This window comes from Hyla sarda, chromosome 2, assembly GCF_029499605.1.
Source record: "Hyla sarda isolate aHylSar1 chromosome 2, aHylSar1.hap1, whole genome shotgun sequence".
Lineage (NCBI taxonomy): Eukaryota > Metazoa > Chordata > Amphibia > Anura > Hylidae > Hyla > Hyla sarda.
The window spans coordinates 357,585,582-357,873,939 of record NC_079190.1 but is presented as its reverse complement, the minus strand read 5'-3'; the positions used below and the strand labels follow the sequence as shown (position 1 = coordinate 357,873,939).

Below are 288,358 nucleotides of genomic sequence, written 5' to 3'. Positions count from 1 at the left end.
GAAGGGCCTTCATAATAGAAATACCCCACAAATGACCCCATTATAAAAACTGCACCCCCCAAAGTATTCAAAATGACATTCAGTCAGCGTTTTAACCCTTTAGGTGTTTCACAGGAATAACAGCAAAGTGAAGGAGAAAATTCACAATCTCCATTTTTTACACTCGCATGTTCTTGTAGACCCAATTTTTGAATTTTTACAAGGGGAAAAAGGAGAAAATGTATACTTATATTTGTAGCCCAATTTCTCTCGAGTAAGCACATACCTCATATGTCTATGTAAAGTGTTCGGCGGGCGCAGTAGAGGGCTCAGAAGCGAAGGAGCGACAAGGGGATTTTGGAGAGTACGTTTTTCTGAAATGGTTTTTGGGGGGCATGTTGCATTTAGGAAGCCCCTATGGTGCCAGAACAGCAAAAATCCCCCACATGGCATACCATTTTGGAAACTAGACCCCTTGAGGTACGTAACAAGGAATTAAGTGAGCCTTAATACCCCACAGGGGTTTCACGACTTTTGCATATGTAAAAAAATAAAAATAAAATTTCACTAAAATGTGTGTTTCCCCCCAAATTTCACGTTTTTGCAAGGGTAAATAGCAGAAAATACCCCCCAAAATTTGTAACCACATCTCTTCTGAGTATGGAGGTACCCCATGAGTTGACCTGAAGTGCACTACGGGCGAACTACAATGCTCAGAAGAGAAGGAGTCATATTTGGCTTTTTGAGAGCAAATTTTGCTCGGGGGGCATGTCGCATTTAGGAAGCCCCTATGGTGCCAGAACAGCAAAATAACCCCCACATGGCATACCATTTTGGAAACTAGACCCCTTGAGGAACGTAACAAGGCATAAAATGAGCATTTACCCCCCACTGGTGTCTGTCATATCTTTGGAACAGTGGGCTGTACAACATTTTTAATTTGCACAGCCCACTCTTCCAAAGATCTGTCAGACACCTGTGGGGTGTAAATTCTCACTGCACCCCTCATTACATTCCGTGAGGGGTGTAGTTTCCGAAATGGGGTCACATGTGGGGTTTTGTTTTTTTTGCGTTTGTCAAAACCGCTGTAACAATCAGCCACCCCTGTGCAAATCACCTCAAATGTACATGGCACACTCTCCCTTCTGGGCCTTGTTGTGCGCCCCCAGAACACTTTACGCCTACATATGGGGTATCTCCGTAGTCGGGAGAAATTGCGTTACAAATTTTGGGGGGCTTTTTTCCCCTTTACCTCTTGTCAAAATGAAAAGTATAGGGCAACACCAGCATGTTAGTGTAAAAAGTTTATTTTTTTACACTAACATGCTGGTGTAGACCCCAACTTCACCTTTTCATAAGGGGTGAAAGGAGAAAAAGACCCCCAAGATTTGTTAGTCAATTTCTCCCGAGTACGGCGATACCCCATATGTGACCCTGTACTGTTGCCTTGAAATACGACAGGGCTCCAAAGTGAGAGCGCCATGCGCATTTGAGGGCTGAATTAGGGATTTGCATAGGGGTGGACATAGGGGTATTCTACGCCAGTGATTCCCAAACAGGGTGCCTCCAGCTGTTGCAAAACTCCCAGCATGCCTAGACAGTCAACGGCTGTCTGGCAATACTGGGAGTTGTTGTTTTGCAACAGCTGGAGGCTCCATTTTGGAAACCGTGGCGCACCAGGCGTTTTTCATTTTTATTGGGAGGGGAGGGGGGCTGTGTAGGGGTATGTGTATATGTAGTGTTTTTTACTTTTTATTTTATTTTGTGGTAGTGTAGTGTAGTGTTTTTAAGGTACAGTCACACGGGCGGGGGGTTACAGCGAGTTTGAGCTGCCGCGCAAAATTTGCTGCATCGCAAACTTGCAGCCCGATACTCACTGTAAGCCCCCTGCCCATGTGAATGTACCCTGTACATTCACAGGGGGGGGGGGGACCTCCAGCTGTTGCAAAACTACAACTCCCATCATGCCTGAGAATGTTTGGGAGTTGTGGTTTTGCAACAGCTGGAGGCACACGGGTTGGGAAACACTGAGTTAGGAAACAATGTTTCCCAACCAGTGTGCCTCCAGCTGTTGCAAAACCAGAACTCCCAAACATTCTCAGGCATGCTGGGAGTAGTAGTTCGGCAACATCTTTAGAGCCAGATGTTGCCGAACTACATCTCCCAGCATGCTGGGAGTTGTAGTTTTGTAACATCTGGAGGACTACAGTTTGCAGACCACTAATACAGTGGTTCCCAATCTGTGCCCTTCCAGATGTTGCAAAACTACAACTCCCAGTATGCCCAAACTGTCCAGGCATGCTGGGAGTTGTAGTTCTGCAACATCTGAAGGGCCAGATGTTACAGAACTACAACTCCCAGCATGCCTGGACAGTAAGGGCATGCTGAGGATGTGTAGTTTTGCAACATCTGGAAGGGGCATGCTGGGAGTTGTAGTTTACAGGGTCCTATTACAGCAATGCATGTCGCTTTACGGCGACGTGCATTGCTGTAAAGGGCCCGACCGCGGCTGAAGATCTACTCACCTGTCGCCGCCGCCGCCATCTTCCTCGCCGGGATCCGGATCTTCAGGGACGAGGTAAGTACCGGGGCCGGTCCCCAGCACTCCCCCGTCCCCCGCCGCGTCCTCCGGTCTTCCTCCCGTCCTCTCCGGACTTTCAGGGGCCGGGCAGGACGGGAGGAAGTAACCGCCCCCCCTCCTGCGATTGGTCGGTAAACTAACCGACAGATCGCAGGGTATAGGAGGAGGTGGCAGGCTTGCCACCTCGCTCCTATACTCCAGCATGGTCCTGGCTGTCTGTGACAACCGGGATCATGCGAAATTACCGGGCGGTCGGGTCCCAGAGACCCGATCAGCCCGGTGTCGCCGCAGATCGCAAGGGCGATTTCCCTTGCGATTTGCGGCGATCGCCGACATGGGGGGCCTACATGGCCCCCCTCAGCGTTTGCCCTGGATGCCTGCTGAAGGATTTCAGCAGGCATCCGGTTCCGATCTCTGCCCGGCGAGCGGCAGAGACCGGAAAACGCCATGACGTATGCATACGTCATGGGTCCTTAAGACCCAGGGTGTGATGGCGTATGCATACGTCATGGGTCCTGAAGAGGTTAAAAACTGAAACTGAAAAATTCAGATTTTGAAATTTACTTGAAAAATTTGAAAATTGCTGCTGAACTTTGAAGCCCTCTGATGTCTTAAAAAAATAAAAACATGTTAACTTTATGATGCAAACATAAAGTAGACATACTGTATATGTGGATCAATATATAATTTATTAATTTATAAAAAATGCAAAAGTATCGAAGAAAATTTACCACTAACATAAAGTAGAATATGTCATGAAAAAACAATCTCAGAATCAAATTCTTAAGTACAAGCATCCCAGAGTTATTAATGCTTAAAGTGACAGTCGTCAGAATTGCAAAAATGCTTTGGTCCTTAAGGTCAAAATGGGCTCGGTCCCCAAAGGGTTAATAAAAATGAAAACCAATACTTTTTTTTTATAAACAAACTAAAAAAACAAAGAAATAAAAACAGATATTTGGTATTGCCCTCTAAATGTCAGAACTATCAAAGCATAATGTTAATGATCTCCTATGGTGAATGGCGTAAACATAAAAAAAAATACCAAACCTCCAAACTGATGATTTTTTGGACACTTCATATTCCACAAAAAAAAATAAAATAATTAAAAATAGTGATCAAAATGTCTGATCGAAACAAAAATGGTATTGATAAAAACTACAGACCATGGCACAAAAAAAATAAAAAAGTTATAGGGGTCAGAATAAGGCAATTTTAAACATACTATTTTTGTTAAAAAAAAATTACTTTTTTTGGTAAGCATAGCACAGCAATTAATAAACTTTGTAAAAATGAATAATGTTTTAAATCCTATTGACCAAAATAATAAAGATGCTGTCTTAATTTTACCATAATGTTCACTGCGCAAAAACAAAAACAAAACAAAAGTAGCAAAATTGTGTTGTTTTTTTTTTTTATGTTCACTCCACCAATAATATATTTAGTTTTTTTTCTATACATTTTAAGGTAAAATAAAAGGTGTCATTACAAAATACTTTTGGTTGCGCAAAAAAAAAAAAAAATCTCACGTGTCTATGGATAGGAAAAAAGGGGAGGGGAAAACCGGCTGACATCACTCTCCTTGGTAAAGCAGAAATGTAAGTGGCATCTTGTGGTCAGGCATTGTTTGGCTCTTGTGGTGACTTCAGAGTATTCTATAATTTTTTTCTGTTTTTTTTTTCCTATTATTTTCTGAATACCTTGTTTCTTGACCTGGTCTGATAATTATGTCTGACATCTCTTTACTCTCTTTATCTCATTCTCAATCCCTTTTATCTTGCTTCTGGCCTGCATCTTATCGCTATTCTCCTATTAGATATGTAACATCAGTCTGTGAGTCATGCTCCAGAAGGTCTCAGTTAGGCTTAGTTCACACTGTGGAATTTCTGGGCAGAATTTCTGCCGGAGATCCAGCCAGTGGCACTAGGACCGCACGGACTACATTGCCGTCCCCATAGATGTCAATGCATTTCTGAGCAGATATTCCAAAAGATCCACCCAGAAATGCATTGTTGTCTATGGGAACGGCAATGCAGTCCGTCCGGTCTTAGTGCCGCTGGCTTGATCTCCGGCAGAAATTCTGCCCAGAAATTCCATACTGTGAACATAGCCTTAAAGGGGTACTCCGGTGAAAACCTTTTTTCTTTGAAATCAACTGCTGGCAGAAAGTTCAACATATTTGTAAATTACTTTTATTAAAAAATCTTAATCCTTCCAGTACTTATTAGCTGCTGAATGCTACAGAGGAAATTCCTTTCTTTTTGGAACACTGATGACATCACGAACACAGTGCTCTCTGCTGACATTTCTGTCCATTTTAGCAACCATGCATAGCAGATGTATGCTAAGGGCAGCATGGTGGCTCAGTGGTTAGCACTGCTGCCTTGCAGTGCTGGGGACTTGGGTTCAAATCCAACTAAGGACAACAATAAATAAAGTGTTATTATTATTATAATAACGTCAGCAGAGAGAACTGTGTTCGTGATGTCATCAGAGAGCATTCCAAAAAGAAAATAATTTCCTCTGTAGTATTCAGCAGCTAATAAGTACAGGAAGGATTAAGATTTTTTAACCCCTTAAGGACACATGACGTACTGGAACGTCATGTGTCCACTCCCGATCTATAACGCGGGGCCACGCGGGGCCACTCCCGTGGCTAATAGCGCGCGGCATTGATCGCTGTGCCGCGCGCTATTAACCCTTTAGACGCGGCGTTCAAAGTTGAACGCCGCGTCTAAAGTGAAACCGAAAGCATGCCGGCTAGCTCAGTGGGCTGTTCGGGATAGCCGCGGTGAAATCGCGGCATCCCGAACAGCTGACAGGACAGCGGGAGGGCCCCTACCTGCCTCCTCGCTGTCCGATCGCCGAATGACTGCTCAGTGCCTGAGATCCAGGCATGAGCAGTCATGCGGCAGAATCATCGATCACTGGTTTCTTATGAGAAACCAGTGATCAATGTAAAAGATCAGTGTGTGCAGTGTTATAGGTCCCTATGGGACCTATAACACTGCAAAAAAAAAGTGCAAAAAAAAAGTGAATAAACATCATTTAACCCCTTCCCTATTAAAAGTTTGAATCACCCCCCTTTTCCCATAAAAGAAAAAACACAGTGTAAATAAAAATAAAAATAAACATAAATGGTATCGCCGCGTGCGGAAATGTCCGAATTATAAAAATATATCGTTAATTAAACCGCACGGTCAATGGCGTGCGCGCAAAAAAATTCCAAAGTCCAAAATAGTGCATTTTTGGTCACTTTTTATATCATGAAAAAATGAATAAAAAGCGATCAATAAGTCCTATCAATGCAAAAATGGTACCGTTAAAAACTTCAGATCACGGCGCAAAAAATGAGCCCTCATACCGCCCCATACACGGAAAAATAAAAAAGTTATAGGGGTCAGAAGATGACAATTTTAAACGTATTAATTTTCCTGCATGTAGTTATGATTTTTTCCAGAAGTCCGACAAAATCAAACCTATATAAGTAGGGTATCATTTTAATCGTATGGACCTACAGAATACATATCAGGTGTCATTTTTACCGAAAAATGTACTACGTAGAAACGGAAGCCCCCAAAAGTTACAAAACAGCGTTTTTTTTTAAATTTTGTCGCACAATGATTTTTTTTCCCGCTTCACCATAGATTTTTGGGCAAAATGACTGACGTCACTACAAAGTAGAATTGGTGGCGCAAAAAATAAGCCATCATATGGATTTTTAGGTGTAACTTTGAAAGAGTTATGATTTTTTAAAGGCAAGGAGCAAAAAACGAAAATGCAAAAACGGAAAAACCTCCGGTCCTTAAGGGGTTAATAGAAGTAATTTACAATTATGTTTAACTTTCTGCCCCCCAGTTGATTTAAAAGAAAAAAGGTTTTCACTGGAGTACCCCTTTAAGGGTTTCACAATGTAGTAAAGAACTGCATGAACACTGCAATATTGTGCATCCCTGTATGAACAGTTTTTCATCCGGGTTTTCATCCAAATCATGGCTACATCATAGCCGCCTTGCTTCTGTACCATGAGACTAGTTTTGTAACATAATGTATTTTAAGATACAATATAAAAGAGTTGAATGCATGCCAATAATACAGTAGAATAAAGTCATGTGGATTCCTTAAAGGGGTACTCCGTCCCTAGACATATTATCCCCTATCTAAAGGATAGGGGATAAGATGTCAGATCGTGGGGGTCCTGCTGCTGGGGACCCCCGGGATCTCGGCGGCAGAACCCACCTTTTGTGGCTTCCGGAAACGCTGGAGCCTTCGGCTCCCGACCACGGTGATGTGAGATCGTGATGTCACGACTCCGCCCCGTGTGACATCATGCCCCGCCCCTCAATGCAATTCTATGGGAGGGGGCGTGACAGCCATCACGCCCCCTCCCATAGACTTGCATTGAGGGGGTGGGGCGTGATGTCACACGGGGCGGAGTCGTGACATCACTATCTCACGTCACCGTGGTCAGGAGGCATTAGGATGAGAGCCTCCAGCGCTACCGGAAGCCGCAACATGTGGGTCCTGCAGCCGAGATCCCGGGGGTCCCCAGCGGCGGGACCCCCGCGATCTGACATCTTATCCCCTATCCTTTCGATAGGGGATAAGATGTCTGGGGGCGGAGTACCCCTTTAACCCCTGTTCACATCATGTTAGAGCCTTCTGTCAGAAATATATGTTGGGTGTGTAGCCTAACATATATCTCCAACTGAAGACTCCAACATACCTCAATGGCAGGTATCACCTATTGATTCTGATGCAAAAAAAAAAAAAAGTACTGCATCGTGCACATATTTTACAGGATATTTCTGCATAGAAAAGTGTGGTCAACTATGGTTTTTATTCTGCAAAAAATAGTATACTAACATATACCAGCTCAACAGGGACTAAAAGTACACTCTTTTATACACTATTTTGGCCTCCATCAAGTAAATATGGCAAATCAAAATTAGGGCTCTAACCTGATGTGAACGCTGTCCTGTAAATCTGACTTTCTGCAGTGCTGTCATGTGATTCTGAGTAATTTTTTGCATGCAAATTAAAGACCTATTTAAAAGGCTCAGATTTGTTTCGTTTTAATGTAAGAAATATACTGCCTCAGTAGGCTGGTCAATACATTGATTCCTTAAGGCTTAACCCAGCAGAGGCTAAAGAAGTCAAACCATTCACTAACTCCATGCAAATTTATTGATTGAAACAATTTACTGCTGTAAAATACCTTGCGGGGGTAGCCATATAAGCTCATTTTATTTATTTTTAAATTTGCGTATGATTACAATATCCACTTAAACAGATAGTGGATTAAGGAAGCCTCAGGCTATTAAAGCCCCTCATCTTTAGTTATTGCTAGCGGACACCTTTTATCTAGAACACATGCTTTATGCCAAATGGCATATTCTGGGAATGGACTATAAAATGTCCATGTGATCTTCAAATAATAGGAAAGTCACTTAAATATATTTAACTCCTCAAGGACTTAGGGCATACCTGCATGCCCTGAGGCCGCTCCCGTTTTATAAAGCGGGGCCACAGCGACATAGCGGGTCAGGCCCGGCCTCTAACAACCGGGCCGGGACCCATGGCTAATAGCGTGTGGCACTGATCACGGTGCCGCGCGCTATTAAACCTTTAGACGCGGCGTTCAAAGTTGTTCGCCGCATCTAAAGTAAAACTAAAATGTTGCCGGTTAGCTCAGGAGGCTGTTTAGGATTGCCGCGGCGAATTACCGCAGCATCCCGAACAGCTGTCAGACAGCAGGAGGGTCCCCTACCTTCCTCCTTGCGGTCTGGTTGCCATGTGACTGCTCAGTGCCTGAGATAAAGACATGAGCAGTCAAGCGACAGAATCATTGATGAGTGGTTTCCTATGAGAAACCATTGATCAATGTAAAAGATCAGTGTGCAGTGTTATAGCTCCCTATGGGGGCTATAACATTGCAAAGAAAATGTGAAAAAAAAGTGAATGAAGATCATTTAACCTTTTCCCTAATAAAAGTATGAATCGCTTCCCTTTTCCCATAAAAAAAGCTGTGTAAAAAAATTAATAAATAAACATATGTGGTATCGTCGCGTGTGATGTCCAAATTATAAAAATATATAATTAATTAAACCGCAGGTCAATGGCGTACGCGCAAAAAAAATTCAGTCCAAAATAGTGTATTTTTGGTCACTTTATATATCATGTAAAAATTTATAAAAGCAATCAAAAAGTCTGATCAATACAAAAATGGTACCACTAAAAACTTCAGATCACTGCGCAAAATTTAGCAGACCACCCCGTACGCGAAAAAATAAAAAGTTATAGGGGTCAGAAGATGACAATTTTAATTGTATACATTTTCCTGCATGTAGTTATGATTTGTTCCAGAAGTACGGCAAAATTAAACCTATATAAGTAGGGTATCATTTTAATAGTATGGACGTACAGAATAAAGAGAAGGTGTCATTTTTACCGAACAATTTACTGCGTAGAAACGGAAGCCCCCAAAAGTGACAAAATGTAATTTTTTCTTCAATTTTGTCGTACAATGATTTTATTTTCCGTTTCGCCGTAGATTTTTAGGTAAAATTACTGATGTCATTACAAAGTAGAATTGGTGGAGCAAAATATAAGCCATCATATGGTTTTTTAGGTGCAAAATTTAAACAGTTATGATTTGTTTAAAGGTAAGGAGGAAAAAAAGAAAGTGCAAAAACGGAAAAACGCTCCGTCCTTAAGGGGTTAATGTGCATGTTTTTTTTTCTTTTTTCTTTTATTATAGTTATTATTTAGCTCAACAGTCTTTTACTAATGCAGTGATGAAGCAAAGATTCATTTGGAACCTCTATTCTACAAACTTAAAGGAAAACTAATAGCCAGTTTACCCACACCTAACCCAATACATGAGGTTATAGTCCGGATTGAGGTTATATTGGATTACAATGAGGTATAGCTTACTTTTATCTGAGGTCTGGTTCAGAGATACCCATTGTAGTAGTCTCCTTGCTAATAGTTGGTTTTGCGCAATAGAGGTGAGATACCAAGTGAGAGGTGAGATACCAAGGCTAATACAACAAGTATCTCTGGATTGGGACTGCAAATTAGGGTAAGTGATACCTCATTGTAATCCAGTTCACCTGCTCTATATTGGGTTTTTATACAGGTGAACTGTCAGTTTCCCTTTAAAGCATTTAAAGAAAAAATTATCCCCAATTGGTTCCTCTACAGCTCCAATTCAACTACTTCTGGTCTCTGATCTCCTATCTTCCTGCTTCCAAGATAAGAGCTGCCAATCACAGACCAAGACGGGACATTGTTGCGGCCAGTGACAAGCTGGAGTAGGAGGACTATAAATGCATCACTTTATGGTAGAGAGTTCCCTGTCCCACAAGCTTCATTTGTTGCTAGCAACCAAGACATGCAACTTGTAAAAAGGCTGTGTCATGTATTTTAACCCCATAATAGTTTTTCTTAACTGTTCTCACTTTCCCTAATGGACAATATTAGAACAGTTTAGCCAAGCTTTTTTTCCCCGTCATCAGTCCAGGGGGTAGGAATGGGTGGAAAGAATAAAATGTATCTGAACAATATATGGAATAAAAAAGAATAGTCTGATCAGGGGTTTGATCGTGTGGTGCACCGCCACTGTGCCCATGTGATCAGACAGCAGGATCCTGGCTATAATACTGTACAAAGCAAAGGTCATGCTGCAACAATGGATCACTAATTCCAACTCTAGAAGTTTAACCCTTTAAACTCTATTGTCAATAGTGACATAGGGACAAGACTTTGAGGTGAGATCTCCTGTCATGAATCAAGCTGCTCTGCTTTAACTAAGCAGTGAGATCTCAGATTTTATATACAGCTGGCTCCCTGCTGCAACTGCCAGTGTTAGACATGAGTCTGATCCTGGTAGTTTAAAGAAAAATATAATCTTGTTCACTCACACTAAACCCAATACACTGTGCTATAGTGTGGGTGAACAGGAGACCTATGCGGGGTCTCTGACTAAGATATGTACCTGCAGCCTGGAGCAGTGTTCCTCTGAAGGTCCGCTTGCGCCTACTCAGCGCTCACGTGATCAGTGCCTATGAATATTCAGATTCACCCAGCGGGTCTGCCTCCTGTGCGCAAGCAGACCTTCTGAGGGACACCACTCCAGGCTGAAGGTACATATCTTACTCAGAGACCCCACATCGGCCTCCTGTTCACCACACTAAACCCAATTGCAATGCACTGGGTTATAGTGTGGGTGAACAGGATTACCGTTTTCCTTTAACCTCTTAAATGCTATGGTCAATAGAGACTGTTGTATGTAAGGGATTTGACAAGAGCCACCAGGGCTGTGATAACTTCATATATTTCCATGGAGCCTATCAGACTTCTGGGAGAGAAGGGGGGAAAATGTTAAGTAAAAGGAGGCCTTGTTCCAGTCAACACCGTTGTATAATATCGAAGATCTGAGTCCAAAAGGGGGTCAGCTAAGGGCATGTCAATCAGATATGTAGTCACAACAGGAGGACCGGTACTCAATTCCCTCTTTTCAGTATTTTATACTTCATCTCCTGAACCTTGCAAATGATGGACAGTTTGTGACATAGGAGCAAAGCCCTACGCTATTCCTTCTCCATAAATGTTTGGTTAAGCTTTCTCTCCCACCCATTGTAGAAAGGGAGCGGGTTGTCTCTGAGAGTATCTAGAAGGAGAGCATAAAGAGCACTGATTGGATGGTAAGTCCAGGATTTGGAAGTACACAAAGTCAGGAGGTTCTCAAATGAGGAAAGGGGGCAATGTAATTTCAGGGTATTCTTAATAGTGGCATAAAAGTGTCAAAGCTGGGAGTATTGGAGGAGCTAGAAGAAGGGAGTGGGGGCATCCTGTATTAAGTCCTACAGCGATTTCAAATTAGTCGGTGTCAAAAACTGAAAGAAGGTCTCTTCCTCGTCTCTGGAGCACCCCATGAAGGAGGGGGAAGGGAGGGCAGACAGGAAAGCCAAGTTTCCAAACAGCAGGGTTAGCGGTCCATCAGTAGAAAAGAGGGGGATGCCAGTTAGATGAGAGAAGTGTGCCCGGGCTATGGAGGCCATGACAGGAGGCAGGGTAATGATGGTTCGGGTAGTCAGCATAATAGTGATCTGGAGTCAAGGTATGTTGAACAATTATCAAGGTAAACTCATTGTTTGACAGGCACATTAATATGACAGACTATGACCCTACCCTAGTCAGAACTGCAGCCAAATGATAGAAAAAACAAAGACTTCCAAGGAATAGAGGGTTTGTACGGTGCTGACCAGGACAAGAAGCGTAAGGTAAAAAACAGCAGGTTTATTGGGATTTCCCACAAAGCACTGTGGGAAATCCCAATAAACCTGCTGTTTTTTACCTTACGCTTCTGGTCCTGGTCCACACCGTACAAGCCCTCTATTCCTTGGAAGTCTTTGTTCTCTCTAGTCCTGTGATTGGGAAGGCTGCAGACCGGGCATTGTTACTTCTCCACGCTTAACATTGTTGTTTGTGGGGACACGCAACCACCGATGGTAAGAGTTTCTAGTTAATACACTAGATTACCCGAAGGTGGTTTTACGCTATGGAGTGCTCTCCTTTTCTCTCTTGAAATGATAGAAAAGACAGTTCATGAGGCTCAGACCACCATCTGATTTATGTTTAGTCAGGACCCGACGGCCACTGTCAGGTGCTTGTGGGCCCAGACAAAGCAAGAGAGGAACAAAGAGAGCCCTCTGAATAAAGTCAGAGGAGGACTGGATGGGATGCCAGAAAATAAGTAGAGGAGACGTGGTACTATGTTCCTTTTTATAATATTGATTCTCCCCAACCAAGGAAAGTTTCTAGCCAAGTCTGCTTTTATAGAGTGTAATAAAGGTGGGTAATTTGGATGGAAAGTGTGATTCAAATCAGCAGAAACTTGGACCCCTAGGTATTTAACCCCTTAAGGACGCAGGACGTAAATGTACGTCCTGGTGCGGTGGTACTTAACGCACCAGGATGTACATTTACGTCCTGTGCATAACTGCGGGCATCGGAGCGATGGCCGTGTCATGCGCGGCTGATCCCGGCTGCTGATTGCAGCCAGGGACCCGCCGGCAATGGCCAACGCCCACGATCTCGCGGGTGTCCGCCATTAACCCCTCAAGTGCCGGGATCAATACAGATCCCGGCATCTGCGGCAGTGCGCGATTTCAATGAATGATCGGATCGCCCGCAGCGCTGTTGCGGGGATCCGATCATTCAGAACGCCGCACGGAGGTCCCCTCACCTTCCTCCTTCCGGCTCCCGGCGTCTCCTGTCTGGTCTGAGATCGAGCAGACCAGAGCAGATCGCCGATAACACTGATCTGTTCTATGTCCTATACATAGAACAGATCAGTATTAGCAATCATGGTATTGCTATGAATAGTCCCCTATGGGGACTATTCAAGTGTAAAAAAAAATGTAAAAAAATGTAAAAGTAAAAGTTAAAATAAAGTGAAAAATCCCCTCCCCCAATAAAAAGTAAAACGTCCGTTTTTTCCTATTTTACCCCCAAAAAGCGTAAAAAATAAATTTTATAGACATATTTGGTATCGCCGCGTGCGTAAATGTCCGAACTAGTAAAATAAAATGTTAATGATCCCGTACGGTGAACAGCGTGAACGAAAAAAAAAAAGTCCAAAATTCCTACTTTTTTAATACATTTTATTAAAAAAAATAATTTGACAAAAATTTATTTAAAGTTTTTTATATGCAAATGTGGTATAAAAAAAAAGTACAGATCATGGTGCAAAAAATGAGCCCTCATACCGCCGCTTATACGGAAAAATAAAAAAGTTAGAGGTCATCAAAATAAAGGGATTATAAACGTACTAATTTGGTTAAAAAGTTTGTGATTTTTTTTAAGCACAACAATAATAGAAAAGTATGTAATAAAGGGTATCATTTTAATCGTATTGACCTTCAGAATAAATAACACATGTCATTTTTACCATAAATTGTACGGCGTGAAAACGAAACCTTCCAAAATTAGCAAAATTGCGTTTTTTTTTTAATTCCCCACAAAAATAGTGTTTTTTGGTTGCGCCATACATTTTAATTTGTAGTTTAAAATTGCTTTATTAAGAGAAGAAATGTATAGTGGTGTAAGAGGCCAACCCCAAAAGCAAAATATTTGTATTGGTACGAAAAGGCCTGGAGCCCCCTAATATCCGGGTTCTGTCAGATGCATAGCATGTATAGGAGCGGAGACAGTGGGTTCCTCTGTCTTGTGCAATTACAAATGCCAAAGGGAGGGCACAGTTGGCCATTAATTCAAATCAGGGCTTGGGGTTTGTGGTAAAAAAAAAAACGTAATACGTGCCATCATTAAGGTGCCAAGTCCAAGCTGTGATAGTGTGACCACAAGGAAGCCCCAGTCCACGCGGGCAAATAATTTCTCCAAGAGAGGAGAAAACAAGAAAAGAGGATATTATTTTTACGAGCGTAATGAATGGTAGAGAAATCTCGGAGGGTGTTATCCCTCACCTTCCTCCAGTGGATAAATCCCACTTGATCCCAATGGACTAGGGCATCCATGAGAGCTGCCAACCTGTTTGCTATTATATTCCTGCAAGAAGAATGGTGCCTCCAGAGATGAAAATGATGCTGCAGAGAGTGTTGGTAAGGCACTGGAGGAGACGTAGTGTTGTAGAGAAGGAAGGAGGGATTCAGTAGTTGATGAGGCTGTGGGTTTGGGTAGGTTGTAAATGAAGGAGTAGTATTGGTAGAAAGCTGAAAATATATTAAAGGTAAGGTGGGAAAGAGATCTGGAGGGTCTTTGGATGGAGGAAACAAGGAGGGAAGATATTTTCTCTCTTGCCAATAACCTACCAGATTTGTTATCCAATTCATAGAAAAGCTTGCCTGTGAGTTGTCTATAGTATCAGTATTTAGTATTCAAATTGCTAGTAATTCTTGTCGTACCTGAATTAAGTCTCTGAGAACCTGTTCTTGTTGAGATTGTTTGTGGAGAGTTTCTAGGTGCAAAGTTCTAGCTGGAGGGAAAACAATTTAGTTGTGGGTTCTCTCTTTAACAGAGCTCCATGTTTCACCAGTACTCCGGCTCCCATTTAATTAGTGGGTAAGAATCGTCATAACGATGATCAATCTGGAAATGAAAGACCATTTCTTTGAGCTCCTGGAGGCACAGCGAGTCCAGCAGGAGGGATTTGTAAAGCTTCCAGGTGGAATGGGGGGTGGAAAAAAGGCAAGCAGGAAGATGAACATCACAGGTGCTTGGACTGAGAAAGTAACCGAGCCAATACTAGCAGATTTTATTGAAGGTAAAAGATGGTGCGGGCAAAAGACATAGTCAATACCACTATAGGACTGCCTGGGGATAGAATAAAAAGCCTTGACCTTGGGGATGGAAAGTGTGCAAAATATCACTACGAGCGAGAGATTGGAGTTTCTTTCGGAGAGCACTGAGATTACGGTAGAAGAGGTAAATGTGGCCTGAGGAGAGTGGGAGGTTGAAGTCTCCAGTAAGTAGTACCTGACCAGTGGCAAAGGAGGTTAAGGCTTCCAGTGTGTCAGAGAGAAAGGCTACTTTCGTGGCTTGGGGCAAAAATGGATGCCACTGTGATCTTATGGCCTGACAATGCACAATTAGCAAAAACATATTGGGTGCTGGGGTCAATAGCTGTATCAAGGACTTTAATGGAGAATTAATTGTGAAAGGCCAAGGAGACCCCTTTGGTTCTAGCCACAGGAGTAGTACTATGGAGCCATGTTGTGTAAGATCTATTATTAAGCGTGGGAAGGTTGCCTTCCTTGACATGGGTCTCTTGAGGGGCCTAGATATGCGTCTTTTTCTTATGAAAATAGTACAATATTTGGGCACGCTTTTCTGGTGTGCTAAACTCTTGACATTTTGGGTAGTCCATTAATGTCAGCTGCCATGATAACAGATGGGGGTATATGAGAACTCACTGCCGGCCCAGGGTCGCACCTCAACGTCCCTCCTCCAAGATCAACTTTGGGGATAAGAGCATTACCTGTAAGGGAGAGAAAAGAGAGGGGTGAAAAGCAGGAAAGAGGGAAAGTAAAAGAAAGCAGCCATGAGAGAACGGTTACACAGGGACTAAAGACAAAGGCCATAAGGGCCGGGTAGGACACAACCCGTCCAGGCATCAATTTAATGGAGTGCATAAAAAATATTATGCAAATACATCCAAAAAGAAAAGTACATAACAGCATTTCTTCTTTAATGAAAGAATAATAACCTGATTAGACAATTAACCGGCAATGTGAGGGGGTTATTCTGTCCTCCTACTGTGCGTCTTCCCACAACAGCAAAGAAACATTACATTTATCTTCCTCTTATAGACACATCATTGATTAAACTATGTTGATAGTGCGGCCGGGCTCTGTTTGATGTAAGGCGCAGATTGGAAATGAATTAATAAGAGGAAGAATTGACATGTGCACTCAGTGTGCTCGATGATTAACGCTGTGATTAATTGTATGGCTTCCATTCTACTGAGGTACGTGGTGCACTCATGAATAGGCAAGTAATCGTGCATAGAACATCATACATTACAGTGTTATGTCCTAACAAAAGCTCATTCATTTTACTTTGACATCTGTGAAATGGGAATATGACTGTGTATAATTTTTAACAAATACAGTGCAGAATAATGTATTGCAGTTACTCCACCAGGGAAGGTGTTCTGTATTCCCTCTGTTTCTATAAATGCTGAGTTAACTATGATGCGGAACAGATTAACCTTTCTGCCCTTAGGAGATACTCCAATCCCTCAAGAGGAATGGTTTCATTTGGGATCCCATACATCCTGATTTACAATTGTCAATCCCATTTTGTTCACCCTGAAGTCCTAGCAGCTAAAAATAACTGAATTGGCTTATTGTACAAAAAATTAAATGGCTGTAATCTGTGATGCCCATCTTTTTTTATGTGTACTACATGAGAAGCGCTAAATCACATATTGGATCATTGTTAAAATTTTGATCATATAAAAATAAATAAATAAATAAATCCAATTTAAGCCTATGTGTTCAAATAGTAATGTTTTTAGTTGCAATTATTAAATTCAAAGCCAGAAACAGATCATACACGAAGCACATGTATAAAAGAAAGACTGAGACTTCTCCTTTTTTCAAATCCGTTCCTGGCTTTGTATTCAATAATAGAAATACAAACTAGATAAAAATAAAACAGAAAATGTGAACACACATTAGGTTGTACAGTTGCAGGTAAACACAATTTCCGATTCTTCTTATGAGTATTATTATTCCCTTAAAGGGGTTCTCCGGGGCTTAGACATCTTATCCCCTATCCGAAGGATAGGGGATAAGATGCCTGATCGCGGGAGTCCCGCCGCTGGGGACCCCCGGGATCTTGCACGCGGCACCCCATTTGTAATCAGTCCCCGGAGCATGTTCACTCCGGGTCTGATTACCGACGACTACAAGGCTGGCGGCGTGTGACGTCATGCCTCCGCTCCCGTGTGACGTCACGCTCCGCCCCTCAATGCCAGCCTAAGGGAGAGGGCGTGACAGCTATCACACCCCCTCCCGTAAGCTTGCATTGAGGGGCGGAGCGTGACGTCACACGGGGGCAGAGGCGTGAGTTCTTGTCTTTCTGACCAAAGTGCTCTCTGTTCGTGTTACCTCTGTCCGTGTCAGGAACTTTCCAGAGTAAAAGCAAATCCCCATACAAAACCTCTTCTGCTCTGGACTCCAGAAAATACAACTTCATTGGGAGCATACAGCAACTGATAAGTACTGGAAGGATTAAGATTTTTAAATAGAAGTAATTTCAAAATGTAATTAAAAGATAACCAACCCCTCAAGGCTAGTATCAGAGACCTGATACATAGATTAATAATTAAAAATAGTAAGAATTAGGATCGTGCTTCACTTAGATTATGCAAAATTTTATAACATTTTATTAAAATATATAATAAATGCAATATAACCTCATAGCACAGGGCCCTTGTGCAGAGGGCCCTGTGCTATGAGGTTATATTGCATTTATGATATATTTTAATACAATTGTATAACATTTTGCATCATCTAATTGAAGCACAATCCTAATTCTTACTATTTTTAAATATTCATCTATGTATCAGGTCAATGATACTAGCCTTGAGGGATTGGTTATTGTTTACTTATATTTTCTCTTAAAATACCAGGTGTACAACCTCCTTACCTCGGCTAGTTAATTGTGAGCTGCACATCCCCTTTCTTTTGTACCAATTAATTTACAAATATGTTTAACCAGTTGATTTGAAAAAAAAAATTTCCACCGGAATACCTCTTTAATGCCCAAACTTTTTTTTCCATTCTTCCATTGTCGCTTTCCAAGTGCCATAACGTTTTATCCAATCAACAATAAAATTAATATGAGGTTTTTTTTTTTTGCAGGACAAGATGTACTATTATTGCTGCCATTTTTGGGTTCATATATTTGCTTTTACTGGTCAAACAGTAAAAAGGTCAAACTAGTGCAATATATTCTGCCTGTCAACATAAGGTCTCGCTCACCCTGTGGACATTCAGCCGGAGAATTTCCGTAGGCTGAATGTGCGCTTGCAGCAGTTGCCGCCAATATTATCACCACCAAGACCTCTCCATCTTATAGATGACAATGCAGTCTGGTGGAATTCCACTCAAAGAATGACACATGTTCATTCCTTGGGTGCACAGCAGTTCCGCTGTGGTAATTTTGCAGGGTGCACAGAGCCTCAAAATCCCAAACTATAAATTCAGTTGCAAGCTAAATTCCGCAGCGGAATACTGCTGGTGGAATGTCCACAGTGTGAACGAGCCCTGCACAGTAGGGACGCGTACACAGACACCCGTGGCAAGCTTGGGGGCCTTCACAAGACCCCTGGCTGCCATGACAACTGAAGTGGGGGATCACAGGAGCCCTATTTACATGCAGCATGACTTCATAATTGTCACGATTCGGCTGGCTGGAGGTGGATCCTCTGTGCCAGAGAGGGATTGGCGTGGACCGTGTCGGTGGACCGGTTCTAAGTTGCTACTGGTATTCACCAGAGCCCGCCGCAAAGCGGGATGGTCTTGCAGCGGCGGTAGCAACCAGGTCGTATCCACCGGCAACGGCTCAACCTCTCTGACTGCTGAGATAAGCGCGGCACAAGGGAGTAGACAAGAGCTAGGTCGGACGTAGCCGAAGGTCAGGGCAGGCAGCAAGGATCGTAGTAAGGGGCAACGGCAGGAGGTCTGGAACACAGGAACACACAAGGAAACGCTTTCACTGGCACAATGGCAACAAGATCCGGCAAGGGAGTGCAGGGGAAGTGAGGTATAAGTAGGGAAGTGCACAGGTGAAGATACTGATTAAAACCTCATGCGCCAATCAGTGGCGCACCGGCCCTTTAAATCGCAAAGATCCGGCGCGTGCGCCCTAAGGAGCGGGGCCGCGCGCGCCGGGACAGCACAGACGGGGAACGGGTCTGGTAAGCTAGTCGCTAATCGCATCCCGGCTGGGAACATTATCGCAGCGCACCCGGTCGGCAGGTCTGCCAGGGGTGCTGCGAATAGGAGAACGCTGTGAGCGCTCCGGGGAGGAGCGGGGACCCGGAGCGCTCGGCGAAACAGTACCCCCCCCCCCCCTTGGGTCTCCCTCTCTTTTTGGAACCTGAGAATTTGAGGATAAGATCCTTGTCCAGGATGTTGTCCTCAGGTTCCCATGATCTCTCCTCTGGGCCACAATTCTCCCAATCAACCCCCCAATTTTTTTTTTTTTACCTCTGACCATCTTGGATGCCAGAATTTCTTTCACCGAAAAAAGTCAGAGGACCCGGAAACTGGTGTGGGAGAAACAACTTTGGGAGAGAAGTGGTTAAGGATGAGTGGTTTAAGGAGAGAGACATGGAAAGCATTAGGAATACGGAGAGAAGGAGGAAGAAGGAGTTTGTAAGAGACAGGGTTGATTTGGCACTTGATTTTGAAAGGACCAAGATAACGTGGTCCCAGTTTATAACTGGGGACATGAAAGCGGACATACTTGGCGGAGAGCCATACTTTGTCTCCGGGAGAAAAATGGGGGGAATTCTTCTTTTCCTATCGGTATGTTTTTTCATCCGGGATGAGGCCTGTAAGAGAGAATTTTGAGTCTCTTTCCATATGGTGGAGAAGTCCCGAGTCACCTCATCAACAGCGGGCAAACCAGAGGGCATGGGAGTGGGAAGGGGGGGAAGAGGGTGACGGCCGTACACCATGAAGAATGGGGATTTAGCGGAAGATTCAGAGACTCTGAAATTGTACGAGAATTCGGCCCATGGTAGAAGATCTGCCCAGTCATCCTGGCGGGAGGAAACAAAATGTCGCAAATAGTCACCCAGAACCTGATTAATTCTTTCTACTTGCCCATTGGATTGGGGATGATAAGAAGACGAGAAGTTTAATTTGATTTTGAGCTGATTACAGAGGGCCCTCCAGAATTTAGACACAAATTGAACGCCTCTATCCGAGAAGATATGCGTGGGCAGCCCGTGAAGGCGAAAAATGTGTATAAAAAATTGTTTCGCCAACTGAGGCGCAGAAGGAAGACCTGGAAGATTGATAAAATGTGCCATCTTGGAGAATCGATCAACGACCACCCAAATAACTGTGTTGCCATGGGATAAAGTTAAGTCAGTAATAAAGTCCAAACCAAGTTGGGGATCATGGTCGTTCAGGAACAGGCAGAGGATGGAGGAGACCAGCAGGCTTCTGGCGAGGGGTCTTGTCCCGGGCACAGACTGTACAAGCCCGCACGAAATCAACAACATCAACTTCCAGGGTAGGCCACCAATAAAATTGAGAGATGAGCTGGATGGATTTTTTGATGCCAGCATGGCCTGCGAGGTGTGAGGAGTGTCCCCACTTGAGAATCCTGAGGCGCTGGGGTGGAGAGACGAATGTCTTCCCTGGAGGAGTTTGTCTGATGGAAGCTGGAGAAGTGGAGATCAGACAGTCCGGAGGAATAATGTGTTGCGGGGAAGCTTCCACTTCAGAGGCATCCGATGAACCAGAGAGGGCATCAGCCCTAATGTTCTTGTCAGCAGGGCGAAAATGAATTTCAAAGTTAAAACGGGCAAAGAACAACGACCACCTAGCCTGGCGAGGGTTCAGCCATTGGGCAGACTGAAGATAAGAGAGATTCTTGTGATCAGTGTATATAATAACTGGATATTTGGATCCCTCCAGCAGGTGCCTCCATTCCTCAAGCGACAATTTTATGGCCAGTAGTTCTCGATCACCAATGGAGTAGTTTTTCTCCGCCGTAGAGAAGGTCCTAGAAAAGAAACCACAAGTAACAGCATGCCCGGAAGAATTTTTTTGTAGGAGTATTGCTCCAGCTCCCACCGAGGAGGCATCTAACTCCAGCGAGAAGGGCTTAGATGGGTCAGGTCTGGAGAGCGGGAGCAGAAGAAAAGGCAGTTTTGAGATGATTGAATGCGTTTTCCGCTTGAGGAGGCCAGGACTTAGCGTTGGCGTTTTTCTTGGTTAGGGCCACGATAGGAGCCACAATAGTAGAAAAGTGCGGAATAAATTGTCTTTAATAATTGGCAAACCCCAAAAAACGTTGGATAGCACGGAGTCCGGAGGGGCGTGACCAATCCAATACGGCTGATAGTTTATCTGGGTCCATTTGTAGTCCCTGGCCAGAGACTAAGTATCCTAGGAAGGGAAGAGATTGACATTCAAAGAGACATTTTTCCATTTTGGCATATAATTGATTGTCCCGAAGTCTCTGAAGAACCATGCGGACATGCTGGCGGTGTTCTTCTAGGTTAGCAGAAAAAATCATAATATCGTCTAGGTAAACCACAACACAGGTATATAGAAGATCACGAAAAATTTCATTTACAAAGTCTTGGAAGACGGCAGGGGCGTTGCAAAGCCCAAAGGGCATAACCAGATATTCAAAGTGTCCATCTCTGGTGTTAAATGCGGTCTTCCACTCGTTCCCCTCCCTGATGCGGATGAGATTATATGCACCTCTTAAGTCCAGCTTGGTAAAGATGTGGGCGCCTCGTAGGCGATCAAAGAGTTCCGAGATAAGAGGTAGGGGATAGCGTTTTTTTTACTGTGATTTTATTAAGTCCGCGGTAATCAATGCAAGGGCGTAAGGAGCCGTCTTTTTGGAAACGAAAAAAAATCCAGCTCCGGCAGGGGAGGAAGACTTGCGGATAAACCCCTTTTTTAAATTCTCTTGGATGTACTCCGACATGGCTTGTGTTTCCGGAGCAGACAGAGGATAGATTCTGCCCCAGGGTGGAGTAGTACCAGGGAGGAGGTCAATAGGACAGTCATAAGGCCTGTGAGGAGGCAAAGTCTCTGCTTGTTTTTTGCAAAAAACATCAGCATAATCCAGATAGGCCTTGGGGAGACCAGATATCGGAGGAACCACAGGGTCTTGACTGACAGTACAGGGAGCAGGCTTAAGACAGTCCTTGTGGCAAGAAGTACCCCAGTTCTTGATTTCCCCGGTGGTCCAATCGAGGGTTGGGGAATGGCATTGAAGCCACGGTAATCCAAGAAGAATTTCCGAAGTGCAGTTAGAGAGGACCAGAAATTCTATTTTTTCGTGATGGGGTCCGATGCACATTAAGAGGGGTTCCGTGTGGTAACGCACAGTACAGTCCAATCTTTCATTATTAACAGAGGTGATGTAGAGGGGTCTAGCGAGACTGGTCACCGGGATGTTGAACCTGTTGATGAAAGAGGCCAAAATAAAATTTCCTGCAGATCCGGAATCCAAGAAGGCCATAGCTGAGAAGGAGAAGGTAGAAGAATAAATCCGCACAGGCACAGTAAGACGTGGAGAAGCAGAGTTCACATCAAGAGCTGTCTCACCTTTGTGCGGAGTCAGCGTGCGTCTTTCCTGACGTGGAGGTCGGATAGGACAATCCTTCAAGAAATGTTCGGTACTGGCACAGTACAGGCAAAGGTTCTCCATGCGGCGTTGTGTCCTCTCTTGAGATGTCAAGCGAGACCGGTCAACTTGCATAGCCTCCACGGCGGAAGGCACAGGAACGGATTGCAGTGGACCAGAGGAGAGAGGTGCCGGGGAGAGAAACCGCCTCGTGCGAACAAAGTCCATATCCTGGCGGAGCTCCTGACGCCTTTCGGAAAAACACATGTCAATGCGGGTGGCAAGATGAATAAGTTCATGCAGGTTAGCAGGGATTTCTCGTGCGGCCAGCACATCTTTGATGTTACTGGATAGGCCTTTTTTAAAGGTCGAGCAGAGGGCCTCGTTATTTCAGGACAATTCGGAGGCGAGAGTACGGAATTGGATGGCGTACTCGCCAACAGAAGAATTACCCTGGACCAGGTTCAGCAGGGCAGTCTCGGCAGAAGAGGCTCGGGCAGGTTCCTCGAAGACACTTCGAATCTCCGTGAAGAAAGAGTGTACAGAGGCAGTGACAGGATCATTGTGGTGAGCGGTGTGGCCCATGACAGGGCTTTCCCAGACAGAAGGCTGACTACGAAAGCCACCTTTGACCTTTCCGTTGGAAACTGGTCCGACATCATCTCCAAATGCAGGGAACATTGTGAAAGAAAACCACGGCAAAATTTAGAGTCCCCATCAAATTTGTCCGGCAAAGATAAGCGAAGGCTGGATGCGGCCACTCGCTGCGGAGGAGGTGCAGGAGCTGGCGGAGGAGATGATTGTTGAAGCTGTGGTAGTAGCTGCTGTAGCATCACGGTCAGTTGAGACAGCTGGTGGCCTTGTTGCACTATCTGTTGTGACTGCTGGGCGACCACCGTGATGAGGTCAGCGACAACTGGCAGCGGGACCTCAGCGGGATCCATGGCCGGATCTAATGTCACGATTCGGCTGGCTGGAGGTGGATCCTCTGTGCCAGAGAGGGATTGGCGTGGACCGTGTCGGTGGACCGGTTCTAAGTTGCTACTGGTATTCACCAGAGCCCGCCGCAAAGCGGGATGGTCTTGCAGCGGCGGTAGCAACCAGGTCGTATCCACCGGCAACGGCTCAAGCTCTCTGACTGCTGAGATAAGCGTAGTACAAGGGAGTAGACAAGAGCAAGGTCGGACGTAGCCGAAGGTCAGGGCAGGCAGCAAGGATCGTAGTCAGGGGCAACGGCAGGAAGTCTGGAACATAGGCTAGGAACACACAAGGAAACGCTTTCACTGGCACAATGGCAACAAGATCCAGCAAGGGAGTGCAGGGGAAGTGAGGTATAAGTAGGGAAGTGCACAGGTGAAGGTACTGATTAAAACCTCATGCGCCAATCAGTGGCGCACCGGCCCTTTAAATTGCAAAGACCCGGCGCACGCGCGCGCCGGGACAGCAAAGACTGGGAACGGGTCTGGTTAGCGAGTCGGGATGCGCATCGCGAGCGGGCGCGTCCCGCATCACTAATCGCATCCCGGCTGGGAACATTATCGCAGCGCACCCGGTCGGCAGGTCTGACCGGGGTGCTGCGAATAGGAGAACGCTGTGAGCGCTCCGGGGAGGAGCGGGGACCTGGAGCGCTCGGCATAACAATAATTGGATCAATACACCACTAATAGCAGCCGGAACCCACAAAGTATGAAGTGGGCTCAGCCCCTGAGCATGTGCTTTATACAGCAAGTTGGGCGGAGGGCATACTGTCTTTTGTCCTTAACTGCTTAACCCCTTAAGGACCAGGCCATTTTACACCTTAGGACCAGAGCGTTTTTTGCACATCTGACCACTGTCACTTTAAACATTAATAACTCTGGAATGCTTTTAGTTATCAATATGATTCCGAGATTGTTTTTTCGTGACATATTCTACTTTAACGTAGTGGTAAAATTTTGTGGTAACTTGCATCCTTTCTTGGTGAAAAATCCCAAAATTTGATGAAAAATTTGAAAATTTTGCATTTTTCTAACTTTGAAGCTCTCTGCTTGTAAGGAAAATGGATATTCAAAATATTTTTTTTTTTATTCACATTTCCAATATGTCTACTTTATGTTTGCATCATAAAATTGACGTGTTTTTACTTTTGGAAGACACCAGAGGGCTTCAAAGTTCAGCAGCACTTTTCCAATTTTTCACAAAATTTTGAACCTCGCTTTTTTTCAGAGACCAGTTCAGGTTTGAAGTGGATTTGAAGGGTCTTCCCATTAGAAATACCCCACAAATGACCCCATTATAAAAACTACACCCCCCAAAGTATTCAAAATTACAATCAGTAAGTGTTTTAACCCTTTAGGTGTTTCACAGGAATAGCAGCAAAGTGAAGGAGAAAATTCACAATCTTTATTTTTTACACTCGCATGTTCTTGTAAACCCAATTTTTGAATTTTTACAAGGGGTAAAAGGAGAAAATGTATACTTGTATTTGTAGCCCAATTTCTCTCGAGTAAGGACATACCTCATATGTCTATGTAAAGTGTTCGGCGGGCGCAGTAGAGGGCTGAGAAGCGAAGGAGCGACAAGGGGATTTTGGAGAGTACGTTTTTCAAAAATGGTTTTTGGGGGGCATGTTGCATTTAGGAAGCCCCTATGGTGCCAGAACAGCAAAAATAACCCACATGGCATACCATTTTGGAAACTAGACCCCTTGGGGAACGTAACAAGGAATAAAGTGAGCCTTAATACCCCACAGGTGTTTCACGACTTTTGCATATGTAAAAAAAAAAATTTTTTTTTTCACTAAAATGTGTGTTTCCCCCCAAATTTCGCATTTTTGCAAGGGTTAATAGCAGAAAATACCCCCCAAAATTTGTAACCCCATCTCTTCTGAGTATGGAGGCACCCCATAAGTTGGCATGAAGTGCATTACGGGCGAACTACAATGCTCCGAAGAGAAGGAGTGATATTTGACTTTTTGAGAGCAAATTTTGCTCGGGGGGCATGTCGCATTTAGGAAGCCCCTATGGTGCCAGAACAGCAAAAAAAAAACACATGGCATACCATTTTGGAAACTAGACCCCTTGAGGAGCGTAACAAGGAATAAAGTGAGCCTTAATACCCCACACGGGTTTCACGACTTTTGCATATGTAAAAAAATATATATATTTTTTTCACTAAGATGTGTGTTTCCCCCCAAATTTCACATTTTTGCAAGGGTTAATAGCAGAAAATACCCCCCAAAATTTGTAACCCCATCTCTTCTGAGTATGGAGGTACCCCATAAGTGGACCTGAAGTGCACTACGGGCGAACTACAATGCTCAGAAGAGGAGGAGCACCATTGAGCTTTTGGAAAGAGAATTCGTTTGGAATGGTAGTCAGGGGCCATGTGCATTTACAAAGCCCCCCGTGGTGCCAGAACAGTGGACCCCCCCCACATGTGACCCCATTTTGGAAACTACACCCCTCACAGAATTTAATAAGTGGTGCAGTGAGCATTTACACCCCACTGGCGTTTGACAGATCTTTGGGACAGTGGGCTGTGCAAATGGAAAATTACATTTTTTATTTTCACGGATCACTGTTCCAAAAATCAGACACCTGTGGGGCGTAAATGCTCACTGCGCCCCTTATTACATTACATGAGGGGTGTAGTTTCCAAAATGGGGTCACATATGGGGGGGTCCATTGTTCTGGTACCATGGGGGCTTTGTAAACACAAGTGGCCTTCAATTCCGGACAAATTTTATCTTCAAAATCCCAATGGCGCTCCCTCTATTCTGAGCATTGTAGTGCACCCATAGAGCACTTTACATCCACATATGGGGTATGCTCTTACTCAGAAGAAATTGAGTTACAAATTTTGGGGGGCTTTTTTTTATTTTCCCTTGTGAAAATGAAAAATTTAGGGTGACACCAGCATTTTAGTGAAAAAAAATTTTTTTTTTCATTTTCCCATCCAACTTTAATGAAAATTTGTCAAACACCTGTGGGGTGTTCAGGCTCACTATACCCCTTGTTACGTTCCGTGAGGGGTGTCGTTTCCAAAATGGGGTCACATGTCTGTATTTATTGTTTTGCGCTTATGTCAGAACCGCTGTAAAATCAGCCACCCCTGTGCAAATCACCAATTTAGGCCTCAAATGTACATGGTGCGCTCTCACTCCTGAGCCTTGTTGTGCGTCCGCAGAGCATTTTACGCCCCACATGTGGGGTATCTCCGTACTCAGGAGAAATTGCGTTACAAATTTTGGGGGTCTTTTTTTCCTTTTACCTTCCGTGAAAATAAAAAGTAAAGGACAACGCCAGCATGTTAATGTAAAAAAAAAATTTTTTTTACACTAACAGGCTGGTGTAGACCCAACTTTTCTTTTTCATAAGGGGTAAAAGGAAAAAAAGCCCCAAAAATTAGTAGTGCAATTTCTCCCGAGTACGGAGATACCCCATATGTGGCACTAAACTGTTTCCTTGAAATACGACAGGGCTCCGAAGTGAGAGAGCGCCATGCGCATTTGAGGACTAAATTAGGGATTGCACAGGGGTGGACATAAGGGTATTCTACGCCAGTGATTCCCAAACAGGGTGCCTCCAGCTGTTGCTAAACTCCCAGCATGCCTGGACAGTCAGTGGCTGTCCGGAAATGCTGGGAGTTGTTGTTTTGCAACAGCTGGAGGCTCTGTTTTGGAAACACTGCCGTACAATACATTTTTTATTTTTTATTAGGGGGACAGTGTAAGGGGCTGTATATGTTGTGTTTTACTCTTTATTATGTGTAAGTGTAGTGTAGTGTTTTTAGGGTACATTCACACTGGCGGGTTTACAGTGAATTTACCGCTAGGAGTTTGCGCTGCGGTGAAAAATTTGCCACAGCCCAAACTTGAAGCAGAAAACTTACTGTAAACCCGCCAGTGTGAATGTACCCTGTACGTTCACATGGGGGGGCAAACCTCCAGCTGTTTCAAAACTACAACTCCCAGCATGTACTGACAGACCGTGCATGCTGGGAGTTGTACTTTTGCAACAGCTGGAGGCACACTGGTTGGAAAACCTTCAGTTAGGTTCTGTTACCTAACTCAGTATTTTCCAACCAGTGTGCCTCCAGCTGTTGCAAAACTTCAACTCCCAGCATGTACTGATCGCCGAAAGGCATGCTGGGAGATGTAGTTATGCAACAGCTGGAGGGATCGCAACTACAACTCCCAGCATGCCCAGAGAGCTGTTTAGGCTTGCTGGGAGTTGCAGTTTTGCAACATCTGTAGAGCTATAGTTTAGAGACCACTGCATAGTGGTCTCCAAACTGTGGACCTCCAGATGTTGCAAAACTACAACTCCCAGCATGTCCAGACAGCAAACTGCTGTCTGGGCATGCTGGGAGTTGTAGTTTTGCAAGATCTGGAGGTGCACAGTATAGAGATCACTTTGCAGTGGTCTCAAACTGTAGACCTCCAGCTGTTGCAAAACTGCAACTCCCAGCAAGCCTAAACTGCTCTCTGGGCATGCTGGGAGTTGTAGTTTTGCAACATCTGGAGGGTTACAGTTTAGAGACCACTATAGTGGTCTCAGACTGTAGCCCTCCAGATGTTGCTAAGTAACTCACCGGCTTCCGTTGGATCCAGGGAGCTGTGTCGCGGTCCTCTTCTTCCGCCGATCGTCGCCCGCTGCCGCCGCTGATCGTCGCCCGCTGCCGTCGCCGATGGGTAGGTGGATGTTCGGCGCCGGTCCCTGTCGGTTTCCCCGTCCTGCCCCGCCTATTGTGGGAGGGCAGGACGGGGAAACCGAAAGTAAACCCCTCCGCCCCCGATCTGCTATTGGTGGTAGCGTCTAGACCACCAATAGCAGAGATAGGAGGGGTGGCAACTCTGCCACCTCACTCCTATCGCTACAGGGGGATCGTGGGTGTCTAGGACACCCGCGATCCCCCTTCTATTCCGGGTCACCGGGTCACCATAGATCCGTATGACCCGGAATCGGCGCAAATCGCAAGTGTGAATTCACTTGCGATTTGCGCCGATCGCCGACATGGGGGGGTCTAATGACCCCCCTGGGCATTTGCGCGGGGTGTCTGCTGATAGATATCAGCATTCACCCCGGCACGATCCCCGCCCGGCGCGCGGCGGGGACCGAAATTCCCACGGGCGTACAGGTACGCCCTTGGTCCTTAAGTACCAGGGAGCAAAGGCGTACCTGTACGCCCTTGGTCCTTAAGGGGTTAAGGACCACAGTTTTTTCATTTTTGCACTTTCGTTTTTTTTTCTCCTCCTCACCTTCTAAAATCATAACACTTTAAATTTTCCACCTACAAACTCATATGAGGGCTTGGTTTTTGCATTTTGTAACTTTTGGGGACTTTCGTTTCTACACAGCGCACTTTTCAGTAAAAATGACACCTTATCTTCATTCTGTAGGTCCATACAATTAAAATGATACCCTACTTATATATGTTTGATTTTGTTTCACTTCTGTAAAAAAAAATTATAACTTAATGCATGAAAATTAGTAGGTAAAAAATTTCCTCTTCGGCCCCTATAAAATTTGTATTTTTTATATACGGGGCATTATGAGGGCTAATTTTGTGCGCCATGATCTGAAATTTTCATTGGTACCATTTTTGTTTTGATGGGACTTTTTGATCAGGTTTTATAAATTTTTTCAGAGTATACGAAGTGACCAAAAATACGCAATTTTTTTATGTATACGCCATTGACCGTGCAGTTTATTTAACATTATATTTTTATAGTTCGGACATTTACACAAGTGACAATACCACATATGTTTATTTTTATTATGTTTTTATATTTATATATGGAATTTGGGAAAAGGGGGGTGTTTTAAACTTTTAGGGTTAAAAAGGGGTTAATGTGTGTTTTTTTTAAAACTTTTATTAAACTTTTTTTTTTTTTTACACTTTTAGTACTGTTAGGGGAATTTTAGTTGGAATCATTAGGAGGAATAATCTAATTATTAGATTAGATTCCATAGAACCAAATTGATCTGTGTGCTCTGCACTCGATTGATAAAGCTTGGTCCTGCCAGGCTTTATCATTATCAGAGCGGCAGCCAGCAAAGGAACAGAGGTAAGCCCTCCCTCAGCAGTGGATCAAAGTGATCACGCTGCGGGGGGGGAGGGGGCTGGATCGATTCACCACACTGGGCCACCAGGAAGTGTTTACAGGTTCCTTTAGACGCGCTGTCAGCTGTGATAGCGGCAATCTAAAGGGGCAATCGCCGCATGTCGGCTATTGACGCTGGCCCTTGGCTACAAGAATCAGCTGAGGGCCAGGCGGTATGGCGTGGGCTCAAATCGAGAGCCTGTGCAATACCCCTTTAACGGCACAAGGACATGTATACACATCCTTGGTCATTAAGGGGTTAAGGTGGGGGAAATGTAAACATAGTTTAGAGTTAATGAAGTTCTGGCACCTCTGTCCATACAAATAGTCCTCAATAAGCATTGATTTTAACCCCTTAAGGACCAGGCCATTTTACACCTTAAGGACCGGAGCGTTTTTTGCAATTCTGACCACTGTCACTTTAAACATTAATAACTCTGGAATGCTTTTAGTTATTCTGATTCTGAGATTGTTTTTTCATGACATATTCTACTTTAACTTAGTGGTAAAATTTTATCGTAACTTGCATCCTTTCTTGGTGAAAAATCCCAAAATTTTATGAAAAAAATGAAAATTTTGCATTTTTCTAACTTTGAAGCTCTCTGCTTGTAAGGAAAATGGATATTCAAAATAAAACATTTTTGGGTTCACATATACAATATGTCTACTTTATGTTTGCATCATAAAATTAATGGGTTTTTACTTTTGGAAGACACCAGAGGGCTTCAAAGTTCAGCAGCAATTTTCCAATTTTTCACAAAATTTTCAAACTCGCTATTTTTCATGGACCAGTTCAGTTTTGAAGTGGATTTGAAAGGTCTTCATATTAGAAATACCCCATAAATGACCCCATTATAAAAACTACACCCCCCAAAGTATTCAAAATGACATTTAATAAGTGTATTAACCCTTTAGGTGTTTCACAGGAATAGCAGCAAAGTGAAGGAGAAAATTCACAATCTTCATTTTTTACACTCGCATGTTCATGTAGACCCAATTTTTGAAATTTTGCAATTGGTAGAAAGGAGAAAATTTTTACTTGTATTTGAAACCCAATTTCTCTCGAGTAAGCACATACCTCATATGTCTATGTTAATTGTTCGGCAGGTGCAGTAGAGGGCTCAGAAGGGAAGGAGCGACAAATGGTTTTTGGGGGGCATGTCACCTTTAGGAAGCCCCTATGGTGCCAGGACAGCAAAAAAAAAACACATGGCATACCATTTTGGAAACTAGACCCCTCGAGGAACGTAACAAGGGGTAAAGTGAACCTTAATACCCCACAGGTGATTCGCGACTTTTGCATATGTTAAAAAAAAAAATGTTTTACCTAAAATGCTTGGTTTCCCAAAAATGTTTACATTTTTAAAAAGGATAATAGCAGAAAATACCCCCCAAAATTTGAAGCCCAATTTCTCCTGATTCAGAAAACACCCCATATGGGGGTGAAAAGTGCTCTGCTGGCGCACTACAGGTCTCAGAAGAGAAGGAGTCACATTTGGCTTTTTGAAAGCAAATTTTGCTCTGGGGGCATGCCGCATTTAGGAAGCCCCTATGGTGCCAGAACCGCAAAAAAAAACCACATGGCATACCATTTTGGAAACTAGACCCCTCGGGGAACGTAACAAGGGGTAATGTGAACCTTAATACCCTACAGGTGTTTCACGACTTTTGCATATGTAAAAAAAATAAAAAAATTTACCTAAAATGCTTGGTTTCCCAAAATTTTTACATTTTTAAAAAGGGTAATAGCAGAAAATACCCCCCAAAATTTGAAGCCCAATTTCTCCCGATTCAGAAAACACCCCATATGGGGGTGAAAAGTGCTCTGCTGGCGCACTACAGGTCTCAGAAGAGAAGGAGTCACATTTGGCTTTTTGAAAGCAAATTTTGCTCTGGGGGCATACCGCATTTAGGAAGCCCCTATGGTGCCAGAAAGGCAAAAAAAAACACATGGCATGCCATTTTGGAAACTAGACCCCTCGGGGAACATAACAAGGGGTAATGTGAACCTTAATACCCCACAGGTGATTCACAACTTTTGCATATGTAAAAAAAAAAAAAAAAAATTTACCTAAAATGCTTGGTTTCCCAAAAATTTTACATTTTTAAAAAGGGTAATAGCAGAAAATCCCCCCCAAAATTTGTAACACAATTTCTCCCGAGTACGGCGATACCCCATATGTGACCCTAAACTGTTGCCTTGAAATACGACAGGGCTCCAAAGTGAGAGTGCCATGCGCATTTGAGGCCTAAATTAGGGACTTGCATAGGGGTGGACATAGGGGTATTCTACGCCAGTGATTCCCAAACAGGGTGCCTCCAGCTGTTGTAAAAGTCCCAGCATGCCTGGACAGTCAGTGGCTGTCTGGTTATACTGGGAGTAGTTGCTTTGCAACAGCTGGAGGCTCCGTTTTGGAAACAGTGGTGTACCAGACATTTTTCATTTTTATTGGGGAGGGGGGCTGTGTAGGGGAATGTGTATATGTAGTGTTTTTTACTTTTTATTTTATTTTGTGTTAGTGTAGTGTAGTGTTTTTAGGGTACAGTCGCACGGGCGGGGGGTTCTCAGTAGTTTCTCGCTGGCAGTTTGAGCTGCGGCAGAAAATTAGCTGCAGCTCAAACTTGCAGCCGGATACTTACTGTAATCCTCCGCCCATGTGAGTGTACCCTGTACGTTCACATTGGGGGTAGGGGGGGGGAACATCCAGCTGTTGCAAAACTACAACTCCCAGCATGTAGGGTCTATAAGTGCATGCTGGGAGTTGTAGTTTTGCAACAGCTGGAGGCTCCGTTTTGGAAACAGTGGCGTACCAGACGTTTTTCATTTTTATTGGGGAGGGGGGCTGTGTAGGGGTATGTGTATATAGTGTTTTTTACTTTTTGTTTTATTTTGTGTTAGTGTAGTGTTTTTAGGGTACAGTCGCACGGGAGGGGGGTTCACAGTAGTTTCTCGCTGGCAGATTGAGCTGCAGCAGAAAATTTGCCGCAGCTCAAACTTGCAGCCGGATACTTACTGTAATCCTCCGCACATGTGAGTGTACCCTGTACATTCACATTGGGGGGGGGGGGGGGGGGGGGAGGGGACATCCAGCTGTTGCAAAACTACAACTCCCAGCATGTACGGTCTATCAGTGTGCTGGGAGTTGTAGTTTTGCAACAGCTGGATGCACACTGGTTGTGAAACACAGAGTTTGGCAACAAACTCAGTGTTTTGCAACCAGTGTGCCTTCAGCTGTTGCAAAAGCTACAACCCACCAGCATGTACGTACAGCGGAAGGGCATGCTGGGTGTTGTAGTTATGCAACAGCGGGAGGCATACTACTTTGGCTGGGGATGCTGGGGATTGTAGTTATGCAACAGCTGGAGACACACTGGTTTGCTACTTAACTCAGTGTGCCTTCAGCTGTTGCAAAACTACAACTCTCAGCAGTCACCGACAGCCAACGGGCATGCTGGGAGTTGTAGTTATGCAACCAGCAGATGCACCACTACAACTCCCAGCATGCACTTTAGCTGTTTGTGCAAGCTGGGAGTTGTAGTTACACAACAGCTGAAGGTACACTTTTCCATAGAAAGAATGTGCCTCCAGCTGTTGCAAAACCATAAGTCCCAGCATGCCCATAAGGGAATGCTGGGAGTTGTGGTGGTCTGCCTCCTCCTGTTGCATAACTACAGCTCCCAGCATGCCCTTTTTGCATGCTGGGGGCTGTTGCTAAGCAACAGCAGGAGGCTGTCACTCACCTCCTGCTGCTGCTTGATCGCCGCACAGGTCAGTCCCGCCGCCGCCGCCGTTGTCGCTCCTGGGGCCCCGATCCCAACATTAACGCCGGGGATCGGGGTCCCCAGCACCCGGGGTCGTCTTCCCGCACCCGCTCACGTCCTCCGGAAGAGGGGCGACGGCCCCGATCAGCCAGTAATTCCGGATCACTGGGTCACTGGAGACCCGATTGACCCGGAATCTCCGCAGATCGCTTGACTGAATTGTCCAGCGATCTGCGGCCATCGCCAACATGGGGGGGCATAATGACCCCCCTGGGCGATATGCCGTGATGCCTGCTGAACGATTTCAGCAGGCATCGGGCACCGGCTCCCCTCCGGCTAGCGGCGTGGGGCCGGGAATGGACAGGACGTACTCCTACGTCCTCGATCCTTAAGGACTCGGAAACGGGGGCGTAGGAGTACGTCCATTGTCCTTAAGGGGTTAAGTTGAAATACCTACATTGAAACTATCAGTTGTGTATCTACTTAAAATAACTTTGTTTCATCCTAATAGACTTATAAGAGAATTTTAGTCATTTGTAGTGTCGTGCTGCCAGCAGTCTTTAAACTGAGGTACCATGGGAAAAACAGAGCAGCGGAAGACAATGGGGTCCAGAGTTTCTTGACAGTAAGTCTAATCCTAGATTTGTTAAGTAACAATAAGAAAAAACTGCAGACTCTCAAAATCCCTCTAGAGAAAAGGTCTAAAGTTCCATCAACCTTCACAGGATGAGCAGCTACTCTGTGTCAGACAGCAACATCAGGGAAATATAACCCTTGGGAAATATTATATCATCTTAAAATGTGATATTCTACAAGGAAATACAAGAAGTATGCAATACTTTCAGATGTATTGCTATACTGAATGATGTTTAAATTCAGTATACATTAATACTTACTTAATAAAATGTTACTATAACAATCTAAAATTATTTCCACAAAGATTTTTCTTCCATAATGTTTGTACACTTTTAACATACTGTCAGTGCTGGCTCATGTGTTTGTGAACGCGTGAGCTGCCTCCAAGTTCATGTGGAGCTCAAAAAGTTACTACATTTTTTATCTACCCAATATATTATTTATCCATAATACTGCCATAAGTCTAATAGTATATTCTTGCGTGTATTTTTCGTTGTAGTGTTCGCTGTATTTTTATTTGTTTTATTTTTTTAATTAAAATTTTTGGAAATGTTACATCCAGGAACATGACATGGTACTTTGGTGCTCAAGGCAGATAAGACAAATGGTGATAGTGACAAATAGAATACAATTGGTGAGGGACTCAGGGAAGGGCTAGGCAGCCAATCTCACTGACATGCACGTGAGACGTGACTTGCTGATTTCACCTTCATAGCGTGTCACCTTCCTGTGATCAGAGTCATCAATATTGGTTCTCATGCAAGTGTTGCTGTTCATAGTTTTTTTTTTTTTTTTTTGGCCCCATTATGAAGCCCCAAAGCATCTGGAGACCAGGGGAAGGGAGAGGGAATGATGTGATGGCGGGTGGGACTAGAGTTGGCTCATGCAGCTGTCCCATGTGTTGCACATTGTAGAGCTGCAAAAATCAAGATAAAAAAAAACTCAAGCACAGGTAAGAGCAACTGGGGTCCAATTCTGAGAAAGAATTAGTCAGCTGTAAATATCATGGTTTTATGGAGCAAGATGCCTTAAACAGTTTGCTCAGGTACGCCCATCAACAATACCCTACGAAGAGAAGCCTTTAGGGGCAGTAGGCATCAAATGTGGACTCTGGACAGAAGCACTTCAGACTTGCCTTCCCTCTCTGTGCTAGGTAAACTCCACCCCCCCCCCCACCCCCCGGCCTAATTATTTTTTGTTCAAAAGACTCCAGACCCTTCACTATTGCCCTTGTTGATCCTTATCCAAATATAGGACTTTGTGACCATAAAGCTCTTTTTTGTTACACAAATGATAGCGTTCCAGAAGCTGTGAGGTGGATCAAAGGGTTATTGGCCATATTGTAAGTGGGCTTTCTTGTATTATCGGGGCAGTAATGGCTTCTTTTTGGCAACTCGACCATGCAGCCCATTTTTCTTCACATATCGTCATATTGTGCACCTTATAAGAATTTCCCCATCTTTTTTCCAGAGTAGCCTGTATTTCCCCTGAGATATGAGAATTACCTAACCTTGGCTTGATATCAAGAGATCCCTATATTCACAGTTCTTAATAATTGGCATTTTCCAGGATTTGAATACATTTTTATATTCTTTTTCCATCTTTAGCTTAAAGTAAAAAGTTGTTTTTCTTCGCTTGATCAGTCACATTTTCTTAATAAATGCCAGAATTTCACAGTTTCTGTCAGGGTATGAAAACTTTGAGCACAGTTGTATATCACAGACAACATAGCTACAAGGTAATTATCTTTATGTGTGAAAAACCAGTAGATGAGGGACCAATACTGTTATTAAGGAGAACATGTAACTTTTGCAACATGTTTCTTTTTTTTCGACCTCTGAAATACTGGACTTTAACTATATCCTTATAAGCAGGGCACTAGGCACTGAATACGCCACATTAGCATGATTTCACAAGAGTCAAAAGATATTTCATGCAGATCTGTCACAAACACGCAGAAAAAACTATGTCTGTTGTATAAGGATTTTGTTGTAGCTTCAGCGTGGATCTTATCCCTTTACACAAAATGTGGTGAAATCAATTACCAATCCACGAAACAATGCATTGCTGTTGCTGTAAATCTACAGGTAAACTTCACGTCAGTTCTAACCCATGTGGCTTTACCCAAAGGGGAATTTATTTTTTCTTTCGGCCAAGGCAAAAATCGCTGTAATTTTTTTACTCACTGAATTGATGACCCCCTCAACATTGCTTCCATAGTCGAATGCACATAGATGCTAATGGTAAATACAGCCCTGCTTACAAGCCAGTACATAAACCATGAACGTAATAATACTATTAGGAGATTTAAGCAAATAAGAGTAGTAGAAAGGCAGCTTGTGGCTCATTCATTGAAGCCAAATTTTACAGCAGCAATCTATGGTATGTGCCCTAATTTGCCAGGTGTTAATGCCAGGCAGATTTGCCTAGCTCTGATTAACTTTATGTATGCTTAGGAGCAGTGGATTCACTTTTAATGAAAATGTTATCTAAGAGGATAAGAAGTCTGATTGCGGGTGTCCCGCTGCTGCACCCCCCCCCCCCCCCGCATTCTCCTGTAGCACCCAGCGTTCTAAACAATGCATCATCTCACGAGGGGGCATGGCTGTGATTTGACGATCATGGCCTCTGGCTCCAAGTGTTCGGAACAAAATGTGCAGAACGCTGGAGTACCAGAGTATCCCTTTAAGACAATTTTCCTTTAGGACAAGCTTTTCATAATAGCACAATGCTATATTTGGGTACTAATAGTGTAATAAAAACTTTTTTTTTTCTACAGGTGGATAAACCACAATTCTCCATTTTTGGATTTATTGTTTTTATGATGTTACATGTAAGAGAGCTATTAAGAAGGGTTATTGTAAGGCTCCCGTAAGCCCCCATGATGATATGTTTGGGGAGTGGATAAGGTAAGAAAGGTAGACCCTTATCCCTATCTAGCCACTTAGATATGTTTGGCACTATTGACCTGATCCCGGTTGTATTCGGGAATATCTCTGATCCTAGCTATTGTAGGGGACCATGATTATTAGACACAGCCAGTGTCCTATTGTGAGTACATGAGAACAACTTCTGTGTCTGTGTGAACAATATTCTATTACTGCATAGTATTAACAGGCTCCTATGAAGTAGCAGTACATCATGGAGTATGAAGGTGTTATGTTTTTACTAGCGCAATAGACTATGAAATGCAAAAAAAAAGCTATATTTTATTTATATTATTAAGTAACTAATGAAAGACAGGAATCATAAAATGGGATAAGTCACTGGGGAAAATAAGGAACTTCTGTTCTTATTTGTAAAACATAAATACAAATTGGAGCAATATATGGAATAGCAGAATATGCCTTATACATATTTTTATGAGAAGTTAAACAATTTCTAAAGCACATCTGCTATGTAATATGAAATTAGACGGACATTTTTATTTTTTTTATCTTTTTATTTTTTATTTTTTTTACAATAGCTTCTCGTGAATAGTCATTGGAGTTTTTGTCCTGTATCCCTTCCTTTCACATCATATTTTTTCATTCACTAGTAGGCAATACTATATGCATATGGTATGCATATGCAGCTCTCAAAAGGTAGCCATTAGAGATGAGCGAACTTACAGTAAATTCGATTCGTCACAAACTTCTCGGCTCGGCTGTTGATGACTTTTCCTGCGTAAATTAGTTCAGCCTTCAGGTGCTCCGGTGGGCTGGAAAAGGTGGATACAGTCCTAGGAAAGAGTCTCCTAGGACTGTATCCACCTTTTCCAGCCCACCGGAGCACCGGAAAGCTGAACTAATTTATGCAGGAAAAGTCATCAACTGCCGAGCGGAGAAGTTCTTGACGAATCAAAATTACTGTAAGTTTGCTCATCTCTAATGCTAATATTCAAAGGTAGACCTCTTAGCACCTGGTTAAAATTTCTTGAAGCAATGGGCTGACTTCACATCACAAATTCTTACATACGGGGGACTAGATCCGGCTGGGCGATGTGAAAACCGGGCGCTCCCGTATCCCAGCCAGACCTGGCGCCCATCTCATTAATTGGAATGAGCTGAACAGAGTCAAATAGTGACTCCGGTCAGCTCATTTTGCCCCATATCTGGTTTTGTGACCGAACTGAAAACCATAGTATTCCACGGTCCTTTGAGTTCACATTTACCTTTCTTCCACCTGCCGCTGCTGTAATGTCCCTGTAAATTATTAATGTATCCTTCCTGGCATCTACCTGGTGAGTGCTGTACAGCCTTTTCTTTATTGAATTTATTGTGTCACATGTTTCCTATGATTAGCATTCCTGATTAAAGCCAAGGACTTTCAATACTGCTACCTGTGCATCCAGCCACTTACAGATACCCGGGAGTGCCGGATTCTGCTGTGTTTTTTAGTATCCATGTCTTCCACTTTTATGTTTCTTGCCTTACTTATATAAAAAGGTTGATGTATACATTGTACAGAACAAGAACTTTTGCCATTTCTGCCATAACTCATTTCCTCATTGATTGTAAACAGGGTCCTCATTCTTGTTTGATTTGTCAATCAGATCATTTCATTATATACGGTACATGAAGAAGATGATTATTATTTTATAATATTCCACAATGATAAGTTTAAGGCTTTTAGGAAACACTCATATACAGTATACTGTATATACAGGTAATAACGTTACCGAACATTTTTCCTAATACTATTCCGTCGAATGGATTTATTTAGAGACAAGGAAAGTTTCAGTTTAGGCCAGAATCCGGGTGGATTTAATTTGCTTTCTCTCTGCTAATCACAAGAGATGCTCCAGAGTTCTTGAGTCAATAAGATTATCACTTGGTTCAGGAGGGCGCTAGTTTGATGACATTGATGGAAAAACAGATTACTCGCTGGGTAGTGGTGTAATAGCAATTGATTCAGAGTTCAGTTTCGAGAGCTCCTGCACGTGCACCTTAGCTAATGCAGAAATTACACCTTTAACAATACCATTAAATTGGTCAGTTAATGTCATTTCGGAATGAAGGGAAGGTTGATGAGGGCATTTTCCAGAGTGGCGTTCCACAAATAAATATATTGCTAAAAAAAAAAAATATATCAAATTGATTATGGACCTGCTTAATATTCGTGTTCTTATTTATATGTTCAACTGTGAAACAAATAGTTTTGTTGACAAATGCAGAAACTTTATAGTAAAACAACAATAGCAGACGTCTATTTCCTCTCGGTATAGAAGCTATGGTAGGCTACTTAAGTCCCTCTTACATTTGACTGAAGTCCTGCTGATCTGGATGATTGTTGAATCAATTTTCTTCAATTACTTGAATGAATTGGTGAAATTTTCCACTTGAATCAATAAAGAATTTAAACACAGCTCACTTTGAGATTTAAATGTGGCCAGAGATAGCCTATTAACTTATTACCTAGGTATGACTTTCACTATAAGATTACTATATTTTTCTTGGAACCCAATAGTGTTAAAAAATCATTTCTAATTTAGTTAAATTGTTTCTGTTTCATAATTCTTAATTTCTTGCTATTCTGTTTTTCTTTTTTTCTTATTAAAGGAGTTATACTATTCTGACTCTAGGACTCCTACAACTATGATGCGTCTAAGCTTAAATGAAAGAAAATGGAGTAAAGCACATCTGGGGTGCACCCAAAAATCTTACTTTGTGGGGATCTGGGTAGGAGTGGAAGGGGGGTGTTCACAAAAACTGTGATAAGTGAAATGTATAGATTGTATCTGGCTGGTTTTGAGTGCAAATAAAATTGATGGGAGCAATTTAATCACATTGCTGGAATATCTTTTATTTCTGTAAATGTAATGTATCAGGCCAGGCTCTTGGAGACCCAATACATTAACATACTTGGCAACTTTTGTGAAGGGACATCATAGAGTTTAAGAGAGCAAGAACAAGTGCCATGCGACGCATGCCCCACAAAATAGTTCCTTATGCCCTGTCCATTCATATAAACTTATTCTGCTGCTGCTTCTTTCCAGGGACAGGTTAACAGTGTCTGGGGTATGGAGCTGTTAAAGATCACAAGACTCAAGGTTAGAAAATTATTGCTTCATTATGTGACATACAGCTTAAGAGGCTGACAAAACACTATGCATTGCATTGCAGCCACCATCTTGGAGGAGAGAGCAGTGCACAAAAAAGTACTGATCCCGGAAAACCTTCACAAGCGCGATAGAAAGCAAGTGGAGCAAAGCATTGAGCACTGAGATGACCTCAGACAGTGACCTATCGCCTGTTTTACTGTGTCCTGTTGGTGCACTACAAATCCAAGCAGTGTCACCGCAGAACAAGTCCATTAAATCTATCACATAAGTATACCTAGCAAGCTTAGAAAAACAGTGGGTTGATCTGTATTTAAACATACATATGCATTGAAGCTTTGAGTGTAAACCCAGAATAGCCATCTAATGCAAAGTTACGTGTATTTTCTGGGTTTAATCAAACATAATATATTTGTAGCTGAGTATAACATAAATATGCATGAAAAGCATTAAGCATGAACATGAAATAAGCATTTTAGATTACCTGCCTTTTCTGGGTTTAATCAATCATACAGTATTTCCACGTGTGTGCAACATAAATATGCATAAAAGCATTGAGAGGGAAAACTGACTGTCATTTTCTCTGCCACTTTACTAATTGATGAGTCACAAATCACCCAAAAAATATAACAATAACCTCCATATATTTTTCAATAAAAAAAAATCTCATTAAGGAATGGTTGGCAGAGGATGGTGTAGAGGAAAGACCATCCCCCTCAAGTCCTCTGCCAGTAAGCTATTTGTGGCAGCACCAGCTCTGTGGACACTGCTCATTTGCCCAGGCCCAGGACAGATATCAGCAGCAGCCCAGTGCATGGTGGTAGTAGTAGAAGCAAGATCAGTAAAAGTTGTCCATGTCTTCCAGAGTTGTAAGGATAATATTGTCATTGTGGAATGATTGGCTTGTTCCCAGTCATTTCAGGAGGAGAAAGAGTCTGTAATTATGACATAGAAGTAGAAAGACGGCAACTCACCATGTCAGCGTATCAGAAGTGTAAACCTTTATTCCATCTTCGGTGCATAAAACATATACACACATCAGGTAGCTACTACAGACTCACAGGGAACACAGTGATAAGATACAGAGGTTTCCTGCATAAGCATGCCCTTTTTCAAGCTAGATGTTGGTGGATTTATTATCATCTACAGTAACAAGGTACAGTGGAAATGTCCTTCCTAGCCAGTATGTTCCATCCTCTCTGGAACATACAGAGATGGACAGTTAGCTTTTGGAGTGTGTTGCAGATTTGATAGAGGTAGAAGCAGTGGCTGAGTCTAGCACTAGTGGGAATGGTGGTGGTAGGCATGGTGGTGATACTGTAATAAGGCATTATGGTAGATGTACTGAGGGGGAGCAAAGATCCCATGTCAGACATCAGAAGTTCATGCTTAAAGGAGCTGCAGGGACAGTGAGGAGAAGTTGCTGCATTTGTAGGCTGGAGAAAAGAATTCTGCCATGTAGAAATTATTTTCTACCTTAAAAAAGCAGACAATGTGGCACTGTGCAGTCTCTGCAAACACAAAGTAAGCTCTGACCAGGATTTAAGTATATATGGAGGAGACTTATCACATTTTTTGTAGAGGAAGATTTGTGCAGTTGCTCATAGCAATCAGTCAGATTGCTCCTTTAATTTTCAAAAAGGCCTTTGAAAAATGAAATGGGTTATCCACCATAAGTGGATTTTAGTACGTACCTGGCAGACAGTAAAGGACATGCTTAGGAAGGATCTGCGCTTGTCTTGGGGCTAAATGGCTATGTTGTGAAATTACCTTAACACTGTGGATAGCTGTTTGTGAACTGCTATTTCCTGTTTGACTTTTCTTTTTTTGACTACAAATCCCACAATTCCATCTTCCTCCCTCCCACACATCAGCCACCCCACCCATTGAAACATAACTGAACTGCATCCATTCAAATCAGTGTGGTTTTCAATCAGGGAGCCTACTGCTATTGCAGATTGATCTCTCTCCCACCAACCGATCCCTCCACCCATTGAAGCAGACAGGCTCCCTGTCATCAGCTGACTAGTGAGTCAGGTCTCGGCCACATTGCAAGCTGGCAAAAATCTGAGACAACAGTCATTTTGTATGCTGGTAAAAATAAATATTGGAGTGAAAATCACAGAAGAATTGTGAGAAAACCGTCACACATAGGTACAGGACACTATATTATGAACTACACTAACTTTAAAAAAATAATAATCCGGGAATACCCCTTTAAAAAGCAGCCTGATTGTTTGCTATGGGCAAGCCTGTCAGTCATCTATGTCATACAAACAGTATTTACCCAGTCACGATGTTGTAGTGTGGTTCTATTTGCACTTAGAAAAGTTGATGGTGGTGAAGACATAACTGTACCATCTTGTTGACTCCACAACATGTAAGCAACTAATTGGTTGTTCGTGTGCAACACAGTGCATATCAGAATATATGCTTGAAATAGTAGCTATGGCCATGGCCATAGCTGGCTAGTAAAACTCCCACCAGTCCACCACTTCCTGTTGTCTGCTGGCTACTAAAACTTCCACCAGTCCACCACTACTTGCTGGCTATTACAACTCCAATCAGTCCACCACTGCCTGCTGTCTGCGGGATACTACAACTTCCACCAGTCCACTACTGCCTGCTGTATGCTGGCTACTACTCTTTCCACCAGTCCACTACTGCCTGCACTCAAATGGCTACTGCAACTTCCACCAGTCCAACACTGCTGCAAACCGGGAAAAAAAATGGACAAACCCTCCAAGCCGAACTTTAAAAATGTTTGCTCAACTCTTCTATTAAACTATCAGTCTTTGTTTAACTTTGAGATTCCCTTTAATCTGGCCCTTGTACCAGAGGTTGTATTCACAAATTCACAAATTGCCACATGGCAAAAAGTACCAACTACTATGATTTATTCATGCAGCAATAAGAATTTTACCGCTCTGTCACAGTAGAAATCAAACTATCGCAAAAAGTTGATAGCTAGCTGGGAAGACGGGCACCAATCAAACACAGGATATAGCACACTAACAGGAATTCCTTCACTATGAAATGCAGGGAATCTATTGCTCAGGCAAAGTTGGAGCATGTGTTTCTGCATTAAATAGGTGGTGCAGGAAGGTGGTTGGCCAAGGGCAAGTTTAAAGTGTGCACACAGCTCCTTAAGAACCAAGGAGCATGCATGTACTCTATATACAGGCAGAGAAACCGCAGCAAAAGGAAAGGCAGGAGAGGAAAGAGAATATGAGGGAAGATCAGGCCATGATGATGAGAAGTAAATTGGCAGTTGTGTCTTTTGGGTGACACTACAGTTGGTTACCTCTTAATGTATTGTCTTGTGGTTGTGGTTATTTCCCAACCTTTAAAAACAGTACACTTTTCTGCAAACTCCAGAATTGTTTCTTCCACACAAAAACTTCATAACATAAGCCTAGATCATTCTAGATACTTTAGCCTAATAGGAAATACCATCAACCAGAGCTGTAAACTTTCAGTTCCAGAAGACTAGAATAATTCAGGAAATGAATCCAAACTGTAATTTTACCATAATTAATTTCTGCCCTGAAATGGATTCATGCTCTTGGTGTCTCCCTCTTTTTTGCATATTGACAGTAGATAGAAAGGAAGGAATGAAATGTGAGCAAGCTTGCAGAAACAGTGGCCAGTTACTGGGTTTCTTTTCCATTGCATCTGCAATACAACCTGGTAGTGATTTAAAGGGTTATCCACCATAAGGTGATTTTAGTACATACCTGGCAGACAGTAATGGACATGCTTAGGAAGGATCTGCGCTTGTCTTGGAGCTAAATGGCTATGTTGAGAGATTATCATAACACTGTGTCTAGCTTTTTTTGAACTGGTATTTCCTGTTCCTTTTCTTTTTTTTACTACAAATCCCACAATTTATTTTTCCTCCCTCCCACACATCAGCCACCCCACCCATTGAAACATAGCTGCATCCGAGCTTCATCCATTCAAAGTCCTGTGGTTTTCAATCAGGGTGCCTACAGCTGTTGCAGATTGATCTCTCTCCCACCAAGCGAACGCTCCACCCATTGAAGCAGGCAGGCTCCCTGTCATCAGCTGACTAGTGAGTCAGGTCTCGGCTGCATTACAACCAGGGAAAAATCTGAGACTACAGTAATTTTGTATGCTGGTAAAAATAAATATTGGAGTGAAAATCAAAGAATTGTGAGAAAACCATCACACATAGGTATAAACACTATATTATGAACTACACTAACTTTACAGCCCCTTTAGCATAGTCAAATATAAAAAAAAAAAAAACTGGAATACCCCTTTAAGCCAATATCACATCAGCATTTTTTTCATTCGTATTATGGCCACAAGTCTGTGCCTGGCTGCAAGTCTGATGAGATGACTAGATCTGTCCTTAGCCCACGGCTTGCGGCCATAATATACATTCAAAAATGTATCTTTAATACACCAATGTGAAATCCCCCATAGGAAGCTGCACAGGTCTGTAGCACAAAGAGTTGAACTGAACTTTTAATAAAGATTTAGCAAAGGTACCTACTGTATATCATGATCTAATAGCACTTTAAAGTTTTTATTCTTCTCTGGAGGTATGCTTGAACAAAGCTACAGATGTGTTTAAATCCATAAACTTTTCTCTGTGGTACACCAGCCAAACTTAATCTTGTGAAGCCTGCATTCAATAAAAGTACCAAATAAGTGTCACAATACATTGTATGTCAAGGCACTTGGCAATTTGTGTTTCTATATGATCATGAAAAAGAGGAGTGTAGCTGACGCACACCATCCTTCCATGTGAGATATTAGTCTCAGGCCACCTAGTTTGTTACCAAGGGGACTTTCGTGAGCAAAGAAGGAAATTTGGAATAAGAGCAGTAGTAGTTATGCTTAGTGAAAATTAGTGAATTTTTTGGTTCAGTTCGGTTTTGCGAATTCAACTGAACCCTGGTAAAAGGTTGTAGTTCTGAATTAGTTTTGTCCAAACCTGTACTCCACCAATAGCCCATAAATGTGTGTATAACATTGTCTAAGAGCCCTAAGAGTCCTATATAACACTGTTAGGTCAACTAAGAGTGAGTGGTCAGATTCTGAGCAGTTTTTAATGAAAGTTAAATTCAAAGCTATGGCATGCATGGCTATGGGTAAACTGATGGTACCCGGTTGTAGCTAAATGGTTGAATGAAAACACACATTTTAGAATTAAAGGGGTACTCCACTGGAAAACATTTTTTTTTCAAAATCAACTGGTGCTTGAAAGTTAAACAGATTATTCTATTTAAAAATCTTAATCCTTCCAGTACTTATCAGATGTTATATGCTCCACAGGAAGTTATTTTCTTTTTGAATTTCCTTCCTGTCTGACCACAGTGCTATCTGTTGACACCTCTGTCCATTTTAGGAACTGTCCAAAATAGAAGCAAATCCCCATAGCAAACCTCTGCTGCTCTGGACAGTTCCTGATATGGACAGATGTGTCAGCAGATAGCACTGTGGTCAGACACAAAGGAAATTCAAAAAGAAAAGAACTTCCTGTGGATCATACAGCAGCTGAAAACTACTGGAAGGATTAAGATTTTTTAATAAAAGTAATTTACAAATCTGTTTAACTTTATGGCACCAGTTCATTTAATTACAATAAAAAAAACATTTTCCAGTGGAGTACCCCTTTAATTTCAAGAAATGTTTATTTTTTTGGTGGCAGATACCAGCAATGTTTATGTGAACATAGAGGTATCAAAAGAAGCAATAGCTTTTTCCAAATGGTCCACAAATTATCCCTTTTTGGTAGTAAAACAGGTCTTGTGTCTGGAAAGTAAAGAACCATTGGCTTTTACATGCTGTATAAAATTAGTTCCATTTTGGGGTGTTGCAACAGGATTGGCATCCTAGTAAGTGCATAAAAGTGACTCAAGACCCTCTATGCACAGCTTTTTCACAATTTGTGTAAAACAAAAAACTGACACACTTAACATCCAATGAAAACATGTTGCACTGCAGTGCTGATGTATTATTTATTTATGTGTTTCTACTCTCATCGTTGTTGTTTACCCCTTAACCCCTTAAGGACTCGGGGTTTTTCCGTTTTTGCACTTTCGTTTTTTTCTCCTTACCTTTTAAAAATCATAACCCTTTCAATTTTCCACCTAAAAATCAATTTTATGGCTTATTTTTGCATCGCCAATTCTACTTTGCAGTGACATTAGTCATTTTACCCAAAAATGCACGGTGAAACGGGAAAAAAAATCATTGTGTGACAAAATCGAAAAAAAAAACGCCATTTTGTAACTTTTGGGGGCTTCCGTTTCTATGCAGTGCATATTTCGGTAACAATTACACCTTATCTTTATTCTGTAGGTCCATACGGTAAAAATTATACCCTACTTATATAGGTTTGATTTTGTCGCACTTCTGGAAAAAATCATAACTACATGCAGGAAAATTTATATGTTTAAAAATGTCATTTTCTGACTTTTTTATTTTTCCACGTACAGGGCGGTATGAGGACTCATTTTTTGCGCCGTGATCTGAAGTTTTTATTGGTATGATTTTTGTTTTGATCAGACTTTTTGATCACTTTTTATTCATTTTTTTTAATGGTATAAAAAGTGACCAAAATACGCTTTTTTGGACTTTGGAATTTTTTTGCGCGTACGCCATTGACCGTGCGGTTTAATTAATGATATATTTTTATAGTTCGGACATTTACGCACGCGGCGATACCACATATGTTTATTTATTTATTTTTTTCACACTGTTTTATTTTTTTTATGGGAAAAGGGGGGTGATTCTAACTTTTATTAGGGAAGGGGTTAAATGACCTTTATTAACACTTTTTTTTACATTTTTTTTGCAGTGTTATAGGTCCCATAGGGACCTATAACACTGCACACACTGATCTTCTATGCTGATCACTGGCATGTATTAACACGCCTGTGATCAGCATTATCGGCGCTTGACTGCTCCTGCTTGGATCTCAGGCACGGAGCAGTCATTCGTCGATCGGACACCGAGGAGGCAGGTAAGGGCCCTCCCGGTGTCCGATCAGCTGTTCGGGACGCCGCAATTTCACCGCGGCGGTCCCGAACAGCCCGACTGAGCAGACGGGATACTTTCAGTTTCACTTTAGAAGCGGCGGTCAGCTTTGACCGCCGCTTCTAAAGGGTTAATACCGCACATCGCCACGATCGGCGATGTGTGGTATTAGCCGCGGGTCCCGGCCGTTGATGAGCGCCGGGACCGAAGCGATGTGATGCAGGATCGCGGCGCGATCCCGCTTCATATCGCGGGAGCCGGCGCAGGACGTAAATATACGTCCTGCGTCGTTAAGGGGTTAAGGACACAGCCCATTTTGGCCTTGAGGACACAGGAAATTTCCATCTTTGCATTTTCTCTTTTTCCTCCTTGCCTTCTAAGTGCCATAACTTTTTTTTATTTTTCCCCCTACAGACCCACATGAGGGCTTGTTTTTTGTGTGACCAATTGTACTTTGTAATTATATTTTACCATAAAGTGAAGGGCAAAAAAAGTATTATTTGAGGAGAAAAACTAAACAAAAAAAAAAAAACACAATTTTACAACTTTTATTTTTTTATTTTTTTTTTCGCAGTACATTTCATTATAAAAATGATACCCTATCTTTATTCTGTAGCTCAATGTGATTAAACTAAACCAATTTATATAGTTTTTCTATTATTGTACTACTTTAATAAGAAGTCATACTTTATTGAACAAAATCAGTGTATTTAAAAATGTTCTGACCCCTATAACTTTGAAATCTTTCCATTTACAGGAATGTGTGAAGGCTTATTTTTTGCGCCATGATCTGTAGTTTTTATCGGTAGTATTCATGTTTTGATGTTTTTGTTTTTTTATAATTTTTTTCTGATATATATGATTAAAAACCTATATTTTTAGACTTAAGGATTTTTTTTTATATTTACGTTGTTCACCATACGCGATCATTAACAAAATATTTAAATAGATCAGACATTTCCGCATGCGGCAACACCAAGTATGTTGATTTATTAATGTTTTTTTGTATTTTTTTTTTTTTATGGGAAAAGAGCAGAATTTTATTTTTATGGTGGGAAGGGCTTATTTACTTTTATTAAAACCTTTTTTTATTTTTGTTTTTACATTTTCATAGTCCCCACTTGGGAATATTTTTTGCAATCTTTAGAGTGCAGATACTGATCAGTGCTATGCATATTAGTGTTATCGGCGATCTACTTCTATGGTCTGCTCGATGGTAGACCTGAGAAGAAGACCGCATGATGGCAGCAGAAGGCAGGTAAGGACACCTCGTCTGACCATCTCAGCTGATCTTATCCCTATGGCTGTGCTGCAGGCGATCAGATCAGCTGATCATCTGATGAGTTAATGGCAGCGGAAAGCAGCCAGGACCCGCAGTCTAGGATGCGAGTGCAGCTTCTGCACTCACTTCATAGCCACGGCGCAATGTACATGTATGTCCTGACATGCTAAGTTCCAGGCGCCCAGAGTGTACCTTTACATCCTGCGTCCTCTAGGGGAATAATGCTTAGTGTCTTTTAGTGAGATCTTCACCTAACAACAGCTATGTCTAAAATGACTGCTGAAGCTATGTGTATAGGCTTTTATTGTGGCTTTCACATAAGATGGTAGACCCGAGAAGAAGACCCCATTAAGGCAGCAGAAGGCAGGTAAGGAGACCTCGGCTGACCATCTCAGCTGATCCTATGCCCACGGCTGTGCAGCAGGCGATCAGATCAGCCACCTGAACCTGATCATCTGAGAGGTTAATAGCAGCTGAAAGCAGCCGGGAGACGCCGGGACCCGCAGTCTAGGATGCAAGTGCAGGGATAGTGAGATTGAGAGAAAATGTACAATTTTGGGTGTAGTTCACAGTGACTTTGTGCTGCAGCATTGGTATGTACTGCTGGTGTTGTGCATAAATACTTTTTTAAGCATACTGTAGCACATTTTTCTGCCTTCATAAGTGCAAAGCACACATGTACATCTAAGTGGTGTACTATTTTGTTCCTGTTAAAGTCTCAAGGGCCTAGATATTGTGAAAGGTCAGGCAAAAGTACTCACCAACTGGGGTACATAAATACTTTTTTAAGTGTACTGTAGCACATTTTTGTCCCCTCATAGGTGCATAGCACTCATGTATATCAAAGTGGTGTACTATTTTGTTCCTGTCAAAGTCTCAGGGGCCTAGATACCGTGAAAGGCCAGCCAAAAGTACACACCTGCTGCTGTTCTAGACAAATACTGTTCTAAGCGTAGTAAAGCATATTGTACTCCTCTCATATACAGACTAAGTATCTCAGGTAGAGAAGTGCCAGGATGTGTACAGAGGAGTGACAGAGGACTAAAATCATCAGGCACAGGCAGAGGTCACTCACAGCAGACTAGGGGTGAGTGGCAGCAGGAGTGAGGAGGCAGCGAGAGGCCTGATCTCCAGATATCAGCTAGCGGTGATGTCTTGACCAGCAACCCATCTGCCATTATCGATTGGTTAACACTGTCATCCACTTCATCACAAGTGACATCTGATACCCCCAGTCAACAGTCGGTGGGTTCCTCAGACACAACCCTCAGTTGGCATGGCCCGGGAGCAGTCCCTGTCCTCCCATTGCCTCTCTCCTATGCTCTTCCCTCCCCTACAGAAGTATCTTATGCTGTGGGTTCAGCTCCACTATTCACTGAGGACGGTCTACTAGAGGACAGTCAGCAGCTACTGCCCCGCCAAGAAGGGGAGGAGACATCTGCTGCTGCCTCCGCTAGGCGGGCAAGCAGTGATGAGAAGAGTGACGTGGGAGGTGGTGTTGCCAGCGTTCAGGGTCCTGAATCAGACACTGTTGAGGAACCTGAGGAGGACATCAGTGACAAGCAGACACTTGTTGATGATTATGAAGCCGATCGCAATTGGGAGCCGGGTGCAGAAGGGGCTTCATCAGCATTAGGAGAAGAGGGTTGCAGGTGGGTTGAGGCAGCAACAGAGCCAGCAAGGTGGTAGCATGGTTGGAAGTCAGCATGGTGGCAGAAGTGGAAATTCTGTAGCCAAATGTGCCCGGGGGAGACCACCTGCTTTGCGGCAGCCTACCTTCCCGGGAGGTAGGGAAACAGAGGTTCCTGGAGATGGCGGCAGTAGAAGTCAATTAGTGCGGACTGTTAGTGGGAAAATCAGTTACTCGGCGGTGTGGCAGTTCCCCTTCAGAAAACCATGTGTGCAGGGTACGGCGGCATCACGCTGTTCGTCACATGATTTGCTTTGGCGAACAGAGTCACACAGGGGAGGAACTGCTAAAAGTCCTTCATAAAGAAATCCGGAGCATGGCTTACTCCACGAACACTAAAAATGGGAACAATGGTGACTGACAACGGGAAGAACATCTTGCCTGCGCTGCGAAAAGGAAGGCTGAGCCATGCGGCCTTCATGGTATACATGTTCAATATGGTTGTCAAGCGGTTCCTGAAGTGTACCCCCCATTTGCAAGACATTCTAACAATGGAAAGGAACCCTCCTTGAGCTGCAGCGTCAGAATGGTGTCCCCCAACATAGTCAGATTTGCGACATTGCCACACGTTGGAATTCTACCCTCCATATGTTGGACCAACTATACAGAGAAAAGCCATCCCCAATTTCCTGATGATCCAAGCGGATAGGGGGACTCCCCTGTGTAACTTCAATGTCAACCAGTGGCAGCTCATATGTGACACCTGCCGTTTGCTCAGACCCTTTGAGGAAGCCACATTATTAGTCAGTCGCCAGTATTAGGGGATGAACAACGTCATTCCGCTGCTTCATATCCTGCAACAAGTGTTGGAAATGGTGGCTGATCAGGGCAATGAAGACATGGCACCTACATCTCATGACCACATGAGCCCTGTGGGGGCTGACCTGGAGGAGGAGAAGGAGGGGGAGGGGCACAGTGGAGCACAGCTTAGGTTTTGTGAAATGGACGTTTTTTCTAGTCAACTGAATGGAGAGGAGGAGCAGGAGCAGCCAGAGGAGCTCTGAGGAAGGAGAGACAGAAGAAACAGACGCACCGTGGCAGTATGCAGTGGAGATGGAGGCAGGGAGTCCCTCCGAGTCACTTGCACAAATGGCACAATGCATGTTCCGTTGCTTGCGTAGTGGCCACCTAATAGTCCCCATTTGGCAGCGGGATTACTTTTGGCTCTTCACCTTATTGGTCCCTCGTTTCTGGCACAAAATGAGTGTCTTTCTTACACCCACACTGAGGTCGAGAGTCCCAAGGCATCATTTCTTTGCAAAGAAGGCAGTACCAGCCCTGCACAATTTTGTGGAAGAGAAGGTGAGCCAGTCTTTGAGCCTGTCGGTGTGTACTAAAGTGCACAGCAGCATCGACGTCTGAAGCTGTATCTATGGTCAGGAACAATACATGTCCTTTAAGGCCCACTGGTTGAATGTGGTTCCTGCACAGCCACAACAGCAACATGGACAGGTCACGCCGCTTCCTCCTCAATGCTCTCAGGCCTTTGGTTCTGTGACAGTGTGTGACTCCGCCTCCTCATCCTCCACCGTGTCCTCAGCCTCCACTGCCCATACAAGTCTCAGTGGCCCTCCAGCATACCATGTGTGAAGGGCACGACATTGTCACGCTGTTCTTCACAGGGTTTGCATTGGGAACGAAGTCACACAGGGGAGAAACTGCTAAAGGTCATTCATAAAAAATCCGAGCATGGCTTACTCCATGAAAACTGGAAATGGGGCCCATGGTTACTGACAATAGGAAGAACATCTTGTCTGCGCTGCAACAAGGAAGCCTGAGACATGCGCCCTGCATAGCACACATGTTCAATTTTGTTGTCAAGTGGTTCCTGAAGTGTTCCCCACATTTGCAAGACATCCTAACAATCCAAAGGAAACTTTGCATGCACTTCAGCCACTCATACACCGCAAAGCGCACCCTCCTTTAGCTGCAGTGTCAGAATGGTGTCCCCAACATAGTCTTATTTGCGATGATTCCACACATTGGAATTCCACCCTCCATATGTTGGACCGACTATACAGAGAAAAGCCATCAACAATTTCTTGATGATCCAAGCGGGTAGGGGGACTCCCCTGTGTAAGCTCATACGAGACACCTGCCATTTGCTCAGGCCCTTTGAGAATGATTAGTCATATTATTAGTCAGTCGCCAGGATTACGGGATGAACAACGTCATTCCACTGCTTAATTTTCTACAACAGGTGTTGGAAATGATGGCTGGTCAGGGCACTGGAGACGTGGCTCCTACATCTCACTGCCACATGAGCCCTGTGGGGGCTGAACTGGAGGAGGAAGAGGGGGAGGGGCACAGTGGAGCACAGCTTAGGTTTCGCATAATGGGCGTACTTTCTAGCCATCTGACAGGAGAGGAGCAGGAGAAGCCAGAGGAGCTAGAGGGTTGTGAGGAAGGCCAAACAGAGGAAACAGACATGCCGTGGCAGTATGCAGTGGAGATGGAGGCAGGGAGTCCCTCTGAGTGACGTATACAAATGGCACTATTCATGCTCAGTTGCTTGCTTAGTGACTGCAGAATTGTCACCATTCTCCAGCGGGATTACTTCTGGCTCTCCATCTTATTGGACCCTCGCTTCCGGCATAAAATGAGGACCTTTTTTACACCTACTGAGAGAGAGGACAAACTGACCTACTACAGAGACATCCTACATAGTTAGTTGGCCAATGCCTATCAACGCGATCGTCCATCCTCTCGCAGGTTGTACTCGGGGGGCCCTCTGCGCTCCCCTTCCACTGCCATGGCTGTGGGGGAGGGGTGGGGTGGCAGGAGCAGTACCAGCTCCATCAGCTGCAGCCTGAGTCTACAGTCACTGATTAGTAGCTTTCTTCACCTGCATAGTGAAGCAACTCATCAGCAGCAGGTAGACCTGGAGCAGGACCTGAAACAGCAGGTGGTGGTGTGGTAAGCCTCGGGGGGTGTAGGGTAGCTGGGGTGTTGCTGATCAGGTGTCAGGGGTTTATCAACCCTTGTCACTCGTGACACCAGGGGGAGGGTTAAATGCTGAGGTAATGCTTGGCCTATCGCCACCCTTCCCAAGAGCGATCGGTGAGTGCAGAATAATGGATTGTCCACAACCAGTGCTTAGCTGAAAACTTGTTGAAACTTTACTGAAGATTTTCTGTAACATGCAGCAATAATCGTGATTGACAGGTGGTTGGGACCTTGTAAGTTCTCTTTAGCTTAGGAGGATTTTTGTAGCATAGATCCGCTGGATTTAGGGGTAGGTTTATGTCCAGTGATCTTGCGGAAGATAGCGGGGAATTGTAAGAACTCACAGTCTTTGGCACAGGCTGAGGTTGCAAGGCTTTGGCCTAGTAATTGTCTTTGGAAGTTGCAGAGGTCCTACCTCATCCAGTTTCAGCAACCCAAGAGAGAGATTATTGGCTGCAGCTCCCTTATATGGGCAAGGGCTGGGCGGTTTTGGATTGGTCCATAACAGCTGTCACTCACCGTTACATGGCATTGTGGGTGAACACCTGACACAAGAACCACCGAAGGTCCTTCAACAAACCATAGAGTTCTGAACACCGAGTCACATGACCTAAGGTCCTGCAACGCTAACAGGTAGGCATTTAAATATACATATTTACACTGATATTTATATGAATATTAGCTAACTGAGGGGTGACGAGGGGCTAACTAGAAAAGAGGGACCCCACCGTTCCTAGGAACTCTGACTTTGGGGACCTCTACCAAGGTACGGTATGCAATACGGTACCGGGAAACCACAGTGGCATACCTTGTGATGACCATACCAACACACCTTGAAGAGCCGCTGGACTTCTGGGCAGCCAAACTTGATTTTTGTCTGCAACTAGCAGAGTTTGCCCTGGAAAAGCTGTCCTGCCTGACCAGTAGTGTGCCATCTGAGCGGGTGATTAGTTCGGCGGGGGCCATAGTCACCTCAAGGAGAACTCGTCTGTTCAGGAGAAATGTGGAGAGACTGAGGTTTGTGAAGATTAATCAGGCATGGATCAGCCAGGATTTCCACCCACCAATGCTTGATGCATCAGAGTAGATTGCCCATGGTGCCACACCAACACTTCACAAATATGGATAGTGCAAAACATGTTTAAGATGCTGCTCCCCAGTTACAAACATTCCTCTGCATCAGAACTTTTTTCACCCACCTTCATCATCGGGTACTGGTATTGCCATCCACCGTACCACTCTGTCACCGGTTCACTTTCAGGACTCCTGATGCTGCTGCTGCCACCTCCAGGCTGTCTCATTCTGCCACCATATGGTCTCCTCATGCTGCCGCCACCTCCAGGCTGTGTTATTTAGCCATCATATTGTCACGCCGATTTAGCCATCATATTGTCACGGCGTTCCTCTGGCTGCAGCGCTCCGGTCGGCATTGCTGACCGCGAGCGCTGCTCTCTGCGATCCGAGGCACGGCTCGTGTCCGCCCTCGGATTGCGCCCCGTCTCATTCACCTCTCGCCCCCGTCTGCTTCCTCCCGGCGCGCGCGGCCCCGCTCCCTAGGGCGCGCGCGCGCCGACTTGCTTAAATTTAAAGGGCCAGTGCACCACTAATTGGTGCCTGGCCTAATCACTCCCTAACCTATAAAAACCCTCTTCCCCTTCCTCTCCTCGCCAGATCTTGTTGCCTTGTGCCCTGAGAAAGCATTATAGTGTGTCCCAAGCCTTCTGCTGTTGCCCCTGACTACGAACCTCGCTGCCTGCCCTGACCTTCTGCTACGTCTGACCTCGCCTCTGTCTAGTCCTTGTGTACCGCGCCAGTCTCAGCTGCCAGAGAGGTCGAGTCGCTACTGGGGAACACGACCTGGTAGTTACTGCCGCAGCAAGTCCATCCTGCTTTGCGGCGGGCTCTGGTGAACACCAGTAACTGCTTAGAACCGATTCCCCAGTACGGCCCGCGTCATCGCCTCTCTGGTACAGGGGATCCACCTCCTGTGTCATCACCAGCCGCTAGCCCGGATCCTGACACATATGTTCTCCTCATGCTGCCACCAACTCCAGGCTGTGTCATATAGCCACCATATGGTCTCCTCATGCTGCCACAAACTCCAGGCTGTGTCATTCAACCACCATATGGTCTCTTCATTCTGCCGCCACCTCCAGGCTGTGTCAATCAGCCACTATATGTTCTCCTCATGCTGCCGCAAACTCCAGACTGTGTCATTCAGGCACCATATGGTCTCCTCATGCTGCTGCAAACTCCAGGCTGTGTCATTCAGCCACCATATGGTCTCCTCATGCTGCCACCACCTTCAGGCTGTGTCATTCAGCCACTATATGGTCTCCTCATGCTGCTTGCACATTACTTAAAAAGTTTTAAGGTAGCACCAGCTACCATAAATCTTCAATTTAAATTTGAAAATTCATCTTTCAATCTTAGGGATTGCAAAGTCATATTGTCTCCTCATGCTGTCGCCACCTCCAGGCTGTGTCATTCAGCCACTATATGATCTCCTCATGCTGCTGGGACATTGCCTAAACATTTTTATGGTAGCACTAGCTACCAGAAATTTTTTATCTTAGGGATTGTGAGGCCCTATGGTCTCCTCATGCTGCCGCCAATTCTAGGCTGTGTAATTCAGCCACTATATGGTTTCCTCTTGCTGCCACCAATTCCAGGCTTTGTCATTCTGCCAGATCATGGTCTCCTCATGCTGCTGCCATCTCTAGGCTATGTCATTTATTTTATTAATAAATCTTACATTTCAATTTCAAAAAATCGATAGAGCGATAAAAATAAACCATAACTGATTAAATGAAACATTCACACTTTCACAGTCAGGGGTGGAACCGGTGGTATCTTGCTTGGCGGAGGACCGCCAACTCGATGCTAACCAGAATGGGTACTCAAATTTTTTTTAATAAATTCAAATAAAAATAAATAAAAATTGCATAAAAATTCTCTATTCTCTTAAATTTTGACGCCATATGGTCTCCCTGCTGCCACATGCAGATGCTCTGCACCAGTGATTCTAATAGCGATGCCTGTAATCTGCATATCATACTTAATAACAGCATTATTTCACTAACACAGCACACTCCCTGTGCGCGTTAGGACAAGGCAAAGTGTTCTACACCCCCTATTGAGGCTGTATGGTCTCCTCATGCTTCCGCCACCTCCATGCTGTGTCATTCAGCTACTATATGTTCTCCTCATGCTGCCGCCACCTCCACGGTATGTCATTCAGCCACTATATGGTCTCCTCATACTGATGCCACCTTCAGGCTCTGTCATTGGGCCGCTCTGCGACAGTGATTCTAATAGCGACACCTCAGATCTGCATGTCTTACTGAATAACAGTATTATTTCACTAACCCAGCACACACCCTATCCGTGTTACAGCAAGGCAAAATGTTCTACACCCCTATTGAGGCTCTCTGTAGGCCAAATTTTTCAAAAATTCTCTCATCTTTAGTAAGTGCTATTGACTGCAGCTGTAGTTTATCCGTTAAAATCAATTAACCGAGTAAAAAAATTTGCTGCGTAGGTTTAGCCTTTGTACATGTTCACAGATTCAGTTTTTTTACTGCTAGTATTGTATACAAGGCCAGAAGTAGACTTGAAAGGAGGAGACATCTCAGTCTTTTCTTTATGTCTGCCATTTATGTTCTGTTTTTGCCTTGCAATTTAAACTTGAATGTATGAACACACCATGACTGCCAGTACAGTTACTTGTTCATAAATATTACAATGTTGCTTTGGATGTATAGAATCATTTATAGAATAATTTAACCATTTAACTTACTAAATAACTTGCAGATCTCTGAGCAATTCATTATAGGATCGAGTTCTAAATGTTCTTTTTCTGTGCATACAAGTTAAAACCATATTTAACTTATTACAAACTAGCTTTTGCCCGCGGCTTCGCTCGCGTTACATTTGAGGTAACATAGATCTACTTTTTACAATCCTATAGTAATGAGGCTGCTCTGGGTAAAGTCTACGGGCATCTAAACAACCCGCATTCTTTCAACTTTGAACGCCGCATCTAAAGAGTTAATGCCAGACATCTGCCGAAACGGCGATGTCCGGCATTAGCCACGGGTCCTGGTTGCTGATAGCAGCCAGTACCGTGCGGGTATGATGCAAGCTCAGCTCCTGAGCTCGCTTCCTAACCCTCCCGAGCCGCAGCGCCGGGTATACCCGGCGTTCTGCGGCAAGGGGTTAATTCATACAAACTTTGAACAACCGTTTCACCCCTTCAGGGGTGGAATTTTAGAAAACGTTAAATCATGTGTTTCTTTATCTTAAATTGTTAGCCTAAAAACAACGTTTCATGCTTCTAGCTTCAAAAATGATGGACTTGCATACAAACTTTTAACCCCTTTTTCACCCCCTTAAGGGATGAATTTAGAAAAAAATGATTTCTTATTCCTAGTCTACGTCTTAAAAAGAATACCTGTGAAAAAAAATCAGCTTTCTAGGTCCATGGGTTTAGGCTGGGCGTTGATGAGTCAGTAAATCAGGCCTTCTCTTTATATATATATATATATATATATATATATATATATATATATATATATATGACTTAGGATATTCTGGGGCCGTCCAAGCACCATATATACTGTAGCACATTTGATAATGCCCAATATTGACATGCCCATGATTTGCTCTATGATCTGTCGGCATTTCCCCAAAAAAAATCTGAAAAACTCATTGTCACTGACAGTGCAAAATGTGAATTGCCAGCAGCAAAACAGCTTTACGTTCACCGCCATAAACAATGGATGCACTCTAGATAAAAAGCAAGCTTGTCTTTACTCATATTGTACTAAGCATTCTCAAAATGTCATCTGCATTAAATCTACATAGTATTAATGTCCTTGATGATTCTTATGTGCTGCTGACATTATTCTCAGTAATGAATGACTGCAGAATGGGGGTGGGAAAGTGTTATTTATTGCTGAATTATTCATTCCATATAGAGTCCCCTGGGAAAACCCAAAGGAGGCAGATAAGCAATTAATGACTTTCATCACTTCTCCGTTCAGCTCATTAGTCAGTATCCATGTAATCAATACTTCTTTTTAGAAATATATTTGTTTCTGAAAGGGGCCTATAAGTGTCTACAGAATTCATATGAGGCCTCCACAATGCAACATGTTATTTATTTATTTAGTTATTTAATCTTATCCCATTTTGCTTGAAACTGTTTATTGCAACAGTTCTGGAATAAGAATAGAATATTCGGTAGTTCAAAAGGCCGATACACCTGTCTTTTTGAGACAAAAAAATATAATTTGTGCCCTAACGTAGATTTCTGTATGGTATGCATATATCTGATTTTTCAATTTTCAATGAAGAACATGATAGAAAGTTAACCTCTCTAGCAACACATGGACAATAGAAAAACATTTTCAATGTAGAAATGCTGCTTCTAAGGCTGAGTTCACATATATCAGGCATCCGGCACAGTTTTCCTCAGGCGTCCGGCACAATTTTCCTCTTCCAAGACATCAGTCATGATACAATGTCTTATTCCTTGAGGAATCAGGAGCTGACTTAGTTGAAGAGGCAGAGATCTTGCTTGGAGCTGAAGCACTAAGCTGAGTGCTTGTGAAAGTACTACAGTCAGAAAATTTTTTTACCATTTAAATTACACTTTGTAACACAGTTTATATGTATATATTTCTAGATAGTAAATTACATTTTCAAAGTTCTCATGCCTCAAAAGTATATACAATTTCTATTAATTGTAACAACTTATTCTTTAGTAACCAGGACATTTATTCAGTATTTACTATGTATTTTGAAATGTTTCTATTTTCTATTAGAAAACAGTAAAATTAATATATTTTTGTTGACATAATGTTGGCATAAAAGCAACATATGAATTAAAATTAACATGACCAGTAGAGATGAGCGAATTTTTGAAAAATTCGATTTGCCCAATTTGCCGAATTCTCCCCCCAAAAATTATTTTCGTCTGAAATAGTCCGGCTATTTCTGGCATACAGAGAACCTCAATAGGGGTGTAGAACACTTTGCCTTGCTGTAACACACATAGGGTGTGTGCTGGGTTAATGAAATAATACTGTTATTCAGTATGGCATGTAGATCAGAGGCGTCGCTATTAGAATCACTGTCACAGAGTGGCAAAATGACAGTGCCTGGAGATGGCATCAGTATGAGGAGACCATATAGTGACTGAAAGACACAGTGTGGAGTTGGCGGCAGCATGAGGAGAAAATATAGTGGCTAAAATACACAGCCTGCAGTTGGCTGCAGCATATAGTGGCTGAATGACACAGCCTGGAGTTGGCTGCAGCATGAGGAGAACATTTGTTGACTGAATCACACATCATGAAGGTGGCGGCAGCATGAGGAGAACATATGGTGGCTGAATGACACAGCCTGGTGTTGGCGGCAGCATGAGGAGACAATATAGAGGCATAATGACACAGCCTGGAGTTAGCGGCAGCATGAGGAGACCTTATAGATGCTGAATGACACAGCCTGGAGTTGGCGGCAGCATAAAAAATACCATATAGTGTCTGAATGACACAGTCTGGAGGTGGCGGCAGCATGAAGAGACCATATAGTGGCTGAATGACAAAGCGTGGAGGTGGCCGAAGCATGGGGAGACCATATAGTGCCTGAATGACACAGCCTTGAGGAGGCGGAAGCATGAGGAGACCATATAGTGAATGAATGACACAGCCTGAAGTTGGCAACAGCCTGAGGAGACATATAGTGGTTTAATGGCAACCTGGAGTTGGCGGCAGCATGAGGAGAACATAAAGTGGCTGAATGACACAGCCTGGAGGTGGCAGCAGCATGAGGAGAACATATGGTGGCAGTATGAGACAGCTTGGAGCTTGCATCAGCATGAGGCAAACATATGATGGCAGAAAGAGACAGCATGGAGGTGGCAGCAGCAGCATCAGAAGTCCTGAAAGTGACCCAGTGACAGAATGGTACAGTGGGTGGCAATACAAGTACCCGGTGAGGAAGGTAGGTAAAAAAAAAGGAGAACTTAGCATCAAATGTGTGCGGATGGCAGGATCAGAATAGTAGCTGAGGCAGGTAGGCAGAAGAAAACGTCTCTTTTGTAAAAGTGTTATTGTGCACAAGTAAGTATTAAGGATATGCATTACGTAAAACTTAACTTTTAATAATATGCTTAGGATAAAATATATGTACCCAACATTTTTTTTTAAATTTTTTTCAAATAAAAGGAAAGGTGTGCAAAAAAATACCATGTGCCACCTACACCACTCAGTTTTGATGTGATGCACAGACCTCCAATAGGTGGAAGGGAACAACGTATGATCCATTGTAACCGGTGGGGGTAAAAACTTCCCCTGTGTGGCCCTACTCCCTCATTATTAATTCCCTTCTTGGCAAGTATTACTCGCCGTAAAAAGGGCGGCCCCACACAGGAACCTCTCCCTATTTTCACCCACAAACACTGACATTTCCCAGGGTTTTTAGGTGGAAATAGGGATTGGTTCCTGTGTGGGGCTATCCTTTTTAAGACAAGTTACACTTTCCTTGAAAATTTGGAAGGGAACAACGTATTGTCCATTGTAGCAGGTGGGGGTAAAAACTTCCCCTGTAAGGCCCTACTCTCGCCCTATTAATTCCCTTCTTGGCAATTGTTACTCACCCTAAAAAGGGTGGCCCCACACAGGAAACTCTCTATTTCCACCCTAAAAACCCTGAGAAATGGCAGTGTTTGTAGGGGGAAATAGAGAGAGGTTCCTGTATGGGGCTGCCCTTTTTACGCCGAGTAACACGTGCCAAGAAGGGAATTAATAATGCGAGAGTAAGGCCTTACAGGGGAAGTTTTTATCCCCACCGGTTACAATGGACCATACGTTATTGCCTTCAATCCTTTAGAGGTCTTTGCATCACATCAATAATTTGTGGTTTAGGTGGCACATGGTGTTTTTTGCATACCTTTCCTTTTCTTTGAGTTAAAAAAAAATTTGGGAATATATATTTTATCCTAAGAATATTATTGATACTTACCTGTGGTCTGATGTGGAGGAATGTCTGTAATTGGGGAGCAGTGCCTTAAATATGGTTAGCACTTTCCATATTTGTGAAGTGTTGGTGTGGCACCATGGTCAATCTACTCTGATGCATCAGGCATTGGTGGGTGGAAATCCTGTTTCATCTGCCTGATTCATCTTCACAAAGGTCAGTCTCTCCACATTTTTCTTGGATAGACGAGTCCTCCTTGGGGTTACTATGGCCCCGCTGCAGTAAACACCCGCTCTGATGGCACACTACTGGCTGGATTAGTTGCGGCCACAAATCAAATTTGGCTGCCCAGAAGTCCAGTGGATCTTCAAGGTGTGTGTCATGTCAAGGTATGTCACCACCTGCAGCCAACATCCATGGCAGTGGAAGGTGAGTGCAGAGGGCCCCCTGAGTCAGACCTGCAAGAGAATGGACGATGGCACAGATAGGCATCGGCCAACTGACTACGTAGGATGTCTCTGTAGTAGGTCAGTTTGTCTTCCCTCTCAGTGGGTGTAAAAAAGACCACGAGGGTCCAATAAGGAGGTGAGCCAGAAATAATCCCGCTGCCAAATGGTGACAATTCGGCTGTCACTACGCAAGCAAGTGAGCATGCATTGTGCCATTTGTGCAAGTGACTCGGAGGGACCCCCTGCCTCCATCTCCACTATAAACTGCCACAGGGTGTCTGGATCCTCTGTCTCACATTTCTCATAACCCTCTACGTGCACCTGCTCCCCCTCACCTGTCAGATGACTAGAAAAACTGCCCATCTCACAAAATCTAAACTGTGCTCCATTGTGCCCCTCCCCCTCCTCCTCCTCCAGTTCAGCTCCCACAGGGCTCATGTGGCCATGATATGTAGGTGCCATGTCTTCAGTGCCCTGACTACCCATTGTTTCCAACATGTGTTGTAGTAGACAAAGCAGTGGAATGACATTGTTTATCCCGTAATCCTGGAATCTAACTCTCTCATCTATAATAGAGTGTTCTAGGGAGAAGGAGATCGAATTTCTAATCCCGATAAACGTACCCTTTGATTTAGAAGAGTAATGGGGAAAATTTGGGTGCTTCAATCCGTGAGCATACGACTGCAGCATATACGTTTCTTGTAAACAGATGATATAACATTCTAATTTGTGCATTGTTATCCAAAGATGAGAGCACTTATGAGGCACATTAAGGCCATGTATGTTAAGGCTGGCTACTTTGATCACCATAATAATATGTGGTAGCTAGTAAGCTGAAAACCAAGCAGATAATCAAATATAGGAGAGAGTGTGCCCCCAGCCAGCACGCACTCCCCAAATGAGTAAGGGAACACAGACATGCAAATATAAAAATTTTTGGTACGTGTGGAGTAAAAGGAAAAGAACAAACAATAAGGAACATAAAAAAATAAGAAGAAAACCAAGACATTTGGCTATCTTAGCAAAAGCCAACTGGCAATTGTGAGGTAAAGTCCGCACTGAAGCCACGGTGGAGGCGGCAGCAGTCCAGCCCTTGATCTGAAGGAAAAAAGTATTTGAACAGAGTTAAATGAAACACATCACCTAATTTGTTGTAGGAGATTCAGAATGTCAGGATTTTCGCTGCTAAGAGCAGAAGGAAGGAGGGTGGGGAGGATTACCCTGGGATGGTTCTAGGTTCCAGGAGGAAATTAGGGTTTGACCTTCATCTATAGATTTAACAACGTGAATTGTGTCACCCCTCTTTATCAGTAAGCGTACCGGAAAGCCCCAACGGTAGGCAATATTTGCAGATCTGAGGATGAGAGTAATTGGTTGCAGGTCTCTGCGGGCTTGAAGCATGGCTGTGGACAAGTCCGCATAGATAGAGATTTTTTGGTATGGAGCTGGGAGACCACCATTCTTCCTAGCCACTTCCATAAGTTTCTCCTTTACGGTGAAGAAGTGGACTGTCGATGAGGGTGTTATGGGAAGCAGAAAATTCCTCAAATTTGGACTCCACATGAATCATCCTGCTGGTGAGATTAGACACTGAGGAGTTAAGAGGGCCACAACATGATGGATGTCAGCTAAGAAGGTCTTGCGTAGGGCTAATAGCATGCCCTTCATGGTAGAGTCTGTAAGCGAGCTATCTGAGACTTCTAGTGAAGTCAGCTAATCAGTGAGGTCACAGGGGGGTCCAGACAGGGGGTCCCATTCACATACCTCCAAGGCAGCAGCCGGTGTGTCCAAGCGAGGACTTTGTTTTGCAGGACTGTGAGTAGGAGTAATGGCCGGCGAGCACCAGCTCGCATCTCGTTGCGCAGCAGCAGCCGTAGTATTTTGTAGCAGTTCCACTGGACTATGCGCAGAGGAGATGGAGGCAACAGGAGATGACAGGAGTCCCGTGGTGCCAGGAGACCGCTCATGCAGAGTCGGGTCAGAAGAGGACCTACGGGGGTGAAGTGGAGCAGGTGAGGACTCCCGGTCTGTACAGTGGAGTGACAGGCAGGGGAAGGCGCGCGGGCCTAGTCGTCGGCGCCATCTTGGACCTTATGCGTTGTACGGGAGAAGTAAAATGAGGAGAGCTTCTCCTGTCTTCCCGTCCTTCTTTTGCGTGCCGGCATTGGTTAGGGAACCCTTAGATATCCTTGGGTACTTTTTTTCCAGGCAATGTGCACTAGGTATAGCCATTATAAGGAGCCAGAGAGACAGAGCTCTTTAAGCTAGCAGCCATCCACCACGGCAGCCAGGCCACACCCCCAAAGATGACAATTTTAAACATATACATTTTCCTGCATGTAGTTATGATTTTTTCCAGAAGTACAACAAAATCAAACCTATAAAAGTAGGGTTTCATTTTAATTGTACGGATCTACAGAATACCGAAACATGTACTGCGTAGAAACGGAAGCTCCCAAAAGTTACAAAATGGCTTTTTTTCTTCAATTTTGTGGCACAATGATTTTTTTTTCCTTTTCGCCATAGATTGTTGGCGCAAAAAATAAGCCATCGTATGGATTTTTAGGTGCAAAATTTTAAGAGTTATGATTTTTAAAATGTAAGGAGAAAAAAAACGAAAGTGCAAAAAGGGAAAAACCCTCCATCCCCAAGGGGTTAATCCTTTCAATAATTATCAGCTGCTGAAGTTGGGTTTTTCTTTTCTGTCTGGCAACAGTGCTCTCTGCTGACATCTCGCTGGGATCCTGGCAAACTGTATAGACTGTAATACCTGTCTAACCTCAGTAAAAGTTACTGTTAACCTTAACCTGGCCTTGGACTATTATTTGCCCCTGCCTAACCTAAGACTAGCGGTTCTACCTTCAGGTGGTTACATAGACAAACCACACCCTGGTGTCATGAACATGAAGGGGTTAACACCACCTACCCCTGGGCAACACCATTTGCCCCTTACACCTCACATCACACCCCGTGGCTCACCACACTTACGCTTGGCTCAGTGTTATTTTGTCAGACCCTTCTTCCTGCTGAGAACTAGTCTACCAGTCCACAAGGACCATAGTATCCTCTAAAACTCTACAACCCCTGGAAGACAGTGAAAACTTTTGCTTGTTGAAGTGGCTGCTGCTACCATCATGCATCTGGCTGCTCCTGTTATCTGTAATGGTGCTGGTACTGCAAACAACATTCTTTCTGCCAGAGGACATGGCAGGGGTACTCTGCCCTCTACCCAATCCACCATTTCCTTTATCAGACATATATATATATATATATATATATATATATATATAATTTTTTTTTAAGATCTGGAGTTTTTTTTGTCACTCACCTAAGTAAATGTTCTCTCTAAGCACTTTTAACTGTGTAGTTATGCACAATTCAATTAGAAATACTACAATAGATAAAATCTAGAAAATACACATAACTGTGCTTTTTGATGGCTATGCCGTGTTCTCTCTGAATGCTTTTAACTGCATAGTTATGTACAACCCAAGTAAAAATACTTTATGTTAGATTAAATCCAGAAAATACACATAACGGCCATGATTTACTAAGAGTGGAATTTTCTTTGTGGGTTTTAATTCCCTACAATTTTTGTTCCATGGTATTTACTAAGGTTTCCCTACATTTTGCACTTTTCCCTACATTTTGCTTTTTTTACATATACTCTGATCTGTGGGATTTTCCTCAGCTCAAATCCACTACAATTTCTGTGGAAATCTTAGTAAATATGTTTTGTTTTGTTTTTAAATGGTGGGGGCATGCCCCTTTTTGATGGTCACGCCCATTTACCCGACAACCACGCCCCTTTTTCAGGTTTTCTCAGTAAAATAGAGAGTTGGTTGTTTTTATTTAAATCTGGCACAAATTCTGGCATACATTCTGGCGTAGACAGAATATTGCGCACAACCCGAAAACACAGGTCGGGTTTGCAATAGTTAATCAGGGCCAACGTCTCCTTAGATGGCTAGGAATAATTTAATTTCAATGCTTTTAGCTGCGTTGTTAAACCCAGGTAAAATACTAGTTTGATTAAGCCTTGTAAATGCATGCAAATGGCACTTAGATGGTGATGCTGAATTCACTTTCAACACTATTAACTGTGTTATTATGTAATTTTATTTATTTTTTAACCCCTTAAGGACCAGGCCATTTTCCACCTTAAGGACCAGAGCGTTTTTTGCAAATCTGACCACTGTCACTTTAAACATTAATAACTCTGGAATGCTTTTAGTTATTCTGATTCCGAGATTTTTCGTGACATATTCTACTTTAACTTAGTGGTAACATTTTATGGTAACTTGCATCCTTTCTTGGTGAAAAATCCCCAAATTTGATGAAAAAAATGAAAATGTTGCATTTTTCTAACTTTGAAGCTCTCAAATTTTGCTCTGGGGGCATGCTGCATTTAGGAAGCCCCTATGGTGCCAGAACAGCAAATAAACCCACATGGCATACCATTTTGTAAACTAGACCCCTCAGGGAACGTAACAAGGGGTAATGTGAACAGAGAAGTATGAAAGACAAAAAGGGACAATGCGCCTATCTATGTGCCGTTATCCTTATTACAAGTGACAGGTGAGGAAGCGTAAGGAATGCTCTCACCTGGTGGTGTTATGCGGAGAGCATAACACCTGTTGCAGCTTGAAGGGGCCCAACTGGTGTGGGTAAGTGGAAATCCACGGTGTGCTGCCCGGATCCACCCGTCCGGCCGGACGGTCTGAGAGTATGAGTGGTAGCGGGGAAAAAGGAATCCGATCCTGGCGCTCACCCGTGCGGCAGCTGAGGAAATGATGTCAGGAGCCGTGATGAGGTAAAAGATGCACTTTATTTTGAATAAAGCAGGGACTACGCGTTGCGAGGGGACAGGCTCCCCTCTTCCTCAGGTCCAATCATAAGGGCTAGGGGGTAGGGCTTGTGTTTTAAAGGGAAAAAAGCCCGCGAATTTGGGTGCTCATAATCACAGAATACACAATAATGCAAAAAATAGCAGACAAATACATAATATATAAGGACGTGAGCGATACAAACATGTGGGGCACAGAATGTTACAAAGGCCCCATGTGAAAACAAAAGATAGGATACGTTCTATATTTAGTATAGTTTCATGCAACAAGTATTGGGCAGTGATACTATACGACATGGAGCACAGGAAGTCCCAGCGCTATGGGGCCATGGACAGATGGTGCACTTAGTCGCTGTTCAGGCATGGCAGGGACAAACCTCTGGATGGGAGACATAGGAACCGACAATCTAAGCCCTTCCATTGAATCCAGCTGATGGGGGTACATGGTTTAGGCAGAAAATAGGCTGGCAGACCTAAGGGGGGTGGTAATGTCTATAGCTTGATATTAGCAGATGAGCTCAGTTGCCTCATTCAGACCCCTAGGGTGAAGTGTCTGGAGGGAGTAAATCCAGAACATCTCTTTTTTGTTCAGTATTGCAGACCTGTTGTCCGCACCAATGGGGATCTGCTCAATTGGTGTGATGGTAATTGGATTAGGGATGTCCTTATGATGAATACTGGTATGTCTGGATAAGCTGTGGAGGAGAAAACCTTTTCTTATATTCGTCCTGTGTTGGTTCAAGCGTATGTGAAGTGGTTGTGTGGTCCGACCAATGTATTGTTTGCCACATATACAGTTTATCAGGTAGACCACGTAAGATGATTGGCAGGTCATGCGGGATTTAAGGTGGAACGTGGCACCCGTTGCTGTGCTCGTAATGGTTGATTGCTTATGGCAGATGGTAGTGCAGCATAAACATCTGGGATGACCACATTTAAAGGCTCCATTCTTCGTGGTCATGGTATTGAATGTACCCCCTATGGTTAGATGTTTTTTTCTTTTTCTTACCACGGCTAGGGGTAATGTGAACCTTAATACCCTACAAGTGTTTCACGACTTTTGCACATGTGACATTTATTTTTATTTTTTTTACCTAAAATGCTTGGTTTCCCAAAATTTTAACATTTTTAAAAAGGGTAATAGCAGAAAATACCCCCCACAATTTGAAGCCCAATTTCTCCCGATTCAGAAAACACCCCATATGGGGGTGAAAAGTGCTCTGCTGGCGCACTACAGGTCTCAGAAGAGAAGGAGTCACATTTGGCTTTTTGAAAGCAAATTTTGCTCTGGGGGCATGCCGCATTTAGGAAGCCCCTATGGTGCCAGGACAGCAAAGAAAAAAAAACACATGGCATACCATTTTGGAAACTAGACCCCTCGGGGAACGTAACAAGGGGTAATGTGAACCTTTATACCCCACAGGTGTTTCACGACTTTTGCATATGGAAGGGCATGCTGGGTCTTGTAGTTATGCAACATCCGGAGGCATAGTACTTTGGCTGGGGATGCTGGGGATTGTAGTTATGCAACAGCTGGAGACACACTGGTTTGCTACGTAACTCAGTGTGCCTTCAGCTGTTGCAAAACTACAACTCTCAGCAGTCACCGACAGCCAACGGGCATGCTGGGAGTTGTAGTTATGCAACCAGCAGATGCACCACTACAACTCCCAGCATGCACTTTAGCTGTTTGTGCAAGCTGGGAGTTGTAGTTATACAACAGCTGAAGGTACACTTTTCCATAGAAAAAATGTGCTTCCAGCTGTTGCAAAACTATAAGTCCCAGCATGCCCATAAGGGAATGCTGGGAGTTGTGGTGGTCTGCCTCCTGCTGTTGCATAACTACAGCTCCCAGCATGCCCTTTTTGCAAGCTGGGAGCTGTTGCTAAGCAACAGCAGGAGGCTGTCACTCACCTCCAACTGCAGATCCACGCCACCGCCGCGCAGGTCAGTCCCTCGCCGCCGCCATCGCTCGGGGTCCCCAGCACCCGGGGTCTTCTTCCCGCACCCACTCACGTCCTCCGGAAGAGGGGTGGAGCGGGTTGCGGGAGTGACACCTGCAGCAGGCGCCCTGATTGATCGGCCGGGAAACCGGACAACGAATCAGGGCGATCATGAGGTGGCACCAGTGCTACCTCACCCCTGCTGGCTATGGCTGTTCGGGGCCGTCTCAGCCAGTAATTCCGGGTCACCAGGTCACTGGAGACCCGACTGTCCCGGAATCCGCCGCAGATTGCTGGACTGAATTGTCCAGCGATCTGCGGCCATCGCCGACATGGGGGGACATAATGACCCCCCTGGACCCCGCCCTGTGTCCTTAAGGGGTTAACCAAAAAATTTACTGCATTCATGACGCTTTTAATATGTATTGCTAAAATACTGATTCACTGCTGACTGAGATTATAAGTGCACCAACTATACACAGAACTGCAGGTGACAGGAGGTCACTGTCTAAGGTCAGCCCACTGATTAATGCTGTGCTCAACTTGTTTTGGAATGGTATAGGATTTGGGAAGTCTTTCCGGGATCATCACTTGGTGTTCCCAGTACTTCCATCTCTTCATTTAGGTGGCAAAATGTCCTGTGTTTTGGCCATTATTACAAAAATTGCCAGTTTCACGCAAACTGGTGAGCTGCTGTCACCTCGAAATTCGGGTCGAATCTGGTTTTGTGGGGCTCGACTATTTCATCTGGTTTTGTGTGTGTGAACAATGTTTAGAACTTTTGTGTATTTTTCTTTTTTTCCCCTCTCAAATCCTTCCTAGACTACTGCAAGACACTAATAAATAGTCTCCAATGAGGACCCAGACTAATGTTGATCATGGTTTTCATTCTGAAATACTTACACAAATAAATCTCCCTTGTGCCTTTTTAATTATTTGATGAATGCTTGCGCTTCCCGCACATTATGGCTGCTGGCTTGATAGAACTGTTTAGAAAGGTCTGCTGCTTCTTTTCTTTCCACTAGTGTATGCAATTAAGCATTTCATTCTTAGCTTATATATCCCACAATCCTATATTTATGTGTTTATTTTCTGTGCCAATGGAAGATAATGTTTGCCTTGTCTATATACAAGTGTACTGAACTTAAGGCAGATAATTATAAGGATTACACAGCAAATCTCACAACTGGCTTCTTCTCATAAACAAGATAAAAGTTTTGTCCAGGAAATTTAAACAGTCAGTAGTTAAGACAATATAAACCACTTATAGAGAGATTTACAATGCCTGTGTTCTATTGAAATAATAAGATCGACTCCCAGTGGAAGGGAAACAATGATTGGATTTTTACTTTTGAGCTATTGTTTCCCTATGAAATATTTTGTGTTAAGAGTTTTCTGGCAGCGACTTATCTCAGTCCTCCTTATGGAAACTTCATGTTTAAGAGAATTTGTCACCTAGATTTTTCTTCCACTCATTGAAGCCAAACATTGAAACGTGTTCTTTTTTTCTAATCTGTTTCTTTTTTATGATTGTAAATTTCTTTATTTTATTACTTTATTATGAGGGTTACCATATATCCAGACATGCTTTTAACTGCATTTAGAGATATGCTTTTCAGCAGGCCCAGTGGACATGAAAACAACATAATCAGGGGTACAACTATAGGGGGGCAGAGGTATCAATTGCAGTGGGGCCCCGAATACTGCCCCAAAGGAAAACTCCAGTATTAAAAATGGCACATGAAAGACATGGGGTCCTGTTACAGATTGTGCATTGGGGCTCAGAAGCTACAAGTAACGTCTCTAAATATAATGAAAGGCCCCCTATTGACTTTTAGGCATACTTATGGCCTAAGCAGAGGTCAAAGTGTAGGGAAAGGGAAGGCTGTTAGGCTGCTTTCACACTATAAAATTCATTCGTTTTAAAGATCCGTTTGATGTTCCGTTATGAAAACCCTGAAAATCGGCCATTAAACGTCCGTTAGAAAATCCCATACCTCCATTAGAAAATCCCATTATAGTCTATGGGATTTTTACATTATCCGTTTTAATCCGTTATAGTCCGTTAATAATAACAGACATTATTTTGTGACGGAAGATAGTAACGGGAGAAATAGTGCATGCCCTATTTCTTCCGTTCATTCTCCAGTCACAAAATAACTTCTGTTATTATTAACGGACTATAATGGATTAAAACGGATAATGTAAAAATCCCATAGAATATAATGGGATTTTCTAACCGACGTATGGGATTTTCTAGCGGACGTTTAATGGCCGATTTTCAGGGTTTTCATAACGGAACATCAAATGGATCTTTAAAACGGATGAATTTTATAGTGTGAAATCAGCCTCATCTTACCATGAACTGTAAATGGTCTGATCCTGTATTATCCATATACTGGTGTCACCTCCCATGGTATTCTTGCCTGTGATAAGAAGGAGAGTGCTGAAATGTTTCTTCAACAGAGCAGAAAGAGTTAGCTTACTATATGGACTAGTGGCTGGAAAGAGAACTGCAAGACTTCAGAATTACTTTACAAATAAATATTTATAAATATTTTTACAATATAAAATAAATAAAAATGTTTAATGTAAAAACTTGAGTTAAACAATAGGTCATTTTCTGATTTTATATTTAATTGTGTAGGATTGTTTATGACCTGGGAAGGATAGCTATCATTCAACCAACAGATGTCTTTTGTTTATGGCCAGCTCTAGTTTAACCCCTTAAGGACCAGGCCATTTTACACCTTAAGGACCGGAGCGTTTTTTGCAATTCTGACCACTATCAGTTTAAACATTAATAACTCTGGAATGCTTTTAGTTATCATTCTGATTCCAAGACAGTTTTTTCGTGACATATTCTACTTTAACTTAGTGGTAAAATTTTATGGTAACTTGCATCCTTTCTTGGTGAAAAATCCCAAAATTTGATGAAAAAAATGAAAATTTTGCATTTTTCTAACTTTGAAGCTCTCTGCTTGTAAGGAAAATGGATATTCCAAATAATTTTTTTTTTTTGTTCACATATACAATGTGTCTAATTTATGTTTGCATCATAAAATTTATGAGTTTTTACTTTTTGAAGACACCAGAGGGCTTCAAAGTTCAGCAGCAATTTTCCGATTTTTCACAAAATTTTCAAACTCGCTATTTTTCAGGGACCAGTTCAGGTTTGAAGTGGATTTGAAGGGTCTTCATATTAGAAATGCCCCATAAAAGACCCCATTATAAAAACTACACCCCCCAAAGTATTCAAAATGACATTCAATAAGTGTTTTAACCCTTTAGGTGTTTCACAGGAATAGCAGCAAAGTGAAGGAGAAAATTCAAAATCTTCATTTTTTACACTCGCATGTTCTTGTAGACCCAATTTTTGAATTTTTGCAAGGGGTAAAAGGAGAAAATTTTTACTTGTATTTGAAATCCAATTTCTCTCGAGTAAGGACATACCTCATATGTCTATGTTAATTGTTTGGCGGGCGCAGTAGAGGGCTCAGAAGGGAAGGAGCGACAAATGGTTTTTGGGGGGCATGCCGCATTTAGGAAGCCCCTATGGTGCCAGGACAGCAAAAAAACACATGGCATACCATTTTGGAAACTAGACCCCTCAGGGAACGTAACAAGGGGTAAAGTGAACCTTAATACCCTACAGGTGATTCACGACTTTTGCATATGTAAAAAAAATATATATATTTTTTACCTAAAATGCTTGGTTTCCCAAAAATTTTACATTTTTAAAAAGCGTAACAGCAGAAAATACCCCCCAAAATTTGAAGCCCAATTTCTCCCGATACAGAAAACACCTCGCATGGGGGTGAAAAGTGCTCTGCTGGCGCACTACAGGTCTCAGAAGAGAAGGAGTCACATTTGGCTTTTTTGAAGGAAATTTTGCTCTGGGGGCATGCCGCATTTAGGAAGCCCCTATGGTGCCAGAACAGCAAAAAAAAAAAAAAAACACATGGCATACCATTTTAGAAACTAGACCCCTCAGGGAAAGTAACAAGGGGTAATGTGAACCTTAATGCCCTACAGGTGTTTCACGACTTTTGCATATGTAAAAAACTAAAAAAAAATTTACCTAAAATGCTTGGTTTCCCAAAATGTTTACATTTTTAAAAAGGGTAATAGCAGAAAATACCCCCCAAAATTTGAAGCCCAATTTCTCCCGATTCAGAAAACACCCCATATGGGGGTGAAAAGTGCTCTGCTGGCGCACTACAGGTCTCAGAAGAGAAGGAGTCACATTTGGCTTTTTGAAAGCGAATTTTGCTCTGGGGGCATGCCGCATTTAGGAAGCCCCTATGGTGCCAGGACAGCAAAAAAAAAACCCACATGGCATACCCTTTTGGAAACTAGACCCCTCGGGGAACGTAACAAAGTTTGAACCTTAATATCCTACAGGTGTTTCACGACTTTTGCATATGTAAAAAAATATATATTTTTTTTACCTAAAATGCTTGTTTTCCCAAAAATTTTACATTTTTAAAAAGGGTAATAGCAGAAAATACCCCCCAAAATTTGTTAGGCAATTTCTCCCGAGTACGGCGATACCCCATATGTGACCCTAAACTGTTGCCTTGAAATATGACAGGGCTCCAAAGTGAGAGCGCCATACGCATTTGAGGCCTAAATTAGGGATTGCATAGGGGTGGACATAGGGAAATTCTACGCCAGTGATTCCCAAACCGGGTGCCTCCAGCTGTTGTAAAACTCCCAGCATGCCTAGACAGTCAACGGCTATCTGGCAATACTGGGAGTAGTTGTTTTGCAACAGCTGGAGGCTCCGTTTTGGAAACAGTGGCGTACCAGACATTTTTCATTTTTATTGGGGAGCGGAGGGGGGCTGTGTAGGGGTATGTGTATATGTAGTGTTTTTTACTTTTTATTTTATTTTTTGTTAGTGTAGTGTAGTGTTTTTAGGGTACAGTCGCACGGGCGGGGGGTTCACAGTAGTTTCTCGCTGGCAGTTTGAGCTGCGGCAGAAATTTTGCCGCACCTCAAACTTGCAGCCCGATACTTACTGTAATCCTCCGCCCATGTGAGTGTACCCTGTACATTCACATTGGGGGGGGGGGACATCCAGCTGTTGCAAAACTACAACTCCCAGCATGTACGGTCTATCAGTGCATGCTGGGAGTTGTAGTTTTGCAACAGCTGGAGGCACACTGGTTGTGAAACACCGAGTTTGGTAACAAACTCAGTGTTTTGCAACCAGTGTGCCTTCAGCTGTTGCAAAAGCTACAACCCCCAGCATGTACGGACAGCAGAAGGGCATGCTGGGTCTTGTAGTTATGCAACAGCTGGAGGCATACTACTTTGGCTGGGGATGCTGGGGATTGTAGTTATGCAACAGCTGGAGACACACTGGTTTGCTACTTAACTCAGTGTGCCTTCAGCTGTTGCAAAACTACAACTCTCAGCAGTCACCGACAGCCAACTGGCATGCTGGGAGTTGTAGTTATGCAACCACCAGATGCACCACTACAACTCCCAGCATGCACTTTAGCTGATTGTGCAAGCTGGGAGTTGTAGTTACACAACAGCTGAAGGTACACTTTTCCATAGAAAAAATGTGCTTCCAGCTGTTGCAAAACTATAAGTCCCAGCATGCCCATAAGGGCATGCTGGGAGTTGTGGTGGTGTGCCTCCTGCTGTTGCATAACTACAGCTCCCAGCATGCCCTTTTTGCATGCTGGGAGCTGTTGCTAAGCAATAGCAGGAGGCTGTCACTCACCTCCAACGATCCTCGCTGCACAGGTCAGTCCCTCGTCGTCTCCGCCGCCGCCGCTGCTTCTGGGGCCCCGATCCCAACAGGGGCGCCGGGGATCGGGGTCCCCAGCACCCGGGGTGCACGTCCCGCACCCGCTCACGTCCTCCGGAAGAGGGGCGGAGCGGGTTGCGGGAGTGACACCCGCAGCAGGCGCCCTGATTGGTCAGCCGGTAATCCGGCCGACGAATCAGGGCGATCGTGAGGTGGCACCAGTGCCACCTCACCCCTGCTGGCTCTGGCTGACGGCCCCGATCAGCCAATAATTCCGGGTCAACGGGTCACTGGAGACCCGATTGACCCGGAATCCGCCGCAGATTGCTGGACTGAATTGTCCAGCGATCTGCGGCCATCGCCGACATGGGGGGTCATCATGACCCCCCTGGGCGATATGCCCCGATGCCTGCTGAACGATTTCAGCAGGCATCGGGGACCGGCTCCGCTCCAGATGGTTGCGGGGGGCCGGTAAAACACATGACGTTCTCATACGTCATGTGTCCTTAAGGACTCGGAAATGGAGACATATGAGAACGTCATGTGTCCTTAAGGGGTTAAAAAAAAAATTAAAAAAATTAAAAAATTTCCTGAAGACTTCAAGCTGTTATGTTTTAAAAAAATGAAATAAAAAATATATATATATTAGAAATGATTCCATGAAATGATGTGTTATTTTGTGACTGTTACACAATCTTTATATAATGACTACGAGAACAAATCTGCCTGATTTACTTTGACACTCAGCAAATCCAATTGCAATCTAAAAACTTGTAATTTGATTCCCTATATTTAGTGCGAACATTCTGGATGAAAGAATTTTAGCAGCATACAACGCTATTCTTGCTGTCCAAACAGCATACACCTAAACATAACCCAATAGAGTTCATAAAAAGTCAATGCAATCTGTCTGGCACTATTTTATATGGAAAAACAATAATATGATATAAAGGAAAAAGGTTCGATAATGGTAGTGTAATAATTCTTACCTTGATGTGTTCTAGCCACAGGTGCAGTATCCATAGCTTGGAATGAACTCTGACAGGCTAAGTTTCAAAGTTTTTTTTTTTTATGGCCCAAAAAATGCCAGAAAAAACACCAAAAAAAATCGCTTGACACTCCGGAAACCGATGCGATTGTCCATTATATTGCAGAGATGTGGAGCGGCTTTCTACAGTGCTTGCATCTTTGCTCTGAACTCCGGGCCGGCCAGTGATGTGAATAGAAATTCACATGACTGATTCATATTTGCTGCCCAGAGTGGTGATTGGTGGAATGGTGGCAGCCAATCCCCACTCTCAGCGGGAGATATGAATAAGCTATGGGAATTTCTATTGACTTCACTGGCAGGCCTGGAGTATAGTGCAGAGATGCGGAGCGCAGGAAAAAGCTGTTCCGCATTTCGGGGATGAATGATTAAGGATGATTACAGCGGGTGTCAGGAGTGACGATCACTGTGATCTGTCCTTAACTGCAGGCACTACTACTCCCAACATGGAGCACACTCTGCTCCATGCTGGGAGCTGTAGTACCTGCATTAAAGGGGTACTCCAGTGGAAAACTTTTTTTTAAATCAGCTTGTGCCAGAAAGTTAAACAGATTTGTAAATCACTTCTATTAAAAAAAATCTTAATCCTTCCAGTACTTTTTAGGGGCTGTATACTAAAGAGAAATCCAAAAAACAAATGCTGGAAGCGAGAGGAAGCCACGGCACCAGGTGAACTTGCAGGTAAAAGCTTTCTTTATTGCAGCATAGCAGGTCAGGGAGGACTAGATTGTGAAGCCAACGAGCGCTGGTTTCCTGTGCAGTGACGTTTTGTCAATGCCTTGACAAAGTGTCACTGCACACGAAACCAGCGCTCGTCGGCTTCACGAGCTAGTCCTCCCTGACCTGCTATGCTGCAATAAAGAAAGCTTGTACCTGCAAGTTCACCTGGTGTCGTGGCTTCCTTTCGCTTCCAGTAAGTTTTGGACTGTCTGTTATTCCCCACTGAGCACAGGTGTTTGGATATACAGTCTCTCTAGTATCAATAGATGTTCAAGCTGGATGAGTGTGGTGCGGGATCAAACTATTCTACTTCTCACTGACTGTTCAAAAAAGAAATGCATTTCCTCTGATGTCATGGCCACAGTTCTCTTTGCTGACCTCTGCTGTCCATTTTAGGAACTGTCCAGAGCAGCATACTGTATGTTTGCTATGGGGATTTTCTCCGTCTCTGGACAGTTCCTAAAATGGACAGCAGAGGTCAGCAGAGAGTACTGTGATAATGACATCAGAGGAAATGCATTTCTTTTTTGGATTTTTCTTTAGTATATAGCCCCTAAAAAGTACTGGAAGGATTAGAATTTTTTTATAGAAATGATTTACAAATCTGTTTAACTTTCTGGCACCAGTTGATTGAAAAAAAGTTTTCCACGGGAGTACCCCTTTAACCCCTTAAGGACCAGGCCATTTTACACCTTAGGACCAGAGCGTTTTTTGAACATCTGACCACTGTCACTTTAAGCATTAATAACTCTAAGACGCTTTTACCTATCATTCTGATTCCAAGATTGTTTTTTCGTGACACATTCTACTTTATGTTATTGGTAAAATTTTGTCCATACTTGCATCTTTTCTTAGTGAAAAATTCCAAAATTTTATGAAAAAATTGAAAATTTTGCATTTTTCTAACTTTAAAGCTCTCTGCTTGTAGGGAAAATGGATATTCCAAATATATATTTTTTTATTCACATATACAATATGTCCATTTTATGTTTGCATCATAAAATTTACGAGTTTTTACTTTTGGAAGACAACAGAGGGCTTCAAAGTTCAGCAGCAATTTTCCGATTTTTCACAAAATTTCCAAAATCACAATTTTTCAGGGACCAGTTCAGGTTTGAAGTGGATTTGAAGGGTCTTCATCTTAGAAATACCCCATAAATGACCCCATTATAAAAACTGCACCCCCCAAAGTATTCAAAATGACATTCAGTCAGCGTTTTAACCCTTTAGGTGTTTCACAGGAATAGCAGCAAAGTGAAGGAGAAAATTCACAATCTTCATTTTTTACACTTGCATGTTCTTGTAGACCCAATTTTTGAAGGGGTAAAAGGAGAAAATGTATACTTATATTTGTAGCCCAATTTCTCTCGAGTAAGCACATACCTCATATGTCTATGTCAATAGTTCGGCGGGCACAATAGAGGGCTCAGAAGCGAAGGAGCGACGAGGGGATTTTGGAGAGTACGTTTTTCTGAAATGGTTTTTGGGGGGCATGTTGCATTTAGGAAGCCCCTATGGTGCCAGAACAGGAAAAAAATACCCACATGCCATACCATTTTGGAAACTAGACCCCTTGAGGAACGTAACAAGGAATAAAGTGAGCCTTAATACCCCACAGGTGTTTCACGACTTTTGCATATGTAAAAAAAATGTTTAAAAAATGTAACTAAAATGTGTGTTTCCACCCAAATTTCACATGTATGCAAGGGTTAATAGCAGAAAATACCCCCCAAAATTTGTAACCCCATCTCTTCTGAGTATGGAGGTACCCCATAAGTTGACCGGAAGTGCACTACGGGCGAACTACAATGCTCAGAAGAGAAGGAGTCATATTTGGCTTTTTGAGAGCAAATTTTGCTCGGGGGCATGTCGCATTTAGGAAGCCCCTATGGTGCCAGGACAGCAAAAAATACCCACATGGCATACCATTTTGTAAACTAGACCCCTTGAGGAACATAACAAGGAATAAAGTGAGCCTTAATACCCCACAGGGGTTTCACGACCTTTGCATACGTAAAAAAAAAAAAAAAATGTTTCACTAAAATGTGTGTTTCCCCCCCTAATTTCACATTTTTGCAAGGGTTAATAGCAGAAAATACCCCCCAAAATTTGAAACCCCATCTCTTCTGAGTATGGAGGTACCCCATAAGTTGACCTGAAGCGCACTATGGGCGAACTACAATGCTCAGAAGAGAAGGAGTCACATTTGGCTTTTTTGAAGGAAATTTTGCTCTGGGGGCATGCCGCATTTAGGAAGCCCCTATGGTGCCAGAACAGCAAAAAAAAAACACATGGCATATCATTTTAGAAACTAGACCCCTCGGGGAACGTAACAAGGGGTAATGTGAACCTTAATGCCCTACAGGTGTTTCACGACTTTTGCATATGTAAAAAACTAAAAAAAAAATTACCTAAAATGCTTGGTTTCCCAAAATGTTTACATTTTTAAAAAGGGTAATAGCAGAAAATACCTCCCAAAATTTGAAGCCCAATTTCTCCCGATTCAGAAAACACCCCATATGGGGGTGAAAAGTGCTCTGCTGGCGCACTACAGGTCTCAGAAGAGAAGGAGTCACATTTGGCTTTTTTGAAGGAAATTTTGCTCGGGGGGCATGTCGCATTTAGGAAGCCCCTATGGTGCCAGGACAGCAAAATAATCCCCACATGGCATACCATTTTGGAAACTAGACCCCTTGAGGAATGTAACAAGGGGTACAGTGAGCATTTACCCCCCACTGGTGTCTGTCAGATCTTTGGAACAGTGGGCTGCACAAATTTTTTTATTTGCGCAGCCCACTGTTTCAAAGATCTGTCAGACACCAGTGGAGTGTAAATTCTCACTGCACCCCTCATTACATTCCGTGAGGGGTGTAGTTTCCGAAATGGGGTCACATGTGGGGTTTTGTTTTTTTTGCGTTTGTCAAAACCGCTGTAACAATCAGCCAGCCCTGTGCAAATCACCTCAAATGTACATGGCGCACTCTCCCTTCTGGGCCTTGTTGTGCACCCCCAGAGCACTTTGCGCCCACATATGGGGTATCCCAGTAGTCGGGAGAAATTGCACTACAAATTTTGGGGGGCGTTTTTCCCTTTTACCTCTTGTCAAAATGAAAGTATGGGGCAACACCAGCATGTTAGTGTAAATTTTTTTTAACACTAACATGCTGGTGTAGACCCCCAACTTCACCTTTTCATAAGGGGTGAAAGGAGAAAAAGCCCCCCAAAATTTGTTAGGAAATTTCTCCCGAGTACGGCGATACCCCATATGTGACCCTAAACTGTTGCCTTGAAATACGACAGGGCTCCAAATTGAGAGCGCCATGTGCATTTGAGGCCTGAATTAGGGATTTGCATAGGGGTGGACATAGGGGTATTCTACGCCAGTGATTCCCAAATAGGGTGCTTCCAGCTGTTGCAAAACTCCCAGCATGCCTGGACAGTCAACGGCTGTCCGGCAATACTTGGAGTTGTTGTTTTGCAACAGCTGGAGGCTCCATTTTGGAAACAGTGGCGTACCAGACATTTTTCATTTTTATTGGGATGGGGAGGGGGGCTGTGTAGGGGTATGTGTATATGTAGTGTTTTTTTACTTTTTATTTTATTTTGTGTTAGTGTAGTGTAGTGTAGTGTTTTTAGGGTACAGTCACACGGGCGGGGGATTACAGCGAGTTTGAGCTGCCGCGCAAAATTTGCTGCATCGCAAACTTGCAGCCTGATACTCACTGTAAGCCCCTGCCCATGTGAGTGTACCCTGTACATTCACAGGGGGGGACCTCCAGCTGTTGCAAAACTACAACTCCCAGCATGCACAGTCCATCAGTGCATGCTGGTAGTTATAGTTTTGCAACAGCTGGAGGCACACGGGTTGGGAAACACTGAGTTAGGAAACAGACAATGTTTCCCAACCAGTTTGCCTCCTGTTGTTGCAAAACCAAAACCCCCAAACATTCTCAGGCATGCTGGGAGTAGTAGTTTGGCAACATCTTTAGAGCCAGATGTTGCCGAACTACAACTCCCAGCATGCTTGGAGTTGTAGTTTTGCAACATCTGGAGGACTACAGTTTGCAGACCACTAAATACAGTGGTTTCCAATCTGTGCCCTTCCAGATGTTGCAAAACTACAACTCCCAGTATGCCAAAACTGTCCAGGCATGCTGGGAGTTGTAGTTCTGCATCATCTGAAGGGCCAGATGTTACAGAACTACAACTCCCAGCATGCCTGGACAGTAAGGGCATGCTGAGGATGTGTAGTTTTGCAACATCTGGAAGGGCACAGTGGTCTCCAAACTGTGGACCTCCAGATGTTGCAAAACTGCAACTCCCAGCATGCCCAGACGCCAAGGGCTGCCTGGGCATGCTGGGAGTTGTAGTTTACAGGGTCCCATTACAGCAATGCATGTCGCTTTACGGCGACGTGCATTGCTGTAAAGGGCCCGACCGCGGCTGGAGAATAACTCACCTGTCGCCGCCGCCGCCGTCTCCGCCGCTGGGATCCGGGTCTTCAGGGACGAGGTAAGTACCGGGGCCGGGCCCCAGCACTCCCCCGTCCCCCTGTCTTCCTCCCGTCCTCTCCGGACTTCAAGGGGCCGGGCAGGGCGGGAGGAAGTAACCGCCCCCCCCTTGCGATTGGTCGGTTAGTTAACCGAAGAATCGCAGGGGATCGGAGGAGCTGGCAGGCTTGCCGCCTCGCTCCTAGGCTCCAGCATGGTCCTGGCTGTCTGTGACAGCCGGGATCATGCAAAATTACAGGGCGGTCGGGTCCCAGAGACCCGATCAGCCCGGTATCGCCGCAGATCGCAAGGGCGATTTCCCTTGCGATTTGCGGCGATCGCCGACATGGGGGGCCTACATGGCCCCCCTCGGCATTTGCCCTGGATGCCTGCTGAAGGATTTCAGCAGGCATCCGATTCCGATCTCTGCCCGGCGAGCGGCAGAGACCGGAAAACGCCATGACGTTGTGGAACGTCATTGGTCCTTAAAGCCCAGGGTGCCATGACGTTCCACAACGTCATTGGTCCTTAAGAGGTTAATAGACAGATCACAGCGGGTGTCACTTCTGACACCAGCTGCGATCCTCCTGTATGATCTATGGAAGCGAGTGGATGGCCCGCACTTCTCTGGCTCGCTGCCTTCTGTGATGTGAAGTTATCTTCACATCACAGATTCGTATATGCCACTGAGAGTTGTGATTGGCTGGAACCATCTGGCCAATCACAGCTCTCAGCAGGATATATGAATCTGTGATGTGAACAAAACATCCCATTAGAGCGCAGGGGAGCGGAGAAGCAGCCATGCCGCCTGCTTCTATAGATTATATAGGAGGTTCGCAACGGGTGTCAAAAGTGACACCCGGGACGATCTGTCTGTTAGTACAGGTACTACTACTTCTAGCATGGAACAGTCTGTTCCATGCTGGGAGTAGCAGTACTACCTAAAAAAATTAAAAAATAAAGGGAAAAAAGTGAAAAGAAAAAACACAGACGTTATTAAACACATAATTTAAATACATTACTAATAAAAATTTCACAAATTTCATTTTAAAAAATATATAATTTTTCACAATTAAATGGCCCCTTGCTACATTTTTAAGGCCCCTGTGTGCCCATATAAATTGGTCCCTGTTTAAAAATGTATGAAAATTTTGTTAAAAAAAATATTAATTTCGTTAAATACAATTTTTTCCATCCTACTGTTTCCTTTTTTTTTTTTCCTTTTTTTTTTTTTGATGGTACCCTTCATCTTTTTTGGTTTGCTAAAGTCAAAAAAAGAATAAAAACCACCTGCAAAAAAAACAAAGTTAAAACCCACATTGTGTTTTTCTTGGCGTTTTTTTACTCCCATAGACTTCTATGGGAGAAAAACGCCACAATTTCAGTGAAAAACACCATGATTTTCAGACTCAACATGCTGCGATTGTGAAAAACTGACAAGGACCAGAAAAATGCCCAAAATTTTTGAAAAAACAGCAAAAGGATAAAAAAAAATGCCAAACTGAAAAAAGCAAAGAGGGAAACACAATTTCTCATTGATTTACAGCTAGCATCTGGCCACAGCATTTTTTTCTGTGAAAAAACGCCATGGGGCAGATTTGGTGCCACTACATGACCTCCTGGATTTGGACTCTTGGACCATACCCTGACTATCCATTATCTGCTGATTCTGCTACTGTGAACCCCCAAGTATTGGCTGATTACTCTATTCCATCCTGATAGATCAGTGCTCCTACGCACTTAGGAAGGGACTGTTGCCTAGTGGGGTCACTCTTATCAGGACAATTGTTCCAAGTAAGCAGGGACAGAGGTGTAGGTAGGCATTAAAGTGTCACATCCTTTCCTCTGTCTTTACACAGAGATTATAAAAAATGTATTATATTAAAAATCATTTGGCCTTTGCTGAATGCTCATTGGTTTGCATTTCACAGACCTTTAGAATTGTACCTGAGATACTTTGGCTTAACAATACAATGTTGTAATAATATTGGCATGACATCTTATTCAAGATTTGAAATTTTTATTATTTCAGTTCTGAGTGAAGAATTTAGCCTGTGGGGCATATACTATAGGTCGGTAACCAACATTTACACCCCTGTGCTGAGCATCATACCCCTTTATGTTTTGAATTAATATAAAAAAAACCTGTAGATCATGTTTATTGTTTTAAATCGATAAAACTGATGCTCCACTTTAAATTCTAACATATTATATATATATATATATATATATATATATATATATATATATATATATTTTTTTTTTTTTTTTTTTGGGGGGGGAAATCACTACATACATGATTTCTTGGTTTGCAGGGTAGTGGTTCTATTATTATTATTATTATTATTATTATTATTATGTATTATATATTCTTATGAACTGTAAACTTTTAAGATTATTAGATATTCTGTTGGCAATGTAAACACATGAGGTTCCATTTAAAAATGTCACAAAACATAAAGGTGTGTCCCAATAACCCTATGATTTATAGTTTTATAGTACAAGGAACATTACTTTTTAGGGCTCTTCCTAACTAAAAAAGACCAATGAATATGAACCTATTAGAAGAAAGAAAAAAAAGAAAGACCAGAAACCGGCTCCTTGTGTATTTCCCAGGCATATTCAGACCTTGTATCAAGGTCCACAACTACAGTTAACCCTGCCTTCAAGATGGCCACTCACCTGATATAGATGGCATATGTGCCTCAAAGCCATAGGGGCATCAAAGTAGGAGGATCACTGCTCAGCCTGGAGGTCTCAGTGAGGGCAACCTGTCCTGTTGATAAGTGAGATAGTGGTAGGAAAAAGGACCCTTAGTAGCCAGGTGTAGTCAGGCAGCAAGTCATGGATAATCTTTTAATTTAGGATGGGACTTGTTTACTGATAATAAAAAAAAAAAAAACAACCACACGTGTTTAGGAGGGTAGCCTTCCCTTTCTTAAGATTGAAGTGAAGTGCATAAATAGTTTTATCATTATGTCTAAAGCAATGCCCCCATAGGTGTTTGTTTGTTTATTTATTTTATTTATTTATTCTTTTTTTTTAGAAGCTGCAGCTGAATTAGGGTTATGAAAATTACTACATACATGATTTTTTTGTTTTCAGTATAGTGTTTCTATTCATGTATATTATACAGTTTATCCTTATTAACTGTAAAATCATGTTCAAATGTAGACAGAATATCCATATTTTATGCTTTTCAACTATTTAATATTGCAACTTTATTTATAGCACAAGTATACACGTAGGTAGTAGTACGTAATGCTAGCATGTAAAAGTTATATATAGTTTGCATACACAAGAGAAAACTTCTTGCAGAAAAATAATTATTTAAATGAATAAATGAAAATAACAGCACATTATACATTCTAGAGGAATAAGACATCAATGCAGAACATAAATAAATGACCGAGAAAAAAAATCCCTGAAACATCCTTGAATTTATGTCATGGCTGCCACATCCAAAGTGTTATTTATGCTCTCTGCCTGTCAATATCAAAAGCATGAGAAATCAGAACCTCTCATCTCAAGTACAGGCAGAATAGAAAATAAAGCACATTGCTTGATGTCTGAACCTGAACGCATTAACAGAATTACAAAAAAATCATTTCGGTTAAGTATCATTGTCAATAGCAGGTGAACTGGTGTTTATTTGTAAATATCTGTATATGAACTTATCAACATTCCAAATCTCTACATATACTACAAAAGTCATTTGGCATTATTAGGAACATTAGAGCATACTTGTCTAACAATTACACACACATTTCTATCTCAAAATAATTTATGCAAAAAGTATTGCTCTATTATGCTTTTAATCAGATGTTTTCTATCTGCATTTGGCCACTATGTTCAATATCTGCAAAAAGTGACCCTAATGTCTAGATGTGTTCATAGACTCTCAATGTTTTCTTGGCATGCATGTGCCTGGTATATTGTATACCATTGAATAGACTATATGAAAAAAAAATGACCCTATTTCAATACTTTCAATACATCAATACACATATATAAATAAATAAGTAATTAAAATGAAAATAAAAAAAATGCAGAGAACACTGTATACATTTGTTGTTTTATTTCTTTTTTTATTTTTATTGTGAGTCAATGGCAGAAGAATACAACTTTATGCACATTGGGGGAGACTGATCATTGCATTTAGACCTTTTTTTTAATGCAAAGTACACAAAATGTCAAGTAATTTACAAATCTGTTTAACTTTCTGGAGCCAGTTGATATAAAAAAAAAGTTTTTTTTCCTGGAATACCCCTTTTAGGATACACAGAGAGTATCAAACAGCCTTATCTAAGCAACTTTCAGTTTTCCCTTTGCAGTGGTCACAAATGTATGAAGTGTAAATGTCACACACAGGCATAAACATAGTCTCAAACCCCTCCAAAAAGTTTCAAACCTAACAAAACTGTCTCACTGTGCCTCCTCAATATCCCCCCTCTGGCCCATCCCCATAATGAATATACAAAAGTATTCTCTTTCACATACCTTGGATGTGAGAACCTGTGGCTGCGCTCTGCACTGAACAGACGTGAGAGTAAATATATATGCATATTCATTACTGGGGCAGAGGAGTACGGCGAGTCAGCTCCCCACCACCGAGTCAGCTCCCCACTACCATAGAGCTGCGCAATAGAACTAGAAGACTAAAGACTCTAGCAATACTTCATTAATTCAATTAAGTAAGTCCTAATTTTAGTGCTGCTTACCTGTACTATAACACTCAGTTTCCCTTTAACTCATGCCACCATTTGCTACCTCAGTAACCAACCATAAAGTGGTCAAATAATATGTTATAGCCTATGTAATGTTTAAATAAGTCTATACAGTGTCGAAATCAAATTCAATACTGAACCAAAGAATATTGTACCTACATAATATGCCACTATTTAACTTAATGATATGAAAACCAGTATACAGTGGGGATCAAAAGTTAGGGCACCCCAGGTAAAAATTTGTATTAATGTGCATAAAGAAGCCAAGGAAAGATGGAAAAATCTCCAAAAGGCATCAAATTACAGATTAGACATTCTTATAATATGTCAACAAAAGTTAGATTTTATTTCCATCATTTACACTTTCAAAATAACAGAAAACCAAAAAATGGCATCTGCAAAAGTTTGGGCACCCTCCAGAGTTAATATCTTGTACTGCCCACTTTGGCAATTATCACATTAGATTTTATTTCCATCATTTACACTTTCAAAATAACAGAAAACCAAAAAATGGCACCTGCAAAAGTTTGGGCACCCTCCAGAGTTAATATCTTGTACTGCCCACTTTGGCAATTATCACACTTTTTGTAGCCAGCCCACTTTGGCAATTATCACGCTTTTTGTAGCCAGCCAAGAGTCTTTCAATTCTTGTTTGAGGTATCTTTGCCCATTCTTGCTTACAAAAGTCTTCCAGTTCTTTGAGATTTCTGGGCTGTCTGCCACACACTGCTCTTTTAAGGTCTATCCATAGATTTTCAATTATATTGAGGTCAGGAGATTGTGAAGGCCATGGCAAAACCTTCAGTTTACGCCTCTTGATGTAATCCCCCGTGGATTGAGGTGTGTTTAGGATCATTATCCATTTGTAGAATCCATCCTCTCTTTAACTTCAGCTTTTTCACAGATGGCATCAAGTTAGCATCCAAAATTTGCTGAAATGTTATTGAATCCATTTTTCCTTCTACCCGTGAGATGTTCCCTGTGTTACTGGCTGTAATACAACCCCAAAGCATGGTTGATCCACCTCCATGCTTAACAGTTGGACAGAGGTTCTTTTCATTAAATTCTGTTCCCCTTCTTCTCCAAACGTACCTTTGCTCATTCCGGCCAAAAAGTTAAATTTTAACCTCATCGGTCCACAGAACTTGTTTTCAAAATGCATTAGGCTTGTCTATATGTTCATTTGCAAAGTTCAAATGCAGATTTTTGTGGTGAGGACGTTGAAGAGGTTTTCTTCGGATGACTCTTCCATGAAGACCATATTTGTACAAGTATCTCTTTATAGTGGAATAGTGTACCACAACTCCAGTGTCTGTCAGATCTTTCTGGAGGGATTGTGCAGTCAAAAGTGGGTTTTGAATTGTTTTACGAACTGTTCTCTCTGATATTTTTCTTGGTCTTCTAGATCTTGCTTTAACTTCCACTGTTCCCGATGACTGCCATTTCTTAATTACATTCCGAACAGAGGATATTGACATCTGAAAATGTTTTGCTATCTTCTTATAGCCTTCCACAGCTGTGTGAGCGTCAACTATTTTCAGTTTCAGATTTCTAGACAACTGCTTAGAAGAACCCATGGTGCTGATTGTTGGGGCAAGGTCAGATGAGTCTGGGCATTTAAAACCTTTGAGACGGACATCACCTGGTCTTCCCAGATGATGATTGAGAACAATCCATGACACTGGCAGGTCTCAGCTTTGCAAAGGGTTCAGTGCATTCTATAAATTCTGCAGGGTGCCCAAACTTTTGCAGACACCATTTTTTTGTTTTCTGTTATTTTGAAAGTGTAAATGATGGAAATAAAATCTAAATATTATAAGAATGTCTAATCTGTTATTTGATGCCTTTTGGAGATTTTTCCATCTTTCCTTGGCTTCTTTATGCACATTAATACAAATTTTTACCTGGGGTGCCCAAACTTTTGATCCCCACTTTAAAGCTCTATATTGAATCCAATAAGGTATACAGTGGCCAAAATATGTCATACTGTATCCAATTAATGGATTGAAATGTTAAATCTTACTGTACATAACAAATCAAAATATTACAGTATACAGTACCCAAATAATAGTCTAGAGACTAAATAATTCACTGTTTAGTAAATACACGTCAGATAAACATAACAAAAAATAACTATTGTATATACTACTAAACCTTTTGTAAATAAAATACAAAAAAATTAAAATAGTTACAAATAGAAATAGCAGCAAACAGATAAATGTACTATTTTGTGGTGACGACCAGGACCTAGGTCATGGGCCAGTCTTACCACCAGGCAATCACCCAGGGCCCCCAGCCCTAAAGGATCTCCCAGAAAAGATCCACTAGAACAGCCATTTTACTGTATTTTGCCAGGATTTTGCCAAATTGTGGGTAAATCATGGTAAAAGCACCATCGTTTTTTAAGCTGCACAGAGCAATTTAGCTACGTAAACACTCTTTCAAGACCTTTAAGGATCTGCAATGACATCATTAGGTCCTTGCAGGTCCAGTAAAAGTGCACAGAGGAGTTAATAGAGAAAGCATGGGGGAGAGTTGGGGTAAGGGCATATGGAGTTCTATTTGTTAGGTAGGGAGCATTATATAGGGAATAGTATATAGGGGACCATAGAGAACAATGTATATAGGGGGGCATAGGGAGCAGTGTGTGGATAAGAGGACTCCTTTGGATTGATTTGCGGTCTGTCCCAAGATTAAAAAATCATCACCTATCGATGAAATAGGTGGTAAGTATCTGATCGATGGGTCTGACCACTGGGAAACCACCAATCTTGAGAACGGAGGTCCTTTTTCACATGGTGAATGGAGCAGCATCACATGATTGTCCACCACACCATGCATTTTCTAAGAGACATATTAACATTGCTAAGCACTTAATATTTCAATGTACGGAGATGCCATAGAGAATGAATAGTGCAGTGGGTGAACATTTGTATTTACCTCCTGCTATGAGCCATTTTCCCATCCTCAGGCTCTACCATAACTGGAGTATATTATTTGGGGGTATTGGGTAGAGTTGTAGACATGGTATGGGAAGCACATGAGACAGCCTCATGTACAGTACTGCAGTAGCAGCAGGATGGCAGTGTAAATGATGGGGGATGTGTTGATAGCCTTTGCTAATTTTGCAACAGCTGAAAGCATACTGGTTGGGAAACACTGCTATAGAGAGTGGGGATGACTGTAGAAGTGAGGGGCTACAGATGTCTTAATAAAGTCTGCAGTCAGCAGGAGACATCATCATATTTGTCTGGGCCAGATAAAGAAGAAAAGAAGAGAACATCCACAATCAGAGAAGATGCCATCTTTATATTGTTCTAGTAGATCTAAAGCATGCCGTAATTGTAATACATTTCTAAGATTTGTTTCACAGATTTCCCACATTCATGGCAAATTTGTAAACTAAAAAAAAATCTAAAATTATTTATTCTAAGTAATAAAAATGATTACACAGTATTCATGTTTATATTGTAATATTTCTTCATTTAATTTTAAATCTGTATCACCTGAACAAAATATCAGGAAACCTTTCTTCTCTCTGTGCTTGTGCCAAAGCCTAATGTGTTTCTAATGCCAGCTGCAATGTTGCAGTTATTGAATTAAATAAAATTTGTAACAATTCCTTTGTTTTATTTTCATGTTCAATGGGAACAGTCAATAAAACAGAAAATTGTTTATCATTAAACCCGTGTTTTGCCTGTTATACTAATGACAGGTGTTACTTTCTTCCAATAAAACATTTGTTAAATACTACTGGAAAGAAAATAATACATGTGAAAAAAAGTGTTTCAAGGAATTTGAGGAAGATTTACAAGTGTCCTTGGTAAATTCCTTATTACTTATTGCTGTTTATTATGTATTTGAAGTAACAAATGAACAAAATGTTAAATAAAACAAGGCATCTAAACATATGTACTGTTGCCCAGGCTATTATCGGAACATTGGAAAGAGCCCAAAAAAATATAAAAAAGGAGTTCTGGGCCAGAAATATCATTGACAGACAAGCAATATATATGTATATATATATATATATATATATATATATATATATATATATATATATATATATATATATATATATTTCCCTAGCGTCCCTCAGCAGCACAATGTGGGGTGTGTCTCTGCCCCTGTGAGCAAATGGGACCTGGGATTTTTTAATGATTTAAATAAAAAAAATACCCCGGGACCTCCCCCCCCCCCCCTGGTATAAAGCACCAGGATCACACTAGAACAGTGAGTTTTTTGTCTGTCCTAGTGTGAGCATGGACGTCCACACTCCCCCTACCTACTTTCTCTTTTCCTTTTCCTTTCTTGCAGGTGATCCGCCGGTTTGCTGCACGCCGCCATCTTTCCTGGGTCCGGGAGGATTCGCGGACCCCACGCTAGCCGCACTTCCGGTTTCGGCGCCATTTTCCTGTAGCCCGAGGATTGCGGGACGTCACTTCCGGCGGATCCGTACAGAGCAGTATAGAGTCGGTTCTTATTAGGGGGAGCCCAAATATGTTAGAGATCAAGGGTGCTTAGGTGATATGGTTAGGTAAAGGTTTCCTAGAGTTGAGGTAAGAGATTTGATTTATTATTAAGTTTCCGGGCACAGGACCCGGAAGTGGGAGGGGCTTATATTTTTTGGCGCAATTTGCAGCTATTTAAACGCCCCCTAGCCTGGCTCTGGTCTCTTGGAGCCAGAAGACTATTGTCTGAAAGCTACTAGACGTTTACCCTATTCGGTGTGTTGTTTCCACACTTAATATACCTGAGAAATAGGTATTCTTACTGCCCTGATAGGAGGAGTCCATTTATACTTGCGAGTTGATTTTTTTCCTTACATTTTAAATCCTTTCTCTTACCTCTTAGATGTCTTCTATGGATTCTGGAGGTTCTGGAGGGCGCAGGGAGACCCATGGGAAATCCTCCCACAAGAGGAAGCATTTGGAGTGTAACTCATGCAAGACTCCCCTTCCAGACGGATACGATTATCCTATTTGTTCCACATGTCGCCCCAGGTTACCACCAGACACTGAGCCTTCTATGCAGGACATGTTCTGCTGGGTTAAGGATTTCGTTTTTTCTTCCATCAAAGAATTGAAGGATTCATTAACCACTGCTCCTCCTCCTAAGAAGAGCCCAGACTAAGCGATAGGCCTGTAGTTGTACACTCTGATGAAGAATTCAGGGTTATAGATGAGACAAAATCATCTAGTTCAGAGGAAGAGGAGCTTCAGGGGAAAGTATTTTTTCCTATGGAGAAGTTTCCGAAATTTATCAGAGCTGTGCAAGCAGAGAATGCACCAGCCACCCGCGAGGACGCTCCTTCTACCTCCAGGGGGCCTAGAGTTTTCCCGATTGAGGAGACGGTCCTAGACTTAATGAAGGCAGAATGGATCAACCCAGAGAAGGCACCTGTTATAAATAAAAGGTTTAAATCTCTTTACCCCATGGATCAAGAAAGATCTAAGGATTGGGTCAACCCACCAAAGGTGGATTACGCCATCGCCAAACTTTCTAAGAGAACCATTATCCCATCTGATGATGGTTCTAGTCTCAAGGATCCCATGGACCGACGCATGGAGGTCACTCTCAGAAGATCGTATACAGCATCTTCCAGCCAGTGTGCTGTAGGGAATGCCTCCTTTGAGGTCATAAGAGCTATGAGATCTTGGCTTTCAAGAATACAGGATGACATAGACTCTGGGGTCAGTAGATAGGACTTACTTAGGTCCTTTAAATATGTTAACCTAGGTATGGACTACCTATATGACTCAAATTGTCAACAGGTGAAGCTAGCTTCTAGAAACATGGCCCTATCTTCAGCTGCTAGGAGGGATCTTTGGTTAAGACCATGGCCTGGAGACAGTCATTCCAAGTACATTCTTGGTAATCTGGAGTTCAATCCGGCTAAATTATTTGGTCCTGAACTTGACACCATTATGGAGGAGCTCTCCAATAAGAAGGGGAGGAACCTTCCTTTATCAGAGAAGTCCTTTCGCGGGCGCTATAATCAACCCAGGAGAGATCGATCTCCACAAGGTAACAGGCAATATAGAGGTTCTGGACGTGGCAGAGGATCAGGATCCACAAGGAAGGGATCATCTAGAGCCAGAGGCTCAAAGAAGCCAGAATTCTGACGCGAGAAGTCTACCTGTAGGCGGGTGCCTTCATTTTTTTCTCAAGGCTTGGAAAACTCTAATAAAAGATGTTTGGGTCATAAATGTAGTGGAGAATGGTTATTTCCTTCCCCTAACGTATCTCCCTCCAGAGAGGTGTCTAATATCCCCCTCTCTAGCTTCTGCAAAACAGGAGGCTTTAGAGGAAGCCATCCTAGAGCTTATCTCAAGATCTGCGGTAGAACCTGTTCCCAGACACGAGAGGGGCATGGGGGTCTATTCCCCAGTGTTCCTAGTACCCAAGCCTGGAAGAAAATGGAGGCTTATAATAGACCTCATGTTTCTCAATCAATTTATAGTCAAGAAGAAATTTCGGATGGAGACTATAAGATCAGTAAAATCCCTCATTCTGAGAGACGATTACAGGGCGTCATTAGACCTAAAAGACGCCTATTTTCACATTCCCATATTTCCAGGGCACAGGAAATTCCTAAGAATTGCTGTCTTTATCAAGGGAATTCTCCATCATCTCCAGTTCAAGGTTCTGCCATTTGGCATTTCCACAGCCCCGTTCGTATTCACAAAGGTGGTTTCATCCATGATGGCGATTCTCAGAAGACAGGGCATCAGAATCATACCCTATTTAGACGATTGGCTTTTTCTAGCAAAAACTCAGGAGGAGCTCAGCCATCACATCACCACCACACTAGACTTACTCCACAGTTTAGGTTGGATAGTGAATCTTCAGAAATCCAGACTATTCCCCACAAAGCAAATAACCTTTTTAGGGTTCTACTTGGATTCCCACAACATGAGAATCTATCTGTCTCCAGCACGGAAGGACAGGATATCCAGGGGATATCAATTCCTTCGAGTCCCCCGCAAAGCGTCACTGAGGACTCTCATGAGATTCCTAGGACTCCTATCCTCCTCAGTAGAAGCTGTCCCTTGGGCACTCTGGCACATGAGACCTCTCCAAACAGAGGTTCTCCAGGCCTGGGACAGGAGGAGTTCCTCTCTAGAGAGGTGTCTAAAACTTTCTCCCACAGTCCGCAGATCTCTAAACTGGTGGGCGAACCCCCAGGACGGAATGTCTCTGGTAGAACCTCAGTGGTCAATCCTAACGACAGACGCCTCAGGGTCAGGATAGGGAGCCCACCTGCTAGGGAGAAAGGTGAATGGCTGGTGGAGTACAGAAGAACTTCCTCTTTCTTCCAATATAAAGGAACTAAGGGCAATATATTATGCCCCTTCGCCCCCTCTCTCCTGGGACAAGCCGTCAAAATAAGGACGGACAACATGTCGGCTGTTTACTACATAAACAAGCAGGGAGGGACAAGATCAGTTCCACTGCTTCAGGAGGTGGCAAAGATCTTTCGATGGGCCGAGACTCGAGTTCTCAGGCTCTCCACAGTCCACATAAGGGGAGTACACAATATCATAGCAGACCGTCTAAGCAGAGGTCTTACGGTAACGGGAGAATGGACTCTAGACCAGGATATATTCCTTCAGCTCATAGACCGCTGGGGTCTCCCGGAAATAGATCTTATGGCCACAAGATCCAATCGCAAACTAGACAAGTTCTGCTCCCTTTACCAGATGGACAAACCTCTTTATCTGGATGCAATGTCGATTCCATGGAATTTCAAACTGGCCTACATATTCCCTCCTATCTCGATGATACCCAGGGTATTAATGAAGATCAGGCAGGATCAGGCCTCGGTGATTGCCATCATTCCCTTTTGGCCAAAAAGATCCTGGTTCTCCCAGCTCATTCAGATGAGCAAGGGAATATACTGGAAACTTCCTGTCAGGCAGAATCTTGTGTCTCAGGGCACTCAATTCTGCCACAATCTCAAGACGCTCAATCTGACAGCATGGAAGTTGATAGGTCCTTATTAAAAGCCAGAGGGTTTTCGGACCGCATCCTTGAAACACTATCTCACTCTAGGAGTGAGGCAACCAACAAGGCCTATGCTAGAATCAAAAGGATTTTTTTCTCCTGGTGTGTCACCAAGAAGATCAATGCTTCTTCTCCATCCACTCCATCAATTCTCGAATTTTTACAGGATGGATTTGACAAAGGTCTCTCTCCAAATTCCATCAAGGTCCAACTAGCCGCACTGTCGGCGACCTTACAAAGACGACTGTTTCAGGAACCAGTGATAAAGTCATTTATCAAGGCCATCACTAGAATTCGTCCTAGAGCGGTGAAACCAGTGACACCCTGGGATCTGGCATTGGTCTTGCAACAATTGTGTGTTCAACCCTTTGAACCTTTAGAGGAAGTGGAACTTAGGTTCCTCACTCTTAAGGTGGTGCTACTTCTAGCTGTCACCACCGCCAAGAGAGTTGGTGAACTTCAAGCATTAGCTGCGGCAGAACCTTACACAGTTTTCTTGCAGGACAGAGTCCTTCTGAGATTCCTACCTTCTTTTTTGCCTAAGGTCCCCTCCTTCGCAAATATTAACCAGGTTATCTGTCTCCCAAAGTTTCCTGACTCTGAATCTTCCCAGAAGGACCTTACCTCCCTGGATCTGGTAAGATGCCTAAGGGTCTATCTAGATAGAACAAAACCATTCAGGAAAGCGGAGAATCTCCTCATTTTATTCCAGGGTGTAAAGAAAGGTGCCAAGGCATCTAAACCATCCATTTCAAGATGGATATGCGAATGCATAAATTTATGTTATACCTCTAGAGGGTTAACTTCACCAGAGTTCACCAGAGCGCACTCTACGAGATCTGTTTCTGCCTCTTGGGCAGAGCGTAATTCTGTTCCCTTGGAACAGATCTGCCAGTCCGCAACCTGGAACTCTCCACTCACTTTTTTAAAACATTATAGAGTGGATACCTTTTTGTCTAGCGAAACTACTTTCGCTAAGTCTATTATACAAACTGCTATGCAGGAAAACCCTCCCTAGGGGTGATTCTTGCTAGATCCCCACATTGTGCTGCTGAGGGACGCTAGGGAAGACTAAATTTAGAAAGTTAATTTGTTTTCCCTTAGTCTCCTCAGCAGCACAAGCTTCCCTCCCTTATTTTCTTTTTGCTTTATAATCTACTCACTGTTCTAGTGTGATCCTGGTGCTTTATACCAGGGGGGGGGAGGTCCCGGGGTATTTTTTTATTTAAATCATTAAAAAATCCCAGGTCCCATTTGCTCACAGGGGCGGAGACACACCCCACATTGTGCTGCTGAGGAGACTAAGGGAAAACAAATTAACTTTCTAAATTTAGTTATATATATATATATATATATATATATATATATATATATATATATATATATATATATATACATACATACAACCAAAGGATACATTGGCCAGCACCATTGATCCAAACTATTGTAAAAACCTGGCTTGCAGGTGCAGGCTGCTGGGCTAAATATACAGCAACAGGAAGATACAGCAGCACACTGCTAGCACAAAGATATAGATGAAACATGAGTATATAGATAAAACATGAGTATATAGATAGAACATGAAAAGCTATACAGCTGTAATGCAATAAATGAAGATATGAAACTATGAAAATATGAGGTACTTAGCTTGCAAATTTGGCGCCAAATAGCGTGGACCGTCCCACCACGGTAAGGTGACCTCATTCTGGGACGGACCCTACAATGTGTATATGCCTCTGTGTGAACAGTACAACAGGCATTGCAAGGTCTGAAACATCCCAGGCACCTTATATACACCTAATAGAGGTGGGTGGGGTGCAGGAGCCAACATGGAGGTAGCCACTCCCCCGTATGTGTAATACAACCAAAGGATAAATTGGCCAGCACCATTGATCCAAACTATTGTAAAAACCTGGCTTGAAGGTGCAAGCTGCTGGGCTAAATATACAGCAACAGGAAAATACAGCAGCACACTGCTAGCACAAAGATATAGATGAAACATGAGTATATAGATAAAACATGAGTATATAGATAGAACATGAAAAGCTATACAGCTGTAATGCAATAAATGAAGATATGAAACTATGAAAATATGAGGTACTTAGCTTGCAAATTTGACGCCAAATAGCGTGGACCGTCCCACCATGGACCCTACACTGTGTATATGCCTCTGTGTGAACAGTACAACAGGCATTGCAAGGTCTGAAACATCCAAGGCACCTTATATACACCTAATAGAGGTGGGTGGGGTGCAGGAGCCAACATGGAGGGACGGTCCACGCTATTTGGCGCCAAATTAGCAAGCTAAGTACCTCATATTTTCATAGTTTCATATCTTCATTTATTGCATTACAGCTGTATAGCTTTTCATGTTCTATCTATATACTCATGTTTTATCTATATACTCATGTTTCATCTATATCTTTGTGCTAGCAGTGTGCTGCTGTATCTTCCTGTTGCTGTATATTTAGCCCAGCAGCCTGCACCTGCAAGCCAGGTTTTTACAATAGTTTGGATCAATGGTGCTGGCCAATGTATCCTTTGGTTGTATGTATGTGTATATATATATATATATATATATATATATATATGACTAAATTTAGAAAGTTAATTTGTTTTCCCTTAGTCTCCTCAGCAGCACAATGTGGGGTGTGTCTCCGCCCCTGTGAGCAAATGGGACCTGGGATTTTTTAATGATTTAAATAAAAAAATACCCCGGGACCTCCCCCCCCCCCCTGGTATAAAGCACCAGGATCACACTAGAACAGTGAGTAGATTATAAAGCAAAAAGAAAATAAGGGAGGGAAGCTTGTGCTGCTGAGGAGACTAAGGGAAAACAAATTAACTTTCTAAATTTAGTCTTCCCTAGCGTCCCTCAGCAGCACAATGTGGGGATCTAGCAAGAATCACCCCTAGGGAGGGTTTTCCTGCATAGCAGTTTGTATAATAGACTTAGCGAAAGTAGTTTCGCTAGACAAAAAGGTATCCACTCTATAATGTTTTAAAAAAGTGAGTGGAGAGTTCCAGGTTGCGGACTGGCAGATCTGTTCCAAGGGAACAGAATTACGCTCTGCCCAAGAGGCAGAAACAGATCTCGTAGAGTGCGCTCTGGTGAACTCTGGTGAAGTTAACTGGCCAATTTATCCTTTGGTTGTATTACACATACGGGGGAGTGGCTACCTCCATGTTGGCTCCTGCACCCCTCCCACCTCTATTAGGTGTATATAAGGTGCCTTGGATGTTTCAGACCTTGCAATGCCTGTTGTACTGTTCACACAGAGGCATATACACAGTGTAGGGTCCGTCCCAGAATGAGGTCACCTTACCGTGGTGGGACGGTCAACGCTATTTGGCGCCAAATTTGCAAGCTAAGTACCTCATATTATCATAGTTTCATATCTTCATTTATTGCATTACAGCTGTATATCTTTTCATGTTCTATCTATATACTCATGTTTTATCTACATACTCAAGTTTCATCTATATTTTTGTGCTAGCAGTGAGCTGCTGTATTTTCCTGTTGCTGTATATATATATATATATATATATATATATATATATATATATATATATATATACATATTGTTTCAGAAGGTTTGATAAAATTCAGAGAGGAATCTATCATGGACAATCAGTCCTAAACGGCAGTCCCCACTTGGATACCTGTAGTTGCACTGGACTAAGTTCAAGAGTGTCAAGAATATTCAAACAGTCCAAGTAAAAACATACACAGGCCATGCAGTACAAAATCAACAGAGAAAGAGTAAACAGTAAGAAGCCAAGGGTTAGAACCAATAAGTCAGTAAAGTAAAAAATCTGAGGCAAAACTAAATCAAGACAGGGTATGGATTAAACCTAGAGAGCTGTGCAGTACAAAGTTTGCAGATGGGGTATTAGTCAAGGCACAGGTAAAGATCAGGTCATAAGAAATAAAAACCGTAATAGGCACACTACAAATAAAGAACACTGGTGAAGGAATAAACCTCTATCATTGACACAGGATAGAATAGCTGCAGTGTTTAACCCTTAACGACAACAGACAACAATGACGCGATCACATATCAGAAAAATTAATTGAAAAGTGATCAAAAGGTCACATATACACAAAAATGTACAATAATAGTAAAGCATATAAACATGGTATCATTTTAATCGTATTGACCCACAAAATAAATAGAACATGTAATTTTTACCGTAAAGTGCACTGCATAAAAACAAAACCCTCCAAAATTAGAAAAATTTAGCTTTTCTTTTAAATTTTCCCACAAAATATGATTTTAGAAGGCAAGGAGGAAAAAAACTAAACCGCAAAAATAAAATTGGCTTTGTTCTTAAGGATTAAATTACCTGCTGCTAGGAGGTGTGAGTGCCGATGATGTAGCTAATTGGCTCAGCGCTCTAACCTCCTGATAGGTCAGCCGACAGCTTTAAATAGAGACAAATGGCCCTGCGAGTCCTCATTTACTCCTTCATGATGACATCATGGAGCTGGTGGATGTTAGAGACCTTGCACTCCCTCACCTTCTGTTTGAGGATGCCTCAAAAATGCTCATTGGGGTTTATGTCTGGAGACATGCTTGCCCAGTCCATCACTATTATCCTTAGCTTCTTTAAAAAGGCAGTGATAATCTCGGAAGTGTTTGGGATTGTTATCATGTTGGAATACTGTCCTGTTGTCCAGAAAGGGGATCATGCCCTGCTTAAGTACATGTCACAGTACATGTTGGCATTCATGTTTCCCTTAATGAACTGTAGTTATCTGAGCTGAAAAGTTACATGCAAACATGCAATTCATCAGGTCCAGAACATCATGCTGTCAAGAGGTGGGGCTAAATAGCTACATGGTCAGTGGTTACCTTGGTTACTGAAAAATCCAACAGAACAACAGAAATGGGGTGAATCTGCGGCAGCAGTTCTAGGCTGTTGCACAGATAACAGAAGCAGTTCTAGGCTGTTGCACGATAACACTGATCACGCCTGTGATCAGTGTTATCGGTGCTTGACTTCTCCTGCCTGGATCTCAGGCACGGAGCAGTCATTCGTCGATCAGACACTGAGAAGGCAGCTAAGTGGCCTCCCGATGTAATGTAAGCTGTTCGGGACGATGCAATTTCACCATGGCGGTCCCGAACAACCCGACTGACTAGCTGGGATAGTTTCACTTTCACTTTAGAAGCGGCGGTCAGCTTTGACCGCCGATTCTAAAGAGTTAATACCTCACATTGCCGCGATCGGCGATGTGTGGTATTAGCCGTGTGTCCCGGCCGTTGATGAGCGCCGGGACCGACGTGACGTGATGCGGGGTCGCAGCACGACCCCGCTTCATATCGCGGGAGCCGGCGCAGGACGTAAATATATGTCCTGTGTCGTTAAGGGGTTAAGGTGATCAGCTTTATCCATGAGCTTTTTGAGATCCCGTCTAACACATTCCTCGAACGTGTCAATGGCATGTGATTCCAATGGAGGCTGAAAATCACTAGGAAGGCTTAGATCAAATTATTTCAACGTCATCACGGAAGAGGCCGACAAATCGACTCTATCCCTAGTGACGCCCGTATTAGCATTCTTTGTAGGTTGTACAGAAAACCGTAGTTTCAATTAAAATTTTCGGATGGATTGCAATATATCAAGTTCTAACTCAAACCAGTTTACATGTGCAGTGGGACAAAAGCTTAAACCTTTGGATAATACAAGCATTTGTGGTACAGTTAGAGAATGAGATTAAATATTTACCACTGTTTGTGCAGTCATACTTTTTTTTTTTTTCTTGCTGTGGCTGTTCCCGTATCTCCTGGGTGTTGTCTGAGTTCTGTTCTGGTTTCTTGTTTTTACGTCCCCGATTGTGCCTTCGGCCTCCACACCGATGTTGCTGGAAGATAGTCCCTGAGCCCCTATAAAAGGCTCCTGTGAAGAACTCTGTATTGCATGTTCCGGAATCTGATTAGAAGTGTTTGCTTGTTAGACAGATCCTTACATTTTTGTTACGTTTGGAAGAAAAAGACATGTTAGACCACTGGTACACTTTAGATGTAAAATAGTCCTGAGTTTACCTGAACCATGTGTGTCTTTTAGTTTCTTCTAGTGTTGACTGCAGTTTGGTAAGAAAAGACTGCTTGCTGTTTTTCAAAAAAAAAAGCTCCACAATCATCGCTGGACATGCACTGTTTCAATGATGTTTCCAGATTCTTGCTTCTAGTAGTTTTCAAATCTCTCTGTAGAAATTCCAACTGGAGCAAAATGAGTTCAAGTTCATGTTATGTAGCCACCAACGGAGCAGATGTAGTGTTCTGCATATACAATTGAGTGCTGTTCGATCTCAACATGGTGCATTCTTTTCTTTCAGAAGTTGTGGTACACTATAATTAGTACATCATACAGGTGTCAGTTATGTCTAAATTGCTCACAGGAAGTAGATTACTCCGATTCATATATAAGGGGTGTGGGTGAGGAGTACAGGAGGCAGCGCCTGTCGATTTGACAGATGTCTGTCCACCTGGTTTCCCACACGAAGTACCCGATGTTCATTCATTGGGTACATACATGTTAAAACCCAAAGCCCACTTGCTTGCCTTAAGAGAGCCTAAGCCATGCCAGCCACCTCTGCAACGAATCCCACTGAGATGAACAAGGGACTACTGACATTACCTACATATTTATTTCTCCATTCTGTATACTTGGTACTGCAGTATTGGATGTTTTCTCATGATTTATATGGTGTGAGTACCACTCTTCCTTATTATTCATGAGCTAAGCAACACACTTTCTCTGAACACCAGTGCTCTCCTAATTGGTTGGACAGCAGCGGCGAGTCATGATAGGCTGATTCAGCGCAGCTGCACACTGACTGGTAACCCACGCTCACTACAGTAACACACGTGGAAACAGCTTGCACCATTGGGTAAGTGAATTCTTACTTATACATTATGTAAATATTTATGAACCTCCATGTTTTTAAGCATGCCAGCACCTGTGAACACTATCAATGGGGAACACACCGCTATGTTGAATGAACACAAGAATCACGTCACTGACTATGAAGTATCACTTTATGCAGCACTGCCTTTATATGTATGCTTTTATTATGTTTGTTATTATACACTTTTGTATTATACACTGTATGCTATTTATGCAATTATGTAATTAACTGAGTACATTTAATGCTGCTTTGTGGGTTAGTCAGTTGAGCTTGAAAATGGCGACGAGAGGTCACAGAAACGTTGCTTCTGTATAACACTGGAATGATGCAATAAATCTTCACCATTTTTGCCCTCAAATCTTGTGTGCTGCTGGTATCTTGTTTTCTTGTAAGCCGTGAGCTCCTCACCCAGGCTCCGAACCAGCGTGAACCAAACGCCTGAATTGAATGCTCCTTTCTGTGCTGCTCTTCTGGGATTTTTAGATAGATAGATAGATATATAGATAGCAGCTGATACTCTCCATTTACTTAATATTCATCAAATTGTTAATCTTGTTGAGTCTAGAAACATCAATCAACACTTTAATGACAAGTCATTTTAATAAGCACTGTTTAGCATTACGTAGCAATAGGAGTCAGTACCAGCTGGATATCAGGTACACGGTATCCACTTATGCATACTGTGAATCATGTTCAAATAAATGACTCTTCCAGCAGGGTCTTTGATACAATATATCAATTACTGTCCCAGCTTGACAGAGATATTCTCAGTCAGTGTTAGTAATATGTACAGTACTGGGTTTGGTGCCTTTTGTTATAAAACATGTGCAAGGAGATTAAAGTGGGGTGGCCAGACCAGAAGATGTATATCCCCAGTGTAGTGGCATTAAAAAAGATTTCTGTCAGCAGGAACTTGTTATTATGAATGTTATTTATATTGTTTTTTATTGAAATGGGCACCAACCTTTTTTTTTTTATTTGTTGTAGTACTTATGACTACAACATATCTCTAATATACTTTAATTATAATTTTTTTTATTAAAATAGTTAATTTTATATTTGAAAACCGGCCACTAGGGGTCTCCCTCCTAGTGGCCGGCTGCAGCCTGCTGTGACGTCACAACTGAATTAGGACCGATGCCGGCCAGGCAATCGGTCCTAATTCAGTCAGCCAATCAGTCTTAGCTCACTCCCTGCCTGTCAATCAGACAGGCAGGAGTGAGCACTGAGAGCACAGAGGATGCGTGCATTGGCTCCCTGGTCTCACTCGCCAGCCCCGCCTCCCGGCTGCTGCTGCCTCAGGACTGTCCTGCACTTCGGTAAGTTATTTTCGGCGTGGTGTCGGAGGGATAGAGCCGATTGCACGGCGGCCTGGGGGGGGAGGTGATGGTCCAACACAGGGTGCCTCCAGTTGTTTCACCACTAAAACTCCCAGAATGCCCTGACAGCCAATAGATGTCAGGGCAAGCTGGGAGTTGTAGTGGTGAAACAGCTGGAGGCACCCTGTATAGATGAACTAAGGGCGGAAGTGTCGGCCCCAGCAGGCATCAGTGACATTGTTCCTGCTGGGGAAGTCTGCCTGGTAAGTGAGCACACTACCAGGCAGACAAAAAAGGCATTTTTAATATAGTAAAAAAAAAATAATTAATTCAGGGAGGGGGTTAGGGATAGATGGGCAATAGGCAGGGACAGAAAAAAAAAAGGATGGTGGGAGCTACTCTTTAAATATCGCCTGTAGGGGCCCAGGTAATAGTCTGGAATATATTTTTTGTGCCCCCAAAGGCTTTAACCCCTTAAGGACGCAGAACGTAAATGTACGTCCTGGTGAGGTGGTACTTAACGCACCAGGACGTACATTTACGTCCTAAGCATAACCGCGGGCATCGGAGCGATGCCCGTGTCATGCGCGGCTGATCCCGGCTGCTAATCGCAGCCAGGGACCCGCCGGCAATGGCCGACGCCCGCGATCTCGCGGGCGTCCGCCATTAACCCCTCAGGTGCCGGGATCAATACAGATCCCGGCATCTGCGGGAGTTCGCGATTAAAATGAACGATCGGATCGCCCGCAGCGCTGCTGCGGGGATCCGATCATTCATAACGCCGCACGGAGGTCCCCTCACCTTCCTCCGTGCGGCTCCCGGCGTCTCCTGCTCTGGTCTGTGATCGAGCAGACCAGAGCAGGAGATGACCGATAATACTGATCTGTTCTATGTCCTATACATAGAACAGATCAGTATTAGCAATCATGGTATTGCTATGAATAGTCCCCTATGGGGACTATTCAAGTGTAAAAAAAAAATGTAAAAAAATGTAAAAGTAAAAGTAAAAAAAAAGTGAAAAATCCCCTCCCCCAATAAAAAAGTAAAACGTCCGTTTTTTCCTATTTTACCCCCAAAAAGCGTAAAAAACATTTTTTATAGACATATTTGGTATCGCCGCGTGCGTAAATGTCCGAACTATTAAAATAAAATGTTAATGATCCCGTACGGTGAACGGCGTGAACGAAAAAAATTTTAAAAAGTCCAAAATTCCTACTTTTTTAATACATTTTATTAAAAAAAAAATTATAAAAAATGTATTAAAAGTTTTTTATATACAAATGTGGTATCAAAAAAAAGTACAGATCATGGCGCATAAAATGAGCCCCCATACTGCCGCTTATACGGAAAAATAAAAAAGTTATAGGTCATCAAAATAAAGGGATTATAAACGTACTAATTTGGTTAAAAAGTTTGTGATTTTTTTTAAGCGCAACAATAATATAAAAGTATATAATAATGGGTATCATTTTAATCGTATTGACCCTCAGAATAAAGAACACACATCATTTTTACCAGAAATTGTACGGCGTGAAAACAAAACCTTCCAAAATTAGCAAAATTGCGTTTTTCGTTTTAATTTCCCCACAAAAATAGTGTTTTTTGGTTGCGCCATACATTTTATGATATAATGAGTGATGTCATTACAAAGGACAACTGGTCGCGCAAAAAATAAGCCCTCATACTAGTCTGTGGATGAAAATATAAAAGAGTTATGATTTTTAGAAGGCGAGGAGGAAAAAATGAAAACGTAAAAATTAAATTGTCTGAGTCCTTAAGGCCAAAATGGGCTGAGTCCTTAAGGGGTTAAAGTCATAACAGTCATGAAGAACATCCACGTGCCTAAAGAATCTCCTTCAAAGATCTTATCATCAAATGTTCACACTTATATCTTGTGTAACTGTACAGCACCTGTGCTGCCAAATATGCTTTTTGTGTTTTGTAAATATTTAAATAATTCAGTCACATTGCATATGATCAATGCTGCAAAGTATTGATATTTACTAGTATAATACCCCAGTCCAAACTATTACTTATTTCAGTGGTTGTATTGCATTCATTGTCTAGCAACACAAAAACAAAAAGAACATAAATCATAAAATAAGTCATCTGAATATCTTGTATGTAGACAAAAGAAGCACATTACAGTAAAACATGTCATATGATGGTTAGAATTATAGTGATGAATAGAGCACTGGTAGAAAAGTCAGGATTGTTTAGATGAGGCATACAAAGTTACACAGTGGTATTCTTTAATTCTTCCTAAATCTTTATAGCTAAATAGCACAAATATTTTTGTGCTATTTTTGGTTAATAGATGACAAATCCTGCATGTTATATAGAACAACAAATTAAAATGGTCACTGCTTCTTGAAACAACTTCCTTATAGATGTCAAAACACCATAAAACACCTCAATAGGGTAGGCCATTTTAACCACTTGGGGATCCAGGGCGTACAAGCACACAGTTCCCTGGAACTTAAGGACCCAGGACGTACCTGTATGCCCATGGAATTTTCGGTCCCCGCCGCGCACCGGGCAGGGACGGGATTGGGATGCCTGCTAAAATCATTCAGCAGTCATCCCGGGAGAATGCCCAGGGGGGTCCTGAGACCCCCCATGTCGGCTATCTGCGGCAATTCCAGGTCATACGGGTCTCCGGTGACCCAGTGACATGGAAAATAAGGGGGATCGGTGCCATCCAAGACACCAACGATCCCCTTAAAGGGATAGGAGTGAAGTGGCAGGTGTGCCACCCCTCCTATCCCTGCTATTGGTCGATCAGAAACGACCAACCAATAGTAGATCAGGGGTGGATGGAGGGGGGGGGGGGTTAAAGTTTAGTTCCCCCAGTTCCGCCCACCCACAGTAATCCGGGCAGAATGGGGGAACTGTCCTGTTACCGGCACCAAAGGTCACTTACCATCGGCGGCAGCGGCGGCATTAAACAGTAGCCCTCCAGATGTTGCAAAACTACAACTCCCAGCATGCCCAGGCAGCTGTTTGCTGTTTGGGAATGCTGGGATTTGTAGTTTTGCAACAGCTGGAGGGCTACAGTTTGGAGATGAGATCACTTTGCAGTGGTCTCTAAACTGTGGACCTCTAGATCTTGCAAAACTACAACTCCCAGCATGTCCATAGAGCAGTTTGTTGTCTGGGCATGCAGCAATTTGTAGATTTGCAACATTTTGAGGGCCACACTTTGGAGATCACTGTGCGGTGGTTTCTAAACTGTGACCCTCTAAATCTTGCAAAACTACAACTCTCAGCATGCACAAACAGCAAATGGCTGTCTCGCCATGCTGGGAGTTGTAGTTGCATACATCCAGCTGTTGTATAACTACATCTCCCAGCATGCCCATAGGCGATCAGTACATGCTGGGAGTTGTAGTTTTGCAACAGTTGGAGGCCCACTGGTTGGAAAATACTGAGTTAGATAACAGAACTTAACTGAAGGTTTTAACCAGTGTGCCTCCAGCTTTTGCTAAAGTACAACTCCCAGCATTGCACGGTCTGTCAGTACATGCTGAGAGTTGTAGTTTTGCAACAGCTGGAGGTTTGCCCCCCATGTAAATGTACAGGGTACATTCCCACGGGCGGGTTTACAGTGAGTATTCTGCTTCAAGTTTTAAGTGCGGCAAATTTTCCGCCGCAGTGCAAACTCCTTGCGGGAAACTCATCTGCACCCCGCCCGTGGGAATGTACCCTAAAAACACTACACTACACTAACACATAATAAAGGGTAAAACACTACATATACATCCCCTTACACTGTCCCTCCCAATAAAAATGAAAAACGTATTGTACGGCAGTGTTTCCAAAACAGAGCCTCCAGCTGGTGCAAAACAACAACTCCCAGCATTTCCGGACAGCCACTGACTGACCAGGCATGCTGGGAGTTTAGCAATCACTGCGTACAATACCCCTATGTCCACCCCTATGCAATCTCTAATTTAGTCCTCAAATGCGCATGGCACTCTCTCACTTCGGAGCCCTGTCGTATTTCAAGGAAACAGTTTCGGGCCACATATGAGGTATTTCCGTCCTCGGGAGCAATTGTGTTACAAACTTTGGGGGGCTTTTTCTCCTTTTACCCCTTATGAAAAGGAAAAGTTGGGGTCTACACCAGCCTAAAAATTTTTACACTTTGCCCAGTACTTTTTATTTTCACAAGAGGTAAAAGGAAAAAAAAGACCCCCAAAATTTGTAACGCAATTTTTCCTGAGTACGGAAATACCCCATATGTGGGAGTAAAATGTTCTGCAGGCGCACAACAAAGCTCAGGAGTGAGTGCCTACATTTGAAGCCTAAATTGGTGATTTGCACAGGGGTGGCTGATTTTACAGCGGTTCTGACATAAACGCAAAAAAAAATACCCACATGTGACCACCTCTTGGAAACTACACTCCTCATGGCATGTAACAAGGGGTATAGTGAACCTTAACATCCCACAGGTGTTTGACAAATTTTTGTTAAAGTTCGATGGGAAAATGGGAAAATAGGAAAAAAAGCCCCCCAAAATTTGTAACCCCATTTCTTCTGGGTAAGAACATACCCCATATGTGGATGTAAAGTGCTCTTTGGGCGAACTACAATGCTCAGAAGATAGGGAGCGCCATTGGGCTTTTGGAGAGTAAATTTGTTCAGAATTGAAGGCCACGTATGTTTACAAAGCCTTCATAGTGCCAGAACAATGGAACCCCCAAAATGTGACTCCATTTTGGACACTACACCCCTCACAGAATGTAATAAGGAGTACAGTGAGCATTTACACCCCACAGGTGTCTGACAGATTTTTGGAACAGTGGTCCATGAAAATGAAAAATAAAATTTTTAATTTGCTCAGCCCACTGTTCCAAAGATCTGTCAAAGATCTGCCAGTGGGGTGTAACTGCTCTCTGCACCTCTTATTAATTTCTGTGAGGGGTGTAGTTTCCAAAATGGGGTCACATGTGTTGGGGTCCACTGTGCTGGCACCTTGGGGGTCTTTGTAAACGCACATGGCCCCCGACTTCTATTCTAACCAAAGTCTCTCTCCAAAATCTCAATGGCGCTCCTTCTCTTCTGAGCATTGTAGTGCACCGGCAGAGCACTTGACGTCCACACATTGGGTATCTTCATACTCAGAAGAAATGGGGTTACAAATTTTGGGGGGGGGGGCAGTTTCTCATATTACCCCTTGTAAAAATGAAAAATTTGGGGAAAATCCATTTTAGTGATAAAATAGTTTATTTATTTATTTTTTTTTTTTTGCTGTTCTGGCACCATAGGGACTTCCTAAATGTGACATGCCCCCCAAAAACCATTTCAGATAAACTCACTCTCCAAAATCCCATTGTCGCTCCTTCCCTTCTGAGCCCTCTAGTGCACCCACAGAGCACTTGACATACACATATGAGATATTTCCTTATTCGAGAGAAATTGGGTTACAAATTTTAGGGTGATTTCTCTTCTTTTACCCCTTGTAAAATTCAAAAACTGGGTCTACAGGAACAAGCGAGAGTAAAAAATGAAGATTTAGAATTTTCTCCTTCACTTTGCTGCTCTTCCTGTGAAACACCTAAAGGGTTAACACACTTTCTAAATGTCATTTTGAATACTTTGAGGGTCCAGTTTTTATAATGGGGTCATATATGGGGTATTTCTAATATGAAGGCCCCTCAAATCCACTTCAAAACTTAACTGGTCCATGAAAAATTCAAATTTAGAAAATGTTGTGAAAAAATTGAAAATTGCTGCTGAACTTTGAAGCCCTCTGATGTCTTCCAAAAGTAAAAAAATGTCAACTTTATGAGGCCAACATAAAGTAGACATATTGTATATGTGAATCAATATATCATTTATTTGGGATGTCCATTTTCCTTATAAGCAGAGAGTTTCAAAGTAAAAAAAAATGCAACATTTTAATTGAATTTTTCACCAAGAAAGTATTGACTAAGATTTACCACTAGAATATGTCACAAAAAAAAAATCTCAGAATCAAATTCATAAGTAAAAGTATTCCAGAGTTATTAATGCTTAAAGTGACAGTGGTCAGATGTGCAAAAATTGCCCAGGGCCTTAAGGTGAAAATGGGCTGGGTTCTTAAGGGGTTAAGAAAACTTTACATTGATTAATAGTGCAAGAATAGTGAGACTGTCTTCCTGAGATCTTACCCCAGGGATTTATACACAGTTTAGAATGCTTAAAGATGTACTCTGGCCCTGAGACATCTTATCCCCTATCCAAAGGGTAGGGTATAAGATGTCTCACCGCAGGGGTCCCGGCTCTGGGGATCCCTGCAATCTTGAATTCACCACCCACCTGTTTTGAGCTGAACGCCACGGTGCCAGCTCACAAACAGCCTGGTGGTGACCACGGGGCCAGAGTATCGTGACGTCACCACTCCGGCCCGTGTGAAGTCACCCCCGCCCCCGCTATGAAAGTCTATGGGGGGGGGGGGGCGGACATCCGTCTCCTTCCAGTGGCGGGACCCCCATGGTGAGACATCTTGTCCCCTATCCTTTGAATAGGGGATAAGATGTCTCAGGGCCAGAGTACCCCTTTAAGCTGTGGCTGTTGAAGGATAACTGTGGCACAACTCTTTTAACTTACCCTGTGCCTGGGCTACAAAAACTAAAAAAACAAACTTTAACTCACCTGCCTACGTTCCCCTGTTCTGCCAATTTTGGCATCCTGTTCCTCTGCTGCTGCTCAGCTTCCTGCTACTTAGACTCGGAACGTCACACTGCAGTCAGCGTATTACCGGCAGCAGCACTTTCCCGCCTCGGCAGGTGATAGGCTGAGCGCACTGTCATGTAAGGAACCCGGGCTGCAGGGTGAAGGCTGGGTCCGAGCTCCTTACATGATAGTGCGCTCAGACTATTACCGGCCGAGGCGAGACATCACTGTGGCCGGTTATAGACTGACTACAATGTGACGTTCCGTGGAGCAGCAAGAAGCAGGAAGCCAAGCAGCAGCGGAGAAACGGGACGTCGATATCGGCGCAACAGGGAACTTAGGAGGGTGAGTTAAAGTTTTATATTTTTCGTTTTTGCAGTCCGGGAACAGGGGAAGTTAAAGGGGTACTTCCCTGGAAAACATTTTTTTTTTTTAAATCAACTGATGCCAGAAAGTTAAACAGATTTGTAAATTACTTCTCTTGATTTCCCTTCTGTCTTACCACAGTTCTCTCTGCTGACACCTCAGTCCATTTTAGGCACTGTCCAGAAAAGGAGCAAATCCTCATAGAAAATCTATCCTGCTCCAGACAGTTAATAAAATGGACAGAGGTGTCAGCAGAGAGCAATGTGGTCAGACAGAAAGGACATTTAAAAAATTAAAAAAAAAAAGAACTGCCTGTGGAGCATACAACAGCTGAAAAGTACAGGAAGGATTAAGTTTTTTTAATCTGTTTATCTTTCTGGCACCAGTTGATTAAAACAATGTTTTCCAGGGGAGTACCCCTTTAAAAGAGTTGCACCGCAGTTCTCCTTTAACGTTTAGGCTGTGCACAGAGACATAGAAGTACAAGGTCTCTACCATAGATGTCATGCTCTATTCCCCAGAAGCTCTGGGAGAACTGAAAATTATAGATGAATCCTGCAGAATATAAATCTGCAAAAAAGTATCATGTACAAGCTATATAATGGCCCAAAATAATGGTATTCCTCATGTATACACATAGGACAGTTGATTCTTAAAGGTCACATAAATAAGGCATGCTTTTATCTTCCAAAAAAGGCTGTTTACAAGAGAAAAACAGCTATAAAGTCTTCACCGCTAGGTTACTCTCTTTCTTGCTATCTGCCGTCCACTGCTTGTTGTTAGTGAAGTTCTGTCTCTACAACAGATGCACCAAGACAGGAGATATTGGAAGCAAGGGTGAGGATCAGTTATTGCTATATGCAGAAAAGAAAGAGAGAGACACAGGCGGCATACCAGCAAAATATCTCGGTTCTCCTGAAAATCTGTACTGTCTATGCTAGATAAAGGAAGGCTTCTCTGTAATCTCAGCAGCAATTTCTGTGTAACCATACTTTGCTTTAGTATGCACACAGTACCACCTCCTTATCCAATTGCCCTATTCCTTTAATCTGAACCCTTGTTTTCAACAGCAACTCAATGCTCAGTGTATCTCCTTTATTGCTGTGCTACTTGCTATCTATAGTAGTGCACTGTGTAAAATATTAGCCCAGGACAGTGCCAGTGTATTCAGTGAACTTTAACCAACACTATGTCAGAGCATAGAATCGAGAAATAGGTAATCTGCTTTGATTGGTCAAGCGACAAGGGAGGAAGTACCTGTGTGTATACTACTGGCATACAGCCAAGATTTTGTCCAACCCCTTAAAATGAAGGGAATGAGAAAAAACTGTACACAATTGAGTTCCCTCAACATTTTGACATTTATGGTTCCCTCAACATGAAAATGACCCTAAACACACCTCCAGGACAACCGTTGCTTTGCTAAAGAAGCTAAGGGTACAGGTGATGGACTGACCAAACATGTCTCCAGACCTATACATCAATTGAGCCTCTCCAAATAACAATCAGCAACACGATTTTGTCATGGACATGATGTTTTAGACCTGATGAAATGCACATTTACGTGTAACTTTTCGTCGCCCATCACTACAATTCATTGAGGGAAACATTAATGCCAACATATACTGTGAGATACTGAAGCAGAGCATGACCCAACATAATATTCCAACATGATAATGATCGCAAAAACATCTCCAATACGACCATTGCCTTGCTGAAGAAGCTGAGCATATCCCCAAACCTTAACCTTATTGAGTCATTTATTCAGTGTTATTACAGGAAAATATACTGTATCACTATGCTTTGGAGTGTAGGAGTGAAAACACAAGTAGATCATACAATGTCCTTGGAGATTTTGTGCTTGGGGGTTTTAAAAACTGGGATAAAGGAATCGTAGTAAATGCTATCCTCATACCTTAAACCTAACCTCGGGCTTTAGAATCTGCTTATTAATTAGCTAATGAGCATGAAGCTTCCTATAAATAAATGCAATGTAAAAAGACTATTGTTCAATGGAGACCATTTACCTAATAGGCTTACATTTCCTATGGGCTTTCCAAATAAGATTTACAATTCCTAAGGAATCCATTTTTATATCTGCAGTGAACAAAACAATATTTTGATTATCTAAAATGTATAATGGAAAAAGCATAAGATGTTCTTAAAAGATTATAAGTATCAAGATGCTTTATTTTATACATGTTGCTAAATTCAGAACATGTTTACTATATCCGAGACATGTTCTGCATTTTAATGGAGAAAGAATATAAGAAGCTTTGTGTTATTTAATTTACAGTTATCAAAGTGAGGGATTAAACAACAGAGAGGCTGTGGGTAACAACAGCCGGAATAGCCTACCAGACTGCCAAAGTATAGAAAGTAGGCAAAGATGCTGACACAGCGGGGCCTTTAGTACAGCCAATCACTTGCTGATGTTTCTTATGAACTGATTCACAAATAATCTGTCACACCCCAGTGATTATACTGCATGTCCTGCATGCAAAGTGTAATGCATGCAAATGTTATAATGAAGTTAAAATTGGGCATATATGAAGGGTGAACCCTTTTCATTGGCATATAGACCCTCAATCCATTGCTGTGAGGGCTACTTGCAACCTAATTACTAATTTAACAAGAACATGATTTTTATCCCCATGGCACTCATTTACTGGGGTTTCACTCCACTTGAAATTACTGGCACTTCATCTCAATCCATTCCCTACAATCTGCTGGACAATTCCTGTTGTAAGGGGGATTGTGTCTCTAGCAAAAGACACACACAGACAACATACAGAAAGTGGGGACTGGGAATAGTTGCAAAAAAAAAGGGGAGAGAGACACAGGCTGCATAGTTCCAAGATGTGTGCATTCTCCAGAGGATTTGCATTGTCTATGTAAGGTAAATCAAGGATTTTCTCTCATCTCAGTATGTACTTACACAGTGCTGTTTCCATTATCTAATGTCCCCCTCCCTTTGAACTTCAACCTTGTCATCAGCAGCTGTGTTTATTGTAATTCCTTCCTTGGTGTGCTGCAGTTTCTTTCCTTTCTGCTCACATAGCATCTTGCATATTCAGTGTTTCAGTAACCCCTTCTCCATCCACATGTCATCTATAGTGTTTCACTGTGTAAATCATTAGCCCAGAACAGTGCCAGTTTGATCAGTAGCCCCTCCCCGGCACTTTGTCATGGCATAGAAGAGAGGTGTAGGTCCTGTGTTGTGCTTGGACAAGTAACTAAGGGAGGAAGTAATTATGTACTACTGCTAATTAAATAAAAGTTATTAATGAAACTGATGGCAAACAACATCCCTTCACTGGTGATTTTTTGAAACAGTCCACTGCCTGAAATTTATTGTTGGGGAGCAGATGTGTTATCATATTATGTTGTTAATAAGGCAGATTACCCTCCTCTTATCTAGAAACATATTATGAATCAGATTTCCTTTTCTAGATTGTAGCACATTACACAAACCCTGATTAAACCACAATGCTATGCCTTGTTTAAATAGACCTACTCCTACATAAGCCAAAGTGTTCTCTATGGTATATAAACCATTCACATGACATTCACTGCTTGAAATATATTCTAGTAGTAAAGGTTCATTAAAGGATTTAGTGAATTACAAGGGACCAACATAAGAGATTAAATTATACAGTTCCAGATGCTAAACTATTAAGAGACTTCCTCTCATCTATTATTTTACCTAAAAATAATTTGATCATTTCCATTTACTCTCTTTACTGTAGAATGTAACTAACTTTATTAATACCCAAGTGAAATACTTGGCCCAGGCTCTTTTTCTTTCTAACTTGGTTTCAGTTCCTTTTTCAGTTCCTCGGAGAAATCCTTATTACTAATACAATACATATCTTTAGAAGCAGAGCTGCCATGTGGTGGTATAATAGCTCAGTCTAATTGCAGTCCGCGTTCTGTGTTTTTTTTTTTTTTTTTCCCTTTATCTGTTACAGTGTCTGAATCCAATAGATGTTAGAATGTGTGGGGACTTTGACTTCTCTGTTGGGAAGAATTAAAAGGTTACTGGAATTACAGGTGGTTGCAGGTTAGACATAGAAAGAACACAATGCTCTACTAATTTAAAGCAAATGTCCTGTTGTGGTGTTAAAGACTATATGCAAGTTCACATCTTAAGCTCCATTGGGGAAATTCTATGACTCCATGTTAGGTCCTTGGTCTTTTAAGCAGTTAGTTAGTACATATGTATAAAAAAGATGCATACTGCACATCCACATGCTAAACATGAGATTCTTAAAACACATTGTTGATCAAGCTGTATAAGCCCACTTGTCAAGTAATAGCAACCATTTTATAGGGGGATCCCTGCTCTAATAGACATAGTAGTTATTTGTATTCCTCCTATTCTTTATCAATTAATGTGATTAGTCTTTAGTGGTGTAGTGATACCTTAACCACAAACCTTACTGCAATGGCTTTGAAAGATCTTCCTAAAGATCCGAATACACATCCAACTTTAGTGGGATTAGCCAACTTTCAAGGGGGGGGGGTTCTCCTGACTCTTAACAGATACAAAGGATTTGGAATGTTGGATTTTAACTGCCCCAACTTTTTGCTCTCAGTGGAATAAGGTTGGGTTCACATAGGTATCAGTTGTCTGGCACAGTTTCCCTACAGCATGCATCAGAGGGAAACTGATACTAAAATTGATCCAATTACTTTCAATAGGACCATTCACAATCATCTAGCATCTCAATTTTGATGCCCTATGGTTGGACACGCCAAAGAGCACCAGACAAGGGAACACTGCTTGCTGCGGCATCCAGAAACAATGAATGCCAGATGCCATACAACTGGCATCAGTTGCGTAGAGATATAGGCTGAGTTCACCTATGCCAGATGCCAGACATATGTGAACCCAGCCTGAGCCACCGCTAGAGTTATCTGGAAGTAGTTGATTCCTCTTGAGGTTTGGTTGTGCTGAACGTTTATGCTTGTGAGGGAGAGATAACTATCATCCAATGCAATAGCTATTGAAAGTGCATGGCTACCTTTACCCAGCACATTTTTTTTTAGCATAGTTGTATGGATACTATTACAAGCTGAAATGGGCATATGTTGATGCACAAAAACAATGTTTTGAATTTAATGTGTAAAATTCAGCCATTTGGCCAAGATCAAGTGTGCTATTTGTGGTTAATAATGGAGCCATTAAGACAGAAAGGATATACACAAGAAGTGGTACAGGTGTGCCTGAGTGTTTCATGGTTGGCCCAACATCTACCCGATGGCTGCCCTGAAGCAACCTAGCCCTTCTGATCTGTCCATTAGGCTTCACTAAGTAAAGAGCCGAGGTATGTTGTGCCTCAGGAAGTGGTGACCCCAAGGTGCTGGAACTCACTAAGTGGAGGCACAGGCGGCACCTTTCCTTTCTTACACTAGTTGGCACTTCACCTCTTGGTTTTCAGTCAAATGTCTGGGCTGTACTGCACAACACACATCTACTTATTTATTATTTTTGTTTGTCACTGTGCAGGTTGTCTGTTGTTTGTGACTTTGATTGTCTGGGATGTTGAGCTTTTATGGGTTACCCTCCTGGTGGTCTAGGGGAGGTGTGACCACCTGGTTCCTTCCCTCTGTGCAAGCCTTAGTCCAGTTACTGCTCTCCGTCTGACACTTGGCAAGGCCCTGGTAGATGCTGTGAGCAATTTTGTTCACCCTATGTTTTGTCAAAGGGGTGACAACAATCCCAAACCCTTATAGGTGCCTACTGGCCTGAGGATTAAGGGAATGATTTGTGAGTGCCTCTCTCCTTTTGTAGAAGGGCTTGTGATGGACCAGATTCTTCTTTATGTGAACAAATTTAAACATTTTTTTCTCTTTGGTGATATATGGACTGCCTCAGCATTTAAAATAAAATAAAAAGTTAATTTATAAAAAAAAAACTCTGACTATTAGTGGAAACAAACTTTCTTTCCAAAATTCAATAGGGCATTCAGGATGAATCAACAACTCATCTGAAGGATATAGTTGGTAGTATTACATCTGTTTCAAAACAAGAAGGATACCCTGTGTCAATATGCTATAACATGACATAGATATGCTATAATATAGTGTAGACATATGGCTGCTAGACACAGCTTTTCTTCTTAAATGTATGTCCATTCCTTTAAATGATCTTTTATAATGTGACAAAGAATTCCATAGCCATAATTAAGGGTCTTCACAGATATGTGTAATGTAAATAAAAGTAGACTGAACACATGCAGAAACATCTTTTATGTGATCATGGGATAATAAATACTCAAAGGCAGGTCCTGCAGGGCTCCTGCTAATGGGAACAGTGTTCCTACTGTGAAAAAAGTGCGGAAACTCAGTTCCCACACGTTACCACAGGACTTGAGCCCGGTGTACACTGCTGTTCTACATGGTTTATTTGTGAATTTTTTTTAAACAGATTCCGCTATTGCGCATAAATTATCAAATACAATGCTTATTCATTTGGGGGGGGGGGGGCTCTAGGACTTCTATGTATATCATCTATATATTGGTAATTCCAGTTTGTATTAATAAATTGTAGAAAGTATTATTAGAAATACCTATTTCTATGTAATAAAAAAAAAGAATTGTATGATTTACATGCAGATATCAGCCATAATACTTGTTTTTTTACATATTCTATGTTGAAATCTACTAGTTTCTTGTCACGAGCACATCTATTACCTCTGGTAAGGGCACTATGAATGAATCAGCTTGTTTAAAGTGGTTCCTTAAGTAAAAAAAAAAAAAGAAGACATATTTCAGAACACTGAGATATTGTGATATGCCAACAGCAGATTTTCCTTCCTGTTGCACATAAGCCATTGACTTTCACAGCAAGCTACAATGATATATGAGAACTGTCAAGGGCATCCATGATATGTTCCCATTCAGAGAAGGTGACGAGGACAGACATATCATCACAATGTGAGGATTAAAAAAAAGACCTGTTCAAAATTGAAAGCATTTCCAGACATCTACAACGCCTGCAGCTAATGCACAATAGGGTACAATGTTAACATATTGTTGATTACCATTTGGTTTACATAATGTACGGCTCACGCAAGCATACCAGGCATTGAAGAGAGTGCTGTGAATAGAAATGGAATAATAAAGTTTCTAGACTGTAAAAGAACCGTGCTGCCAAGGTTCAGTACACAGGAGCTATATAGGATCAGGATCATTGTAATTATGATAAAGAATAGGTTTCTTAAGGAAAAATTACCTTTTACATGAGCAACCCCGCCCCACACCCATGTCTCAGTGTTCTTTTGTTATCAGTCCTTCAGGGACGGAATCATTTATGATTTTGTAATAGCAAAACAAAAATAGAGTACATTTTCTGCAAATTTCAGTTTATGCACATATTATTGTGAAGTGCATTAGTTAGTGTTTACCTTTTTATTAGTTTAATGTCATGTAGCATAGCAAAAAACATTCTACATGGCTCTTTTGTTTATCTTTTACCTACAAGAAAAATGTATATATTTATAGTAAATGTTCTGGTTATGAGGAGATATGTCAAGACAATATGTCATTGTTATTTAATTGTATATGTGTTTTTTAAAACAATATATATATATATATATATACATATACAGAGAGAGAGAGAGAGAGAGAGAGAGAGAGAGAGAGAGAGAGAGAGAGAGAGAGAGAGAGAGAGAGAGAGAGAGAGAGAGAGAGAGAGAGAGAGAGTTATTTATATGGGCACTGTCAGATCCAAAAACATTTTTTACTTTAACACACTGTTATCCTTATAGACCCACTTTAGACCCACTTTTGGACCCTTGCCCTTTCCCTTTTGAAGTTTCCTCTACATGCAAATCAGACATGTGACTCCAGAGTGCAGCATAAAATAAAGAAGGGGAAATACGAGGGGAAAGACTAAACAAAGCCAAGAATAAAAAAATAAAAAAAGGGGGCAAACTTTTGTGTTTTTAATTTTTAATGCAACAATGTCAAAAGTATACTAACAATGGTGTGATCAAGGAAAATCATCCTGTGAATGTAAACAACTAGTTAGCAAAAGTGAGAAGAAAATGTCAAGAATTGTTCTTACAGCCAGGTGGTGAAGGGTCAAGAAACCTGCAAAAAATGTAAAAGGGTCTGAAAACTTTCCAAATGGATTGTGATATGATAAGCATACTTTACCTGTTACAAAAATCTAAAGTAAAAGAGGACTGCCTGGTAGTCATGGAAACTGAAGGACAGAAGGTGTTTCATAAGGTGCGATGAAGCTACATGTTAGGCTGGGTTCCCATTACATTTTCCCCCATATGGGAGTGCAAACGGAAGGGGAGAGCTAAAAACTTGCGCTACCGTATGCCTTTCTATGCTCTCCCGTATGTAATTCATTTAAATGAGCTGACCGCAGTGAAACGTTCGGTCCGGTCGGCTCATTTTTGCCCCATATGTGCTTTTACAACCGGACCAAAAAAACGTGGTTGACCATGATATACTTTTATTATATATTATGTTGTTATTATTATTATAAATATTAATTTAACCTCTTGGGGACTCAGGGCTTACCTTTACATCCTGCTCCCACTCCTGCGATATAACGCGGGGGTCATGCGGTAACCCCACATCATATCAGGTCGGTCCTGGCATCTAACAGTTGCCGGGACCTGGGGCTATTAGCACGCATTACCAATCACGGTAAAGCGTGCTATTAACCCTTTAGATGCGGAGTTCAAAGTTGATCGCCGCATCTAAACTGTAAAAAGAAGCATTCCCCACAGCTCAGTCGGGCTGATTGGAATCACCACAGTGAAACCGCGGTGTGCTGATCAGCTAGGATGCGAGTGGAGGATCTGTTACCTGCCTCCGGTGTGTCCAATCGGCAATTAATTGCTTCAAGCCTGAGATCTAGGCTTGAGCAATTGACGTCCGATAACACTGATCAATATATATATATATATATATATATATATATATATATTTATCTTATTTTTATGCATATTTGTTTCTATTGTTCAAGTATAAATGTGACCATCTCTATTTTTGAATAGTTTTTCTAGCCAATGTTTTATAGGGTCTACCCCATTAATTGATGTTCCAGTTTGATCCTACCAATATTTTTATTATATACATATTTTTTTTTCCGTGTTATGTTACATACATATTATTTTTTTTGTCCGAGTATTAGGATTATGCTTCATTACTTATTTTTGCACAATAGTATATAACATAAATTTTTTTGATTCTTTTTTAACATATAATTTTTTATGTACAAATTTGTTCATACAATCATAACACAATATTATTTACACATCACAAATATAAAATTCATAATATTTTCATATATTCATTATTCATTCATATTGCATATATCACATAGCTATGCACTTACTCCCAATAGCATCTACTATGCGCAAAAATATATAACAAACATTTTCTAGTTTTTTATATATATATAATTTTTTTACACACAATTTTTTACATAACATTTTTTTCTCAATATAAATAACAATTATAATTTAATATTAGTTTTTCATTATAAAACCAAATTATTAATATTTTCATATATTCATGCACATCGCACACATTACAAAGCTATGCACTTACCATTAATAGTGCATAATATGAATATTCCCAAACGTTTTTTTCATTTTACATATATCCTATTCCTGGGTTCAATTACATACATATGTTGTTTCTCACTTTTCCGGGCATTAGGATTATACGTTACTACTCACCCATGCATAATATTTCACAACACTAATTCTCTCCCTTTACATACATTTCTTTACATACAAATTTGTCCATATAAATAACAATTATTATTGAATTATTATTGATAGACCATAAAATCAACCATTAACATTTTTATACATATTTTTATATATATTTTGCATACACTAACAAGTTACCCAGATACATTTATATAAAAAATTATTATTTTTCCGTTCCTAAATATAGATGCTCCCCTATACTTTTCACTTCAACTTTATATGTTTTAGTTCTTGAAGGGTTAATGCCCTCTTTGTATAAAATCAAGGGTGTTTCCTTGTGTTGCCATGCCTGATGAAGCTGCGCATGCGCAGCAAAACACGCTGCATTATCACTAATTAAAACCTGTTGGACATTACCTTCCCTCTGTGAGTCCTGTGTCCTGTTCAGCGCCACGGATCCTGGCAAAACTAAGCTCTGTCTTTATACTATTGTACACAAATCCAGGAAGGATGCAGACGGACCCCTGCTTAACTACACACCTTTACCATTTTTGTGTATGTTGGTGCACAACCCTTTTCGGTAAGCGGTAATGAATCCTCCAATTTCTTATCCCCTTACCATCTACATTACTCCATAGGGAGCGCCTTTGCTTTTTTTCTTTTCATTTAATAGTTAGAGACAACTTAGCAATTTGAAACCTTATTAAAATTGACACACATATCAGCTAGTTTGCTAAACTCTGACAAAAATTTTAGTTCTGAGCGAACTAGTTCTGTCTCAACCGATGCATCATTTACAGCCCAAAATATGTATACAACCTTTAGGAGTTTTTAAGGCAAAGTTAATTTCAAAGTAATAGCAATGTATGTATGGCTATGAGTACACAGCTAGTATATAGTGGTAATGAACATGTTGTAGAAAAACACATTGAACTAGATATATATTTTTTATTAATGTCCATAAATGATTCCTGTTTGGTGGCAGATGCCTTCCTTTGTTTATATTAACACAGAGCTATCAAAAGAAGCAATGTGTTTTTCTCTGTGTGAATGAAAAATTATTCCTTATTGGGAGTAGCAACAAGTTGTGCATGGAAAGAGAAAAAACAGTGGCTGTTTAAAATTTCTGCAAAATGATACAATTTTGTGGCATAGCAACAGGATTGGCTTCCTAGCAAGGGCACAAAAGCTATACAAAATTGTTTTCACAATTAGTGTAAAACAAAACTAGCACACTAAACTTTCAATTAAAAACAGATTTTGCTCTGACAGAACAAATGGGGAACGTTCTCTGCACTGCTGCTTTACTACAATTATTACATATGAGTGGTTCTACTCCTATCTGTGTTATTCACTGCTTAGTGTCCCTCACAGAGATCTTCACTTAACACCTACTATATCTAAAAGGGCTCCTGATGTAATGCGCATAGGCTTTTACAGTGGCTTTCACATTACCCCTATACTGTTTACCGAATGGCTGGAAGAGCTATTTGAGAGGTATTATCAGTCATTTGTTCCTTTCCCCTACTCATTTCTACCATATTAGCAGGCTCTGCAGAACCTCCTGAAGTTTGAGTTCTAGCCAAATCAAACTTCTTGAAGTGTTCTGACTGAATTCGGGTTGTACGGTTTAGGTTTGCTCAACCCTAATTTATAATCTTAATTTATTAAGCTGTGTGGAATATATTTTACAAACCTGGTGGACATGTACCATTCTTCAACCTTTTTGGCAAATAGTTTCATCAGAGATCTCTAGATCTCTTACATCTTCAATACCTCTGTGTGTAAAATGTAATCTTAAACGGAAACTGTCAGAATAGTGACCCGCACAAACCAGTGGTACTGCCTGGTAGTGCTGGTGACGCTGAGAAAAATGATGCTTACAATGCCTAGATCCATTGCTCTATTCGTCTGATAGCTCCTTCTTTCTGAATATGCAAATTAGCAGTGGGTGGGGTTATGATTCAGCCTTCGGGCACTGTGACGTCAGTGCTGTTTCTTTGGCTCTCGGCTCGGCTAATCATCACTGCCTCCCTCCGCCTCTACCCATCCTCCCCGCTCTTTAATCACGTTTACTGCGCATGTGCAGTTCCTGGTTACACCCGTAAGTGGCCTCAGCGCGGTTATGAAGCCTGTTATTAAGCTGCTTTGAGGCTGCTTCCGGGTGTAGCGAGGAGGCTGCACATGTGCAGTAAATGCGATTACAGAGCGGGGAGGAGAGGCAGAGGAAGGCTGGGAATAATAATTAGCCAGGCCAAGAGCTGAGGAAACAGCCCTGACGTCACAGTGCCCGAAGGCTGAATTTTAACACTGCCCATGCCACTTACTGCTAATTTGCATCTTCAGAAAGAAGGAGATATCAGACGAAAGGAGCAATGGATCCAGGCATTGCAAGCAATGTTTTTCTCAGCATCACCCGCACTACCAGGCAGTACCACTGGTTTGTGCGGGTGATTATTCTGACAGTTTTCCTTTAAACAGTCCCCTCCTCTCTTTGAACAAAACAATGAAAACCCTTATACTATTTTTACTTGCTGGAGCTAATTTTCTAACCCACAATCTCTGGAAGAATGCTTCTACCCATACTCTTGGTTGGAAAAAGTTGGCCAAATGTATAGATTGAAATCACAGAACAAATTGATCTAAAGAATTAGTGTTACCAAAAAACCTATCACAGAAAAAAACACTAAAATATAACATTTATTGATTACACCAAAATCACCAAAACTATATGAGAAAATCAAAGCCAAAGAAAGAAAATCTCATGTAGACCAATATATTGCCATAAGTATCGTAAGGCACAAATAGTCAATACAAATTTTCAAAAAAGAAGAATATTGCTCCACCAATCTGGAGACTTACAATAGTACCGGGTCAATATAAGTACATTTACTAAGGGGAAGGTGAGGGGGCAAGGAGAATGGAAAAGGGGAGGGAGAGCCTAAGGGAATCTATAGGCCTTGGTGAAGTGGCCCCTAGCTAGTATTACCTACAGTTCAGAGGCCTTGTTCTACCCATAATCCTAGGCAGAGTTTAACGGTCTACAAAGGAAGACCCCGCTCTGGAACCTACCCCTTTTTCTTCTACACACACCCCCTACACTACAGATAGTCAGGAGACTCATAATCTCACTAAATGTATTTGTCTACCTAGGTTAGGATAGGAGAAGGAAATAAAATGGCCTATTGCTTAAATGAAAATTGATGGTAAAGTGGTCATAGTCTCTTTTTAATCCCCCTTGTAGTAATGAGATTGTAACAGACTGATATCAACATATGCTGTATTATGGAAGGCTGATACCATAGCACGCTCTATATATTATGGTGTTCAATGGTAAACAGTGTAGACTTATTAAAGAAAGTATGCCAGTTAATAGTCATAAGTTATAGCAAGATGACTGATCATCTCAAGAAAGATATTGACTGTTGAACAATGAAACCTCATTGATGTTCACATGATAAATCAAGACAACTGGTGGTCTCACAAGCACATCAGTGTGACAGGTATACGGTAATTTCCAAATTAATGAAAATAAACCCAAATACAGGTGTACAATACACATCTATGGATATCATGGATATCACATTTCCGATAAAATATATAATAAACAAGGGGCATAAATATGACTCAGAAAACACGTATTTGGACCAAGAAAAATGGATCATGGAAGAGAATTTCGGATCACAGAAGAGAATCCTGACACGTTTTAGGCCCCATTCATCAGGGGACCAAAGGGGAATCGATAATCCTTGTGCTCAGGAGGATGATGGCCAATCTGAAAGCATGTAAGTTTGCTGGATGTCCCGCAGCCATGACATTCAGCATATTTACATGCTTTCACTCTTACCTTAAATATTCATGCCAATATTGTGTGCCTTTCTTTTATAGTGTACTATTTTTAGTACATAAAGGTAGCAACTCCCCCCCCCCCAAAAACACACACACACATACCACCACCACCACCACCACCACCAAAATTCACCCCTATTTCAAGTTTTCTTTATCTGTGGGTTATGGTCTCAGAGCTTTCCCAATGGTTTTGTAACTATTCCCAGGCTGGTAGTTTTAGTCCATTTTGTTTTTCATTTGCAGTTCATTTTTTTTAGAATAAGATATATTGTCCTGCTTTTTAATACCTTCTAGCTTGGTTTACATTGCCAGACAGGTATGCCTGGGCATGGCTAGAAAAAATGAACTGATGATGAAACCATCTCTCCCTCCTTCCTCTTCTGTCACTCTCCTCTACCAGTCTCTTTACTTGCTACCCATTGTCCAATGATTTCAGCTTATTTGGAATCTCTCAGCTGTACCAAACTTAGAAATAGCTTTATTTCTTAGTTTAGTGTCAAGGAGGCAGGCCAAGTTGCTTAAGTGCCACAGCCTGGCATGACTCCTCAGTTTTCCTCATCTTTCAGCCCCTCCTTGACTGATGTGCATGGCACGGTATTTAGTCAAGGGTGGGCTGGGAGGTAAGTGTAAGCAAAGAGGTATTCCTAACAATAATAATAAGCAGGGAGCTGAATGTGGGAGTAGTTGGTTTAGCAGACGTGCACAACACTAGGCAAGTCTCACAATAACCTGCCTGCCGCTCATGAGTAGTTGTGGGGAAGTGGGGGTCCTTTTTCTTCAACAGACCACAGCAGGTTTATCTAATTTTTTTCACTCAAGCATCGCCCCTCAACATTGCCACCATAGGTACGTGACTCAGGGGCCAAGTGACTCATAGAGCTATGTTTATTCCCTATCCTGTGTATAGCAAATAAATGCTAATTGTGGCAATAACATATAAAAGTCTTAAAGGGGTATTCCAGGCCAAAACTTTTTTTTATATATTAACTGGCTCTGGAAAGTTAAACAGATTTGTAAACGACTTCTATTAAAAAATCGTAATCCTTCCAATAGTTATTAGCTTCTGAAGTTGAGTTGTTGTTTTCTGTCTAACTGCTCAATGATGATGTCACGTCTCCGGAGCTGTGCAGTTCCTATGGGGATATTCTCCCATCATGCACAGCTCCCGGGACGTGACATCATCTTGAGCAGTTAGACAGAAAACTTCAGAAGCTAATAACTATTGGAAGGATTAAGATTTTTTTTTATAGAAGTCATTTACAAATCTGTTTAACTTTCCGGAGCCAGTTGATATATAAAAACAAGTTTTTGCCTGGAATACCCCTTTAATTCATTATTTTTTAGGTTGTTTGTGTCTAGTGATAGTACTTGTGTCTTCTGGGTAAAATAAAAAGTATTTTTGGAATTTAAAAACACTACACTTTAGTAATAATAAAAATGCAACATTTTGTATTTTCTTTGGATACACATAGATGTCTTTAGGGTTCTCTCTTACATGTTCCCCTGCCATTGAGTAGTAAATAGTGCAAATCACAGGCAGATGTTTTTTGTTCTCTAATCAAAAAAGGACACAAAAGGAGTATGTGCGTATGGATGAGTGATCATATAGGAAGCTGACTCATTTTGTTCCCACATAAACTAGCGAAAGCTCTTGTGTCTCCATTCAGATGTTACTAATGAGCTCATCAGCATTATGTGATGTCAGCTAAAACTGAATAGTGCTAGTTAGGCCAGGTTCGGACCAGTATAAATTGGCCACATTTTTGTGTTACAGCCATATTATATCAGTTAAGGTGAGATTGAGGTTAGATTCATATACAGTATTTAGAAACTTATTTTATGGTACAAGATACATACATTTTATATTTAATAAAAGTCTAAGAAATGTTTTTTCCCCATTAAATTACATTGTATTCAATGGGAAAACATAATTTGTGTAACACTCCAACGGGTGTGGACCCTCTGTGCCACTTACTGGTTTGGCTTTTGGCCAAACTTGGTTGAAGTGTTCCCCTGGTTTTCACCCTTTATCCTGCTCCAGGATGTGGAAGCTGGACTTAGCTGCAGGGAAGACACCAGGTTGCTACCACAAGAGTGGTCCTAGTTAAGGGGCAGCTGGTCAAGCAGGCAAAAAGCACCCAAGCACCAGGGACCCAGGCAGGAGTGGGGAGCTGTCGCTAGATGGTATAAGCACAGCAGCAGAGTACAGTAAGGCAAGAATGACTTGGTGTTATAGTAGAGATTATGCTGTAGAAACAGCAGAGCTGAATAGGTACAGCCACGTGAAATGAGGCATGGTTGACAATCTGAGTCCTATCCAGAAAAGACCGGCTGGTACTGAGGGATCAGGCTAGAGGCAGCATCAGGAAAACGGCAATGGTTAGGCACACAGGAACAAAGCAGATCAAAACAGCCCAATTTGCAAGCCATTTGGCAAGTCTTTTGTGAATTTCATTTTAGCTTTTAGCTGGAGCCAAAAAAATAATAATAAATGAAAAATGGCTGAAAAAAATGTCTTAAAAAACCTTCCAAATGGCAGAAAAAAATGTCCAAAAGGTTGAGACATTATGACTACGTATTTTTTGAGGCTCCAAATAAGCCTTTTACTATAGACTGTGTGCATAGCTGAAAAGTACTCAACATAATCGATATTCTATGAGTTTGAAAGCCCTCAGCATGCTCGATTTTCTTTACACAAAATATTCACAAAATGTGGCTACAATTCGTAACATGTTATCAACATCCAGGGCCACCATCAGGGCATGAATGGAGGGCCTGCAATCAGGGGCCCGGACAAAAACAAAGATTAAGGGGGGCCCAGCTGCCTGCTTTGCTACTCAAGGCCGCCATCGGTGGGGTATAACCGATACCTCAGTAAGGGGCTTGGCTGGTCCTGACACTTGTTTTTTTAATGTTAGCGAGTCAGTGAGTGACACTCACTGACTGTTATTACTGTCACTCTATAGACTATACACTGATTGACTACAGTGACCGGTCGCCACAGTGCTTGGTGACGTCAGGCCAGCAACCGCGTACATAGCACAGCGAACACATCTCCCAGCGTTCAGTGCTTTTTAATGAGGCAGCAGGTGCCAGAGGTATGTGCAGCGCAGTGTGTGGACTGTTCCAATGAGATACAGGAGCAACGGCACGTACACTGCTATAAGTATACAAAGCAGTCCCAATATGTCGATCCACTTCAGGCACCTGCCTTGATAGCGATGGTGCACATAGCCAGTAGATAAGTAGAATACACAAATGAAAGAAGAAACAGCAGCCAGCCCTCACCATTCAGGGATGTCTATTTTCATATACGGTGCATAGGTCGGGTTGCAGCGGGCAGGGATCAGAGGCAGGGGTCTCGGGACAGTACTCTTTCGCGCACGGAAGGCGCTTCCACAGGCCGATATACAGAGGTATAACAACTATACTGATTTTTTATTATTTCTTTTCTTTCTTCTTTTTTTATTTTATTATTTCTTGAACTATATAAATGAGGATGGTTACTATATCTAACAAGGCTGCAAAAATCTGCTTCGTATGAACTGCACTTAAAAGCTACTGTATGCTTTCTTATCTGTACTCAATATATATTATAGCAAGTATCAGACATTATTATGGAAAGACCTTTAACCTCTTAAGGACCAATGACGTTGTGGAACGTCATGGCACCCTGGGCTTTAAGGACCAATGACGTTCCACAACGTCATGGCATTTTCCGGTCTCTGCCGCGCCCCGGGCAGAGATCGGAACTGGATGCCTGCTGAAATCCTTCAGCAGGCATCCAGGGCATACGCCGAGGGGGGCCATGTAGGCCCCCCATGTCGGCGATCGCCGCAAATCGCAAGGGAAATCGCCCTTGCGATTTGCGGCGATACCGGGCTGATCGGGTCTCTGGGACCCGACCGCCCGGTAATTTTGCATGATCCCGGCTGTCACAGACAGCCAGGACCATGCTGGAGTATCGGAGCGAGGTGGCAAGCCTGCCACCTCCTCCTATACCCTGCGATCTGTCGGTTAGTTAACCGACCAATCGCAGGGGGGGGGGGGGCGGTTACTTCCTCCCGCCCTGCCCGGCCCCTGAAAGTCCGGAGAGGACGGGAGGAAGACCGGAGGACGCGGCGGGGGACGGGGGAGTGCTGGGGACCGGCCCTGGTACTTACCTCGTCCCTGAAGACTCGGATCCAGACGATGAAGACGGCGGCGGAGGAGACAGGTGAGTAGATCTTCAGCCGCGGTCGGGCCCTTTACAGCAATGCACGTCGCCGTAAAGCGACATGCATTGCTGTAAAGGGACCCTGTAAACTACAACTCCCAGCATTCCCAGACAGCCCTTGGCGTCTGGGCATGCTGGGAGTTGCAGTTTTGCAACATCTGGAGGTCCACAGTTTGGAGACCACTGTACCCTTCCAGATGTTGCAAAACTACACATCCTCAGCATGCCCTTACTGTCCAGGCATGCTGGGATTTGTAGTTCTGTAACATCTGGCCCTTCAGATGTTGCAGAACTACAACTCCCAGCATGCCTGGACAGTTTTGGCATACTGGGAGTTGTAGTTTTGCAACATCTGGAAGGGCACAGATTGGGAACCACTGTATTAGTGGTCTGCAAACTGTAGTCCTCCAGATGTTGCAAAACTACAACTCCAAGCATGCTGGGAGTTGTAGTTCGGCAACATCTAGCTCTAAAGATGTTGCCGAACTACTACTCCCAGCATGCCTGAGAATGCTGGGAGTTGTGGTTTTGCAACAACAGGAGGCACACTGGTTGGGAAACATTGTCTGTTTCCTAACTCAGTGTTTCCCAACCCGTGTGCCTCCAGCTGTTGCAAAACTATAACTACCAGCATGCACTGATGGACTGTGCATGCTGGGAGTTGTAGTTTTGCAACAGCTGGAGGTCCCCCCCCACTGTGAATGTACAGGATACATTCACACGGGCAGGGGGCTTACAGTGAGTATCAGGCTGCAAGTTTGCGATGCAGCAAATTTTGCGCGGCAGCTCAAACTCGCTGTAACCCCCCCTGCCCATGTGACTGTACCCTAAAAACACTACACTACACTAACACAAAATAAAATAAAAAGTAAAAAACACTACATATACACATTCCCCTACACAGCCCCCCTCCCCCAATAAAAATGAAAAACGTCTGGTACGCCACTGTTTCCAAAATGGAGCCTCCAGCTGTTGCAAAACAACAACTCCCAGTATTGCCGGACAGCCGTTGACTGTCCAGGCATGCTGGAAGTTTTGCAACAGCTGGAGGCACCCTGTTTGGGAATCACTGGCGTAGAATACCCCTATGTCCACCCCTATGCAAGTCCCTAATTTAGGCCTCAAATGCGCATGGCGCTCTCACTTTGGAGCCCTGTCGTATTTCAAGGCAACAGTTTAGGGTCACATATGGGGTATCGCCGTACTCGGGAGAAATTTCTTAACAAATTTTGGGGGGCTTTTTCTCCTTTCACCCCTCATGAAAAGGTGAAGTTGGGGTCTACACCAGCATGTTGGTGTAAAAAAAAAATTTTTTTACACTAACATGCTGGTGTTGCCCCATACTTTTCATTTTGACAAGAGGTAAAAGGGAAAAACGCCCCCCAAAATTTGTAATGCAATTTCTCCCGACTACGGAGATACCCCATATGTGGGCGCAAAGTGCTCTGGGGGCGCACAACAAGGCCCAGAAGGGAGAGTGCACCATGTACATTTGAGGTGATTTGCACAGGGGTGGCTGATTGTTACAGCGGTTTTGACAAACGCAAAAAAAACAAAACCTCACATGTGACCCCATTTCGGAAACTACACCCCTCACGGAATGTAATGAGGGGTGCAGTGAGAATTTACCCCCCACTGGTGTCTGACAGATCTTTGGAACAGTGGGCTGCGCAAATTAAAAATTTTGTACAGCCCACTGTTCCAAAGATCTGACAGACACCAGTGGGGGGTAAATGCTCACTGTACCCCTTGTTACGTTCCTCAAGGGGTTTAGTTTCCAAAATGGTATGCCATGTGGGGGTTATTTTGCTGTCCTGGCACCATAGGGGCTTCCTAAATGGGACATGCCCCCCGAGCAAAATTTGCTCTCAAAAAGCCAAATATGACTCCCTCTCTTATGAGCATTGTAGTTTGCCCGTAGTGCGCTTCAGGTCAATTTATGGGGTACCTTCATACTCATAAGAGATGGGGTTACAAATTTTGGGGGGTATTTTCTGCTATTAACCCTTGCAAAAATGTGAAATTTGGGGGGGGGAAACACATTTTAGTGAAATATTTTTTTTTTTTTACGTATGCAAAAGTCGTGAAACCCCTGTGGGGTATTAAGGCTCACTTTATTTCTTGTTACGTTCCTCAAGGGGTCTAGTTTCCAAAATGGTATGCCATGTGGGTATTTTTTGCTGTCCTGGCACCATAGGGGCTTCCTAAATGCGACATGCCCCCGAGCAAAATTTGCTCTCAAAAAGCCAAATATGACTCCTTCTCTTCTGAGCATTGTAGTTCGCCCGTAGTACACTTCAGGTCAACTTATGGGGTACCTCAATACTCAGAAGAGATGGGGTTACAAATTTTGGGGGGTATTTTCTGCTATTAACCCTTGCATACATGTGAAATTTGGGTGGAAACACACATTTTAGTGACATTTTTAAAACATTTTTTTACATATGCAAAAGTCGTGAAACACCTGTGGGGTATTAAGGCTCACTTTATTCCTTGTTACGTTCCTCAAGGGGTCTAGTTTCCAAAATGGTATGCCATGTGGGTATTTTTTCCTGTTCTGGCACCATAGGGGCTTCCTAAATGCAACATGCCCCCCAAAAACCATTTCAGAAAAACGTACTCTCCAAAATCCCCTCGTCGCTCCTTCGCTTCTGAGCCCTCTACTGTGCCCGCCGAACACTTTACATAGACATATGAGGTATGTGCTTACTCGAGAGAAATTGGGCTACAAATATAAGTATACATTTTCTCCTTTTACCCCTTGTAAAAATTCAAAAATTGGGTCTACAAGAACATGCAAGTGTAAAAAATGAAGATTGTGAATTTTCTCCTTCACTTTGCTGCTATTCCTGTGAAACACCTAAAGGGTTAAAATGCTGACTGAATGTCATTTTGAATACTTTGGGGGGTGCAGTTTTTATAATGGGGTCATTTATGGGGTATTTCTAATATGAAGACCCTTCAAATCCACTTCAAACCTGAACTGGTCCCTGAAAAATTGTGATTTTGGAAATTTTGTGAAAAATTGGAAAATTGCTGCTGAACTTTGAAGCCCTCTGGTGTCTTCCAAAAGTAAAAAATCGTAAATTTTATGATGCAAACATAAAGTGGACATATTGTATATGTGAATAAAAAAAATAATTATTTGGAATATCCATTTTCCTTACAAGCAGAGAGCTTCAAAGTTAGAAAAATGCAAAATTTTCAATTTTTTCATCAAATTTTGGAATTTTTCACTAAGAAACGATGCAAGTATCGACAAAATTTTACCAATAACATAAAGTAGAATATGTCACGAAAAAACAATCTTGGAATCAGAATGATAGGTAAAAGCGTCTTAGAGTTATTAATGCTTAAAGTGACAGTGGTCAGATGTTCAAAAAACGCTCTGGTCCTAAGGTGTAAAATGGCCTGGTCCTTAAGGGGTTAAAATAATAACATACAATGCCTTCAATCTTTAATCTAAAAACTACAAGTTAACGTGTCATACTTCAATTAAAATCTGCCCAAACCTTCAATCCAGACTTCAGACAAGATTTACAGTAACAATACATTTGTTTACTTAATAGGGTTTTTTTTTTTTTTTTGGAAAACACATTTTAAAAGTCCCTATTATGGCATTCTAAGTAAGAGTCACTCATTCAAGAGATTTGTCTACTATTTACAGGACCCAATATGTACAGTACATGTATTACATGGATAGTCTATACTTTATTTTTCCTGTGGTGGCACTGTCAGAGAGGGTTAACCTGTTGAGTACCACTGGCATATGGATATCTGTACGCCCGTGGGAATTTCAATCCCCGCTGCTAGCCAGAAGGGGATGGGAACGGGATGCCTGCTGAAATCATTCAGCAGGCATCCCGTGCAAATGCCTGGGGGGATCCTGAGGCCCCCCCATGTCGGCGATCAATTCAGATCGGCAATTTGCGGCTATTCCGGGCTGATCGGGTCTCTGATGACCCGATAGCCCTGAAAATAGGGATGATTGGAGCTGTCAGAGACAGGTGGCCAATCGGCGAATCGCAGGGCAGGGGCGGGGAAACATTCATGATGGCGGCGATGTGTTGGGGCCGTTGCGGGGACCACCGACCCCGGTTACCTGGGCTCACGCAGCGACCAAGGACCGGCGGCTGACAGGAGGCGCAGGCAAGTGGAGGCGGCGGAATCAGTTTCCCAGATACAGCTGTGAAGATCGCCGTAAAGTGATCTTCACGGCTGCTTCTAGGAGTTTCAAAACTACAACTCCCGGCGTGCTAGGAGTTGCAATTTTGCAACATCTGGAGGGCCACAGTTTGGAGACCACTGTCCTTCCAGATGTTGCAAAACTACAACTCTCAGCATGCCCAGACAGTTCAGGCATGCTGGGAGTTGTAGTTCTATAACATCTAGTCATTCAGATATTGCAGAACTACAACTCCCAGCATGCTTGGACAGTCTCAGAATGCTGGGAGTTGTAGTTTTGCAACATCTAGATGGGCACAGTTTGGAGACCTCTATACAGTGGTGTCCAAACTGTAGCGCTCCAGATCTCAATTCAAAGCATGCTGAGACTGTCCAGGCATGCTTGGAGTTGTAGTTTGACAACATCTTGCCCTTCAGATGTTGCCGAACTACAACTCACAGCATGCCTGGGCATTCTGGGCATGCTTGGAGTTGAAGTCTTGCAACATCTGGAGGGCTACAGTTTTGAGACCACTACACAGTGGTCTCCAAACTGTTCTCCTCCAGTTTTTGTATAACTACAACTCCCAACATGCCCTTCAGCTGTCTGGGCATGCTGGGAGTTGTAGTATTGCAACAACTGGAGGCACACTGGTTGGGAAATATTGTTGACTCCTGTGTGTTTCCCAACCTGTGTGCCTCCTGCTGTTGCAAAACTATAATTCCCAGCATGCACTGACAGACCATGCATGCTGGGAGTTGTAGTTTTGCAACAGCTGGAGGAACATGGGTTGGGAAACACTGAGTTAGGAAACAGACAGTGGTGCAGAAACACTGCAGTAGTCTGTCACCTAACTCAGTGTTTCCCAATCCCAATCAGTGTGCCTCCAGCTGTTGCATAACTACAACTCCCAGCATGCATGGTCTGTCTGTAAATTTTTTTTAATTTTCACATCCAACTTCAACGCAAAGTCGTCAAACACCTGTGGGGTGTTGAGGCTAACTGTACCCATTGTTACATTCCTTGAGGGGTGTAGTTTCCCACATAGTAAGTATACCATGTGGGTTGTTTTTCGCTGTTCTGGCACCATGGGGGCTTCCTAAATGAGACATGCCCCGCAAAACCATTTCAGCAAAATTCACTTTCCAAAAGCCCAATGTTGCTCCTTCTCTTCTGAGCCCTCTAGTGCACCCGCAGAGCTCTTTACATCCACATATGAGGTATTTCCTTACTCAAGAGAAATGGGGTTTCAAATTTAGGGGGACATTTTCACCTATTACCCCTTGTGAAAATGAAAATTTGGGGTAACATCAGCAATTTTGTGAAAAAGATAAATTTTTTCATTTTCACATCCAATTTTATTTAAAAGGGATGTTAAGGCTCACTGTACCACTTGTTACATTCCTTGAGGGGTGTCGTTTCCTAAATAGTAAACCATGTGGGGTGTTTTTCACTGTTCTGGCACCATAGTGGCTTCCTAAATGCGACATGCCCCCCAAAAAACATTTCAGCAAAATTTGCTCTCCAAAATCCCATTGTTGCTCCTTCCCTTCTGAGCCCTTCTGAGACATACACATATGAGGTATTTCCTTACTCGAGAGAAATTGGGCTACATATTTTTGGGGGCTTTTTCTCCTTTTACCTCTTGTAAAAATGAAAAAACATGGGTCTACAAGAACATGTTAGTGTAAAAAATTTAGATTTTGAATTTTTGCCTCCCCTTTGCTGCTATTCCTCTGAAACATCTAAAGGGTTAACAAACTTTCTGAAAGTCATTTTTCATAATGGGGTCCATAATGGGGTATTTCTAACATAAAGACCCTCAAATTCACATAAAAACTGAACTGGTCCCTGAAAAATTCAGATTTTGAAATTTACTTGAAAAATTGGAAAATTGTAGCTGAGCTTTGAAGCCCTCTGATGTCTTCAAAAAGTTAAAACATGTCAACTTTATGATGCAAACATATTGTATATGTGAATCAATATATAATTTATTTGGTATGTCTATTTTCCTTAAAAAGTGTCCAAAAATACACTATTTTGGACTTTGAAATTTTTTTGTGCGTACGCCATTGACCGTGCGGTTTAATTAATGATATATATTTTTATAATTCGGATATTTCCGCATGCGGTGATACCACATATGTTTATTTAAATTTTTTATTTACACTGTTTTATTTTTAAATGGGAAAAGGGGGGTGATTCAAACTTTTATTAGGGGAGGGGTTAAATGTTCTTTATTAACTTTTTTTCACTTTTTTTTTGCAATGTTATAGCTCCCATAGGGGGCTATAACACTGCACACACTGATCTTTTACATTGTTCAATGGTTTCTCATAGGAAACCATTGATCAATGATTCTGCCGCTTGACTGCTCATGCCTTGATCTCAGGCACTGAGCAGTCATTCGGCGATCGGACAGCAAGGAGGAAGGTAGGGACCCTCTAGCTGTCCTGTAAGCTGTTCGTGATGCCGCAATTTCACTGCAGCCATCCCAAACAGCCCCCTGAGCTAACCGGCATTGTTTTACTTTCACTTTAGACGTGGTGTTCAACTTTGAACGCCGCGTCTAAAGGGTTAATAGTAGCCACGGTTCCCGGCCGTTGTTAGAGGCCGGGCCCGACCCGTGACCCCGCGTTATAGAATGGGAGCGACCTCAGGACGTACAGGTATGCCCTGGGTCCTTAACAGGTTAATGTAGTATATTTTCTCAAAGTTTTAATATTTATAGAAGAGATGAGCGAATTAAATCTGCCGAATTTGTTACAAATTTCATGAAAATTTTGATTTGCAACGAATGTGAATATTACCACGATTCTATAGCGTGAATCGCTTCATTAAACTCCATTTAGTGCAGTCCAGTGCCATCTAAAATGGCAGATCCACATGTGAGGACATGGAACAAGGAACTCCTAGAAGGCAGGAAAGCAAGGCGGGTAGGCGGGATGACCCTGAATCACATGCAGGATGCAGTCAATCAACAGCCAGTCACCCCTGTGATGTCACAGCCATATATAATCGGCAGCCATATTTCGGCTCGTCACTTCATCCTTTCACTGCAGAGAGATAGGACAGCACTTTGTGTTACACAGACAAGCTTATTACAGCAGTGTTTCACCTCTCATAGTCACGTCAGCGTTCTGGTGGACAGAGAGCAGTGCATTTTTTTACAGAAAATATTTTTTACTGCAGCCATTAACCTCCCAGTCACTTTCTACAGCAGTGCATAACAGAGAGGGGCATAGAGTTGTGTGTTGCCTCATAAATTTGAACAAGCTGGCTCAGCTTTAGAAACAGCAGAGGATGGAGGAATCATTTTTCAGCGCAACTCTGTGTCTATGTTCCAATACAAATGGTCTGCTGGTTATACTAGTCTGTAGACAGAATGATACCCAGCAGTCCATTCCTAATAATCTTTGAGAGAGTAAAATTTTTGGTCCAGTACACAGCGACAGTGTGCTGCAGTACTGTTGTGTATTGCTGATATTGTGCAAAAATATGATTTTTAAGCGTACAGTAGCGCATTTTTCTGCCCTCATCTAAGTAGTGCACTATTTTGTACCTTTTAATCTGCCAAGGGCCTAGATACTGTAAAAGTCCAGGCAAAAGTAATCACCGGCTGGTGGTTTACTGCAATATGTTTTCTAAGCGGACTGTGGCTCATTTTTCTGCCCTCATAAGTGCATACCACATACGTACATCTAAGTAGTGTACTATTTTGTACCTGTTAATCTGTCAAGGACCTAAATACTGTGAAAGTGTTTTACTCCAATACTTTTTTAAGCATATTGTAGAGCATTTTCTTGCCCTCTTTGTTCCACAACAAATAGCCTGCTGGTCATACTAGTCTGTAGATGGTATAATACACACCCAGCAGTCCATTCCTAATAGTCTGTGAGAGAGTGCAATTTTGGGTTTAGCACACAGCGACTGTGTGCTGCAACACTGTTGTGTACTGCTGGTGTTGTGCAAAAATATGTTTTTAAGTCTACTGTAGTGCATTTATGTGCCACATAAGTGCATACCACATACCTACATCTAAGTAGTGTACTATTTTGAACCGGTTAATCTTTCAAGGGACTGGATACTGTGAAAGGACAGACAAAAGTAATCACCGGCTGATGTTTTACTCCAATACGTTTTTTAAGCTTACTGTAGCGCATTTTTCTGCCCTCATGAGTGCATACCACAGACCTGCATCTAAATAGTGTACTATTTTGTACCTGTTCCTCTGTCATGGGCCTAGATAATGTGAAAGACCAGGCAAAAGTAATCACCGGTTGGTGTTTTACTAGGGGCGAGTGGCAGCAGGAATCACAGCAAGAGGCTTGAGCTAGCGGTCATGTCTCGACCAGCCAGCCATCTGCTGTCATCGATTGGTTAACACTGTCATCACAAGTGACATCTGATACTCCCAGTCAACAGTTGGTGGGTTCCTCAGACTGAACCCTCAGTTGGCATTGCCCGGGAGCAGTCCCTGTCCTCCCATTGCCTCTGTGCTATGCTGTTCCCTCCCCTAAATAAGTATCTTATGCTGTGGGTTAAGTTCCATTATTTAGTGAGGATGACCTAATAGAGGACAGTCAGCAGCTGCTGCCCAGCCAAGAAGTGGAGGAGACATCCACAGCTTCCGCCGCTAGGCAGGCAAGTAGTGATTAGGAGAGTGACATGAGAGGTAGTGTTTCCAGTGTTCAGGGTCCTGAAGCAGACACTGTTGAGGAACCTAAGGAGGACATCAGTGATGTGCAGACACTTGTTGTTGATGATAAAGCTGATCACAATTGGGAGCCGGATGCAGAAGAGGCTTCATCATCATCAGGAGAAGAGGGTTGCAGGTTGCCCGTGAGGCAGCAGCTGAGCCAGCAAGAGGGTAGCATGGTTGGCAGTCAGAATGGTGGCAGAAGTGGAAATTCTAGAGCCAAACATTCCCATGGTAGACCACTCGCTTTGCTTACCAGGAAGGTAGTGGATCAGGGGTTCCTAAAGACAGCGGCAGAAGCAGTCAATCAGTGCGGACTGTTGGTGGTAAAATCAGCTACTCTGCGGTGTGGCAGTTTTTCATCAAGCATCTGAAGGAGGTTAACACAGCCATATGCAAGATGTGTCGGCAGAAGGTGAAGCGTGGCCAGTTTCCCAATGTTGGCACCACGGCCCTGCGTCAACATATGCTGTGCCACCACCCGTGGCTCCGATGTAGTGTCCCAGCGTGCTGCATCACGCAGTGGCACGCCTCTCTCTCTTTCAGCCAGCCAAGGCTCCTCCAACTCAGCTGTAGGGAGCTGTATTTCGTACCCTCCTTCTGTCGCTCCAGATGCTCCTGCTCCTCCTACATTTTACACACAGTGTGGGTATAAGATACTTGGTACCCAATACCAGTAGGATAAATGCGTCCATTGGTGAGACAATTTGATTCTTAGCTCTAAAGAAATCACCAATAAGGCCCAAAGTAAATATATCTCAAAAGCATTTACAAATAACAAAATAATATAGACAATTGTATGTGCTGGGATTGGGGAACAGGGTACAGGTGAAAATTTATACTGGAGGCCCTACCTATCAAGGAAGGAAACTCCTGATGCTAAGTGTGGATAGGGTAGAGGGAATAAATACAACAAAAACATACAATTAGTGAGTAGAACCTCTCTTGCCAACGCGTTTCGCCCAATGGTGGTGAGGGTTCATCAGGGAGTGAGAGGGATCCACAGTGGGATACAAAACATGTAACAAAGACAGAAAATAATATAATATATAATGGATGGTAGCACATACAAGATAATGTTAATGATGTTAGTGCAGTGTCCGTTAGTTAGTGGGAGTCAGCCAGTCTCCTAAAGTACAGATTAGGGTCACAGTCGGTATGGTATTAGAATAGAATGGAAAACATAGATGGAGATAAAAAACCTTCTTAGGCCCTATAGTTTCCTCATGCTACTGCGAGTTGCAGGCTGTGTCATTCAGCCACTTTATGGTTTACTGATGCTGCTGGGCTTGGGAAATTACTTACAAATTTTCATGGTAGCACTAGCTACCATAAATCTTCAATTAAAATTTTAAAATTAATCTTTAAATCTTAGGGATTCTGAGGCCCTATTGTTTCCTCATGCTGCCGCGAGCTGCAGGCTGTTTCATTCAGACACTATATGGTCTCCTCTTGCTGCTGCCAATTCCAGACTTTTGCCAGATTATGGTCTCCTCATGGTGCTGCCACCTCTAGGCTCTGTCAATGTGGAGCCATGTGACTCCTTGTTGTTACGTTATGCGCTCCGGCCACACAGGCTGGCCGTGAACGCATGGTCCCGTTACCTGCTGCTGCCAGCGGGGCTTGGATTCGCATCATGGGACGTGCCCGCATGCAAATCCCAGCCCATCACTTACCTGTTGCTTCTCCGTCCCCCGCCTCTACCTCTCTGCTTCGGTGCGCATGTCCCCGTCCCCTAGGGCACGCGTGCTGATGCTTTAAGATTTACAGGGCCATTGTGCCAATTAGGGTAGTAACACCTGTGGCTCATTGATAAATTCCTCCACCTCTCACACTTCCCTGCCATATCGTCGTTGCTGTAGAGCCTTAGAGAAAGCATTCCTGTGTATTGCCTTGCCGTGTATCATACCCTTTCTCCGTTGCCGCCCGCCTGCCTACTAACTACTTGCTATGTTCCTGACTGCGCTACTATGCCGCCAGCCCTGACCTCCTGCTATCCAAACCACGAGTTGCCTTATCCCACCTGTGCCTCAAATCTCCTCTGCCGCAGCAAGTCCATCCTGCTTTGTGGCGGTCTCTGGTGAAAACCAGCGGCACCTTAAACTCCGCTCTCTGGTGCGGTCCGAGTTATCTACCCCACAGGTCCAGTGGATGGACTATCATCAGTGTTCCAGTCTACTGAAACATGAGTGTTACACTTGTTAGTTTGGGTTTTGTGATCACACAGTATTAGTTCAAAATAAACACCGGGAGATTAAACGTGGGAATCTAATATAAATCACAAGAATCCAATGAAACAGCTTGGAGCAATAACAATTATCTATAACTAATTAAATGAAACATTCACACTTTCACATTCAGGGGGGTGCTGAGAGACAGGGGCTGGAACATGTGGTATCTCACCTGGCGGAGGACCGCCAGCTCGATTTTAAAATGCATGTACAAGCTTTTTCACTGCAGCCACATCTAGCTTTATGCGCCCACTTATCCAATGGCACAGAAGCTGAATGTGCTCCTGTCCAAGTTGCTGGTATGGCAGTCCCTCCCTTTTCAAGTGGACACTCATAGGGGTGTGCTGAGAGGCAGGGGCTGGAACAGGTGGTAGCTCGCCTCGTGGCGGACCGCCAGCTCGATGCTCACCAGAATGGGTAATCAAAAAATTAAAATAAATTCAAATTAAATTCAATGAAAATTGCATAAAATATCTGCCACATCCAGACACTCTTTGGCAGTGATTCTAAAAGTGATGCCTGTAATATGCATGTCATACTGAATAACAGTATTATTTCACTAACACAGCACACTCCCTATGTGTGTTAGAACAAAGCAAATAATTCTACACCCCTATTGAGGCTCTCTGTATGCCAGACATAGACATTTTTAATACAGATTCGCCCTGAATAAATTCGGACATAAACAAATTTTTTCTGAAAAGTTCGCTCATCTCTAGTTCTTAGCTAAAATCTGAAATTACTGTTTTTATAACTTGATAAACAGATCTTTTCAGATCTAAAGTTCTTGAAGTACTCTTCATGTATCTCTTATTGTCAATTGATTTGTCAACTGTCTTAAGACTGTTACGCCGAGCGCTCCGGGTCCCTGCTCCTCCCCGGAGCGCTCGCGGCGATCCTCTCTCTGCAGCGCCCCGGTCAGACCCGCTGACTGACACTGCCGGCGGGGATGCGATTCGCATAGCGGGACGCGCCCGCTCGCGAATCACATCCCAAGTCACTCACCTGTCCCGGTCCCCGGCTGTCTCGTCCTGACGCGCGCGGCTCCGCTCCTTAGGGCGCGCGCGCGCCAGCTCTCTAAGATTTAAAGGGCCAGTGCACCAATGATTGGTGCCTGGCCCAATCAGTCTAATTAGCCTCCACCTGCTCCCTGTCTATTTAACCTCACTTCCCCTTCACTTCCTTGCCGGATCTTGTTGCCTTGTGCCAGAGAAAGCGTTTATAGTGTTTGCCTTACCAGTGTTCCTGACCTCTTGCTATTGCTATTGACTTCCAACCTTGCCGCCTGCCCCGACCTTCTGCTCTGACTTTGCCTCTGCCTAGTCCTTCTGTCCCACGCCTTCTCAGCAGTCAGCGAGGTTGAGCCGTTGCCGGTGGATACAACCTGGTTGCTACCGCCGCAGCAAGACCATCCCGCTTTGCGGCGGGCTCTGGTGAATACCAGTAGCAACCTAGAACCGGTCCCCCGACATGGTCCACGCCAATCCCTCGCTGACACAGAGGATCCACATCCAGCCTGCCGAATGCTAACAAAGACTTGTTAGTAGCTTAGATGGACAGAGGCCATCTTATTTTTTGACGTTATGGTAAAATGTTTGTAGATGTTTAAAGTTTCTCTTTTTCTTTTAAAGAAATATTACTTCTCAAACATAGATGAATATTAAAGGTTTATAAGGAATCAAACTAATGTTTCTCCTTTTATGTATATTGAAATGAAACTGCATCAATGTGTGAAGAGAGAATAAAAAATGTAAATAAATACACTTCAAAAGTTTTTTTTAAATTTCTTTCAAAATACAACTTAGAACATGCATTGCTCCAGCTTCAATGTAGTATAATAGAGCAGAGGTGAGCAATAACATATCTTATAAGAGAAAGTACAAGCATATATTGTTTTAATGACGTGTCACTATATTGTTTTATCAAGGCACGGCCATACCAAAGTGATTATATATGTCATAGTAATACCCAGGAACTGCTAAGAGGTATAATTTACAATGAAATAGCCATATTTGTAGATCATACTGATAGACAGAGCTGTGCCCAAGCAATCACTGCAGTAGCCTTGTTGCACCATTAAACCCATTTCAATGTTCCAGTCAATGGCCACAGTAGCAGCAAGGCACTTTGACAAGGCAAGAGTCCTTTATCTGTAGTCTGTGGATGCAAGCCCTCAATTGACTGATCTTTGGTTCTGACCTCTGAGCTATTGACAAGTCATTGATTTGATATAAAAGAAAAGACTTGCTCTATGACAAAATGCCTAATCATTGTGAAATTTGACTTCATCATCACTTTTCTAAACTTCCCAGTTTGCTTAAAATTGTATTAAATTAAACAAACAGGGAACAACCAACATATTTTGCCTCACTCCATATCCATATTTTGTAACGCCCCAATCAATGTGGACCCACTGTACCACTTATTGGTTTGGCTTTGGGCCAAACTTGGCCAAACTTGGGTGTATAGCAGACTGGTGCTGTTAAAACAGCTGGATAGCTCCGGTACAGCAAGATGGAGCAAGCTTGCAAATAGATAGAGGCATAGTCTACAGTCCAAGTCGAACACAGGAGAGGCAAAAGAGAAGAGGAGGGATCAGGCAGAGACATAGTCAGGAATAAGTTAGAAAACTGGTACATAGGAATAATACAAAATGGAACTTTTACTGTTCTAAACCTACAATATTGCTTAGGCATCAAAGGAAAGGAAGAGTACTATCTTATAGGTGGTGTCTGGTAGGGATTGGAGTAGGATCAAATAAGAAGTGCACACTGGCCCTTTAAGTCTTAGACAGTGCTCATGTGTAACCCCTAGTGACCAGAGGGGAAACTGCAGCAGTGGCAGATGCAGCAGGAAAGAATCCAAAGGAGGAAGACCAGGGTGTACAGCAGAAACATGGCACAGAGAATGTGGCCTGTTGCAGGTAAGAGCCAGTATGCCGGTGCTTGTCAATCAACAGTGTTACAGGTTTTTCCATGTTGAATGAGTATTATAATCCTCTCCATTGTTTCTACTGACAACTCTCTTGCTTAACCACATGTACTTACAATAAATTGAGTACAACAGCTTGATAATCCTTCTTGAAAAAAAAATCCCTTTAACCCCTTAAGGACTCCGTTTTTTCCGTTTTTGCACTTTCATTTTTTCCTACTTACCTTCAAAAAATCATAACACAAAATTTTGCACCTAAAAATCCATATTAATTGTACTTTGTAATGACATCAGTCATTTTACCCCAAAAAATCTAAGAAAAAACACCATTTTGTTACTTTTGGGGGCTTCCGTTTCTACGCAGTACATTTTTCGCTAAAAATTACACTTTCTCTTTATTCTGTAGCTGCATACGATTAAAATGATACCCTACTTATATAGGTTTGATTTTGTCGTACTACATGCATGGAAAATTTATAAGTTTAAAATTGTTATCTTCTGACCCCTTTAACTTTTTTTATTTTTCCGCGTATGGGGCGGTATGAGGGCTCATTTTTTTTGCGCCATGATCTGAAGTTTTTACCAGTACCATTTTTGTATTGATCGGAATTTTTGATTGGTTTTTAATAATTTTTTCATGATATAAAAAAGTGACCAAAAATACACTATTTTGGACTTTTGAATTTTTTTGCGTGTACACCATTGACCATGCGGCTTAATGAATGATACATTTTTATAATTCAGACATTTCCGTACGTGGTGATATCACATATTTTTATTTTTATTTACAGTTTTTTTTTTATGGTAAAAGGGGGGGTGATTCAAACTTTTATAAGGGAAGGGGTTAAATGATCTTTATTCAATTTTATTTTTTTTACTTTTTTTTGCAATGTTATAGCTCCCATAGGGGGCTATAACACTGCACACACTGATCTTTTACTTTGATCAATGGTTTCTTATAGGAAACCATTGATCGATGATTCTGTTGTTTGACTCCTCATGCCTGGATCTAAGGCACTGAGCATTCATTTGGCGAGCGGACACCAGGAGGCAGTTAAGGGAACCCTCCTGCTGTCCTACAGCTGTTCGGGATGCCGCAATTTCACTGCGGTGATTCTGAACAGCCCGCTGAGCTAACCAGTGGTAGTTTAGTTTAACTTTAGACGCGGCAATCAACTTTGAACGGCTCATCTAAAGGGTTAATAGCAATCAGTGCTGCACACTATTAGCCACGGGTTCCTGCCATTGTTAGTGGCTGGGTCCAACCCGCTATGAAGCAGGGCCACGCCGTGGCCCCCCACTTTATAGAACGGGAGCTGACTCAGGGTGTACAGGTACGCCCTTGGTCCTTAAGGGGTTAATTAAGATAATCTCCTTACTGTAGAAGTGTATTAGATATGTTGGAATCATAATGTCCAGCTAATAAATAAAATATTGCTTTGTAGCATATCTGTCAATATTTGTATTTTACAAAGTAAAGATAGCTAGGTAATTATATGTTAAGGGTGTTGATTACATATATTATTTTTTTTTTGTACAGAGCAACACATCTTTTTGTGAAATACTTTCTAAATTTAACTGGAAAATGACTATCCGCTACTGTGAAGCGAAGCACAGAAGTTATTTCTCACAGGCGCAGGGTCACCTTGTACCTAAGACCAGAATAGTTTTTTCTTTGAACACTTTAAAGTTTTGCTGCTAATTAGTTTGACAGATTATATAGTCTTGTTATATAAAAGATAGAAGTCTAATAATAGTCATAGAAACAAAATTATGGACTGCAAATATAATTTAGTAGTTAGTGAAATCCATCAATTTACACTGCAAAAATGTTAGATATACTGTACTGTACATAATGAGAAAATGCAAGAAATATATTTGCTGAATGTTAAAAAATTAGACTAATATGGAAAAAAGTAGTTTATTGATTCCATAGATATGCAGTTTCCGAAACCTAGTAGCTAAATATGACAGCTAACTCGGGGAAATACCGTGATCCCCACTTACCATTCCTGTCACTGTCTCACAAAATAAACTTTGACCCTACTTTCTCCCTTAGCTGTCACCTACCTAACAGCAAAGGAGTAATCCTGAAAAGGCAACCCTATTTCATCCATTAACTGTCCCCTGTAAGAAAAGCCAAGATTTACCCTAACAATATATAACTGATATGGAGCATAGTTTTGGGTAAAGTTTGTTTTAAAATCCCTTGTCTGATTGTGTTTCTCCTTATTAAGATGATATTTTTTTTTGCAAGAGACTTGTAGAAAGGACAAAAATAGATGAAAAAACTGCAGGGTACATGTCGATGTCAGAATCCTAGCCTGATGTGATTTGTGTTCCATAATAAAACACATGACAATTATATACAGAACAGGTGGAATGGAAGAGGGATTAGCCTTAGTACACCATAATGTCATAAATCTTGCTGTGAGTCCTGTACAGAGACTGCATACATTCAGCAAATGGTCACAATGGCTGCCTTTTCATAGCCATAACTCTTCTTTCAATTTCCCACCTACAGGCCCATATAAGGGCTTGTTTATTCATGACCAATTGTACTTTGTAATGACACTATTCATAGTACCACAAAATCTATGTCAAAACAAATGAAAGGAAGGAGACTGAAAAAGGCTGCATCAGCAGAGTGAAGATCAGCAGCACAAAGGTAAGCTAAAACCCTCCGGCCACTATTTTAATCCATAACCACCCCTCATGATCGCACTGTGGGGGAAGGAGGTTAGGGTCGATGAGAGTCCCTTAACCTCCATCAACAACACATCATAGCTGATCATTATTAATGTTGAATCTTGGCTTCCAATAGCAACCATTAGTCACCCAGTATGAAGCACACGCAGCTCATGAGTGCACTTCATACCACCCAATTCTTGACCATGGCATGCATGTATGTCCTGCGTCACTAATATAGTAAATTAGTGGTCATTTTCTGGGTCTGCTTAGTCTGTACAAAAGGGAGTTTACACATTGTGAATTCATCAGAGGAATATAGACTAAAGCCAGTGTTCAGAATAGTTTTATCCAAAGTACAGAGACTGTAAACTATGTCAGATATGTCATTAGGAGTTAAGACCCAAACAGGCTGATGGTCGGTCACTTGCCAATATGTTCTGTGGGTCATTGATCAAGCTGTAACAAATTATTGATTTGATCAATGTAAGCTATTTATCTTCAATTTTTAGAATAGCTTAAGAATATATATATATATTGTCACGATGCCGGCTGGCAGGAGGTGGATCCTCTGTGCCAGAGAGGGATGGCGAGGACCGTGCTAGTGGACCGGTTCTAAGACACTACTGGTTTTCACCAGAGCCCGCCGCAAAGCGGGATGGTCTTGCTGCGGCGGTAGTGACCAGGTCGTATCCACTAGCAACGGCACCTCTCTGGCTGCTGAAGATAGGCGAGGTACAAGGGAGTAGGCAGAAGCAAAGTCGGACGTAGCAGAAGGTCGGGGGCAGGCGGCAAGGTTCGTAGTCAGGGGAGATAGCAATAGTTCTGGTACACAGGGTATAACACACAAAGAACGCTTTCACTGGCACTAAGGCAACAAGATCCGGCAAGGGAGTGCAAGGGAGGAGACTAGATATAAGCAGGGAACAGGTGGGAACCAATTAAGCTAATTGGGCCAGGCACCAATCATTGGTGCACTGGCCCTTTAAGTCTCAGGGAGCTGGCGCGCGCGCGCCCTAGAGAGCGGAGCCGCGCGCGCCAGCACATGACCGCAGGAGACGGGAACGGGTAAGTGACCTGGGATGCGACTCGCAAGCGGGCGCGTCCCGCTGTGCGAATCGCATCCCCAACGGCCATGGCAGAGCAGCGCTCCCGGTCAGCGCTGACCGGGGAGCTGCAGGGAGAAGGACGCCGTGAGCGCTCCGGGGAGGAGCGGGGACCCGGAGCGCTAGGCGTAACAGTACCCCCCCCCTTAGGTCTCCCCTTCTCTTTATCGGGTAACTGCCTCCCCTGGGATGAGGACACCGGGAAAGGATGGAGGGATTCCTCAACGGCAGGCAGAACCGCAGGAGTAGGAATGGGGAGAGAGGGCAGAGGGCGGGACCTGGCACGGGGCAGTGTGACACCAGGACGAGGGCCATGAGGGGACACAGAAGCTTGCCTGATGGAACTGGGAGGGGGGGAGGGGCATTTCCTGTGGCAGGCAGAGTCCTTAATGACCTTAGGGGGACCAGATACAGGAGGAACCACAGAGTTACGGCAAGGGTTACTGGGAACCGGTTTTAGACAGTTCTTGGAACAAGAGGACCCCCAACTCTTGATCTCCCCAGTGGACCAATCCAGGGTTGGGGAATGAAGTTGAAGCCAGGGAAGTCCAAGGAGAATTTCCGAGGTGCAATTGGGGAGGACCAAAAGTTCAATCCTCTCGTGGTGAGATCCGATGCTCATAAGAAGGGGCTCCGTGCGGAAACGTATGGTACAGTCCACCCTGGCTCCGTTGACCGCGGAAATGTGGAGTGGCTTGACAAGACGGGTCACCGGAATCCGGAATTTATTCACAAAGGAGTCCCGAACAAAATTCCCAGAAGCTCCAGAGTCCAGGCAGGCCACGGCTGAGAGGGGAGAGCTGGCTGAAGTGGAAATCCGAACAGGTACCGTGAGACGTGGAGAAGCCGACTTGGCATCAAGAGACGCCACACCCACGAGAGCTGAGTGCGAGCGTGCGTTTCCCAGACGTGGAGGACGGATTGGGCAATCCACCAGAAAATGTTCAGTACTGGCACAGTACAAACAAAGATTCTCTTCCTTACGGCGATTCCTCTCTTCCAGGGTCAGGCGAGACCGATCCACTTGCATGGCCTCCTCGGCGGGAGGCCTAGGCGCAGATTGCAGTGGAGACTGTGGGAGAGGTGTCCAGAGATCTAAGTCCTTTTCCTGGCGGAGCTCTTGATGCCTCTCAGAAAAACGCATGTCAATGCGAGTGGCTAGATGAATGAGTTCATGCAGGTTAGCAGGAGTCTCTCGTGCGGCCAGAACATCCTTAATGTTGCTGGATAGGCCTTTTTTAAAGGTCGCGCAGAGAGCCTCATTATTCCAGGATAGTTCAGAAGCAAGAGTACGGAATTGTATGGCGTACTCGCCAACGGAGGAATTACCCTGGACCAGGTTCAGCAGGGCAGTCTCAGCAGAAGAGGCTCGGGCAGGTTCCTCAAAGACACTTCGAATTTCCGAGAAGAAGGAGTGTACAGAGGCAGTGACAGGGTCATCGCGGTCCCAGAGCGGTGTGGCCCATGACAGGGCTTTTCCAGACAGAAGGCTGACTACGAAAGCCACCTTAGACCTTTCAGTAGGAAACTGATCCGACATCATCTCCAGATGCAGGGAACATTGGGAAAGGAAGCCACGGCAAAACTTAGAGTCCCCATTAAATTTGTCCGGCAAAGACAGGCGGAGGCTAGGAGTGGCCACTCGCTGCGGAAGAGGTGCAGGAGCTGGCGGAGGAGATGGTTGCTGCTGCTGTAGCTGAGACTGAATCTGCTGTAGTTGCGACTGGAGTTGCTGAGTCATGGTGGTCAAGTACGACAGCTGGTGATCTTGTTGGGCAATTTGTCGGGCTTGCTGGGCGACCAGTGTGGGGAGGTCGGCGACAACAGGCAGAGGAACTTCAGCGGGATCCATGGCCGGATCTACTGTCACGATGCCGGCTGGCAGGAGGTGGATCCTCTGTGCCAGAGAGGGATGGCGAGGACCGTGCTAGTGGACCGGTTCTAAGACACTACTGGTTTTCACCAGAGCCCGCCGCAAAGCGGGATGGTCTTGCTGCGGCGGTAGTGACCAGGTCGTATCCACTAGCAACGGCACCTCTCTGGCTGCTGAAGATAGGCGAGGTACAAGGGAGTAGGCAGAAGCAAAGTCGGACGTAGCAGAAGGTCGGGGGCAGGCGGCAAGGTTCGTAGTCAGGGGAGATAGCAATAGTTCTGGTACACAGGGTATAACACACAAAGAACGCTTTCACTGGCACTAAGGCAACAAGATCCGGCAAGGGAGTGCAAGGGAGGAGACTAGATATAAGCAGGGAACAGGTGGGAACCAATTAAGCTAATTGGGCCAGGCACCAATCATTGGTGCACTGGCCCTTTAAGTCTCAGGGAGCTGGCGCGCGCGCGCCCTAGAGAGCGGAGCCGCGCGCGCCAGCACATGACCGCAGGAGACGGGAACGGGTAAGTGACCTGGGATGCGACTCGCAAGCGGGCGCGTCCCGCTGTGCGAATCGCATCCCCAACGGCCATGGCAGAGCAGCGCTCCCGGTCAGCGCTGACCGGGGAGCTGCAGGGAGAAGGACGCCGTGAGCGCTCCGGGGAGGAGCGGGGACCCGGAGCGCTAGGCGTAACATATATATATATATATATATATATATATATATATATATACATTTTTGTTTTCATTTACATACAATGCACATTAGATGGGTTAATTCTGTAGTAAAAATAGCTGCTTCAATTAACAGTATTCACTGCTAAGCTCATGGAGGTCACCACAATAAACAATCAGTATCAAACTCAAGGGCATTTCTTCGCAACATCCAGACTAAGATTAAAAACTAGCGTTGTGTGTCTGAGAAGCCTGATCATCAAAAGTGACAAGACAGTGGTTAATTCATGTCAAATGTAAGTAGCCTCGATGTGTGTCGATAAGCCCTGAAGGCAATCTTTTTCACTTTTTGCATATCATTGAATTACTTGTCACCTGATAACCCAGCGTATTTTTCACAAGAAAGAGATATTGATTTCCATACATTAATGAAATATTACATTGCCTTTAGTTGATCAACCAAACAGAGACATAAAATAAATCTAGGAATAGGAGAACAGGAAAAATAGCTAATTATATAGTTCATTTATTATTCTTGACGGATAGTAAATTATTCCTTTGCCATTTCGTTCAATTTTACTTATTTATCACAAGATTTCTAACTGAATATCTGATGCAAAGTTGTATTTGAAATTTTAAGAAATCAGGCTTAATCAAGTTGGAGAGAAATTTATTTCCAATAATTACAGACTACACATAAATTAGAGGGGATGTTTACTTTGTTCCCCTGTAAAAAAAAAAAAAAAAGCCCCAATTTACCCTAAAAATATATAACTGATATGGAGCATAGTTTTCAGTAAAGTCTCTTTTAATGCCCTTGTTTTTTTTTGAAAAGGATCCTTTGAAGATAAGCTGATCGTAGACAATTTGCTGCTTGGGCTGTTCATTTCTCCTGTAGCATTAGTACAGGAAAAATAAAGTATTACAGTACTTTAATTTAAATCTTATATATGTCTATGATATGTATAAGCAGACTTGTCAACCAGTTTAGTTTAGTTTTTTCTTTTTTCTAAACCACTTACTGTAAACTGTAGTTGCTGATAACTGCAAGCACACAAACCTGTACTAGATCCTTTCACTTCAAAAAATAATAACCACATTCATTCTCTTCTCATGAACATAGGGGGGAAAAGTCCTCTTTTTTTATGGTCAGAAATAGAGATAAGCCGAGTTCCCAAACTTCATTTCAGGAAGATTCATTTGAATTGTCTGTTACATTCTGCATAGCTCTTAAGCAATGTTATACACAAGTTTTAGGGTTATTACTGAGTCCAAGCTTTACCTCAAACTAATTTACTTAAATGAGCACTGCCAAATTCAAAAACTTTCTATATGTTGTAGATATTGGCAAAATATTAACCTTTCTAATATACTTTATAAATAAAATCAAAATTTCCCATTACTAGAAATCATGGCTTATAAAATTGGGCCTTATAAAAACCCCACTAGGGGTCCTCAAACCATTCAGAATTTAAATTCTGTCTGGCTGCAGCATCTTCTTTGTCAAAGCTGAAGCACAGGCTGTAGCAAAGTCCAGTAAGTGAGGGTGGGACTAGAACCCATCTGTGCTCACTCCTGTCCTATCAGAATGTAACATGAAAACAGAGAGGAGGGGTGCCTGCCATGATTTAATGAAGAAATCCAGCACAGCAAACTCAGGGAGGAAGAGGAATCATGCAGAGTGAGGATACACCCCCTCCAAAGCACAGAATGCCAAACCAAGTGAGCAACAAATAGAAAGTATTTGTGAGAGAAATATAGGTGCTAAACACATACAAATTATATGTACATGATCAGGATTATGTACCAAGTAACATATAATTTTTTTTTTTTAGATATAACAAGTATTGATCCATTGCAAACATCATAGATCTCCCTGCCTGTAGCCATTTGAGTATCAGGCTTCATCTTTTTAGTGATAGTTTAAGCATGACCATATCTCGTATAACAAAAGTGACAAGATACCACTCAGCAGCAAAAAAAATAAAAATAAACAAGAGACATATTTAAAGCAACCATGTTGTTAGTAAAGAGAAATAGGATATAGTCCAGAGAACTGCTGAAAACTTCAAACACATTTTAATAGACTAAGACATCCCCCCTCATGGTGCTGCACAGCACAATTCTGTGTCTATTCTGCCTCACTCCCCACGAATTTTACTGCCACGGTGTACTGTACACTATTCAAATATATCAAAGGTGCCGGCAGCTCTGCAGGAACAATCCATTTCTCATCTGCAAATCCAGCTCAGTAGTGAATGTCAGATTTGGCAAGCAATCTTTCAATTTATTTGAAGTCTGTTTCCTCTTTAGACAACAGAGCTAGTTATTCTTGTTTGTTTCTGAAGGTGCTATTTGAGCTTATGGAATTTAAAGATGAACCATTAATTTTATAAGAAAACACTGAATGTTTAGATATTGTACAGTATATGAATGTACACATACACCGATCTATAAACAGCCAGAACATTAAAACCGCCTTTATTATATAGTGTGGATCCACCATACCAGCTCTGATAAATTGTGGCATGGACTCCGCAGAACCTCTGAAGGTGTACTGTTGTGTATGGCACCAAGTTCATAGCAACAGTAAATATTGTAAGTTGAGTGGTAAACCTTACATGGATCAGATGGGTTTTTCAGCACACCCTTTCTTGAGATTTTTGGAGGGTGGGGGGCTGTGGTAGGATTCCTTATGATCTAATACCTATCCTGTAGATAGGGGATGCATGTTGTAACCCAAAATACCTCTTTAACACCCTGAAGTATTTGTAATGTTCCTTAAGTGATTCCTGAATATTTTTTGTTTTTGTTTGTGGTAAGGCCCATTATCTCTCTGAAATTGGCCACTGCCTTTGGGGAAAACAGTTGCCAAGATTGGCTGTTCTTGGTCTAAACCAAAAGTTTTCTAGAAGAACTTTGCCCAGAACATTATACTGCCTCTGTTGGTTTGCCTTCTTCCCATACTACTGTTTTCTAGAACCAATAGAATAAGATGTTACATGTTAATATGTGGGATTTATTAGACATGGCCACCTTTGCCCCTTGCTTCATGATCCAACTCTGATGTCCATGTGCCCATTGTAGACTCAACAGTGAAGACAGGTGAACATAGCTTACAAAGCTCTAAACGCAGCAAGCTGCCATCTGACACTTTTTTAAAATACAAAAGAGTACTAGACACCTCAAAGAATTGCTCAGTATTTTGGATCAAAGCGATTGATAGAAAAGATGTAACAGTCGATAACCTTGGACTTTCTTTAAAAAAACTGTAAACTGTGTTTTCGGACACCTTTCTATAATAGGGACAACCTCATTGGGTAAAGTAAAAAATGAATAATTTATAATACTAATAAACATTTTAGTTGGTATGATCTCCTAAGGTTACAAAATTGCAAAGGCATCAAGACAATATAAATTTGAGCATAATATTTCAATAGTATGATGAGTCATAGGAATGGTTTCTTTCCCAACAGGCGTTTGGTACTGTGTCAAGACTGAGTGTCAAAACATGTGTTGAGGGGAAAAACTGTGGCTCTATGCCTCTTTACATTACGTGTCCGCTCCTTTCATAATCTTTTGACATGCTTACAGTATATTGCCTTGATGTATTGCTCTGCACTTTTGGTAATTATTTCCCTTCTTAGAAAAGATAGATAAGCTAAAAATAATTCTTTAGGTCATACTAATGAATAATTGTAATGTTAAGCTCTGGAGTCTTGACATAAAGGGAATGCCTAAAGCTTGAGCAATGAATATTTATCATCATACTACCCAGTGGAGAGTTACTCCACTTATTCTGATCCCTCTTTTTTTGCCAACCTACAGACAGCAAAAGAGGTGGGTGGTGCAAAGAAACAACACGTGACTGCAGGATTAGACTGAATGCAGTGTTTGTAGTGTATGATGATGAAGACACAAGTCTGTGCAGGAACTGTATAAATAAAATAGGACAAGGATGGACAACTTTGATCCATCATGATGCATTCACCATGTGTCCACATTAGATTTGTTTTCCAGACCAAAACGTTGGTGATACAGTATATTTTGATTGTTGTGGTCAAATAGCACCTGATGATTACTCTTGCACAATGAGAGACGTTGGGATAATTTTAGCTATATGGGCATCTATGGAATGTGCACAATTAATATCAACATTGTATTATTAATATAAAGATGTTTGGATTTTTGGTAAATACAAATTTCAGTGCATATTTAGACATGTTTTGTCCTTAAGGTTTTTACACTATAATTCAAAAGTCATGTCAAATGTTCAGCATGTCTTATCATAAAATATACATTCATTTAAATGTATTTGAATGTCTTTTTAGAAATTTATCTGGATTGTGGAGAAATGATTTTTTTCCATTAAAATAGAAACGATTGGCAACTTGAAGGAAGGAAAAGAGTTTTATTTTATTTTTTTAGTTTACTGTGCATATTACTATTATACCAGTTATCTTGAACTCAAAGATTCAGTGACCCCAGAGTCAGGAGACTAAAGGAATGTCATATGGAGGAGTATGGTAGCCCCTTGATTCCACCGATCAGTGGAGATCAGTCTTACCAGGCACAGACTGCCATACACATGAGCTGAGATGTCAACAAGAGTGCCATAGAACCCTGATGAAGTAAACACTGAAGTCCTATCCTAAGAAACTTTGACTACCAAGACTTGATGTCAGTCCAAATTTCACAAAAACTTTGATTCATTTCAGATTTCTCTCATCCCTGCTCTTGTAGCTGTAACGCTGCATGCATCATAACTTACACACAATTCAGACCAGCTACTCTGTGTACTGTAAAAAGCAGGGATTCCTGTCTATGACAGGGCAATCAGGGCACTTCTAAATCCAAATAGGGATGCTAATTTGAAATTAATCTGATTTGCCATATCAGAGCTTAAACAAATCTCTAAAGTTCCTCTCCTTTCTGTTATGCTAACAGGTAAATTTTATTGCACATACCAAAATAAAATAAAATAGAAATAAAAATAAGGGAGAAAGTAAAAGGAATGGGACTACGCATTTTGAGGGGCGGGACCTGACGAAGAGGGGGTCCCAACCCTTGAAACGCTTAGTCCCATTCCTTTTACTTTCTCCCTTATTTTTATTTCTATTTTATTTTATTCTGGTATGTGCAATAACATTTACCTCTTAATATCACTCTCTACTCGGGTTTGATTCCTTTTGCACCACAAGCCGAAGGGCCAGTCCGAGGAGAGTGGTGGCTTGCACCGACGATTTCCACTGCGATGCAGATCACAGACTTCCACATTTCCAAGACCGCCTAGGATCATTCCAAGATGGGGAATGGGTCTCGGCAGCACTCCTGAACTTTGCTCCAAGGTGAAAACCACATACGCTATATGGTGTTGTGCCCTCAGTACAACACCGAGAGGTGAGCAGGAATTTGTCTCCTTTCACACCACACCTACGGTTGTTAGGAGTAACGGCACATTGTTGCACCCTCCCCGTTTCTTTTCCTTTATAGCTACTATATCTCCTTTCTATTAGTAACATATTTATTACTTCCAATTAGAGATGAGCAAATTTTGTAAAAAATTTGATTTGATTCTATTCGATCCAATTAAATTTGCGGCAAATCGACATAATAAAGTGTGTGTGTGTTTTTTCACTTTTTTCACTTTTTTTTCCTTTCTTCTTTTTTTTTCTTTTTTTAGGTATTATTACTAATCCCAGCATGGAACGGACTGTTCCATGATGGGGGTAGTAGTACCTGTACTAATAGACAGCTCACCTTTGGTGCAACTTATTACACCCATTGCGATCCTCCTACATAATGTATAGATGCGGACTGCCGGCCGTTCTTCTGTGTGATCCTGAACTATGTTCTGCAATATTAAAATCTTCACATCACAGATTCATATTTCCTGCAGATAGCTGTGATTGGCAAGATGGTTCCAGGCAATCACAACTCTCTGCAGGAAATATGAATAATAGGTATATATACAGCAGTGCAGGGGACCAGAGAAGAGCGGCCAGCCGCCCGCATCTATACATTATACAGGAGGATCTTTCCTTTACTGCAGGTACTACTGCTCCCAACATGGAGCACACTCTGGTCCATGCTGGGAGCTGTAGTACCTCCATTAATAGACAGATTGCAACAGGTGTCACTTCTTACACCTGTTCTGATCTGTCTATCAATGCAGGTACTACAGGAACTAATAATCGGGAGCGATATTATATATATTTTCACTTAACTTTTTTAGCCCCATTTATTTTATTTTTCAGGCATTTAGATGTGCTGGCATGAATAATTGCAGGGGTAAGAGATGAGCTGAGGACAGGGACATCAATAATATGTATAATACAGTAGGTTAAAAAAGGCTGACAGTTTCCTTAATTTACCAAAAATCCATACATTTACAGAAGTCTTCTATCAGAAATTAAAGATACTTCAAATTGTAATTTGCGGAGGCAGAGTGTCTGGACAATAATGTATGTAAGTATTTAATGTAATTGGGAAAGACGATGTCATTGTACTTATTTTTGTCTTACTTCTGGAAAAAATCACAACTACATGCACAAAAATGTATACATTTAAAAATGTCCTATTCTGACTCCTTTTTTATTTTTCCCCATACGGAGATGTATGAGGGCAAATTTTTTGCGCCAAGATCTGAAGTTTTTATCGGTACCATTTGTTTTGATAGGACTTTTTGATTGCTTTTTATTCATTTTTTTTATGGTATAAAAGGTGACCAAAAATACACTATTTTGGACTTTGGAATTTTTTTGCGTGTACGCCGTGCGGTTTGATTAATGATATATTTTTACAGTTTGGACATTTACGCACCACATATGTTTAGATTTTATTTATTTACATTGTTTTTTTTTTCTTGACCGTGTGGTTTAATTAATGATATATTTTTACAGTTTGGACATTTACGCACCACATATGTTTAGATTTTATTTATTTACATCGTTTTTTTTTTTATGGGAAGAGGGGGTGATTCAAACTTTTATTAAGCAAGGGGTTAAATCAAGTAACCAAAATGGAGCAATCAATCACCGATCGGTCATAATGTTCAGAACGGTCTTCGTCCTCAGAAACTGGCCTACAGGGATGTTGCACTCGGCACCTTTATTTATAGCCACCTGTCATCTTGTCTGGTACATGTCTGTTTTGTTTTATTGTGAAGTCGTATCTTTTCTTGATCTTTGTTCATTATGGTAATCATGTGATCGCAGTGCGTTGGGGATTATTGTGCAAGTGCTTTTACCCATAGTTGCTCGCTGATATAGCATTACGCATGTGCCCGTTTGTTGATGTTGCCTATCACTGCGCCTCTGCCAGTCTAGTATGCAGTGATGTGGGCACTGTCCCATTGCTGTGGTTGGATGCGCACACGCGGTGTAAGGAAAGATGGTGCTGGATGCTGGGATGGATGGTGGGGTTCCCCAATTCAATTTATTTACATATGTAGCATTTTGATTGGTCATGTAAGCACACCCAGCCACCATACTATTTGTCCTATGTATGTACTGCCCAAGCTGACAACATAGTGTTATACTTATTTACATACATTGTCTATATTTATTTAATTTCTCCCCATACTTTGCACTTTATCAGATATACTGTATATGGTCATTTGTGCCGAACCACATTTAGTTGACCATATTACGTATATTGGCTACTTATTGTTTTTACTTTTATAGTGGGTATAATTAAATTAATATTGATACTTTGGACCTATGTACCATTTTTCTTCTAACTGCTGCTGATTCCTTTAATCTTTTCATGAGTAAATGTTCTAATATCAATAAAGATTTTCTATTTGTACATATTTGTGTGTTCAATGCTTAGGATAGGAATTATAGTTTCACTTAGAACTTTGCCTAAAATGCTGTTCAGCCAACATTAGAACTTTGCTAGGCTCGACTGGCATTAGCTTGGCAAAGGCACTATTATAGAGAAAGGATGCAGAACATATGATGTCTGAATGCATAAAATGAGGAAGTAGGAGCACTCAGATGACATCAGGTTAGCCAGCATACTTTGCAGCAAGCAGCAAGATCGCATGACCGTAGGTTAGCCAAACATTGCTTGCATACAACCACCCAGGCCAATCTCATCATAGACCACGGGTCTCTATAAGCAGCCGTGGACCTGCCGTTAATTGCAGACATCAGCAATCACGCTAATGCCAGCCAATAACCCTTCAGACACTGTGATCAATACTTATCATGGCATCTGAAGTTTGCAGTAGTTGTATAGAGACTGATCGGACCACCCGTGATTAGCAAAGATGGCTGCTGGAGCTCCACTCACCTGTTCCTGGCCTTCTGCTGTGATCTTCTCCTCTGATCTGCCTTCTAGCAGAAAAGTAGATCACAGAAAACACTGATAAGTGTTATGCCTATGCATAGAAATGTTCAGTATTTGCAATCAAATGATTGTCATAAATAGTCCATTGTGTGAACTAAAAAAGTGTAAAGAAAGTTTTAGTAAGAGTGAATAAGCCCCTCCACATTAAAAGAAAATTCCACTCTTTTCTTATTTTACAAAAAAATTGAAAAGATAAAACAAATCAATGTATTTGGTATCACCATATGCTGAAATGCCTTATCTACTGAAATATTATGTTTATGATCTTGTACAGTCAATGGCGTAAACATAAAAAAAGTCCAAAATTGCTGATTTTTGGCCATGTAGAAAAGAATAAAAAGTATTCTAAAAGTCACAAATGCACAATAGTGGTAACAATTACTGCACAAAAAAACTGAACCCTCAAACACCCCCCCGTATAAAGATAAATAATAAAGTTATAGGTGGTCAGAACTTGAGTTGGGCTATGTACTGTAGCAATGGTAGGTGTCAATAATGTATGATATACCCTTGCAACACTGCATAAATTGTTCAATACTGGATTGAGGAGCATAAACAAGATGTCAGGGTGTTAACTTGGTCTCCAAATACCCCAGAATATATTCCATTTAGTTATGCATTATCACTGAGGCCAGAGAGCAGGCATTTCTTTTGTGTTCAGAGAGGGATCAGGACATGGCATCATCAGGGACCGGGCACCATCTGAATGGTAGTGGTGATTCATGAGATAAGTTCTGCCGTTATCTGAAGGTACATTACATGTGAAATAACATCAACTCCCCCGCCAAAAAAAAGGGGGGGGGGGATTTATTTTCCTAGACATGAAATAGGCATTCTATTTAGATTACATAATAAATAGTAACAGTGAAATTGACAGCAGAGTCACCCACACTAACCTGCTAGTACTACTTAGTGCTGGAGACATGTAAATAAGTTTCTTTGGTGCACTGGGGACCTTCTCTATGCTCTTGGTGCATTGCCACACCTGCTCAGTTGATCAGCCCCTTTAATAAATATTCATAACTCCAGCATGGCCGTCCCAGAGCATCACTGCTCATGTACTGCTTTCACACTACACTAAGAAGCCGTGAAAATCTTCGAGTAAGTCAAAGGGCTAGGGAACCCCCTTAGTGCACCAAAGAGACTCATTCACATATTTGGACTTTTAGAGCTTGACATAGTGCAAAATGGAAAACGACCCTTGTGATCAGTGTCAACATGACTACTAGGCAGTACCAGCAGGTTAGTGTGGGGGATGATGCTGTCAGTTTCCCTTTAAACGAAAGTATGCATTCTCAGTTAAGCTATATTTTATGCTTTATTCAGCAACTGCCATTCACTCCCTCTCAGGGGTATGTTGCCTAGTAACCATCCCAACTGCTCAATCTATCATGTGATTATTGAGGAATAGAACGCCTTGTATTTGTTTTTGTCAGAATAGTCTATAACAATGTTAACAAAAATATGTTCATTAAAGAGTTCATAAAACCAAGCACACAATGTATTGAGGTTCTGACTCTTTACCTCTTACTGAAATCCTTTGTACTGTATGTAGATATCATCTAAGGATCTTAAAAGAATAGGATTGATTGTTAAAAGAAGAAAAGGGAATGTTCTCCCTATTATTGTGAATGATAACTTCTATAAATATCTTCTACAAGTCAAAACGAATTGCCTGTAGAATGCAAAACTATTCTATTAAATGTAAAATAAAATCTACATTCTAATTCTACACCAGTCATCAGATTTTTATACCTCAGGAGACTAAAAGCACAGAAGGTTTAATGTTTTAGACTCCACTTTACATGTTAGCCATTAAGCCATGTCTGCTGCTCCTTCTTGGTCTGCAATGTACTTACCTATGTTTTGATCTTTTTTTCCCCTCTCTGACACAGCTGTGATGCTTTTGTTTCAACTATCTTCATCTACAGCATACACATAAACTTACTGTGTACTGATATGCCACCATCTGGTATGTCAATATGTATATATATATATAAATATATGTATGTATATATATATATATTATGTTATGCACCCTATTTTACAACATGGCCCATGTCAATTGTGGAATTTCCAGAAAGAAAGAAACGAAGCAGCACCCTATTGAAGACTGTTACAAGGTACAACTTGCAAATTTCTCTATGAGAAACTGCAACATTGCCTTGCAATATTGGGAGAATAAATTCACTTCATATTGGAGCTTTCTGAATGGTTCTGTTTGCAAATTTATGGTTCAACCTTTCTAAAGTTTGTGTTAACTGATCTGCTCCACTTCACTGAAGGTTTTTGGTTATGACACCATTTCTGACATTTAATAGGCAGGGTACCGACTATTTAACGGCTCCGTGGGCAGATAGCTTGGGGTTAATGCCTAGGTGGATGCCAGGAGCATTTGTGGCCCCTTAGTAGCTTCAGCAAAAAAGGACATTGAACCTGGGACCTCCCAGGTGCCTTTTGGCCCAGTGGGGAAGAGTTAGGTTTGTTGGGGGCCTCTCATCTTTCGGAGAAGGGCTTGCGGTAGACCACATCCTTTGTGCACTTTTTTTTTTTAGTGTAAAACTTTTGAACTTTTTCCTGCACTTTGTGTGATTGATTCCTCGGCTCTTAGGTAGGAAAAACTGATAGAGTGATTGTAGCAAATATGATGTTCAATGTAAATGTGCTAGAATATAAGTGAAAGTATCTTCTTACACCAATTGGTGCCTTACTCCAGTAGCTTATTGAGTGTTCTTCTTTCACTCCAAAATTTAGTGGCTACCAGGTTCCCCGCCCCTCACAAGCATTTCTCGGCAAAAATGTATTGTGTCTATAGATATATCTGGCCCTAGCCCCCATGATGCTGTTTGTATACTGACTATCACTTGTGTCCTGACAGCTCAGAGGCCATCAATGCTGCTATTCATAGACACTAGCAGCAGCATAAAAACACCCCCGGTGAATCATTTTCCTTCGAGTCCATGTGGATGATTTTTAATTTACATGGATAAGGATGCTGAACTCATATAAAAGCAAAACATCAGCCTGCTTTACCTCATTGCAGTGGCAATCAATAAAATATTCTGAGACACATTCCAAATACTCTCCCATTTGCTCATGCTTATCTGTCTACATTGGGGTCTCTAGTTTCCGGCCCTTTCTTCATTTCTCCCACTGTGTCCTTTACAGTAGTTCTGGTGTTAGGCTGTCTTCCTCTCTACAAAGCAGCATTTGCAGCAGACTGCTTCTTTGTCTACAAAATATCTTTCATTGCAGGCTGTCTCCTTCACTGCAAAACAACTTTTGTAGCAGGCAGTCACCCTCTCTGTAAAGCAGCTTTTGTAAAAGGCTGTCTACCTCTCGCTGAGGCTGCACTGCTGCACCCCAACTACACGCACCAGTGTGCCCATCAAATTTGTGAACAGATGTGCCTAAAGAGGAACAACTACATGTGCTTATCATTTGTAGTTTACATTTCTATCACTACTACAATTTTATTAAGTGAATAACTATTACCTAGTTAGGTGCAAAGAAAAAGATGTACTTAATACAATATCCATCATCACATTTGGTCAATTATAAAATGTTTGGGACATTTCTTATATGCAAAGCACTCTTAGAGTCCACCCATAGAATCTCAAAGGAGACTCGCAGTAATATTAAGGTTTATCCTTTGTTCTGAAAATTGCAAATAAAGATAAGTAATGCAGGTTATTTTTTCTCTTCCTTTATTCAATCTCCCTATAACTTCCTGTACATCTGTGTGTTTCTCTAGTAGCTCAGAGGAAGTAACTGTCTACGGTAATTTACAGTAATCTTCTGCTCCCAGTATTAAATAAATTGTGTATCCTGCAAGTGAAACAGAAAACAGCACTTAATTTTTGATTGTACATTAGAAATTAGAATTTAAAAAATGAGTTTATACTAATTTTATTTATTTTATTTTTTTTGTTGTTGTCCATTCAAGGTTTGCTCTAAGGAGAAATGGTTTATGGGGAGAGTTATCAAAAACTGTGCAGAGGAAGAGTTGTGCAGTTGACCATGGCAACTAATCAGATTGCTTCTTTCATTTTTAAAGGGACCTGTGAAAAAGGATAGAAGCAATCTGATTGGTTGCTATGTGCAACTGGGCAACTTTTCCTCTGGACATGTTTTGATAAATCTCTCGTATATGATTAAAGGAGTATTCAAGGGAAAAATTTATATATATATATATATATATATATATATATATATATATATATATATATATATATATATCAACTGGCTCCGGAAAGTTAAACAGATTTGTAAATTACTTCTATTAAAAAATTTTAATCCTTCCAAAAGTTATTAGCTTCTGAAGTTTTCTGTCTAACTGCTTAATGATGATGTCCCGTCCCGAGAGCTCTGCATGATGGGAGAATATCCCCATAGGAACTGCACAGCTCCCGGGACGTGAGTCATCAGAGAGCAGTTAGACAGAAAACAACAACTCAACTTCAGAAGCTAATAACTATTGGAAGGATTAAGATTTTTTAATAGAAGTAATTTACAAATCTGTTTAACTTTCCGGAGCCAGTTGATATGTATAAAAAAGTTTTGGCCTGGAATACCCCTTTAAGTGTTGTCTCTTCAGAAAACCTTTATTTTTATGCCTTATACTTAATGATGTAACCCTCTTGTTATGAGTTAACATGGATGTTATATGTAAATTAGCAGTAAACAATTTACTGTACAAAGCTCCCGAACACTTGAACGTTTTAACTTCTCATTAACCGCGGGGGATATTCCAAGCATGTGCCCCTGTAGCTTCAGCTCATCAAAATGCAGGTTGTGGAGAGCAGCAATCATTTCCAGCCGCCTTGTAATAACCTTATCAACACTAATATTTAATTAGGAAGCCCATTAATACATAGTTCAAGAGTAACGTCCTGTAATGTATGCCAACAGAAAGGTTCATATATACATCGTAATAACTGCCTACTTATATAGTTTAAGTGTTTTTATTCTTTAGCACTTGTCATATTTTAGCCTAAAACTGGGGGTTTCATATGACTTGACCTGTTATTAATTAATTTACTTTTACAGTTCCACTCGGTAACATAGCCATCATGCCATGTTACCAGTATACTCCTGCTATAATGGTAATTTTGAGTGCATTAACCCAAAACAAAAATGTGTTGTCGGGATATCCTAATGTACCAAAGATCAAGATAAGGCCAGTAATTGAGAAGAAATGCTTGTGTTAGGTTTTGTGTAACATGGTATGATAAGAGTTGAACATGCTTTTTAAAAAAGTGGTTCACCAAGCTCCCTGAATTTTTTATTCTTTTTAAAAGGACAGTTCACAGAAAGCAGATTCTACGTCAACCGGCAATGCAATAAGCTTCAAAACACCTGTTTAACCCTGTCTTAAAGCTTTGTGCACATCCAGGAAAATCTCATTTATGAAGTGAGGAAATGAGTCTTGTTTTCAAGATAAACAAAACTGTAAAAACAATTTTTAAGTGTTTTTGGTTAAAACCAGAATATATGTATAACATGGCATAAAAGGCTCAGTCAACATTTTCTCTCACAGCTAGAAATGTTTGTTAAACCCAGCTAAAAATGCTCTATATTTGGTTAAACCCAGAAAATATAAGTGACATAGTGTAAAAGTCCTATTCCATGTTCGCTCTGAAAGCTAGAAATGCGTATTAATGTTAAACTTAGCTACACATGCTATATGTTTGATTTAAGCCAGAAAATACAAGTAACTTGGCCTAAAGTGCCTTTTAATTGTTCTCTCTCAGTGCTTTTAATGCAGATTTATGTTAAAGACAGTGCAGCCTACTGCACAGTGCTTTGCTCAATTTGCTTTCAATTATAATGTGATAGCTTTCATGGTCTCGTTCTGCAGTCACACGACTGGCATTTGTAGTGCAGTGACTGGACACAGTAATGCAGGTGACAATTCCCTGAGGTCAGCCCACTGCATAATGCTTTGCTCAGCTTGCCTTGTATTGTATTTGTGAATCCTGTCAAGGATCAGAAGTTCTACAGTTTTTCTCTAAGATGGCAACCACAAAGCAGTGCAAAGGGTTTTATCAGTTTCTTAAATCCATCCCTATGCTGTCTCCTGATTGGCCTGGGAGCTGTATGTAGCAAAATGGCAGCAATGACTAACCTGTAGTCATGTGATCTTGCTGCTTTTCTGCAATGTATGCAGGACTACCTTGACATCTTACTGTTAGTTCCTCATCCTATACTGCATTCAGGGGCCAAAATACCATGTGTTCCTCATCCCTTCTCCTATAACAGTGTCATTGCTTGGCAAATGTTAGAATGTTAAGCAAACTGCTCAAAGTTCTGACTGTGACAAGGTTTGCTGGGCTCGGGCTGCTCATTTCTAGATAGAAAATTGCATTGCACTCCTGAAGATGGGACAAGTTACCTAAAGGTACTGGGGATAAAGCTAAGGCTTACTATATATGTACAATAATATACAAATATATACAATATGAAGCTCTAACAGTTATGTCATGCCATCACATCCACCGCCACCCATTTTAATTCCCTTGTAGCAGAGGAATATAGCTGCCTCACTTTGGTAAAATAGCTTTTAATGTGGAAAAGAAGAATATTTTCTTAGATTCAGACTGCCCATACAATGTGTATGTCTTCCCTGTTCATGGACTCTATAGCAGCTAGTGTAAAATGGCTTAAAATGAAAGGATAATGCATGGATTTTAAATGTGTACAAGAGAGGTAACATCTGGCACTGCTCCCTGGATCAAACAGGTATGTACATTTTGACCTTAAGAGAACTCACCACCAGTCAATAGGCCATTGATAGTGCTCTTACAATCAATAGATGAAAGAAGTTTTTATTGTGTAAAGCCTACAACATAGCAGGGGGGGGGGGGGTATAACACAGGATGACAGGAACATATGGGCTATTACATGCAAACCACGCTTTTTTTCAGCCTTGAGAACATAAGAAAATGCATAGGCTACCTTTCACTGTGTTCTGGTCATTACATTGCAAGCAAATGATTCTCTGGTGTGCCACAGCAACAATAGGCTTAAAATTACAGCAAGAGAAAACCCAATGCAGGGATCACTTTAGAGCCATGTCGGTAACACTACAGTCTTTTCTTGTTATAGGTGGACTCATAAATGACTTCTTAGGTTTTAATGGGGATGCTGCCCTGTGTGTACAATGGTACAGTTATGTTTATTAAAGGATGGCATATGTTCTTGGGACCTTACAAGAATTTCTTCTGGTAGGCAAAGAACCCCAGTATGACACATCATTTTATTGTTTTCTGCATTTTTATTGGATATTAAAGGTCAGGGGAAAAATACAGCATAAAATCTAATTACTATGATTTTATATTGCAGGTATTGGCAGCACAGTTCTAACAACTAAAGCTTATTTTTGACATTTTCACTAGAGATGAGCACATTTTTGAAAAATGTGATTTGCCGAATTTTCAGAATTTTTTTTTCCGGGTCGAATTTATTTGCTGCAAATCTATATTAAAAACAGCTATTTCTGGCCTACAGAGAGCCTCAACAAACACTTTGCTTTGTTCTAACACTCATATGGAGTGTGCTGGGGTAGTGAAATAATACTGTTATTCAGAATAACATGCAGATTACAGGCTTCGCTATTTGAATCACTGCCGCAGAGTGGCACAATGACAGAGCCTGGGGGTGGCATCAGTATGAGGAGACCATATAGTGCAGGGGTCGTCAACCCCTGGCACGCGTGGCACTCATGGTACGCAGGATGCATTTGAGTGGCACACGAGAGAGTGCCGACCTGCAGGTAATCCCGGGACACTGTCACTTTAAGCGGCTGCTAAAAGATCTGGCTATAGACGGAAGAAGTATCCCTCCCTTCCCGGTTATTTCTGGGAACAATTTAAGAGAGAGAGAGAGTTTTCTCTCATTTCCTCCCCTGTCATCTTTCGGCTGCCGTGCTCCGCTGTCTGTCGGCAGCATGGAGGGGGAAGGGGGATCGTTTTGAGCTCTGTACCGGCCAAAGTGAGGTGTCTGAAGGAGGTCAGGGGTCACTGCTACAGACCAGTAAGTCGTCTGGATGTTTCTGTGGAATACACTTAGCCCAGCTCCCGGTTCTGACAGCAGCTTTCCTGCCCCAGAGACAGGCCATGGTCTCTGTCAATCTATAGATCCCCATAACTGGGTTATCTACAGATTCCCCCATAACAGTTCACAGCTCCCCATAAGTGTGTAATTCAAAGCTCCCCCAAAAGTGTGTTATTCACAGTTCCCCCATAAGTGTGTCATTCACAGCTCCCCATAACAGTGTTCATTCACAGATCCCCAAAAATGTGTTCATTCACAGATCCTCCGTAACTGTGTCATTCACTGCTCCCCCATAAGTGTGTCAGTCACAGCTTCCCCATAAGTGTATTATTCACAGCTCCCCCATAAGTGTGTCATTCACAGCTCCCCATAACAGTGTTCATTTAAAGCTCCCCATAAGTGTGTAATTCACAGCTCCCCCATAAGTGTATGTATAAAACAAATACTTTTGGTTGTTGAGGGCAATCCCCTCTCTTTGTATTGTCCTGACTGTAAGTTTCTTAGAGCAAGGACAATATATTGGAAACATTCAGAAAAAAAAAACACTTACTCTGTGACAAGCCACATCCCCACAAACCCGACCCACAGTATTCCAATCCCATAATAAATCCTCACCCATATTCTGGCACACCAAGTGACTTCCAAATTTTTTGGGGGCACGGCCCTACCAAAAGGTTGCGCATCCCTGATATAGTGGCTAAATGACACAGTGTGGAGGTGTTGGCAGCATGAGGAGACCCTATAGTGGCTGAATGACACAGCCTTGAGCTGGCAACAGCATGAGTAGACACTTATGCTTCACAATCCCTTAAACTAAAAGATGAATTTTGAAATTTTAATTGAATATCTATGGTAGCTAGCGCTATCATAACATTTTTTAGGCCCAGACCCAGGCCGAGCAGCATCAGTTAACCATATAGTGTCTGAATAGCACAGCCTGGAGGTGGCTGAAGCATAAGGAGAGACCATATAGTGGCTGGATGACTGCCTGGAGTTTGTGGCAGCCTGTGGAGACCATATAGTGTCTGAATTTCACAGCCTGAAGTCTGCAGAAGCATGAGGAGACCATTGAAATTTAAGATTTTTAAATTGAAATTTTAGCTGACACTCCCAAGTTTTAGTGTCCCAGGCGCTGGCGTGAGGTTACAAAGGACCAAAATTAACAAGGAGTCACATGTCACATGGCGGCACAATGACAGAGCCTGGAGGTGGCATCAGTATGAGGAGACCATATAGGGGCTGAATGGCACCGCCTGGAGTTTGTGGCAGCATGAGGATACCATATAGTGGCTGAATTGCACAGCCTGGAGTTGTCTGAAGCATGAGGATACCATATGATGGCTGAATGAGAAAGCCTGGAGGTGGCAGCAGTAGCATCAGGAGTCCTGAAAGTGACCCTAATGCAGAGGAATTTTTGAAACTGGGGACCAGCACCTTAATTTTGTTTTGCAGTATCCATGGCAGCACAGTGATAGAACCTGGAGGTGGTAGCATTAGTATGAGGAGACCATAGAGCAGCACAATGAGAGAGCCTGGAGGTGGTAGCATTAGTATGAGGAGACCATAGAGCAGCACAATTAGAGAGCCTGGAGGTGGCAGCATCAACATGAGGAGACCATATGGAGCAGCCCAATGACAGAGCATTGAGGTGGCAGCAACAGCATTAGGGCCATGTCAACTGAGAGTTAAGTCTGAGGAACCCACTGGCTGTTGACTGGGGGTGTTGGATGTCACTTGGGATGAAGTGGATGACCCAGTGAACCAATCAATCATGGCTTCTGGGTTGCTGGTCGGGACACAACTGCTAGCTGACACCGGGAGCTCAGACCTCTCGCTGCGACTCTTGTTGCCACACGCCACTACTCTGCTGTGACCTCTGCCAGCGCCTGATGAACTTAGGCCACTCCACTGTGCATGTCCTGGCACTACTCTGCTTGAGAAATTGCATATATGAGGGGAGTACAATACGCTTCACTATGCTTAAAACAGTATTTGTTTAGAACAGCAGCAGGTGTGTACTATTGGCTGTCCTTTCACAGTATATAGGCCCTTGAAAGATTAACAGGTACAAAATAGTACACTACTGGTATGGGATATGTGGAATGCTGAAAAATGTGCTACAGTACGCTTAAAAATACGTATTTTAGTAATGCGCTACAGTACACTTAAATAAGTATCTCAGTACAACACCAGCCAGTGAGTACTTTTGCCTGGACTTTCACAGTATCTAGGCCCTTGACAGATAAACAGGTACAAAATAGTACACTACTTAGATGTATGAATGTGGCATTCACTTATGAGGGCAATAAAATGTGGTACAGTACGCTTAAAAAAGTAGTGGTGCACACTAGAGATGAGCAAACTTTTCAAAAATTCAATTAGGCCGATTCGTCAAATTTTTCGAAAAAGTTTGTTTCGATCCAAATTTTTTTGCGGCAAATCTATATTAAAAAAGGCTATTTCTAGCCTACATACAGCCTCTATAGGGGTATAGAACACTTTGCTGTGTTCTAAAATGCATATGGAGTGTGCTGGGTTAGTGAAATATTACTGTTATTCAGAATAACATGCAGATTACCGGCATCGCTTTTAGAATCACTGCCGCACAGCAGCACAATGACAGAGCCTGGTGGTGGCATCAGTGTCAGGAGACCATACAGTGACTGAATAACATAGCGTGGAGGTGTTGGCAGAATGAGGACACCATATAGTGGCTGAATGACACAGCTTGGATGAGGCTGAAGTATGAGGACACCATATAGTGGCTGAATGACACAGAATGGAGGTGTTGGCAGCATGAGGAAACCATGTAGTGGCTGAATTGCACAGTGTGGAGGTGTTGGCAGCATGAGGACACCATATAGTGGCTGAATGACACAGCTTGGATGAAGCTGAAGCATGAGGACACCATATAGTGGCTGAATGACACAGCGTGGAGGTGTTGGCAGCATGAGGACACCATATAGTGGCTGAATGGCACAGTGTGGAGGTGTTGGCAGCATGAGGACACCATATAGTGGCTTAATGACACAGCTTGGATGAAGCTGAAGCATGAGGACACCATATAGTGGCTGAATGACACAGCGTGGAGGTGTTGGCAGCATGAGGATACCATATAGTGGCTGAATTGCACAGCCTGGAGTTGTCTGAAGCATGAGGATACCATATGATGGCTGAATGACACAGCTTGGATGAGGCTGAAGCATGAGGACACCATATAGTGGCTAAATGACACAGAAAGGAGGTGTTGGCAGCATGAGGACACCATATAGTGGCTGAATGGCACAGTGTGGAGGTGTTGGCAGCATGAGGACACCATATAGTGGCTGAATGGCACAGTGTGGAGGTGTTGGCAGCATGAGGACACCATATAGTGGCTGAATGACACAGCTTGGATGAAGCTGAAGCATGAGGACACCATATAGTGGCTGAATGACACAGCGTGGAGGTGTAGGCAGCATGAGGAGACCATATAGTGGCTGAATGACACAGCATGGAGGTGTTGGCAGCATGAGGAGACCATGTAGTGGATGAATGGCACAGCCCGGAGTTGCCAGCCGCATGAGTAGGCACTAGGCCTTCACAATCCCTAAGATTAAAAGATGAATTAAGAAATTTAAACTGAAGATTTTGGATAGCGGGTGCTACCTATGAGAAAATTTGAAATTACCAGACCCAGGCCCCACAGCTGCATCAGTAACCCATATATTGCCTGAATGACACAGCCTGGAGTTGGCTGATGCACGAGTACACACCAGGGCTTCACAATCCCTCCCAAAAAACACCACAATTTTTGAAATTATTGAAAAAGATTTTGGATAGCGGGTGCTACCCATGAGAAAATGTAAAATTCCCAGACCCAGGCCCAGCAGCGCTATCATTATTTGATTTGAAATTTAAAACAACCTTTGCGTGTCCCGGACCCCAGCGTGTGGGTATGAAAGACCAAATCCAACAAGCCCCCACAGGGCTCATGTGGCCGTGAGATTTAGGCGAAACATCTCCATTGCCCTGATCGGCCATTGTTTCCAAGACTTCTCGCCAAGGCAAACCATGTGAAGAACAGAGTGACACAGCCGTGATCTGCACACATGGTATGCTGAAGGGCCACTGAGACTTGTCCAGGCAGTGGAGGCTTAAGACACAGTGGAGGATGGGTGCGGAGTAGCACACTGTCGCAGGACCAATGGGCTGACAGAGTGTAGCAAGAAGCAGCATTGAGTACACACCAGGGCTTCAGAATCCCAAAGAAAAAACAACCATTTTTAAAATAATTTTAAGAATATTTAGGACAGTGGATGCTACCTGTATGTTGCATGAATGACACATCCTGGAGTTGGCTGATGCATGAGTACACACTAGGGCTTCACAATCCCTCCAAAAAAACACAATTGTAGAAATTTATGAAGAAGACTTATGGATAGCGGGTGCTACCTATGAGAAAATGTGAAATTTCCAGACCCAGACCCAGCAGCGCCATCAGTAAACCATATATTGCCTGAATGACACAGGATGGAGTTGGCTGATGCATGAGTACACACCGAAGCTTCACAATCCCTAATAAAAAAGAAAAACCTTTTTGACGAAAAATGTTAATGAAAATTTAGGACAGCGAGGGCTCTCCATATATTACCAGAATGACGCAGCCTGGAGTTGTCTGCAGCATGAGGAGACCATTGAAATGTGTGATTTTTTTATTTGAAATTAAAATTAAAATTTGTGTCCTGGACCCAGCCGTGTGGGTACAAAGGACCTAATCTCACAAGCACCCACAGGGCTCATGTGGCCTTAAGACGTAGGCGCAATGTCTCCATAGCCCTGACCGGCCATTTTTTGTTTTTGTACCTTTGTTTAAGAACAAACACATATCCAAGAGTCCAGAAGACTCTATAATGCAGGACGGTGGACCACCAAAAGACATTCTTCTATAAAATATTTTTTTATGAAATAAAGAAGCAGAGTTCATCCTTCTGCGTATTTTTTTGAAAATTTTACTTAAAAAATCACACACAACAATCGTTTAATGGTGTAATGGTTATTATTGTGGAAAATTCAAGTTTATTACTGTGATAATTATCAGAAAATTTGAAAAAACACTACCCAAGAGTGTTTAATAACCCCATACATTGCACCATAAATGTTGAAATTTAAATTAAGCATATATGTATGTATTTCAAAAATCCTAAAATTAAAGGCCCAAGCCCAGAAGCATCATGAAGTCAAGTAGTTCCTGAAAGACACAAGAGCAGTCAGGAGTAGGCATCAGCAGTTCCCAAGAGGCTTTAATAACCCCTTACATTGCACGATCACTCGCGAGATCGAGCATTAACAGGTGTGTTATGCCCTCAGATGTCCGGGGCTGCATGCGCGCTACACTGAACGGACCAGCGTGTGTCTATCTTTCACCGACAGGTGCGGGTAACCCGCTGAACCCCCTTCGCGATAGGGATCAGGGATTGCAATTATTTGCCAGGAAAGAAGAATCACAACTAAGCGCCGGTCATAAGCTCGGGTTCATTAAGTCCTTGCCCTTTGTACACACCGCATGTCTCTACTACAGATTGGATGGTTTAGTGAGGTCCTCGGATTGGCCCCGGCGGGGTAGGAGAAGGCCCTAGCAAAGCGCCGAGAATTTAAACATCATTGTTGAAATTAGCATTAACCCCTTAAGAAGGGCGCAAACTTACGCCCTTGGTCCCGCTTCCGTGATATAACGCGGGGTTACACGGTAACCCCGCATCATATCACGGCGGGCCCGGTGTCATAGTGAAGCCGGGACTCGCCGCTAATAGCGCTCGTGGCGCCGCGCGCTATTAACCGGCTAAAAGTGAAAGTAAAATGTGCCGGTTAGCTCAGGGAGCTGTTCGGGATCGCCACGGTAAAATCGTGGCATCCCGAACAGCTATACTTCAGGAGTAAGGTCTCTTACCTTGCTTCCTGAAATCCGATCGCCGATTGAATGATTCAAGCCTGAGATCCACTGAAAAACACTGATTGATGCATTCCCAAGGAGATGCATCAATCATTGTTAAAGATCAGTACATGCAATGTTATAGCCCCCCCCCCCCTAGGGGCTATAATATGGTATAAGAAAAGTGTAAAAAAATCACTAACCCTTTTAATGATCCCTTCCCCTAATAAAAGTTTGAATCACCCGGCATTTCCAAGAATAAAAAAAAAAGTGTAAATAAAAATAAACATATGTGGTATCGCCGCGTGCAGAAATGTCCGAATTATAAAAATATACTGCTTTTTAAACCGCAAGTTCAATGGCGTACGTGCAAAAAAAATTCCAAAGTTCAAAATAGCGTATTTTTGGTAACTTTTTATATCATGAAAAGATGAATAAAAAGCGATCAAAAAGTCTGATCAATGCACAAATAGAACAGACAAAAACTTCAGATCACCGGGCCAAAAATTTGCCCTCATAGCCCCCTAAACATGGAAAAATAAAAAAGTTATAGGGCTCAGAAAATGACAATTTCAAACGTATAAATTTTCCTGCATGTATTTATGATTTTTTTTCAGCAGTAATACAAAATCAAACCTATACAAGTAGGGTATCATTTTAACCGAATGGACCTAGAAAATAAAGATAAGGTGTCATTTTTACTGAAAAATTTACTACGTAGAAACAGAAGCCCCTAAAAGTTACAAAATGGCATTTTTTTTTCAATTTTGTCGCACAATTATTTTTTTTTCCTGTTTCTCCGTAGATTTTTGGTTAAAATAACTGATGTCATTACAAAGTAGAATTGGTGGCGCAAAAAAAAAGCCATCATATAGAATTTTAGGTGAAAATTTTAGAGTTATGATTTTTTAAAGTTAAGGAGGAAAAATTGAAAATGAAAAAACGGAAAAAGCCCCGGTCCTTAAGGGGTTAAGCATGTATTAGCTACTGCTAAACTTCCAAAAATGTAGGGCCCAAGGCCTGAGGCATTAGGGAGGCACTTATTTCCTGAAAGACACAGAATGAGTCAGGAGCAGTCATTCGCAGTACCCAAGAGGGTTTCATAACCAACCTCTTACATTTAAAGATCAATGTTGAATTTTGTATTAAGCACGTATTTAGCTACTGCAAAACATCCAAAAATTGAAGGCCCAAGGCCTGAGGCATCAGGGAGGCAAGTAGTTCCCGAAAGACACAGAATGAGTCAGGAGCAGTCATTCGCAGTACCCAAGAGAGTTTCATAACCATCCCCTTACATTTAAAGATCAATGTTGAAATTTGCATTAAGCGTGTATTTAGCTTCTGCTAAACATTCAAAAATTGAAGGCCCAAGGCCTGAGGGCAGGGAGGCAAGTAGTTCCTGAAAGACACAGAATGAGTATGGAGAAGGCATTCTCAGTACCCAAGAGGGTTTCATAACCCCTTACATTTAAAGATCAATGTTGAAATTTGCATTAAGCATATATTTAGCTATTGTTAAACATCCAAAAATTAAAGGCCCAAGGCCAGAAGCATCAGTGAGGCAAGTAGTTCCTGAAAGACACAGGATGAGCCAGGAGCAGTCATTCGTAGTACCCAAGAGGGTTTCATAACCAACCCCTTACATTTAAAGATAAATGTTGAAATTTGCATTAAGCATGTATTTAGCTACTGCTAAACATCCAAAAATTGAAGGCCCAAGGCCTGAGGGCAGGCAGGCAAGTAGTTCCTGAATGACACAGAATGAGTATGGAGCAGGCATTCGCAGTACCCAAGAGGGTTTCATAACCCCTTACATTTAAAGATCAATGTTGACATTTGCATTAAGCATATATTTAGCTATTGCTAAACATCCAAAAATTAAAGGCCCAAGGCCAGAAACATCAGTGAGGCAAGTAGTTCCTGAAAGACACAGGATGAGCCAGGAGCAGGCAATCGCAGTACCAAAGAGGGTTTCATAATCCTAATTGATAACCCAAGAGGGTTTCATAACCAACCATAATTGGGAAATGTTGGTGTAGCAGCATGGTCAATCTACTCTGAGGCATCTGGCATTGGTGGCTGGAAATCCTGGCTGATCCATCCCTGATTCACCTTGACAAACGTCAGTCTCTCCCCATTTTTGGTGGACAGACGAGTTCGCCTAGGGGTGACTATGGCCCGGCCGCACTAAACACCCGCTCTGATGGCACACTACTGGCCGGGCAGGACAACTTTTCCAGGGTAAACTCTGCTAGTTGTCGCCATAAATCAAGTTTGGCTGCCCAGAAGTCCAGCGGATCTTCAATGGTTGTTGGCATGGCCATGTCAAGGTATGCCACCACCTGCTGGTTCAGGTCCTGCTCTATGTCTACCTGCTGCTGATGAGTTGCTTCACTATGCGGTTGAAGAAAGCTACTCATCAGCGACTGTAGACTCAGGCTGCTGATGATTGAGCTGGTACTGCTCCTCCCATCCTCCCCTCCCCAGCAGCCATGGCAGTGGAAGGTGAGTGCAGAGGGCCCCCCGAGTCAGACCTGTGAGTGGATGGACCATGTGGCCGATAGGCATCAGCCAACTGAGTACGTAGAATCTCTCTGTAGTAGGTCAATTTGTCCTCCCTCTCAGTGGGTGTTAAAAAGGCCCCCATTTTGGGACGGTAGCGAGGGTCTAATAAGGTGGAGATCCAGAAGTCATCCCGCTGACGAATTTTGACAATTCGGGGGTCACTGAGCATGCATCGTGCCATTTGCGCCAGTGACTCAGAGGGACTACCTGCCTCCATCTCCACTGCATACTGCCACGGTGTGTCTGGGTCTCAACTTCCTCATAACCCTCCAGGCCTCTGGCTGCTCCTGCTCCTCCTCTCCTGTCCGAAGACTGGAAACACCGGCTATCTCATCCAACCTAAACTGTGCTCCGCTCTGCCCCTCATCATCCTCCTCCTCCAGTTCAGCCCCCACAGGGCTCATGTAGCTTTGAGATATAGGCGCAACGTCTCCATTGCCATGACCAGCCATGGTTTCAATCATTTGTTGTAGGAAAGGTAGGAGTGGAATTACATCGTTCATGGCGTAATGTGGCTTCCTCAAAGGGCCTCAGCAAACGGCAGGTGTCACGTATGAGCTGCCACTGGTTCACATTGAAATTACACAGGGGAGTACTCCTATCGGCTTGGATCATCAAGAAATCGGTGATGGCTTTTCTTTGTTCGTATAGTCTGTCCAACGTATGGAGGGTGGAATTCCAACGTGTGGCAACGTCACAAATAAGACTATGTTGTGGGATACCGTTCTGACGCTGCAGCTCAAGGAAGGTGTGCTTGGCGGTGTACGAGTGACTGAAGTGCATGCACAGTTTCCTTGCCGTTTTCAGGATGTTTTGCAAATGGGGTGAAGACTTGAGGAAGTGTTTCACAACCAGATTCAACACATGTGCCATGCAGGGCGCATGTTTCACACTTCCTTGTTGCAGCCCGGACACAATGTTCTTCCCATTGTCGGTCACCATAGTTCCCATTTCCAGATTTCATGGAGTAAGCCATACTCGGATGTCTTTACGAATGAACTTTAGCAGTTCCTCCCCTGTGTGACTCCGTTCGCCAAGGCAAACCATGTGAAGAACAGCTTGACACCGCCGTGCCCTACACACATGGTACGATGAAGGGCCACCGAGATTTGGACGTGCAGTGTAGGCCGAGGACACAGTGGAGGATGAGGAGGTGGCGTTGCACACTGTAACAGGACCAACTGCCTGGGAGCGAGAGCGTGGAGGAGGAAGCGGTGTGACCTGTCCAAGTTGCTGTTGTGGCTGTGCAGGAACCACATTTACCCAGTGAGCCGTAAAAGACAAGTATTGTCCCTGGCCGTAGTTAGAGCTCCACGCGTCGGCGCTGCCGTGCACTTTTGAACACACCGACAGGCTCAAGGACTGGCCCACTTTCTCTTGTACAAACTTATGCAGGGCTGGTACTGCCTTCTTCGCAAAGAAATGATGGCTTGGGACTCTCCACCTTGGCTCGGCACAAGCCATCAATTCTCTGAAAGGGGCTGAGTCCACCACTTGAAAAGGAAGGGACTGCAACACCAGCAACTTGGACAGGAGCACATTCAATTTCTGCGCATACTGTTGTCTCTTGGACATGGCTTCGCCGATGGATTATTGGCGGAATGGCTGACTAAAAGCGGGAGAAGCAGAAGCGACAGAAGGAGGGTTTGACACACAGCTCCCTTCGGCTGAGGTGGTGGAGCCTTGGCTGGATGAAGGAGGGAGCGGATGGCCACTGGGTGATGCAGCAGGCTGGACCACAACATCAGAGCCACGGTTCTCCCAGGCCGCTTTATGGTGGCGAAGCATGTGTTGACACAGGGGCGTGGTGCCAACATTGGGACCCTGGCCACGCTTCACCTTCTGCCGACAGATCTTGCATGTGGCTACGTGAACCTCCTCCGGATGCCTTATGAAAAACTTCCACACCGCCGAGTAACTCCAGGAACCCCTGTTCCACTACCTCCCGGAAAGATAGGCTGCCGCGAAGCAGGTGGTCTCCCCCGGGCACGTTTGGCTCCTGAATTTCCACTACTGCCACCACACTGACTGCTAACCGTGCTACCGCCTTGCTGCCTCAAGGGCAACCTGTAACTCTCTTCTCCTGATGATGATGAAGCCCCTTCTGCACCCGGCTCCCAATTGCGATCAGCTTCATCATCATCAACAGTTGTGTGCACGTCACTGATGTCCTCCTCAAGTTCCCCAACAATGTCTGCTTCAGGGCCCTGAACATTTGCAACACTGGGGGTGTCAGATGTCACTTGTGATGATGTGGATGAGCGTGTTAACCAATCCACAACGGCAGATGGGTTGCTGGTGGAGACACGACCGCTGGCTGATAACGGAAGCTCAGGCCTCTCGCTGCGATTCCTGCTGCCTCTCGCCCCAAGTCTGCTGTCAGCTCTGCCTGAAGTATTTAGGCCTCTGCCACTCCTCTGTGCACGTCCTGGCACTTCTCTGCCTGACATACTTAGTGCGTTTATGAGGGTATTACAATACGCTACACTACTCTTTAAACAGTATTTGTCTAGAACAGCAGCAGGTGATTACTTGCGGCTGTCCATGAACAATATGTACGCCCTTGACAGATTAACAGCTACTAGATGGTACAATACTTGGATGTACCTATGCGGTATGCACTGATGAGGGCAGTAATATGCCTATTAGCAGAAAAAACTCTGTATTTTTGTAAAACACCAGCCGGTGGATACTATTGTTTGGACCTTGACGGTATGGAGCACCTTGACAGCTTAACAGGTACTAAATGGTACAATACTTGGATGTACCTATGCGGTATGCACTGATGAGGGCAGTAATATGCCTAACTATAAGCAGAAAAAACTCTGTATTTTTGTAAAACACCAGCCGGTGGATACTATTGTTTGGACTTTGACGGTATGGAGCACCTTGACAGCTTAACAGGTACTAAATGGTACAATACTTGCATGTACCTATGCGGTATGTACTGATGAGGACAGTTATATATGCGTAACTATACGCAGAAAAAACTATTAAAAAATAAATAAAAAAAACAGCCGGTGAATAGTATTGCTTGGGCTTGCACAGTATGTAGCCAGCCCCTTGACAGATTAACAGGTACAAAATGGTACAAATGCACTACAGTCCACTGAACAATCATGTATTTCTGAACAGCAGCAGGACCCAACAGTGCAGCACCACAAAAAAAAATCCAGGGATTAAACCCTAAATTGCACTCTGTCACACAATTCTGAGCAGCAGAAGATTTGTGAAGCAAATAAAAATAAACTCAATTGGGCTGAAAAATTAGGAGATAAGATGCTTCACAAAGTTCAGGCAGCTGGGAGATATGTATGAGGCAGCTGACAGCTATCTGCCCCTCTCTGCTGCAATGCTCAATAACGTGAATAGGAGGTTTAGCTATCAATGATCCTTCTCAGTGTAACAGCAAAGCACTCTGCACTCCTGCCTTTCCCTAATGCTGATGTGACTAGCAGTTGCAGTGTAACGCTGTGGAATGAGCTATTCACACACACGCAGTCCCGTCCTCTCCATCTGAGTGCATAGATGAAATGAAGAGAGGCAATATGGCCGCCAATTATATAGGGCCTGTGACATCACATCATGTGATTCAGGGTCAGCCCGCCTACCTTCATTCCCGCCGCTGTTTCCCGCCCTCCCATAATCCCCTGCCCCATGTACTCACATGTGGATCCGCCATCTTAGGTCTCCAATAGCCTGGAACGCTGTAAAATGGAGTTTAATGAAGCGATTTGCGCGATAGAATCGCGGTGATATTCGTATTCGTTGCAAATCAAATTTTTCATGAAATTCGTAACGAATTCGGGTTTTTCAACTTCGATTCGCTCATCTCTAGTGTACACCAGCCGGTGAGTACTTTTGCCTGGCCTTTCACAGTATCTAGGCCCTTGAGACTTTAACAGGAACAAAATAGTACACCACTTAGATGTACGTATGTGGTATGCACTTATGAGGCACAGAAAAATGTGCTACTGTACGCTAAAAAAAAATAGTAAAAGGAGTTTAATTAAGCGATTTGCACGATAGAATTGCAGCGATATTCGCATTTGTTGGGAATCAAATTTTTCATGAAATTCGGGTTTGTCAGCTTCAATTCGCTTATCTCTAATTTTCACCTGTTAACCTTTTTAAGACACAGCCCTTTTTGGCTTTTACATTTTCCTTTTTTTCCTTCCTCACCTTTCATAACTCTTTTATTTTTCCATTCACAGAGCTATATCAGGGCATGATTTTTGTCGGATCATTTGTACTTTGCAATGATACCTTTCATAATACCATAAACTGTACAGCAAAACAAACAAACATCTATTTATTTATCTATCTATCTTCATTCTGTGGGTCAATACAATTAAAACAAAACAATTCTATGTACATGCTAATCTATTATTGTACTATTGTACTATTTAAAAAAAATATATATATATATATATATATATATATATATATATATATATATATATATGCATTCTTTAAATTGCCCTATTCTGACCTCTATAACTATTACATTTTTCCATATACAGGACTTTATGAGGGCTCATTTTTGTTCTTTAGTGTTTGGTAGTTCTTCACATTTACACCATTCACCACACAGGATCATAAACATTATATTTTAATAATTTGGACATTTATGAACATGTTAATATCAAATACATTTAAAAGGGGAGTGATATAAACTATTATTTGGGGAGAGGCTTTTATATATATATATATTTTAAAAGTTTTTTAATGAATAATTTTAAAATTTTCCATCTTTCAAATGCATGTCCTGTTCAGTACTATGAAAAAACTTCTTACGAATACTATTGATGATCGGCCTGAGTAAGACTGTACAAGAAAACAAACAATAGTCCAGTAACCAGTACTCACCTGGTATGAGCGTCCTTGTGGATTTAGAACCAGGGGGTCTGGACGTTTACATACGAGTAAAGATCATGCGCTCAATAACTGCGTAGCAAAACTGCATCCATTAAAGGCGTTCTCCGGTGCTTAAACATCTTATCCCCTATCCAAAGGATAGGGGATAAGATGCTTGATCGCGGGAGTCCCGCCATTTGTAACCAGTCCCCGGAGCGTGTTCGCTCCGGGACTGATTACCGGTGACTACTGGGCGGGCGGCGTGTGATGTCACTCCTGCGCCGGCGTGTGACGTCACGCTCCGCCCCTCAATGCAAGTCTACTGGAGGGGGCATGATAGCTGTCACGCCCCCTCCCGTAGGCTTGCATTGAGGGGCGGAGCGTGACGTCACACGACGGCGCAGGCGTGACGTCACACGCCGCCCGCCCTGTAGTTGCCCGTACTCAGACCCGGAGCGAACACGCCCCAGGGACTGATTACAAACGGGGTGCCGCGTGCATGACCCTGGGGGTCCCCAGCGGCGGGACTCCCGCGATCAGGCATCTTATCCCCTATCCTTTGGATAGGGGATAAGATATTTCAGCACCGGAGAACCCCTTTAAAGGGGTATTCTAGGATTTTGTTTTTATTTGACTTTGCTACAGGGGCTGTAAAGTTAGTTGTGGTTCATAATATAGCCTATTTACCTGTGTTTCATGGTGGTCTAATAATTCTCATGTGAATTTTGCCCCAATATTTATTTTTGACAGCATACAAAATGAGTGTCATCTTAGGTTTTTCCAGGTTGCCGTGCAGCCTGAGAAATTACATCACTAGTCAAATGATCAGAGGAAGCCTGTCTTTGCTTCAATGGGTGGAGCGACCGCTGGGTGGAAAGAATATCATTATGCAAGAATTGTAGTTTTGCTACAGCTGGAGGCACTCTGGTCAGAAAACACTGGTCTATTGCATTGAAAGGATCCCAGGTGTGTTTTAATGGGTGCGGTGACTGATGTGTGGGATGGGGAAAAGTGACATCACACTTACCAACAAGGAATTATGGGATTTGTAGTTTGATTAAACAAACTCCAACAGGGAACAATTAATTCACAAAAAGATAGCCATAGCTTTATGGAAATCTCACAACATAGCCATTTATCCCCATCACTGTAGACCCTTCTTAAGCATGGCTATTACTGTCTTAGAGGTACATACTAAAATCACCTTATGGTGGATAACCCCTTCAATGGTAAAAATGCATTAAAATGCAGTATATTTGTGATGAATGGTTTTGCCTGAACCCATAGGGTTAATGATTTCGAGCCCTGTTGTTTGTTTTGGTTGCTGGGATGACACCTCTGTGCTCCTGGGTGTGGTTTAGCTTGCTGAGCCAATTAGAGTGCTCCTGGTTGCAGCTCAGACATATACAAGGAGGTCCATTTCAGATTCTGTTTGTGATAGTTCTTAGTAACTTATCTAGCTATCTCTAGCTCATTCTGTTTATTCTGGTTTTGTGACTCTTGGCTTGGCTTTTGACTTCCCTTTGATACTCTGTTACTGTACTTCATGTTCTCCAGGTTTAGACTCGGCCCTCTCACTACGTATTTTTGTATGTGTGTGTTTAGGTTTGTTTTCTGTTAGTCGTGTACCTTCAGCCTTTCCCAACCTTTTTTCAGTTTTGGCTTTTTGACTGTCCCTCACTTATTTAGGAAGGGACTGTCACCATGGTTATGGACCTGTCTTCTAGGGCAGGTATGTAAGTAGGCAGGGACAGGGTGGTGGGAGAGAATAGTGTGCATTCCTTCCCTGCCCGGACGTTACATTATTATAAGCCCAACTACTGCACCTGTTTTGTTGTTAGTCAGGGACCCCATGACAGCTCTTGTTAGTCAGATGCAGAACCTAACTCAGTTGGTCCAGGATTTAGGTACATCACCAAGTCGTTTCAATCCGAGTCTAGAATAAACCAGGACTAGACTGAGAGGCTTGAACATCAGGAGCAGCTGAATCAGAGGTTGTTGTCCAGAATCTTGGAGCTTGAGTCTTCACACTCAATTGTTCCTACTTCTCTTTCAGCACCTTTGGAACTTCAGGTTAGTCTTCCTGAGTGTTTTTCAGGGAACCGAAAAGCTTTTAAAACCTTTTGTGAAAGTTGCAAGCTATACTTTCGGTTAAGACCCCATTTGTCTGGTACTGAGGCCCAAAAAAGTTAGTATTATTATGTCTCTTTTGCAAGGAGGTCCCCAACAGTGGATATTTTCTCTTGATCATGATGCCCCTGAGTTGTCCTCTGTGGACTCTCTGTTTGCTGATTTGGGTCTTCTGTATGCCGAACATGACCGAGCTGCGTATGCTGAGTCTCAGTTGCGTGCATTAACCCCTTAAGGACCCAGCCATTTTACACCTTAGGACCCGGGCATTTTTTGCACATCTGACCACTGTCACTTTAAACATTAATAACTCTGGAATGCTTTTAGTTATCATTCTGATTTTGAGAAAGTTTTTTTGTGATATATTCTACTTTAACATAGTGGTAAAATTTTGTGGTAACTTGCATCCTTTCTTGGTGAAAAATCCCAAAATTTGATGAAAAATTCGAAAATTTTGCATTTTTCTAACTTTGAAGCTCTCTGCTTGTAAGGAAAATGGATATTCCAAATATTTTTTTTATTCACATATACAATATGTCTTCTTTATGTTTGCATCATAAAATTGACGTGTTTTTACTTTTGGAAAACACCAGAGGGCTTCAAAGTTCAACAGCAATTTTCCACAAAATTTCCAAACTCACTATTTTTAAGGGACCAGTTAAGGTTTTAAGTGGATTTGAAGGGTCTTCATCTTAGAAATACCCCACAAATGACCCCATTATAAAAACTGCACCCCACAAAGTATTCAAAATTACATTCAGTCAGCGTTTTAACCCTTCAGGTGTTTCACAGGAATAGCAGCAAAGTGAAGGAGAAAATTCACAATCTTCATTTTTTACACTCGCATGTTCTTGTAGACCCAATTTTTGAATTTTTACAAGGGGTAAAAGGAGAAAATGTATACTTATATTTGTAGCCCAATTTCTCTGGAGTAAGCACATACCTCATAAGTCTATGTAAAGTGTTCGACGGGCGCAGTAGAGGGCTCAGAAGCGAATGAGCGACAAGGGGATTTTGGAGAGTACATTTTTCTGAAATGGTTTTTGGGGGGCATGTTGCATTTAGGAAGCCCCTATGGTGCCAGAACAGCAAACAAAAAAACTACATGCCATACCATTTTGGAAACTAGACCCCTTGAGGAATGTAACAAGGAATTAAGTGAGCCTTAATACCACACAGGTGTTTCACGACTTTTGCATATGTAAAAAAATAAAAATAAAATTTCACTAAAATGTATGTTTCCCCCCAAATTTCACATTTTTGCAAGGGTTAATAGCAGAAAATAGCCCCCAAAATTTGTAACCCCATCTTTTCTGAGTATGGAGGTACCCCATAAGTTGACCTGAAGTGCACTACGGGCGAACTACAATGCTCAGAAGAGGAGGAGTCATATTTGGCTTTTTGAGAGCAAATTTTGCTCGGGGGCATGTCACATTTAGGAAGCCCCTATGGTGCCAGGACAGTAAAAAAAAAAACTCACATGGCATACTATTTTGGAAACTAGACCCCTTGAGGAACGTAACAAAGAATAAAGTGAGCCTTTCACGACTTTTGCATACGTAAAAAAAAAAATTTCACTAAAATGTGTGCTTCCCCCCCAAATTTCACTTTTTTTACAAAGGTTAATAGCAGAAAATAGCCCCCAAACTTTGTAACCTGATCTCTTCTGAGTATGGAGGTACCCCATAAGTTGACCTGAAGTGCACTACGGGCGAACTACAATGCTCAGAAGAGAAGAAGTCATATTTGGCTTTTTGAGAGCAAATTTTGCTCGGGGGGCATGTCGCATTTAGGAAGCCCCAATGGTGCCAGGACAGCAAAATAACCCCCACATGGCATACCATTTTGGAAACTAGACCCCTTGAGGAACGTAACAAGGGGTACAGTGAGCATTTACCCCCCACTGGTGTCTTTCAGATCTTTGAAACAGTGGGCTGTACAAAATTCTTAATTTGAACAGCCCACTGTTCCAAAGATCTGTCAGACAGTCGGGAGAAATTGCATTACAAATTTTAGGGGGCTTTTTTTTCCCCTTTTACCTCTTGTCAAAATGAAAAGTATAGGGCAACACCAGCATGTTAGTGTAAAAAAATTTTTTTTTTTACACTAACATACTGGTGTAGACCCCAACTTCACCTTTTCATAAGGGGTGAAAGGAGAAAAAGCCCCCCAAAATTTGTTAGGCAATTTCTCCCGAGTACGGCGATACCCCATATGTGGCCCTAAACTGTTGCCTTGAAATACGACAGGGCTCCGAAGTGAGAGAGCGCCATGTGCATTTGGAGCCTGAATTAGGGATTTGCATTGGGGTGGACATTGGGGTATTCTACGCCAGTGATTCCCAAACAGGGTTCTTCCAGCTGTTGCAAAACTCCCAGCATGCTTGGACAGTCAACGGCTGTCCGTCAATACTGGGAGTTGTTGTTTTGCAACAGCTGGAGTCTCCATTTTGGAAACAGAGGCGTACCAGACGTTTTTCATTTTTATTGGGGGCGGGGGCTGTGTAGGCGTATGTGTATATGTAGTGTTTTTTTTACTTTTCATTTTATTATGTGTTAGTGTAGTGTAGTGTTTTTAGGGTACAGTCACACGGGCGGGGGATTACAGTGAGTTTCCCGCTGCGAGATTGAGCTGCTGCGCAAAATTTGCTGCATTGCAAACTTGCAGCCTGATACTCACTGTAAGCCCCCTGCCCATATGAATGTACCCTGTACATTCACAGGGGGGGGGACCTCCAGCTGTTGCAAAACTACAACTCCCGTCATGCACAGTCTATCACTGCATGCTGGTAGTTATAGTTTTGCAACAGCTGGAGGCACACGGGTTGGGAAACACTGAGTTTGGAAACAGACAATGTTTCCCAACCAGTGTGCCTCCAGTTGTTGCAAAACCACTACTGGAAGTAGTAATTCGGCAACATCTTTAGAACCATCTGGAGGACTACAGTTTGCAGACCACTAATACAGTGTTACCAATCTGTGCCCTTCCAGATGTTGCAAAACTACAACTCCCAGTTTGCCAAAACTGTCCAGGCATGCTGGGAGTTGTAGTTCTGCAACATCTGAAGGGCCAGATGTTACAGAACTACAACTTCCAGCATACCTGAACAGTAAGGGCATGCTGAGGATGTGTAGTTTTGCAACATCTGGAAGGGCACAGTGGTCTCCAAACTGTGGACCTCCAGATGTTGCAAAACTGCAACTCCCAGCATGCCCAGACGCCAAGGGCTGTCTGGGCATGCTGGGAGTTGCAGTGTAAGGGGACCAGATGGAGCAGTCCAGATCGATTTACAGCGGTCTGGGCTGCTGCAAAGGTTCCGCAACGCTGGCGAAGATCCACTCACCTGTCGCCACCGCCGCCGTCTCCGCGGATGGGATCCGGGTCTTCAGGGACAAGGTAAGTACCGGGGCCGGGCCCCAGCACTCCCCCGTCCCCCGCCTACCGTTCTCTCCGGACTTCCAGGTGCAGGGCAGGGAGGGAAGAAGTAACCGCCCCCCCCCTGCAATTAGTCGGTTAGCTAACCGACGGATCGCAGGGGATAGGAGGAGGTGGCAGGCTTGCCACCCCGCTCCTAGCCTCCAGCATGGTCCTGGCTGTCTGTGACAACCGGGATCATGCACAATTACCGGGCGGCCAGGTCCCAGAGACCAGATCAGCCCGGTATCGCCACAGATCGCAGGGGCGATTTCCCTCGCGATTTGCGACTATCGCCGACATGGGGGGCCGACATGGCACCCCTCGGCGTTTGCCCTGGATGCCTGCTGAAGCATTTCAGCAGGCATCCTATTCCGATCTCTGCCCGGCACGCGGCAGGGACCGGAAAACGCCAGAACGTACGGGGACGTCCTTAAAGCCCAGAGTGCGGGGACGTCCCCATAAGTCCTGGGTCCTTAAGGGGTTAAAACAGGGACGTAGACGAATATTGAGGAATATTGTGCAGATTTTAGGAAGTGGTGTGTGGCTTCCCAATGGAACACCCCAGCTTTGATTTGCCAGTTCAAACTGAGGTTATTTGACATCGTAAAGGACATGCTGGGGACCTATCCCTCTTCTGACACCTTAGACCAAGCTATGACTTTAGCAGTACATTTGGATAGACGTTTGCGTGAACGTAGACGAGAATGTTGTTCCTCCACTGTCTCTCCATTTTTGCCTGTCTCCTCTTCTGTTTCCAATCATCAACCGATGTCTGAGGAGGAACCCATGCAGCTTGGCTCCATATCTACTCCAGAAAAGCGTAAAAGATTCCAGTATGTCAATGGCCTGTGTTTCTATTGTGGAGAGGATACTCATTTCATCAGTACCTGTGCCAAGCGTCGGCGTCCAAGTTGTCATCATGGCAGCCACTTGGGCGCATAGGTATTTTCCGATTCCCAAAAATGTAAACCTGCCAATTTGTCTCTGGGGGGAATTGATATGCCTGTTGTATCAACTAATGTATCTTCAGGGAGTTCTAAGAAGCCAGCTAAAATTGTTCATGTTGAACCTGTGTCTGAGGATTGTGATGAGGATAATATTGAGCGAGATGACACCAAAGAATGGTGTGATATTGAGGATGAGGACACGATAGAGGAGATCGATGGTCCGTCTGTCTCTCGACCCTCTAAGATTTGTAAGGGTCTGGTGGCCCCTCATACTGTGATGACTGGTTCTGCCAGAACCCATAGGGATAATGATTTCTAGCCGTGTTGTTTGTTTTGGTTGCTGGGATGATGCCTCTTTGCTCCTGGGTGTGGTTAACCCCTTAAGGACCCAGCCATTTTACACCTTAGGACCCGGCCATTTTTTGCACATCTGACCACTGTCATTTTAAACATTAATAACTCTGGAATGCTTTTAGTTATCATTTTGATTCCGAGAAGGTTTTTTCGTGACATATTCTACTTTAACATAGTGGTAAAAAAATTTCGTAGCTTGCATCCTTTCTTGGTGAAAAATCCCAAAATTTGATGAAAAATTTGAAAATTTAGCATTTTTCTAACTTTGAAACTCTCTGCTTGTAAGAAAATGGATATTCCAAATATTTTTTTTTATTCACATATACAATATGTCCACTTTATGTTTGCATCATAAAATTGACAAGTTTTTACTTTTGGAAGACACCAGAGGGCTTCAAAGTTCAGCAGCAATTTTCCAATTTTTCACAAAATTTCCAAAATCACAATTTTTCAGGGACCAGTTCAGGTTTGAAGTGGATTTGAAGGGTCTTCATCTTAGAAATACCCCACAAATGACGCCAATATAAAAACTGCACCCCCTAAAGTATTCAAAATGACATTCAGTCGGCATTTCAACCCTTTAGGTGCTTCACAGGAATAGCAGCAAAGTGAAGGAGAAAATTCACAATCTTCATTTTTTACACTCGCATGTTCTTGTAGACCCAATTTTTGAATTTTTACAAGGGATAAAAGGAGAAAATTTATACTTCTATTTGTAGCCCAATTTCTCTCGAGTAAGGACATACCTCATTTGTCTATGTAAAGTGTTCGGCGGGCGCAGTAGAGAGCTCAGAAGCAAAGGAGCGACAAGGGGATTTTGGAGAGTACGTTTTTCTGAAATGGTTTTTGGGGGGCATGTTGCATTTAGGATGCCCCTATGGTGCCAGAACAGGAAAAAAAAACCACATGGCATACCATTTTGGAAACTAGACCCCTTGAGGAACGTAACAAGGAATAAAGTGAGCCTTAATACCACACAGGTGTTTCACGACTTTTGCATATGTAAAAAAATGTAAAAAAAATTTCACAAAAATGTGTGTTTCCCCCCAAATTTCACATTTTTGCAAGGGTTAATAGCGGAAAATACCCCCCAAAATTTGTTACCCCATCTCTTCTGAGTATGGAGGTACCCCATAAGTTGACCTGAAGTGCACTACGGGCGAACTACAATGCTCAGAAGAGGAGGAGTTATATTTGGCTTTTTGAGAGCAATGTCGAGGGCATGTCGCATTTAGGAAGCCCCTATGGTGCCAGGACAGCAAAAAATACCCACATAGCCTACCATTTTGGAAACTAGACCCCTTGAGGATCGTAACAAGGAATAAAGTGAGCCTTAATACCCCACAGGGGTTCCACGACTTTTGCATTTTGGAAACTAGACCCCTTGAGGAACGTAACAAGGGGTACAGTGAGCATTTACCCCCCACTGGTGTCTGTCAGATCATTGGAACAGTGGACTGTACACATTTTTTTATTTGCACAGCCCACTGTTCCAAAGATCTGTCAGACACCAGTGGGGTGTAAATTCTCACTGCACCCCTCATTACATTCCGTGAGGGGTGTAGTTTCCTAAATGGGGTCACATGTGGGGTTTTGTTTTTTTTGCGTTTGTCAAAACCGCTGTAACAATCAGCCACCCCTGTGCAAATCAATTCAAATGTACATGGTGCACTCTCCCTTCTGGGCCTTTTTGTGCGCCCCCAGAGCACTTTATGCCCACATATGGGGTATCTCCGTAGTCAGGAGAAATTGCATTACAAATTTTGGGGGGCTGTTTTCCCTTTTACCTCTTGTCAAAATGAAAAGTATAGGGCAACACCAGCATGTTAGTGTAAAAAACATTTTTTTTACACTAACATGCTGTTGTATACCCCAACTTCACCTTTTCATAAGAGGTGAAAGGAGAAAAAGCCCCCAAAATTTGTTAGGCAATTTCTCCCGAGTACGGCGATACCCCATATGTGGCCCTAAACTGTTGCCTTGAAATACGACAGGGCTCCAAAGTGAGAGTGCCATGTGCATTTGAGGCCTGAATTAGGGATTTGCATAGGGGTGGACATAGGGGTATTCTACGCCAGTGATTCCCAAACAGGGTGCTTCCAGCTGTTGCAAAACTCCCAGTATGCTTGAGCAGTCAACGGCTGTCCGGCAATACTGGGAGTTGTTGTTTTGCAACAGCTGGAGGCTTCATTTTGAAAACAGTGGCGTACCAGAAGTTTTTCATTTTTATTGGGGAGGGGGGCTGTGTAGGGGTATGTGTATATGTAGTGTTTTTTACTTTTTATTTTAATTTGTGTTAGTGTAGTTTAGTATTTTTAGGGTACAGTTACACGGGCGGGGGATTACAGCGAGTTTCCCGCTGTGAGTTTGAGCTGCCGCGCAAAATTTGCTGCATCGCAAACTTTCAGCCTGATACTCACTGTAAGCCCCCTGCCCATGTGAGTGTACCCTGTACATTCACAGGGGGGGGGGGATCTCCAGCTGTTTCAAAACTACAACTCCCAGCATGCACAGTCTATCAGTGCATGCTGGTAGTTATAGTTTTGCAACAGCTGGAGGCACACGGGTTGGGAAACACTGAGTTAGGAAACAGACAATGTTTCCCAACCAGTGTGCCTCCAGTTGTTGCAAAACCACAACTCCCAAACATTCTCAGGCATGCTGGAAGTAATAGTTCGGCAGCATTTTTAGAGCCAGATGTTGCTGAACTACAACTCCCAGCATGCTTGAAGTTGTAGTTTTGCAACATCTGGAGGACTACAGTTTGCAGACCACTAATACAGTGTTCCCAATCTGTGCCCTTCCAGATGTTGCAAAACTACAACTCCCAGTATGCCAAAACTGTCCAGGCATGCTGGGAGTTGTAGTTCTGCAACATCTGAAGGGCCAGATGTTACAGAACTACAACTTCCAGCATACCTGAACAGTAAGGGCATGCTGAGGATGTGTAGTTTTGCAACATCTGGAAGGGCACAGTGGTCCCAAAACTGTGGACCTCCAGATGTTGCAAAACTACAACTCCCAGCATGCCCAGACGCCAAGGGCTGTCTGGGCATGGTGGGAGTTGTAGTATACAGGTCCCAATACAGCAATGCATGTCGTTTTACGGCACCATGCATTGCTGTAAAGGGCCCGACCGCGGCTGAAGAGGAACTCACCTGTCGCCTCCGCCTTCATTGCCGGGATCCGGGTTTTCAGGGACGAGGTAAGTACCGGGGCCGGGCCCCAGCACTCCCCCGTCCCCCGCCGCGTCCTCCAGTCTTCCTCCCGTCCTCTCCGGACATCCAGGGGCCGGGCAGGGCGGGAGGAAGTAACCGCCCCCCCCCCACTGCGATTGGTCGGTTAGCTAACCGACGGATCGCAGGGGATAGGAGGAGGTGGCAGGCTTGCCACCTCGCTCCTAGCCTCCAGCATGGTCCTGGCTGTCTGTGACAACCGGAATCATGCAAAATTACCGGTTGGTCGGGTCCCAGAGACCAGATCAGCCCGGTATCGCCGCAGATCGCAGGGGCGATTTCCATTGCGATTTGCGACGATCACCGACATGGGGGGCCTACATGGCCCCCCTCGGCATTTGCCCTGGATCCCTGCTGAAGGATTTCAGCAGGGATCCGCTTCCGATCTCCGCCAGGTGAGCGGCGGAGACCAGGAAAAGACCATGACGTATGCATATGTCATGGGTCCTTAACCCCTTAAGGACGCAGGACGTAAATGTACGTCCTGGTGAGGTGGTACTTAACGCACCAGGACGTACATTTACGTCCTTTGCATAACCGCGGGCATCAGAGCGATGCCCGTGTCATGCGCGGCTGATCCCGGCTGCTGATCGCAGCCAGGGACCCGCCGGCAATGGCCGACGCCCACGATCTCGCGGGCATCCGCCATTAACCCCTCAGGTGCCGGGATCAATACAGATCCCGGCATCTGCGGGAGTTCGCGATTTAAATGAACGATCGGATCGCCCGCAGCGCTGCTGCGGGGATCCGATCATTCATAACGCCGCACGGAGGTCCCCTCTCCTTCCTCCGTGCGGCTACCGGCGTCTCCTGCTCTGGTCTGAGATCGAGCAGACCAGAGCAGGAGATGACCGATAATACTGATCTGTTCTATGTCCTATACATAGAACAGATCAGTATTAGCAATCATGGTATTGCTATGAATAGTCCCCTATGGGGACTATTCAAGTGTAAAAAAAATGTAAAAAAATCCCCTCCCCCAATAAAAAAGTAAAACGTCAGTTTTTTCCTATTTTACCCCCAAAAAGCGTAAAAAACATTTTTTATAGACATATTTGGTATCGCCGCGTGCGTAAATGTCCGAACTATTAAAATAAAATGTTAATGATCCCGTACGGTGAACGGCGTGAACGAAAAAAAATAAAAAAAGTCCAAAATTCCTACTTTTTTAATACATTTTATTAAAAAAAAAATTATAAAAAGTGTATTAAAAGTTTTTTATATGCAAATGTGGTATCAAAAAAAAGTACAGATCATGGCGCAAAAAATGAGCCCCCATACCGCCACTTATACGGAAAAATAAAAAAGTTAGAGGTCATCAAAATAAAGGGATTATAAACGTACTAATTTGGTTAAAAAGTTTGTGATTTTTTTTAAGCGCAACAATAATATAAAAGTATATAATAATGGGTATCATTTTAATCGTATTGACCCTAAGAATAAAGAACACATGTCATTTTTACCATAAATTGTACGGCGTGAAAACAAAACCTTCCAAAATTAGCAAAATTGCGTTTTTCGTTTTAATTTCCCCACAAAAATAGTGTTTTTTGGTTGCGCCATACATTTTATGATATAATGAGTGATGTCATTACAAAGGACAACTGGTCACGCAAAAAATAAGCCCTCATACTAGTCTGTGGATGAAAATATAAAAGAGTTATGATTTTTAGAAGGTGAGGAGGAAAAAACGAAAACGTAAAAATTAAATTGTCTGAGTCCTTAAGGCCAAAATGGGCTGAGTCCTTAAGGGGTTAAGACCCAGGGTGTGATGACGTATGCATATGTCATGGGTCCTTAAGGGGTTAAGCTTGCTGAGCCAATTAGAGTCCTCCTGGTTGCAGCTCAGGCATATATAAGAAGGACCTTTTCAGTCATTCTCTACTTGTGATAGTTCTTAGTAACTTACCTAGCTATCTCTGTGCTCATTCTGTTTATTCTGGTTTTGTGACTCTTGGCTTGGCTTTTGACTTCCCTTTGATACTCTGTTACTGTATTTCATGCTCTCTATTGTTGTGCACGAATATTCGTAATGCAAATTTTTATTGCAAATATTGGCACTTCGCTATTTTGCGAATATTTAGAATATAGTGCTTTATTTTCGTAATGACGAATATTCGTGTAGTTTTTTTGTTTTTTTTTCACATGCAAATTTTTATGCAAATTTTCCATGCGAATAGGGGTCTATCACATGGATCTGTATTTTTTTTCACATGCACATTTTTATGCAAATTTAATACGAAATTTCCATGCTAATTTTCGCATAGAATAAAAGTGAATGAACATAGCGAATTTGCAAATTTTGCGAACTTAGGACAAATAATCATCCAATATATTCGCAAAATATTGCAAATTCGATTATGGCCCCTGCTGCTCATCACTAATGCTCTCCAGGTTTAGACTCGGCCCACTGACTACGTATTTTTCTGTATGGTTTGTTTTCTGTTAGTCGTGTACCTCCTGCCTTTCCCGATCTTTTGTCAGTTTTGTAGTTTATTGTTTTGACTTTTTGACTGTCCCTCACTTATTTAGGGAGGGACTGTCACCATAGTTACAGACCTGTCACCTAGGGCAGGTAGGCAACTAGGCAGGGAAAGGGGAGTGGGCGAGAATAGTGTGCACTCCTTCACTGCCCAGACGTGACAATATTAGTTTTGATCACCCTCATTATTAGTGTTTTTGTCTTTTTTTTGTCCTTCTAGTTTTTAATTGCAATTAATGAATACAAGGCCAGGAATGGATCTGGGGAGAGGAGAAGACTCAGTCTTTCTTTTATACGTTTCCACTATTTAAGATCTCTTTATGACTTTGTATTTAAAAATAAAATTAACCTGAACAAGTGAACACACCCTTATAAGATTGGAATATTTAGGACCCCACTACAAGATTTAGTATCTACCTGAAACCTGTTTGTAAATAAAAATTTAGATGAGCAGGATTAAAAAATTATTTACAGGTTTTGTAATGTTAGAACTGTTATAGAAATGTGCTTTTAAAACACTACTCATTATGTGATAGTGTTTCTAGATAAATGGTGGGCGTAAGAACAAAGCTAACTGAGACAACAAAAACAACAGGCATCAACAAAAGAAAAATGCAGGCAATGAAAAGAAAATGCGCTTGCTTTCAGGTGAGTTTCAGTATTCAAATGATCTCATTTGCTGAGCGAACGTCGAGCTGATTCAAAGAGGAATGTATTTAATTTTGAACAACACTCTTTAGGGAGCTTGGAAAGAGGATGAAATGCATTAAATAATTGATCAACCTGGGAATACATGCTCTAGTGGAGACAGGGATATGTCTTGGGTAAAAAGCCAGCAAGAAAACATATGCATATTAGCATTCCTCAAGCAACACATTGTAATGTTTCGAAGTCTTGGCTAAAGCCTCAGGCAAGGGTTAATGAAATAAATAATTAGCTGGAGGCAGAAGTCCCGGAGCGGACAGTTGTATGGCATGTCCTAGAAATAACCTAACAAATTGGGCTGAGCTCAGCAAGATGACAGCAAGCTCCTAATAGGCCTCTGTCCAGGTGCCAGTATGTATGAACAACGACAAATGAGAATCAAAGGTTAAGTTTACAGAATCCCATTTACAGGAAAAAAAATATTTAAATTTTGAATAATTATTTACTTTCTGTAGCAAATTACCTTAACCCCTTGGTCGAGCCCAATTTGACCCTAAGGACCAGAGCATTTTTTGCACAGCTGGGATGCTTGTACTTTTCGAGACATATTCTACTGTTGTTTTTTCGAGACATATTCTACTTTATGTTAGCGGTAAATTTCCATCGATACTTGCATCATTTCTTGGTGAAAAATTCAAAAATTTCATGAAAAATTAGATTTTTTTCATTTTTATAACTTTGAAGCTCTCTGCTCATAAGGGAAATAGACATACCAAATAAATGATATATTGATTCACATAAACTATATGTCTTCTTGATGTTGGCACCATAAAGTTGACATGTTTTTACTTTTTGAAGACATCAGACGCAGGGCCAGATTAAGGCTGCCTGGAAGACGGAGCACTTCATTATGATGGCTGCATCGTCTAAAATCACTTCTGTTCAGGTCACTCTTTCCAGCTATTGCAAAGCTACAACACCCATTGGCCCTCATTTACTAACAGGATCCCAACACTTTTTGTCGGGTTTTGCGCCAGAATTCTGTCTGCGCCAGAATTTGCGCCAGAATTTGGCGCACAACCCGACGAAATCCAAAACACTCAGAGTGGAAAAAAACACTGACAAAAGGGGCATTTTTCCCGACAAAAGGGGCATGTTCCCAACAACAACAAAAAAAAAAACACTCCGAGTGTGAAGAAAACTCACAGGAAAATCTGTTTTGCTTCACAGAAAACCGACAGCTCAGAGCTGTCTGTAAATTCCTCAAAACGGAGTGAATCCTGCTACCCCCAGCATGGTACAGGGTCTGTTCCATGTTGGGGGTAGTAGTAGAGGGGCTGAGAGATTGATCACACTGGGTCTCACTTCTGAGACCCAATCTGATCAGATGTTATTAAGCAGGGGAGCGGGCGGCATGTTCCGATCCCCTGCAATGTACAGTAAACTTAGTGTTGAGCGGCATAGGCCATATTCGAATTTGCGAATATTCGCGAATATATGGACGAATATTCGTCATATTCGCGAATATTCGCATATTCGTAATATTCTCGTTTTATTTTCGCATATGCGAATATTCGCGTATGCGAAAATTAACATATGCGAAAATTTGCATATGCAAAAATTAACATAAACGAAAATTCGCATATGTGAACATTTGCATATGTAAAGTTTCGCATATGCGAAAATTCGCACACCGGTCTCACACAGTAGTATTAGAGCCTTCTTTACACCACACAAGCTGGAAGCAGAGAGGGATGATCACTGTGATGTGTACTGTGAAAAAAAAAAAAAAAGAATATTGGTAATTACGAATATATAGCGCTATATTCGCGAATATTCGCAAATCGAAAGTCGAAAAATGAAAGTTTACTTAGTGTTGCTCGCGAATATTCGCAAATCGAATATCGCGAATATCGCATATTCGCGAATAAAATTCGATTTGCGAATATTCGCGAGCAACACTAAGTAAACTTTCATTTTTAAATTCAGGGACCGAGGAGCCAATCATGGCTCCTGGCAGGGTTTTAATATAGAAGCGCTGTGGTGGGCAAAGATGTATAGAATCACTGGGGGGGGGGGGTATATATCTGGCCCCTCCAGCATTTCTATATATCTTTCCCCCTGCTGCGATATATCAAACTTAGTGCCCGCTGTGCTTGAATAAATGTACTGCCGCCCAGCGCTATTATATATCTATACTGACCCCCGCTGCGCATATACTGACCCCCGCTGCGCATATTAATATTCATGTTCTCCCTCCCCTGGCTGCCAATGAATGAAAACTCTATTAGCGGCGGAGCGGAAGGCTGCTGCCCGCTCACGTTGCTAAGAGTTTGTCATTCATAGCGGGCAGCAGCTGCATATCATGCTGTGGGGGTCAGACATATGGATATATGTCTGACCCTCACATCATACATATACAAATGCCGGCTCACCACTATGAATGACAAGTAAGCTATTAGGAGCAGCAGCGTGAGCCTCCCTGCACTGCTTTACTTGTCATTCATAGTGGTGAGCCGGCATTTGTATATGTATGATGTGAGGGTCAGACATATATCCATATGTCTGACCCCCACAGCATGATATGCAGCTGCTGCCCGCTATGAATGACAAACTCTTAGCAGCGTGAGCAGGCAGCAGCCTTCTGCTCCGCCGCTAATAGAGTTTTCATTCATTGGCAGCCAGGGGAGGGAGAGCATGAATATTAATATGCGCAGCGGGGGGTCAGTATATGCGCAGCGGGGGTCAGTATCGATATATAATAGCGCTGGGCGGGCAGTACATTTATTCAGCGGGCACTAAGTTTGATATAGCGCCGCAGGGGGAAAGATATATAGAAACGCTGGAGGGGCCAGATATATACCCCCCCAGCGATTCTATACATCTTTGCCCACCACGGCGCTTCTATATTAAAACCCTGCCAGGAGCCCTGATTGGCTCCTCGGTCCCGGATTTAAAAATGAAAGTTTACTGTACATTGCAGGGGAACGGAACATGCCACCCGCTCCCCTGCTTAATAACATCTGATTGGATCGGGTCTCAGAAGTGAGACCCGGTGCGATCAATCCCTCAGCCCCTCTACTACTACCCCCAACATGGAACAGACCCTGTTCCATGATGGGGGTAGTAGTACAAACACTAATTTTGTCAGAATTTGCAGAGACTTTTTTCTGTAGCACAGAATACATTTTGTGCGACAGAAAAAAAAACTGTGACAGAAAGAAAGGGAAATTGGGCAACAGATTAGTAAATAGCATCAGAAAAAAAAAGGAGTAAAGGACTTGCAAAAACACAAACCGACACTCCACTCTTAATAAATGAGGGCCATTATGTCTGGAGAGCTTCAGGCATTATAGGAGTTGTAGTTTTGTAACAGCTAGAGCATCCGCCGTTGGGGACCCCCGCAATAAAGCATGCAGCACCCACCTGTATCTGCTTCCGGCAGCGCTGGAGGTTCTGGCTCCCGACCACGGGAACGGAAGATTGTGACGTCACGACTCCGCCCCCGTGTGACGTCACGCTCCACCCCCTCAATGAAAGTCTATGGGAGGGGGTGTGACAGTTCCCCCACAGTAGGTTGCAGTTCCCCCACAGTAGGTTGTAGTCCCACCACATTACGTTAGCAGTGTCCCCCACAGACATACAGCCTCCAGTCATATACAGTGTATGGCTGGAGAACTGTATGTCTGTGTACTGCCCCACTTCAGTGCTCTGACCACCGCTCCTCTGGTACGGGGTCATGATCTACTGCTATGGCCTAGGGGCCATAGTAGTAGGTCCCTGGACCGGAGGAGCGGTGGTCGGAGCACTGAAGATGACGTGTAGGTAACTTACCATGCATGCATCCTCGCTGCTCCGCTCCTACGGGCGCACGCACGGGACGTCAGTGATGTCCCTGTGTGCGCTACCTTCTGACGGCCCCTGCGTTTTTAAAGTTACCGCGGGGCCGCAGAAAGGTAACCGGGACATCCTTGTTTCCCGAAAAGATCTTTCAGGACACAGGGATGTCCTGCTGAATGTGAGGGGGGGGGGAGGGGGAGTGACAATATTTATCTGCATTTAACACGCACTGGCATATAACACGTACCCTCATTTTCACAGGAAAATTTGAGGGGAAAAACATAAATGTAAAATATATGACTTGGAAGCTCTGAACTATATGCCTCATCATCCCCCCAACTTTGATTCCTCTTGATCCTCAGTTTGCCACCCTCTCCTTCCTCCCCCTTTTATCAGCACCTGTGCCATATTTACCCCCGCCTCCTTTCCCATGTTTTCCCCTGCTCATCATCCCCCCTGCTCATCATTCCCCCTACTCATCATCCCCCCTGCTCATCATTCCCCCCTGCTCATCATTCCCACCCTGCTCATCATTACCCTCCTGCTCATCATTACCCCCCTGCTCATCATTACCCCCACTGCTCATCATTCCACCCCTGCTCATCATTACCCCCCTGCTCATCATTACCCCCCTGCTCATCATTACCCCCCCTGCTCATCATTAACCCCCCTGCTCATCATTAACCCCCCCTGCTCATCATTACCCCCCCTGCTCATCATTACCCCCCCTGCTTATCATTACCCCCTGCTAATCATTAACCCCCTGCTCATCATTCCCCCACCGGGTCCTCATCATTACCCCCCCTGCTCATCATTACCCCCCCCTGCTCATCATTACCCCCTGCCAATCATTCCCCCCATGCTCATCATTACCCCCCTCTGCCTCATCATCTTCCCCCACTCACAATCATCCCCTGCTCATTGCTCCCCCCTCCTCCTGCTTTTTCTATTTTTCATATTTCCTTACCTGGCCGCGCTCGGCAGGCTCAGGTAATGCGTCGGGTCTTGTGGGCTGTGACGAGTGACGTCTCCTGCGGCTCCTCTGCATGGCGTCAGGGACGTCACTCCTCATTTCCTGCAGCACTGGGGTGTAATGAAGAAAACTGTGCCCTGTAGCGGCCGCGGCTGAAGGAAATGATGATTGACGTCCCTGATGCCATGCAGTGGAGCTGCAGGAGACGTCACTCGTCGCAGCCCCCAAGACCCGACGAAATATGAAAAATAGAAAAAGCAGGAGGAGTCCGGGCCCACAGGAGCTGCCACTGGTCACTGTTTTAAAGTGACCGCGGCCGGGCTACTGATCTTTGACAAGCAGCCGACGCTGCGGCCACTTTAAAACAGTTCCCCCCCCGATCTGCTACTGAGCAGCCCGCAGGGTTGTCTCGAATGTGACAGGGCCCCCTGCGGGCACAGGGCCCGGAGCAGGTGCTCCAGCAGCGCCAATGATGATCCGGCCCTGATCAGAGGGCTTCAAAGTTCAGCAGCAATTTTCTAATTTTTCATGTAGATTTCAAAATCTGATTTTTTTAGGGGCCAGTTCAGTTTTGCAGTGAATGTGAGGGTCCTTATCTTTGAAATACACCATAATGGACCACATTATGAAAACTTCACCCCTCAACATATTCAAAATGACATTCAGAAAGTTTGTTATCCCTTTAGGTGTTTCACAGGAATAGCAGCAAAGTGAAGGGGAAAATTCAAAATCTTCATATTTTACACTAACATGTTCTTGTAGACCCATATTGTTTTATTTTTACAAGGGGTATAAGGAGAAAAAGCCCCCTAAAATGTGTAACCCAATTTCTCTCGAGTAAGGAAATACCTCATATGTGTATGTCAATTGTTCGGCGGGCGCAGTAGAGGACTCAGAAGAGAAGGATTTTGGAGAGCAAATTTAGCTGAAATGTTTTTTGCGGGGCATGTCTCATTTAGGAAGCCCCTATGGTGCCAGAACAGCAAAAAACACCCCACATGGTATACTATTTGGGAAACTACACCCCTCAAGAAATGTAACAAGGGGTACAGTGAGCTTTAACACCCCACAGGTGAATTTTCAATAAAGTTGGACGTGAAAATGAAAATTTAATTTTTTTTCACTAAAATGCTTATGTTATCCCAAATTTTTCATTTTCACAAGGGGTAATAGGTGAAAATGTCCCCCCAGATTTGAAACCCCATTTCTCTCAAGTAAGGAAATATATCATATGTGGATGTGAAGTGATCTGCCTGTGCACTAGAGGGCTCAGAAGCTCATTGGGCTTTTGGAAAGCAAATTTTGCTGAAATGTTTTTTGCGGAGCATGCCTCATTTAGGAAGCTCCTATGGAGCCAGAACTGCGAAAAACACCCCACATGGCATACTATTTGGGAAACTACACCCCTCATAGAACGTAACAAGGGGTACAGTGAGCCTTAACACCCAACATGTGTTTGACGACTTTGCATTGAAGTTGGACATGAAAATGAAAAATTTTACTTTTTTCACTAAAATGCTGATGTTGACCCACATTTTTCATTTTCACAAGGGGTAATAGGTGGAAATGTCCCCCAAAATTTGAAACCCCATTTCTCTTGAGTAAGGAAATAACTCATATGTGGATGTAAAGTGATCTATGGATGCACTAGAGGGCTAAGAAGGGAAGGAGTGACATTGGGCTTTTGAAAAGCGAATTTTGCTGAAATGTTTTTTTGGGGGCATGTCTCATTTAGGAAGCCCCCATTGTGCCAGAACAGCGAAGAACACCCCACATGGCACACTATTTGGGAAACTAAACCCAGGAGCCAGCATTGTGAGTTTTCAGATTTATTCGAGGTAAAAACAAGGAACAAGATAGTTACACATACCGGCACGCCGGGAGGATAGTGACGTGTTTCAGGTCACGTGACCCTTCATCAGACACAACCACTAAACCAGCGTTTCACTGAAGAATTAAGGGCACACACCACAGATTATAATCAAAATACAAAAAAATATTTTATTTTGTTAAATACATCAACACAGTATTACATATACACAGATATTTAAAAGCAATTAAAACAGCTCCGAAAGAGCCTAGCACAACCCTGGGGAAGGGCCATGACCCCCCTCCCACAGGTAAATAACCCCGACCCCGTGCAATGTATCACAACCACCTAAACTGACCCTCAATAGCAGAAATATCCCAATGAGGGCTAATACTAAAAAATACTTAGGCAAGGACAGAGGTGGATATCCAGCATATCAGGACGGGGTCACGCCAGAACCCCATGCGTTCCGTCGCTAAGCGACTTCCTCAGGGGTGTTGTGCCTCAAATGTGTCTAACTCAAGTATACATGCACAAATAAAATGACGAAATGCCTGCCAGGTGTGGGCCACCTCGCGCCAGGCCAGCGCTCCCCAGATTGCACAACTTCCGGGTTATGCGTGTCACGTGATCGCAGGTAAGTCTCACAAGATATCACTGTGTACGGCGCATGCGCATTTTTACCTGCGATCCCATAACCCGGAAGTTGTGCAATCCGGGGAGCGATGGCCTGGCGCGAGGTGGCCCACACCTGGCAGGTATTTCGTCATTTAATTTGTGCATATATACTTGAGTTAGACACATTTGAGGCACAACACCCCTGAGGAAGTCGCTTAGCGACGGAATGCGTGGGGTTCTGGCCTGACCCCGTCCTGATATGCTGGATATCCACCGCTGTCCTTGCCTAAGTATTTTTTAGCATTAGTCCTCATTAGGATATTTCTGCTATTGAGGGTCAGTTTAGGTGGTTGTGATACATTGCATATATAATATATTGTGTTATTTTGGACAGGGTCATTTACCTGTGGGAGGGGGGTCATGGCCCTTCCCCAGGGTTGTGCTAGGCTCTTTCTGAGCTGTTTTAATTGGTTTTAAATGTCTGTGTATATGTAATACTGTGTTGATGTATTTAACAAAATAAAATATTTTTTTGTATTTTGATTATAATCGGTGGTGTGCGCCCTTAATTCTTCAGTGAAATGCTGGTTTAGTGGTTGGTTCATGTATATTTTTTCACTGGAGCGCACCCCCTCTTGATATTGATTAAGTGAGCCTCCCCTTTTTTCTACTACTGGGCCACCCTTCATCAGACAGTCACAGGTATGGCAACAACATGACGCATGGAAATAAAAAACATTGCATAAATATTTGATTACTAGAAATGAGAGAAAAACTCCAACTTCAACAAAAGAACAATAGAAAAGATATATATAGAAACAAAGGTGTGGGGCAAACCTTAATCGTAATATAGAATAATGTCTGATCATGAGTTCAGACCATGTGGCTGATAACTATGTAAGTTATATATAAAAAAAAAAATTCTCGATTACGAAAGGTTTTTACCCGCTCTCCACCGCTCTCCACATTTCTGCTTGTGTACCAATTCTACGTTGGACGTTTAGTGCTCCCTATATAAGAAAGTTGGCATGTTTTACACATAATTCTGTATACCTGGCAATTAATGAAGGACATTATTGGCAATATGTGTCGGTCAGAAAGCCCTGGTGTGAATGTGCATGTATGTGCAAATCTGCAAACCACACATCTGCCACAAGGGTAAAATCCCTTAAGCCAGGTGTTAGAACGTGGGCACAGATTAGGTAACATACTGGGAGATAACAAATTGCCTAATGTGGGGGCCCTTTGGGAAGAAAAATTACATCCATGCTTGAGAATTTTAGCTAAAGCTGGGTCCTGATGTAGAATAGGGAGATATTTTTTTTAATAATGTGGGTAACTTGGGAGTATTCATTGCTGAAGGTAGTAACAAAATAAATTTTGGATGTTTTGTCTAGTGTATTCACACGTTGCGATTTAGACACCAACAGTGAATTCTTGTCTTTGTTACTGACTATAGGACTGCCTCCAATGTGAATGATTTAAGTTCAGGACTATAAATGGAAAATAAATCCATAATGTCTGAGATAGCTTGTACAGATAATGTATGGGGCAGAGATGAATACAAAGATTCAATATCCATTGTAAGCCAGGAGTAGGAACTTGTCCATTCAAGCTGGCTGACAATGGATAGTAAATGTTGGGTGTCCTTAATATAGCTAGGGCATAATGATACCAGGGGCTGAAGAATGGAATCCACCCACTTACACAAATGTTCATTTAAAGAGCCGATGACCGCCATGATGGGTCTCATAGGTGGCAGGAATTGGCCTTTGGGAGTGAGTGGAAAACCGGGGTAACGGGATTAGATACTAAAATGTAGTCATACTGGGGGACATTTATCAAAGCATTTAGTAGATTTTTTTGCTTAAAATTGTTGCAAAAAAAGTTGCACGTGCGACTACCAAAGCAAAAAGTGATTTTTGACTTGCAGTGGTCAGAGATTTATCAAGTGCGAAAGTCGCAAAAAAGTCGCATCTCATGAAAAAAACCTACAAAATTTACTCCAGCTCAGATATGGAGCAGAAAAAGCCACTACCAAAGCAAAAAAAGAAAACTTGCTTATGTGAAAGACATTTATCAACAGGCTGAAAGCAGTTGATAAATAAGTCACACATAAGCAAAAAAATTTATAGAAAAAATTAACTAAAAAAAGAAATACATAAGCAAACATTAATAAATGTCCCCCATTGTTTCTGAGAAATTACCCCCATATGTAGCCTGTTTTCAGAAGTTGAGTAAGATCCTTGGTGAACATCACCGTAGGATCAGACTTCAAACAACTGTATGTACTGGAATCACCTAAAAGGGTCCTGTTCAGCTGACAATAAAGTAACCTGTTTATACATATCACTGCCCCCCCACCCCCCCACCCCTCTTATCTGCTGCCCGAATAACCAATTCATGGTTATTAAGTAATTGGCAAATAGCCATTTTTCTCCTCTGGACAGATTATTAGGACTCCGGACACCAGGGTTATGTTGTATAGATCCTGTATGACCAAGTCCTGAAAACTGTCCATAGGGGAAGATCTAGACTGTAATGGATAAAAAACAGGATTTCCAACAGAAAAACATGGAGACTCACAGATAGTATGCATTACAGAAGATTCATTTTCAAGCATTTTTAAGTTACAGAAAGACATCTGTTCAGACAAGGTGACACAAGGAACAGTTACATGAGGAATAGAAGCAGACATCAATGTAGGCATGACCTGACAATCGTCCGAGTCCTTAATGATATCAAAATGTTTCTTAACTGTTAAAGTTCGTATAAACTTGTTCACATCAAGGATGGTATTAAAGACATCAAAATGATGCAATTATGTTTTTACAATAACATGCTGGTGTAGACCCCAACTTTACCTTTTCATAAGGGGTAAAAGGAGAAAAACGAACCTGGGAGCAATACTGGGAGTTGTTATTTTGCAACAGCTGGAGGCTCTGTTTTGGACAAACTGATGTACATTTTTAATTTGAAAACATGATTTGCACAAAACCGTGTCTGAACACAGTCAGAGTATATATTAATCCATTTTGGATCTTATGGTGGAAATACATTTGAGTAATACATTTCTGGATTTTGGAGTCTCTGGATTGTCCAATTAAGTTCCAATGAAGATGACTATATATAAGGCCAATCACCTCACTATTGTGATACACACCACTGAAGAAGGGGTGCTAATCTATTATACCCCGAAACGTGTTTGGTGACATTTTTGGTGATATTTTATTGACCGTATCCCACTGAACTCAGTTCACACTGAGTATCTTGCATTAATGTGTTTTCCTCAATACGCTATGAGGCTCTATTTAATACCACTAGAAAGAGGAAAGTAAGCCAGATTTCTATCCAGGACATATACAAGTCTACAAGTTTGCAGACACACTCTATAGAACTTAAGGACTTTCTTATCCACAAACCGGAGTCAGTGGACACATTATCAAAGAGTCAGCTGACCTGCCATCAGCTGACTGCTGACGTCAGACGCCACCGAGGAACACGCTGACCGGCCGAACATTGCCATCACGGGAGCTCGCTGGAAAGATGCGGCTGAACACCGCCGCCCCAGCTAGAGCGGGTGAAGTCAGCTAGACCCCAGGAGTGGTGAGTGGCACGAATGTGCCGACAGCTTCATCACAGCTATAACGCTGCATTCTGCTATCATATATAGTGTGTACCATATGGGACATTGATACAATATTGTACATCATTATTGACATTGCATATAAATAACACAAAAATCACAGTGGATACATCCGGCACCTCTAAATTTTGGATACAAAAACTATTTATAAACACAGCACAAAAAGTACATGAATGTGGCCATGATTGTACATAGAACTATATATTAAGATCGCGATCTTGCCCTCTATACAGGACATCAATACACGGTTGCTATAGGATATCAAATAATTGGAATCTACATTTTTGAATTATTGGAACATTGCTTTGTTGTATTTTCATTACAGGTGTTTACACTGTAAGTTTTCTATTATTTTTTAGGTTGTTTCTATATTTCAGGTTGTTTCTTCATTTTAGGTTGTTTCTTCATTGCAGGTGACACAACTGATCCATAAACTTAGATAGATAATTGTCCATTGTTTATTATACACTGACTCGGTATATACCTCACTATATATTACAGCACTTATCAAGGAGGGCTATATTTTGATTAATGGTTATAGACTAGCCAGTGGTCTTATGTATTGATCCTGTCCTTTTTTAATTCTGTGGCATCCGTTTTTAACCATTTAATGGTGCCCATATAGGGCCATATGTAAGGCACAGTATTAATTCCTATTTTTTATTCTACTTTTATTAACATTCTTATATTTACCAATTGAGTTTATATATATATATATATATATATATATATATATATATATATATATATATATATATAATAAATTTCCATTTAAAATATTATATCCATTTCTTTTCTTGTTGATACCAGACAGACACCATATAACTCTATTTGAGAGTGAATGTACTGAGGACTGGAAAACTTTTTTCTTCGATTTTTATTTTTATTGGGGGGGGGGGGGCGCACAGTGTAAGGGTGTAGTGTATATGTAGTGTTTTACTCTTTATTTAGGGTTAGTGTAGTGTTTTTAGAGTACATTCACACGGGCGGGGGTTTACAGTGAGTTTCCTGCTGCAGTGGAAAATTTGCCGCATCTCAAACTTGAAGTGAATGTACCCTGTGCAAAACTACAACTCCCAGCATGCACTGACATACCGTGCATGCATGGTCTGTCAGTGCATGCTGGGAGTCATAGTTTTGCAACAGCAGGAGGCACACGGGTTGGGAAACACTGAGTTAGGAAACAGACAATGTTTCCCAATCAGTGTGCCTCCAGTTGTGGCAATACTACAACTCCCAGCATGCCCAGACAGCTGAAGGGCATGTTGGGAGTTGTAGTTATGCAACAACTGGAGGAGAACAGATCGCCGACATGGGGGCATCTCAGGACCCCCCTAGGCATTTGCACGGGATGCCTGCTGATTGATTTCAGCTAGCGGAGGGAATCGAAATTCCCACGGGCGTACAGGTACACCCTTGGTCCTTAAGTACCAGGGTGCAAAGGCGCACCCATAAGCCCATGGTTCCCAACAGGTTAACCCCTTAAGGACACAGGACGTAAATGTACGTCCTTGTGCGGTGGTACTTAACGCACCAGGACGTACATTTACGTCCTGTGCATAACCACGGGCATCGGAGCGATGCCCGTGTCATGCGCGGCTGATCCCGGCTGCTGATCGCAGCCAGGGACCTGCCGGCAATGGCAGACGCCCGCGGTCTCGCGGGCGTCCGCCATTAACCCCTCAGATGCCAGGATCAATACAGATCCCGGCATCTGCGGCAGTGCGCAATTTGAATGAATGATCGGATCGCCCGCAGCGCTGCTGCGGGGATCCGATCATTCAGAACGCCGCACGGAGGTCCCCTCTCCTTCCTCTGTCCGGCTCCCGACATCTCCTGCTCTGGTCTGAGATCGAGCAGACCAGAGCAGAAGATGACCGATAACACTGATCTGTTCTATGTCCTATACATAGAACAGATCAGTATTAGCAATCATGGTATTGCTATGAATAGTCGCCTATGGGGACTATTCAAGTGTAAAAAAAAAATGTAAAAAATGTAAAAGTAAAAGTAAAAAAAAAAGTGAAAAATCCCCTCCCCCAATAAAAAAGTAAAACGCCCGTTTTTTTCCTATTTTACCCCTAAAAAGCGTAATTTTTTTTAATAGACATATTTGGTATCGCCGCGTACGTAAATGTCCGAACTATTAAAATAAAATGTTAATGATCCCGTACGGTGAACGGCGTGAACGGAAAAAAAAAAAGTCCAAAATTCCTACTTTTTTAATACATTTTATAAAAAAAAAAATTATAAAAAATGTATTAAAAGTTTTTTATATGCAAATGTGGTATCAAAAAAAAGTACAGATCATGGTGCAAAAAATAAGCCCCCATACCGCCGCTTATACGGAAAAATAAAAAAGTTAGAGGTCATCAAAATAAAGGGATTATAAATGTACTAATTTGGTTAAAAAGTTTGTGATTTTTTTTAAGCGCAACAATAATGGAAAACTATGTAATAATGGGTATCATTTTAATCGTATTGACCCTCAGAATAAAGAACACACGTTATTTTTACCATAAATTGTACGGCGTGAAAACGAAACCTTCCAAAATTAGCAAAATTGCGTTTTTCGTTTTAATTTCCCCACAAAAATAGTGTTTTTTGGTTGTGCCATACATTTTATGATATAATGAGTTATGTCATTACAAAGGAAAACTGGTCGTGCAAAAAACACGCCCTCATACTAGTCTGTGGATGAAAATATAAAAGAGTTATGATTTTTAGAAGGCGAGGAGGAAAAAATGAAAATGTAAAAATTTAATTGTCTGAGTCCTTAAGGCCAAAATGGGTTGAGTCCTTAAGGGGTTAAAGAGGTACTCCAGTGGAAAACATATTTTTTTTTTCAAATCAACTGTTGCCAGAAAATTAAACAGATTTGTAAATTACTTCTAGTTAAAAATCTTAATCCTTCCAGTACTTATCAGATGCTGTATGCCACAGAGAAAGTCATTTTATTTTTGAATTTCTTTTCTGTCTGACCACAGTGTTTTCTGCGGACACCTCTGTCCATGTCAGGAACTTTCCAGAGCAGGACAGGTTTGCTATGGTGAATTGCTCCTGCTCTGGACAGTTTCTGACATGGACAGTGGTGTCAGCAGAGAACAGCTGAGTGAAACATGTCAGAGGGGCTAGGTGTGTTAATATTTTAAAGTCTAGTGTCACCAGAGTATCTTGAGCAGGCTGGTGTATTGCAGCTACCAATTTGCTAAGATAATAGAAGAGGCCGATAGGGTGGTGCAATACAGCGTACAGTTAGAAGCACCAAAAGAGTTTTTTGTGCTAGTATTGTTTAAAAAGTTTTGGTGGGGTAAATAAGAGGGTAGAGTGATGTCATTTCACTTGGATCTTGTGTAATTTGATGCCCATATTAAACAAACTCAGTCACAGAATATAGAACTATTATATGTAATATTTATTACTCAAAGGTGGGATTTTTATTTATTGATGACTTCTTCTGATGACAGAATATACTACTCTAACATCTTTGGTCCCTCACTTCTACAGCCATCCCAGTCTACATACCAACACAACCCACATCCTTTACACTGCCACCCTGCTGCTACCACTATTGCTGTGCCTACTGCTGCCCAAAATGTATCAAATGCTGTAGCTTAAATGCTTCTCAATTTTCCCAAATACTTAATTCCAGGTATACAGTAATTGTGCCTGAGGAGATGTATGACATTGAGAACAGGGGTGTAACTACAAAATAATGTTCCCTTTAGCATTTTTTTTTATTTATTCATAAAAAACTGTTTATAAATAAGTACAAAATAAGTCAACAATGTTGCTGCAGCCAGAGAAAAGATTGTGCAGCTTAAAGTCACTTCTCTGAAATTTGTATATACAATTGCACCCCAGTAGCTGAATCCGCTTTATACATGGCAGCTGCCAACTCCCCACGTTAATGACAAACATCAGCTGCCATGCTAATGCTAATTATTTAGCCCCATAAATACTGTGATAAGTAGTGATTGATTATCATGGTGATTGAAGGCCTCTGAAGGCCTTATTGTTCGCCATGCCGGAATTGCTTATACATCCAGAGGCAGGCTGTACCAGTAGATCACAGAATTATCAGATCAATAAATTGCTTTTAAAAGTTTCCTAGGGGGACCCCCCACAATTTTTTTTTAAAGTGTTACAAAAAGATCCACTGTTTATAAAAAATTCCAAACATGCAGTAAAGAACCCCCGTATGTGCTGATGTAGAAACTTTCTTTCCTCAAGACGTAGAGGATGCCCCTTTGTTATAGATACAGTCCTGGGTATAAATAGATCATGGGTCATGGGAGAGATCTCTGTACTGTCTCCTGATATATTTATACATAGTTATTAGGTCTCCCCTAAGCCTTCTTTTTTCTAAACTAAAAAACTCAAATTCTGATAATCTTTCTGGGTACTGTAGTCCTCCCATTCCCCGTATTACCCTGGTTGCCCATTTTTGAACCCTCTCAAGCTCCACTATATCTTCCTTGTACACTGGTGCCCAGTACTGTACACAGTATTCCATGTGTGGTCTGACTAGTGATTTGTACAGTGGGTAGAATTATTTCCTTGTTGTGGGCATCTATGCCTCTATTGATGCACCCCATGATTTAACGTAATCCCAGCTCAACATTTTCCTCCCCATATGCATTACCTTACATTTATCAGTGTTGAACTTCATCTGCCGAACCTCCAACCTATCCAGATCCATTTGTAACAGTGCACTGTCCTCTATTGTGTTGACCACTTTACAGAGTTTAGTATCACCTGCAAAGATTGCTACTTTCCTATTCAACCCCTCTACAAGGTCATTAATGAATATATTAAATAGAATAGAACCCAAGACTAACCCCTGTGGTAGCCCACTAGTAACAGTCACCCAATCAGAATAAGTACCATTAATAACCCCCCTCTGTTTCCTATCACTGAGCCAGTTGCTTACCCACTTAGACACATTCTCCTATAGCCCAATCCTTCTCATTTTATGTACCAATCTTTTATGTGGCACCGTATCAAATGCTTTGAAAAAATCCAGATATACGACATCCAGCGATTCCCCCTGGTCAAGTCTGGAGCTCACCTCCTCATAAAAGCTGATCAGGTTAGTTTGACAGGACTGGACCCTCATAAACCCCTGCTGATATGGGTTCATAGATTTTTTTTCCATCAAGATACTCCAAAACAGCATCTCTTAGAAAACACTCAAACAATTTACATACAACGGAGGTTAAACTAACAGGTCTATAATTCCTGGGGTCCCCTTTTGACCCCTTTATAAATATTGGCACCACATTTGATATGCGCTAGTACTGGGGAACTTTCCTTGTCACTATAGAATCCTTGAATATTAAAAATAGGGGTCTGTCTATTACCCAAAGATGGGCGTTAGTGGTCCGTCTGGTGTTATCAGGGAGTGGCAACCCAAATACGCCGAGTACGTTTTAGCTATGGAGTCCATTACTGGAGGTAAGGTGGAAGCGGAGCGGAGGATAGAGTGGGGCTTTACTGTCCATAATACATTTCTAGTTGGCGTTCCACTAAAGCGCCCCTCAATTCTGACCCACAGCTTATTAGAAGTGTCCTGGAAGCTGTCTAGTACACAGACTAGAACGGCCCCCAGATAGTACGATAGGCAGTCTGGCAACGCCAGTCCCCCATCAGTTTTGCGTCTGTATAGTAGTTTCCTAGCAATACGAGGCCTCTTGCGTGCCCACACAAAACCCGACTGGAGCGCAGAGAGTTCCCTGAAAAAAGAGCGAGGCAAGTGCGTCGGAACCCCAGCAAACAAGTAGAGGAGTCGAGGTAGCACGTTCATCTTAAAGATATTTATCCGCCCCAGCCAGAAAAAGTCCCTGCGCTCCCACCTGGTTAGGTCATTATGCAGCGTCTGCAGCAGAGGGGGGAAATTGACCTTGAAGGTGTCTGCAAGGTTAGAAGGGACATGTATGCCCAGGTATTTTAAAGCTATTGATTGCCATTTAAACGGGTACAGAGATTTGAGTAGGGACACCTCTTGTGAAGCGAGGGTAATATTCAGAGCCTCGCTTTTGGCCAAGTTTAACTTATAATTGCTATAATTTGAGAATAGGTCTATAGAGGCCATTAGGGAGGGCAAGGATGTGAGGGGGGAAGAAATGTACAAGAGGACATCATCCGCAAATGCCGAGCATTTGCAATGGTCATGAGACAGCGGTAACCCCCTGATGTCAGGATTGTTGCGGATCGCGTTAAGCAAGTGTTCCATACATAGAACATACAAAAGGGGTGAGAGGGGGCACCCCTGTCTAGTACCATTGCAAATCTCAAACGGCACGGATTTGTTGACCATTGACACGTATCTGTGCAAAGGGGTGTCTATATAGGGCCATGATATGTTGTCTTGCTACAGGACCCAGACCAATTTGAGTAAGGGTGGCAGACATGAAGTCCCAGTCCATCCGGTCAAATGCCTTTTCAGCGTCTAAGGACAGCAGTAACAACGGCAGGCGTTGATTTTGAGCATGATGAATCGTGGAGAAGGCACGAAGCGTGTTATCTCTTGCTTCCCTACCCCGGATGAAGCCAACCTGATCCGGATGGACTAGGGAATCCATGTGGCCAGACAACCTGTTAGCTATTAATTTTGTGAACAGTTTAGCGTCTGAGTTTATCAGGGAAATGGGTCTATAGCTTGGGCACAAAAGGGGGTCCTTTCCCTCCTTGGGGATCACTGTGATGAAGGCTCTCAGGAAGGATTGTGGTATGTCGGTGGAGTCTGAGATGTCGTTAAATGCAGATAGGATCGGAGAAGTCAGTTCACTCCTGAGTACCTTATAGAATTTAGCCGTGTAGCCATCAGGCCCCGGGCTTTTGCCTGCCGGTAAGGAGGCGATAGCGAGGTCGAGTTCTTCAGCAGTGAACGGAGTCTCCATGAAGGTAAGTACGTCAGGGGAGAGTTGGGGGAGTGCCGTGTCGGAGATATAGTGCGCCAAGGAGGGAAAAGTGGTGTCATTAGGAGATCGTAGACCCGGGGGCTTGGGTAGATTATAGAGGGTAGTGTAGTAACTACAAAACGCCTCCAGGATGCTCGGGGTTAGGTGAGTAACTGAGCCAGATCCAGTACGGATGGCAGGAATATATAGAGAAGACTTCTTCTCACGTAAGGCATTAGCCAGGAGGCGTCCCGACCTATCACCCCACTCATAGAACAATTTACCAGTGATCTGTTTGTAGTGACGGTGTTTAGCATTTAACAGGGACAGAAGCTCCTGACGAACCCCAATCAGATCCCTGTATACAGTGTCTTGCTGCGTCTGCTTATGTTGTGTTTCAAGCAACGATAGTTTCAAGAGCAGCGCGGAGAGTTTCTCAGAGGCCGCCCTTTTAAGCCTCGCCCCATGCCTCACTAGGATGCCCCTGAGGACACACTTGAGTGCCTCCCATTTAATCAGTGGAGAAGAGGTGTCATGTAAGTGATCCCTGTGGAAGTTTGAGATCGTCTGTTTGAGATCTAGCAGACATAATTCGTCTAGGAGTAGGGACTCATTAAGCCTCCAGGAGGCATGGGGTTTGGTAAAGGAGGGCAACGAGAAGGAGCAGGTGACAGGGCCGTGGTCAGAGACAGTCATTTTCCCTATCGCAGCTGAATGAAATGCAGGGAGAAGGGAATGAGAGCAAAAGACATAGTAAATCCTACTGTATGAATTCCTGGGGTGGGAGTAGAAAGTATAGTCTCTATCCTGTGGGCGCAGCATTCTCCAGACATCTAGCAATTGTAGGGAGTGGAGTTTCTGTCTCAGGGCTCTCAGACGTCTATGTGATATGCAGGAATGGCCCGAGGAGGTGTCCACCAAGGGGAAAAGGGGGAGATTAAAGTCCCCACATAGTATCACAGGCCCCGTTGCAAACCGAGCCAGGGCATCCAAGGTTTTAATCAGAAATGGAACCTGGTCGCGGTTTGGGGGATATATCGACGCTACAGTAATAGTCCTGTCAGAGAGGGAACAATTTGCAAATATGAATCGTGCATTCGGATCTATAGAGGAGGAAAGAACTGTGAGTGGGAGTGACTTGTGAAAAAGCAGTGAAACCCCCTTCGTCATGGATTCAGGATTTACACTATTTAACCAGGTTGGGTAATATCTATTAGTGCCTGAGGGGAGATGACCCTCTTTGAAGTGGGTTTCCTGTAGGGCCACTATATGTGTCCTCTGTTTTTGTATTGTATACAGGGTCTGCACTCTTTTCTCGGGGATGTTGAATCCCTTAACGTTAAGGGACGTGATATTAATGACAGCCATCATATGTGTGTGGAGGGATTACAATTAGCTCACCCAGGAGGAGGAGGACGGAGGGGATGATCAGTCCGGGAGGCCAGCACCACGAGATAATAGGTAGCCTGTGGGAGAGAGGGGAGACAAAGAAAAATAAGAACAGGACAGCAAGAGGTAGCAATATCCGTATAGACACGGATATACAGGGACTAAGAAGATAGGTCATAAGGACCTGAGACTTAGTCGGAACCAGTCCGACGTCTATACTATGGCGGGTAGCATAGAAGGCACACCAAAGTATGGAGTACACAAAAACAAACACAATCAACATCATACAGAACTGAGTATGACCGTTAAATAACTAAAGGAGCCCAATCCAACCCGCAGGGTGGTGGGCGCATATGGAAAACAGGCTATGAAGTAGCTGGACGGGTAGGGAACCCGAATGAAAACTACATAACAGGAGGCAGATATTCAGGGAGGCCCCACAACACTAAGAAACGCACATAAAAATGGGCCGAGGGGCGGCATCCACTATGTGCAATAAACAAGAAAATATAACCCAGCGACACATGTAACTGTCCAGGGGGATGAAGGTCTGGGAACAACAGGAATCAATGCATTCGCAGTCCAGACTGTAGATTCTACGATGACAATTGTAAGAAGTCCCAACTAGATCAGGCAGCATGTGTCTGTCTTGGAATCATCGGGTTCGATGACCTCCGCTGTCGCCTGGGCGAGGAGGAATGTCCAGCAAAGGAAGCGGCAGGGGGCTTCTGAGGTGGAAAAATAAACATCTGATCCCATTCCGGCAGTTGCATCGGCGGGAGTTTGAATGTGGCAAGAAACTTTGGCAAGTCAGGAGGACATCTGAGGGTGGCAGAAGTCGTCCCATGTCTAGCTGTTACTGAAAAGGAGAATCCCCATTTGTAGACAATCTGCGCATTTTGTAGAATCTGAAGAAGCGGCTTCAGTGAGGCTCGTAGGCGCAGTGTGCGCAAGGAGAGGTCAGGGTACAGGTTGATCTGAGTCCCATTATACAATATATTTTTAAGGTGTTGCGCTTTGCGTATAATCTCATCCTTCTGGAGGAAGTGGTGCACCCTGCAGATCACGTCTCTTGGACGTTTGGGATCGGGATTTTTGGCTTTCAGAAATCTATGAGCCCTATCCAATTCAATTGCTGAATCCGCCGGTTTCTGAATGATTTCATTGAACAGCCTCTGGAGTGTGGCAGGTAAGTCAGCGGGCAGCACACACTCTGGCAGGCCTTTTATTCTAATATTGTTCCTGCGGTTTCTGTTGTCCATATCGATGTGATCCACTGTAAGGGCATTTTGGATGGTTAGGTTTGCAGTCGTCTCCTGCAATTTTTGTATCTGTAAAGACGTAGCAGACTGTTGTTCCTCAAGGCTATGCACCCTTTCCTGAAGAGACGCGACTGCAGTTTTCACGGGTTTGAGATCCTGTGTCCATGCAGAACGTAGATCTGTGGCAAGCGCCTGCATATCAGCTTTAGTCGGGAGCAGGGCCAGCAAGGCTTGTAATTCCAGGTGGTTCTTGAGGGTGTTAACTGCCACCTCCGGCGAGGGTAAGGTGGAAGCAGGGGTGATGTATGGCCCAGCATTAGGAATGGGAGAAGCAGCAATCCTGACAGGTGCCGAGTGTTTAGCAGGTGAGCCCCCCTTAGGAGTGAGGGATCCGTCCGAGAAGGAATAGTCAGAAGTGCGCCTTCTGAGGTGGCGCAACTTTGATGGAGTTTTAAATAATTTCTTCTTCGCAGGCGGACTGTCACCCCAGAAATCAGGAACATCACTGTCTGCAGAGGAGTCTTGTGACCCCCTTTCCGAGTTAGAAGTATCAGAGTCCATTTCAACCATCCAGTCCGTGACATCCCTGGCAGGGGGTCCCTGGACTGGGGTCAGGGAAGGCTGTCCAGGGGGGGGATAAGTAGGGCTGTCCTGAGAGTGCTGAGACTGAGTAGCCCTGGGCTTAGATTTACGCTTTACTGTCTGCCATTGCTCATTAACAGCTGGGAGTTCTGGAGGAGTCAGAGGTGGGTAGTCCATTTCAGATTGCTGCGGGGTTAATGCTTCACAGGGACTCCCAGGAGTGGAGGGCAGTGCAGCCTGGGCAACATTCAGTGAGAGACGAGTGATATGGTTGCCATGGGTTACCACAGAGTCCGCTGACAGATCACTGGGGAGACTTTTCATGGGAGCAGCAGTATATGAGGGTTCAGGTCTGTGCCCCTGTCTCCGTTCTGATGCAGGCAACACTGAGGGAGCAGGGAGCTGAGGGGACACAGGAGGGAGAAGGTGTTGCTGGTCAGCGCTGCACAGCGCCATGTCACTAGACACAGGGGGGAAGGTTACAAGGCTTACTTGATGCACCGATGGTGGTGCAGAGGGTGCCTCCATCTGTGTCACGGCTCCCGGTGGTTGCAGAGTAGGGCCCCGTCCTCCATCTCCAGCGTGTGTGGCTGCCGCCATTACGGAAGCTGCAGGGGCTGAGAGCGGGGAGGTCACGTGTCTCGGAGCCGGCAGAGGAGTGGGGGAATGGCGCGCTTCCTTCTCCGGCTGCTGGGAAGTTGGGAGCAACTTGAAGAAGCGGGTAATGCGGGTTCGGTGGTTACCGGGACCTTTAGGAGCATTTTTCTGTTGTTTGTGGTGCGATCTGCCTCCCATAACCGTTCCGGTCGCCTGTTTTAAAACCGGTCAGGACGGAGCTCTCACACAAAGCGTCCTCACTCCAACGTGCAGAGCCACGCCCCCTGTCTATTACATTATAATTCCTTAATTCCAAATAAATAAATTTAAACTAGAAAAATAATTAACCACTTAAGGATGCAGGTATGCCCTTGTCCCCTTAAGGACCCAGGGTGTATCTGAATATGTTACAACATGATTGCGGGATCTGTGAGCTAAAATGACGGAGAAGGGTCTCCTAACCTGCCTCCAATTACCGATCCAATGATGCAGCCTATCTGTAACGTATGGACAGGGAAGTAGGAAAGCCCTAATCTCACCAACAGCCCCTGTCTCTTCCTATTGTATATTCGTCCTACAACTACGAAGACTGATCTACAACCACAAAGATGGTCACTTCCTGGCTAAGTGCTGGGAGCGTTCTATCAAAATAACAAACTACACAAATACTCAGACACAGGTCAGGGGATTGTCAAGAATACCAAAAGGGAAACACACACCAACAATACAGAGGGAGACAAACAAACCAGATCAAAGAGAACCGCAGAGATGACAAATCAGAAATTAAGGGGTTAATCCAGGAATAAAGAGCCAAAGTCAGGTACCAGAAAGCAAAATACAATACAGAACACTAGCTTCAGAAATAATCTTCTTTCACTGGCAAGGTCTAGTAGCACACTGCAGGTTTATATAGCCAGCTAAACAGGTGTGGTTTCTCCAGAATCTGATTGGTGAGTGAGACAGAACCACAATAGGTCAGGGTGTAACCACAGCAACCTAACACAGAAAACAAACAGAAAATTTTAAGAGAAACTGCTGTCACACCAGATTAGCTAGGCTGTATCAGTGGATTGCTGATAACACTGTATTATACTTTGCCATAGACATAACATTATTCAGTGAATTCAGTCTAATGATTGCATAAAAAAGTCCCCTAAAAAAAGTGTACCGTAAAATACAAAATAAAATCTCTAAAATTATTTAATCCCCCTCCCCTAATAAACATAAAATCCCCCATATTTTCCCATTTTTACAAAAAAAATTAAAATAATTATCAATGCGTGTGTAAATGTCCATACTCATACTATTAAAATATAATGTTTATGATCCTGCATGATAGGCATAATTGTAAAATAAATACCAAACACCAAGCATGTTGTACTGATTTTAGATCACAATATGAAAAAAATTAAATTAAAGAACAAAAAGCGATCAAAAAGTCCCATCAAAAAAACATGGTATCAATAAAAATTACAGATCACAGCGCAGAAATGAATGCTCATACATCCCTATATAAAGAAAAAGAAAAAATAAAGTGATAGGGGTCAGAAAAGGACAATTTTACATACATTTTTTTAAAGTTTGCAATTTTTCTAAAGTAGTACAATAAAAGAAAAATGATAGAAAAATAGAAAAAAATGGGGTATTGGTTTAATCGCATTGACCTAAAGAATAAAGACAATGTATAATTTTTACCATAAAAGGCACTGTTTAAAAACCAAACAACCAAAATTGCAGTTTTCTTATAAATTTCTTTAATTTCTATAATTTTTTTGGTTGTGCGGTACATTTTATGGTAAAATGAAACCTGTCATTACAAAAAACAAGCCATGGCATATGCTTTCCATAGTGTCATCCTACTGTGCCACTACATTTTTATGTACATTTTATATGTCTATATTTTTCTAATAAAGATCTTGTTACTTTGCACTTCTATTATTATTATTGTTGCCTAGTAATTTTTCTTTTGGTGTAGAAAAAACAAACCCTCACATGATCTGTAGGTGTAAAATAATCCAACAAGCAAAGTGAATACGAGTGGCACCACTGCAAGTATGGACAATACCTCTAATACCAAAGGAACAGGAAAGGATACACTCAGTGGATCGACAGATACAAGATTGTCCCGCGGTGGTGCTAGGATCAATGAAACCAAATATGAAAATGTGTAATATAGTAAACAAAAAAGGCAATCCTGCACTCACCGAATGGGTTCAATACATCCAGCTCCTCTCAAGAGTATTCCATCCGACTGGCAGGTGTGCTTGGCGTGGGGCGCTCAGAGGCGAATGCCGGCGGTTTCACACACAGAGATTATGCAATTCTTCCGGCCTCATTAACGTCACCGAGCTATGCAAAAAGATATAGTGCAAGGTAGTGATCATGTGATCGAGAGACGTACGTAACAGGTGCAGGTAAAAAACTAAAAATAGCCTCAATTCAAAATAGATAGATATTATGCAAATTATGATTATACTTAGGGATTTGAGGCAGATAAACTACAGCAATAGTGGCAATTCAAATAGTGGCAACCTTGCCTCCAAGGTTGCCAATATTGGAATTAATGTTGTATTTACAAAAATTGCATGCACCACATTTGTTTTTCCTTTGGGAAAATCTTTTGTAAGCCAGGTACCATGTTTTTTTTTGAAACCTTATGATTTTTAATTTTTCTCAAGAAATCTTGAATGTTATTATTTCTTTTAAATGCACCTATAGGTCTGTTGGTAACTGTTTCCGCAATATCCATATCCGATTGGAGCAGACGGCAATTCTTCAAAATCGTAGTTTTAATAATATCATTTAGGGGACTATTTTTAAAGGCAAAGAAAAATCTTTGTTCATGTTGATCTTTGGGGATAGTCTATTTTCTCTTGAAGACGAGGTAATTTCTGTTCAACTTATTTGCTTTTTAAAATGCTTTTCTCACTATATTCCTGGGATATCCTCTGCTGGCTAGGCATGCAGAAAGATCCGTGGCTTTTTGCAAAAAATCAGCTTTGTTGCTTTTATTCCGTTTAAGCCTCAAGTATTGGCTATACGGTATTCCATTTTTCACCTGTGTCAGGTGTGAACTTTGGTAATGAAGAATAGTGTTTTTTGTAGCTGGCTTTCTAAAGCCCTGAGTTTTCAGTATATCCCGTTCTGCCTGCAATTTTAGGTCCAAAAATTCGAGGCTACTGCCCCAAAAACCCTAGTAAAAATCATATTCATTTTATTTGTGATGTTTAGGTAATCTACAAACTTCTCAAACTCTTCTTTGGATCCCTCCCATGTCACCAACACATCGTCCATATATCTCCAGTAGGCTTTAATATTTTTTTACATATGGATTTGAACAGCTGTAGAAATACTGTTTCTCAAGTGCTGATAAAAATAGGTTGGCGTATGAACACAAATTTGGACTGCCCATCGCCGTTCCAGTCCGTAGCCTATAGCAACGGTTGCTATACTGGAACGTATTGTTGCAAAGGATGAAATTTAACGACTCACATATAATGATCTGTAGGTGTAAAAATAAAAGAGTTATGGATTTTAACGGGAGAGGAGAAAAAAACAAAAACACAAAAATGAAAATTGACCGTGTCCTTAAAGGGGTACTCTGCCCCTAGACATGTTATCCCCTATCCAAAGGATAGATGATAAAATGTCTGATTGTGGGAGGACCGGCTGCGGGGACCCCCTGCGATCTCTTGGCCGGTGCTGCAGTGGTCAGGAACATGGAAGCCTGGGGCTTCTGCGTTTGTAACGTCATGTCATGCCCCCTCCATTCATGTCTATGGGAGGGAACATGATGGCTAGTACATAGCCGTCATGCCTCCTCCCATAGACATGAATGGTGGGAGCATAGCGGCGGTGGTCGCCCTTCATTCAGCATGGAGTTTGAAGATCGCGGGGGTTCCCAGCGGCAACCCCCCACTATCATAAATTTTACCCCCTATGCTTTGGATAAGGGATAAGATGTCTTGGGGCAGATGTCTCCTTTAGGGCCAAAATGGGCTAAATGGGTTAACATATTTGGTATTGACACATGTCGGGATGTCTGATACCATTATAAATCCTGTAGGTTGCAGATTTTTGGTCATGTCCCATTCCAGAAAAGAAAAGATGAAATAAAAACAAGCAAAAAGTCCCTTCTACACCAATAAGGTACCAATGAAAACTATACACAGAAAAACTGTAGTGGAAAGATTTGCAGCTTTTTCTGTGTTTAGAACTCAAGTTCCTGTTTTCTCTTAAAATACTGACCAAAATAGTTGTAAACCCAGCCCAAAAGTTACAAAATTGCATTTGTTTTCCATCTTTACCCCCAAAACATTTTTCTTTTTATTTCACAGTACATTGTATGATAATATGAAGGACGTGATTAGAAAGTAAAACTGGTTCTGCAAAACACAACTCCACGCGTGACTCTGTAAATAGAAAAGAACAAGAATTTTTGTTCTTATAACCTGAGGAGAAAACAAAACAAAACAAAAAAAAAAAAGATAAAAAACTGAAATTGGCCCTGTCTTGAAGGGGTTAAATAACCAGCTTTTGTATTTCTTCTTGCTCCCCATATATTATCAGTGGTTTTGTTTTCCCTGTAAACAATAGACTTGTTGCAAGTTCATAGTCCATAAAAATGATCTTATTACATGTGCTCATGCAAGAGGATGAAGAGGTGAAGCAAATATCTTTCATAGTATGACCTCTCAAAGCATGGTCAGACTGGTCCACCAGAGTACCCTAACTGTCTTTCACTTCATAACAATACTATACAGGGTCAGGGTAGCACACCAAAGCACCTTAGAATCCTTTGTTGGTTAAAAAAATAAATAAAATTAGACATGACCTGTATAGATAGAGTTTGGGCATTCAGTACAGTTTCCTGTTGGTGTCTAGTTGTTCTCTGAATCTAAGGACTGCTTTTAAAGTATTTGTGGAATTATAGCTTAAAGGGGTACTCCATTGGAAACATCTTGTCCCCTATCCAATAGGGGATAAGATGTTGGATAGCGGGGGTCCGGGCCGGCAGCGGCGGCATCTGGAACACGGAAGCTTGCAGCTTCAGCGTTCGTGACATCATGCCACGCCTCCTCCATTCATGTTTATTGGAAGGGGAGTGGTGGCTAGTAAATAGCTGTCACGTCTCCTCCAATAGATGTGAATGGAGGGGGTGCGGCGGCTTGCATCGCCAGTCATTGGGCATGGAGCGGAGTTCGCTCTGTGCATCGAATGACAGGTGCCATGTCGGAGATCGGGGATAAGATGTTTCCAGTCGATTTCCCCTTTAAAGATTTAGCTTTAACACCTCAAAATAATAAGTAAATGTTGCAAATAATTTTTGAGCAACCTTATACCGTTTGATCAGCATTTTTGATAAGTACAAATCTCTATTATTTTCAAGGAGAGATGTCAAACTGCTATATGTAGAAGAAAATGTGCAATGGAATTCAAAAGAGCAGTCTAGTCCTCTATACTCTCTTATTCTTTTTGTTTCAATAAAAAAAAAAAAACTACAGAGAATTAGCTTTTTTTTTTTTTTTTTTTTTAATGCACACTTAACAAAAGTATATTTAAATCAATCTCTACAGGTTTTCAGCAAAGACTTTGTGGAGCACTCTCTGAAATAAACTATCCTATTCTTTAATTAGAAGAAATGGAACTACTTCTCCTGTGTTACAATTCAGTAAACTCAGCATTTTTTTTAAACACTTGGAAGCTCTTCATTGTTTCATCATGAATCCCCTTCTACAAAAGCTAAAATTCATTTAATGGCTAAAATAAAGGCAAATCCACTGTTGCATTTAGCATAGCCCCAGAATTATATAGTAATACCATCTGCTTAGCATATGAATGTATCTCTGATTTGACAGACGGCTACTTAGGCTAAAATAAGCAGCTAGTGATCAGACATTTGCTCAGTGTTTATACAATCGGCTGCCAGGCACAGGCTCAACCTAAAGCATTGCCGGGATAGCACTGCTTGAATAAGTAATAGATGCCTTGTCTCCTTCATTAAATCCATTCACTGTGTTATTAACACCTTGCTCTGTTGCGGGAAAGACAGAGCATAGCACTTAAGCTTTAAACCCCTACCATTTCCTAAAATGAAAAGAGCAAGACTATATTGTTTTAAGAAACTTTTTTACAAGACAAATAATGAAAATATATGAAACATATAACCTCATCGGTAATGTTTTTTCTAGTTAGCGCTATAATTATCATAGAAAAAACTAGACATACCTAACCCCCCATTACAAAATATGGGCCCTCCAACTACAATGTAAAATTTAAAGGAGAACTCAAGAATATAAAAATTGTCCCCCATACTGCCGGCAGTAAAAAAAACTAAAGATGTACATACCTTCCTCTGCTCCCCTGAGGCCTCTGGTAACCGGCTCCAGTCTCCGCCACGATCCTCTTCCTGGTTGCCAGTGGTCGGAGAGTCTTACTGCGCTCAGCCAATCACCAGCCGCAGTGAAGTGCCGACTCGGCCGGCGATAGGCTGAGCGGCAGTGTGACGTTTTCGGCCCAGGCAGCAGGTGCCGGTATAGTGAAGAATTTTGTGTCCTGAAGCGTTCTCACACTGCCACTCAGCCTATCGCTGGCCGAGTCGGACTTCGCTGCGGCTGGTGATTGGCTGAGCGCAGTATGATTCTCCGACCACCGGCAACCGGGAAGAGGATCGCGGCGGAGACCGGAGCCAGTTACCAGAGGCCCCGGGGGAGCAGAAGAAGGTATGTACATCTTTATTTTTTTTACTGCCGGCATTATGGGGGACAATTTTTATATTCCGAAGTTCTCCTTTAATTGTGTCTTATGGGGTAGAGGAAGCTTCGGGCTCCTTTAGGCCTGAGTGCATCCCCATAACTATACACTTTCACAATGTATATCCTCACTGCTCAGTAACCTGAATCTTTACTATTTTTCTCAGGCAAAAATTGGATTGTATTTGATTCTAATTTCCAATATCAATGTCTTGCTGCAGTAGAATGATTAAATACTCTTTGCTTTAAGTTTTCTCACTTAAGTATTATTTCCTAATACAGAGAAAGCTCACTAGCATGGGGATAACAGTGAAACTTTCATGTAGACATAAAAAAGGCTTTAAAGTACTCTGGCGGAAAAAAAATCATATCAGCTGGCTCCAGAAAGTTAAAGATTACCTGTCACTAAATAAACTTTCTAAACTAACTCAGGCTTTGTTCCCTAACTACTCCTTACACCCCTCCCACCCTTAGAAAAAATTTCAGAGCTTAAAAAATCTCTGTATCTTGCTGTTCTTCTTGCTCATATAGTGAAATCTTCCAGCAGAAGAAAGTGGGTGTTTCCCAGCAAACATGACATCACTGAAGCCTGCTTTGGGACCACTTCGGCCCTCACATCATTGCAGCGCTGTGATGAATAGAAGACCTCAAGCTCTGTGCAGCAGCTTTCAGTCTGTTTCTTTCAGTGAGGCTCTGTTCAGCTTTTAGTCTGTGCAGCTGCTTTCAGTGAGGCTCTTTGCTGCTGTCAATCAAGCTCAGTGCAGTGAAACACTTCCGGAGTTTGGTCTCCTGCTATTACAAGCAGGAGACCAAAATCTGAGATTTTGACCAGACAGAATGTGTTCTGGCCAAGAAGGGAGACCCCTGGTGGCCAGAAGTATACAGCAGAAAAACTAACATTTTTTTTTATTTTTATTTTTTTATGGAAGCCAATTACAAAAGTTATTTATTTGGCATAAGGAATTAAATATTAAAAACAATGTTTAATGACAGTGCCCATTTAAACAGATTTGTAAATTACTTCTATTAAAAAATCGTAATCCTTCTAGGACTAATCAGCTGCTGTATGCACCACATTGAGTTGTTCTTTTTTGTCGGACAACAGCACTCTCTGCTGACACCTTTGTCTGTGTCAGGAACTTTCCAGAGTCCAAATCCCCATAGCAAACCACTCCTGCTCCGGACAGTTCCTGACATGGACAGAGTTGTCAGCAGAGAGCACTGTGGTCAGGCAGAAAAAAACAACTCAACTTCCTCTTTAGTATACAGCAGCTGATAAGTACTTGAAGGATACAAAGGTTTTATTAGAAGTAATTTACAAATCTTTTTAACTTTCTGGCACCAGTTGATTTAAAAAAAAATGTTTTCCATCTGAGTACCCCTTTAAATCCTTAAGGATACAGCCCATTTTGGCCTTAACACCTTAAGGACCAAGCCCATATTGGTCTTAAGGGCCAGGCCAATTTTATTTTCGCATTTTAGTTTATTTCTCCTCGGCTTTTACAATCCATAACTCTTTTATATTTCCATCCACAGACCCATCTAAGGGCTTGATACTTGTACTTGATACTTGTACAAGTACTTTGTACTTGTACTTTGTAATGGCACCTCTCATTTTACCATAAAGTGTATGGCGAACCCAAAATTTTATTTGTGTGAGGAAATTAAAATGAAAACCCGCAATTTTGCAAATTTTGGAGGGTTTCCTTTTCACGCTGTAGACTTTACAGTAAAAAATTACATGTTTTCTTTGTTCTCTGGGTAAATACAATTAAAATGATACCTATCATCACATACTTTTCTATTATTGTGCTGCTTTTCAAAAATCTCAAACTTTTTTTTACAAAATCAGTATGTTTAAAATTTGACATATTTTGACCACCTATAACTTTTTCTTTTTTCTGTATATGGGGATGTGTGAGGGCTAATTTTTTGCATCATGATCTGCAGTTTTTTTTGTTTCACTTCTGTGTATATATCACTATTTAATCACTTTTTATAATAAATTTTGTGAGTGTGATGTGACCAAAAAAACTGCAATTTTGGACTTTTTTTTTACATTTACGCCATTCAATAGTTTGGACATACCAAATATGTTTATTAATTATTTTATTTGATACTTTTTGAAGGTAAAATGGGAAAAAGGGGCGAGTTACATTTTTATTGAGGGAGAGGATTTTTCAAAATTTTTTCTACACTTTTTATGTCCTCATAGGGGACTATTTAAAGCAATCATCATATTTCTAATACTGTTCAGTGCTATGCATAGGCATAGCACTGATCAGTATTATCGGTGATCTTCTTCTCTGGTCTGCTCATTGTCAGACCAGAGAATAGGATGCCGGGAGATGGACGGAGGCAGGTGAGGGGACCTCTGTCCGCCATCTTGGATGATCAGATCCCTGCAGGCGATCTGATAATCCATTCAAAGTGCTGCATTGCCCCAGTTGCCGTGATTTGTGTTGATCATGGCATTTGAGGGATTAATGGCGGACATCAGCATGATCGCTGATGTCTGCCATTACTGGGGGATGATGCGTGCATGATGCATGATGTGAACACCATTTTGGTGCTCACGTCATGTATAGGATGTAAATGTACGTCCTAGTACGCTACCTGCAGACAAGGACATACATTTACATCCTATATGCTTAAGGAGTTAAGGACACAGTCAAAAGCATTCTAAATAGCAATCAATTAATGAAAACTCCTTTGGCCTTGGGCCAAGCCCAGGACCAAAAAAAACCCTTTTTAAATTCCCACCCCTAAAACTTAACTTTTATTATGTGAAATTAAATGAAATAAATAAATAGTGAGTCACACTTTCAGATTACGAGCCCTGCATGTACTGTTTTCTTAAGTTCAATACCTATAGATCTCATGGATCGCTACTAAATGACACCAGTATATATATGAATTAGTGGCCTGCACAACCAGTGGCCTGCAGTACCATTGAATACCAAACCACATAGGGCTCTGCTGTTAAAACAACAGATATGCCCCCTCTACATGTTTTGTTACCACTGTAACGTCATCAGGAGGGAAAATGGGAATCAACTGATTCCTCCAACCAGCTCAGTATTTATCTCACAGTGCGGTCCCCCCTTAAGACAAATCAACCTATCACGCATCACCAGTATAAATTATTTACTCTTCAGCTGTTAAATTGCACCTGGTAACCTCATCTTAACCAATCACTTTCTGGGTAAAGTACTACATCATCAGTATTTACCCAATGATGTGTACACTGCGCACTGCTGTCCGCCGCTCAGTTATGTCCTCCTCCCCCTCCTCCTCCTATGTCCTCCCACTATATCAGTGAATTCCCTCTTACATTGGGATCGCTGACATCCAGGTTCATTGAGGCGGAGCATCCCAAATGGCCAATATTTAAGGGCCAAAAGGAACTGCGCTGAGGATACATAAATTCAGAAGGAGAGTCAAGAGTTAAACCAGTTTAGACAAAGAAGATACCCAAGGAAGCCTCTAAAGGTGGTCTATCATCGTGCTAGGGGAAGTGAGAGAATAGACCTTCTTAGACACGGACAGAAACACCATCACAGAAATTGATCCGTTGCATAGGGGCATATGACGGACATACAGATTGGTTTATGCAAATTTTATGTAGACATTGGAACTTCTTGTCAAGAAATCCAGATTTAATAAACGACGTTGGCAGAAGACTGAATATAACTTTCCGCTAAGGATCCAATCTGTGGGATACATTAGTGCGGAGAAACTTATCGCAAGAAGCAAGACCGTCAAGTTGGCTAGGTGACAAAACGATAGGGTCATAAGGCTATGGTAACTGCAGTTACTGCTGTTACCTGCCTAAAACGAAAAAGTTAAAAAATCTGGTAGACCAGCGTGAATATGAGATCAAACAATTTATTAATTTTTGAACAAAGAATATTGTCTACATTGCCTGCTGTGGGTGTCTGAAATTATACGTGGGTAAAACCACTCAGGAATTCAGGCAACATATCTACCAACACCTGAGCAATATCAGGATGGGAGCAGACACGCTAATAGCCAGACGCATGCATGCTGTACCGGGAAGTAGACCACTGGACCCCCATTTATGGGGGGGGTCTGTCAACAGAGATTAGGTCCGAGGAAGGGCAACATTGACAAGATGCTTTTAAAAGAATAGGCTAGGTGGATCCACAGATTGAAGAGCCTCTCACCTAGAGGCCTTAAAGGGGTACTCCCCCTAGACATCTTATTCCCTATCCAAAGGATAGAATAGGGGACCCCGCAATTTCCCTGCTGCGCCCAATATTCGTTTAGAGTGTTGGGTGCAGTGCCAGAGGTTTGTGATGTCATGGCCACACCCCTCAATGCAAGTCTATGCAAGGGCGTATGACAGCTGTGATGTAATGAGCCTCCGGCCCGCATCCCCAGTCATCTAGCATTGAGTGAAGTTTGCTCCATGCACCAGATGTCTGAGGTGCCGCAGCCGTTATTGGCTGTTATGACCCGTCAAAATTACGGCCATCAGCCTGTAAAAGAAAAAAGTGAATTTGATTGCCGTATTTGACTGGGCATACCGGCAGTGTGAAAGGGGCCTTTTTTTTCTAAATATATCATGTAGGTGTTACGCCTAGCGCTCCGGGTCCCCGCTCCTCCCCGGAGCGCTCACGGCGTCTTTCTCCCTGCAGCGCCCCGGTCAGTCCCGCTGACCGGGAGCGCCGCACTGTCATGGCCGTTGGGGATGCGATTCGCACAGCGGGACGCGCCCGCTCGCGAATCGCATCCCAGGTCACTTACCCGTCCCGGTCCCCTGCTGTCATGTGCTGGCGCGCGCGGCTCCGCTCTCTAGGGCGCGCGCGCGCCAGCTCTCTGAGACTTAAAGGGCCAGTGCACCAATGATTGGTGCCTGGCCCAATTTGCTTAATTGGCTTCCACCTGCTCCCTGGCTATATCTGGTCTCCTCCCTTGCACTCCCTGGCCGGATCTTGTTGCCTTGTGCCAGTGAAAGCGTTTAGTGTTGTCCAAAGCCTGTGTACCTGAACTTCTGCTACCCATCCTGACTACGAACCTTGCCGCCTGCCCCCGACCTTCTGCTACGTCTGACCTTGCCTCTGCCTAGTCCTTCTGTCCCACGCCTTCTAAGCAGTCAGCGAGGTAGAGCCGTTGCTAGTGGATACGACCTGGTTGCTACTGCCGCAGCAAGACCATCCCGCTTTGCGGCGGGCTCTGGTGAAAACCAGTAGCCTCTTAGAACCGGTCCACTAGCACGGTCCACGCCAATCCCTCGCTGACACAGAGGATCCACTACCTGGAAGCCGAATCGTGACAGTAGATCCGGCCATGGATCCCGCTGAGGTGCCGCTGCCAAGTCTCGCTGACCTTACCACGGTGGTCGCTCAGCAATCGCAGCAGATTGCCCAACAAGGACAGCAGCTGTCGCAGTTGACCGCCACGTTACAGCAACTTCTGCCTCTGCTACAGCAGCAACCATCTCCTCCGCCAGCTCCTGCACCTCCTCCGCAGCGAGTGGCCGCTCCTAGCCTCCGCTTGTCCCTGCCGGACAAATTTGATGGGGACTCCAGACTCTGCCGTGGATTTTTGTCTCAGTGTTCCCTGCATATGGAGATGATGTCGGACTTGTTTCCTTCAGAACGGTCTAAGGTGGCGTTCGTAGTAAGCCTTCTCTCAGGAAAGGCCTTGTCTTGGGCCACACCGCTCTGGGACCGCAATGATCCTGCCACAGCCACAGTCCAGGCCTTCTTCACTGAACTCCGGAGTGTCTTCGAGGAGCCAGCCCGAGCTTCTTCTGCCGAGACTGCCCTGTTGAACCTGGTCCAGGGTAATTCTTCCGTTGGCGAGTATGCCGTACAATTCCGTACTCTTGCTTCAGAATTATCCTGGAATAACGAGGCTCTCTGCGCGACCTTTAAAAAAGGCCTATCCAGTCGCATCAAGGATGTGCTGGCCGCACGAGAGATTCCTGCCAATCTGCAAGAACTCATCCATCTAGCTACCCGCATTGACATGCGTTTTTCTGAGCGACACCAAGAGCTCCGCCAGGAAAAAGACTTAGATCTCTGGGCACCTCTCCCACAGTATCCGTTGCAATCTACGCCTGGGCCTCCCGCCGAGGAGGCCATGCAAGTGGATAAGTCTCGCCTGACCCAGGAAGAGAGGAATCGCCGTAGGGAAGAAAATCTCTGTCTTTACTGTGCCAGTACCGAGCATTTCTTGGTGGATTGCCCTATCCGTCCTCCACGCCTGGGAAACGCACGCACGCACCCAGCTCACGTGGGTGTGGCGTCTCTTGGTTCCAAGTCTGCTCCTCCACGTCTCACGGTACCCGTGCGGATTTCTTCTTCAGCCAGCTCCTCCCTCTCAGCCGTGGCCTGCTTGGACTCCGGTGCCTCAGGAAATTTTATTTTGGAGTCGTTTGTTAATAAATTCAGCATCCCGGTGACCCGTCTCGTCAAGCCGCTCTACATTTCCGCGGTCAACGGAGCCAGATTGGACTGCACCGTGCGTTACCGCACAGAGCCCCTCCTCATGTCTATTGGACCCCACCTTGAGAGGATTGAGTTCTTCATTCTCCCCAACTGTACCTCTGAGGTTCTCCTCGGTCTGCCTTGGCTCCGGCTTCATTCCCCCACCATTGATTGGACCACCGGGGAGATCAGGAACTGGGACTCTGCCTGCCACAGGAAGTGCCTCTCCCCCCCTCCCAGTCCCGTCAGGCAAGCCTCTGTGCCACCCCATGGCCCCCGTCCTGGTGTCACACTGCCCCGTGCCAGGCCTCGCCCTCTGCCCTCCCTCCCCATTCCCACTCCTGCTGTACTGCCTGCCGTTGAGGAAACCCTCCATTCTTTCCCGGTGTCCTCATCCCAGGGGAGGCAGTTACTGGACAAAGAGAAGGGGAGACCTAAGGGGGGGGGTACTGTTACGCCTAGCGCTCCGGGTCCCCGCTCCTCCCCGGAGCGCTCACGGCGTCTTTCTCCCTGCAGCGCCCCGGTCAGTCCCGCTGACCGGGAGCGCCGCACTGTCATGGCCGTTGGGGATGCGATTCGCACAGCGGGACGCGCCCGCTCGCGAATCGCATCCCAGGTCACTTACCCGTCCCGGTCCCCTGCTGTCATGTGCTGGCGCGCGCGGCTCCGCTCTCTAGGGCGCGCGCGCGCCAGCTCTCTGAGACTTAAAGGGCCAGTGCACCAATGATTGGTGCCTGGCCCAATTTGCTTAATTGGCTTCCACCTGCTCCCTGGCTATATCTGGTCTCCTCCCTTGCACTCCCTGGCCGGATCTTGTTGCCTTGTGCCAGTGAAAGCGTTTAGTGTTGTCCAAAGCCTGTGTACCTGAACTTCTGCTACCCATCCTGACTACGAACCTTGCCGCCTGCCCCCGACCTTCTGCTACGTCTGACCTTGCCTCTGCCTAGTCCTTCTGTCCCACGCCTTCTCAGCAGTCAGCGAGGTAGAGCAGTTGCTAGTGGATACGACCTGGTTGCTACTGCCGCAGCAAGACCATCCCGCTTTGCGGCGGGCTCTGGTGAAAACCAGTAGCCTCTTAGAACCGGTCCACTAGCACGGTCCACGCCAATCCCTCGCTGACACAGAGGATCCACTACCTGGAAGCCGAATCGTGACAGTAGGTCTACTGTGATAAATGTATGGTGGGGTTCTGAGATGCTGAGTATAATCCCATCAGAGGGTGCACATGCACGATGCATAGATTTCCAAATGCAGGAGTCTAAGTAAGGTGTATATGGCAGTGCACGTGCGCACACATTAGACTCCGACTAAGCTGCTCTGCGCGTGCGCATGGAACAGAGAGCCAGCAGCGGCGCCTGACATATGCTTCCCGGTGATTGGAGGAGAACATAACTGAACGCTGGACAGCGGCATGCAATGTATATATCTTTGGGTAAATACTGATGATGTGGTACATTATCCATGCAGTGATTGATAAAGCTGCCGTTAGCAAGGACTATTTAACAGCTGAAGAGTAAGTCATTTATACTGGTGATGCAGGATAGGTTGATTTGTCTTTAAGAGGAGGACCGTACTATTGGATAAAAACTGAGCTGGTTGGAGGTATTAGTTGATGCCCATTTTCCTTACTGATGATGTTACAGTGGCAACAAAACAATAAATTATACACACAAAGAACAAGTTGCACTTTCTGAAGTAAAACATAATCATCTTTATTGTATAATTTTTTTTTAAATAGACCGACAAAATATATGATAATTAGAAATGTTCAAAAATGGTACAGAAAAAGCAGCCAGTGTAGCGCCAGTTGTAAACAATAAACACCTATTGCACAATATGGATGATGCCTGATCCCAACTATAAAGGACACAGGCAAAAAACAGTAATATGGATAGTCAAGTAGTCAGAAAGTGCTAGAAATCACAACTCCATAGCGGAGAAATGGTCCAATAGTGACCAAATTCAATCTTCACAACTACCTAACTCTCCTTCATGTAGAATGACTATTGCTGGCAATGTAACTCACCCATAGTGTGATGGTGCTACGAGCTGGACCCCGAGCACACTTTCACTCCTTCCTCAGGAGTTTATTTAACAGCTGAAGGGTAAGTAATTTATACTTGTGATGAGTAATAGGTTGATTTGTCTTAAGAGGAGGACTGTACTATTGGATAAATACTGAGCTGGTTTGGAGGTATCAGTTGATGCCCATTATACTTACTGTTGATGTAACAGTGGTAAGGAAACATGTAGAGGGGGCATATCTGTTGTTAATAGCAGATCTCTGTGGGGGACATTTATTAAAGCATTTAGTAGTTTGTTTGTTTTTTGCTTAAAATTGTTGCAAAAAAGTTGCACTTGCGACTACTCTTTTTTCTGTGACTTTTTGATTGTGCAGTGTCCTAAGCAAAAAATTACAATCTTGCTTACCAAAGCAAAAAGGGATTTTTGACTTGCTGTGGTCAGAGATTTATTAAGTGCGAAAGTCGCAAAACAGTTGCATTACATGAAAAAACCTACTAAATTTACTCCAGCTCAGACATGGAGCAGAAAAAGCCACTACCAAACCAAAAAAAGAAAAATTGCTTACATGAAAGAAATGTATCACCAGGCTGAAAGCAGTTGATAAATAAGTCGCACATAAGCAAAAAAAATTGTAAGAAAAAAATAACTAAAAAAAGGAATACATAAGCAAACATTGATAAATGTCCCCCTGTGTGATTTGGTATTCAGTGGTACTGAAGGACACTGGCCTATTGTGAAATATACATTCATATAAACATTTAGTAGCAATCCATGAAATCTATAGTTATTGGACTAAAGAAAAAGTACATTCAGTGCTCGTAATTTTAAAATGTGACTCACTATTTATTTACGGCCCTGAGCTTTGCCCAAGGCCAAAGGAGTTTTGATTAGATTCGACCCTAACCCAATCTAGGGGTATTTGGTTGATATCTAAATTAATGTACACACATTGTGACTAACCAGTAAAGCTACAATGCATTCAGAAAATCAGGGTTCCCCCATCATTCTACGCTTGTTACAAATCTTTGTTAATTTATTGAAAAGGAAAAACTCAAATATTGCATTGCCATAAGTATTCAGACCCTTTACTTGGTACTTAACCTTTGGCAATAATTATAGCCTCCAGGCTACTTGGTAGGATGTTGTTTTCCAGTCTACATCGGTGGGTAAGATTGTCATAGCTGGATTTGGGAATTTCCTGCTATTGTTGTCTACAGATCCTCTAAAGCTCTGCCAGGTTGCATGGGGACACTCAGTGGAAGCCATTTTCTGGCCCCACCAGAGATGTTTGATGAGGTTTAAATGAGGTATCTGGCTGGACCACTCAAGGAAATTCACAGAATTGTTCCTAAGCCGCTCCTGTGTTGTCTTAATGCATGCTCAATGCTGTTGGAAGGTTAACCTTCTGTCAAGTCCGACTAGCAGAGCTGGATCAGGTTTTAAGAATATCTCTCTGCTTTTCTCCATTCATCTTCCACTCAACCCTGACCAGTCACCCAGTCCCAGTCACTGAAAAACACCACCCACAGCTTCATGTTGCCACCATCATGCTTCACTATAGAGAAGGTGTTGGGCTGGGGATGAGCATGGCCTGATTTATTCCAGACATAATGCTTAGATTTAAGGTAAAAACTTCAATCATGGTTTCATCACACCAAATAATCTTCAATGTCTTAAAGCTTAAGAGATGTTTAGTTGTTTTTTTGCAAACTTCACGTGAACTTTCATTTTACTGTTCATTAACATAACTTATGTCAGATATGTATTCCTGCTTATAGCTGGAGAAGATTTGAAAGAAGATGGCACAGAGAGTAAATAAGATGTACCAAATTTATAAAAAATAAAAAGCTTCCCTCTTAATGAATTTGTTGCATCTATTCCAGTCCACTTTAAGAGTGTGAAACACTGGTTATAATAAATCCCCACCTTTGTTTTAGAAGTTGGTGAGGGGCTAACAATGTTTCAGCTTGCAAGAAGTTTTCTTATTTCTTCAATACTGGTCGGCGTAAGAAGTTTTTTCCCAAATGCAAATCACTCAAATCTGTCAAATGAACTGCATAAATTAGTTCAGTTTTCAGGTGCTCCGGTGGGCTGGAAAAGGTGGGTACAGTCCTAGGAGACTCTTTCCTAGGAATGTATCCACCTTTTCCAGCCCACCGGAGCACCTGAAGGCTGAACTAATTTACGCAGGATAAGGCATCAACTGCCGAGCCGAGAAGTTTGTGACGAATCAAATTTATTGTAAGTTCACTCATCTCTAATGGCTATGTATATAAGGCTTTGTGTAATTTTCTGTTTTACTAGGGTTTGAAGCAGGTACAAGTTGTACATTTATTGCCCTGTCACTGCAGGATCCAAGCATCTCTCTTTTTCCTGGATCACTGGCACTAAATGTGGAAGGTTAACTTACTACTTCAACTGAACATTACTTTTTTGCTGCTGTTATATTTAAGTAAATGTTGAGATAACATACTTATTGTACTATTTGACGTGAATGAATTTTACTATGACTATTTACAAATTTATTAGTGTACTTTTTATCTATAAGCAATAAAGCTGAGGTAAGTTTTTATTATGTGTTATTACTGCAGACAATTCACTCTATACCTTTATTGCTATTGTTTTAAGTGCTTTCTTGACTTTGTTGTGCACTTTGTCTTTCATTTCTCTTTTCTTACTTGTACTAGAAGAGCCAAGACATATTAAACAAGCAAGAAACCACAATTCCTATTGCCACATTTATCAATTTACGGTTGAAGGGTCTGGAGTATACTATGATATAAGTGACTAGACAGAATGCCCTAGAATAGGTTATAAGCAGATAAGTGCAAAGTAATCTTGTTCCAAAGGTGCCATGTGTTTCTTTAACCAAAATTAATTGAGCATACCTGTACTTAAAAAAGATCTACACAATTAGAATAATTTGCTTAGATTAACTCTTCCAAGTGCTAACAAGGTGATTTTAGTGCTCATACTGCTGTTATTGAGTGCCTGACAGTCCTCTCCATGGTGCTCAGCTCTTTCTATTCATTACTACTCACAAAGGCATTATCTTTCTCATTTTACTCCTTTTTGCTATGCTCTGACATAATGTTGATTAAAGTGCACTGGACAGAAGAACTGTCTGGAGCTGTCCAGGGGATGGTTTACAGTACACTAATACAGTTTACTTGTGGGAGGAGAAAGTGGTTGTTGAAGCACTGGGTTTTAAAAATGCTTCATGAGAAGAAAGGAACAGCAGCAGAGAAGATAATTGCAAGTATAGAATTACATTAAGGACTGAACTGCTTCTAATAACAATGATGATGACAAGCCTACAAATTAAAGGGAGTAGGAAGGGGGATTGCATTTAGGAAGCAGTGCTGTTAACATACTACACAGGAGATAGCAGTTAGCTGGCACTATCTCTCTACTTTATCCCTGTATGGCTCCACTGGTGCTGGACCTTGAATGTTCAGCCAACTGAACGCAGACTCACGGTGCTCTCTGTCAAACAGGATACAATTCCACCAACATACAAAGTGAAGAAAACAGCACAGAGGCATTTGATTAAGTCTGCAGGGTTGATTTGGCAAATGCAGCTTTTTCACAGCTACGTAGAAGAGGCTATGAAAAAGCTATGTGGTAGCGAAAAAATTGTTGCCATGCATTTCACCTGTGCCGATTAAACCCTGCAGACTGAATCAAGTGCCTCCATGCTGTTTTTTCACTTTGTATAACTGTGTACATACTATAGTAGTAACACTAGTATTTATACAAAGGTAAGTGATCCATAACTTTATGGGTGGTAGGAGATGAGAGGGAAATTTTGATTTAGCTATCATTTTCTGTGGGCATCCTATATATATAAGGCAGAACAATTCATAGAATGCAGATACATGGCCTAGACTCCCTTTCATTCTCTCTCTGCCCCCCCCCCTCTCTCTCTCTCTCTCTCTCTGTTTGTATGGAATAAAATAATCCCCACTCCTACTTCCTGATTTCATCTTAAGACAGACTAATACAATAATACAGGAATTTAGGTGCACTATTGTGGTAGATGCAAACAATGACATACGGCTAACCCTCAAAACTGATGTTAAAATTGAGACATTAGCCAGTATATCCTTATATGAAGGACATACCTGAGCCTGCACACCAATGCCAAGGTTTATCAAGTGGCACGGGACCTAACACTAAGCCTACCTGTGCCATATGGGCAAAACCAGGGGCCAGCGGGCAATTACAGCAGCATTAGGTCCGACTCTGTGAGACTGGCAAGATATCAGCCAACTTGGGTGGGGATTATAATCTGCCCTCCTCCCATTGTATGTGTGAGGAGGGCAGATTATAATCCCCACCCATTGTATGTGTGCCCAGCCACACTGGAGGTAACCTGGGAGCAGGCTGTGAGTCAGACCTAATGCTGCTGTAATTGCCCACAGTCCTACCAACACCAATTATTGCCATTTCACACCAGCAGGAGTTTTTCCAGACTTGCCGACTGTATATATAACTTCTTATGTTTGCCTGTACCCTTATGACCAGATGAAGAAGAGACATACCCTTTGAAATGTGTTGTCTAACATACAAATAAAGTTTCATATTATTAACTCTCTGGGACTTATCTCTATAATTTTGTGTATCGCCGGCTGGAGCCAAGGAAGTATTCACTCTGTCTCCTTTATTCTGTTGCCTTAGCAAAGAATCTTCTATACTAAATAGATTTTTGTATATGTATTATCCAGACCACTCTACTGTAGGAAGACCTGTAGAATACAGCTTTTGAGTACACAAGAATCTCAGTATTTTACATTTAAAAATTCTTGAAAAGTATTACTCTAAACAAGTGCTGGAGCCAACTGGAGTTTGTAGGATGCTATAGACAAAAAAGCAACATGACTTGTTGCTCCTGTGATCAATGAGCAATTAATAGAAATTATTAAAACTTAAAGGGGTACTCCGCCCCTAGACATCTTATCCCCTATCCAAAAGATAGGGGATAAGATGTCAGATCGACGGGGTCCCGCTGCTGAGGACCCCGGGGATCGCTGCTGCAGCACCCCGCTATCATTACTGCGCAGAGCGAGATCGCTCTGCACGTAATGACGGGCAATACAGGGGCCGGAGCATCGTTACGTCACGGCTCCGCCCCTCGTGACATCATGGCCCACCCCCGTCAATACAAGTCTATGGGAAGGGGGCATGGCGGCCGTCACACCCCCTGCCATAGACTTGCATTAAGAGGACGGGCCATGATGTCATGAGGGGCGGAGCCATGACGTCACGCTGCTCCGGTCCCTGTATCGCCTGTCATTACGCACAGAGCAAACTCGCTCTGTGTAGTAATGATGGCGGGGTGCCGCAGCGGCGATCCTCGGGGCTCCCCAGCAGTGGGACCGCGGCGATCTGACATCTTATCCCCTATGCTTTGGATAGGGGATAAGATGCCAGGGGCGGAGTACCCCTTTAAATGGGCACTGTCAGATCCAAAAACTTTTGTTACTGATGAAAATTCAAGGCATTTTGTATAATGGTTGTTTAACATTTTTTAAACCACTAGTGGCCCCTTTACCTACTGGGACACTTACTAGTCCTGCAGCTGTCCATGAGTCATGGGACTGGGACTATGCCTTTTCATAGCTTCCATGAACCCACTTCTGCTAAATGCAAGAGGTCTAAAATGGATTCATGAAGTTTAGCAAATAATGAGGTTTGTATTTAAAGTTGAGCAAGTGCCAAGAACCTACATTACCAATTCTATTTGCATAGCCTATTATTCATAGACTAAATTTGTGCTATGCAAATATTGTGCAACGTACAATGAAAGGTGTATTAAAGGGGTACTCCACCCCTAGATGTCACGGCCCCGGCCCCTCGTGCTGTCATGTCTCGCCCCCTCAATATAAGTCTATGGTAGTGGGTGTGGTGACCGTCACGCCCCTCCCCCCTTAGACATAAGGAGCATAACGTCAGGTGGGGCCTGAGCCGTGACATCAATGTGCTCCAGCCCCTGTATCACACTGTCATGCACAGAGATTTTCCTCTATGCTGTGATGACGGCGGGGTGCTGGTACTAAGAACGCGGGGGTCCCAAGCGGCAGGACCCCCGCAATCAGACATTGTATTCCTTATCCTTTGGATAGGGGATAAGATGTCTAGGGGCAGAGTACTCCTTTAAGCAAATAGTATTAATGCCCTTGATTTTTATTTGGCACTTGCTATATCTGTTAGTTTCTGGCCACTTTGTTTTATAATTGTATAACCAAATTAGGAATTCCCTACACATATTCCATCCTTTGAACTTGATACACTTTCAACCTTTATTTTCCCTTCAAGAGAACGCCTGTGATTGAATTTAGTCGTGAATATCTCGATGTGTGTTTTACTTAAAAACTGCTTAGCAAATACATAACATTGCTGTAAGCAAGAATTCATGTGAGTAGAATTAAAGATAATTAAAAAGGATGTTTTAAAACCTTCATGTTGAAAAGGAAAGTTTTCCCAGCTATTTTGTTGGTTAAGTGGTTAGACCACACAATTAATTTTTATCACTTCTGTAATGTAGCTCTATAAAAATAATACATTATCTCTGGGGGGGCTTTGCATGGAGCCTTATACAAAACTAAAGTATTAACATAATTAAAAAAGCCTAGTAAAGTGGTCAGCATTTATTTGCCTAATATAACATCATTAGATATTTGTGGATGTGATATTTTGTGCAAAATGAAGTATGAATTATTTAGAAAAAGCAAGTATTAATTTATTGAATTAATGCCTTGTGCATTTGGGTAAAAGATAACTATATTGTCATTTAAGTAAAGTCACCAGCATTTAACATTTAGTAAGATGCCTCGTAAATGAAGAACTCCTTGCTGTTTACCAGCAAGTGAAATGACATCATTATAGTGACATTATAAATCGTATTATCGCAGGGTCAGTGTTTTATGTAATGCTATGAAACCACTCACTTGCCTGGTATTAATGCATGTTCTTTCCTCTAAGTGCTGAGACTTACCCATAAAAAGCGGCTTAAATGTCACCTTTTTGTAATATATTAAGAACTTTTTGGGATTTATGGGAATTTGAAATATAAATCTGCTATTCTGTAGGAGTTTGAAGAAGTGTATAATTTATATGTTAATTAAAGATTTAATTAGTTTCTGTGGGTTTTTTGATGGCACACATTCTACATTCTGTGTCTATTGTCCACTGCTCACAAAAGGAGTGAACCATCCTACATGGATAGCTATCCTATCTATTTCTAGGGTTAGTATATGACAAGTAGTAGATATGGAGAACAAAGATGTTTGCAGGAATCATATCTGCCTTTGACATATTCATTGTCGGTCACATTGATATAATTTTAGTTCCTTCTGTCACAAAGACCTTGACATGGGATTTCAATTATCAACTGTCAAGTACAGAAGTCATTAAGTTAAAGTCATTGTCCTATCGGGACAAACCAAGTCCTTATTTCCTATAACATGAACTTCATAGACATGATTGGACTGGTCTATAAAAGGTTCCTGCTCTAGATTAAGAATTTACCCTATTTGGTAATGACTCTGGAGACCACCACTTGCCTCTATGATTTATTTTTATGGCTTGGTCTACAAATAACATATAATTGGTCTTATAGATGATTTGCCATGTATGTGCTACCTGAAAAATGCAATATAATAAAAAATAATGGCTATAATGGCTGTGCACTTCTTCTTTACAGGCATTTCCTGTGTGAGTTGTAGTGAAAGGTCCCCCGCTAAGGACCCAGTGAGAAAGCCAGTGAGAGACTGGTGAAACGTTGTCTTTGCACATGCTGGAATAAAAAAACACCTTTTGCATATTTGTGGAGTGCTGCATCATCTTTACTTCTCTTGACTGAGGAACCAGTGGACCGAGGTTCCAGGTATGCGGACACCCCATTTTCATTTTTTTCTCCTACTTTGGACGACTGTCTTTATCTATTTGCTGCTATCTATATATATATAGATATATATATATATATATATATATATATATATCAATGAAGAAAATCTGCAGCACTACTTATCCAATACAGCAGCGGGTGCCAGCGCCCCAGACCCGATCAAAGTCCATGTAATATAAATGTAGAAAAAGCGCAGCACTCCTCAATAACGTGAAAAAAAGTGGTGATTTATTGGCTCACATAGCAGCAACGTTTCTGTCCTACCATAGGACCATTTTCAAGCTTAGTGACACAACTCAAGTAGGGGGTATATATACCCAAACATATGTGTACAATCAACATCATGATCAATATAAACAATTAACAAAATAAAGTGCATAAGTGCAAAAATTGCATTGCATTATAGGCAGTGTAAACAGTATCAAAAGTGTACATTCATATTATATAGTGCATTACATAAAATGTGCAGTAGATTAAAAACATGCTTGAAAATCTCATAATACATATAATTGTCTATTAATAACTGCAGCTGATAACAATATTAACTAATGTATACTAGTATAGTAGTAAGTGGAGATACCTGTGAGATGCTCCTGAGCGTAACAGTATGGCGCCCGCAGCATGGGACGCCGTTCTCGGCGTCTACTATTGCGAGCGACCAAGTTCCGGTCAGGTGAACATGTCACATGACTAACAGCAATCACGTGATGCTGTAGTCATGGAGCCCACAGACGCCAGGACTTGCGCCCGTGAGAAGCATATGAATCAGATGGAGAATGGTCTAGTGTGTGAACAGTGCCCGAGGGATGGCACACAATCAATCCCAATGTATAAAGTAATAAGATATTGCACAGAATAGGAGAAATGAAATGAAGTACAAATGGAAATAAAATAAATACAAATAAAACCATAATGATAAACGAAAATGTATATAAGAAATAAAAAATAAAAAAATAAAAAAATAATAATAATAAAAAATAAAATAAAAATAATAATTACAAATAAAATAAAATGATAAATAAATCAAAAGATATTGATACACAAAGCCAGTATAATTCTTTATTATTAATGTTCTCTCCCTTGGGCTAGGGAAGGAGGATAAAGGCCATCTACTAGAGACCCTCCCTGGTTTGTAGGGCAACCCCGGATGTGTCCAGGAACCGGGTCACCGCCCGAGGATGCCAAAGGTTCATCCAACGAACGCGAGGTTCTGTTAGGAATCCCCGGTTCGCTAGAGTTCCCACTACAGCCAATTTTGGGAGTGTGCTAATATTTAGATAGCACCATAGACTCATGCATATATAATAATATTTTAGGCCAACCTCCAGATGTCAAAATAATGAAAATAAATGATAAATTAAAATATACAAATAAAATGATAATAAATAATAATTATTAAAAGTATAATAATAAAAAAATGAAAGAACTAAATACAAAGATAAACAAAATAGAAAAAGGATAGTTGAAACCAAAAGAGCTTGTGGTTAGTACATCTGGATTTATTGAGTACCCACTCTGGGTCCCTTCCCTCACTGTTGACCATATCACCATCTATATATACATCAATATACTTATAAAGACATGAAAATATTAAATAAAAATTATATGAGCAGTCGCACAGGTGTCTTCCACTTTGAGGTTCTGTAAACTGAAAAAAATAATAAGAAAAGAGGAAAAGAAAAAGAAAATTAGTGAAAATCAATGATAACAATACATAACAATAATCATATCCATATTCATAATAATGCAGATCTAAATTGTGTCAAAGAAGTCCCAGCTGAAGTTGTATAATTTTATCAACAGATGTAATAGTTGAAGATTGTCAAGAGGTATGAATAGAGTAAAAGGAAATATGTTCACCATTCTTATTATATTATATTGAAGTCGACATTAAGACCAGTAGGACGGAGTGTGTTCAACTGATGAATCCACCAGAATTCCCTCTGTTTTAACCTTGCCAACCTATCACCACCCCTATTGGGCTTGGGAACAGATTCTAGTGCCATACATTTTAAATCCTTGTCAGTGTGTCCTACTTCAGTGTAATGCTTTGAAACAGGAAGATCTATCCTGTGCTTACGGATGCTGTATCTATGGTTGTTGATGCGCACCTTGAGACTGCACGTGGTTTGACCCACATAAAGCAGTCCACATGGGCACACCAACACATAGACCACCCAACCGGAGTCGCACGTCAGGAACTGTCTCAACCGGTATTTTTTCTGTGTTGTGGGGTGAGTAAACTCATTGCCCTTCAACATTGAGGGACAGTTGATACACATAAGGCAAGGAAAGGATCCTTTTCTTTGGGATCCTAAGAAAGTTTGATGACTAACTTTCTGTGAAGGAACCTCTGTTTTTACTAGTTTGTCTCTTAGGTTATATGATCGTCTATACGACATCAGAGGGTTCGCTCTGAACTCACTGATGTTTTTAAAGCTATCTCGCATAATAGGCCAGTGTTTATTCAAAATATTAGAGATATGGTTACTATGTGCAGAATAAATAGAAATAAAAGGAATCCTAGTATGTTTAGCTCTAGTCTTGGGTTTCAAAATAGATTCTCTATCTAGCGCTAGTACCTCCTCTTTATGTGCATTAATGATATCATTAGGATAACCCCTTTGTTGGAAATTTCTAGACATAACATTTAGTGTTTCCATTAACTTGGAACTGTCATCCACGATCCTCCTTGCTCTCAGCATCTGGCTGTAGGGCAAGGAGTTAACCATTTTTCGTGGATGACAACTCCGGAAATGGAGCAGAGTATTTTTATCTGTAGGTTTGGAATATAGTGTAGTATTTAGATGTTGTCCCATTTTGCAAACCATCACATCAAGAAAGCTCACTTCTTGTTTGGAATAAGTCATAGTAAATTTGATTTTGTCCTCCATATTGTTTAAGAACTCATGAAAAGTATGTAGCTCTTCCTCGGAACCACTCCACAGGAGGAAGACGTCATCAATGTAACGCCACCACCCCAGACAATGTCTGAAGTGGCGGCACACATAGACGACGTCCTCCTCCAATGAACCAACATATAGATTTGCATACATTGGCGCAACATTCGTCCCCATAGCGGTCCCAACTAACTGTAAATAATATTTGTCATCAAAAATAAAGTAATTGTTAGTCAAGATTAATTTTAATAAATCTAACATAAAATGTTGGGCCGCTATGGGGAAGTCTGTTGTCGCCAATTTCTTTTGAACTGCAGCAATCTCTTTACTATGATCAATGGATGTATAGAGACTGGAAATGTCAAATGAGACCAGGATTGTATCTGCAGGTATATTGGTATTGTGTATTTTACTTAGAAAATCATTAGTGTCACGTATATACGACTGGGCCCTAAAGACCAATGGTCGTAGAACTCTGTCCAAAAAAATTGAGGCATGACTCAGTACCGCCTCCCTACCCGAAACGATCGGGCGGCCAGGTGGATTAGACAGTGATTTGTGAACCTTTGGCAGGATATACAGTGATGGTGTTTTGGGATATTGTATTAAAAGGAATTCCTTGAGTGGCCCATCAATAATACCTGCTGCCAACGATTCACAAACAAGACTAGAGAAACGTTTCTGTATATCAGGACATGGATCTCTATCCAACAATTGATATGTATCGGTGTCCATGAGTTCACAAATCCTAAGGTTCACAAATCACTGTCTAATCCACCTGGCCGCCCGATCGTTTCGGGTAGGGAGGCGGTACTGAGTCATGCCTCAATTTTTTTGGACAGTTTTCTACGACCGTTGGTCTTTAGGGTCCATACGTATATACGTGACACTAATGATTTTCTAAGTAAAATACACAATACCAATATACCTGCAGATACAATCCTGGTCTCATTTGACATTTCCAGTCTCTATACATCCATTGATCATAGTAAAGGGATTGCTGCAGTTCAAAAGAAATTGGCGACAACAGACTTCCCCATAGCGGCCCAACATTTTATGTTAGATTTATTAAAATTAATCTTGACTAACAATTACTTTATTTTTGATGACAAATATTATTTACAGTTAGTTGGGACCGCTATGGGGACGAATGTTGCGCCAATGTATGCAAATCTATATGTTGGTTCATTGGAGGAGGACGTCGTCTATGTGTGCCGCCACTTCAGACATTGTCTGGGGTGGTGGGGTTACATTGACGACGTCTTCCTCCTGTGGAGTGGTTCCGGGGAAGAGCTACATACTTTTCATGAGTTCTTAAACAATATGGAGGACAAAATCAAATTTACTATGACTTATTCCAAACAAGAAGTGAGCTTTCTTGATGTGATGGTTTGCAAAATGGGACAACATCTAAATACTACACTATATTCCAAACCTACAGATAAAAATACTCTGCTCCATTTCCGGAGTTGTCATCCGCGAAAAATGGTTAACTCCTTGCCCTACAGCCAGATGCTGAGAGCAAGGAGGATCGTGGATGACAGTTCCAAGTTAATGGAAACACTAAATGTTATGTCTAGAAATTTTCAACAAAGGGGTTATCCTAATGATATCATTAATGCACATAAAGAGGAGGTACTAGCGCTAGGTAGAGAATCTATTTTGAAACCCAAGACTAGAGCTAAACATACTAGGATTCCTTTTATTTCTACTTATTCTGCACATAGTAACCATATCTCTAATATTTTGAATAAACACTGGCCTATTATGCGAGATAGCTTTAAAAACATCAGTGAGTTCAGAGCGAACCCTCTGATGTCGTATAGACGATCATATAACCTAAGAGACAAACTAGTAAAAACAGAGGTTCCTTCACAGAAAGTTAGTCATCAAACTTTCTTAGGATCCCAAAGAAAAGGATCCTTTCCTTGCCTTACGTGTATCAACTGTCCCTCAATGTTGAAGGGCAATGAGTTTACCCACCCCACAACACAGAAAAAATACCGGTTGAGACAGTTCCTGACGTGCGACTCCGGTTGGGTGGTCTATGTGTTGGTGTGCCCATGTGGACTGCTTTATGTGGGTCAAACCACGTGCAGTCTCAAGGTGCGCATCAACAACCATAGATACAGCATCCGTAAGCACAGGATGGATATTCCTGTTTCAAAGCATTACACTGAAGTAGGACACACTGACAAGGATTTAAAATTTATGGCACTAGAATCTGTTCCCAAGCCCAATAGGGGTGGTGATAGGTTGGCAAGGTTAAAACAGAGGGAATTCTGGTGGATTCATCAGTTGAACACACTCCGTCCTACTGGTCTTAATGTCGACTTCAATATAATATAATAAGAATGGTGAACATATTTCCTTTTACTCTATTCATACCTCTTGACAATCTTCAACTATTACATCTGTTGATAAAATTATACAACTTCAGCTGGGACTTCTTTGACACAATTTAGATCTGCATTATTATGAATATGGATATGATTATTGTTATGTATTGTTATCATTGATTTTCACTAATTTTCTTTTTCTTTTCCTCTTTTCTTATTATTTTTTTCAGTTTACAGAACCTCAAAGTGGAAGACACCTGTGCGACTGCTCATATAATTTTTATTTAATATTTTCATGTCTTTATAAGTATATTGATGTATATATAGATGGTGATATGGTCAACAGTGAGGGAAGGGACCCAGAGTGGGTACTCAATAAATCCAGATGTACTAACCACAAGCTCTTTTGGTTTCAACTATCCTTTTTCTATTGTGTTTATCTTTGTATTTAGTTCTTTCATTTTTTTATTATTATACTTTTAATAATTATTATTTATTATCATTTTATTTGTATATTTTAATTTATCATTTATTTTCATTATTTTGACATCTGGAGGTTGGCCTAAAATATTATTATATATGCATGAGTCTATGGTGCTATCTAAATATTAGCACACTCCCAAAATTGGCTGTAGTGGGAACTCTAGCGAACCGGGGATTCCTAACAGAACCTCGCGTTCGTTGGATGAACCTTTGGCATCCTCGGGCGGTGACCCGGTTCCTGGACACATCCGGGGTTGCCCTACAAACCAGGGAGGGTCTCTAGTAGATGGCCTTTATCCTCCTTCCCTAGCCCAAGGGAGAGAACATTAATAATAAAGAATTACACTGGTTTTGTGTACCAATATCTTTTGATTTATTTATCATTTTATTTTATTTGTAATTATTATTTTTATTTTATTTTTTATTATTATTATTATTTTTTTATTTTTTTATTTTTTAATTTTTTATTTCTTATATACATTTTCGTTTATCATTATGGTTTTATTTGTATTTATTTTATTTCCATTTGTACTTCATTTCATTTCTCCTATTCTGTGCAATATCTTATTACTTTATACATTGGGATTGATTGTGTGCCATCCCTCGGGCGCTGTTCACACACTAGACCATTCTCCATCTGATTCATATGCTTCTCACGGGCGCAAGTCCTGGTGTCTGTGGGCTCCATGACTACAGCATCACGTGATTGCTGTTAGTCATGTGACATGTTCACCTGACCGGAACTCGGTCGCTCGCAATAGTAGACGCCGAGAACGGCGTCCCATGCTGCGGGCGCCATACTGTTACGCTCAGGAGCATCTCACAGGTATCTCCACTTACTACTATACTAGTATACATTATTTAATATTGTTATCAGCTGCAGTTATTAATAGACAATTATATGTATTATGAGATTTTCAAGCATGTTTTTAATCTACCGCACATTTTATGTAATGCACTTTATATAATATGAATGTACACTTTTGATACTGTTTACACTGCCTATAATGCAATGCAATTTTTGCACTTATGCACTTTATTTTGTTAATTGTTTATATTGATCATGATGTTGATTGTACACATATGTTTGGGTATATATACCCCCTACTTGAGTTGTGTCACTAAGCTTGAAAATGGTCCTATGGTAGGACAGAAACGTTGCTGCTATGTGAGCCAATAAATCACCACTTTTTTTCACGTTATTGAGGAGTGCTGCGCTTTTTCTACATTTATATATATATATATATATATATATATATATATCTATATATATATATATATATATATATATATTATTTTTTTTTTTTATCAAATGGTGCCAGAAAGTTAAACAGTTTTGTGAATTACTTCTATAAAAAAAAAAAAATCCTAATCCTTCCAGTACTTATTAGCGGCTGTACAGAGGAAATTATTTTCTTTTTGCACTTCTTTTTTGTAACGACCACAGTGCTCTCTCCTGACACCTCTGTCCATGTCAGGAACTGTCCAGAGCAGGAGAAAATCCCCATACTAAACATATGCTGCTCTGGACAGTTCCTAAAATGGACAGAGGTGTCAGCAGAGAACTCTGTGGTTTTGCAGAAAATAAATCCAAAAAGAAAATAATTTCCTCTGTAGTATACAGCCCTTAATAAGCACTGGAAGAATTAAGATTTTTTAATAGAAGTAATTTACAAATCTGATTAACTTTCTTCCGCCAGTTAATAATTTTTTTTTATAATTTCCACCAGAGTACCCCTTTAACCCCTTAAGGACCCAGCCCATTTTCCCCTGACTGGGCATTTTTTGCACATCTGACCACTGTTACTTTAAGCATTAAAGGGGTATTCCAGGCAAAAACTTTTTTTATGTATAAACTGGATCCGGAAAGTTAAACAGATTTGTAAATTACTTCTATAAAAAAATCGTAATCCTTCCAATAGCTCTAAGCTTCTGAAGTTTTCTGTCTAACTGCTCAATGATGATGTCACATCCCGGGAGCTGTGCATGATGGGAAAATATCCCCATAGGAGCTGCACAGCTCCTGGGACGTGAGTCGTCAGAAAGCAGTGAGACAGAAAATGGCAACTCAACTTCAGAAGCTAATAACTATTGGAAGGATTAAAATTTTTTAATAGAAGTAATTTACAAATCTGTTTAACTTTCCGGAGCCAGTTGATATATATAAAAAAAAGTTTTTGCCTGGAGTACCCCTTTAATAACTCTGGGATGCTTTTACTTTTCGTTCTGATTCTGAGATTGTTTTTTCGTGACATATTCTACTTTATGTAAGAGGTTAATTTTTGCCGATACTTGCATCATTTCTTGGGGAAAAATTCAAAAATGTTGTGAAAAATTTGAAAATTTTGCATTTTTTATTTTATTTTGAAAATCTCTGCTTATAAGGAAAATAGACATAACAAATAAATTATATATTGATTCACATAAACAATATGTCTACTTTATGTCTGCATCATAAAGTTGACATGTTTTTACTTTTAGAAGACATCAGAGGGCTTCAAAGTTCAGCAGCAATTTTCCAATTTTTCTCAAAATTTTCAAAATCTGAATTTTTCAGGGACCAGTTCAGTTTTGAAGTAATATTAATATTAGAAATACCCCAAAAGTGACCACAATATAAAAACTGCACCCATCAAAGTATTCAAAACAACATTCAGAAAGTGTTAACCCTTAAGGTGTTTTACAGGAATAGCAGCAAAGTGAAGGAGAAAATTCAAAATCTTCATTTTTTACAATATCATGTGCTTGTAGACCAACTTTTTGAATTTTTACAAGGGATAAAGGGAGAAAAAAGCCCCCAAAAATTTGTAACTCAATATCTCACGAGTAAAGAAATACCTCATATGTGGATGTAAAGTGCTCTATGGGTGCACTAGAGGGCTTAGAAGGGAAGGAACGACAATGGAATTTTGGAGAGTGAGTTTTTCTGAAATGTTTTTTGGGGGACATGTCACATTTAGGAAGCCCCTATGGTGCCAGAACAGAAAAAAAAAATCCACATGGGATACTTTTTTTTTTTTTAGAAACTACACCTCTCAAGTAACGTAACAAGGGGTATAGTGAGCATTAACACCCCACAGGTGTTTGATGACTTTTCATTAAAGTCGGATTTGTAAATGATTTTTTTCACAAAAAATGCTGGTTTCCCCCCCAAATTAATTTTTTTTACAAGGGGCAATGGGAGAAATGTACCCCCAAAATTTGTAACCCCATCTCTTCTGAGTATGGAAATACCCCGTGTGTGGATGTCAAGTGCACTGCGGGCACACTGGAAAGAAATAACTCACTTGGAGTGAAGATCCCTCAGCACTTCCAGACACATCAGTATATAAAAAACACAAGCATTTATTTTGTATTCTTAACCCGTTAACGACGAAGGACGTATATGTACATCCTCCGCTGGCTCCCATGATATGCCGTGCGGTCACGCGGTGTCCCCGCGTCATATCGGGTCGGTCCCAGCGGCTATCAATGGCCGGGACCCGCGGCTAATACAGGACATCACCGATCACGGTGATGCCCTGTATTAACCCTTTAGACGCGGCGATGAAAGCTGACCGCTGCGTCTGAAATGAAAGTGAAAGTAACCCGGCTGCTCAGCCGGGCTGTTCGGGAACGCCGCGGTGAAATCACGGCATCCCGAACAGCTTACTGAACACCGGGAGGGACCTTACCTGCCTCCTTGGTGTCCGATCGACGAATGACTGCTCCGTGCCTGAGATCCAGGCAGGAGCAGTCAAGTGCCAATAACACTGATCACAGGCCAGTGATCAGCATAAGAGATCAGTGTGTGCAGTGTTATAGGTCCCTATGGTAGCTATCATACTTCCCTAATAAAAGTTTGAATCACCCCACTTTTCCCATAAGAATAAAATAAAAATGTAAATAAAAATAAACATATGTGGTATTGCCGCATGCGTAAATGTCCGAACTATAACAATATATTGTTAATTAAACCGCACGGTCAATGGCGTACACGTAAAAAAATTCCAAGGTCCAAAAAATTTTTATTAATTATTATAAATAAAAAAATATTTTTGGTCACTTTTTCTACCATTAAAAATTGACTAAAAAGTAATCAAAAAGTTTGATCAAAACAAAAATGGTACTGATAAAAACTTTCAATCACGGCGCAAAAAATGAGTCCTCATACCGTCCTGTACGTGGAAAAATAAAAAAGTTATAGGGGTCAAAAGAGGACATTTTTAAACGTATACATTTTCCTGAATGTAGTTATGATTTTTTTCCGAAGTACGACAATATCCAACCTATAAAAGTAGGGTATCATTTTAACCGTATGGACCTACAGAATAATTATAAGGTGTAATTTTTACAGAAATATGCACTGCATAGAAAAGGAAGCCCCCAAAAGTTACAAAATGACTAATGTCACTGCAAAGTAGAATTGGTGACACAAAAAATAAGCCATAATATGGATTTTTAGGTGGAAAATTGAAAGGGTTATGATTTTTAAAAGGTAAGGAGGAAAAAGCGAAAGTGCAAAAACTGTAAAACCCTGCGTCCTTAAGGGGTTAAAAAACATCAGGGTAGCAAATCATTTTAAAAACATGGACCAACGCGTTTCGGCTGTGTAGCCTTTCTCAAGGTCTGCTCAAGACAAATATATTATGCCGAATAAATACACAAATGCATACAAAGATCTCAGACTTGCAGCAGAAAACTCGCTGTAAACCCCCGCCCACCATGTACATTCACATGGGGGGGGGGGGGGGGGGGGGGGGCAAACCTCCAAATTTTGCAAAACTACAACTACCAGCATGCACTGACAGACCATACATGCTGGGAGTTGTAGTTATGCAGCAGCCAGAGGCACATTGGTTGTGCAACACTAAGGGGGACATTTATCAATGTTTGCTTATGTATTCCTCTTTTTTAATTATTTTTTCTTAAAAATTTTTTTGCTTATGTGTCACTTTTCAACTGCTTTCCGCCCGTTGATAAATTTATTTCATGTAAGCAATTTTTCTTTTTTTGCTTTGGTAGTGGCTTTTTCTGCTCCATGTCTGAGCTGGAGTAAATTTAGTAGTTTTTTTCATGTAATGCAACTTTTTTGCGACTTTCGCTCTTGATAAATCTCTGACCACTGCAAGTCAAAAATCGCTTTTTGCTTTGGTAAGCAAGATTTTTATTTTTTGCTTAGGACACTGCACAATCAAAAAGTCGCAGAAAAAAGAGAGTAGTCACAAGTGCAACTTTTTTGCGACAATTTTAAGCAAAAAAGCCTACTAAATGCTTTGATAAATGTCCCCCTAAGAGTTTGTTACTTAACTCAAAGTTTTGCAACCAGTGTGCCTCCAGCTCCAGTGTCCAACTCCCAGCATGTGCAGTCTCTCAGTGCAGTATTTTTGGTAAAGCTGGAGGCACACCGGTTGCAAAACACTGAGTTAGGATAAAAACTCTGTTTAACAACCAATGTTTCTCCAGCTGTTGCAAAACTGCAACATTCAGCATGCATTGATAGTCATAGGGCATCCTGAGAGTTGTAGTTTTGCAACAGCTGGATGTGATAAGGATGACCCTTATGATTTTGATTACTGATCAATATATATATATATATATATATATATATATATATATAAATATATATATATATATATATATATATATATATATATATATATGCTAATTTGCTGCAGAAAAACATTATTTTTCTTATGAGACATAAATGCTTGCTATTTGCTTGTGACCAAGAAGATGATAACCTTGGGACGAGGCCAAAGGACACAAGATAAGAAGAGGTTGAAAGTTGGAGACAAAATATTTGAATAAATATAGACTGTGAAAAAGGACAGATATATCTGTAATTTTCTGGTAGAATAGGGGGATGGCAACATAAGTGAACTATGGCCAAGAAAGAAATGAATGCTTAAAATATGCTAATATATACAGAGGCAATACCCAAATAATCAATCAAAATATAACATGCTGAATCTAAAAACCAATGTACTTCCGTATAATAAACAGAACTCACAGAACTCTTTGGGACCACTCCATAGTTTCCTGCTGAGAAGGAGTTCCACACCAACTTTTTGTCTGGTGTTTATTTCTTGTGTCGACACTCAGCAGTATACAGTAGCAGTCACGCACATTTTAAGGCCTAAACAGCAGCCAGCCTTGACAGAGGCACACTGCTAGAACTCCCAGCATGCCCTTTGGTAGTCTGTGCATGCTGGGAGTTGTACTTATGCTGGATGCACACTTTTTCATATAAAAAAATGTGCCTCCAGATGTTGCATAACTACAACCTCCAGCATGCACAGACTACCAAAGGGCATGCTGGGAGTTGTAGTTGGAACTCCAGCTGTTGCAAAACTACAACTCCCAGCATGCCCTTTGGCTGTGCATTCTCAGATTTGTTGCTAAGCAATAGCAGGAGGTGAACAGGCCTCACCTCCTGCTGTATCCGGCTGCTGGGACCGCTGCTGCCACTGCTCCTGCCGCAAGGACCGCCGCCACCACTCCTGAGGGGACCCCCGCTGGGCAAGGGAGACGTAAGAGACCCCCACCGGCCCCGATCCCTGCCCCGGTCGCTGACCTGATCACAGCTCAGCAGGGCGGTGATTGGTCAGTCGTTCCGACCGATCAATCACGTGATCATGAGGTGGCACCCGTGCCACCTCACTTCTGCTGGCTAAGGGTGAATGGAACTGTCTCGGACAGCCCCATTCACCCTTTTTTTGCGGAGAACCGATTGACCCAGAATTGCCGCAAACGATGGTCTGAATTGACGGTTGGCACGGGGGGCTTGCTGAATGATATGACCTGGCTCCTTAAGGGGTTAAAGAATGGAAGGTAATGCAATTTTCCAATTATTTTGTGTCACTTGCCATTTTCAACATTTCTGCTTGTATTTATTCAAGAGGGACTGACATTGTAACCACTCATGTCTATCATATGACTAGAACAGAATATTTTCATCTAAAGTAAATAATATTGAATTAAAGTAGGAAAGGATCATGAAAACTTTGAAGTATAATAAAAAAGTAAAATTGTATAACTTTTTATGATACAATGAATGAGCTTTTTTTTTTTTTGTGGCAACAGTAATTTCTTAGAGATAAGAGCTTTTCTTGGGCTATAAACATAAACTTACATGTAGTCTTAGTGCTCTTTATTGCTCTCTTTTGTTATTGTGATCCCAAAGGCTGCAATGTTAATTTGCCTTAGAATGTTCATTGTAACTTAAAAATTTGGAGAGAGGTCACATTTATATAGAAAACTAGTAGTTTGTTGCAAGACTGTCATCGACTGTAGTTTTGTGGGTTAAATGTGGTTTGTAAGTGGAAAATATGCTCAACTCTTTCATATATTTTTCATATATTATAATCACCCTTAAGGTGTCATATGATTGTGAGGTTTTTATGACATTATTTTGTACTTTGATGTATGTAACACTGTGTGTTATTGTATACAACATTATGTAAATGAATGATGTGATCTGTACTCATGAGTATTTAAATACTACACTTGTGCACTTGTCATAGCTTGAAAATGGCTGTGTGAGACAGCTGAAATGTAGCTTGTAACACAAGATAAATAAAGCCACACAAAAATTAATCTGTGTGGGATCAGTAAACTTTTCCAATGAGCCCTAAAAGTAGGAAAGGACTCACTGGATGGATTGGTGTTGAAAACCGAAAGTCCCAACACTCACAAGCGTGATCTCCTTACGGAGGACTGGATGTAGATACAATGTGGACTGCGGCTTATCCCGCCCAGGGGTCAGCGTGGGAAATGCAGAGAAGCGATGTTCACACCGAACCGGTGTGAGCAAGAGATAGGAATATTTCTCAGCGCTTCCACAGACCAAGGTAGGTTTAAAACTCGTTTATTAAACACATGTGACGCGATTCAAGGACGTTCCGTCCTTTTCTTCAGACATGTTAAACATAAGTAAAAGCAAGGTATTTATACTCTCATTCGGTAAAAACCGGGAATAGGAACGGAAGTGACCTCATAGTAAATTTACATGACGTCACTACCTAAGAAAAAAAAATATAACAAAATATATAATAAAAAATATAATGATGACAAAAATAATTAATATTGATGATAAAACAATAAATGCCACTCCGAACTAATTATTGGGTTGTTTTTTCTATAATTTCATTCAAACCTCTCGGCCATAACGTATTAAGTGAATAAATCCAGAATGATTCTCTGTTAATCAGCTTCTGAAAGTGGTCAGTGTGTTCCAAGGGGATACTTTCCAAAAGACAAAGTTTCAGGCACCTATGGTCACTATAGTGTAGAGCCATAGTGTGTCTTGACACACTGTGGAGGGCAAAATTACTTTTAATATTATGCCTATGTTTATTTATGCGGGCACGTACAGTTTGTACCGTACGGCCCACATACTGTAGCCCACATTCACATGTGAGAAGATAAATGACAAAAGAATCAGAGCAATCCAATTTTTCTTTCAGAGTGACAGTTTCACCCGTGGAAAAGGACGTTATGGAAACGCATGGTGGGGATGGAATCCATTCACAGCACATGCAGCGTTTTTTACCGCAACGAAAAGTGCCGATAGTGGTAAGTTTACTAGAACCCTGTTTATTCGTTTTATTTTTTAATTTGCTGGGGGCTAGATGGTTTTTTATAAGTTTTTTATAAGTTAAAAGGGGACGTTTGGGAACAATTGTTTTTAAAATAGGGTCCATCATAACTATTGGCCAATGTTTATTTAGTATACACCTTATTTTATTTGTGCCATTATTAAAAGTGGTAATAAAATTTAGTTTCGATATATTATTTTCTTTTATTATTTTCTTTTTGTTTCTCAGTATATTTCATTAAATCTGTCTGTTGTAGTATCTCTACTATTTCTACTTTTTTAGATAGTGATGAACTTTTATGTGACATCCAGTCCCAATTTTTGCTTGATTCCATTAAGTTTATTTTAAATCACAACATTTTTTCTTTTAATAATGTTGTATATCGCCAGATAAGGGGCTGTGCGATGGGGACACGCTTTGCACCAAGTTATGCAAACCTTTACATGGGTTTGTTCGAGCGTGTGTCCATCACACAATCCCCCTGGTATTTTAATGGGAATATTTTATATTTTAGGAGATTCATAGATAATCTGAAAAAATTACCCCCAAAAAATTTTAAATAACGCCTACAAAAAAGTAGAGATACTACAACAGACAGAGTTAATTAAATATACTGAGAAACAAAAAGAAAATAATATATCAAAACTAAATTTTATTACCACTTTTAATAATGACACAAATAAAATAAGGAGTATACTAAATAAACATTGGCCAATAGTTATGATGGACCCTATTTTAAAAACAATTGTTCCCAAACGTCCTCTTTTAACTTTCAGACGGGCTAAAACTTTAAAAAACCATCTAGCCCCAGCAAATAAAAAAATAAAACTAATAAACAGGGTTCTAGTAAACTTACCACTATCGGCACTTTTCGTTGCGGTAAAAAACGCTGCATGTGCTGTGAATGGATTCCATCCCCACCATGCATTTCCATAACGTCCTTTTCCACGGGCGAAACTGTCACTCTGAAAGAAAAATTGGATTGCTCTGATTCTTTTGTCATTTATCTTCTCACATGTGAATGTGGGCTATAGTATGTGAGCCGTACAGTACAAACTGTACGTGCCCGCATAAATAAACATAGGCATAATATTAAAAATAATTTTGCCCTCCACAGTGTGTCAAGACACACTATGGCTCTACACTATAGTGACCATAGGTGCCTGAAACTTTGTCTTTTGGAAAGTATCCCCTTGAAACACATTGACCGCTTTCAGAAGCTGATTAACAGGGAATCATTCTGGATTTATTCACTTAATACGTTATGGCCGAGAGGTTTGAATGAAATTATAGAAAAAACAACCCAATAATTAGTTCGGAGTGGTATTTATTGTTTTATCGTCAATATTAATTATTTTTGTCATCATTATATTTTTTATTATATATTTTGTTATATATTTTTTTTTAGGTAGTGACGTCATTTTATGTAACTTTACTGAGAGGTCACTTCCGTTTCTGTTCGCGGTTTTGACCGAATGAGAGTATAAATACCTTGCTTTTACTTATGTTTAACATGTCTGAAGAAAAGGACGGAACGTCCTTGAAACACATCACATGTGTTTAATAAAAGAGTTTTAAACCTACCTTGGTCTGTGGACAGCGCTGAGAAATATCCCTATCTCTTTCTTACACCGGTCCTGTGTGAACATTGCTTCTTTGTATACTGTAGGGCCTCTAAACCATGCTCCAACAACCTGCACCCAGACAACTATGTTGGTTGTGCTGCTCTCCACCAAAGAGTAAATAAATAAGCAGGTAGGTAGGTAAATAAGTATGTAGCTAGTTAGGTAGGCAACTATGTAAGTAGCTATGTAGACAGAATGGTAGCTAGGTGCATAGGTAAATATGTGGGTAGGTAAGTACCATGGTAAGTAGGTATTTAGCTAGGTAACTAGGTAGGTAGGTAGCTTGGTACGTAAGTAGTTAGGTAGGTAGGTAAATAAGTAGGTAGCTATGTAAGTAGGTAGAAAACTTGCTATGTACATAGGAAGCTAGGTACATAGTTAGATATGTGGGTAGGCAGGTGGTCAGGTAAATAGCGATGTTGGTTAGGTAGCCAAGAAGATAGAAATGTTGGTTAGGTATTGATAGCCAGGTAGGTAGTATTGTTGGTAAGGTATAGGTAGCCAGGTAGGTAGTATTGTTGGTTAAGTAAAAGTAGCCAGGTAAGTAGTATTGTTGGTTAGGTATAGGTAGCCAGGTAGGTAGTATTAAGGAATAGGCATAGGCAGCCAAGTAGGTCGTATTAAAGGGGTTCTCCGGTGCTTAGACATCTTATCCCTATCCAAAGGATAAGGGATAAGATGCCTGATCGTGGGAGTCCCACCGCTGGGGACCCCCGGGATCTTGCATGCAGCACCTCGTTTATAATCAGTCCCCGGAGCGTGTTCACTCCGTGTCTGATTACCAGCGACCACAGGGCCGATGGCGTGTGACATCACGCCTCCTCCCCCGTGTGATGTCACACTCTGCCCCTCAATGCAAGCCTATGGGAGGGGGCGTGATAGCTGTCACAGGTTACAGCCTCGGACTATGACTCCACGTGGTAGAATCTATCCTTTGTCAGTTCCTGAGACTCAAGCCATGCAAAAATATATCCAGGAGAACCTCCAAAAAGGATTTATCCGAAAGTCCTCCTCTCCTGCTGGAGCAGGGTTCTTTGAAGGCAAGAAGTTTGGTTCTCTCTGTCCATATATTGATTATAGAGGTCTCAACATAATCTGTCAAAAATCCTTATCCACTTCCTCTGATCTCAGAACTTTTTAATGGTCTCCGGGAGCCAAGGTTTTCTCTAAGTTGGATTCACGGGGATCTTATAATCTGATTTGAATCTGAGAGGGAGATGAATGGAAAACGGCCTTTAATACCCAAGATGGACATTTTGAGTATCTTGTGACGCCTTTCGGACTTTGCAATGCCCCAGCTGTTTTTCAGTAATTTGTCAGTGATAGCTTCCAAGATCTTCTCTACACCTGTGTTGTCGTGTATCTTGATGACATCTTGATCTTCTCTTCTAACTTAGAGGAGCATCGTTCACATGTTGGTCTGGTTCTTCAGTGCCTCTGGAGGAATCTTCTCTATGCCAAACTGGAGAAATACCTATTTCGAGAAATCTCGTCTCCCGTTTCTCGGTTACATAGTCTCTTATCAAGGCCTGCAGATGGATCCTGAAAAACTGTCCGCCATTCTGCATTGGCCTCGCCCTACTGGCATACGATCTGTCAAGGATGGCTTGAGGTGAGGCATTAAAATGTGAGTGACTGCCGCTATATACTGCTGAGTGCCGGCACAAGGAATACACACCAGACAGAATGTTGGTATCATATCTCCTTCTCAGCATACTTCTTAAAGAGCTGCCCAAGGAGTTCTGTTTAATTACATGGAAGTACATTGTTTTTACATTTGACAAAAAAAAAGGTTTAGTTATGACGTCAAAATCATCATGTTACATTTTGATTGGTTATGTGAGCTGTATCTCTGTATATTAGCATATTTAGCATCCATCTCTTTCTTGGCCAAAGTTCATTTATGCGGCCCTTTCGCTCTCATACTGGAAAGTCCCAGATCTTTGCCCTTCTATACAATCTGTATCTTCCTCAAATGTTTTGTCTTCTGACATCTCATCTTGGGCCTCCTAGCGTCATTCCAAGGTTTCTTAGTTGCAAATAAATAGCAAGCTGGTTTATGGGTTAAGAGTAGTTTAACAAATATCTTTCCCCAGCATCAGCAATGGCATATTAGTATTAATATATATTGATCAGTCATCAGAAACATAAGGGTCATCCTTATCAGGTCTATACAACGCTTTCTGAGATTTGCCAACTATTATCGTCAGTTCCTCCAACATTTCTCTTGCTTGGTCGCTCCGATTGTAGCTCTCACCAGAAAGAACACTAACCCGAAGTCATGGCCTCCTGAGGCTGAAGAGGCCTTCTTTTGCTTAAAGTCTGTGTTTGCTTCTGCTCCCATGCTTTCAAGACCTGATCCGGAGAGACCTTTTGCTTTGGAGGTTGATGCTTCATCCATAGGAGCTGGTGTCATTCTTACCCAGAAAAATTCCAAGGGTAAAACTACAACCTGTGGTTTCTTTTCAAAAACCTTCTCACCTGCTGAGAGGAACTACTCCATCGGAGATCGAGAACTTCTTGCTATTAAATTAGCCTTAGAGGAGTGGCAGCATTTGTTGAAAGGGTCTTCTCATCCAGTCAATATCTACTCTGACCGCAAGAACCTCCTGTACCTACAGTCCGCTCAGCGTCTGAATCCCCCAAGGTGGTCATTGTTCTTTTCCAGATTAAATTTTTTTCATTCACTTCCTTCCAGCTAACAAGAATATCAGAGCGGATGCCCTTTCCAGATCCTCTGATGTTGTGGGTTCGGACTCCACGCCCAGTCATATTATTCCTCCTGACCGTCTGATTTCTGCTGCCCCTGCTGAAGTACCTCTTGGGAAATCCTTTGTACCAGCCAGATTGAGATACAAAGTTCTGAAATGGGGTCTTTCTTCTTTAATGGCAGGTCATCCTGGAGTACGTAAGACCTTACTGTTAATCTCGCTACCAATATTGGTGGCCACATCTGGAACACAATGTCTCTGAATTTGTCCGTTCCTGTCTCACCTGTGCACGTGACAAAACTCCTCGCCAGAAGCCTACGGGACTCTTACAGCCTTTGCACATTCCGGAAACTCCATGATCTCCCTTCGCTATGGATTTTATTACCGATCTTCCACCATCTCATAATAACACGGTCATCTGGGTAGTAGTTGATCGGTTTTCCAAAATGGCTTCCAGGTTCTGGAGCATTGATGTGGCAGCAGGGAGACCATATGGTGTCAAAACTGAAGAGAATAATGGGAATTATTATGTAATTTCTATTAACATTTTGTTGAGTGCCCATTCTGGTGAGCATCAAGCTGGAGGTCCTCCGCCAGGCGAGATACCATCTGTTCCAGCCTCTGCCTCTCAGCGCCCCCTGACTATGAAAGTACAAATGTTTCATTTAATCAGTTATGGTTCATTGTTAGCGCTTCAAGCGTGATGTGATGATTCCACAGGTAATATGATGTAGACAACCATAGGGCCTCAGTCTTGAAAAGATTACATCAATTTATTTATTTATTTAACATTTATATTAGATTCCCAAGTTTAGAATGTCCCGGTGTTTGCTTTGAACTAATACTGTATGACCATAAAACCCAATCTAATAAGGAGTCACATGATGGCACAATGAGAGAGCCTAAAGGTGGCAGCAGCATGAGGAGACTATAATCTGTCAGAATTACATAGCCTGGAATTGGCAGAAGCAGGAGGAGACATATAGTGGCAGAACGACCCAGTCTGGAGGTGACAACAGCCTGACAAGATCATAGGGCATTACATTAGTGAATATATTTTGAAATTTTAACCTCTTGAGGATGCAGGTCGTACCTGTATGCCCTGCGCCCGATCCCGATATTTAAAACGGGGTCACGCAGCGCGCATCACCGATCGTTGTGCCGCGCGCTATTAATGCTTTAGACAAGGCGATCAAAGTTGATCGCCGCATCTAAAATGAAAGTAAAAGCTTCCCGGCAGCTCAGTTGGGATGATCGGGACTATACTGGTACCGATAAAAACTTCAGAACACGGCACAAAAAAATTAGCCCTCATACAACCCCGTAAGCAGAAAAAAAGTACGACACAATCAAACCTATATAAGTAGTGTATCATTTTAACCGTATGGACCTAAAGAATAAAGATAAGGTGTCATTTTTACCGAAAACTGCACTGCGTAGAAACGGAAGCCCCCAAAAATTGCAAAATGACATTTTTTTCTTCAATTTTGTTGCACAATGGATTTTTTGGTAAAATAACTAATGTCACTGCAAAGTAGAATTGGTGGCGCAAAAAGTAAACCATAATATGGAATTTTATGTGCATAATTGAAAGTGTTATGATTTTTAGAAGGTGATGAGGAAAAAAAGAAAATGCTAAAAAAGTTAAATTGGGGTTAAATTGGAGATTTTAGAAATATTAAAATTTTTAATTTTTAAAGTTTAATTTAAGGTGCCAAAAGCATAAGCAGACACAGTCTGGAGCAATAGGCAGCATGAGTAAACGATAAGGTTTCACAATTCTTTAAGATTAAAAGATTAATTTTAAAATTGAAATTGAAGATTTATGGTAGCTAGTGCTAGGTAATGCCCCAGGCTTAGCAGCTTTAATAAACCATATAGTGGCTGAATAGCAGGGCTGGAGCTGGCAGCATCATGAGTAGACAATAGGGCTTCACAATCCCTAAGATTAAAAGATGAATTTTAAAATGAAAATTGAAGATTTTAAAATTGAAATTTAAGATTACACTCCCAAGTTTTAATGTCCCGGTGCATGTGGTTACAAAGGACCAAATCTAACTAGGAGTCACATGGCGGCACAATGACAGAGCCTGGAGGTTGCATCAGTATGAGGAGACCATATAGTGGCTGAATGGCACAGCCTGGAGTTGGCGGCATTATGAGTAGAACTTATAGTGGCTGAACGGCACAACCTGGAGTTTGTGGCAGCATGAGGAGACCATATAGTGGCTGAATGGAACCGCCTGGAGGTGGTGAACATGAGGAGACCACGTAGTGTCTGAATGGAAAAGCCTGGAGGTGGCTGAAGATTGAGGAGACCATATAGTGGCTGAATGGCACAACCTGGAGGTGGTGAAGCACGAGGAGACCATAGAGTGTCTGAATGGCCCAGCCTGGAGTTGGCGGAAGCATGTGGAGACCATATAGTGGCTGAATGGCACAACGTGGAGTTGGTGGCAGTATGAGTAGAACATATAGTGGCTGAATGGCACAGCCTGGAGTTTGTGGCAGCATGAGGAGACCATAGAGTGGCTGAATGGCACAGCCTGGAGTTGGCTGAAGCATGAGGATACCATATTGTGGCTGAATGGCACAGACTGGAGTTGGCTGAAGCATGAGAAGACCATATAGTGGCTGAATGGCACAGCCTGGAGTTGGCTGAAGCATGAGGAGACCATATAGTGACTGAATGGCACAGACTGGAGGTGGCTGAAGCATGAGTAGACCATATAGTGGCTGAATAGCACAGCCTGGAGTTGGCTGAAGCATGAGGAGACCATATAGTGACTGAATGGCACAGTCTGGATAAGGCTGAAACATGAGAAGACCATATAGGGACTGAATGGCACAGCCTGGAGGTGGTGAAGCATGGTGAGACCATGTAGTGGCTGAATGGCACAGCCTGGAGTTGGCTGAAGCATGAGGAGACAATATAGTGGCTGAATGAGACAGCCTTGTGGTGGCAGCAGCATCATCAGGAGTTCTGAAAGTGACCCGGTGACAGAGTGGTGCAGTGCATGGCAATGCCAGTACCCGGTGATGAAGGTGGGTGAAAAAGGGTCTGATGCGGAGGAATGTTTGTAACTGGGGAGCAGCGCCTTAAATCTGTTTGGCACTATCCATATTTTGGAAGTGTTGGTGTGGCACCATGGTCAATCTACTCTGATGCATCAGGCATCTGTGGGTGGACATCCTGACTGATCCATGCCTGATTCATTTTCACAAAGGTCAGTCTCTCCACATTTATCGTGAACAGACGAGTTCTCCTTGGGGTGACTATGGCCCACGCCGCTATAAACACCCGCTCTGATGGCACACTACTGGCCGGACAGGACAGCTTTTCCAGGGCAAACTCTGCTAGTTGCAGCCACAAATCAAGTTATGCTTCCCAGAAGTCCAGTGGATCTTTAAGATGTGTTGGCATGGTCATGTCAAGGTATGCAAGCACCTGCTTAGGTACTCATCAGCGACTGTAGACTCAGGCTGCTGCTCATGGAGCAGGTACTACTCCTGCCATTCCACCCCTCCCTAGCAACCACAGTAGTGGAAGGTGAGTGCAGAGGGCCCCCCAAGTCAGACCTGCAAGAGGATGGACGATGGCGCCGATAGGCATCGGCCAACTGACTACGCAGGAGGTCTCTTTAGTAAGTCAGTTTGTTCTCCCTCTTAGTAGATGTGAAAAAGGCCCCCATTTTGTGCCGGAAGTGACGGTCCAATAAGGTGGAGAGCCAGAAGTCATCCCGCTGCCGAATGGTGGCAATTCAGCTGTCACTACGCAAGCAAGTGAGCATGCATCGTGCCATTTGTGCAAGTGACTCAGAGGGACTTCCTGCCTCACTCTCCACTGCATACTGCCACAGTGTGTCTGGGTCCTCAGTCTCACCTTCCTCATAACCCACTAGCTCCTCTGGCTGCTCCTACTCCTCTTCTCCTGTCAGATTACTAGAAAAAACGCCCATTTGGCAATACCTAAACTGTGCTCCACAGTACCCCTCCCCCTCCTCCTCCAGTTAAACCCCAACAGGGCTCATGTGGCCATGAGATGTAGGCGCCTCGTCTCCATTGCCCTGACCAGCCATCGTTTCCAACGCGTGTTGTAAGAAATGAAGCAGTGGAATGACGTAATTCTTCCTGTAATCCTGGCAACTCACTAATAATGTGACTTCCTCAAAGGGCCTGAGCAATCAGCAGGTGTCAAATGTGAGCTGCCAATGGTTGACATTGAAGTTACACAGGGGAGTACTCCTATCCGCTTGGATCATCAAGAAATTGATTAAGGCTTTTCTCTGTTCGTATACATATCGAGGGTGGAATTCCAATGTGTGGCAATGTCGCAAATAAGACTAAGCGGAGGGACGCTGCAGCTTAAGGAGGGTGTGCTTTGCAGTGTACGAGTGGCTGAAGTGCATGAAAGTTTCCTTCCCATTGTTAGGATGTCTTGCAAATGGGGGGGGGGAAACGTCAGGAACCGCTTGACAACCAGATTGATCACGTGTGCCACGCAGTGCGCATGGGTCAGCATTCCCAGACGCAGCGCAGACAAGATGTTCTTTCTGTTGTCAGTCACCATGGTTCCCATTTCCAGTTTTCCTGGAGTAAGCCATGCTCGAATTTCTTTACAAATGACTTTTAGCAATTCCTCCCCTATTTGACTCCGTTTGCCAGGGCAAACCATGTGAAGAACAGTGTGACACCGCCGTGCCCTGCACACATGGTATGCTGAAGGGGCACTGAGACTTGTCTGGGCAGTGGAGACTGAGGACACGGTAGAGGATGAGGAGACGGAGTCGCACACTGTCACAGGACGAACAGCCTGAGAGTGTGGAGGAGGAAGCGGCATGACCTGTCCAAGTTGGTGTTGTGGCTGTGCAGGAACCACATTCACCCAGTGAGCCATAAAGGGCATGTATTGATCCTTACCATAGTTACAGCTCCAGATGTCGGCGCTGCCGTGTACTTTGGTACACACCGACAGGCTAAAGGACTAGAACATAAAAGAACAAGGGGATGCGCTCCATAGTGTGATATCTCAGGATACAATGGTAACGCAATAAAACTAACAGTTTTTTTCCCCGACCGGACAGTGGCAGGTACATTGGGCACCTTTCCCTGTAACAGTGCCCGATGTATGTGCTGGTTTTTGATCGGTAGCCCTACATTGTCTTTTTCTTCCTATGTCACAAAAAATATTTTTTCCCTAAAGGACACTATACTTGTGATCGTTCCTTTTCTGTGTATCTCTTGAGCTGGGACTGTGGGCTTCAGTACATTGGCTGCACTGTTCAGACTGTGCGGTCACGTATGAACAAACACAGATCAAACATAAAAAAATTGATTCATGTTACACAGTGTGTCTCATCATTTTCTATTTAAACACAATAAATGCATAGACAAGTTGAAACTAATTATCCTTGAAACCATCCCTCAAGATTTCCCTAATCAAATTCAAAGATTAAACAACAGGGAAGCATTTTGGATATTCACTCTTTCCACTTTGGTTCCCGATGGTCTCAATGAAACCCTAGAAAATGCCCGTTGAAATATGTTTATTATCTTTATTATTATTTTTTATATATATTATAACTTATTTATTATTTTTCGTTTTCTTTTTTCGTTTTCTATTTTTTGTTATTTCTGTGGAAATAATTTTATGTTTTTTTTTATAAAAATAGCTGTGCAATATTTTGGACATTTATGTTATATTTAATATTTGTATTTGCTACTTTTATATGCATGTTGGTCTCCATAATGAATGCAACTTTATGTTGAACTGGTTTTGTAAAGGTTTAATTATTTTTCCCCTGAAGGGGTTAATGATTTCCCTTTAAAATCCAAACACCTTGTCGCAGCTCCTATGCCTGATGAAGCAGAACTTCCGCGAAACGCGTTGCATTGTGGGAATAAAGAGAAATGTTGATTTTATCCTGGTCTCAAGCGCCTGTTTGACTCTGCTTGGTTTGGAGGAGTTTCTACGCTAAGGCTAAAGGACTGGCTCACCTTCTCTTCCACAAAATTGTGCAGGACTGGTACTGCCTTCTTCGCAAAGAAATGACAGCTTGGCACACTCCACCTTGGCTCGGCACAAGCCCTCACTTCTCTGAAAGATGCAAGGTTGTCACGATTCGGCTTCCAGGTAGTGGATCCTCTGTGTCAGCGAGGGATTGGCGTGGACCGTGCTAGTGGACCGGTTCTAAGAGGCTACTGGTTTTCACCAGAGCCCGCCGCAAAGCGGGATGGTCTTGCTGCGGCAGTAGCAACCAGGTCGTATCCACTAGCAACGGCTCAACCTCGCTGACTGCTGAGAAGGCGTGGAACAGAAGGACTAGGCAGAGGCAAGGTCAGACGTAGCAGAAGGTCGGGGGCAGGCGGCAAGGTTCGTAGTCAGGATGGGTAGCAGAAGTTCAGGTACACAGGCTTTGGACAACACTAAACGCTTTCACTGGCACAAGGCAACAAGATCCGGCAAGGGAGTGCAAGGGAGGAGACTAGATATAGCCAGGGAACAGGTGGGAGCCAATTAAGCTAATTGGGCCAGGCACCAATCATTGGTGCACTGGCCCTTTAAGTCTCAGAGAGCTGGCGCGCGCGCGCCCTAGAGAGCGGAGCCGCGCGCGCCAGCACATGACAGCAGGGGACCGGGACGGGTAAGTGACCTGGGATGCGATTCGCGAGCGGGCGCGTCCCGCTGTGCGAATCGCATCCCCAACGGCCATGACAGTGCGGCGCTCCCGGTCAGCGGGACCGACCGGAGCGCTGCAGGGAGAAAGACGCCGTGAGCGCTCCGGGGAGGAGCGGGGACCCGGAGCGCTAGGCGTAACAGTACCCCCCCCCCTTAGGTCTCCCCTTCTCTTTGTCCAGTAACTGCCTCCCCTGGGATGAGGACACCGGGAAAGAATGGAGGGTTTCCTCAACGGAAGGCAGTACAGCAGGAGTGGGAATGGGGAGGGAGGGCAGAGGGCGAGGCCTGGCACGGGGCAGTGTGACACCAGGACGGGGGCCATGGGGTGGCACAGAGGCTTGCCTGACGGGACTGGGAGGGGGGGAGAGGCACTTCCTGTGGCAGGCAGAGTCCCAGTTCCTGATCTCCCCGGTGGTCCAATCAATGGTGGGGGAATGAAGCCGGAGCCAAGGCAGACCGAGGAGAACCTCAGAGGTACAGTTGGGGAGAATGAAGAATTCAATCCTCTCAAGGTGGGGTCCAATAGACATGAGGAGGGGCTCTGTGCGGTAACGCACGGTGCAGTCCAATCTGGCTCCGTTGACCGCGGAAATGTAGAGCGGCTTGACGAGACGGGTCACCGGGATGCTGAATTTATTAACAAACGATTCCAAAATAAAATTTCCTGAGGCACCGGAGTCCAAGCAGGCCACGGCTGAGAGGGAGGAGCTGGCTGAAGAAGAAATCCGCACGGGTACCGTGAGACGTGGAGGAGCAGACTTGGAACCAAGAGACGCCACACCCACGTGAGCTGGGTGCGTGCGTGCGTTTCCCAGGCGTGGAGGACGGATAGGGCAATCCACCAAGAAATGCTCGGTACTGGCACAGTAAAGACAGAGATTTTCTTCCCTGCGGCGATTCCTCTCTTCCTGGGTCAGGCGAGACTTATCCACTTGCATGGCCTCCTCGGCGGGAGGCCCAGGCGTAGATTGCAACGGATACTGTGGGAGAGGTGCCCAGAGATCTAAGTCTTTTTCCTGGCGGAGCTCTTGGTGTCGCTCAGAAAAACGCATGTCAATGCGGGTAGCTAGATGGATGAGTTCTTGCAGATTGGCAGGAATCTCTCGTGCGGCCAGCACATCCTTGATGCGACTGGATAGGCCTTTTTTAAAGGTCGCGCAGAGAGCCTCGTTATTCCAGGATAATTCTGAAGCAAGAGTACGGAATTGTACGGCATACTCGCCAACGGAAGAATTACCCTGGACCAGGTTCAACAGGGCAGTCTCGGCAGAAGAAGCTCGGGCTGGCTCCTCGAAGACACTCCGGAGTTCAGTGAAGAAGGCCTGGACTGTGGCTGTGGCAGGATCATTGCGGTCCCAGAGCGGTGTGGCCCAAGACAAGGCCTTTCCTGAAAGAAGGCTTACTACGAACGCCACCTTAGACCGTTCTGAAGGAAACAAGTCCGACATCATCTCCATATGCAGGGAACACTGAGACAAAAATCCACGGCAGAGTCTGGAGTCCCCATCAAATTTGTCCGGCAGGGACAAGCGGAGGCTAGGAGCGGCCACTCGCTGCGGAGGAGGTGCAGGAGCTGGCGGAGGAGATGGTTGCTGCTGTAGCAGGGGCAGAAGTTGCTGTAACGTGGCGGTCAACTGCGACAGCTGCTGTCCTTGTTGGGCAATCTGCTGCGATTGCTGAGCGACCACCGTGGTAAGGTCAGCGAGACTTGGCAGGGGCACCTCAGCGGGATCCATGGCCGGATCTACTGTCACGATTCGGCTTCCAGGTAGTGGATCCTCTGTGTCAGCGAGGGATTGGCGTGGACCGTGCTAGTGGACCGGTTCTAAGAGGCTACTGGTTTTCACCAGAGCCCGCCGCAAAGCGGGATGGTCTTGCTGCGGCAGTAGCAACCAGGTCGTATCCACTAGCAACGGCTCAACCTCGCTGACTGCTGAGAAGGCGTGGAACAGAAGGACTAGGCAGAGGCAAGGTCAGACGTAGCAGAAGGTCGGGGGCAGGCGGCAAGGTTCGTAGTCAGGATGGGTAGCAGAAGTTCAGGTACACAGGCTTTGGACAACACTAAACGCTTTCACTGGCACAAGGCAACAAGATCCGGCAAGGGAGTGCAAGGGAGGAGACTAGATATAGCCAGGGAACAGGTGGGAGCCAATTAAGCTAATTGGGCCAGGCACCAATCATTGGTGCACTGGCCCTTTAAGTCTCAGAGAGCTGGCGCGCGCGCGCCCTAGAGAGCGGAGCCGCGCGCGCCAGCACATGACAGCAGGGGACCGGGACGGGTAAGTGACCTGGGATGCGATTCGCGAGCGGGCGCGTCCCGCTGTGCGAATCGCATCCCCAACGGCCATGACAGTGCGGCGCTCCCGGTCAGCGGGACCGACCGGAGCGCTGCAGGGAGAAAGACGCCGTGAGCGCTCCGGGGAGGAGCGGGGACCCGGAGCGCTAGGCGTAACAAAGGTCCACCACTTGAAAAGGGAAGGACTGCAGCACCAGCAACTTAGACAGGAGCACATTCATCTTCTGTGCCATTGGATGAGTGGGCGCATACTGTTGTCTCTTGGACATGGCTTCACCAATGGATTGTTGGCAGAATGACTGACAAAAAGTAGGAGGAGCAGGAGCATCTGGAGCGACAGAAGGTGGGTATGACACACGGCTCCCTTCAGCTGATGTGGTGGAGCCTTGGCTGGCTGAAAGAGGGAGCGGTGTGCCACTGGGTGATGCAGCAGGCTGGAATACAACATCGGAGCCACGGTTCTCCCAGGCCAATTTATGGTGGCGCAGCATATGTTGATGCAGGGCTTTGGTGCCAACATTGGGACTCTGGCCATGCTTCACCTTCTGTCGACACATCTTGCATGTGGCTATGTTAACCTCCTCTGGATGCTTGATGAAAAACTGCCACACTGCCGAGTAGCTGATTTTCCCACCAACAGTCCGCACTAATTGAATGCTACTGCCGCCGTCTCTAGGAAACCCTCTTCCACTACCTCCCAGGAAGGTAGACTGCCTCGAAGCAGGTGGCACTTTTGGCTCCAGAATTCTCACATCTGCCACCATGCTGACTGCCATCCATGCTACCACCTTGCTGGCTCAGCTGCTGCCTCACGGGCAACCTGCAACCCTCTTCTCCTGATGATGATGAAGCCTCTTCTGCACCCGGCTCCCAATTGTGATCGGCTTTATCATCATCATCATCATCATCAACAAGTGTCTGCACGTCACTGATGTCCTCCTCAGGTTCCTCAACAGTGTCTGCTTCAGGACCCTGAACACTGGCAATACTACTTCTCACGTCAATCTCCTCATCACTACTTGCCTGCCTAGCAGAGGAAGCTGTGAATGTCTCCTCCACTTCTTGGCTGGCCAGTAGCTGCTTACTGTCCTCTATTAGATCGTCCTCAGTGAATAGTGGAGCTGAACCCAGAGCATAAGACACTTCTGTTGGGGAGGGGACAGCATAGGACAGAGGCAATGGGAGGACAGGGACTGCTCCCAGGCCATGCTAACTGAGGGTTGTGTCTGAGGAACCCACCGACTGTTGACTGGAGGTATCAGATGTCACTTGTGATGAAGGGGATGAGCGTGTTAACCCATCGATGAAGATGGGTTTCTGGTCGAGACACGACTGCTAGCTGACACCAGGAGCTCAGGCCACTCGTTGCGACTCCTGCAACAACTCACCCCTAGTCTTTTGCAACCTTTGCCTGTACCAGATGAATTTAGGCCTCTGCCACTCCTCTGTGCATGTCCTGGCACAATGTGACTAGGAGGTGAAACGATGCTGTAATAAGCTTTTCTGTGTAACACACACACAGGCTGTCTGTCCTATCTCTCTGCAGTGTAATGAATGAAGTGACTGGCTTCAATATGGCTGCGATTATATAGGGCTGTGACATCACAGGGGTGTCTGGCTGCTGATAGGCCTCATGCTGCATGTGATTCAGGGTGCCTACCCTTGTTCCCGCCTTTCCAGAGTTCCTTACCCCATGTCCTCACATGTGGATCCACCATTTTAGATGCCTTGGAGCCTGGACCACACTTAATGGAGTTTAATGAAGTGATTTGCGTGATAGAATCATGGCGATATTCACATTCATTGCTAATCAAATTTTTTCATGAAATTCCTAACGAATTCGGATTTGTCAGCTTCGATTCGCTCATCTCTAGTATTATGGGTTAGGTATAGGTAGGTAGTATTAAAAGACAGCCAGCATGCACCAACCTGCCTCCCCTCCCCCTTATCCGATTGCAGAATACAGAGAAAGAAGAAAAAACTCATGCTTACCTCACATGCTGTTCACATCTTCCTGCCTCCTCAGTGCTGGACAATGGAAATAAATATTTTCAAATCAACTGGTGCCAGAAAGTTAGTAGATATGTCATTTATTTCTATTTTAAAAAAAACTGAAGCCTTTAGTACTTATCAACTGCTGTATACGACAAAGAAAGCTGTGTAGTTCTTTCCAGTCTGACCAAAGTGCTCTCTGCTGATACCTCTGTCCGTATCAGGAACTGTCCAGAGGAGGAGAGGTTTGCTCTTGAAATTTGCTACTCTGGACAGTTGCTGACAAAAACAGAGGTGTCAGCAGAGGGCACTGTGGTCAGACTTGAAAGAACTTTACAACTTCATCTGGAGAATATAGCAATTTATAAGTACTAGAAAGATTAAGATTTTGTTTAATCAAATCTTTATTAAGATTTTTCAAAATTTGTAACAAAAGACAACACAAACATACAGCCAGTAGGCAATCTTGAGGGGAAAGGGGTGTGCAGGCCCACACATTAAATCAAGAACAGTATAAACAAAGAGGTGCACAGTTATGCTGGAGGTTAATGGTGTACTCTGGCCCTAAGACATCTTATCCCCTGTCCTTTGGATAGGGGATAAGATGCCCGACTGTGTGGGTCCCGCCGCTGGGGACCCCCACAATCTTGCATTCAACACCCACCTTGGGGAGCTGCACACCGCACTGCCAGTTCAGAATCTGCCATGTGACGACCACAGGGCCGGAGCATTGTGACATCACTACTCCACCCCCGTGTGCCATAACACCCCGCCCCCAGCTATGCCCCTCACATGTCAGATTCTGAGCTGGCAGCGCGGCATGCAGCTCCCTGAGGTGGGTGCTGAATGCATGATTGCAAGGGTCCCCAGTTGCAGGACCCCCGTGGTCAGACATCTTATCCCCTAACCTTTGGATAGGGGATAAGATGTATTAGGGCCGGAGTACCCCTTTAAGCACAGCAGAAAAAGGCAAATGGTCTGTGGTAATAGCTTCCACAAAGTGGTATGATCCCCATCCTGGTAGCTTTGTCCTGCAGACAAATACAACAATCAGAACAAAATAATGATCCATTAGTAAATGTCCCCACGTGGGGGTCAACAATTAGGTAGTGATGTGCTTAGACGTCTAGCATAGAAAACATAGAGAAAAAGAGGAGGAAAAAGAGGGAAGAAGAAGGAAAGTAGAAGTAGACAGCAGAAAAGAGAAAGAAAGGTAGGTGAGCAGAAAGAGGTGGAGTACAGGAAAAAAGGGGGAGTGAGGGAAAGGGGAGAGGAGGAATGGTAAGTTCTGTGGGAGAGGTTGGGGGAAGGGGAAAGGTGGTGAGGGTGGGGTGGTAGGGGGGAGGGACCAGGACACTAGTCATTTTGATTTGTATTACTGAAAAGTAGCCAAGACAACCAGGTATGTAAGAATGTGTTGTAGGAGTGATCACACCAGCTGGAGAGTTCCTCCATCCGACAGAGTTGTGAAACTTTAAGTAGCCACTGTTGTACAGTATAAGAGCCTTTGGTGAAGAGAGAATGTGTGCCACAAGTGATTTCTTATGTAGTGGGCTGCTCGGGCTTGGGTGTCCTAGGAGCAAATGGGAAAGGAGAATCTCCGTATCCATTACCTTGTTAATTGTCCCCCTTCCAATAGACAGCCAACGTGAGGCATGACCATTTGTAGTGGCTTTCCTGCAATTTGATGTACCAAGAGAACCCATGTGTATGGTCAACCCTGTGGTATTCTAAGTGAATACCTTTCTTAAGACCAATATTGCAAACCTCTAGAAAGAGAGGGCTCCTCCCTGGGTATCTCTTGTAGGGGATGGTTTCAGCCTTTCTTCCAGGAATGGGAGACAGGAGGGCAAGTGAAGGATCTTCGCACACCACATGGGCATTTCCCGGCTTATGCTACCCCGGTTCTGAAGGTTATTTGTCAGTGGGGTCTGAGGATGTGGAAGATTAGGACTCTGTCAAGGAAATTCCTAAACAAAAGGATTCTGTTTTTCTATTTCCAGAGGCCATTGGCACTTAAGGATTGCCCAAGTTAAGATCTGGAGGTTGGTTTAGGACTTTGGAATTCTATCAGGATCCCCAGGATGTCCCTGCAAGGAGTGTGGAGTCATGCTGGAAAGCATGGAGCATTTTCTGCTTCATGGTCCCTTTAACACAGAGGTTTACAACAGGGTGGACGCTTCCATCGGTTGGCCTAGGGATTTACATGGGACAGACCCGGATGCAAGAATTACACTTGCCTCCAATACCAAAATTACCCTACAGCAGTGCTTACCAAACAGGGTGCCTCCAGGTATTGCAAAACTCCCAGCATGCCTGGGCAGTCAATGACTGTCCGGTAATACTGGGAGTTGTAAACCCCCACCTGTGTGAATGTACCCTGTACATTCACATGGGTGGGGGGGGCAAACCTCCAGCTATTGCAAAACTAATCGCAGCATGCCCTTTGGCTGGAGGCACAGATCGTTGCACACTGGTTGCAGGACACAGAGTTTGTTACTTAACTCAGTGTTTCCCAACCTGTGTGTCTCCAGCTCTTGCAAAGCTACAACTCCCAGAATGCAGTCAGTGCATGCTGGGAGTTATAGTTTTGCAACAGCTGGAGGCACACGGGTTGGGAAACCCTGAGTAGGAAACAGACAATGTTTCCCAACCAGTGGGAGTTGTAATTATGCAGAAACTGGAGGAGAACAGTTTGGAGACTATTGTGTAGTGGTGTCCAAACTGTAGCCCACCAGATGTTGCAAAACTTCCTCTCCAAGCATGCCCAGACTGCTCAGGCATTCTGGGAGTTGTAGTTCAGCAACATCTGAATGGCCAGATGTGGCCAAACTACAACTCACCAGCATGACAGGACAGTCTCGACATGCTTTGAAATGTAGTTTTGCAACATCTGGAGGGCTACAGTTTGGACACACCTGCACAGTTGTCTCCAAACTGTGACCCTCCAGATGTTGCAAAACTACAACTCCCAGCATGCTCAGACAGCCAAAGGCAATCGCCAATTGCCGGTCCCCGCCACCATCTTTCTCCTGCACTGTCCAGACTTCCAGGGACAGGCAGAGTGGGGATTTAAACTTTAACCCCCGCCCCCAACTGCCATTGGTCGGTCTGTCCTGACCGACCAATGGCAGGGGATAGGAGGAGGTGGCACCGCTGCCACCTCACTCCTATCCTTTAGGATGATCGGGGCGAATTCGCCGGTCAGAATTGAAAAGGTGTGGGGGTCTCAGGACCCACCCAAGGGTTTGCACGGGGTGCCTGCTGAATGATTTCAGCAGGCATCCCGGTCCGGTCCCAGCCTGGCAAGTGGCGAGGACCGGAATTCCCACGGGCGTACAGGTATGTGCTGGGTCCTTAAGTACCAGGACGTGCCAGAAAGTTAAACAGATTTGTAACTTGTAATTTGTTAAACAGATTTGTAACTTGTAATTTGTAACTTGTTACTTCTATTTAAATCGTAATCCTCCCAGTACTCATCAACTGATGTATACTACAGAGGAAGTGCTTTTCTTTTTGAGGAAGTGCTTTTCTTTTTGAATTTCATGTCAGGAACTGTCCAGAGCAGGGTAGGTTTGCTATGGGGATTTGCTCCTGCTCTGGACAGTTCTTGCCATGGAAAGAGGTGTCAACAAAGAGCACAGTGGTCAGACAGAAAATAAGTTCAAAAAGAAAATAACTTCCCATGGAGCATACAGAAGCTGAAAAGTACTGGAAGGATTAAGATTTTTAAATAGAAGCAATTTACAAATCATTTTAACTTTCTAGCACCCGTTGATTTAAAAAACTGAATAAAAAAATAAAATAGTTTTCCACCAGAGTACCCCTTTAACCTGTTAAGGACGGCGGGCATATCCGTCCATAATATATATACGCCCCCGTTTTAAAGTTCTTGAGGACTGAGGGCGTATGGATACGCCCGTGGGAATTCCGGTCCCCGCCGCTAGCCAGTTGGGGACGGATCGGGATGCCTGCTGAAATCATTCAGCAGGCATACCGGCACATCACCGTGGGGGGTCCTTAGACCCCCCCATGTCGGCGATCGGAGAAAATCACATGTCAATTCAGACATGCAATTTTCTCCAATTCCGGGCTGATCGGGTCTCTGGTGTCCCGATCACCCGGAAAATAGGGATGATAAGAGTTGTCAGTGACAGCCCCGATCATCCTAAGGGATAAGAGTGAGGTCGCAGTGCTGCGATCTCCTCCTATCCCCTGCCATTAGTCAGAACTGAGTTCTGACCAATGGCAGCGCAGGACAGGGGGTTGCCATGGAAACCCCCCGTTCTATCCACCCCTGGATGTCGGGCAAAACGGGGGGGGGGGGGGGGAGAAGATGGAGGCCTTTACCTGAGGACCAGATGCGTGGGGCCCGGCGACCATCGCAGACATCCACCGAAGATCACGGCTCAGGTAGGGAAACAACGGTGGGGGGGAGAAATTAAAGTGAAAGTAAAGTGATCTTTACTGTGGCAACCACTAGGAAGGCCGGACTGCAACTCCCAGCATGCCCAGACAACCAAAGGCTGTCTGGGCATGCTGGGAGTTGTAGTTTTGAACATCTGGAGGGTCACAGTTTGGTGACCACTGTTACAGACAAACTACAATTCTCAGCATGCCTAGACCGCCCAGGCATGCTGGGAGTTGTAGTTCTGTAACATCTGTCCCTTCAGATTTAGCAATTTTCATGAAATGTTTGAAAATTGCTGCTCTACTTTGAAGCCCTCTAATTTTTTCAAAAAGTAAAAATGCCAACATAAAGTGGACATATTGTATTTGTGAATAAAAATAAAATTTATTTGGAATATCCATTTTCTTTACAAGCTTCAAAGTTAGGAAAATGCTAAATTTTCTAAATTTTCATGACATTTTGAGATTTTTCACCAAGAAAGGATGCATGTAACGCCGAAAATTTACCACCAAAATAAATTAGAATATGTCCCAAAAAAAATCTCAGAATCAGAGTATTCGGTAAAAGCATTTTAGAGTTATTAACGCTTAAAGAGACGGCGGTCAGAATTGCAAAAAAGGGATCAGTCCTTAAGGTGAAAAAGGGCTCAGTCTTTAAGGGGTTAAGGAAAGAAGTAAATAAAGCAGAAAGAAGATAGAACTAATTTCAAGTGACTATGTCAGTTGGCACCTGGTAGAAAGCACAGGAAGAAAGTTGAAATGCACAACAAGTATGATTTAAAGGGCGAATGGAAAAATAGACAATAAGAGATGGAAAATAGGGTCACGGCATCTATCCTGAAACAACAGCCAGTCCAACCTGCTACAATATGTAAGGAAGAGAAACATATCAACAAGGATATATACAGAACAATAAGAATACAGCAACAATGCTAATATCTGATGGCAGAGGGAGTAGTATATGAGGTACCCGACCTATAAATATGGGATATGAGGAAAAAAGTCAGTTTGCTTGTTTTAATTTTAGGGACCTCTTTTTATAATAAAAGAAGCGATCTGATTCAACTGCTCCACTTTTCCTCTTCACCGGTTTTGATAAATCATGTAGATATTCTTCTTGATTGGGTTTAAAGGGGTACTCCGCCACTAAACATCTTATCCCCTATCCAAATGATAGGATATAAGATGTCTGAATGGAGGGGGCATGGTGTGACGTGACAAATAAAGAAGCTTCAAGCTTCCGTGTTCAGAACGCTGCCAGTGCCGGCCCTTTGGATGGGAATAAGAAGTCTATTACCCCTTTAAATTCAGTATCCCAACACAACAAGTCAACAGTGCCAGTTACTAGGCAGCCATGTTGTCTTCGGCTCCTATAAATAAAGTTCTGTACACAAAGCATCAAGCTTTGAAGCATTATGTGCATGAAGTATAGCACTGAAACTCTAAAACAGCAAACCACAAGAAAAAACATCCACCTGCACCTACCGCAAAGATGATTCCATACCCCTAACTGTAAAAGCCGGGATGCAGGTCGGTCAGATACAGCATGAGGCCCTCAGAGGTGACTGCGGTTTCGCGCAGAGATGTACGCTTCTTCCAGTCTCCTTCCGGCCATTTTATGTGAGAGGATGAAACAGTCCAAAATTCATGATATTTTTAGCCTTTTTGATAACCTTAACTCTTCAGTCGTGTTTCTGCAAGAAACACATTTTAAGTGAGGCTGCCTACTCAAACTCCTAAATAAAAACATTGCACGCTAGTTTCACTTTTTTGTGTCACTTTGGCTTTAAAGGGAGTAACCATATCTATACGGAATCATCTCCCCTTAAAATTGCTCCAACAAGAGGAGGAAAATTACTTCCTCCTCTTAATTTGAAAATAATAGACAACAAGGCTATAAATAGATAGAATTTCTAGATGAGCATCAATGAAAGCAATAGAACAGAAGCAAGAGGAATGCATGAGTAGGTTGTACAGAAGGGTAATTATTATTTGCCATTGCATACCATGTATCTTGGGCATAAATTTTGGTGTGAGCTTTTATCCTACCGCTGGGACCCCACCTAACCCCTTATCATTGCCACATATAGGAAAGGTAGATGCAGATGTGCAAGGTACCCTTCACTGGTTTATGTAAGCCAGCAACACTCTTAGGCTTCATTGGAGAGTGCCAAGTGGTGTGGGTGGTGGTGTAAAGTGGTGAAGGTCCTCCTAGTGCCCCAAGGTGGTAAAGGCATTCAATTGTGCATCCTTCCTAAAATCCAAACCTAATCATTTCACACTTTCAGAGCTATACTTTTAGCTTAAAGGGGTACTCCAGCACTAAGACATCTTATCCCCTATCCAAAGGATAGGGGATAAGATGTCTGATCTCAGGGCTCCCGCCGCTGGGGACCCCTGTGATCTTGCACGCAGCACCCCGTTATAATCAGTCCCCGGTGGAGCATGTTCGCTCCGGGTCTGATTACTGGCGATCAAGGGGGCTGGAGCATTGTGACGTCATGGCCCCGCCCCGTGTGATGTCATGCTCCGCCCCCTCAATGCAAGCCTATGTGACACTAATTTATATGTGTAAATGTGGCCAGACTAAGCCCAAAAAAATTAAAACTCACCTTAACCCACCTTACATAATGTGCTTAGTCCAACTGTTCAGCATTTGACTTCTATTAAAAAATCTGTATCCTTCCAGTACTTATTGGCTGTTATATACTACAGAGAAAGTTCTTAACTTTTTTGGATTTCTTTTTTGTTCTGTCTACCGTTTTCTCTGCTGACACCTCTGTCTGTATCAGGATCTGTTCAGAATAGAAGCAAATCCCCATAGCAAACCTATGCTACTCTGAACAGTTCCTGAGAGCACTGTGGACAGAAAAAAAAAAGAACTCCAAAAACAAAAGAACTTTCTCTGTAATATACAGCCGCTTATAAGTACTGGAAGGATAAAGATGTGTTAACAGAAGTCATTTACAAATCTGTTTAACTTTCTGGCACCAGTTGATTAAAAAAATGTTTTCCACCGGAGTACCCCTTTAACTCATATTCTTTGGTTTAAAAACATTGGGGGGGATTTATCAAAGCTGTCTATGTCCCGCATCAATTTAGACCAAACTACAGAGCGTTAGTCCGGTCTATTGTCCGGTCTAATTTATCAAAAGTCGCAAGGCTCTTGATAAATTCTGTGTACAGACTTCAGGATCTATGCTTTTAGACTGTATTTAAACCTGCTCCAGTATGGTCTGACATTTCAGCAATACTTTCAGCCGATGCGACATGTTGCCGAAAAGTCGCTTTTGATAAATTCAGCACCAATGCATAGAATGCATCATGTTCTTAAAATTCTCTAAAGCAAAAGTCGCGAAAAAGTTGCACATATTTAGACTGCGACTTTCTGTGAGACAATTTTGGACAGGAAAAACCAGTCTAATTCCTTTGATAAGTCTCCCCCATTAAGGTAAATGGAGTACAATAATATTGATATTCCTAATTGCATTGTTTTTTTCATTCAATAGTATTTAATAGAGACTGAAGGTTTATCAGTTAACCCAAATTGACATAAAAACACCTTATAGTAAACATTAAAAGTTTCCATAGTGTTCATACTCCAGAAAAAAACAATAACTGGAACAGAGCTGTTAAAGTGTTGTTTCAGTACAATCACCTGAACACTATAAGCCTGTTATTATCATTATACACTGAACCCTGCAAGTGTAAAAATACAATATTGCTTTTTGAAGTTGTTTATTAAAGCATAACTGTCTTTCCCTAATAATAATAGCCTCAATAACTACAATGAAATGTTCTGGTTGCAGACAATTTGTGGTATGCTTTATGAACCGGTGAAATAGTGTAAACTGAATTTACTTTATATTACCAAAATTATTGTCATGGCTCGCTAGTCTTTTCAAATACAGTTTTTTTTGTTAATGTTGGAATCAAAACATTTTTTGTTTGTTTCACAGGTGACTGTCAGCTATATGGAAAGAAAAATTCACTGAGTGACAAACAGTAATCATGTATTATCAATATATTGTTTTGTAGTAAATTTGAGTAGCCGTATTAGTCCAGTGATGCAAATCATAAAATGTTGCAGTATCTTGTAATACCTTTTTTATTGGACTGACAGCATTTTGTAGAGACAAGCTTTCGGGATTCCTCCCTTTATCAAGTCCAAAGCAAATGTAAGCTCACAAGCAGAAGACACAGGTTACATCTTACAAATATGCAGGGGTTAAGACAATAGATGTAGAGAATTCAGACTTAGATGGGCCATAAATTGTCCTGTTATGGGAACACAGACTAAATACATAAGGATGAAAAAAAGGGAGAGGGAGGAGGAGCAGGGGAGAGACTGGTAATTAAGCAGGACAAAGTGAGATGCAAAAGAGAATTCAGTACAGGTTATAAGAAATTTTGATAATGAGATAAGAAGCTCAAATCCACATTGAGTCCCCTGTTTTTCGAGTCAAAAAACAGTATCATTTTGGCTTCAAATGTCTTTCTCTCTTGAGTGTTTTTGAAGTTCCCTCTCAGTATCTTGATTGTAAGGTCATGTATGGAGTGGCCTGATTGGGTAAAATGATGTCCAACTGGGGTGCAGTAGTCTTTTTCTTTATGGCGGTTGATGGAATGTCTGTGTAGATTCATCCTTTCGTTGAGTTTCTGGCTGGTTTCACCAATGTAGCATTCCATGTCACACTTGGTGCATTGTATCATGTAGACCACTTTTGGGGATGTGCAGGAGTATAGTCCCCTAATGTTATATGTCTTGTTGTTGTGGGGGGCTTCCATCTTGGTGCAGATATGTTGGCAGAGTTTACAGCAAGGTTTGGTGCAGGGTTTGGTCCCATTGTCTGTGTCTGTTCTTTCTGTAGGTAATTTTCGGCTGACCAGCTTTTGTTTTAAATTGTGTGATTGTCTGAAGGCCAAGATGGGAGGTTCAGGGAAGATTTCTTTTAGCATCTCATCTTCCGCCAATATTGACTGCAGGTCCTTGATAATTTTGCATATTTCCTCAAGGGCCGGATTGTATGTGGCTACTAGTGGTACGCGTGGTGATGGTTGTATCTCTCTGTATTGAAGAAGGTGTTCCCGTGGTGTTTGAAGGGCAGAGTGTATTTTCCTATTGATTATCCTAGGTTTGTATCCTTTTTGTTTGAATTTCTCAGACAGTGTTTGTAGGTGCAGGTCTCTGTCATCAGGGTTGGAGCAGATGCGATGGTACCTGGTAGCTTGGCTGTATATGATGCCTTTCTTTGTGTGTGATGGATGGAAACTGGATTTATGTAGATAGCTGGATCGGTCTGTGGGTTTTCTGTATACAGACGTTTGTAGTGTGTTCCTGTTTATTGTGACAGTAGTGTCCAGGAAGTTCACACTTTCTGTAGAGAAGTCCATTTTGAGTTTGATAGATAGATTGAATGTGTTAAAGGCATCATAAAACTTTCTGAGTTTTTCTTTTCCTTCTGTCCAAATGATGAAAGTATCATCAATGTAACGGTGGTATCTGTAGGGTTTGTGAAGTTGTGTGTCTAGAAATCGTTGTTCAAGGTCAGCCATGAATAGGTTGGCATATTGTGGTGCCATCCTGGTCCCCAATGTGTCCATACCTGTTATTATTGGTCTGCCTGGGTTCCCAGTTTTGTGGATTTTTGGAAGCATGTAGAATGTCCCTGTTATGAGATTTGTGGGTATGAGTGTCTCTAATCCTTTCTGTCACTCTTTTGGGAAGGATTCCATCAATTTCTTCAATTCCAGAGTGTATTCTTTGGTGGGGTCTTCTGTCAGTTTCTTGTAGTATGTAGTGTCTGCCAATTGTCTGTTTCCCTCTTTTATGTAATCCTCAGTGTTCATTATCACCACTGCACCTCCCTTGTCTGCTGGTTTGATTGTTATGGTTTGATTATTCTTTAAGTTTTTGATGGTGTCTGTTTTAGAGATTGTAGTTGGTTTTATAATGGTGTTTTTTGACCAGGGATGCTTAGATTTGCTTTGGACTTGATAAAGGGAGGAATCCCGAAAGCTTGACTCTACAAAATGCTGTTAGTCCAATAAAAAAGGTATTACAAGATACTGCAACATTTTATGATTTATATATTGTTTTCAATGTATTGCTTACTTTTTATCATAACTTGTAGCCAAGGAAAAGGAAATATATTTAAACAGAATTGTAAATAGAATTCTTTGTACATAGTTTACCTTTTTTATCTTGTTGTACTAACTTGTGGCATGCTAAAAATGTACGTAACCCAGAAATGTCTTAAAAGCAACATTATTATGGCAAAAAATAACCACTTGTTCCTATAGTTTTTTTGTATTTTTCTGAATTTATTCCCTCCATTATTTCTTGAATGAATGCACCTTTTTTTATTTTGCTTTATTGGTGGGCAGAATATTTCTCATTTACAGCAGTTTTTCTAAAACTGTGCTTTCACACTATGAGTATTCATTCATTATCAAACATCCATTTTCTGTATTGTATAATTAACAAATGGATGTATAATAACAAATGAAATAACGGGTGCTAACAGCTGAATAATATCCTTCAAAATAACAGGCATATTCATCCATTAAGACCTGTTATAAAAATCAGTCATGTACCGTTATTTTAACACCTCTGCCTACAGACTCCCGCAGCCGGGATTACTACTACTCCCACCATGGAACAAACTTGTTACCATGATGGGAGTAGTAGTTCCCTGGCTGTGGGAGTCTGCCGGGGGCTGGAAAGGCTACATTAGTGTTTGCACTACTACCCCCACCCGTACAGAGATAAGCAGCAGAGAATAGATATGTCCCGGTGGTGCGCTGATTGCTCTAGGACCAGGTCAGCAGTGGGGCATGTCGGGCGGCGGCGGTGAATGAATGAAGCCTACATGCAGAACATGTCAGCTTCATTCATTCATTCACTGCTGCCGGCTCCTGACAGGTCCCGATGCTACCCTGCTCCAAGAAGATGAGGAGCAGGTAGCAGGAGGTGAAATAAGGACACTGGGGGGGGGGGGGATAAGGATAAGCACATTGGGGCCAACTAATTATTATAAATATGCGTGGGAGGCATACATTTGGGATCAAATTAGTAATTTAAAAACTCTGCTGGGAGCTCTGAATGGCTCAGCGGTGGCGACAATTCAGGGCTCCCGACGGGGAATTTAAAAGTGAAAGTAAAAATACACCATACTTCGCAGGGGAACAGAGCATGCTGCCTTCTTCCCTGTTTAATAACTTCTGATCGCATCAATCTCTCAGCCCATTTACTACAACCCCCATCATGGAACAGAGTATGTTCCATGATTGGGGTAGTAGTACAAACACTAATGTAGCCTCCCCAGCCACTGACAGAGTCCCACAGCCAGGGAACTACTACTCCCATCATGAAAACAAGTCTGTTCCATGATGGGAGTAGTAGTAGTCCTTGCTGTGGGAGTCTGTAGGCAGATGTGTTAAAACGGATATAAAATAACGGTACATGACGGATGTTATAACGGGTCTATATGGATGAATATGCCTGTTATTTGAACGGACATTATTCAGCTGTTAGCACCCACTATTTCCTCCGTTATTAAACATCTGTTTTTTAACTATGCAATACAGAAAATGTATGTTTAATCATGGATGAATACTCATAGTGTCAAAGCAGACTTTAGGGGCACTGTAAGATACAAAAACTTTTTATATGTTGTAAATCTTGGTAAAAATCATGGCTGGCACATGAGGGTGGGCTAGCTCTAATCTGTGCTCTCTCCTGTCTGATAGTACTCCTTTGTGCTCTCTCCTGTCTGATTGTACACCTCTGTGCTCTATCCTGTCTGATAGCACTCTTCTGTGCTCTCTCCTGTCTGATAGCACTCCTCTGTGCCCTCTCCTGTCTGATAGTACTCCACTGTGCTCTCTCCTGTCTGTTAAGACTCTTCTGTGCTTTCTCCTGTCTGATAGTACTCATCTGTGCTCTCTCCCAGGGCCGCCATCCGTAGGTAAAACCTATACACCTGTATGGGGCCCGGAGCTTAAGGGGGCCCGGTCATCTCTGGACCTTTTTTTTTTTGGGTTGTCAGTCACACAGTCAGTCAGTGAGGGGTTACTGTTACTTAGAGTTAAGGTGCCAGTGCGTACCGCCGCTGCTGCGTCCATGCAGCAGGGGTGCCTCTGGGGCCGGCTGTCTCTTTAAATTTGCAGAGTGAAGCGGGAGGTACTACTTGCTTGCTCCGCTCGCGATTCGCGCTACATGCGTTTTGATACAGCCGCCGCACAGTAGCGCTGTGGCGGAGGCAGGACTCAGGAGAGTCTCTCTGCTGCCTGCTACTGACTAAGCAAGTCAAGTGCGCTGCAGCTCTGCTCTGCTACTACCGCTAGCGCTAAGGTGAGTGGTGGCAGCGGTGGGAATTTGGAAATGAGCGAACTAGAGCCATAATGTATATTAACCCCTTAAGGACTCAGCCCATTTGGACCTTAAGGACAATTTTATTTTTACGTTTTCGTTTTTTCCTCCTCCCCTTCAAAAAATCGTAACTCTTTTATATTTTCATCCACAGACTAGTATGAGGGCTTGTTTTTTGCGCGACCAGTTGTAATGCCATCACTCACTTTATCATTAAATGTATGGCGCAACCAAAAAAATACTATTTGTGTGGGGAAATTAAAAAGAAAACAGCAATTTTGCTAATTTTGGAAGGTTTTGTTTTCACGCCGTACAATTTATGGTCAAAATGACATGTGTTTTTTATTCTATGGGTCAATACGATTAAAATGATACCCATGATAATATACTTTTCTATTACTGTTGCGCTTAAAAAAAATTGCAAACTTTTTAACCAAATTAGTACGTTTAAAATCCCCCTATTTTGAAGACCTATAACTTTTTCATTTTTTCTTATAAGCAGTGGTATGAGGGCTCATTTTTTGCACCGTGATCTGTACTTTTTATTAATACCATATTTGCTTATACAAAACTTATATTACATTTTTTATTAATAAAAAAAAAAAAAATTTGGAATAAAATGTTATAAAAAAGCAGCTATTTTGGACTTTTTTTTTTTACGTTCACGCCGTTCACCGTACGGGATAATTTACAATTTATTTTAATAGTTCGGATATTTACGCACGCGGCAATACCAAATATGTATATAAAATCATTTTTTTACACTTTTTGGGGGTAAAATAGGGAAAATGGGACAATTTACGTTTTTATTGAGGGAGGGGGTTTTCACTTTTTTTTACTTTATTTTTTTACTTTTTTTACTTTTATTTTTACACTTTAATCGTCCCCATAGGGGACTATTTAACGCAATCACTCGATTGCTAATCCTGTTCAGTGCTATGTATAGGACATAGAACTGATCAGGGTTATCGGTGATCTTCTGCTCTGGTCTGCGGGAAGGCAGACCAGAGCAGAAGACTCCCGGAAGGCAGCGGAGCAAGGTGAGAGGACCTCCATCTGCCGTGCAGGATGATCGGATCGCCGCGGCAGTGCTGTGGGCGATCCGATCGTCCTGTTAAGTGACCACGATCCTGCAGATGCCGTGATCGGTATTGATCACGGCATCTGAGGGGTTAATGGCGGACATCCGCGGGATCGCGGGTGTCCGCCATTACCGGCGGGTCCCTGGCTGCGATGCACAGCTGGGACCTGCTGCGCATGATGCCGGCATCGCTCCGATGCCCGCGGTTATGCTCAGGACGTAAATGTACGTCCTGGTGCGTTAAGTACCACGTCACTAGGACGTACATTTACAAGGGGTTAAAGGGGTACTCCGGTGAAAACCTTTTTTCTTTTAAATCAACTGGTGGCAGAAAGTTAAACATATTTGTAAATTATGAATTCGGGTAGAAAACAGACATGGTGCACATCTACAATCTTGTATAATGATCTGATTGCTTCTCAGCATAATATCAAAAACTAACAGGTTGTTAGTATACATTTTTGATCAAAAAGTACAAGCCCACTCGCCACGTCAAGGCCACCTATTTAGAGTGGGTCCCTAACGTCCCTAGCATAAAATGGCATAGCACTGGGCGGCAACCACTACCGCCGTGACACCAGTGCCCACGGGGGGAACGACCCACTGGCAGAGCGGCCCCAATGCCACTCAAACCAGTCTATGGGCCGCACCCCCCAGCAGACACGGCACCACGGCAGCAACGGCCGCCGCACAGCACCACACCAGTGTGAACAAGGTGTAATAGCACACTTACCATGCTCTCCCAGACTGGAAGGCTGCTAGGAAAGAAATGGCCCTTGTGTAGCTAACTACTATGTTATTTATGCTAGGGACGTTAGGGACCCACTCTAAATAGGTGGCCTTGACGTGGCGAGTGGGCTTGTACTTTTTGATCAAAAATGTATACTAACAACCTGTTCATTTTTTATATTATGGTGAGAAGCAATCAGATCATTATACAAGATTGTAGATGTGCACCATATCTGTTTTCTACCCGAATTCATATTTGTAAATTACTTCTATTAAAAATCTTAATCATTCCTGTACTTATTAGCTGCTGAATACTACAGAGGAAATTCTTTTCTTTTTGGAATGCTCTCTGATGACATCACAAGCACAGTTCTCTCTGCCGAAGTTATTATAATAATAATGCTTTATTTATTGTTGTCTTAGTGGGATTTGAACCCAAGTCCCCAGCACTGCAAGGCAGCAGTGCTAACCACTGAGCCACCATGCTGCCCTTAGCATACATCTGCTATGCATCTGCTATGTATCTGCTATGCATGGTTGCTAAAATGGACAGTGAGAGCACTGTGCTCGTGATGTCATCAGTGTTCCAAAAAGAAAGGAATTTCCTCTGTAGCATTCAGCAGCTAATAAGTACTGGAGGATTAAGATTTTTTAATAGAAGTAATTTACAAATATGTTAAACTTTTTGCCACCAGTTGATTTAAAACAAAAAAGGTTTTCATCGGAGTACCCCTTTAAAAAAGATATCTATAATGTGATTTGGGGCTGGAGGAGAAGCAGCAGGAAAACAATATAGTGCCGATGGCACTGTAGCAGGCAGCTGAGTTGGGGCCTGCTGCCTGGGAAAAATATATGACTGAGGCATTCAGGCATAAACTATATGGGGGCAACAATTAGCAACAAAAAGGAGCATACAACAACTAGTGGCAAGTTTTACCCTGGCCCATATAGTTGTTGTAGGCCCCTCTTTGCTAATAGTTTCCCCCCCATTTAGTTGTTGGCCTCTCTGAGAGGGGCCCGGGCCTACCACAACTATTGGGGCAACTATAACAGAGGGGCCTACCCAAACTATATGGAGCCCCCTATATAGTTTTGGTAGGCCCCTCTGTTAATAGTTGCTTCCATATAGTTTGGGTAGGCCTCTCTGTTCATAGTTGCTCCCATACAGTTTGGGTAGGCCCCTCTGTTAAAGGAGTAGTCTGGTGAAAAATAACTATCCCCTATCCAAGGATAGGAAATAAGTTATAAATTGAATCGGGGTCCAAGCGTGGGGCCCCCTGCAATCTCCTGCATGGGGCCCCGGCAGTTTGCCTGAAGCGTACGTGTGTGCACCGCATGAAGCCACTGCCGGTATATCCCCTCCATGTATCCATGTATCTCTATCGGGTACATGGAGGGGTGTGTCGGCCAGCACTCCGTGCGGGGTATGGCATGCCCCCCTTCCAGCCGACTTCCGGGACCCCGTGCAGGAGATTGCGGGGGCAGTCCCCCGCAATCTACAACTTATCCCCTATCCTCTGATAGGGGATAAGTTATTTTTTACCAGACAACTCCTTTAATAGTTGGGTGTAAAACTACTAACAAATGGGCCTACCCCAACTATATGAAACACATACCCTTAAACCCCTCTATATAGCTTTTATTTTAGTCTAAGCATAGGGGATAAGTTTCAGATCGCAGGGGGTCCGACCACTGGAGCTACCCGCAATCTCCTGTAGAGGGCCCCGACAGCCTGAGGGAAGGCTCTGCCATGGAATTGTATTGAGGGGGAGTGTCACCCGCCGCTTTGTGCGATGGTCGACACAATCTCTTCCGTTGGGCTGCCGGGGCCCCGTAGAGGAGATTGCGGGGGGTCCCAGCGGTCGGACCCCACGAGATCTGAAACATATGCCCTATCTTAAGGATAGGGAATAAGTTTTTCAACACTGGACTACTCCTTTAAGCCCTTATGGACTCAGCCTATTTTCACCTTAAGACAAGGATGAGATGACCATAAAATCAGGAGTTTGTCCTGCGCAGAGAGGAACCGTCAGGATGCAGGATAAAATCAAAGGATTTATTGAATGCAACGCGTTTCGCTGCGCATGCGCATCTTCTTCAGGCAGAAGAAGAAGCTGTGCGTGCGCAGGGAAACGCGTTGCATTCAATAAATCCTTTGATTTTATCCTGCATTCTCTGACGGTTCCTCTCTGGACCGGACAAACTCCTGATTTTACGGTCATCTCATCCTTGTCTCTACGCTATTAAAGAGGGCTGCAGTGGACCGATTTACATATTTCACGCTAGACCTTGTTGTGTGTGGGCGCACAACCAACTTTGGTAAGCGGCTTGGGATTACCTCCATTCCCCCCACTCACAAGATCTGCTCATCCCGCACATGAGGCGCCTTCTCTCCTCTCTCTATATTTTCACCTTAAGGAAAATTTTTGTTTTTGCATTTTCACTTTTTCCTCCTTCCCTTCTAAAAATCATAACGTTTTCAATTTTGCACCTACAGACCCAAATAAGGGCTTGTTTTTTGTGTCACCAATTGTACTTTGCAATTACATCACTTATTTTATAATATAACCTGCATCGAAACAAAAACAAAAAAAATATTTGTGGGGTGAAATAATATGAAAAAAGGGGGGTGATTTAAACTTTTAATAGGGAAGGGGTTAATGAACTTTTATTTAAAAAAATGGACACTTTTTTTTTTAAACATGCAATCTTCTGATTGCATACACTGATCAGTGCTATGCCATTGCATAACATTGATCAGTGTAACCAGCACTTTGCTACTCTAGGCATGGAGCAGTAGATCGCCAATCAGAACACAGAGAGGCAGGTGAGGACCCTCCCGTCATCTGGTAAGCTGAAGGGGACATCGTGGTTTACTTTAGTTTTAGACGACGCAATCAACATTGATGGCGGCGTCTAAAGGGTTAATGCCGGGCATCGGCCCGATCAGCCATGCCAGGCATTAGCCGTGGGTCCTGGCTGTCCATCGGGTTTAACCTGATCTCCTCTGGTGAGAACGGTTTAAACTCGCTATACTGGACCAGGGCGTACAGGCACACCCTGGGTCCTTAAGGATTGGGGATACAGGGTGGATGCATACGCCCTGCGTCCCCAAGAGGTTAAGAAACATGATATAAACATAAGCCCTGCAAGCACTTCTGCAGTTTGAAGTGCAATCAAGAGCTGAATGCGTTTCATAACTGGTGGGTCCAGGCTGCTATCAGCAGCTGGGACCCAAGGCTAATGGCAACATCACCAATTGGGCTGATGTTTGGCATTAACCCTTTAGACACCTAAATGGGAGATTTAGCTACAGCTGGTTGATCAGACATCTGATCGGGCATCTTTTAGTGCAGAAAGCCATGGCAGGCTGTACTAATGGAGCGCAAATAACACAGATTTCTATAGGATACATGTAATTGTTTCCAACAGGAAAAAAATTATTGTAGAAAAAAACAATAATAATTGTGAATAAGCCCCTTCCAAATTAAATTGGACCATCCCCCCTTTTCCCCTTTTTCTAGTAAAATTATGTAAACAAAAACATATGTGGTATTACCGTGTGCGTAAATGTCCAAACTATTAATATATTAGGTTACTTAAACCATATGGTCGAGTGCATAAACATAAAAAAAAAAAACACTAAAGTCCAAAACTGCACATTTTTGGTCACTTCAATTCAAAAAAATTATAAAAAGCTATCAAAAAGTCCCATCAAAATAAAAATGGTACCGATAGAAACTACAGATCACGGTGCAAAAAATGAGCCCTCATATAGCCTCATAAACAGAAAAATGAGAAAGGTATAGGCCTGTCTCACTTTTTACTGTCCTTCTAGTACTAAAAAGAAATAAAAAAATTGTGGGTGGGTCATAGGGGAGGCATAGGGGCGGAGTCAGGGGCATATGGGCGGAGTCGGGGTGGGCCACAGACGGGAGGCCCAGGCCTTTAGCTGTGTAAGGGGCCCTTCTCTCTCCTGTCTGATAGCACTCCTCTGTGCTCTCCCCTGTCTGATAGTACTCATCTGTGCTATCTCCTGTCTGATAGTACTCCTCTGTGCTCTCTCCTGTCTGATAGTACTCCTCTGTGCTTTCTCCTGTCTGATAGTACTCCTCTTTGCTATCTCCTGTCTGAGATCACTCCTCTGTGCTCTCTCCTGTATGATAGCACCTCTCTTTGCTCTCTCCTGTCTGATAAGACTCTTCTGTGCTCTCTCCTGTCTGATAGTACTCCTCTGTGCTCTCTTCTGTGCTATCAGAAAGGAGGAGTGCTAGCCCACCCTAACTTACTGGACTTTGTCCATGCCTGTGCTTCAGCTTGGATAAAGTCATTATTTTATATGTCATTATTTATATAAAGAGGAATAAAAATTTTCTTATGAAATACAATAGAAAGGTAAATTTTTTACCAAGATGTCCCACATATAAAAGGTTTTTTCTATTTGACAGTGCTCATTTAAGCTACACCAATTTTTTCCCAGCATCTCATAGACAATACATCAAAGCTGGATTCATTACTAAATATAGGCCCAATAGCCGGCTTTGCAGAAAACAAATGACATGAGCATTGCATTTAAAGGGGTTCTGCTCATTTGCCCTATTGGTGACTTTTTTTACCAGAACTTGGCACCTACTGTACTTTGTTTCTGTTGTCTGTGCAGACTGCATCTGAGACCATCATGATCAACTAAAATGAATTGTAACTGCCATGCACTTCTGTGTGTCTGCTGTGCAGTCATTGCTGGAATCAAAACTCATAAAAAGACTTGGAGTAAGATTGCTTTGACCATGTGGTTATCAGAGACTACAGTGTAGCTGATAATTTTGCACATGCTGGCAACATGTAAGTCTATACATGAAAAGGATACCATTTTATCAATCACGAGGACGCTCAAAAGCACCTGGGTCATTATATCCAATAGACTAGTTCAACCCTGCTCAATACTTCTAGGCAGGATAGGTTGTTAAAAGGAGTAATCTTCCTAAGACCCATAAATTCCCAATTTGTTAGAAATAAGAGCCACCAGACAACTAAAGCACAAGTTGACCTCCTTGAGGATTAGTGGTGTTATGCATTATGCTCAGAACCACAGTATCTAAGTATTAATTAAAGTTGTTGTTTTGCAATCACTTCATCCATTCAGGTGGAAGTTTCCCACCATGTGTGAGTGTAAATATTGACATATCACTTAAAGATCCAGTATCCACTAAGCTTTATATGGCTTAGCGTGAGGAATAGAGTTGAGAGAACTGAGTTGAGATTCCAATGCCCGAGCTGAAAGTCACACTGTCCATGTCTACCACCACCAGTCCCACTCGTGCAAAGCTTGCCTTCTACTTCTACCTCCACCCCCTTTGCAACACATTTCAAAGGCTGACTGTCTTCACACAACTCCTCCTTGCATTTAATTCTATTCTTCTGCACTTTGGGGGAAGCAAAGTCAGAGATGATGAGAAAGACCGTCTAGAAAGACTGCGCCATGTAAATGTAGACAATGATGAATCCACCGACACCTGGCTCAAAGTCAATTCATCAGACTCTTTAAACTAATGAGATGACTGAGAATGAGCAAAATAGTTCACAATGGTCGTATTATCCAGCAAAACAACACAATCTCTAAAGGATGTAGACAAATTTGGCTTGCTGATTCTCCTACTAGTACCAACAAGTACCAGATTGCTGCTGCAACCTGTACTGGACCTGGGAAAATGGGTGAGAATTTTTTTTTCTCATTTCCCCAGTTCATCTTTTTTTCGTTCCACACACTCTCACTGACACATTAGCCCATTTTCATCTTACCTTATCCATTGTGTACTCAGTTTTACTTTTTTGGCCATTTTTTACAGGTCTTTCCCTACAATTCAACAGCAGACACTAGCACTTCCTCCCTCTGAGCGCAGTGGAACGCATAGTTGCGTTCCAAATGCCAAACTTCCGGTCATGTGACCGCAAGTAGCGGCCAGAGCGCAGGGAGCGGCTGCTTTCTCCCTTAGGTATGTGCAAAACACGGTCCTTTTCTCCCTCACAGCCGCTCCTTTCTTGATTTCAATATTTCAGCAGATATCATGCCCATAGCCACACACTATGTGGCTCATCCCAATTGACACCAGCAACACCACTTCCGGTACCATGAACCGGAAGTGCACGCCAGCCCCACCACATAAGCCCACATTTCACATCCTGCTTCATCCACATTCGACTTCTGTCGCCACCTCTACTCACCTGCCACACGGTCACAGGATACCGTTTTCTCCTTAACTTCACCCCTCCTCCGCAGCAATCTGGTGAGTCACCCAGCCATCTACAGTGGTCATGCAACTTCATCACCTGTAATGTTATGTTCTTCTCTGATTTTGTACTAGGACTAGCCCCCCCTCCTTTGATTTATGTACATCACTGTTATATCATATCCCTGTTGGTGCAATATTGATGTTATGTTATGAATTTTTGATCACCATAATATCTGCAAATTTCTGTAGACCCGCTACTATAGACTGTTATGAATTCGCTTTGATGCAAATGATGTGTGTGTATACAATTTGCCTTAATATTTTTCACCAATCCTTGAGTAGCATTATTCCAATTTTGTTCTGATCTCTGTGTATAATTTTTGTTGTTAATCAACTATTCAGATGGACTATTTATTATCTATGTATATGATATTATATACTGATGTTATGCTGTTTCACATAGGTCTGAAGAAGGTCATTTTTGACCGAAACGTCACATATATTTTTGGATTGCAAGAATAAAATGTACTTCTATTTTCACCGCAAGTGGAGTGCTATGTTGTGGTAGAGCTTTTCCCACCACAGCAGAGCTGCACAAAATTCATCATCCTGCTGCATCTTCTTGATAAATAGGATGCACCCTAGTCAAACCCACCACTCAAATAAACGTGGTAAAATAGCTCTATCATAGACATTCTTTGATAAATCTGGGCCATAATCTTCCAGTCAAATTTTACTCTCACCGCTAAAAATGCTCTGTTTTTGTTAAACCCACAAAATACAGATAACATAGTTACATAATTATATACCTACCCTACTGTGTTGATCCAGTGGAAGAAAAAGAAACCATTAGGCTGATGCCAATTGCCCCATGACCGAGGAAAAATTCCATCCCGACTCTAATATAGCAATCAAAATGATTTCCTGTACCAGTCAGGGAATCAGTCAGATGGGACGTCAACTTTATTTAAAAAAAATGTGAATGAATATCAGGTGATGGACGGGATTATACAGTCAGGTTGTGTGCATGTTGTATATTATGGGGCGAGTGTGCCTAATACACACCTCCTGACTGTATAACCCCGCCTATCACCAGATAGTCACTCCCATTATTCAATTTAAATTCACGCCCATCTTTCTGATTTCCTGACTTGTCAAACTATAAACCCTCATATTTCTGAAATGGAAGGGCGCATCAAGAAACTGTAAAAAAAGTTATGTGATAAGGGCACCCTAGGAAAAGTAATAATGTAATGTAACTCAATTCTTTTGGTTGGCCACAGGTCCTCTTTAATGAGCCTTTGGCAACCATGACCCTGTCACTGGTGTAGTTGTTGTCCTTTCTTTAAATAATTTTAACCCAGGCCAATATTCGTTTTTGCACTTTTTTTCTCCTTCCCTTCTAAAAATCATAATACTTTGAATTTTGCACCTACAGACCCATATGAGGGCTTGTTTCTTGAGGGCTTGCCATCAATTGTACTTTGCAATTACATCAATCATTTTATTACAAAATATATGGCAAAGAAAAAAAATATTTGTGGTGTGAAATTGGGAAAACAAAACTCGCCATTTTGTAACTTTTGGCGGCTTCCGTTTCCATGCAGTGAACTTTTTTATAAAAATGACACATTGGGGGAGATTTATTAAAACCTGTCCAGAGGAAGAGTTGTCCAATTGCCCATAACAACCAATCAACTCGCTTTTTTCATTTTTAACAAGGCCTCAGCAAAATGTAAGAACTTTTCCTCTGAACAGGTTTTGAAAAATCTCTCATATTCTCTTTATTCTGTAGGTCCATATGGTTACAAGGATATCCAATTTGTGTAGGTTGTATTCTATTTTACTTCCTTAAAAAAATTATAACTACATGCACCAAATTTATTATGCTTAAAATTGTCCTCTTCTGACCCCTAACTTTAACCCTTAAGGACTCAGCCCATTTTGGCCTTAAGGACTCAGACAATTTAATTTTTACGTTTTCATTTTTTCCTCCTCGCCTTCTAAAAATCATAACTCTTTTATATTTTCATCCACAGACTAGTATGAGGGCTTATTTTTTGCGTGACCAGTTGTCCTTTGTAATGACATCACTCATTATATCGTAAAATGTATGGCGCAACCAAAAAACACTATTTTTGTGGGGAAATTAAAACGAAAAACGCAATTTTGCTAATTTTGGAAGGTTTTGTTTTCACGCCGTACAATTTATGGTAAAAATGACGTGTGTTCTTTATTCTTAGGGTCAATACGATTAAAATGATACCCATTATTATATACTTTTATATTATTGTTGCGCTTAAAAAAAATCACAAACTTTTTAACCAAATTAGTACGTTTATAATCCTTTTATTTTGATGACCTCTAACTTTTTTATTTTTCCGTATAAGTGGCGGTATGGGGGCTCATTTTTTGCGCCATGATCTGTAATTTTTTTTGATACCACATTTGCTTATAAAAAACTTTTAATACACTTTTTTTTATAATTTTTTTTTTAATAAAATGTATTGGACTTTTTTTATTTTTTTTCGTTCACGCCGTTCACCGTACGGGATCATTAACATTTTATTTTAATAGTTCGGACATTTACGCACGCGGCGATACCAAATATGTCTATAAAAAATGTTTTTTACGCTTTTTGGGGGTAAAATAGGAAAAAACGGACGTTTTACTTTTTTATTGGGGGAGGGGATTTTTCACTTTTTTTTAACTTTTACTTTTACATTTTTTTACATTTTTTTTTACACTTGAATAGTCCCCATAGGGGACTATTCATAGCAATACCATGATTGCTAATACTGATCTGTTCTATGTATAGGACATAGAACAGATCAGTATTATCGGTCATCTCCTGCTCTGGTCTGCTCGATCACAGACCAGAGCAGGAGACGCCGGGAGCCGCACGGAGGAAGGAGAGGGGACCTCCGTGCGGTGTTATGAATGATCGGATCCCCGCAGCAGCGCTGCGGGCGATCCGATCGTTCATTTAAATCGCGAACTCCCGCAGATGCCTGGATCTGTATTGATCCCGGCACCTGAGGGGTTAATGGCGGACGCCCGCGAGATCGCGGGCATCGGCCATTGCCGGCGGGTCCCTGGCTGCGATCAGCAGCCGGGATCAGCCGCGCATGACACGGGCATCGCTCCGATGCCCGCGGTTATGCTTAGGACGTAAATGTACGTCCTGGTGCGTTAAGTACCACCTCACCAGGACGTACATTTACGTCCTGCGTCCTTAAGGGGTTAAACATTTTTTGCATACAGGTCTATATAAGGGCTCATTTTTTTCAACAGGATCTGTAGTTTTTATCGGTATCGGTAAGCCCTGAGTCAGTCCCGGTCTATAACGTGACCCTGCGTCATAGCGGGTCAATCCCGGCAGCTAATGAAAGCCGGGATCCTGGGCTAATAGTCTGCGGTACCAATTGTTGTGCCACGCGCTATTAACCCTTTAGACGGAAATACACTCCCGGCAGCTCAGTCGGAATGATTGGGACCATCACGGTGAAATCGGGATCTCCCGATCAGCTAGGATGTAGCAAAAGGGTGCCTTACCTGCCTCCTGCGATTGATTGCTCCAAGCCTGAAATCCAGCCTGAGCATATATGACATATATGCCTACAGAGGAAAGGGCCATTCTGACAAACTAGTGCCCTGAAACACGTCTAGGTGTTTTTTAAAAAAAGTTTTACCGCATCACCGATACCTATTGAGCACGTACTTATCTTAGGACTTTTGAACCAGCTCTGAATTACAGCCAAAGATCTGTGTTATGCCAGCCGTGCTATCCTGATCCAGTATCCAGGCAGTCTTGCCGATTGCCTGTGATGTCACACGCCATAGGACACCACGAGGTCTGCATTCAGAGGCCGCATGTTACCATCTATCAGCGAGCACCTTGGGAGCGGCATAATTCCAATTCCATCTTGGTCTGTGGCAGGCAGACAGCCGCGGTAACACATGCTAGTGTTGTATACCA

At 42.6% G+C, this 288,358-nt stretch overlaps 1 long non-coding RNA gene across 1 annotated transcript; it reads right to left on the bottom strand.

Annotated features, from left to right (window-relative positions):
* Positions 1-158,282: 158,282 nt before the first annotated feature.
* Positions 158,283-284,128, bottom strand: LOC130356585 (uncharacterized). Its single transcript, XR_008888926.1, has 3 exons — positions 283,949-284,128; positions 213,012-213,156; positions 158,283-158,417 (listed from the first exon to the last, which is right to left on the bottom strand). It is a non-coding gene; the product is annotated as an uncharacterized LOC130356585 (long non-coding RNA).
* Positions 284,129-288,358: the final 4,230 nt, after the last annotated feature.